Here is a 288,358-nt window from a genome sequence, read left to right as displayed (position 1 = left end):
CTATCCCCCCCACCACCACCCCCACTGATCTCATCCCTATTACCCCCACCACCACCGCCACTGATCTCATCCCTATCCCCCCACCACCACTGCCACTGATCTCATCAGTATCCCCCAGACCACCACTGATCTCATCACTATCCCCCAGACCACCACTGATCTCATCCCTATCACCACCACCCCCACTGATCTCATCCCTATCCCCCCCACCACCACCACCACCACTGATCTCATCTCTATCTCCCCCACCACCATTGATCTCATCCCTATCCCACCACCACCACCGATGTTATCCCTATCCTCCCCTCTGCCACTGATGTCATCCCTATCCCACCACCACTGATATCATCCCTATCCCAACAGCACCACTGCCACTGATTTCATCCCTATCCCACCACTGCCACTGATGTAACCCCTATCCCACCACTACCACTGATGTCATCTCTATCCCCACCGCCACTGATGTCATCCGTATCCCACAACCACCACTGCCACTGATGTCATCCCTATCCCACAACCAACCACTGCCACTGATGTTATCTCTATCCCCACCACTGATGTCATCCCTATCCCCACCACTGCCACTGATATCATCCCTACCACTGCCACTGATGTCAACCCTATTCCAACACCACTGATTTCACCCCTATCCTACTACCACTAATGTCATCCCTATCCCACCACTGCCACTGATGTCATCCCTATCACACCACTGCCACTTTCCCAAAAATCTGGGGAGACAGTAGCCAGGACATCTGTATCCTCTTCCAGCTTGTCTGTTACTTTAATTTCAGGGTCTTTATCAGCTGTTTCACCCCTCTTTGTTACTCTCTTTACTCTGGTTGCATGGATCCACTGGGGACTCTGTTCAGTCAGGACTACTGTTCTGTTCACTGCGATCACCGCCTGTGGTCCAAATGGGAATCCAAATCCCTTGACCTTGTTTAGTTGTCTCACAATGACTACATCTCCAGGTTGGATAGGGTGTGTTGGTTCCTGTAGAAGAAGTGGAAAACAGACAGACACATCACCGTGGATGCCATTCAAAGTCTGAATCATCCTAGTACAATAATGTGCTCTACATCACCAAGCATGATTACAAGAGGACATTTTGCCCAAGGTGTTGTAAATGGTTTTACCATTAAAGTTTCAAATGGTGGCAATTTAGTTAATTTTTGGCAGGTGTCATCCTTTTTTCTGCTGGAATGGTGTCTTCCCAGTTTTTTAAAAGTCCCTTCTGTTACAATTGTATCCTTGATTGTCCTGTTCATTCTTTCCACTACACCCAACTCTGAGGATGATATGGAAATTTCCACTGAATCTGCAAGAATTTTACAAGTTCCAAACGGATCTTGGTGACAAATGCTGGCCCATTATCAACAATCACTAGGGAACAACCCCACCCAGGGATTATTTCTTTAATCATGACTTTTACCATTCTGTTTAGGTAAATGATTCAAAATAACTTTGATTACATTGTTAATCATTAGATTAATTAACCATGCACATATTGCTATGATATACACGTAGTCATATCATGGGTGACCTTGCCAGTTATCACTAATGTCTCATCCTAGTACATTCCTTTCATGGGAAAGGCAAAAGGGATGGGGGCAAGGGAGAGGAGCAGGACTGCACACGGCTAACATGACACACACAAGATGTAGAACTGAGTTCCAGCATTCACACACATTCCCAATTATCTCTCTAAAACCGCTTACATTTTTCCCATTTGTACACAACACATGCATATCGTTCTCTCACTTTCTTTTAACTTCTTTCTCTGCTTAAGCTAGTTTTAACTCCCTAAAATCTGCTTTTCTTCCAACACTTATGTCCCACTACGTGTACATGGCTTATAAACACAGAGGCACTATGTTGAGGAATACCTATTAGAGTGTTTGGTTCTCCCCTTTGTCCCCTCTTTGACAATGAGTCCTTCAGGAGTCATCGCCAAAGCTTTAGCAGACCAATAATCAAGGCATATGTTTGGAGACCTATGATCATACTGTCATAAGGTGGCAAAAGGAGTTGCAAGGGTGGCAGGGCAAGAAAACAGGGCTGTGTAAGGACAGCCTCCTTTGCTGTTCTACCAGCCAAGGCATTGCCTCTGGAGCCAAAATCTCTCCCTTGTGTATGTGTCCTACAATGAACCACAGCAACCTCTGAAGGCAAGAGAATAGCATCTATAAGATGTTTGACTAGCTCTGAATGAGAGATAGACTTGCCATCAGTTGAGACAAATCCCCTCTGCATCCCTATATGGCCAAAATCATTGCGTACAACACCATGTGCATATTTGGAATCAGTATACAGTAAATATTGACCGCCTGCCTTAAATCTGTGTGATGCAAACATGAGGCTCAATAACCTCTTCAATTTCTTCTTTTAAACCCAATAAAGCATTAAGAATGGGGGAAGCATACTAAATAGTCAGAGGTAAAAGACAGGAGAAATATCTCATAACCGCTCATTCTCTGAGCTGTCATATGTTGCGTGTTCAGATTTTTTAACAATTGCAAAACTTGATGTGATGTTCCAATGTGAGAACCGTTGACATCTCTACCCCATTGTGCAGGCTGCCAGAGCCCATAGACACGCTGGCATTCCTTATACCGGAACTGGAACTACCTTGGAAAAATAGGCTACAGATCTCAGCTTACGTCCATGCACCTGCGCAAGAACAGCAGCCTTTGTTTTACAGTTGTCCCTCGTGTACAAATGAAAAGGTTTACAATAATCAGGGAGTCCCAGCCCTAGGGCAGTTACCAGGGCCGATCCTAGGGTAACAGACGCCTGGGTGCAGAAATATTTATGGCGCCCTACATGGGCGTGGTCATCTTACTAACTCCTCCCCTTTTCCTAATGGGACCTGGAGGGGGGTCTCTCCAAAGAACACAGAGAGGGCCTGTGTTAGAGAGTCTGTTAGAAAGAGCCCCCACGAGGCCCCATTAGAGACTACAATGGGATCGTATCATGGGACCTGGAGGGGGGGTCTCTCGAACAGAGGTCATCTCTGTGTGAATTTTAAAGTCTTTGTTAGAAAGACCCCCCACTTGGCCTTATTAGAGACTACAATGGAGTCTAATGGAACCTGGAGGGGGGTTTATCTTACAGAGGCCATCTCTGTGCATATTGGAGAGTCTCTGATAGAAAGAGTCCCCTCCAGCTCCCATGAGAGGCTACATTAGAGTGTCACTGAACAATAGAAAAATAAACCATATTATATTAATTAATAGCACTTTGATGCTCTGTGGTGCTGGGCTCTGTGGTGCCGGGCTCTGTGGTGCCGGGCTCTGTGTGGCTGTCACTGTGAGAACGGCACCTCTATTTCCTCTATATTCCCGGCTCACAGGCGGAGTAATATCAAATGCACTCCGCCTGTGAGAGGAGGAGCTGTACAGAGAAAGCAGGCGGCTGCAGTAGAGAACAAAGTCGCTGCTTCCTCTGTATGGCTCCTCCTCTCACAGGCGGAGTGAATTTGATATCACTCCGCCTGTGAGCCGGGACTACAAAGGATGTAGCGTGGCATGGTGGGTACTGCTGATGGTACTGTTGGTGGGAAATGCTGTCAGTAATACTGGTCTTAGTGTGGGAATATAATTACTGTATATGCTGGTCTCTGTGGTATGCTGGCTTTCATGGAATGCAGGTCTCTGTGGTTCACTGGTCTCTGTGGTTCGCCGGTCTCTGTGGTTTACCGGGCTCTGTGGTGCAGGTTTCTGTGGCGCTGGCTCTGTGGTGCTGGCTCTGTGGTGCTGGTTTCTGTGGTACCGGGCTCTGTGGTGCTGGGCTCTGTGGTGCAAGGCTCTGTGGTGCTGGGCTCTGTGGTGCTGGTTTCTGTGGTGCCGAGCTCTGTGGTGTTGGGCTCCGTGGTGCAGACTCTGTGGTGCTGGTTTCTGTGGTGCTTGCTCTGTGGTGCTGGTTTCTGTGGTGCTGGTATCTGTGGTGCTGGTATCTGTGGTGCTTGTTCTGTTGTGCCGGGCTCTGTGGTGCTGGGCTATGTGGTGCTGGGCTCTGTGGTGCGGGCTCTGTGGTGCTGGTTTCTGTGGTGCTTGCTCTGTGGTGCCGGGCTCTTCCGTGCTGGCTCTGTGGTGCTGGGCTCTGTGGTGCTTGCCTCTGTGGTGCTGGGCTCTGTGGTGCTGGGCTCTTGTGCGATATCCTGGGGGGCTGCGGCTGTCCCTGTATGAACGGCGCCTTTATTTGCTCTATAGTCCCCGCTCACAGGCCGAGTGTTATCAAATGCACTCCGCCTGTGAAAGGAGGAGCCGTACAGAGAAAGCACACAGCTGCAGTAGAGAGCAGAGCCACTGCTTCCTCTGTGAGGCTCCTCCTCTCACAGGCGGAGTGCATTTGATATCACTCCGCCTGTGAGCCGGGACTACAAAGGATGTAGCGGCTCCAGTCTCTCATTGCAGCCTCACTGTGTGAGAGACTTCCGCGACTCGCGGGAGATCATTTAGGATTATGTGCGCCCCCCCTCACAGGGCGCCTGGGCATGGTGCACCCACGCACACGCCCAGGATTGGCCCTGGCAGTTACCATTTCAGTTTTAAACCTTGTGTAAGCATATATTTTTTCATCATCCCAAGTCACTAGGTTTGGAGCTTCTGTCAAGTGGTTTGTCTGAGTATATTATCAAAATGAGAACAGTCAGATATCCATCGGTGACAGTAACCAATTATACCTAAAAAGGACAGCATGTCTTTTTTTGTTAGTGGGTGTGCCATTCCCATGACAACTGTAACCCTTGCAGAACTTATTTTGCGTTCCCTGGGGGTGAGTGAAAACCCCAAATACTAAACCTGTGGAAGACAGAGCTGGACCCTGGATTGGGAGACTTTGTGACCCTCTTTACACACATAATTCAGCAGACTTAAAGTATCAACCTGAATAGCCTCCAGGGAGGAACTACACAACCATAAGTCATTGACATACTGAAGGAGGACGGAACCCTGACCAGCTGTCCAAGACTGCAATCTAGCATGGACCGCTATGGAGTAGACTGCAGGTGAGTCTATATAGCCTTAGGAAAGATGGGTCCAGGTTAGTTGGCGACCGTCAAAACTGAATGTCATAAATAGTTGTGTCTCTTCGTCAACAAGGACGGAGAAAAATGCTTTAACTAAATTGATTACTGAAAACATGTAGAGTCATGGGGAATAGAGGTAATCAGTGATGGAACATCAGGTACAATGGGGTCTATAGGGATCACCAGATCATTAACCCCTCCTAGATCCTATACAAAATGGTAAGTGCCATCTGCTTTCGGCACTGGGTTAATGGGTGTGGGGATGGTAGACATCTAATGGCACTTTTCCACTGCATGGAACCGAACGGTTCGGCTCGCTTTTGTGCTTTTCCACTGCTGGTACCGCATGGTATGGTGTAGGAACGGTTCGGTACGGTACAGTACGGCGGCGCTTTTCCACTGCATGGAACCGAACGGTATGGCTCTCAAAAACAGTACCACCTCGATTGTGGTTCCAAGAGGTACCATACCCGGTACCATATCCCACAATCCTTTGCATGCAGTCACTACTAGCCACTGATTGGTTAGAGAATCCCACCCACCCCGTTGTTATCCCACCCACTTAACTTTAGTACTACTTTAGTGGAAAAGCAAACCATACCGTACCGTACCGAACCGTTCCAACACCGTACCATGCGGTACCACCAGTGGAAAAGCAAACCGGGCCAAGAAGGGCCAAGCAGGGCCGAGTAGAGCCGAGCCGGTACTTGCAGTGGAAAAGTGCCATAAGAGTGTAGTACTATATGTACTGTGGGAGATTAGCTCACAGGGATATCCCTTTTCCAGGAAAGTAAGGCCAGCATGCAGGTCATTTCTTTAAAGTCTGGTGGACTGCCAGCTTTATTTAGCAGAGGTCTGCAAATATAAAAAAAACAACAAAACAGTAAAATAAATCCTTACCATCGGGTGCTAAACTAAACAACAGTTTTTCTCACTATACAGTGAGGGGCTGGTCCCCATCACCCCCAAAAACAGATGGTAAAGCAAACCTTTTCTTTTGAAAGTCCAAACAGAGCTCCTCTCTCAGATTCCCTTCTGAGTCTCAGGCCAGAGCATTCCTGTGCTCTCTTCCTGTTCATTTAAAGTCCACCTGAGCATGGACTCAGGTGACCCACAATCTCTGGACTGGAACCTAGCCTGTCACCGAGGCCAGATTCCGGTTCAGTCTCTCACTACAGAACGTATGCGAGGTGAAATATAGCGATTATCTACTACCTCACCTCGCATACCGTCACAGTACCTATGTCTCACTGGTGCTTGAGTTTGCTGAAGTACAGGGGCACACTGGGGCTAATGCTGAGGTACTACCTGACCTTGTTGTTGATTACCCAACGTAGCATTACCCTGCTGTTGGAGGTGGGGGCACTGATTCTTCCAACGACCTTCTTGTCCACATCCAAAGCAGTGAGTGCGTCTCCCTGTATTGTTAAAATTCCCTCTTCCTCTACCCGTCTCTACTATCTCTCCACAAGGCCTCCTTTCCCCCGTCATATCTCTTTCCCTTGCCTGCCTAGGGTCACAGTGCTGTAATCCTTGGTCATTAAAAATCGCCTTTTCAGGAGTTTTAATTTCAAAACAACCTTTTGTATCCTTCTCCATTAACTTCATATCTCTTTCCCTAGGCCTTTGTTTACATTCCACCGCCGTTGGAAGGGAAATGCGTCCCTCCCACAATATAATCATTTCAGTTTTTCATTCGGTCGAAATTGTAGCTCTGCCAGCTTCTGTGGCCAAAGTGTATGCGGTTGCCTGAGTACCTGCTGGTTGAACTTGTACTAATAGACGGCATGGCACCTTACTCCAGTCAAAACCTAAGACTGACTCATAGCCCAGTATACCATCCACAAGAAGCCTCATATCTTCCTGTGACAGCTGTCTCTCTTTTGTAGCCCTTTTTAAAAAGGCTATACAGGCTGTTGGAATTTTCTGAGGTTTAGGTGCCTCACCTAAATTGGGGTACAGGGATGCACTTGGGACGGGTTGGCATGCTGGGGGGGGGGTGGGTATCCAACCAAAGGATTGTTATCTCCCCTGATGGACAGAGCACCGCTAGCTTTCTTTTCAGCAGCAATCCTCCTATCCATTGCACACCAATCCTGCTCCCCTTTACTGTCATTATTTACCTTAGTTTTCCATTTACAGTAGGTACAGCCTTTTCCTGTTTGTTTTTTTCCTTTTTAACCACTTCACGCCCGCCCACCATCAAATGATGGATCAGTGCGGCTATTGTTCTGGGACGCCGTCATATGAGCACCAGAACAGCGTCTCTTGCGAGCCCGGTGGGGGCACGCAGTGCGGCGATTGTGGCCACGCCGTGTTGCTAGGAAACGGCGCGACCCCGATCTTGGTAAAGAGCCAATGACTTGGCTCTTTACCCATGTGATCGGCTGTGTCCAATCACAGCCGGTCACATGTAAATGAGGAAATGCTGTTTATCGGCTCTCCTCGCCTCACACTGTTAAAGTGTGTGGCGAGGAGAGCCAATCAGCGGCTCCTCCTCAAAGAAGAACCTAGAAAAGGTAATCAGGGCACTGATCATCAGTGCCTTGATTACAGAAAAGCTCAAAAACAGTGCCCACCATCAGTGCCCACAGTGCCCACAATCATTGCCTGCTCATCTGTGCTGCCCATCAGTGCCACCAGTCAGTGCCCATCAGTGCCACTCATCAGTGCCCATCAGTGCCGCCCCTCAGTGCCCATTAGTGCCACACGTCAGTGCCCATCAGTGCTGCCCGTCAGTGTCGCCTCTCAGTGCCCATCAGTGCCGCCTATCAGTGCTCATCAGTGCCGCCTATCAGTGCCCATCAGTGCGGCATATTAGTACCTCCTCATCAGTGCCACCTCATCACTGCCCATAAGTGCCACCTCATCAGTGCCCATCAGTGCCGCCTCATCAGTGCACATCAGTGAAGGAGAAAATTTCCTTTTTTTCAAAATTTACTCACAGAAAATAAGAAAAAACATTTTTTTCTTCAAAATTTTCTGTCTTTTTTCTTTTTTTTTTGTAAGAAATAAAAAATCCAGCGGTGAATAAATGCCAGCAAAAGAAAGCTCTCTTTGTCTACAAATAATGATAACAATTTCATATTGGTACAGTGTAGCATGACCGCACAATTGTCATTCAAAGTGGGACAGCGCTGAAAGCTGAAAATTGGCCTGGGCAGGAAGGGGGTGAAAGTGCACTGTATTGAAGTAGTTAAAATCACTAGGATCTAATGGGTGCCAATGTAGAGCTACCTTTAACCAATTCTCTCCTCCTCCCTTCATTCCATATACCATGTGGGATCAGGGCCAAATGCATCATAGGCACTTACGTCTCCCAGGCAAAGTCCTCTAATCATACTCATATGAAATTCATCATTAGCCCCATCCCTAGGAAAAGGATTACTACTACCCACAGCCTCCATTCAGAGTTCTAAATTTGAAACCCAAGGGTTAACATAGTAATAATTAGTTGATGACACTCTGCCTACATAATCTTTACAATTTTCTCCATAAATCAGAGGTGCACATTTGCTACTTTGCGAGCCAATTTTCAACCAAGCCTTAAATACTCTATAAGGATGCATGGATTTACTGTACCAAATAGACTCTCCTTTTTGCTCTTCCTATGTGACAGGATGGGACAAAGACCTGCTTCTCAGTGGGATGGGCTGTACAAATCTCCTTTTATAGAGACATCCGACAATCCAGTCAACCACAAAAGTACAGTGTTGGAGCACACATTCACATATTCCTAAACATACATACAGTATCTCACAAAAAGTGAGTACACCCTTCACATTTTTGTAAATAATTTATTATATCTTTTCATGTGACAACACTGAAGAAATTACACTTTGCTACAATGTAAAGTAGTGAGTGTACACTTGTATAACAGTGTAAATTTGCTGTCCCCTCAAGATATCTCAAGCCATTGATGTCTAAAGTCAAAATGTCCACATGGGCCATTTTACCCTCCCCAGTGTCATGTGACTCATTGGTGGTGCAAGGTCTAAGGTGTGAATGGGCAGCAGGTGTGTTTAATTTGGTGTTATCGCTCTCACTGGTCACTGGAAGTTCAACATGGAACCTCATGGCAAATAACTCTCTGAGGATCTGAAAAAAAGAATTGTTGCTTTACATAAAGATGGCCTAGGCTATAAGAAGATTGCCAAGACCCTAAAACTGAGCTGCAGCATAGTGGCCAATACCATACAGTGGTTTAACAGGATAGGTTCTACTCAGAACAGGCCTCGTCATGGTCGACCAAAGAAGTTGAGTGCAGGTGCTCAGCGTCATATCCAGAGGTTGTCTTTGGGAAATAGACGTATGAGTGCTGCCAGCATTGCTGCAGAGGTTGAAGGGGTGGGGGGTCAGCCTGTCAGTGCTCAGACCATACACCGCACACTGCATCAAATTGGTCTGCATGGCTGTCATCCCAGAAGGAAGCCTCTTCCAAAGATGATGCACAAGAAAGCCCGCAAACAGTTTGCTGAAGACAAGCAGACTAAGGACATGGATTACTGGAACCATGTCCTGTGGTCTGATGAGACCAAGATAAACTTATTTTGTTCAGATGGAGTCAAGCGTGTGTGGCGGCAACCAGGTGAGGAGTACAAAGTCAAGTGTGTCTTGCCTACAGTCAAGCATGGTGGTGGGAGTGTCCTAGTCTGGGGCTGCATGAGTGCTGCCGACACTGGGGAACTACAGTTCATTGAGGGAACCATGAATGCCAATATGTACTGTGAAATACTGAAGCAGAGCATGATCCCCTCCCTTCGAAGACTGGGCAACAGGGAAGTATTCCAACATGATAACGACCCCAAACACACCTCCAAGACAACCACTGCCTTGCTAAAGAAGCTGAGGGTAAAGGTGATGGACTGGCCAAGCATGTCTCCAGAACTAAACCCTATTGAGCCTCTGTGGGGCATCCTCAAACGGAGGAGCGCAAGGTCTCTAACATCTACCAGCGCCGTGATGTCGTCATGGAGGAGTGTTAGAGGACTCAAGTGGCAACCTGTGAAGCTCTGGTGAACTCCATGCCCAAGGGGGTTAAGGCAGTGCTGGAAAATAATGGTGGCCACACAAACTATTGACACTTGGGGCCAAATTTGGACATAGTCACTTTTGTTGCCAGAGGTTTAGACATTAATAGCTGTGTGTTAAGTTATTTTGAGAGGACAGCAAATGTACACTGTTATACAAGCTGTACACTCACTACTTTACATTGCAGCAAAGTGTAATTTCTTCAGTGTTGTCACATGAAAAGATATAAAAAAAATATTTACAAAAATTTGAGGGATGTACTCACTTTTGTGAGATACTGTATATATCCTATAACTTTAACCACTTAAGCCCCGGAAGATTTTACCCCCTTCCTGACCAGGGGGTATTTTGAGATTCGGCACTGCGTGACTTTAACTGACAATTGCGCGGTCGTGCGACGCTGTACCTAAACGAATTTGACGTCCTTTTTTTCCCACAAACAGAGCTTTCTTTTGGTGGTATTTGATCACCTGTGCGATTTTTTGATCATGCGCTATAAACAAAAAAAAGAGCGTCAATTTTGCAAAAATAACAATTTTTTTCACATTTTTTTTATATGAAATTCCCCCCCAAAAAAATGTAAAAATCAAAAATTTTTAACATTTTCGGCCAATTTGTTTTATGCTACATATATTTGGTAAAAAAAATCGCAAAAAGCGTATTTTAATTGGTTTGCGCCAAAGTTATCGCGTTTACTAACAAAGGGAAAGATTTTTGTCATTTTTTTTTTTTTTTTTACGCGTAATGGCGGCGATCTGCGATTTTTTTTTTGGCGGTACTGAGACATTGCGGCGGACAGATCGGACCCTTGACTGACATTTTTGACACTTTTGGGGTTACCAGTGACATTACTGCAGTAATCAGTGCTATACATATGCATCTAGACTTAGAGCTAAACTAGAGAAACTTAACATAAATAAATCCCCGGGACCGGATGGCTTGCACCCGAGGGTTCTCAATGAGCTCAGCCAGGGGATTGCCAGACCATTATTCTTGATCTTTAAGGATAGTTTACAGACGGGTATGGTGCCAGCTGATTGGAAAATAGCCAACGTGGTACCGATATTTAAAAAGGGGCCGAGATATATCCCGGGTAACTATAGGCCGGTCAGCCTAACATCAGTAGTCTGCAAAATTTTGGAGGGGATGTTAAGGGACCACATACAAGACTTTAGTAATGAAAACGGTATTATAAGTAGTAATCAGCATGGATTCATGAAAAATCGTTCGTGCCAAACCAATCTATTAACCTTCTACGATGAAGTGAGCTGCCATCTAGATAAAGGTAAGCCGGTGGATGTGGTTTATCTGGACTTTGCAAAGGCCTTTGACACCGTTCCCCACAAACGCTTACTGTACAAACTAAGGAAGGTAGGTATGGACCATAAGGTGAGTACCTGGATAGAGAACTGGCTCCAGGGGAGAGTCCAGAGGGTGGTGATTAATGGGGAGTACTCGGATTGGGCGGGTGTGGAAAGTGGGGTCCCCCAGGGTTCTGTCCTGGGACCAATCCTGTTTAATTTATTCACAAATGATCTAGAGGAGGGGATATCTAGTACAATCTCAGTATTTGCAGATGATACTAAACTAGGCATGCCAATATCTTCTATGCAGGATGTGAAAACCTTGCAAGCGGACCTGAACAAAATAACAGGATGGGCAACTACATGGCAGATGAGGTTTAATGTTGAAAAATGTAAAGTAATGCACTTGGGTGCCAGAAACCAGAAAGCAAGCTACTCACTAGGGGGGGAACCTCTGGGTGAGTCTAGGATGGAAAAGGACTTGGGGGTACTGGTAGACAACAAGCTTGGCAGTGGCATGCAATGCCAAGCCGCCGCAAGCAAAGCCAACAGAATACTGGGATGTATAAAAAAGGGGATTCACTCCAGAAATAAAGAGATTATTCTCCCTCTCTACAAGACTCTGGTCCGGCCACATCTGGAGTATGCTGTCCAGTTCTGGGCACCGGTCCTCAGGAAGGATGTGCTGGAACTGGAGAAAGTCCAGAGAAGGGCAACAAAAATAATTAGGGGAATGGAGGACATCAACTATGAGGAAAGACTACAAGCACTGAACTTATTCTCTCTGGAGAAGAGACGATTGAGGGGGGATATGATATCAATGTACAAATACTGTACTGGTGACCCGAGCATAAGGAACAAACTATTCAGTGAAAGGAGACACAATAAGACACGTGGCCACTCACTAAAACTTGAGGAAAGGCGGTTTAACCTTAAAGTGCGTAAGGGGTTCTTCACTGTAAGAGCGGTAAGGATGTGGAATTCTCTTCCACAGGCAGTCGTATCAGCAGGGAGCATTGATAGTTTCAAAAAACTATTAGATGGGCACCTTAAAGACCACAACATACAGGGGTATACAATGTACGGTTAACAGCAAACACCCACACACATCATAGGTTGAACTGGATGGACTGATGTCTTTTTTCAACCTCACTTACTATGTAACTATGTAACTGTTACTGTAAAAATACACTGGTAGTGAAGGGGTTAACTTTATTTGAGAGAGAGGGGCTGTGTGTGTCCCTAGGGGCGTGATTCTTACTGTGATTGGCTGTGGCTTGAGCTGTAGGAACACTGATCAACGGTCCTACATAGTAGAACCGAATGATCAGTGTTTCTACACAGGGGAGAATGACAGGCGGCTTGTTTACACTAGCCGCCTGACTTTCTCCCTCTCCCCCCGACGATCGCTGAGTGACCGGCGGACATCGGGTCCGCCAGTCACACGCGCGGGGGGGTCCGTGACCGCGTGGGAGTGCGCCTCTGGCGGTGCGCGCTAGCTCCCCAGAGCCTCACAGGCTAGTGACGTACCGGTACGTCACTTTGCCTGTGAGGGGCTGACCGCCGCAGTATATCTACTTGCGGCGGTCGGCAAGTGGTTAAGCATGCAGCATATAATACTGCTTATGTGCACATAGTGGGAGCCATCCAGCTATCAAAACCTGCTGTGTTCCCACAGCTTCTGCAAAACTTGTATGCGGAGCGCAACCGGATCTTAACCAACAGATCTTTTATATCTGTCCCATTAAAACAATTTTATGGCCTATGGTTCTTTTAATGCAAAAAAAAAATAAATAAATCAGAGCTAAGGTGTTAGAATGTGCCAAAAATAAGGTACAATTCACTCACCCTAGATGATCTTGCATCCCACGCACTGACCCCAAGCCCGTTAGGGACTTTTGAACCGGACAGCTAAATGGACTCCCTATGAATATTTGGGAACACACAGAGACATACAAGAGGGCAGAGTGAGAGCAAGTTTGTTTATTTCAGGAAATGTTCCGAACATATACTGTATACAGTTAGAACAACAGAAAAATCTATTTTGCAAAAAGGGGCTTGGCTTCGGTATGACTCACTATCACATGATACTTTTGGCATACTACCCACATTAGCGTTTTCCCATAACAGACTTACAGTATATTCTCATATGAAACTATTCTGTCAGGTCAGGCATATCTGAACAAACAAGATGTTTTGACTCTGAATCAAGGATAGCTACACGAGAAATAGAGAAGAATATACAGCATGAAAACACCATGAACCCTTCAACGACCACCACTGTCATCCCTATGCTACTAGCACCACTGTCATCCCTATCCCACCACTGCCACTGATGTCATCCCTTTCCAGCCACAACTGCCACTGATGTCATCCCTATCCAATCACCACTGCCACAGTTACAGTAAGTTGAAATCAGAAAGAGAAATGTTTTACTGTTTTATGTAGTAAAAAAAAAAAGAATCAAAATCATGTTTTTTTGAGAGGGGGGGGGGGGTGGCTTTAATGGTTTCTTGCACCGGGGCCCTTAAGGTTCTAGTTACACCTCAATAGATCAACTTGGGGACAATCAGCCTGCCCATACATGGTTCGAATCCTGTCTGGTCCTTGCGGAACCGTCTGAGATTCAAACTGTCTATGTCTAGCTTAACCACTTGCTGTCTGCTCACTAGAGCTCTACTGCGGCAAAGTGGCTGCTGTAGGTCTGACGACGTAGACCTACGTCGGCAGACACTCCCCCTTCTCGGCGGCGCGGGCTCGTTCCCGCTGTATTCAGTCACAGCGGGAGTCGGGCCAGGGGAGGAGCAGCGGCGATCGACGCTGCTCTTCCCCGATCGTCGGGGAATTGAGTCTGGAGATCTCCGAAGTGACAGACAGGGTCAGATTGCAGGGTTCAGCATATGATAGCTGAACCTGCGATCTGTCCTTGAGTCACTTAGTCACCTCCCCCCACACACGTTAGTAAGCACCAGGCATACATTAACCCCTCCCTCTCCAATAAAATTAACCCCTTCCCTGCCAGTGTCATTTTTACAGTAACAATGCATATTTATAGCACTGATTACTGTAGTAATGTCACTGGTAACCCCAAAAGTGTCAAAAATGTCAGTCAAGGGTCCGATCTGTCCGCCGCAATGTCGCAGTCCCGCAAAAGAAATCACAGATCGCCGCCATTACTCGTTAAAAAAAAAAACACCAAAAACGACAGAAATCTTTCCCTTAGTTAGTAAACGCAATAACTTTTGCGCAAACCAATCAAAATACGCTTATTGCGATTTTTTTTACCAAAAATATGTAGCAGAAAACAAATTGGCCTAAAATTTTGATTTTTACATTTTTTTGGGGGGGGAAGGTTTGGCACCGGACCTTGATGGCCGCTTGATAGAGCTGCTCTGTGCATAGGGGGACAAAAACCTGCTTTATCACATCTTTCCCAGCAGTCAACTGCCATGCTTCAATCCGGCCGAAGCACCTCAGCCAACCGGGTATTATCTGATCCACTTACGGACCTCGGGAGTGCCCCACTAGTGCTCCGCTCACAGGCCTTGGAACGCCGTGCGGCCTCCCCGGCTCCCGCGCCAGGCCCTTCCGCGCTTCAGGCAAGCTCTCAGACTCAGTCATCACCTCCACCCACAATGGCGGCTCCGCTTCCCAGCCTCCAAGACCTACAAAATGTAGCCTCGGACATCAAACAAACACTTGGAGCAGCTATCACAGAGCTCACAGCGGAGCTTCGATCGGTTACTGCAAGACTAAATGACACTGAGAAAGCTACCGTTACACAGGGCTCTGCCATTCGGCAGCTGCAGCGTTCCTCAGACTCAAATGTCGCTCATATGATTGAAATCAATCGCCAAATTGAGGACCTCGACAATCGGGGAAGAAGACATAATATTCGTCTTCGAGGCCTCCCTGAAAGAATTGAACCCCAAGACCTGGAATCAACACTTACCAGCATATTCAATGATCTAATGGATCGCCCCCATGACTCTCCAATTGAGTTTGAGAGAGTACACAGGGCCCTTCGGCCCAGGGGGGGGGTGACTCAGATCCCCCAAGAGACGTTATAGCCTGTCTGGTCAGTTTCCCTCTGAAGGAAGCCATCTTGAGGAAGGCCAGAACCAAGGATATAATTCGCTTCAATGGATCAGAAGTGAAGCTATTTCAGGATATCTCAGCCATTACTCTACAAAATAGACGGGCATTGCGCCCCCTGCTGGAGACTCTCCGAACCCCGGGGAATAACATATAGTTGGCGCTTCCCCTTTTGCCTATTCGCCTCCTCTGGTAACAGGAATGCTTCCCTGTGCACTCCGGAAGATCTCCCTGCTTTTTGTGCAGCTTTTGACATCCCGGAAATGGATCTCCCCGAGTGGTATTGTTCATTTTTCCACCCGGACCCCTGGGTCCAGGTTTCCACAACGGGAACCCCGAAATCCCAGAGGCAAAGCCGCAAGAGCAGACACACGCGCCATCGCTCCAGCACCACTTCACCTAGATCCAGAGAAGGAAAAGCAGGCACTCCGTGCCGCTCCCCGAACGAAAGAAGGGACCATCCGGAACCTTAATGGTCCTCCACACACTGAACGACTTTGGTAACCCCCGGTGAGTAACCCACCTCCTCCCACTAGTTTTATTCCCCAACTCTGAAACCACATGGAGTATTACCCCCCCTGCTTCCTCTACGTCCATGCTGTCCACGCTGCGCATCTCCTGAGACTTTCCCTATCACCTTGAGGACTGAATCACTATATACTGTGCACTGGCTGAACACTGTCCTTAGTTTTGAACCCTCCCAGACTCGGAACTCTTCCCTGATTACTGTAAAACACTTGGACAATCAGCGGTCTAGATGAACACTCTGAATCTGTCCTCGAATATCGCAGATGCTACAGGGGAGAAGGGCTGATGCTTCCTATATCTCATGTTTAGCTGAGATACAAGAATGTAGTGAATAGGTATTATAGGTGTTTGCGAATATGATAGAGGTGTGCCATGAGAATTCTGTGTGACATGGAGTGATATGAGTGTGGCATGGATGGGCGGCATGAGCTGCGGGAAGTATTAAGTTTGAATGTTTTGATTGGGTAACAGGAGTGTGAACGAGCTGTATGCAATGTTCAGGTACAGATAGAGGCTTCATCAATAGACACAGGAATGTGCTCCTTTTATAGTGATATTTACAATCTTTTATACAATTGGCGTACAAATTGACACGGTATTACTGTTAATAGGGTAAAGGGGTATGGTTTCCTGGCCTTACTTTATTTGATAGTCTTCCTGTAGATTCCTACACATTGAAAATGTAGATACCCTTGGATCTCATGCAATATTAAGGTCAGTGAGGAAATTTAAGGCCCTGACATGTATGCCACTACCACATTCAAGTTATATAGCACCCGAGTATGTGCAGAAGTAGCATCAATTGAACACCCACCCCTCTATCACCAGTGGGTCTTAAAGATGTGTAACATTTGCACAACACCCATTCATAAGGTATACATTTAGTCTTCCGGATACACACTCATGCAACGCAACTAAGTAACTCAGGTACCCATACATGGCCCTATCTGCTACCGATGCCCTATTTGCAACCCACTATCAATGTGCCCATCTAGCTTATCACTTGCTGGATTATGCCACTTCTCACGGTACACCCCGCCATCCCTGCTGCAGGTAGCGGGGCTCGCGGGGAGACTAACCGAAGGGGGGTGATTTGAGTCCGCTTAAACCCACCTTCATTAAGCTTAAATTAAAATAAGATTTCACCAGAACCAACAGTGTTTAACGGGAGCAGGACTCTGTCTTCTTAAAAGACTAGGGGATTTCCTTTAATACTCCTCCACACCTTAACTTGGGAATATCAAACACATCTTCACCATTTCAGTAAGTATTCCTCACCGGGGAAGGTTATGGTCCTGTTGTTCTTACAGTGTTTTCTTCTCTATGTAACACTATATTTTGTTTTCCTATTTTCTATAGTAGATCTATTTACAAGATTTCTCGCAATAGACCCGTTGGTCTGAATATGGTGAGTTTTGGCCAGTTTGTCGTTTTACTATACACCAAATTGTTTCATAAGCCCTCCCCCGTCCAATGCACAGATCTCTGTCCGGTCAGTGCCCGCTTGTCATACACACTCTCCAACACAATGGTAACTCTTAGTTACTGTTGACCCGTAATACAATTTGTATTGTTTCCACCCCGCACAGAACTTAGGCGGATCATTTGATACCTGCCTCCTCTGCGGGGTACAGTCATCCTTCTCTTTTTCTTTACCACAAATTTCTTTCCTCTACCTGATTCAGACCCTTCTATTCAATCCCTCCATTTCTTCTACACCCCATCCTTCAGCCCAGTCCCACTTATCCTTACCTTACCTGACCCCTCCTCATTTGAGAGTTCCGACACATAAGAATCTATTACAACTTGCTCACTTTTGCTTCTGCTAAGCTTTTTCCACACCAACCCGCCCCCACTGTCCTACTCTCTCTCCACTCTCTCTATCCTCCCCTTCCCTTCTCTTTCTCCCTTTTTTCTCTGCTAGACATGCAGAACACACCTCCACCCCCCAGGGTCTACCATGCAAATTAATCTCAATCAATGCCCAGGGAATGAATATCCCCGAGAAAAGGTCACAAATATTAGCTGAGGCTCACAGACTACGTGCCCAAATACTACTGATCCAGGAGACACACTTTAACCACTTGCCGACTGCCTAACGCCGATCTACGTCGGCAGTCAGCCCCTCACAGGCAAAGTGACGTAGGGCTACGTCACTAGCTTGTGAGGGTCTAGGGAGCGAGCGCGCGCCCCCGGAGGCGCGCTCCCGCTCCCGCGTGGTCACGGACCCCCCCGCGCGTGTGACCAGCGGACCCGATGTCCGCCGGTCACTCGGCGATCGGCGGGGGAGAGGGAGAATGTCAGGCAGCTTGTGTAAACAAGCTGCCTGTCATTCTCCTCGCTGTAAAGACACTGATAAAACGGATCTAGTATGTAGATCCGTTGATCAGTGTCCTTACAGCTCAAGCCACAGCCAATCACAGTAGAAAGCACGCCCCTAGGGATACACACAGCCCCTCCCTTCCAAATAAAGTTAACCCCTTCACAACCAGTGTATTTTTACAGTAACAGTGCATATGTATAGCACTGATTACTGTAGAAATGTCACTGGTAACCCCAAAAGTGTCACAAATGTCAGTCAAGGGTCCGATCTGTCCGCCCCAATGTCGCAGTACCGCAAAAAAAAATCGCAGATCGCCGCCATTACGCGTTAAAAAAAAAACAACAAAAATGACAAAAATCTTTCCCTTTGTTAGTAAACGCGATAACTTTTGCGCAAACCAATCAAAATACGCTTTTTGCAATTTTTTTTACCAAACATATGTAGCGTAAAACAAATTGGCCGAAAATTTTAAAAAATTTTGATTTTTACTTTTTTTTTGGGGGGAATTTAATATAAAAAAATGTGAAAAATATTGTTGTTTTTGCAAAATTGACGCTTTTTTTTTTGTTTATAGCGCGTGATCAAAAAATCGCACAGGTGATCAAATACCACCAAAAGAAAGCTCTGTTTGTGGGAAAAAAAGGACGTCAAATTCGTTTAGGTACAGCGTCGCACGACCGAGCAATTGTCCGTTAAAGTCACGCAGTGCCGAATCGCTAAATACCCCCTGGTCAGGAAGGGGGTAAAATCTTCCGGGGCTTAAGTGGTTAAGGAAGGTGAAGTTCCCAAGTTGATGAATAAAAACTTCCCTGTCTCCTTCCATGCGCCTACAGAAATCTCTAAAACTAGAGGAGTTTCCATACTACTCTCACGGCAGGTTGACTTCCAGTTGACTGATGTCAAACGCGACTCGGGTGGCAGATACATCTTTATTAAGGGGAACTTAAACTCAAGACCAATAACTATTGCGAACATTTACGCTCCCAATTGCAAACAGGTCCCATTTTTTCGATTAATGGGCCAAGAGCTGCTAGATTCCGCCTCTGGGATTTTGATCCTAGGTGGGGACTTTAACGCCCCTCTGAACCCCATTCTGGATTCGTCTACTGGCTCATCCGTATTCCCCTTTCGGGCATTGCGGCAAATAATGATACAATTGCAAAAACTGAGATTACATGATTCCTGGAGAATATTGAACTCGGACAGTAAAGACTACACTTTCTATTCAGCCCCCCACGACAAGTTCTCTAGAATTGACTACTTCTTCATTTCCCAAACAGACATTCCCCTCTTAGTATCCACCTCTATAGAACCCAAAGTCCTTTCTGACCACAACCCCATCACAATGACCATTCAATTCCCAAGCACAGACACTAGACGTAAATCCTGGCGCCTGAATCCCTCTCTGCTGCGAGGCCCAAAGATCAAGGCCAATGTTCAAGAAGCATTATCATCATTTTTTACAGAAAATGATACTCCTGACTCGACTCCAATTGGCCAATGGGAGGCTCATAAATGTGTTCTCAGAGGGAAACTCCTCTCGTTGGCGGCCACCCAAAAAAATCTCTTTATGCCAAACTGGGAGTCCTTGAGAGGGCCCATAAACACTCCTTAGCCTCCAATACCCTGTCCGAGCTCACAAGGGTCCGACAGGAGATCAGAGACATCCTTAGCATTCAAAGCCATTGTAGACTTGCGTTAAGTAGAAGAATTTTCTTCGAACATGGTAACAAATGTGGCAGATTACTGGCCAGAGCGGTGCAAACACAGAAAGCATCCGCCAATGTTCATCTTATTAAGGATAACACTGGTACAAAACATTTTTCAAATGAAGCCATAGCCAAATAATTTGAATCCTTCTACCATGCGTTATACAATCTCCAACCCTCTCTCCACCGCCCCCTGTCGCCTGCTACCCGACTAGAAAAGATGAAATCCTTCTTAGGCAAGCATTGCCCTCCCTCTCTTTCACGGTCAGACGCCTTTACTTTAGAGACACCCTTGACGGAGGATGAGTTTGATAGGGCAATTAAAGAAATGAAACCGGGGAAATGCCCTGGACCGGATGGATTTTCACTGTCTTACTACCGTATGTTCTCAGAAACTCTTAAACCACAATTCCTTAGGGCATTCCGAACCTTGGCCGACACCCCACACCACTCTCCCTCCTTGCTGGAGGCCCACATTACGGTGATTCCCAAGGAGGGCAAGGACTCTGCGCACGTTGGGAATTACCGCCCAATATCACTCTTGAATGTCAATGTCAAGATTTTCACCAAGATCCTCGCGAATCGCCTCCTCCCACACATCCCCTCAATGGTCTCTCTTGACCAGGCGGGCTTTGTGCCCGGGAGAGAGGCTAGGGATAACACTACGAGAGCCTTAAACATTCACCACTGGCTCACTACTCGTGGTGCCCCGGGTTTCTTTTTATCCCTGGACGCTGAGAAGGCGTTCGATAGAGTGGCCTGGGACTACCTCTTAGCTACCCTGGAGTCTGTGGGCATTTTGCCCCGGATGCTTTCCTCCATTCAAGCCCTCTATACGAACCAGACTGCCAGGGTCAGAGTCAATGGCCACCTATCGGACGCCTTCAATTTATCCAATGGCACTCGTCAGGGGTGTCCCCTCTCCCCTATTTTATTCATCCTATCGATTGAACCATTTCTCAACATGATAAGTGCCAACACAGATATCAAGGGAATTGACATAGCCGGCTCTTCTTACAAAATTGCCGCGTTTGCGGATGACATGCTTCTTTTCTTGTCTCAACCACACATCTCGCTTCCAAATTTGCTCCGTGACCTGGAATTTTTCAAATCCCTTTCCTACCTACAAATTAATTATACCAAATCTTTTGCCCTCAATATATCCCTCTCGCAGACAGAAGTTGAACGATGCGCCTCAAACTTTCCGTTCAAGTGGGCCGCTGAGTCCATACCATATCTCCGGATTCTCATACCCCAAAATCTCACGGATCTTTACAGGTTGAATTACCAACCACTCCTTAACTCCGCTAACGCCACCCTTCGATCTTGGCATTCGATACAGGTATCCTGGTTCGGTCGTGCCTCCCTCCTCAAGATGTCGATATTACCGAAATTTTTATACCTGTTCCAAACAGTCCCAATTCAGCTCCCAAATTCATTTTTCACATCTTTCAAGTCATGTTCCCAGAAATTTGTCTTGGGGGACAAAAGGCCCTGGATCAGATACCTACAACTGACAGCTCCCAAAGAAAGTGGTGGCTTGGGTCTTCCTGACCAACATATCTACTATAAGGCTTGCATCTTAAGCAGAGTAGTGGACTGGAACGTCCATTCATCCACCAAGGCAGTCACTAAGCTGGAAAACTTGAAAAGTCACCCTCTTATAGCCCCTCCACTAAGGCTGCACAGCGCATGGCGCAAAGCGAAGAAAATAAATCTGGCAGCTGGCCCTTTGACCTCCATTCGATGGAACCCTGCTTTTCCACCAGGGAAACGCACTTCTCGGCCTTGGCGTAGAGACCATGCTGGCGAAGGCGACCGAGGACATCTCGAAAGTGCTCGCGATGCTGCTCTAGGGATGTTGCGAAGATTAGGATTTAATCCAAGTATACAATGACGAAGATATCCAACCAATCCCTGAAGATGTTGTTCACAAAGTGTTGGAACGTGGCAGGAGCATTACAAAGGCCAAATGGCATTACCAGGTATTCGAAATGTCCGAATCTAGTGCGGAAAGCAGTCTTCCATTCATCGCCCTCTCGGATGCGCATCGAGTTGTACGCCCAACGAAGATCCAGCTTAGTAAACAGGAAGGCAGATCTGAGTCTCTGAAAGAGTTCGGGGACTAGAGGAAGGGGATAACGGTTTTTAATAGTAACTTTATTTAAATCCCTATAATCTATGCAGGGTCGGAGGGTGTGATCCTTCTTCTCTAAGAAGAAGATACCTGCCCCTGCTGGAGAGGTAGAGGGACGGATGAACCCCTTCTTCAGACTTTCGTCTACATAGTCTTTTAAGAAGTCCAGCTCACGTTCAGAAAGTGGGTAAATCCGGCTGAACGGGATTTTGGGTCCTGGGAGCAAGTCGATGGGGCAGTCATATGGACGGTGAGGGGGCAAGGTCTCTGCTCCCCATTTGCTGAATACGTCCAGGAAATCATGGTATGCTTTGGGCACCACGGAACATACATCAGGTTCGGATTCAAGACAGAACAGAGTCTTGTGGAATTCAGGAGGAGCGGGTAGACAGGAATTCTTTCAATAAAGAGATGGGAACTGGATGGTGCCTGTGATCCAATTGACTTGCGGGTTATGTGCTTGCAACCATGGTAATCCCAGGATAATGGGAAATAAGGGGGATGTGATAACATCCAGGCTGATCAGTTCTTTATGGCCGGAGGAGGAGACCATAGGAAGAGGAAAAGTGTCTTGGGTTATGGGCCCAGATTTGATGCATGAGCCATCAGCCAGGAAGATGGTGAGGTCCTGGGTCTTGAGCCGGAGAGGTACGCCATGTTGCAGGGCGAACGAGCGATCAATGAAACAACGGCAGGCTCCGGAATCAATGATTGCTGTAACTGGGACGGGTCCTTCCAGAAGCTGTAATGACACAGGAAAGGCTAGGTGGGAGGAACTGGCAACAGATGCCACACAACTGGATGGTGAGGCAGGCAGGAACGTACGGTATTTTGCCGGGCAGGAGCGCGCATAGTGGCCAGCTTCACCACAATACAGGCACAGGTTACCCAACTGTCTCCTCCGGGGACAAAGCAGGCCGTATGATCCCAAGTTGCATAGGTTCAAGAGTATCTGAGGCGGGGTTGGTAGGAGCTGACCCAGCGGAAGAAAAGTATGCAGGAGGAGCGTGGTAGCGTCCAGGCTGGTCTGAACTGCTGCGGAGATCGTTCTGCTCTGCGCTCCCATAGCCACCGGTCGATTTGAATGGCCTGGGAAATCAAATCTTCCAAGGCGTCGGGGACACCTACCCGCGCCAGCTCGTCCTTCAGTCCTTCCGACAAGCCGAGACGGAACTGATACCGGAGTGCTGCTTTGTTCCAGGACGTATCGGAACTGAAGCGGCGGACGTCAGTGACGTAGTCTTCTACGGGCCTGCGACCCTGCTGAAGAAAATGAAGCGCAGCTTCTGTGGTGGAGGATCGCTGCGGGTCATCATAGAGCTGTGCCATAGCCTCAAAAAATGACCGTAAGGAGTTTAAATGGGGGCAGCCCTCTTCAAGGAGCCGATGAGCCCAGGACTGGGGTTTGCCTAGGAGCAGGGAGATAACAAACCCCACCTTGGTAGCCTCCAAGGAAAAGGTTTGAGGTTGCAGGGAGAAATACAGCTGGCAGGCGTTGCGAAATGCGCGGAATTTACCGCGATCCCCGGAATATTTTTCAGGAGCAGGAACTCGAGGTTCTGGTGGCAGCATCACAACGGTAGGGCCAGAAGCAGGTCCAGAGGGTGCTGCAGCAGGAGAGGAAGTAGATAATACAGGAGGATCCCCCTGAAGAGTCGTAGAGCGCAGCCGTTCCTCTAGCTGTGTGTAGCCATCTTTAAGCGACTTTACAGCTTGAGACAGGGCTGCGAGGTGTTGGCAGATCTCTTCCAACGGTGAGGCTTCTCTTGAAGGCTCCGTCATGGCTGTCTTGTACTGTTAGGGATACAAGTGGTAGTCTGATGGCAGAGGAAGGCCCCACATGTGCCGGAGGGCGGAGCTTCCGCTCCACTGCTTCCTGGTGCCTTCTCGATGTGAATCGAGGCTTGGTTCGCACAGGTGGGGGGGGGGGGGAATGACGTCATTCCAGCAGCAAAATTCAAATAGCTGTCAGTTTCAGCTGTTGTGGGTTTGTTCAGCAGTGTTTGCAGCGGCTTCCCAGTGCTCTGCAGGAATCTTTTAAAGGTGAGAGATAGCTCTGCTTATGCTGAATATGCTTCCTGCCTACTCTCTGCATGTCTCTCATTCATGGGTCTCTTGCAGTTTTCCTAAAGTGGTATTGATGTCTCACCGCCCCCTGGTGGTCAGCCCTTACATTACAGGTAAGATTTTTTTTTTACTCTCCCTGTAATGTTTGGGGTTTTCTGCTGTTCTGTTGAGTCTTTATTTTCTTTCCTAAAGCCCTTCTAGGTCTGAAAGACATCCCTCAGCCTGTGAAAATCAAGATCCTCCCAGGTCGCAAACGCAGTATTCATCATCAAGTTCCAGGCACCATCGGTCGTCCTCTAGGCGCCATGGTGAAGAGTCTGGAGCTACTTCAGGACACCACCACTCTGACAAAAGATCCTGCTGGGGATGTGGGGCACAGGTGCCTGACAGAAAGTCGCACTGTGAGCCCTGTTTTGCACATGCTGCAAACGAAAGGGAACACAGCAACCAGCAGATGGAGTCACTGGTCAGGCGAGTAGTTAAGGAGTCCTTAAAAACCTTGGATCTTGCTTGTGCTGGAACTCCCTCCCCCAGGATGGCGAGTACTCCAGCTGGTGGAAATATTCATATCCCTGGGCCTTCCCAGCACAGTCACTCCTCATCTGACTACTCTGAGGGTGAGCTTGAAGCGGAGGACCCTGGTGCGGGTTTTGACTTTGCCATGGTTCCCTCCTTGGTCAAAGCTGTGAAGGAAGCCCTAAAGTGGGATGAGCCGGTAGAGTCACCCTCTAAACAGAAGAGGTATTTTAAGCACCTCAAGAAGGAACGCCCTTTCTTTCCCCTGTTAGGGGAGGTCAGCTAAATCATTACAGACGAATGGGGCTGCACAGAGAGAAAAAACTCTCTACTCTCCAAAGTGAATAAAATGTACCCTTTTAAAATGGAAGAGGTTAAACACCTGGAATCAGCACTTCTGGTGGATGCAGCACTGATGCGTCTAGTGCGTCATGTCACCCTTCCGCTTGAAGACACAGTCACCTTTAAGGATGGCCTTGAGAGACGCATCGATTCAGACCTCAAGCGCATCTATGGGTCAGCAGGAATGGCATGCAAGCCAGCATTGGCTCTCGCAGCCCTGTCTAAAGTGATGGAGGTGTAGACAGACAGTGTGGACACAACGCTCAGAAGCGTGTCGGAAGAAGTCGCAAGATATTCGCCAGTACATGAGCTGAGGCTGGTGGCGGCTTTTTTGGGGGAGGCCTCCCTAGACATGGTCCGCCTTGCAAAAAAACAAAAAGGAGAAGCGCTCTAAGTGTAGACAGTTTATTAATACATAAGAAGCAATGTGTGTAGTAACTCACAAGACATAAGTGAAAGTCAGGCTGTGTAACATCATCAGATCTTTAAACATCCTCTGGGGGGAGGGAGGTGGTGATGTCCACTCCAAAGCGCCGTCCGTGGCTGAGTTGATGTTTAATGGGAGGAAAGAAAGCCGGCAGCCTCCCGCCTCAGTGTACGATGAGCGGTCAGATGGAGGTGACCGACGGCTGCAAGGTTCCGTGGATGGATTATGTATTAATAAACTGTCTACACTTAGAGCGCTTCTCCTTTTTGTTTTTTTGCTTAAACAGAATCTCCTCTTGGTCTGTGGAAGAGCGGCTCAGTGTTTATGGACTATTCCTTTCTGACTACACGTCGATCCCATTAATACAGTAAATTTATTCCATCAGCTTTATTTAGTGTTTTGCTTCTGTCCCTTTCCCCCCCCCCTCCCTCCCCCTTCTCCTTGCTTTTTTAATTGATTCATTATACCCATCCCCTGTGTTGGAGGTTTTTAGCACTCTGGTTTCACATATGGTCCGCCTTGCGGCACGGGTAATGCTTTTATCGGTCACTGCAAAACGGGCTCTTTGGTTACATCCTTGGTTGGCCGATCCTGCGTCAATCAGGCCTGGTGCCGAATTCTGTTTGCGGGGTCCTCCCTATTTGGCAACAAGTTAGCAATACTTGTGTATCCAAGGTACAAGTGTATCTGCAGAGCGGATTTTCTCTACTGCAGGAAATGTGATAACTGCAAAAAGCACCACCCTCAAACCAGGGCATGTGGATCAACCAGTGTTCTTACAGAAAAACCTACATGTTCCCAAATGCCAAGCAGTGCAGTAATTACTAAATATTCATGTTTTTTTTTTATAATTTTTGTCACATCCAGGAAGTGCCTTTTGGTCTGCCCACTGCCAGTCATACCAATGATGTTTTATAGCTTTATAGCACTGAGATGGTTTGTTTTTGAAGATTGTCCATATTCCGTTGTTTCACACTAAAAGTGTTTAGGTAGGGGTTCATTTAACCCTCAACCAAATAAATATTAAGTGTATTTCTTTCTAGACAAATGACACCAAGCCACTGTGCCAACATTATAGAAAGGAAAATCAATGAGAGAAAAAAAATTGTAAATTGAAGCTTAAAACCTTGAGTAAATCTTATCTTATTGGATCACAAATAATACACCAATTTTTTGGTATTGGATGTTACTTGTATGTGTAATATTACTATATTTGTGAGCTTGTGAATGTGACCCCATAAGGATTTCCTCAAGGTTAAGCTTCAGTTGACAATTTATTTTGTCAATGATTTTCCTTCCTCTAATGGTGGCTTGGCTTCAGTTACAGGTGTAATTAACGTGGTAGAGTGCAGGTAACGTTTTCTGTAACGTGACTGACAGTGTCATGACGAGAGTTTATAATGCAGTTCTAGCATCAACTCCACACTCTGTGTTTAGTTGACTGGCAGTGGCAAACACAATCATCATCACAGTGAACCTGGAACATTATATATATATATATATATATATATATACACAGTGGGTACAGAAAGTATTCAGACCCCCTTAAATTTTTCACTCTTTGTTATATTGCAGCCATTTTCTAAAATCGTTTAAGTTCATTCTTCTTCCTCATGAATGTACACATAGCACCCCATACTGACAGAAAAACACAGAATTGTTGACATTGTTGCAGATTTATTAAAAAAGAAAAACTGAAATATCACATGGTCCTAAGTATTCAGACCCTTTGCTGTGACACTCATATATTTAACTCAGGTGCTTTCCATTTCTTCTGATCATCCTTGAGATGGTTCTACACCTTCATTTGAGTCCAGCTGTGTTTGATTATACTGATTGGACTTGATTAGGAAAGCCACACACCTGTCTATATAAGACCTTCCAGATCACAATGCATGTCAGAGCAAATGAGAATCATGAGGTCAAAGGAACTGCCTGAAGAGCTCAGAGGCAGAATTGTGGCAAGGCACAGATCTGGCCAAGGTTACAAAAAGATTTCTGCTGCACTTAAGGTTCCTAAGAGCACAGTGGCCTCCATAATAATCAAATGGAAGATGTTTGGGACGACCAGAACCCTTCCTAGAGCTGGCCGTCCAGCCAAACTGAGCTATCGGGGGAGAAGAGCCTTGGTGAGAGAGGTAAAGAAGAACCCAAAGATCACTGTGGCTGAGCTCCAGAGATGCAGTCAGGAGATGAGAGAAAGTTGTAGAAAGTCAACCATCACTGCAGCCCTCCACCAGTCGGGGCTTTATGGCAGAGTGGCCCGACGGAAGCCTCTCCTCAGTGTAAGACACATGAAAGCCCGCATGGAGTTTGCTAAAAAAACACCTGAAGGACTCCAAGATGGTGAGAAATAAGATTCTCTGGTCTGATGAGACCAAAATAGAACTTTTTGGCCTTAATTCTAAGCGGTATGTGTGGAGAAAACCAGGCACTGCTCATCACCTGTCCAATACAGTCCCAACAGTGAAGCATGGTGGTGGCAGCATCATGCTGTGGGGGTGTTTTTCAGCTGCAGGGACAGGACGACTGGTTGCAATCGAGGGAAAGATGAATGCGGCCAAGTACAGGGATATCCTGGACAAAAACCTTCTCCAGAGTGCTCTGGACCTCAGACTGGGCCGAAGGTTTACCTTCCAACAAGACAATGACCCTAAGCACACAGCTAAAATAACGAAGGAGTGGCTTCACAACAACTCCGTGACTGTTCTTGAATGGCCCAGCCAGAGCCCTGACTTAAACCCAATTGAGCATCTCTGGAGAGACCTAAAAATGGCTGTCCACCAACGTTTACCATCCAACCTGACAGAACTGGAGAGGATCTGCAAGGAGGAATGGCAGAGGATCCCCAAATCCAGGTGTGAAAGACTTGTTGCATCTTTCCCAAAAAGACTCCTGGCTGTATTAGATCAAAAGGGGGCTTCTACTAAATACTGAGCAAAGGGTCTGAATACTTAGGACCATGTGATATTTCAGTTTTTCTTTTTTAATAAATCTGCAACAATGTCAACAATTCTGTGTTTTTCTGTCAGTATGGGGTGCTATGTGTACATTCATGAGGAAGAAGAATGAACTTAAATGATTTTAGCAAACGGCTGCAATATAACAAAGAGTGAAAAATTTAAGGGGGTCTGAATACTTTCCGTACCCACTGTATATATTTTTTTTACAGCTTTTCTGGCACTGGAGATGGAGAATGGCTTGTTTTCAAAGATGGTCCATTTTGAATGTTCACACACTGTGTGTCTGTAGGGGGTCCCTCAACCAAATACTAAAAGGTAAAAGTGTATCTAGACAACTGAAGGCAAGCCAGCCACGGTACAGGAAGGGAACATCCTTGAAAGATTAAATCATACATTGAAGCCTAAAACCTTGCTTAAATCTTTACTGGATCACAAATACACACAAACCTGACCTAACCTCATATGCCTTTAGTTGTAGCAGTGCCAAACCTTTCTCATGATTCTGATTCAGACAATCGTGTGTTGCATGTATATTTGTGATCCCATAAAGATTTACTCAAGGTTTAAGCTTCAGTTGACGATTTACTCTGTCAAGGGTTTTCCTTCCTCTAATGGTGGCTTGGCTTCAGTTAGGTTTAATCATGGTACACTGCAGGACAGGTAACATTTTCTGTAAAGTGACAACTCGAGAGCTTATATATTTCGAACTCCCCTCTAGCAGCCATCAACTCACTTCAACATCAACTCACTGGAGTTGACTGGCAGAGATGGGGGCAAACAAATCATCACAGTGAACCTGGAAGTTCTGCAGCACTATGTTCCAGGTTCACCTTGATGTTTGCTACTAGTGAGGAAGTGCTACTAGTCAGGAAGTGCTCGGTTTTGAAGAGGAAAGGTTATGGCACACCTGGAATTTATTGCAATGCATATTCACATAAAGGATTTAGCTAATGTTTTGTGGAAATTTATGATGGACCATTTTGACAAGAATATTAGCTTGGCTGCCTGGCTGGCTTATATCTTGGCTTTAAAGTAGAACTATAGGCAAACCTTCTTTTTCATTTTGGATAGAGCAAGGGAAGGTTATTTATTACACCTGTAAGGTTCATTTTTGCCATGTTTGCCCCATGGTGGAAATTTACCCTCACTTTCTGTCCCAAACTGAAAGTGAGAGGAAACCCCAATGATAACACAAATGTGGGAGTTATTAATTTTACTTTCAATGATAATGGTAAAAACACAGGACAAATAGAGAGGGTGAATCTCTCCAGGGTGGACAACATAGACAGCAATAAACACTAACAGATGTTCTAATACATCTCCTCTCCTCCACTTTATCCAAAATCAAAAATAAAAGTTTTGACTTTAGTTGTATTTTAAAAGGCTTAGACATAATATTTTATTTTCTTTTATGAAGTAAACCACTACTACAGTTTAATGCCATACTATTTTACTGTTACCGTATATAATCGAGTATAAGTCGACCCAAATATAAGCAGAGGCCCCTAATTTTACCACAAAAAAGTGGGAAAACGTATTGACTCGAGTATAAGCCTAGGGTGGGAAATGCAGCAGCTACCAGACCCAACTGGACCACCACCAGACACAAAACAGGGGCGATGGCGCAGGTCATGGTATAGGCATGGCACAGGAGATGCAGTGCTGCAGGCATGGTACAGGAGAATGTCCTGTACCATGCCCGCAGCACTGCATGAGGAAATGCAGGGGCTGCGGAGGCGTCTCACTTACCTGTTGGTGAGGTGCCTACGATTTAAAAATCGCGCCGCCCGGCGCCAATACGTCACCGTGAATGCGTCGCCGATGCTCGGGAAAGCCCGTACATGTTCGGCTATTCCCGAGCATGCAGCACATGCGCAGTGACATGTCGGCGCCATTTTTAAAAAGACAGTGATTCGAGTATAAGCCGAGGGGAGCTTTTTCAGCATGAAAAAACATGCTGAAAAACTCGGCTTATACTCGAGTATATACGGTACTTCTAGTAAATAGGGTTGTTGTCTGTCTCTGCTATTTTCAGACATTCCTATATGTATTCTGTTGCACTATGCAGGGCTTTCAGGCCATGCCAGGTTCCAGGGAAGTGTCCTTTAATAGCAGATGAATATAAAAAGGATTCTTTAATTTTTGACTGTTTGGTTTTTTGATAAAGTTTTGAAAACCATTGGGCAGTGGGCTGGGCAGTAATCGTGATGCATCGTGGAATTAAATCAAATCGTTGACATGATAATCGTAATCGAATCGTGAGACCAGTGAAGATGCGCAGCCCTACTCCACATCACTCCCAATACTCCATGTCTCATTATGAAGGATGTAGTACCAGTAAATGCATAAAGCACAGGAGGAGGCCTTGTCTGTGTAGGGCAGCCTATCCAGCTTCTGTCAAAGTGGCATGACCAAAAATTATATGCTGCTTGACATCCAATCTGCGCTGGCAGCCACACACTACTATACACTAGCAGATTTTTCTTTCGTTCAACCCAGCTGGCTGAACGAAAAAAAACTGAAGCGCTCAGGAGGAGCCGCTGTACTAACATCAGATAGTTCATACAATGGCTCCCCGCTGAGCTGTTGTGTTCTGGGATGTGCCCCACGCCCCCCTGCCAGTCAGATGCCGATCAGCAGACCTTTTTCAGTCATGTCCCTGTTCGGGCGGCTTCTGTACACACAGGTCTATTTAACCTGGCCAATACTGCAGGTCTGTTGTATCCTGACTACATTTACCCTAGACTTCATGGTAGCTGTCATGCCTCCAGCTTAAGAAAAGAATTAATGTTATTGAAACTTGCAATATCAATATTGTCCACAAGATGCCACTGTGACAAAGACTATTGATGGACAGTACTCAATGGTATTTCTTGCTCTCTATCACTGGGTATTAGCTCCACCTCTCTGCAAAATCTCCATTTTAGACCTCATGGACAAGCCAGGCAGCACCTCATTTTCCTGTGGGAGATTCCTGAACCCTTTTAGGAAGCATCGCTGGTATGCCTATGAACTGTTAGCTATATACTCAGTGCATATCTTGTTTATATAATGATTGTATGCTTTAACTGTTTATTTCCAGTTTCACCTGAAATCAATCCTATCAATTCTCAATCCTATTTGCATATCCATTCTATCTGACTTATATCCTCTTTCATGTGACCACCATTCTTTCACTGGAATAAAGCCTAAAGTTACAAAAAGACTGGTTATTACAGGATTGAAGGTTTAGCTGTATGTTGAGCTGCACACACACCTGGGGCATACGTGTAGTGAGAACAGAACAGTGAAACAGCGGCTATCCAGCAAGTGGGATTTAGGACAGCGACTATACAGAGGCCTGTTACCCTGCCAGCGCAGCCATCTGCATATGCAATACAGCAGTCTCTACACAGTCAAGCATTCCTGCAAGCAACATATCACATAGCCAGACATCCTCACTCAAGACAATGTCCCAAGTTTCCGGCTCCTCTAGATCTTCCTCCGCAAGCAATGCACTCACCATAGCACGTGCGAAAGCTGAAGCCGCCAAGGCCCGAGCAGCCTTTGCTGAGCAAGAAATGCAGATTAAAAAGGAAAAGGTGAAGTTAGAGACAGAGGAAGCCCTCCTAGAAGTAGCCCTAGAGAAACTCACTGTAGAGAAGGAAGTAGCAGCAGCCTCAGCTGAAGCAGAGGCCTTAGAATTAGCAGTATACCCGAGAAGTGAACGCAACAGACGCAGCAATATTCTCGACCCAGAAGCTGAAACTCAAAATTCTCTACAACGAACTTCAGATTTCATCAATCAACATTTTAAAACAAGCAGTGTCAAAGATGACGTCAAAGAGACAAGCCAAAGACACTCCACGGTACCGCCGCAAGTCAGTGACAAGCCTCAAGCCTGCAAACGGGAAAAATCCATGCAAAGTGACGTCTCCTACGACAGACTCCCCACAAGTGAGATAACAATCTCCTTCTAATCGCCCTCCAGAACCAACGTCCAAGCCAGAACGGTACATCAGAGGCCAGCTTGGTGCCAGCAAAAGGTATGACTACACACAGCCACCTTACCATGGCTACACACAGCAGGCTAACCAAGCCACAATAGACTTTGCAAGGTTCTTTGCACGACGCGTGTTAGTCACTAAAGGACTTGAAAAGTTTAATGACCGCCCTGAAAACTACAGAGCCCGGCGGTCACCCTTTCAAAACACAATCAGAGACTTAAGGCCCGTACACACGTACCGATCGTCGGCATACAAACGTCGGCGGACGAAAGATCTGCCGATTGTACGCGTGTTAGTATGGTGCCTCCGACAGATGTCTGCGCACAATCCGCGGACAAAAGTCTTTCGTGCAAACATGAAAATTTTTGTCTGCGGACACCAGAACGGACGATTGTTCGCCTGTCAGTACAGAATTCGGCCGACAGACCGCAGATTTGCAAGACTGGGCATGCTCAGAAAATTAAAAACACAGGGAAAGTTAACCATTACATGACATCACTTCTGCAGTCAGCTGAAGTCTGCAGACAAAATTCTTGTGCTGTCCTTGTGCTGTCTTTGCACTTTTCAACAGACACCGACATACCGGGGAGAAAAGAGGAACATTTGTATGCCGACCATCGGTACGTGTGTACGGGGCTTTAGGGTTATCTTGCAGCGAAGAGATTGATCTCCTGATCAAATGGCTTGGAAATGAGTCTGCCGAGCACGCCAGGTGAATCAGGACAATAAATATAAACCACCCAGACACTGGTCTTAGAACAATCTGGGATAGACTTGATGAGTGTTATGGTTCAGCAGAAGCAGTAGAAAGTACATTATTCAAAAGACTTGATAACTTTCCCAAAATACCTAGCAAAGCCTACCATAAAACTTAAGTTAAGTGACTTGTTAATGGAACTTCAAGTAGCTAAATCCGAGGGAGACTTACAAGGACTTGCATTCCTTGACACAGCCAGGTGTCAACCCCATTGTGCAAAAGTTACCCTATAACTTGCAAGAGCAGTGGATTACACATGGATCCGGATTTAAAAAAGACAGCATGATGTTCCATTCCCTCCTTTTTCTGTTTTTGTGGACTTTGTGTGCCAGCAAGCTAAAACAAGAAATGATCCAAGTTTTGATTTTACGCTGTTGTGTGCTGCTCCTGTGGGACTTAACCCCCGCAAACCTCCAGTAGCAGTACACAAAATTACCGTGTCTCCTCCAGGTTCCTTTCACAGGTCTGCCAACTTCTCTAACTCAGAGACAAAGGTCCAAGATCCTGGTAAGCAGTGTCCCTTGCATCGGAAGCCACATCCTCTCCTAAAATGCAGAGCCTTCAGAGAGAAAACCTTACAGCAGTGGTCCTCAACCCTGGCCTACAGGGCCCACTAACAGGCCAGATTTGCAAGATAACTGAAATACATCCCAGGTGATATCATTTGCTGCTCAGTGATTGCAGTACTCTACTCTGCATCTCCCCAAGATAATACCTAAAATCTGGCCTGTTAGTGGGCCCTGTAGGCCAGGGTTGAGGACCACTGCCTTACAGGACCGCAAAGCCTTCCTCAAGGAGAACCACATCTGCTACAGGTGCTGCTCTTCAACATCTCATCTCGCCAAGGACTGTAAGGTCAGTTTAAAATGCACAGAATGTGACAGCTCAGATCACAACACAGGGTTGCATCCTGGGCCAGCTCCATGGACTTTACAACACACCCTCAGCACTAGTGAGCACGGTGGGGAGGAGGAGCACACCACAACTACACCAGAGGTCACTTCACAATGTACAGAGGTCTGCAAAGGAGCCATAGGTGGTAGGTCCTGCTCCAAAATCTGCCTAGTCAGAGTCTACCCAGCAGGCCAAAAAGACAAAGCTATTAAGCTTTACGCAATCCTGGATGACCAAACTAACAAGTTATTAGCCAGCTCAACTTTCTTTGACATGTTCGGCATTAAAGGCCCCAGCATTCCCTACTCCTTAAAAACTTGGGCAGGAATAGTGGAGACGGCTGGTAGGAGAGCATCCGGCTACCAAATCGAGTCCATCGATGGGCGATCACGCTCGTCTTTGCCAACTCTTATCGAATGCAATCAGATCCCTGATCATAGATCTGAATCTCCTACACCAGATGTAGCTGCTCATCACCCACACTTGAAACGCATAGCGCATCTGATACCAGAACTTGATCCTCAGGCTCAGATTATCCTACTCCTCGGGGGAGATATCTTACAAGCCCACAAATCAAGAGCTCAGATTAATGGTCCCAATAACGCTCCTTATGCTCAGAAGTTAGACTTCGGATGGGTCATCATAGGAGATGTCTGTCTAGGAAGCGTGCACAAACCTAACTCCGTTAGCAGCATACTCACAAATACCATAGAGAAAGGGCGTCCCTCTCTTTTCCAGCCATGCCACAACCATTTCCTTGTTAAGGAATCAGCCTACACCACCCACTCATCTTGTCCTTTCACAAGCCCCACTAGTGACAACTTTGCCTGTGACAGTGATCAAGACCATTTAGGGTGCACAGTCTTTCAGAGAACTAAAGATAACAATTGTGTGGCAATGTCTATCAAAGACAAACTCTTCTTAGAAATAATGGAGCTAGGACTAGTCAAAGATAACACAAACAGCTGGGTCACACCTCTTCCCTTCAGACCGCAAAGATTCTATTGCCTTCATAGCAGACATCCAGCAGATGTTCCATTGTTTCTTGGTCAGAGAGGAAGACAGGAACTTCCTAAGGTTCCTTTGGTTCCAAGACAATGATCCTTCCAAAGATCTCAGAGTATCGTATGAGGGTACACATCTTTGGCAATATCCCTTCACCTGCAGTCGCTATCTACGGTCTAAGACATTTTCGCCCAAGAAGGTGAACTTGAGTTTGGCTCAGATGCAAGACAATTCGTAGAGAAAGACTTATGTGGATGAGTGTTGAAATCCTTACCTTCCAGCAAGTCTGCAATTGGTCTTCTTAAAAAAGCACAAGAAATGCTCGCTTGTTCCAATCTCAGGCTTCACAAGATTGCTTCCAACAGCAAAGAGGTAATGGAAGCTTTCCCCACTCAAGACCATTGCCGCAATCTAAAGGACTAAAGGCCTGTACACACGACTCGAAATTCGGCCAGGAATTTTCGTCCAACGACCGATCTGCCGATTCTTGGCTTGTTAGTATGGTGCTCTCGACAACCGACTCCGACTTTTCGGCCGAAAAAATTCTGGTGTGCTGGCTATAACATTTTTGTCCCCTGTCAAAACACGTCCGATTTTCGCGCAGTCAGCACAGATTTCGACAGGGAAAAATCTTATGAGCAAGACTGGGCATGCTCAGAGATGAAAGAACACAAAGAAAGCAATCCAACACATGACATCACTTCTGAAGTATAATTCTGTCGGACGACAAAATTCGTGTGCAGTCTAGAGCACATTCCAACCAACAGACACCACTCTGGACAAAAGACGAACGACCGGTCGGCGGAAATTCGTTGTGTGTGTGTACGAGGCTTTAGATCTGGGTACAGACTCTTTACCTGTACTGCGCAGTCTAGGTCTACTTTGGGACTTGAAATCCGATTCCTTTACCTTCCAAGTAAATGGAGAAGAAAGACCTTTCACTCGCAGGGGTGTCTTGTCTACAATCAATAGCCTGTACGATCCATTAGGATTTGCGGCACCTGTTACAATTCAAGGTAAAGCCTTACTTAAGAGACTTGATTTGTGAAACATCCGACTGGGATGCCCCACTACCCCTTACATAGTTACATAGTGAGGTTGAAAAAAGACATCAGTCCATCCAGTTCAACCTATGATGTGTGTGTGTGTTTACTGTTAACCGTACATTGTATACGCCTGTACGTTGTGGTCTTTAAGGTGCCCATCTAATAGAATTCCACATCCTTACTGCTCTTACAGTGAAGAACCCCCCTGCGTTTTTTAAGGTTAAACCGCCTTTCCTCTAGTTTTAGTGAGTGGCCACGTGTCTTATTGTATTCCCTTTCTCTGAATAGAGTCTTGTAGAGAGGGAGAATAATCTCTTTATTAGATTATTAAGAGGAACTCTTGGGTAGAGTGGAGGGACTCTCTATCAGTCTTATCTGATCTCCATGTTTCACGCCCATATGCTCCTGTACCTTCTACAAAGATACAGAGCCAAAACCTTTGCATATTCTGTGACGCTTCTGTCAAGGCAATAGCTGCCATGGCCTACTTAAGGACTGTTGACACTACAGCACAATGCCACGTAGGATTAGTCATGGGCAAGGCAAAGCGGGCTCCATACCCTGAGCACACTGTGCCTAGGCTAGAACTTTGTGCTGCAGTACTAGCTGTTGAACTAGCAGAACTAATAACCTCAGAGATGGATATTGACCTCAAGGATATTCAGCTCTACACAGACAGTAAGGTAGTGCTAGGCTACATCTACAATGAGACCAGACATTTCTAGGTTTATGTTAACAACAGAGTGTTGAGGATTAGGAGATCCACTAGTCCAACACAATGGCACTACGTATCTACTGACTATAACCCTGCTGACCATGCTAGAAGAGCTGTTGCTGCATGTAACCTTAAAGACACAACATCGTTTACTGGACCTGCATTCTTGTACGATGCAGAACAGACTTTTCCTAAAAGTGACACGATTGAACTAGTAGATCCAGACTCCGATACTGACATCCGTCCTGAGATCTCAACATTTCATACTACAACTTCAGGCTGTCAGCTTAAATCTAACAGATTTACCAGATTCTCAAAATGGAAGACACTTGTTCGACCAATTTCTTGTCTTATCCATATAGCTCGCTCCTTTAAAGGTGACTCAAACAGCTGTGACCGCAAGGGATGGCACCATTGTCAAAGGATCAGTTCAGCATTAGAGCTACAGCAGTCTCAGGATCTTATCATCCGCACTGTACAGCAGGAAGCCTATGCTAAGGAGATTGACTGTATCTTGAACAGAAAACCTATCCCTAGAGACAGTTCCCTGAGAAAATTTGACCCATTTCTTGATAAAAATGGACTACTTAGGGTAGGTGGTCGTCTAAGACAAGGCAACCTAGATTCAGATGAGAGAAACCCTCTAATAGTTCCTGGTCACCACCACATTGCTTACTTGATTGCATCACATCATCACTCCCATGTAAAGTGGAAGTCAAGATCCACAGAAACAAGGAGACAATGTTGTTCCTCAGACTAGTTTCTGAACTGATTTATTGTTGTCATCTGAGGAATAAATAGTGGTATCTGATGATACCAGGCGGGGAGTGTCATGCCTCCAGCCTAAGAAAATAATTCATGTTATTGAAACTTGCAATACCGATATTGTCCACAAGATGCCACTGTGACAAAGACTATTGATGGACAGTACTCAATGGTATTTCTTGCTCTCTATCACTGGGTATTACCTCTCTCTGCAAAATCTCCATTTTAGACCGCATGGACAAGCCAGGCAGCGTCTCATGTTCCTGTGGGAGATTCCTGAACCCTTCTAGGAAGCATCACTGGTATGCCTATGAACTGTTAGCTATATACTCAGTGCATATCTTGTTTATATACTGATTGTATGCTTTATCTGTTTATTTCCATTTTCACCTGAAATCAATCCAATCTATTCTCAATCCTATTTGCATATCCATTCTATCTGACTTATATCCTCTTTCATGTGACCACCATTCTTTCACTGGAATAAAGCGTAAAGTTACAAAAAGGTTATTACAGGATTGAAGGTTTAGCTGTATGTTGAGCTGCACACACGCTTGGGGCATACATGTAGTGAGAACAGAACAGTAGTATTAAGGAGTTCTAGATAAAATGGTGATTGGATCATTGGGGACTGCACTGATAGGCTGTGTAAAATTGTCAGCGGTTCAAAAATAAATATCAGGACAAAAAGTGAAGGAAAACCCAACATTTTGGAATGGTCTGTGTGAAAGAAAGGATGACCAGTTTCTCCAGCGAGAGACAACAGACAGCAAAAAAATAACCAGGACTTCCTTATTCTATGCAAAAAAAAAAAAAAAAAAAAGTTTAGACTAGATTAAGCAGGCTGTCCTCTTCAATGTTAAAATATGTGCGCACTAGTAACACGCTTTAGATACTACTGTATATGGCATACAGAATAACACAGCATTACAAAGTCTGGCTGGTGCAGCAGTAAAGATTTCTTTATTGTGACAGTGGTGAGATGGCAAGGTTACATTACAGAAAATATAACAGGTGATAATCATGGTTACCTAAGAAAAAAAAAAAAAGAAATTAAATGCGAGTTTGTGAACATTACATACTGTAAAATCATAAAGATCTTTTGTGAAACTGCAAAAGGATAATGAGCGGAATATAAACAGTTCAGAACGGACACAAGGCTAAGGTCTCCTCGAATGCTTTCCAACCTGAAACCACAAATGAAAAAAAACAGGGAAATTACCCTTATACTAAGTTGCCCAACACGGGCAGCAGTCCATTAAGAAGAATCTGTCATAGTTCCCATCCAGCTCTCTATTATGTGAAAATGGTTCCGAACCGACATTTGGCCACTCAGGCACAAACTCTGCATCCTAGAGGAAAAGAAAGTTTAAACTCTGCTCCATTCTCAATAACAAAGATTATTTCCAATGGAGGAACAGAGAAGTCTAGCTATAAAAAATGGAATGGGAAAGGAGACAGATTCTTTTTAAGACAACTTTAAAAGGAAAACATACTGAGATGTACTGGTTCCCTGGCTGTCATACTGATCCAGTGGTTTCTATGTTTTCACTAACTCAGGACAAAGATGCTGATTAGGGGTCTTGAATCTACTCTGACCTTTCTGACTTGATTGTTCTAGGTCAGCAACTCAAAGCTCTAACAGCCAGGCAACTAGGTCAGCAACTCAAAGCTCTAACAGCCAGGCAACTAGGTCAGCAACTCAAAGCTCTAACAGCCAGGCAACTAGGTCAGCAACTCAAAGCTCTAACAGCCAGGCAACTAGGTCAGCAACTCAAAGCTCTAACAGCTAGGCAACTAGCATTACTGGAAGGAAGCCAGCAATGATAGCTTGCCCATTTCTCTCAGTACAGGATTCATAATATTTTCTTTGCATTTTATGGTTTTAGGAAGCCAAAATAAGCCGGTGTTAAACGCAGATCAGACCTTCCTCTTTAGGCAATGATAATGTCTTGGGTGGGGTTTGGTGACAGCAGAGCATCATCATTCTCTTCAACTTTCTGTGAGACAAAAAATATATACATATTAGGTGTACTTGGTTAATTGTATCAAAAGGAAAAGAAAAAGATGGGGCTTTTGGGAGGCCAATGGGAAGAGGAGGATCACAAGTCTCACACAATTATTGCATAAAATACATATTTTATTAAATCAAAAAACAAATATATATATATATATATATATATATATATATAAAAAAAATCACAGACATATCAAGGTCAATTCATATAAAAGAAACCGCATGTGTAGAAATATACTCCCATTAGGGAGTGCCAATACTACTGTATCAATAGAGGTTATTGGTCTCTATATTGCACGGTCTAGGGGTCCCCAGCAAGCCGACACGTTTTGCAGCAAGGCTTCCTCAGGGCCAGAGAGACCAAGACAGACCGATATTTCCCACTGCACCAGGGAGCAGAACGACCACATGCGCTGATGGGCAGACCACCCAAGGCCACTAGATCGAAGGAGCTCCAAACTGAAATAGCTACACCGGTATAAATCCAATATGGCGTTCCATTCATCATCTAAAATGTCAATAATTGGCGTACAGCTCAATATATTCATATTAGGGAACATCCTGTAGCAGTAGTGATAGAGCCTTGACATCAGAGGCTATCCATATGAGGCAGACAGTCCCAAAATAAATCCCGGGTGCTTCACATATAGACCAGTGCCATGGGTAATATTCCCCTGGGCCACCAGAATGGGCATGTCCTTTAAACCACCAGCACCAGGGGGGCCTACCCATTTTTAACCTACTTAATATATGTTAATATTGTTGTTAAGAAAATACGTATATAAGTATATTTTGTATCAACCATCAGGCCACAAACCACCTTTTTCAAGTGTCACTGCAGACAACCCCAGTGGCAGCCTAGATTTTAGCCTTTTTAATTACCCAATTGTGCAGTTACGTTAGTAACCCTAAAAGATGGTATACTGGTTCCCTATTGGCTAAATTAGTACTACAGCCATTGCCAACTTTGCTGCATTTTCAGTGTGGCTTGCCCTCCCTCTCAACATCATTGCACAGCCCCTTGTCAAATCTCCAGGGATTGACCCAAAATGCGCACTGTTGCACTCCTATCGAATACAAACTCTCCAAAAATTAGAGTGGCGTGTGCTCAATGCATGCATGGGCCTTGGTCAGAAGATATTATTAAGTGTCTGTTTGTCCTCTTTGGTGATAGGATAGTGATCCACAAATATCTTAATGGTGACCAAAGTATAGGGAAAAAAACTAGTAAAAGGGAGTTTAACCACTTCAGCCACGGAAGGATTTGACCCCTTTCTGACCAGGCCCCATTTTGCGATTTGGCACTGCGTTAATTTAACGGACAATTGTGCGGTCGTGCGACGCTGTACCCAAACTAACTTTACGCCCTTTTTTCCCCCACAAATAGAGCTTTCTTTTGGTGGTATTTGATCACCTGTGCGATTTTTAATTTTTGCGCTATAAAAAAAGAGCGACAAATTTTAAAAAAATATATTTTTTTCACATTCGGACATTCCCTAAAAAAATAAAGAAATTTAACATTTTAGGCCAATTTGTTTTCTGCTACATTTTTTTTTTTTTTTTACCAAAAATATCGCAATAGAATTTTTGTAAAATCTTACCGTAAAATTAATTTCTCTGAGTCCTCTGACAGTCGCCGCCCATTCATACAGTCTTCATGATTGGGTATAGGCCTTCTCCGCAGGAGCAAGCTAGGCAGTAATTTTGTCAATACAACAAACATTAACATACAGACACACCCACAGGGGGCCGTCCCTCTGGCCTATATCCTCCAGCCAGTACCACTCTAATTCAGTTATGTAGCAAGTAGTCCATGAAAAACCGTCAACTCCAGAGAGAGGGACGGGGGTGGCGACTGTCAGAGGACTCAGAGAAATTAATTTTACGGTAAGATTTTACAAAAATTCTATTTTCTCTTACGTCCTCTGACAGTCGCCGCCAATTCATACAGTCTTCACGATTGGGACGTCCGAAAGCAGTGTAGATGTGAGGGGTGGGAAGACGCAACCTTAAAATAAGCAACGCAGCACCCAGGTCAGAGAAAAAACCTGAACTGAACCAATAGGGTAAGTAAAGCTCAACAGGAGCTAACCCAGGGAAAAAATGAAATAAACCCCATGAGTAAGAGGCATTAAAAAATAGCATGTCTCTTTAAACAACTGCCGCACTCAAAACTTTGCGGCCAAAAGAAGCATCTGAGGATGCCAACACATCAAGTTTGTAAAACTTAGAAAAGGTGTGTACAGACAACCAGGTCGCCGCTTTGCACACCTGAGCCACCGACACCTGGTGGCGAAAAGCGCAAGATGCACTAACCGCTCTAGTAGAGTGCGCCTTAACAGGGAAGGGAGGAACCCGACCCTTAATCGAATAAGCTTCCACAATCGTCTGTCTGATCCACTTGGAAATGGTTGCCGCAGACACCGCTGTACCCTTCCGAGGTCCCTCAGGAAGGACAAATAGACAATCCGACATCCGGAAAGAATCTGTGACGGAAAGGTAAACCTTGATCGCCCGGACCACGTCCAAGGAATGCAAAGCAAATTCCTTGGGATGCTTAGGCTTCGCACAAAGCGAAGGCAACACAATATCCGCATTGAGGTGGAAGGCTGAAACCACCTTAGGAAGAAAAGATTTATTTGGTCGCAGGACCACTTTATCCCTATGAACAACCAGATAGGGGGAGCGGCAAGACAGAGCAGCCAACTCTGACACTCTGCGAGCAGATGTAATCGCCACTAGAAAGGCAACTTACTGTGATAACACAGGCAGAGGGATCTCTCTGATGTTCTCAAAGGGAGGTCGTTGTAAAATGGACAGAACCAGATTCAGGTCCCAGGGAGGGAAGGGAGTCTTCCTCGGGGGAGCCAGATGACGCACCCCCTGAATAAAGGTGCGAATCAAGGAATTAGATGCCAAAGGGCGCTGAAAAAGAATGGCCAAGGCCGATAATTGGCCTTTGATCGTGGCCAGCGCCAGGCACTGATCCACCTTAGTCTATAGGAACGCCAAAACCCTCGCCAGTGAAAAGGAGCGGGGCTGAAGACCTTGTGACTCACACCAGGCAAAATAAGCCCTCCAGGTGTGATGATAAATCTTCCTAGGAGGAAGCTTTTCTAGCTTTTAGCAAGGTAGGAATGGCAGCCGACGGGGTACCCCTGTCTCTCAAGACTTGGCTTTCAACAGCCAAGCTGTCAAAGCCAGCAACTAAAGCAGGGTGGAAGATCGGTCCTTAAGACAGAAGATCATTTCTTAGTGGAAGCCACCAGGGAGGCACCACTAAAGCGTCCCAGGCGTCCGCCAGAGGATCGCAAGATCGAGCCACGAACCTTTCCACTTTTTTGTTGAGACAGGATGCGAACAGATCCACGTCCAGAGGCCCCCACCGAATACACAGAAGGTGAAACCCCTCCGGGTGTAAAGGACCATTCCCCCTGGTCCAGGGTCTGATGACTCCAGTTTTCCACACCTGGAATCCACAATAACGGCCGGAAGGACTTGCCTTGTGTCAGAATCGGTGACTGGAGCCACCACAAAAGATCCAACCTCACCTGGTGGTTTAGAGAAAACCTCCTGTCCAAGACTGAGGATGCTTTTCCCACCTGGCAAGGATCTCTGCCCCATAGTAGAGCCAACATAGGAGCCAAAACCTTGGTGAACCCCCTTGGAGTCGAAGCGAGACCGAAGGGCAACGCTACAAACTGGTAATGCTCCTCTGCGATTATGAAGCGGAGATACAGCTAATGACCCTTGTAAACAGGGATGTGCAGATATGCATCTTTTAGGTCAATGGAGGCCATGAACCCTGGACTCAGAGATGCCACCACCGACCAGATGGGCACGATGACCCTTTGGGCGAGAAGATCTTGAACTGCCCATTGTAGATCCCGGAAATGATCGGGAGTCAGATGGAGATAGGATGGAAAGAATCTGTCTGCGGGGTGAGATTGGGACTCGATCTTGTACCCTGAACGCATGAGCTCGTGAACCCACCTGTTCTGAATGTCGGACAGCCAGGGCTCGAGAAAACAATGCAGACGTCCCCCCACCCTTGATACGGGTGAGGACATCCCTTCAGGAAGGGGTGGACTGGGTTGCCTGCCCAGCTTGACCCGTTTTGGGCTTACCCGCCCAAAATTTGTTGTGACCACCGGAGGCCTTGAAGGACTTACCCTTTTCCTGTGCCCCAAAGGCACAAAAGGACCCCCGGTTAGTCTTAAAGGAGGGACCCCGCTTAGCATAGGGAGGTTTCCCCTTCAAGACTTGAGGCAGGAGAGTATTCTTACCCCCAGTAAGCCCCTTGATCAGCTCATCCAGAGAGTCACCAAAAAGGCGATCCCCCCCCCCGCATAAGGGATGTCAGACACTGTTTTCTTAGAAGCGTGGTCGGCCAGCTTTTCAGCCAAATAATGAGGCGGATTGCAATCCCGACCGCGGATAGACGTGCGACCAAAGGAGCCTCGTCCAAAGCCACGTCACACAGGTACATCAAAGCCTGTGCCATTTGGTCCAACATGCCCAGCGCACCAGCAGAAACCGACTGCTACCAGAGCGCGCCTAAGCACCTTGGCCCATTCTGCGATAGTCTGAGAGACCATCACTGAGGCGAACACCGGTTTCAGCAGGGAACCTGCCACCATATACATGTGGCTGGAAAGCGTTTCCACCCTTCTATCCGCCGGGTCGTTAAACTTCGGGGAGTCTTCCACAGGCATCAGGGTGGATTTATTCAGTCTGGAAACAGTGTGGTCTACTTTAGGAACCACAGTCCAGCAAGAAACCGCAAAGGGATAACGGTACTACCAGCGTCTGCTTAATGTGATGCCATTGGTCATTTACCGTTTCCTGAAACTCCTCGGGACAAGGAAAAAACTTGACTCGACTTCAGGGTCTTGCGGGTCCCGAAGGAAACCCGCTTACCTGCCATGGAGGGCTCATCATCAAGATTTAAAGCCTCATTAACAGAGCTAATAAGTGCGTCTACCGCAGCGCGTTCACGTGCTGTCCCAGGGGATGAATCCCCCTCCTCCACATCCGACTGAGAAGACAGGGACCCCACAAGGGGGACGTCGCCCATGGCAACCAATTCAGGCTCTGAGTCAGAAGACAGAGGGCATAGGCCGTTTCTTTGTAACTCGGTCAGACACCAGCAGATCAACTTTTGACGCTAAAGTCGCAAGTGCAGCAGATAAAGAGGCTAAGCAAGTGGGATCAGAAGTATCTGAACCACCAACTAGGTCTGTGGGTAATTTGCTATCCTGGGACTCCATGTTAGCAAAGTGCAAAAAAATGACACTGGCCCTTTAAAACGGCGGTTTCCGTGGACCCCTATCGCAAACTGCACTTACAGGTTGAGACCCTTCCCTTAACTAAAGCTAAGCTGACAGAGTGCTAGAAGAAATATAGCCAGAGAAAACCAGCAAAATATCCCCCCCCCCCCCAGTGTCCCTATACTTGCCCCGCTGCTTTTGAGAACTCTGTTTAAAAAGAGGAAGAGGCAAAAGCCAGCCCTGAGCCACAAAAAAATGGTGCCTGATAGAGTCAATGGAGGAAAAGCACTTAGACAGGACATCCGCCACACTAAAGATGGTGCCCGATCAGCGCTGGCAATGATGATGGAAAATGGCTGCTGCCCTCACTCTGAGGCCAAACAGCCAGCCCTTACCAAACATGGCGGCCGGGCAAGCAGCGCCAAAAGCCGCAGAAGACGTCCGCACTGGCCCCCACCGGGATCTGCACAGAGCACCCCCGGGGAGAAGGAAGCCCCCACGCTCCCCCCCCGTATGGCAGTCTGCACCGCAGGAGCGCCCCCGCAGGGACAAGGAAGGTAAGACACAGGGGGCCATCCCACGACCATGAGGGGGATATTACAGCAAACGTTACATGTACTACCATCCCCAGAGTGGGCCCACTCAATCCCCCCTCCAAACCTGTTCCCAGGAACAGAGGGGTAGTAGTACTCACCATACTGCAAACGTGGGCACCGCTCAGACACGGGAGACCTCCCACCCTGGGTGGGGGTGCTGTCAGCCAGGAAGGATGCTAGCAACCCGAAGTTGAGACATCCCAGCGAAGATAGGAAAACTTTGCAGTCTCGTCCTCTTTGCAGGAGCACTGTCGTTGCGAGGCCTGGGCGTATCAAAAGCCTGCGACGCTCGATGGCAGACTGGGACTCCATAAGGTTCTATTTTAACCAGTCCAAAGCCCAGCTCTGCTGACGCTTGTAGTCCTCCAAATTCTGACTAACTAGCGTAGGTGAGAAAAAAATAAAAAGCTATTTTTAAAAGAAAAAAAACACTTTTCAGAAATAAAACAAGAAACTAGGTCCCAGCAGGAAAGACCAAGCTCTACTCCTGACGCTAGGCAGCAAAGAACTGAATTAGAGTGGTACTGGCTGGAGGATATAGGCCAGAGGGATGGCCCCCTGTGGGTGTGTCTATAGGTTAATGTTTGTTGTATTAACAAAATTACTGCCTAGCTTGCTCCTGCGGAGAAGGCCTATACCCAATCTTGAAGACTGTATGAATGGGTGGCGACTGTCAGAGGATGCGTATTTTTATTGGTTTGCGCAAAAGTTGTCTTGTTTACTAACTACGGGAAAGATTTATGTAATTTTTTTTTTTTTTTTACTAGTAATGGCGGCGATCTGCGATTTTTTTGCGGGACTGCGACATTGTGGTGGACAGATCGGACCCCTAACTGACATTTGACACTTTTGGGGGGGGGGGGGGGGACCAGTGACATTACTACAGTAATCAGTGCTATAAATATGCACTGTTACACTGTTACTGTAATAATGACACTGGCAGGGAAGGGGTTAACACTGTTGGTGATCAAGGGGTTAAATGCTTACTGACGTGTGGGGGAGGTGGGGGTGGGTTCTGCGACAGACCAAGAGATCGCAGGTTCAGCTATGCTGAATCCTGTGATCTCTTCCTGTCTGTCACTGAGAAGATCCACCTGCTTTGTTTACATAAGCAGCCGGGTCTTCTCACCATTTCCCCGACGGTCGTCTAAACACAGCGGGAGCGGGGATTCACTAGGAGTCCAGCGAAGTAGGACCCAGGGGAGCCGCACTGCCACAGTAGTATTACTGTATCACTGTGAGCAGTCGGCAAGTGGTTAAAAAGAAATGCGGCCATTCACTGAAATTGGAAGAGCAGCGGTTTAACCATAATCACCGTAAAGGGTTCTGAACTGTTCGAGCAGTAAAGATGTGGAATTCTCTTCCACAAGCAGTGGGATCAGCAGGGAGCATTGAACGTTTCAAAAAACGATGGGCATCTTAATGATCAAAACATACAGAGATATAAGTTTTACAAACCACATTTCACACACACCCACACAGGTTGAACCGTATGGACTGGTGTCTTTTTTCAGCCTTACAACCATGTTACTACGTCGCTACTTACCTCACATTTGCAGGAGCTGAAAAACACCTTCAGCCTGTAGATCAGAGTTATAGCGGAAACACAGATGCCCCAGATCATTATCAGCATGGACATAATGATCACGCCGAACAGCAAGTCCTGTACAAAGGAGAGGAAAGTCAAACCAACTGTTCACAAAACATTCAGTCATTCCTCAACTACAGGAACTGTATTCCAAATGTTTTATTGCCTGAGAAAAACGGTTTAAAACACTAGCTAGAATTACTTTAAATTTATTTTGGGTAGAGTGGGAAAGGGCCACAACCTTGGTCAGGTTTTTTTTTTTTTTTTTTTTTAAATTTCTGTTCATGTTCCTGATTCACAAAAGGAAGAGAGGGGAGATCTCAGCTGGGACGCAGGGAGCCTATAAACCCAACACAGGCTCTCACCCTTCCATAATTATCTAAAACTAAAAAAAGTTTTAGCTTGAGCAGCTTTCAAAGTTGGAGTGTGAATAGAATAGGAAACAAAATTTTTCTCTCAAGGGGGTAGAGCCTTTGGGGTTGATTTACTAACACTAGAGTGCAAAATCTGGTGCAGCTCTACATAGAAACCAATCAGCTTCCAATTTTCTTTTTGTCAAAGCTTAACCACTTTAAGACCGGAGGATTTTGCTGCTCAATGACCAGGCCACTTTTTTCAACTTGGCACTGACTTAAGCCTCGTACACACACAACGAATTTCCGCCGACCGGTCGTCCGTCTTTTGTCCAGAGTCCCCCTTTGGCCTACAGAGGTGAGCACATGGTTTGCTGCCACCATCTTTGTTTGCCCTTTGGAGAAGTTCTGAGTGGATGTTTCAGTTACTTGATTCCCTACCTACCTACTTGTTGAGCTGGCGGAGTCCCTATTGGAGGTTCTAGCTGAGTCAATTTCACCCCTGCCTATACATTTGTGGAGTCGGTAAGAGTACCTACACATATCATCGCTCACCCGGTCTGCATGTTTGGTGTCCCCTTCCCCTTCTCTGCGCTCTATTCAATATCCATCTGGTAAGCAGCCATTTCCACTGGATAGGTGTCCTGTATACTTTTTGCTTTTCTTCATACAGCATTCGGTAAGGGGTACCTACAGAGTCTGTTGGTGGTGGTGCCTTACTTATCTATCTTCATTGACTCTCCTTTGCACGAGACCTGTTGTGTGCACATCACTTGGGTGTTGTCTGTTTTTGTCGTTTTGTTTGTGGTTTTACGCTATGGCGTTTGCCCTGTTTTATCTCCTATAATTCAACCTATACGCTGCTGGAGATCCACATCGTTACCACGAGGTCCCTTGATCCCCAAGTTCTGAGGCGGGCTCGGAGTTACCCTTTATTATCTGGCCATTCTTTTTCAGAATTCTGTTAAGCGGTACCTGCACAAGGCTCGAATCATTTATCTGGTGTTATTCCCATATAATTTTTGGATTTACACTATGGTGCCTTTTCTTTTATTTTTAATGTCCTATTGATGAGATGCACACTGGAATTGGGAGAATTATTGTGTCACAACCGTGAGGACAAGTGGATTCATTCATCATTTGGCTTCCCTTAATCAATTTTCTGGTAAGCGGTACCTGCACAAGTCTCCACACTCACATTTTGTTATTGGACATTTATGGACTATTTCAGTTGATGGTTCAACTCACAGCGCAACTTATTTTATATATATATATATATATATATATATATATATATATATATATATATATATATATATATATATATATATATATATATATATAGTGTCTTTTGGTTGGAATGTGCCTAGAGTGCACACAAATTTTCCCGCACGACAGAATTCTACTACAGGATGTCATGTGTTGGATTGCTTTCTTTGTGTTCTTTCATCTCTGAGCATGCCTAGTCTTGCTCATAAGATTTTTCCCCATCGAAATCTGTACTGACTGCATGAAAATCGGACGTGTTTTGACGGAGGACAACAATTTTATAGCCTGCACACCAGGATTTTTTCGGCCGAAAAGTCGGAGTCGGTTGTCGAGAGCATCATACTAACAAGCCGAAAATCGGCAGATCGGTCGTGGGACGAAAATTTCCAGCCGAATTTCCACTCGTGTGTACGGGGCTCAACTGACAATTGCCCGGTCATGCAATGCTGTACCCAAACAAAATTTATGTCCTTTTTTTCCCACAAACAGAGCTTTCTTTTGGTGGTATTTGATCACCTCTGCGCTGTTTATTTTTTGCGATAAAAAAAAAAAAAAAGAGCGAAAATTTTGCGATAAAATTGACATTTTCTACTTTGACTGTTAAAAAATATCCAATATATTTAATTTTTGTCATATATTTAGGCCAAAATGTATTTAGCTACATATGTCTGACAAAAAAAATTCTCAATGACTGTATTTTTATACACTTTAAGAGGTTGAAAACCTCAGAATTTTTTTTTTTTTTTTTAAAGCACACCTGAAAGACAAACACATAATGAGCTGGTATGCATCGCATACTAGCTCATTATGAAATACTTACCTTAGAAGGAAGCCCCGAAGCGCCAACCGCTCACCTCTCCCATGGGTGACATGTTCTGTCACCCTTCTTCCGGGTTCGCGGCATCCGGCCATCTGATTGGCTGGACCCGCAATTACTTCACTCACGCGCGGGAGCCGACGGTCACGTCATGGGGCTCTGAAGGAACGGCACCAGTGGTCGTTCCTTCAGAGCAAATGCGCCAGTGATGTCACTGGCTGCATTGAAGGTAAATATCTCCTAAACGGTAGATGTTTAGGAGATATTTACAGTACCTATAGCTAAAAAAAACTTATCATAGGCTTACCTATAGGTACAACTTGCAGAGGAAGGTTTACTTCCTCTTTAAGACCGGAAGATTTTACCCCCTTCCTGACCAGGCCATATTTTGCGATTCGGCACTGCGTTATTTTAACGGAAAATTGCGCGGTCGTGTGACACTGTACCCAAATGAAATGTATGCCTTTTTCCCCCACAAATAGAGCTTTATTTTGGTGGTATTTGATCACCTCTGCAATTTTTTAAAAAAAGGAGCGAACATTTAAAAAAATATATATATTTTTTCACATTCTGATATATAACATTCCCAAACAAAAAAAATGTAAAAATCTAAATTTAACATTTTAGGCCAATTTGTTTTCTGTTACATATTTTTGGTAAAAAAAAGAAAAAAATCGCATTAAGCGTATTTTGAGTGGTTTAAGCAAAATGTATCATGTTTACTAACTAAAAGATTTGTAATTTTTATTATTTACTAGTAATGATGACGGCGATCTGCGATTTTTTGCGAGACTGTGACATTGCGGCGGACAGATCGGACCCCTAACTGACATTTGGTGGGACCCGTGACATTACTACAGTAATCCGTGCTAAAAATATGCACAGTTACTGTAATAATGACACTGGCAAGGAAGGAGTTAACACTGTTGGTGAGGAAGGGGTTAAATGTGTGCCTCATGCTTACTGACGTGTGTGGGGGGAGGGGGGTTCTGTGACAGACAGATCGCAGGTTCAGCTATACTGAATCCTGTAATCTGTCCCTGTTTGTCACAGAAGATCCGCCTGCTTTGTTTACACAAGCAGGCGGATCTTCTCACACTTTCTCCGACGATCAGGGAAGAGAGACGGCAATCGCCGCCTCTGCTCCTCCGTCCCGACTCCCGCTGTGTCTAAACACAGCGGGAGCAAGCCTCCGGCGGAGCGCATGCACCGCCGAGCTAGCTAGGATTCCAGCGACGTAGGTCTACGTTGCTGGACCCAGGGCTGCCACTGTGCCGCAGTAGCAGCACAGTGAGCAGTCGTAAAGTGGTTAAACAACCTGAACTTGTGCTCTCAATTCCAACTACTATGACATACGCTTTGTAACAGTAATAATTCACCAGCTGCAAAATCATCAGTAGTTATGAGAGTCACTGGGAGGTTAAACATCTTTCATCCCATGTACAGTCCATGAAGATGCAGACAAGGGTCACACCTTGTATTCTTGAATTCTATTCCTGCAGTTCTGCAAATTCCAGTCATAGCCATAGTCATTGTTGTAGTCTCTGAAGTATGGAGGCGTAGTTCCGTAGTAATAGCGGCTTGGTTTTTGGCGAACGTTATCACACAGATCAGCCATGTTGTTCCTCCAGGAGAATCCATCAATGTCATTGGCAGCAAAGACTAGGCCAGTGATAGAAACTGCCAAGCAAGCCAAAAGAGAAATGAAGGAAATGACCATCTATGTGAAAGACAAAAAAAAAAAAATGATGTTATAATATTATATACACACCTTATCCATCTACATCATACTAGGTTAGCTCTGCCTATAGCAAGCCAAGCTGTCCAAGGTGCTTTTTTAGGGTTTTAGGATTTTCCCAAAGCTTCTATAGCAACCTTTTAGCAGTCAATTTCAATCTTTCAGGGGAATTGCAGAGTCTCATTGTTTCTTGAGATCCAGAAAGTCATTTATACTTCATTATAAAGACAGCTAAGGAATTTGAAATATTCCTAAATGTGAAGCTGTAGGTTGCCCATACTAGATAAAGGTAACAGGTTTCCTGCTTTCGTAGGCCCCATCAGATGTCCGGATCCACACGCTCAACATTGCACTATCATCCCCAACGTACTGTCAGATTGTATGAAAATACTTGCATAAAATAAGAATTGTATTTTCATCCCTGCATTTACTTAACACACAATACCACCTTTCTGTGTAAAATCTTCCGTTTACCGATAACCTGCCGATTCCCAAACATGAGCTTTTAATTCTGCAGGTTAAAGCTTCCTAGGTTCCCATATATAACCAAGGCATGTCAACACGCCTAACTAGCACTATTGCAGGTGCATGCAATTTTAAGTTTTGGCATGTTGAGCATCTATTTACTCAATGCAGCCTCATCTTTTATATATTTTAACAAAAAATGGGTATCATTATGTATGTTTGCATTAAAATTCATTTCATTATTTTTTTTTTCCTGAAAGTATGCGTTTTACAGTTGCGCGACTATCATGTTACATGAAAAATTTGCAACTATCATCTTTTATTCTACAGGGCCTCTGCTTTCAGAAATTGTATAATGTTCTGGGGGGTTGAAGTCATTTTATTGCCAAGAATGAAGATTTTTTACATGTGTGCCAAAATTTAAAAAAAAAAAAATTGCTCTAGTGTTCAATTGCTTAAAGCGGAGTTCTGGCCTCAAAATAAAAAAAAAAAAAAAAAAAAAAAAAAAAAAGATTTTGGGCCATCCGTTTGACGGTCACCTGAAAAAGAAATGGATGATCCCGACTTACCTAGTTACTGAAGAAAAATCGGATTTTTGTAAGATCTTACCGTAAAATCCTTTTCTCTTAAGCTCATTGACAGTCGTAGTCTTCTTGATTCTCAAGAGCTGGGTTATGTTGTCTCCGCAGGAGTAGGACTAGGCAGAAAGACAAAACGTTCTGGCTCCACCTTAGGGGCAGTCCCAGAGGGTATATCCTCCCTCTCTCTGCTACAGGGAATCAGTTCTGTTCTAAAGCAGTAACAGAGAATTTAACCCAACCCAACTCAATGATAGAGGGGCGGGTACTACGTCTGTCAATGAGCTTAAGAGAAAAGGATTTTACGGTAAGATCTTACAAAAATCCGATTTTCTCTATCGCTCATTGACAGACGTAGTCTTCTTGATTCTCAAGAGCTGGGACATCCAGAAGCAGTGCCACAAATGAGGGGTGGGATTGACAAAAATCAAATCCAATCTAGAAGGCCCAACCGGTGCCAAACTAGAAGTTTTAAAGGCTCATTATAAACAAAGAATGAGACTCAAATGAAAAATTTCCAACGGAAAAAAACCCTCAAGGCAGACCACTGGTCTCCTCAAATGGCGGCCTGCAAAACCTTGCGGCCAAACGCGGCATCAGATGATGCCATTACATCAACTTTATAATGTTTTGTAAAGGTATGCACCGACGACCAGGTAGCCGCCTTGCACACCTGGACCACTGACGCCTGATGGCGAAAGGCCCATGACGCACTAAGCGCCCGAGTGGAGTGCGCCTTAACAGGGAACAGGGGCTCCCGACCCTTAATAGAATAAGCCTGTACCACCATCTGTCTGATCCATTTGGAAATAGTCGCGGCAGATGCAGGCAACCCCTTTTTGGGTCCATCCGGGATCACAAAAAGTGAATCCGTCTTGCGAAACGAGTCTGTCGTTTTCAAGTATACCCTGATCGCCCGGACCACATCCAAGGAGTGTAAAGCAAACTCCCGAGGATGACTGGGCTTAGGACACAGGGAAGGTAATACAATTTCTTCATTCAGATGAAATTCTGAAACCACTTTTGGTAGGAAGGATGGATTCGGACGAAGAACCACCTTATCTCTATGAACCACCAGATATGGGGAATGACAAGATAATGCGGCCAGTTCTGACACCCTGCGTGCAGAAGTGATAGCCACCAAGAAAGCCACCTTCTGGGACAACGTAGGTAGAGGAATCTCCCTAATATCTTCAAAGGGAGGTTTCTGAAGAACCGACAATACTAAATTAAGATCCCAGGGTGGTAACCGCGCGCGCACTGGCGGAGCCAGATGTCGCACCCCCTGGATGAAATTCCGCACCAAGGAATGAGTAGCCAAAGGCTTCTGAAAGAAGATAGCTAATGCTGAGACCTGACCCTTGATAGTGCTCAAGGCCAGTTTCTGCTCAACCCCTTGTTGCAGAAAGGCTAATATTCGGCTAACCGAATAAGTCCGTGGACGGAACCCCAGAAGTTCACACCATGCAATGTAGGACTTCCATGTACGATGATAAGTCTTTCTGGAAGTCGCTTTCCTTGCTTCATCTAGAGTAGGAATAACTGAAGCTGACAAACCTTTGTCCTTCAGCACCTGGGTCTCAATAGCCAGGCCGTTAAAGCCAGCGATCGTAAAGCAGGATGGAAGATCGGTCCCTGAGACAGTAGGTCCTCCCTGAGAGGAAGTCTCCACGGGACGTCCGCCACCAGTCTGACCACGTCGGCGTACCAAGCTCGACGAGGCCAGTCCGGAGCTACCAGAATTACTGGAATTCCTTCCTCCTCTATCCTGCGAAGAAGTCTTGGCAGTAACCCGAGAGGAGGGAAGGCATACATTAGCTGGTATTGCCCCCACGGGGCGATCAGTGCGTCTGCGGTCTCTGCTAGAGGATCGCGGGAGCGAGCCACGAATCTCTGTACTTTCCTGTTGAATCGTGATGCCAACAGATCCACATCCGGGGTGCCCCACCGTAGGCACAACTGGTGGAAAACTTCTGGATGGAGGGACCATTCCCCCTGATCCAGAGTCTGACGGCTGAGATAATCTGCCTGCCAATTCTCCACCCCCGGAATGAACACCGCAGAGATAGCTGGAACAAATCGTTCCGCCCAGCGAAGAATGCAAGCCACTTCTTTGGCCGCTCGGACACTCTTGGTGCCCCCCTGGTGATTGACATAAGCCACGGCCGTGGCATTGTCCGACTGGATCCGAACCGGGCTGCCCTGGAGCTGCTCGGTCCAGTGAATCAGACAAAGTCTGATCGCTCTCAGTTCCAATACATTTATCGGCAACCTGGATTCTTCCAGGGACCAAAGTCCCTGGACAGATAACTGACCGAGAATTCCTCCCCATCCGGATAGACTGGCATCCGTGGTCACTATCGTCCAATATATTGGCAGAAATGACTTTCCCTGGCTGAGCATCGGAGACCGAAGCCACCAGACCAGAGACTCTCTGGTCTGTTTGCTCAATCGGATCTGATTGTCCAGGGATTCCGGATTCCGATTCCATCTGAGAAGAATCTCTTGCTGAAGAATTCGGGTATGGGACTGGGCAAATGGGACTGCTTCGAAGGAAGCCACCATCAACCCCAGAACCCTCATGCAAGTTCGAAGAGAAGACCAGCTGTTGGATAGTAACAACTGGACTGCTAATTGAATCTTCCGGAGTTTCCCTACCGGAAGAAAAACTCTTGTCCTGAGTGTGTCTAGAATTAGACCCAGATATTCGAGCCTCTGGGTGGGAACCAGAAATGACTTTTGCTGGTTCACCAGCCACCCGAATTCCTGTAAAGAAATTATAGTAATTTCTATGTTTTGCAGCAGGGTCTGAGGAGACTCTGCATGAAGCAGAAGATCGTCTAGGTAACCTAGAATCGATATGCCTCTTTGGCGCAGTAGTGCCAACATTGGGGCCAACACCTTCGTGAAGACCCGAGGAGCCGTGGCGAGACCGAAAGGTAACGCCACAAACTGATAGTGGTTCTCTTCTACGGAAAAGCGTAGAAACCGCTGATATCCTGCGAAAATGGGAATGGATATGCGTCCTTGATGTCTATGGATGCTAGGACATCCCCTGGATGCAGGGAGGCCGCTACTGTGCGAATGGACTCCATTCTGAATTTTCTTATGTTGACAAAAGAATTGAGTGCCCTTAAGTCCAGAATTGGACGCACTTTGCCCTCTTTCCTGGGTATTGTAAATAGGTTTGAATAAAACCCCTGAAAACGTTCTGTCCAAGGAACGTGGACTACCACTCCTTGTTGTAGTAAATCCGTGACTGCTCTACGCAGATCTTCTAAACGATCCGGGGATAGTCGAATATTGGAAGGGAAGAATCGCGCCGGTGGGAGAGATCGAAACTCGATCTTGTACCCTGACCTTATGACTTCGCAAACCCACTTGTCCGGGATTCTGGAAAGCCATGGATCCGGGAACCGGCGAAGACGTCCCCCCACCCCAGTTATGGGTGGGGGCGCACCTTCAGGCTTTGGACGATTTATCTTCAGGTCTGGAGGGGGCGGGCTTTTGCTTGCCCGACCAACGTCCCCTGAAGCCTCCTGAAGGAGTTCTGGAGGACTTAATTTTTTCACCCGCGGGACGAAAAAACTTTTTGTGAGCAGAGAAAGAAGGCCCTCGTTTTTGACGAGTTCCTTTACCTTTAACATTTTGCGGTAAAAAGGTGCTCTTTCCACCCGTGAGATCCTTAATGATCTCATCTAAGTTGGCTCCAAAAAGACGCTCTCCTAAAAAGGGGATATTAGCCAATGTTTTTTGGAACCTTGGTCGGCTAACCAACCTTTTAGCCACAGTGTACGCCTGAGAACCACTGCTGAGACTGATGCTCGCGCCAATAATGGAGTGGCGTCTAACGCCGCATCACACACAAACTGTAACCCCTGTATCATTTGTTCCAACAAATCTGATACCGCCTGAGGGACCTCTTCTAAGTCCCGGCGTAACCACTTGGTCCATTCAGTTACAGTCTGCGAAACCAGACCAATAGCAATTATTGGTCTGAAAGCTGATCCAATCAAGGTAAACATGGTGCGAGACATAGCTTCTATCTTGCGATCCACTGGATCTTTAAAAGACGGAGCGTCTTCTAGAGGAATAACCGTGGCTTTATTCAATCTAGCAATTGGTGAATCCACCACAGGTGGTTCTGTCCATTTCTTAATGAGGGTTTCCTCAAACGGATAACGCCTGTTAATGCGTTTAGAAATAGCAGAAGTGCGTTTTGGCAGACGCCATTCTTCTTCGATTGGATTGCCAAAACATTTGGGCAATGGAAAACCTTCGCCACTTTGATGCGTTTTTTAGTCCCAAAAGGGATTTCAGTTTCAGCTATTTCCGACGGAATACCCTGTAATCTTAAGGTTTCTTGAACAGATACAATGAGTGCGTTTACCAACGCTTCCTCTTTGGCTATGGCTGATGCCGAAACATCCTCCTCACTGTCTGAAGAGACAGTACACGAGACACCAATCCCAGATGAAGTACCTGCAACTGCAGAAATAGGCTCAGAGTCTGAATCCGAGGTTTCAGATAATAAGGGGTTAGGCGGGGGTCGCTTTCTTGCGCCCTGTCCCTGACAAGCCACTTCCACCCGGGACACAAAAGTTTCCATAATAGCTGACAATGATTCAATCGTCAGTGGGGTGCTGGAGGATCCTGCAGACACCTCGAGGGGATCCGGAGGAGATACATGAGTGGCAGGGTCCATGTTAATTCAGGACACCTTTGCCAGAAAAAACAAAACAACTTTTTTCTTTTTCTTTTTTTTTTTTTTAAATCAAAAAACAAAAAATACCTTTTTTTTTTTTTTTTTTTTTTTATGTGTCTCCCCCTAGCGCAATAGCGCCCCTCAGAGTACCTGCTTCTCGATCCCCACAGAGAGAGAGAGGGACCCCCAAGGCTCACCAACCGATGCAGTGAAGTTTCCAACCAACTGCAGTCAGCGTCTGTCTTTTACAGACTGGAAGGAGCTGTTGCTTTTTCCCGGGTAGAAGGACGTGGCTCCGCCCCCTGTGTACGCCTTCCGGCGTTCCCAGCTCTCCACGAGGTAGCTGGGCTCATGAAACATGGCCGCCCCCATACAAGAGACAATAGACTCCAAAAACATGGCGGCCGGCGTGACCTGAGGACATACATGCACCTGGTCTACGGCAAAATGGCGGCGGACCGCCGAAATCGTTTTTCCCAGCACATCCACCTGCATCTCTGCTAAGTGGCGGTTTATTGATCTGCAGGAGATACACTACAATTAAGGTAGGATTATACCTCCTATGTCTGCTGTAATGCTACAGTCTGCTGGGTAGAGTGTTAGCTCTCAAACCAAGTCCACTTCCCACCAAACACATGCTGTATTTACAAGGGGGACTTTTAGTGTCAGACAGATACTGACCATGTATGGAGGGGCCCATAATTCATACTGCCTCATAACGAGGAAAAAAGGGAACGTTTACTCACCATACCAAACCGACAGGCACCCTCTCTTTACAATACCCTCTCCACCGGGGTGGGGGGTTGTGGACCACTCCGGACGCCTCGACTCTCTGGTTCCTGGCGTCCAAGCGAGACTTTTAACTCGCAAGGTCAGTCCCTCCAATGGGACTCCGTCGCGGCCGACCCAGCGCGGAGCTCTGGTCTGCACGCGCTCGTAGGCAGAAACCGGGGTGACCACTGGATCTCAACACCCAGCCCGTCGCCCGGCCCCACATACTTACTTGAATGTGTCGCGGCCGACCAAGCGCAATGGTCTGCGCGCGCTCGTAGGCCGGCTGGGGTGACCACTAGTGTCGCCCAGTCCGGCGTATTTGCTTGAAGATCTCACAGGAAAAAAACACTGGAGAAAAACTGCCTAAAAAAATCTTTTTTTTTTTTTTTTTTTAAAGAAAAAATCTTGCCAGGACCCAAAAGATCCCAGCAAGGAACTTAGGTCCTTACTCCTGACTAGACAGAAAAAAACGGATTCCCTGTAGCAGAGAGAGGGAGGATATACCCTCAGGGACTGCCCCTAAGGTGGAGCCAGAACGTTTTGTCTTTCTGCCTAGTCCTACTCCTGCGGAGACAACATAACCCAGCTCTTGAGAATCAAGAAGACTACGTCTGTCAATGAGCGATATAGAAATATACTCACCTTCCTTTCACTTCTTCCCTCTGTGGCCGCGGCCCGCGCCATCTCTTCCGGCTTGCGATGACTCCTGTGAGCTGAACGTCCTCGCTCCCAGGAGTCAATGCGCCTGCACCGGCCCCGCTCGTCAGTTCCGGTGTAGGTGCATCATTCCCTGCTAAACAGCTTCTGGGCATGCCCAGAAGCTGTGCAGGGATGCCGCGCCGGTATCGGAAGTGACGAGCGGGGCCGGCGCAGGGCATTCTGGGATTCAGACGTCACCAAAGAGGACGCGCTGGCTTCAGCTGCCCACACTTGAGATGGCAGCGCTGGAGAAGAAATTTTCAAGGTAAGTATTTCTTCTTGCAGGTAAGTGCGACCCGGGACAGTTCAGAGGCTATCCATTACGGAATGTACTAGCCCTGACTGTCCCGGGGGTATTTTTATCTAAATTTCACCCCCCGAGGACGGAACTCCGCTTTAAATTGCACAGACCTCCTTGTGTCTGAATATTGTTTACATTGTGGTGCATGATCCTCATATAGACATATAATATTTTGTGTACACTTCCAGCACCGATCAACATGGTAACAATGGAAAACCTAATGACTGCACTTACCAATAATGGTTTGGGATATTTGTAAGCCAAAACGTTCAGTACTCCAGCAACAAGGAACTGTTAGGAGACAAACAATTAAATATTATGGCATTTTAAATTGTAATAGACTAATAGATCTACAACCACCTACAAGTATTTAAGAATACAGATCAGAAAAACAGTGAGCACCCAGAATAGGTCTCCCCCTGTGAGTGCCAAGCACAAGCCAAACACCTGGAGTGCTTCAGGTTTTTTCCAAATGCAGTACAAAATCTTTACTATGTCCTCTTTAAAGGTTTTCTACTGCATTGGTAAAACAGCCACTCAGGACAAAGCAACAGTTTAACTTTAACACCAACCCAAGAACAGCACATACTTGCCCCCCTTCCACTACCTCTGGTGGTGTGGAAAGGAATTCCTATGTAAGCTCCTTGTCAATCTAGTTGGGGCTTACACAAAGCTAAGTGCAGAAAACAAAAGACTTATTGCCAAAGGATAAAAATGCACTTACTGTACTAGCATTAAAATAAAACCAGGCTCATCATAGAATGTGGCAAGGAATCCAGTGGCAGGTGGTCCCAGGGGTGGTCCAATGTGCAGCTTGATGGTGGAGATCCTAACCGACCAGCAGAGAGGGGCCGCAGGAGAAGGGACTAGGGAGGATGGCTGTGCTGCTGGGACCAGCGTGGAACGCAGGACCCGGATGGGATGACTGGCTCCTTTGTCATTAAGGAGTCCATCGATGTTCCAAAACACGTACCGCTCCTTTGACATCACTTCCTGGCATTTGCGTTCCACACTGGTCCTGGGCCCCTTTTGCTGACGTCACATCCGGGTCCTGCATTCCACGCTGGTCCCGGCAGCACGGCCATCCTTCCTGGTCATTTCTCCTGCGGGTCGGTTGGGATCTCCACCATCGAGCTGCACATTGGACGACCCCTGGGACCACCTGTTACTGGATTCTTTGCTACATGCTAAAATGAGCCTGGTTTTATTTTAATGCTAGTAAGTGCATTTTTATCCTTTGGCAATAAAAGTCTTGTTTTCTGCATTTAAAGGCACCTTCTGTTTGTTTTCTTTGTACCAGAGTTGTCTTCCCTCTTGGAGTTGCTGCCCTAGTGCTGCTGAGATACCTGCTTCTGTATCCAATCTATTGCAGAAATCTCCTCTGGCCAGAATCCACTATCCAGAGCGCCCTCCATCTTCTCATCCTGCTTACACAAAGCTGAAGATCCTCTCCCCCACCTGCGTGTGATGGCACTAGGCCAAATCGCCAAGCACCAGTGTTTTCACCATGTAGGAGGAAGGCAAGAGTCAGATATTGTAGCTTACCAGACGTTAGCTGCATTTGTTTTTCGGTCAGGCTTCAACCCCCACCCCCCCCCCTTTCCCCCTCTGATTGTTTATAAGGCTAGCTATTCCTCTTGCTGTTATCCCATGTCTGGTGCTTTGATGAAGGAGCGCGGCTGCCTGTCCGACGGCAGCACGCACGCTCGGAAACGCGTCGCAATCCAGTGACGTCATCCACATGCTCCTGCTGTTCCTGCTTACCAAGCCTCGCTTTCAAAATACGGACGCTTCCGCTTCAGCTTCACCGCTTACTGCAGGCTGCGGCAAAGAGGAGACCGGCTCCCCAGCTGGCAGCACGGACTGGATGACTCTTTTTAAACCGGATCCATCTTGGAGTTCCCCAGGAGGATATCCCACACATGTTTTCTACATACGCACAATGTGAGTGCATATTTTATGGAATAAATAGGTTTGTTTTAGCCTCTTTCTTTTCTTTTTTTGCATACAGTTTGGAGAACCTTTGGCTCACTGGTTCTGGACGGCTGCACTAATTGTTGGACATTTTCAGTGCCCCCCTCCATTCTAAATTATCCCACCTATTTACCCACATGTATTGGACAATATATGGACTTATATGGACACATGTTGTAATATGTGGCTAAGCGCCGGTCATATGTTTTTAACCTGGTAATTCTGTGAACATCCTATCCCTTTGTCATACTTGCTACTTCGCTGTATCTATGGAGGGAGCCATGTACTGTATGTCACACAGGCTGGACTTCAAACAGGTCTCCCTTTGTTTAACTTTGTTACATGCAGGCTGATGAGACCAGAAATTTACACAAGAAGTTAGGATTGTTTGTGCTTTCTTTTCAGTTTATCGGTAGTGTCAAGGATACAGCTATTTTGGCAATATTGTACACAATAGTGTGCTTGCTGAAAATCATCTTCGCAAAAAAAAAAAAAAAAAAAAACGAATGTTGGCACCACATCTAAGGACCGGTAAGCTGCACTTAAAAAAAAAAAAAAAAAAAAAAAAAAAAGGATTCCTTAAAAGGATAACGTACAGCAAAACATTTAGGGAACACAAAGGGTACATTTTGGTTGTTCCCATTCCTTACAGGAAAACCTGTCAAAATAAGGCACATAAGGAAACACCTCTGGAGAGCGAGGTGACTTATGCGCACCAAACGTCTCACGCACTGCAGTAATAAGTGCTTCTACCAGCGGCTTTTCATTTGCTGCTGCGACCATGGAGGAATCATCCTCACTATTGGATGGATCTGGGGGTACGATATTAAGCCCCCCTGGTTGGGCCACGTCCACGGCGCCATCAGGCTCAGAATCAGATGAGACAGACTGAGCAGGGGAAGGCAGGGGACGCTTCCTCCTAGGCCTTTGCCCACACACCACTTCCACCCGGGACACTAAGGACTGCAGGACCGCCGTCAGTGCAACCATGGGAAGCTGGGGTTCCGAGGGACCTCCATGAGGGGGTCAGTGGGGGAGATGTGACACTGAGGTTTCATAAGGAAAGAAAGAACTATCTTTTTGGCACCACTAAAGGATCCCCCAAAGGCTCAGGGTACCTATCAGCAGAGAGATAGATAACAGGGACCCCCAAAGACTCATCCTACCGACCTGAGGAGCACCGAAAATTCAAACCCAGCATCATCATGGACGCTTTCCCCGTTCACGTCCCGGCACAGGAAGAGGAAACTAAGGGGGGAAGAGGAGGAGCTTCGGCATCTTCACGAGGCCCTAGTCCTCCAGCACTCCTGACATCATCCGCTACACAAACATGGCCACCAACCAGAGACCAGCTAGACCATGGATCCTCAAACTACGGCCCTCCAGCTGTTGCAGAACTACACATCCCATGAGGCAGTGTAAAACTGAAATTCACAGACATGACTAGGCATGATGGGAATTGTAGTTCCTGAACAACTGGAGGGCCATAGTTTGAAGACCCCTGAGCTAGACTAAAGGAAAATGGCACCCCAACAGCGACACTGAAGCATGCTGCCAGGATCTTTCCTGCACCCTCTGCAACGGGACACCCCCGAAGGTAGGACACGTTTAGGGGAGACTCTGCTGTGCACTCTGCACTGGGACACCCCTATACTCCCACTACAAACAGCAGGGCATGCACCTAGGGGTCTCCTACACTGGGACCCCTCCAGACTACCAGGGCAGGACACACTATCGCATAACTCTTACAGAGTGGGGATAGCAGGGCAGCATTGCTGCATTCTCTGCCCTGGGACCCCCTCTCAGTGAGGGATTTCAGTATGGAAGGAGGAAACCTGCAGGCAGGACTGACCATCCCTGGAGGTTACCTGCGTCCCCCACCCCATAGAAAAAAGGGGACAGGGGGGAGGACTGTACTTACCCTTCCATGGTAACGCTCCAGAAAGAACTCCTCGCCAAAGTAGGGAAGCTGTCAGCCAAGGGACTGCTGTGATTCAAACCCAAGCTAGGTGACCCTGCGAGACGTTTAACTTGCAGGCCAGCCTTTGTCCGTGAGGCTAGGTCGCGGCTGACCTAGTGTGTAGCTGTGGTCTGCATGCACTCGCTGGATGGACCACTGAATCTAGACTATCCAGCCCATCGCCCAGCAGTATTGTAAATCTCCAGAGAAGAAACTGAAGAAACTGATTACCTAGAGCAGAGAGGGGGTTATATACCAGCTGGGGACAGCCCATGGGCGTAGCCAGGTTTTTTTTTGTTCTGCCTAGTCCTACTCCTGGAAGGAGGCAACATAACCCATTAGTTATGATTTACGGAGCGCTGTGTCCATCGACGAACGAAAGAGAAAAGTTTTAAAATCCCAAAAACACTCAATAGTTTAAAGCACCTTGCCGCTGAAGCTTGCATCAGCTGAGGCCTCAACATCCACCTGGCAGAACATGTGAACAGAGTACCATGTGGTAGCCTTGCAAATACAGATGCCCAAGGCTGAAAAGGGCCCAAGCACTGAAAAGTTGTCTGATCCACCTGACAATAGTGGAGCTTGAAGCGGGATATTCTGTTCAAGGACCTACTGGCAGAACAAAGAAACTCTTGTTCACAGATGCCCGACTACAGTGTAACCAAAATGTCCTTGTAATCTTTTGGAGCTGAAGAGGGCAAAAAGGAAGACAATTCCCCCAATGAGGTGGAAAGAAAGCTCACAAAAAGTCCATCTAGTTCAACCAATAAGGGGAAAAAAAAAAAGTCAAACAGTCCCATATACACAATCCTTTACCCACAGTTAATCCACAGGAAGGCAAAAAAAAAAAAAAAAAACCCCAGCAAAGCATGACCCAATTTGCTCCAGCAGGGGAACAAATACCTTCCTAAACCCCTGAGAGGCAATCGGATATTCCTTGGATCAACTTTACCTAATATCGGTACCCAGTTAGAATATGTACATTTAGGAAAAAATCCAGGCTATTGATTTGGCCAGAATCAGCTCTGGAGGGAGTCTATTCCACATTTTCACAGCTCTTACTGTGAAGAAACCTTTCCGTATTTGGAGACAAAATCTCTTTTCTTCCAGATGTAAAGAGTGCCCACTTGTCCTCTGATGACCTTAAAGTGAACAACTCAACACCAAGTTCAGGATTTGAACCACTTATGTATTTATAGTGTATAGGTGCAACACTGCGCTAATTCAAATATAGAATAGAGCTGCTCGCACCACAATGGACAAAACATTGCAACAAAATTAGTGATAAAGTGCAGCGCTGAAAAAATGACAATGCATAAAAAAAAAAAAATATGTATGTGGAAAATAATCATGAAGTGTAAAGTGCCAAAATAGCATAATCCTAAATTCCATAAAAGAAAATAAAGCCCGTAATTAATGTTGTAGAGTGAAGTTGAGAAGAAGATCCCAGTGTGAACTCCGTTGTATATAATATTTTTGCCACTCTACGTAGTTACATCACCACCGTGTACCATCCACCAGTCACATAAATTCACTGCTTATCAGAAAATGTGGACTCCGATAGCATGAGCATGGAGTCAAATGAGTATTGGGTATGGCTGGAGATGGTTTTTTCCAATGTGGTGTGAACGTCACCCTCCTGAGGGTCCGGACCTTGGAAGCTAAAAAGCAGGAAGTAAACCTGATCTAAATGGATTCAGTGTTTGTACTATCATGGTCCTGCAATGGAAGAGAGGTAAAATGAACACCTCCCATACATTATGGAGCCCCTGCGTCTTGGTTTTTGGTGCGTGCGCATTGCAAAGTTTTCGTTGACGCATGCGCACTACATCCAACGGGACCGATATGTATATAGAGTACATTCATATCAGTCTCTGCCCTCAAGCACATACTATCACCATTTTAGACAGGAGCCAAGTTAACCTACCAGCATGTCTTTAAAGTGTGGGAGGAAACCAAAGTACCTGGAGGAGTTTACTGGTCGCTGGCAGTGAAAGATGTGTAGGGGGTTAGATTTAACCGCTTGCCGACCGCCGCACGACTATTTACTACGGCGGTCAGCCCCTCACAGGCAAAGCGACGTAGGGCTACGTAGGGAGCGAGCGCGCGACCCCGGAGGCGTGGTCACGAACCCCCCCCCCCCCGCCGGGCACTCGCGATCTTCCGTTACACCGAAAGAAAGGCAGGCGGCTAATGTAAACAAAGCCGCCTGTCATTCTTCCCTGTGTAAGAATGGAGATCACACGGTTCTACTATATAGGACCGTTGATCTCTGTTCTTACACTAGTAGCCACAGCCAATCACAGTTCGAAACACGCCCCTAGGGACACACTTAACCCCTCCCTCTCCAATAAAGTTAACTCCTTCACTGCCAGTGTCATATGAAGAAAAATTCGTCACTACAACATATGGGGGACCTATATTAACTGAAGGAACAAAAACCTTAGATTGGTCTGTTCTACCAATCCTGTACTTACAAGAGATTCATGAACACAGGAGTCTATATGTTCTGCCTATTAACAACACTATATACAGCAAGAAATATTGGTATTGCTCGGTCTCTTTGGCCCTGACGAAGCCCGATGCGAAACGCGTTGGCTCATTGGGACCTTCAAACCGAACAACAAAGACTTTTCGCACCAACACTAGCTTGAAGCATGTATTAGCCCCCTACAACGGGGATATTTCTGTGCTGTAGTTTTTAATTGTTACGTTTTGGTGAATATATGGGGGATTGCTTCTGTTGTCCAGGAATCCCTCATGTACCACACTATGTATTTTTATATGATCTAAATAAATTGTTTATTTTTTGCTAAAATGGATCCTTGGTTTTCCTGTTTCAATTGGGCCCTAAAACCCATACTTTCTCTATCCTTGTGATTGTATGACTAGGTACCTTACTGCCTGGTATTCACCACTCCTTGGATCATCTTCTAGCTATGCCCTGCTCTCCTGCTTTGATGTTGTTCTGCTCCCTCATATGGTTCCTGCACAGTGGATTACAGTCGTGTGACCTACACATCTGACACTGCCTGCAACTTTGGCCCTCATATCACCCTTTGTCCCCACATTACCAGTCTCCACTTCTAGGGTTAGTAAATCAGAGATGCAAGAAAAACCCCTTTCTCAGCTTGGCTTCCACCAGGTACGTGATAGTGGGTTCCTAGTTTATGCAGACAGAGTATGCAGACATGCTACACGTGTTGTTGGAAACCTGATACAGAAAATCATCAGACAGGGGATGTGTTGTGCGAGTGTACTACAGATCACGCATACAGCCTCTTTGCAAATTGTTTCTACTCTTATAACTGGGGTCTAAATGGGCACAGCAAGAACCAAAATGGCCACAGGTAGGAAGTTAGAGGTTTACAGACTAGGTTCACATGTCTGCAACAGCACTTTAGCAATTTCTGTTAAACACATACATTCTTTAGGTTAATATATGGAAGATTCCCTCCCAGTATTGGTTTCTTGATCTCGATTGTGTGCACATTACACTTACCGGAAATCCTACCCAGAAGTGTGCCCCAGTATAGAAGATAGCAAAGCTTGGACGAACCACAGCCAAAATGATAGCCAGCATGACACTGATGAAACCCATTGTCATAAAAGAGACCTGCAACAAGTGACAAAATAAAAATTAGATTTTCTAAAAACAATAGTTGCAGACATTACATCATTATTATCAGGCATTAGGTTACTTCATAGCTGCTGTTCACAAAGGTCTTTCTTTCTGCAGACATTTTTCAGTGGAGGCTTGAACACATGAAGGTGAATGGGATATTTATTTTTCCCCTTTAAAAACTTACCTGTAAAATCTCTATAGTCACATGGGATGCTCAGATGTAATTGGGAGGACATGCTCAGCATAGAAACTCACTGAAAACTGAGCATGTGCAGAGCTGCCAACACTGCTCTGCAAAATCCCAGCTGAATTGGGGACATGGCCTGAAGGGGGAGATAGAGAACAGCAGGATCAACCAGGTTTTTTGCAGAATACTGAAACAAATCTCAGTGACTGAGTATAACCAGCATGTAATACACCATTTATTGATTTTTTTTTTTTTATATGATGTGAGTTTAGTGACACTTTAACCGGTTGCCGACCGCCGCACGACTATATACTGCGGCGGTCAGCCCCGGCCAGGCAGAGTGACGTATCGGTACGTCACTCGCCTGTCACTGACTTGCGAGCCTATCGCGGGCGGGCGCGCGCCCGCCGCGGCTCGTTCACAGGCAAGTCAGTGCGTGTGACTGGCGGACTCGATGTCCGCCGGCCACACTACAATCGCTCCTGTGAAGGGAGAAAGACAGAGCAGCTTGTGTAAACAAGCTGCCTGTCAGTTCTCCCTGTGTAAAAGTGAAGATCTGACCGTTCTACTATGTAGAACGGTTGATCTTTGCTTTTACACCAATAGCCATGTCCCTACACAGTAGAAAGCACGCCCCTAGGACACACTTAACCCCTCCCTGTCCAATAAAGTTAACCCCTTCCCTGCCAGTGTCATTTTTGCAGTAACAGTGCATATGTATAGCACTGATTACTGCAGTAATGTCACTGGTAACCCCAAAAGTGTCAAAAATGTCAGTCAAGGGTCCGATCTGTCCGCCGCAATGTCGCAGTACCGAAAAAAAAAATCGCAGATCGCCGCCATTATGCGTGAAAAAAAAAAACACCAAAAATGACAAAAATCTTTCTCTTTGTTAGTAAACACAATAACTTTTGCGCAAACCAATCAAAATACGCTTTTTGCGATTTTTTTTACCAAACATAGGTAGCATAAAACAAATTGGCCGAAAAATATTAAAAAATTTTGATTTTTACTTTTTTTTTTGGGGAATTTCATATAAAAAAATGTGAAAAATATTGTTATTTTTGCAAAATTTACGCTCTTTTTTTGTTTATAGCGCGTGATCAAAAAATCGCACAGGTGATCAAATACCACCAAAAGAAAGCTCTGTTTGTGGGAAAAAAAGGACGTCAAATTCGTTTAGGTACAGCGTCGCACGACCGCGCAATTGTCCGTTAAAGTCACGCAGTAAAAAATCGCAAAAAAACCCCTGGTCCTTTAGCAGCCAAATCCTCCGGGGCTTAAGTGGTTAAAAAAAAAAATTTTTTGACTGGCTTTTAAAATCCCTTTCATGGAATACATCACAGGACACCATTTCCTCTCCTTGTCTTTCACTCCAATATTGCTTGCCACCAAAACCGAGGCAAAACTGGAGTGGAGGAAGATATGCAGGGCTGTGTCAAGGTTTGCCATTTGCCAAAAACCAATCACCCGGGAGGTTAAGCATAATCCAGTGGTCTCTCCTGTATCCTGTGATGTACTCCACAAAAGGGATTTTACAAGCAAGTATAAAAATGTTTTCTTAAAGTGTAACTAGACTCACATTAAAAAAAATAAAAGATCAATAAAAATAGTGTATTACATGCTGTACTCTCTTAGTCACTGAGATTTGTTTTCTGTATTCTTCAAAAAACCTGGTTGATCCTGCTGTTCTCTCTCTCCCCCTTCAGTCCATGTCCCCAATTAAGCTGGGGATTTTGCAGAGCAGTGCTGGCAGCTCTGCACCTGCTCAGTTTTCAGTGAGTTTCTATGCTGAGCATTGCCTACCAATCACATCTGAGCAGCCCATGTGACTATAGAGTCACGGAGGATTCCAGGCGCAGCGTCCATCCGTCCACCCGACCGGCACGGAGCTCTCCACTCTCCAGGACCCCTGGGACTTGATCCATCTTGTGACATGCCACTGGAGCATACAAGCCTTCACCTTACTCCTATCTAGTGAGTTATCACTAGTGTTTTTTAACCTTTTAATAAATTGCTGCACTTAGAGGCGCTCTGTTTTCTTTGTTTCCCATCGGAATACTGGTAAAATCGTCCTGAAATTTGTATGGGTCCTGGTTTGTAGGGACCAATCCAGAAAACTGCTGCTATAGAGCACTGAGGATCAGCAAAAGTAATTGAAGAGGATTTCTTAGTAGAAAGACTATCCTAGCAGAGAGCAACAGGTCCATCACCTATGGCCACCAGCAAAAAACTGAGGCATTGCTGGAAGCTGGAGGGCTGGGTCAAGCTTTGTTTTTTTTTTAACCAGTGTCCAATCACCTGGAGGTGAAACACAACCCAGTGATCTAAGCACCAATTCTCCTGTAACCTGTGATGTATAATTAAGGTGAAGGACATAAAAATGCCCTGTCACCACCCCATACATAGGTAAGCATACCAAAGAAAAGTACTTGGATAATAACGCTTCCGGCTCCCTCTCTTGTATGCCCTCCCCAAACACTAATGTAATCTCTGCAGGATTGTGTAAGACTTCCCCTCTTTACGCTAGCATCCTGACAAACATTGGGAAAAGAGAGGGAAGGTAGCCACAGTGCTCCAGAAAAGAGCCTCCAACATTCTCAGACATGTCACAGATGGATAAATGACGTTTTGTTGTTTGCAGCATAATGGGTCGGGGGGTAAGAGGCCTTGTTGAGCACATACTTTTTGGCATGCTCATCTTCTGGCATGCTCATCTTCTTACAGTCTTTTCAATGTAAGGAAGTGGGTGTGGCTTAAATCATGACTTGGGTAGAAGTTCATGCCTCATGTACAGTCTGGGGTTAAGATCCACCAGTGCTCCAAGGAGATCAATTTAAAGATTAAGCCCACTAGGTGCTTGCTCTTCAGAGCTGCTGTTACCTAGCTTAGGTCCCTTTTTCAATGTGCTTTTTTATTACGATTAAAATCTACCATACAAAACACAGAAAATAAAAGTAATAAAGATCCAATGAAGTACTCATACCCCAATCCCTAGATGTAAAACAGAAGCGGACTCTCTGGCTGGCTGATTGCCTTGTCCATCTTTCTTCCCCAGTCTGACATTCTTGATGGCATCCAGCAGGCCGTCCATGCAGGACCGCTGGTTAATGTTGATATTTATGACTGTTCCCTCAGGGGTCTCACAGGAGACTTTCCCATTGTCCATCTTCACAGTACTGACTGCCACCATCCTGTGCCAATGAAAAATAAAAAGGCCAGTTAAATAAATGTTGGACAGTATAAAAATGAAGGGTCTGATCTCTATCTACATGAATTTTATTACATGTGACTCCTCACAAAAACTCCAATATATGTTGAAATGGGAAACAGAATTACAATTAAAGTTCTCCACAGCCGACTGGTCCTTAATGTCCCAAAACATACGTAAATCCACCAAATCATTGAATGTTAGAGAAACCGCGTTGAAAGTCATTACCCGTTGGTACTATACAACAGAACAGCTTAATAATTTTTTTCCGGATGTCCCACCTGTTTGCTTCAGGGGTTGCGGGGAAGTAGGCACCCTGAGACTTTTTTGGATTGCAATAAAATCGCCCATAGCTGGTCTCAGATTTTCTCGTTGATAGAAAAATTAGCGGATAGGAATATTATCCTTCAGCCACAACATTGCTTACTGTCCCAGATGTATCTCCCCATCTCACCAAGCTAATTCACACCATAGGTGTTGCAATGTTGTGGACGGTTGCCTATTACTGGAAGGACACTGACGTTCCATATTCCCAAGTATTAAATAGAGTAGAAGAGATTAGGTCCATGGAGAATTTGCACCATACTATAACCAATTCTAAAAAACTGTTCTACCAAAAATGGAATCCATGCTATCTTTATAAATGTTCCTCAGCCTTATAAGACATGTTTCAAACATTAATCTTGTTGGAACTACACACTAACTCGACATTACTTATCATATATCCGATCTTGAATATCCTGGATAAGCACTTAATATTGACTCCTCCCCTGATCGGAAGACAAAACTTGAAATTCCTAGTACTGACATGTTTTGATCTGGTAATATCTATGAAATTCTTAAAGATAGGATTCATCTGTACTATTTTTTGTTATATAAATATTTTGATCATTTTATTTAAAAAAAATAAAAACCAAAAAAAAAAAAAAAAAAAAACACGTTCCATAGGTAAACCCTATTTTTGTTAAATTGTATTTTTATATGATAAATACATATATGTATAAGTATTTTGTAAAATACAAATGCTAACTACATCTGTACTAATGTTGTATTTAAAAACTTTTCAATAAACATTTTTAATCAAAAAAAAAAAAATAAAAAATGTTGAGTATAATAATTCAGATTTCTAAAATTAGCTATGTGTTCTGATTTTGGAAGAGAGGCAGCTAGATGAGAAAGAAAAAAAAAATAAAACGCATAATAGAGCATATCTTTTTTTTTTTTTTTTTTTAAAAAGGGACATCCAGATGCGTGAACATGTACTGCAAATCTGTAAAAGACTGAGAACATGCATTTTACGCACTTTAGTGTAAATGCATGTCTGCACTTAGGCCTGGTTTACTACCTGAGTAATGCTGCCATGTTGCTTTTTTTTCGTGTGATTTTGTGGTGCATTTTTGAATGACCCTCCCTCTGCTCCAAAAATGCGCCACAGAAGCTCATGTGCCAAATTTTGGCACAGAACTAGGCATATTTTTTGCTAGAATCGCGTGATTCTGCCTGCGATTTAAGTCTATCATCAGAAATATATAATTTTTTTAGCAAAGACTCTGGAGAATAAAATGTCGGTCATTGCAATATTTTTTGTCACGCGGTATTTGCGCAGCGGTCTTTAAAACGCCATTTTTTTGGAAAAATTTTGAAAAATCACATTTCACTGCATTTAAAAAATACTAAAAACAGTAAAGTTAGCCCATTTTTTTTTTATATATTGTGAAAGATGATGTCACGCTGAGTAAACAGATACCAAACATGTTACGGTTTAAAATTGCGCCCCCCCGTGGGATGGCGACAAACTACGGTCAATAGAGATCTCAATAGGCAACACTTAAAAATTTTTTAACGGTTACCAGTTTAGAGTTAGAGTGTAGCTCTTTTTTTTTTTTTTTAATTATTGCCCACGGTCTGGCGATCGCGGCGATACCTCACATGTGTGGTTTGAACAGCGATTTCATTTGCGGCTCGACTTCCGTATATACGTTTTTTTTTGTGCGCGAGCTAATGGTGACGGGGGCGGCTAAATTTTTATTTTTTCCCATTTTATTTATTTTTTTTTTTTTTTAACTTTATTGCAGGTTTTTAAAAAAAAATAAATAAATCTGATCATTTTTATTGCTGTCACAAGCAATGTAAACATCCCTTGTGACACCAATATGCAGGGACAGGTACTCTTTATGGAGGGATCGAGGGTCTAAAAGAGAAAGTGCAAAAAAGTTGGACCCGGCGCTACCACTTTAAATCGTGCATGTGCAACTTAGAAAAGTGCGTATAGTGCTAAAGTGCACCCAATAAGATATAAAATATATGTATAGTATATAAAGTGCTACGTGCTATTTATGGGCTGTGCTTAGTGTGCCACATTGTAAACATCATATGTTGTACATATAAAGTGCCGAGTGCTGATAATGCCAAGAACCACGTGTAGTGATTAAGGAGACAAATAAACAAGCAAAGATATGGCGATGGTGGATGACCCACCAAAGACACCGCTGCTTACCACACTCTCTCGGCCAATGCCTCGACACTTCCTGGTCACTAAAATAAAGGATAAGCCTCCATTGCGTAGCATATGTTATGTCAACCAAAATAACGTAGCATCCACTCACAGTTAGGGAGTTCACTGTCAGCTTGAGAGGTGTTCGCCGGACCGCTTCCGCGTTCCACCGGCTCAAACCACCGTTCCCGGAAGTGACGTATTGACGTACACAAACCACGCCCTACGCGTTTCGTCATACGACGTCATCTGGAGCCGCTCCAGATGACGTCGTATGACGAAACACGTAGGGCGTGGTTTGTGTACGTCAATACGTCACTTCCGGGAACGGTGGTTTGAGCCGGTGGAACGCGGAAGCGGTCCGGCGAACACCTCTCAAGCTGACAGTGAACTCCCTAACTGTGAGTGGATGCTACGTTATTTTGGTTGACATAACATATGCTACGCAATGGAGGCTTATCCTTTATTTTAGTGACCAGGAAGTGTCGAGGCATTGGCCGAGAGAGTGTGGTAAGCAGCGGTGTCTTTGGTGGGTCATCCACCAACGCCATATCTTTGCTTGTTTATTTGTCTCCTTAATCACTACACGTGGTTCTTGGCATTATCAGCACTTTATATGTACAACATATGATGTTTACAATGTGGCACACTAAGCACAGCCCATAAATAGCACGTAGCACTTTATATACTATACATATATTTTATATTTTATATCTTATTGGGTGCACTTTAGCACTATACGCACTTTTCTAAGTTGCACATGCACGATTTAAAGTGGTAGCGCCGGGTCCAACTTTTTTGCACTTTTTCTATTTTACTACCTCAGAGGTAGGTTGGAGGCAGCTTACACCACCATTTGAGCCTGATTCAGTACAACTCCATAGCGCTGGTATACAACCCCTTTTCTTGAGGGTCTAAAAGACCCTAGACCCCTCCACTACACTTCCATGTATGCAAAACGCCGAAAACTGCATTTTTGCATACAGCCGTTTTTTTAAATTTGCCGCCTTTTGCAGCACAGTAACCCGGAAGTGACGTCATGGACGCCGCCTCCGTGTTACGTCATCAGAGACCTGATCTAAGCTGTTTCGAAGCCGCATCCAGTCGGCGGACGTGCCGGCTAGGTGCTCGGGGCTCCCGGTGGGACGGGAGCCCCGAGCAAAGTCACGGAAGGCGGCGGGAGGGGGGGGGGGGGGACATCCCCTCCCTCTCACCCGGGTAACGATCGAGTGACTCCCGAGCTGCATCGGTCGTTACCGACGGAAAGCCGACCGTTGGCTCTAAACCACGGTACCGGGATGGTGTCTCTAGCTAGAGGCATCATCCCGGTATACTACCACAAAGTTTGCCAACGTAGGGCTACGTCACTTTGCGGTAAGTGGTTAACAGGGCCCCTACCACCATACTAAATGGCAGCAAAAAGTAGAAGGGGGAGGAAAAAAAAAGTTATTAACCAGTTTAGCGGAAGGTTTTACCCCCTAATGACCAGGCCATTTTTGAGATAAGACACTGCGTTGCTTTAACCAACAATTGCGGTCGTGCGATGCTATACCCAAAAGAAAAATGTATGTATTCCCCACAAATATAGATTTCTTTTGGTGGTATTTGATCACCTCTGTGGGGTTTTTTTTGCGCTATTAAATATATATTTAAGTATGTAATTTATAGGTACCGTATTTCTTATGTTTAGGATTGTATTTATACAGCCATATCTTTTTGTATATGGGCATGGATCCTGAAGAAGCACAATGAATGAAAACGCATTGATCTAGCACGCCTTCACTACACAGTTTATGTAATAGCTGCTGATATGGCTTGCAATGATGTTCATTACACATTTTATTACCGTTTAAAATCTTTGTAATAAAGAGCTTGGATCTCATTGGTATTGTGTTTTGACCCCTATTTTGGCACAATTAAAGTCCTAATACATGCGGTTCCTTCCCCTTTAAGGGGCTTGAAAGGAAAATTGTTTTTTTTAGGTAAATAGGGATGGTGGCTCTAGAGGTGTAAAAAGTTGTAGTGCTAAGTAGGTAACATATATAGTCCTTGTATAGTCTACAGAGAAGGGTGAGTACAGAGACCAGTGATCAGCAAATCTTGACGGTAGTGTTTCATTCATGGACCACCACCAGCACCCAAGTGTCAGAGCCTCTTACCGGATAAGACTGACCCTTATTACAAAAGGCCAATCAGATGCACAAATATATGTCGCCAGGAAAGCTTGCAAACGCTCCCCTCTTGGTCCTCGGTCGATAACCTGATATTAGCAGTACCAGACCTCAGATCAGATAGAAGAGGGAGAGACTCCTCACGGTGCAGTATGTATCACAAAATATTTATTAAAAATGTCAGGCAACTTATAAGCAAATCAAGTAAACAGGCTCTCCATGTGATAAAGCAGCTCGCTAAATAACCAGTAAAATGGCCACCGCGTCCTCCGGTGGTGTGGAGCGTCACAGGCTCCTTCTACGTGTTTTGTCATCACTAGACGTCGTCACGCCTCCTGAAACACTACCGTCAAGATTTGCTGATCACTGGTCTCTGTACTCACCCTTCTCTGTGGACTATACATATGTTACCTATGTAGCGCTACACCCATTTTTACTATTTTATGGATCTGTTAATCAGAATTTGTGTTAGCTGCTGCTGGTATATGAGTTTTTATTGAGGTTGGCACAGTATATTACTATCTTTGTGCCTCTATAGGTGTACTTTTATTAGTTTTATGCACATAATATATATAAATGAGGGCATAGTCACTTTCAAACGGAATAGTCACTTAAAGGATAAGTTCAACTTTGGAGACATGTTCCACCACATTTTAGGGTGGAACATGTAACATGTTCCCAGTGCTGCAGCTACCACCTCGCTGCCCCCCCCACCCCCTTCCTGTGTAAGCTGTATGGGGAGAAGTTCCCTGTCACTGTTTGAAAACAGCCCCCCCCCCTTTTTTTTTTTTTTTTTACTGTGGCTTCAACTGCACCCTCAATAAGCACTAAAGCCTAGTACAAATGATGAAATTATCAGACGAATAATTGTCTTTTATTCGTATTTTTTTTTTTTTTTTAATGCTAGTCTCCATATCGAAAAGGAATAGGTTACTAAAGTACGAAAATTCTCCTACAAACAGAATAAAAATTCATAAGTATTTGTATTGGATTTTTGTACGAAAATTGTACGATCTGGTATCATAAGAGAAAAATTTGGGTTTGTCCCTTTGGACAATTTTCGGCCGAAAGCTGTGCACTAATGATCAGATTATCATACGACAGCTTCAAATTGGTATTGAAAAGACAAGAACTCACTGCTCAAGGTGGTGTGATTGCCTGATGACTCACACCGATGCATGCCCCGGCTCGCCTCCGTGAAAACTTGATAAAGGAAAAGGAATTGGCAGCACTCCAGGTTGAGTTAAAATCCAGATTTATTGACTGGACATCCAAATATGACAATCGTGACAAGGTAGACGCGTTTCACACACTGACTGTGTGCTGCACTGACTGTGTGAAACGCGTCTACCTTGTCACGATTGTCATATTTGGATGTCCAGTCAATAAATCTGGATTTTAACTCAACCTGGAGTGCTGCCAATTCCTTTTCCTTTATCAAGCTTCAAATTGGTGTTTTCTTTGTACGATATTCTGATCATGTGTACAGGAATTTAGCCTAAAGGCTCGTACACACTTGACGAAAATCGGACAAAATATCCTCAGATTTTTCTCTCTCATAACGGTTTATAGTTGACAGTGCATAATGTTCACGAAATTTCTCGTCAGATTTTTATTTTTTTTTGGGGGGGCGTTTGTACCTAGACTTCCGGGTCGTCAGCAACTTCAGATCATGCGCGGTCTTTCGTATCCAAAATTGGTCGTGCTGGGGACGGACGATAAAAATTTTGGCGTTTGTCCCTCCGTTTCTTTTAGTTGAAAATGTCGGCATCGGCTGCTGAAAGTTGTGTACACACTAGCCGAAAATCGTACGATTTTACCTTAGACAGGAATTTTCGGCCGATTTTCTACTAGTGTGTACCCCACTTAACTCTTTAAGGATTCTTTACAGTATGACAAAATCTTTATGGCGTATTAACAAGAAGGTTTTCTCCTTCAAGTACTTTAACTATTTATTTGCAAACAATAAGGTGATAGCTCACACGGTTAGCATGACGGCTATAAAATGACACAGCTGTCCTACGGAATAATTCTGAGGAACACAGGACTGGGTGTTTTATTTTTTTTTTCGTTTTTTGGTTTTTTTTTTCATAAAAATTGTCCCTTTACAATTGCTTTAGGATCTTGAAGCATTTTTTTTTATATATATAAAATGAGATGCAAACAGAACTTACAGGCACTGGATGTTTTCTTTTCCCCTCGCCCTGGGCACTGGATGACCTTCTCATGGCACAGCAAACAAATTCTTTTCTGAAAACTGATTGTTACACCGGTCTAACTTCATTCTCCCTGCCATCACATTAGGCCTCATGCACACAAGATATTTAAGCTCCCTTAAATGACAAAACTCATGGCAGGAAAAAGTTGCCTAAAACATGCAGCAAAAGCCGCATACTGCGCACACATTTAGGTGCGTCTAGCGGTTGAGTGTTAATGCATTCCATTGGCCAATAATACTTTATTGTGAATATCGGGGTGCATTAACACTCAAACGTTAGATGTGTGCTTTCTGCTTTTCAGCTACTCTTGAACGCGCCTTGCGTTTTTTTTTTTTTTCAGTCTGTAAATGACTGTTTGTGCATGGACACAGGCTTACACAGAGGTTTAAAAAAATTTAAGAGATTTAAAAAAAGATTTAAAAAAAAAAAAAAAAAAAAAAAAAAAAAAAAGCAGCTCAACACCTGTAACTTTTTTTCCAGCTCTGTGTGCCTGAGGTCTAAAAGACTCAAGCCTGGCAGCTGTCGCCTCAGGCTATCAGGCACTGAACTGGGGAGAGAGAGTATGCCTGGGAAATTTTCATTTATTGATTCTAATTGTGGCCGCACCCTGATTGACCAAAGTTCATTTTCATTTTAAAGTTGTTCTAAAAGGTAAAAAATGTTTTTACCTTAACGGGAAAAAAAAAAATAAAAAGAATTTCCCCAAGGGGTTTTTAGCAGCAGGTCATTCCAAAGGACAGGTATTTATACAATTTTTAATTATTTTGCAATTCTAATATGAAAATTGATGTTAAGCACGAATGATTTTACAAGCAAAGTGTTAAGATCATGTCATCAATACTCACATTCTCAAAAAAAAAAAAAAATTATATTAACCACTTAAGCCCCGGAGGATTTGGCTGCTAAACGACCAGGGGGTATTTTGCGATTCGGCACTGCGTGACTTTAACGGACAATTGCGCGGTCGTGCGACGCTGTACCTAAACGAATTTGGCGTCCTTTTTTTCCCACAAACAGAGCTTTCTTTTGGTGGTATTTGATCACCTGTGCGATTTTTTGATCACGCGCTATAAACAAAAAAAGAGCGTAAATTTTGCAAAAATAACAATATTTTTCACTTTTTTTTATATGAAATTCCCCCAAAAAAAATGTAAAAATCAAAATTTTTTAACATTTTCAGCCAATTTGTTTTATGCTACCTATGTTTGGAAAAAAAAAAAAAAAGCGTATTTTGATTGGTTTGCGCAAAAGTTATTGCGTTTACTAACTACGGGAAAGATTTATGTCATTTTTGTTGTTTTTTTTTTTAACGCGTAATGGCGGCAATCTGCGATTTTTTTCGGACCCTTGACTGACATTTTTGACCCTTTTGGGGTTACCAGTGACATTTCTACAGTGATCAGTGCTATATATATGCACTGTTACTGTAAAAATACACTGGCAGTGAAGGGGTTAACTTTATTTGAGAGGGAGGGGCTGTGTTTGTCCCTAGGGGCGTGATTCTTACTGTGATTGGCTGTGGCTTCAGCTGTATGCAGAGTGATCAACGGATCTACATAGTAGATCCATATGATCATCTCTCATACAGAGGGGAGAATGACAGGTGGCTTGTTTACACAAGCTGCCTGACTTTCTCCCTCTCCCCCGCCGATCGCAGAGTGGCCGGCGGACATCGGGTCCGCCGGTCACACGCGCAGGGGGGGGGGGGGTCCGTGACCACGCGGGAGCGCGCCTCCGGCGGCGCGCGCTCGCTCCCTAGACCCTCACAAGCTAGTGACGTAGCCCTACGTCACTTTGCCTGTGAGGGGCTGACCGCCGACGTAGATAGTCGTGCGGCGGTCGGCAAGTGGTTAATAAAACACACATATACGCGTATATTATATATATATATACATACATATATATACATGTGTGTGTATATATATATATGTATATATGTATATGTGTGTGTATATATATATATATACATATATATATATATATATATATATATATACACATATACATATATGTATACATATACACACACACACACACACACACTACTAGTAAAAACAATAAAAAAGAAAAAAAAAAAAAAAAAAAGTCCATAACGGTATCTCATAGTTTGTAGATGCTATAACTTTTGCACAAACCAATCAAATTTTTTTCTTTTTTTAATAGAACTTCTGCAGCCTTATTTTAGTGCATCTCATGCAAGCTATTAGTACAAGTTTCCCTACCTGTGTCTCAATGGACCAGTGATGATCATCCGAGGAGGAGGAGAGAGATTTTTTTTTTTTTTTTTTTTATATAAAACATGCCCAAAAAAATGTCAAAAATCGAATCATCCCCCCCCCCCCCCCTTAATTTAGACCAATATCTATTCTGTTAGTATTTTTTTTTTTTTTGTAACCAAAAATATGTAACAGAATAGATATTGGCCTAAGTTAACGGAAAAAAAAATTAGATTTTTTTGGCACGTTTTATATAAAAAAGAAAAAAAAACTATCTACCTATCTCCTCGGATAATCATCACTGGCTATATATAGCTGCAGGTGATCCATTGAGACACAGGTAGGGAAACTTGCACTAATAGGTTGCATGAGATGCATTAAAATAAGGCTGCACTCCGGCGCCGAATGGAGAGGAGCTGAGAAGCCGCGGCTCCCGCCTCGCACCCCGCTAATTCAGCTTTCTATGCTGCACACCCCTCCGGTGCATCTAACCCTCACCTCCCGTGGACGGAGAGCCACACATGGACCGCTTCTTGGAGCTGCCCGTGCCGCGCACGATCCCTGCTCCCACGCCCGGGACAGAGGACACAGCACACGCTGCAGCCAATATGGCCGCCATACATGCTTCTGCTCTGCCACAGCCCTCTGCCTCCGCACAGCCGGACCAAGCCACAGCAACACCTACGGACATGCCTGACCCTGCATCACCTGCCAGCATAGCACAGGCTGTGGTAGCCCTTATGACCCCCATGCTCACTGAGGCAGTTGACAGAGCTGTTCTTAAAGGGCTAGAACACCTGCACAAAGAATTACAATCCCAGGCTCAGAGGATTACCCATACTGAGGAGAGAATCTCTCATATTGAAGATGATGCTGATGCCACTGCTGCGACCTTAGCCAGAATGTCTGTGATCCAAAAGGAACTCCAGGCCAAAGTGGATGACCTGGAGAACCGCTCTCGTCGCAACAATTTGCGCATTATTGGTATTCCGGAGTCCTATACCGCTTCCTCCCTGGCTACCATCTGCGCCACCACCATTCCAGAACAGCTGGGCTTGCGCACCCCTTGCATCAGGGCCGATCCTAGGGACACAGGCGCCTGGGTGCAGAAATTTTTCTGGCGCCCTCACATGGGCGTGGTCATCTTACTAACTCCTCCCCTTTATAAATGTTTCTATGGCAATGGCTCAAACACAGAGATGCTCCCCTAAGAAGTCTTCCTTACCCTGGGACCCTCCCACAATCTCTTAACAATAAACAAATTACAGTAAGAGAAGCAGAGTACTCTAATGGACACTGAGAGGGCATCTGTTAGAGAGTCTGTTAGTACAGGGGGGAGATCTCTGAGGCTCCGGACATGGTGCAGGGGGAGATGGTTAGAGGCTGCGGACATAGTACAGGGGGAGATGTCTGAGGCTGCGGACATGGTACAGGGGGGAGATGTCTGAGGCTGCGGACATGGTACAGGGGGGAGATGTCTGAGGCTGCGGACATGGTACAAGGGGGAGATGTCTGAGGCTGCGGACATGGTACAGGGGGGAGATGTCTGAGGCTGCGGACATGGTACAGGGGAGAGATGTCTGAGGCTGCGGACATGGTACAGGGGGGAGATGTCTGAGGCTGTGGACATGGTACAGGGGAAAGATGTCTGAGGCTGCGGACATGGTACAGGGGGGAGATGTCTGAGGCTGCGGACATGGTACAGGGGGAGGTAGTCAGAGGCTGTGGAGGGGTCTTACCTGGCCATGATGAGAGGCGCGCGCCACTGCTGGGCCATTGCAGTTTTTTACTTTAGATTTAAAAATGGCGCCCCGCCGGCGCCAATACATCACTGCTGACAGAGAGGAGGCGGGACTGATTACTTAGCTGAGAGGAGACAGGACGGAGAGGAGGCGGGCGGAGGCGGGGCAAAGTGCTTAGCTGGGAGGAGGCAGGACGGAGAGAAGACATCCTCGGGTCTGAGAGGAGGCGGGGCAGAGACGGGACGAACTGCTTAGCTGGGAGGAGGCGGGACAGAGGTCGAGCATAATTGTAATAATGCAGAGCTTGCTGATTTAATTTTTTTTCTACCTCCGTCCCATCTCCTCCCAGCTAAGCAATCCATCCTGCCTCCTCTCAGACCCGAGGATGTCTTCTCTCCGTCCCACCTCCTCTCAGCTAAGCAACCAGTCCTGCTGCCTCCTCTCTGTCAGCTGTGTATTAAATTTTACAACACCGGCCCTGTCACTGGAGCTTCGGCGCCCCTCCTCCGCCTCAGCTTGCGGCGCCTGGGTGCGGTGTACCCCGTGCACCAGCCCAGGATTGGCCCTGCCTTGCATGGTTGAGAGGGCACATCGCATTGGTCAGCAAAGTGACTCGCGCACCAAACCGCGGCCCGTTATTGTCCGATACTTGAACTATGTGGATAAGCATGCGATACTTCAAAAATTTCGCAGGAATCGCAACCTAACTCTAGATGAACATCCCCTGCTTATTTTTGCCGACTATTCAGTAGACGTCATGCAGCAACGCAAGGCCTTCTCTACGATCTGCTCCTCTCTCCATGCACAGCAAATCAAGTTTACGCTCCCATACCCAGCTATCCTACATGTCCAGCTAGCCTCGGGTGAACGGGCTTCTTTCTCTTCCCCATCTGAAGCTGAACAGTACTTCAACACGCCGCAACAAACAGACATGGATCAAGATAATGGCTCCGCGTCATCTGACTTCCCTCCTCTCGGGAGGCCTCCACACTCCTCTAAACAGCTATACAGCCCCCAGAAGCCGCCATTCAAGAGAGTTCGGGTTGGCAATTCCCGTGAACATAGACGCTGACTCACTGTCCTATACCACTGAAGTTATTTCAAATCCTCTGCCCATGATTACCTGAGATGCCTTTAGATTTACTATTGGACGGTTTGCTACTTATGCCATTGTTGACCTCTCCCTGAGATCGGGGTCTATCTTTAATATGCGGTTATATCAGTTTTAGGATCATCTGTTACTCGGGCCCCCTTTGCCTTCTTCTCTCCCTCCCTCACCCTCTCTCCTTCTTAGTCCCACCCCTCTGCCCTCTTCTCCCTCTCCATCCCCTCTACTGCCCTCTGTCACCCCCCTTCCCTCTGCCCCCTCCCCACCCTCCCATCCTTCCTTCCTTTCCCTCATCCGACGGAGGGGTATCCCCTCTGCTTCCGGGGGATGCGCCTTTGGCGGTGGCTTCATAGGTGGTGACTCCATGAGGAAAAAAGTGAAGTTGCTAGATTTGTTTTACTGGAGGCTGTACCTCCATACTGGGGTTCTTACTGGTATCTGTTTTTTTAACATTCATTTTATGTACTTGACTTTAGGTAACGTTTCCTTCCTGGGTGGCTCCGGATCCGATGGGGCGATGCCTGTGGTGCGCCTGTATTCTACAGAGACTGCTACTTCTTACTCAATACTTCGGTCATGGCTCCCTCGGATGATGGACATCACCTAAAGGTAGTTTCTTGGAATGTAAAGGGGCTGCGCTCCCCCCATAAACGTATGCAGATTTTGAGGCACCTCAAGCGTCTGCGGGCAGATGTGGCTCTTCTACAGGAGACACATCTGGCCGCGGAGGACTTCTTTCGGATGCAGAAATTGTGGGTGGGAAAGGTTTATGGCTCGCCAGCCGTGGGTAGGAAGGCAGGAGTAATAGTGTTGATTCATAGAAGACTCTCACACTCCCTTAGAGCCCTTGACGCTGATTTATGCGGGCGTAGGATTACACTTCACCTAACGGTGGCCTCTAGGGACATCGCCATCTCCAACGTTTATGCTCCAACTTCCCCAAACCAACTCTTTTTTAGAGACCTCACTACTTGGGCCTTACAGGTTGCTGAACCACTACACCTGATTGGAGGAGACTTTAATTCGGTCATGAACGTCTCGGAAGATCGTAGCCACACACTTAGACAGTCAACACAGTCTGACGACCCCTCCACCCCCCTAGCCCAGGCCATTTCTTCACTTCGGCTCACGGATATCTGGCGCCTCACACACCCTACAGATAGGGACTTCACCTTCTTTTCGGCACCCCACGCGTCCTTTTCTCGCATCGATTATATTTTCTGTTCCCCGGACTTGCTCCCTTTCATCACTGACCCAGTTATCGCTGACATGGCTATTTCTGATCACTCCCCTGTTACGGCCCAAATTGATGGTATTCTCTCCCCAAGGGTCTCTGCCCCCTGGCGTTTTCCAGCGTACTTAATGAAAAGTGAGGACTTCAAACATATGCTACGTACATCCTGGGAGGAATACGTCCTCAATAACCGCATCCACCAATCCACTCCCAACCTCTTCTGGGAAGCGGGGAAGGCTTTCCTCCGGGGTCGTGTTATTTCCTACACTGCTCAACTCAAAAAACAGAATCGCAGACAATACATGATAGCTAGTGACTCCCTTCGTAAAGCACACCAGGCTCTTTCCCTACACCGCACCCCCTCGAACATTCAGGCATGGCAGGCGGCCAAGCGTGCGTTCGACCATTGGTCTGCCCAGGCGGAATTGGTCCACCACTCCCACTTTACGCTACAGCTACACAGGTATGGTAACAAAGCTAGTAGACTCCTGGCGAGACTAAGTAAGGGAGCGCACAAACCTACATACATTGGTGCACTCCGTACCCCCAGCGGTACTATTACTAACGCTCCCACGGAGATCGAAGCCCTTCCTACTGACTACTACACTGCCCTCTACTCAGAAGATCCCATAGATAGGGAGGCGGCCTTAAAGCTCCTAGGGGGCTTACAACTCCCCCGGCTACGCGCAGAACACCTGGAACAGCTAAATGCCCCTATATCTTCCACTGAGGTCCTCACCACGATTAAATCCCTTTCTTCTGGGAAGGCCCCGGGCCCAGATGGATTCTCCTCTGAATTTTATAAACTTACTGCAGATTTTCTCCCTGACACCCTCTGCTCAGTTTACCAACATATATGGGAGGGGGGGCCCTATTTACCCACGGGATCCAGAGCTCATATTAAGCTTCTAGAGAAGAAAGGTAAAGACCCACTGCTCCCGGGATCGTACAGACCCATTTCCCTCATAAATGTGGATGCAAAAATTCTTTCTAAAATCATAGCTTCTAGACTAGCTCCCATCCTTCCGTCCCTCCTACACCAAGCCCAATCAGGGTTTGTCCAAGGTCGGTCTGCTACCCTCAATCTACGCAAGGTCCTCCTCGCTCTAGACTATGCCAAATCTCACCCTGACGCTGACACTGCCATCATTTCTCTAGATGCCGAAAAGGCTTTCGACAATATTAGCTTTGCCTGGTTATTTATGGTCATGCAGTCTCTAGGATTTACAGGACCCATACTACAATTCGTCAAATCGATGTACTCATCCCCCTCGGCACGTATCGTTACGCCTTCCTTTACTTCCCCTGATATCCCGCTCAACAAAGGCACTAGACAGGGATGCCCCCTTTCCCCTCTCCTCTTCAACATGGCTATCGAGCCTCTCTCGCGATTTTTGAACACGGATTCAGGGGTTAGCGGTATTCGCGTAGGAGACCAGCTGTTTCGGTCGGCTCTTTTCGCCGATGACATCCTGCTTTTTTCTACGTCGCCTTCCTCAGACATTACACTACTCAGGGACGTATTTTCAACTTTTCGCAAGTGCACGGGGTTGCGCATCAATTTTGATAAGAGTGAAATCCTGCCTCTCAACACTCGGCTGGCCAGCTCCTGGATAGGCTCGTCACCGTTATTGGTGGCAAATCACCACATTACGTATTTGGGAGTTAAGATAGGAAGGGACCCCTCATCACTATATTCTCTCAACTATCCCCCAATTCTCAACAAAATGGTGCAGGAGATGGAAGCCTGGGCGGATCTCCCCCTCTCGCTCTTTGGGAGATGCCACCTTTTTCAAATGGTATCCTTCCTGAAACTACTGTACCCCTTACAGACTCTCCCACTATTACTGAAACATTATGATGTACGCAGGTTACACTCTGCCCTCCAGAAATTTCTATGGAGGGGGAAGAAACCTCGTATCTCCTTGAAAAAACTTTCTCTCCCGAAGGGCGAGGGGGGAGCTGGGCTGCCAAACATCAGACTGTACAACCTCTCCTGCCTCCTGAGACAAGGTATTGACTGGCTGGTCGCTAAAAACCGTTACTCCAACTATCAATTAGAATCAGCACTGGTGGCACCCTTTAACTTGCAAGCGATTCTCCACACAAGACCTTCTGCTTTACCACATCACCTGGGGAAGAATGTACTCATTAGGGACACAGTGATTGCCTGGAGAGAAATGAGGAAGCTCATGGACCTTCCCTCCATGATATCTCCCCACCTACCTATCACTGGTAATCCGATGTTCCTCCCATCCACGGACTGTAACACTTTCAAAAAATGGGCCTCTCTGGGACTAACCTCTGTTTCAAGAATGATAGACCACAAGTCGGGCTCTCCTCTCCCGTTTGCTGCTATCGCGCGGCAATACTCCCTACCGCCCTCACACGTGTTCCAATATCACCAACTGTGCAGCTACATTAGGGCCTGCTCCCACCCGCACAAGAACCCTTGTCAACGCTCACCTATTGACACCCTCATTGATCAAGACTCTTACTCTATTTCGGAGATCTACCATAAACTAGTGGCCCACCAAGCATCCAAATACGGCACAATCCCTTTTAAACCATGGTCACCCGTCCTAAATTCCCTGGAAGCACCGGAACAAATCCTCCTGGGCTACAAGAAAATTCGCTCCCTGGTCCTCAACGAAACCTGGCGTGAAACCCAATTCCGGATAGCACATAGAGCTTACTTTCCCTTTCGCCATGACAAACTGGACCCCTCTTCAGCCACCTGCTCATGGTGTAATACTCCTCGGCCAACCCTTTTTCACAGACTGTGGGAATGCCCCCCTATCGCTACATTTTGGGATCAAGTACTGCGCTATATCTCCAAAGTCACATCTCTATGTCTCCCGACAGAACCACTTTTATGCCTTTTTAGCTATGATATGTCGACGGCCAAATCTTCCTCGGGAACTATCACGCCAACTCCGCAGTGGGCTCATATCTGTCTTCTTGCGGCTCGCAGAGCTATAATGCAATCCTGGATCCATCCTGCCCCCCCACGGCTGGCGCTAGTTAAACAGGCTCTTCTCAAACTTTTCCTACTGGAAAAAACTGACTCCATGACCCAGCCATCTGGAAACATGAGGAAATTTGAACGCAGATGGCGTCAGTTCATGGACTACTCTCTTCCCTCAGAGGAGCTTTCTCTTCACACATCCTCCTTCGCATTCAGTAACTGGAACACCCGCATGGACTTTGCAAGCACTCAGAATATAACAGGGTCTACTTCTCTACCTTAAGCCCCTGCCATACGGAACCCCTGTTGCATTCCATTATCCTCTTATACATTACCAATTATTTCATCGCTACCAGTCTCATGTTTGGCAGTCTATTCGTGCCTACCCAGCATCTTACTTCCCTCATTGACCCAGATACCACGTACTTTACTCGTTCAGTGTTCCTTAATTTGTTTTGTACTGATTTATGCTTACCCCATTGCGCCGGGGGGCATTAGGTCCCTAGGCCAACTGTACCATGTGTATTAACCATGCTGTTTTATATCTTTTATACCCTTTGTAAAAAGAGTTCGATCTCATGTTTATGTTTATATGTATTTTTCTACAAATCTCAATAAATATAGTATAAAAAAAAAAAAAAAAAAAAATAAGGCTGCAGAAGTTCTATTTAAAAAAAAAAAAAAAAAAAAAACTTTTTTGCAGCCTTATTTTAGTGCATCTCCTGCAACCTATTAGTGCACATTTCCCTTCCAGTGTCTCAATGGATTTCCGCAAGCTTTATATAGTGAGTGACGTTCATCTGAGGCTATACACATTTTGAGAAAATGTCAGTATTGGTCCTCATGATATTCGAACACTTTGCTTTTAAAATCCTTTGTTCTTAACATCGTGTGTGTATATTATTATTTTGAATATGTTGTTGCTACTATACAATGATTTTGAATAAGGTGTTGAGTTTGATCCAAGTTCACTTTGTGTATCAGATTCTTTCTGGCAGTGGATCAGGACCGAGGACTTCATATAAGGTTTGAGTGTATGTACCTTGTACTGCAGCCGGGTTCTCTTTGTGGTACCAGCTAAGTACGGTTTTTAATTGGTTAGTTCACATGTAACCCAATGACACAGAGCAGTATATAGGTGTATATATAGGCCATTTTTTGCAATTCGGCACTGCGTTACTTAACTGAAAATTAATTGCGTGGTCGTGCGACAATGTACCCGAAAAATAAAATGTATGTATTCTTTTGGTTGTATTTGATCACATTTACGAAAAAAAAAAGAAAGAAAGAAAGAAAGAAAGAAAGAAAGAAAGAAAGAAAGAAAGAAAGAAAGAAAGAAAGAAAGAAAGAAAGAAAGAAAGAAAGAAAGAAAGAAAGAAAGAAAGAAAGAAAGAAAGAAAGAAAGAAAGAAAGAAAGAAAGGTCACTCGCGATCGTCGGGTGGAGAGGGAGAAAGCCAGGCGGCTAATGTAAGCAAAGCCGCCTGTCATTCTCCCCTGTGTAAAAGCACTGATCACTCGGTCCTGCTATGTAGGACCGTTGATCTCTGCTTTTACACACACAGCCACATCCAATCACAGTTAGAAACACGCCCCTAGGGACACACTTAACCCCTCCCTCTCCAATAAAGTTAACCCCTTCCATCCCAGTGTAAATTTTTACAGTAACAGTGCATATGTATAGCACTGATTACTGCAGTAATGTCACTGGTACCCCCAAAAGTGTCAAAAATGTCAGTAAAGGGTCCGATCTGTCCGCCGCAATGTCGCAGTCCCACAACAAAAAAATAAATAAAAATGACAAAAATCTTTCCCTTAGTAAACGCAATAAGTTTTGCGCAAACCAATCAAAATACGCTTTTTGCGATTTTTTTTTACCAAACATATGTAGCAGTAAACAAATTGGCCTAAAATGTTAAAAAATTTTGATTTTTACATTTTTTTTGGGGGAGAATTTCATATAAAAAAAATTTGAAAAATATTGTTATTTTTGCAAAATTGTCGCTTTTTTTGTTTATAGCGCATGATCATAAAAAAAAAAAAAAAAAAAATTCGCACAGGTGATCAAATACCACCAAAAGAAAGCTCTGTTGGTGGGAAAAAAAGGACGTCAATTTCATTTGGGCACAGCGTCGCACGACCGCGCAATTGTCCGTTAAAGTCACGCAGTGCCGAATTGCAAAATAGGCCCTGGTCAGGAAGGGGGTAAAATCTTCCGGGGCTTAAGTGGTTTTAATTAAGTGGACCCGGAGGTAGATGGGTTTAAACGGACACAAGTCTGTTCACACCAGTCTGTCCATAGGGATCTTCTGATTAGGTCATCCTGAAAAACTGATCGGAAGACCTGATTTGAATGCCTGTCAAAAGGGGCCTAAAGCTTCTTTGGCAAAACTAGATAAATGCATGTGTTTTTTTAGGCCCCTCTTTCATGGTAGTTCCAATCAGGTCACTTGATCAGTTTTTCAGGGGGACCTGATCAGAAGGCCCATTCATCCCTTTGGCGTAAATGGACTTGTGTGTTTACACCCACCTACCTCCAGGTAGGTGGGGATCGGTCTTCTACTGTTAAGGCCAAGGGTCTTCAAACTATGGTCCTCCAGTTGTTCAGGAACTACAATTTCTATCATGCCCAGTCATGTCTGTGAATGTCAGAGTTTTACAATGCCTCATGGGACGTGTAGTTCTGCAACAGCTGGAGGTCCGTAGTTTGAGGATCCCTGGTTTAGGTGGAGTGGATCGGAGGATAGTCAGCAGTAAATGGACATCAAAGTCTGTTTACTTCCAGCTGCCCATAGTGTGGGCTCTGTCCGTCTGACCTGAATGGAAGGTCCATTCATTCCCACGGACATACAGGTGTAAACAGACTTGTGTGTTTACACCCACCTACCTCTGGGTACAATATGGTCTACAAATAAAACATAAGGGAACCCATCCTCTTCTGTTTAGGTGGAGCGGATTGGAGGGTAGTTCGGTGTAAACGAGCAGCAGAATCTGTTTACTCCCAGCCGCCCATAGAGCAGAGTGGGCTCTGTCCATCTGACCTGAACGGAAGGTCCATTAATTCCCATGGACAAGTGAGTGTAAATGGACTTGTGTCTGTTTAGACTCCATTCACACTGCCGCGACTTGTGAGGCGACTTGTGTGCCCTCAAGTCGCCCCAAGTCGCTTGAGATAACAAATCCCATGTAAATGAATGAGAGCCGTCTTAATATGCACTACTGAAGTCGCTCCGACTTCAGAAAAGGGTCCTGTACTACTTTGAGGCGACTTGTATCCGACTTGTGCCAATAGACTTCAATAGGAGTCGCCTCCAAGTCGGATCCTTATCTTATTTGAAGCGACTTATCAGACTTTCCAGGAAGAAGAAAGATTAGCCAGGCATTCCCCACATTGCAGCCATGCCTACAGTTCCTATATAGTTACACATCCCATGAGGCATTGTGAAACTCTGACATTCACAGACATGACTAGGCATGATGGGAATTGTAGTTCCTGAACAACTGGAGGGCCGTAGTTTGAAGACCCCTGCTATATACCATTATCTCTGCCTGGTCTGTGTGAGTGGCACTGGTGGACACAGATAAGTGGCACTGGTGGGCAGTGGCACTGATGGACACCGATTCGTGGCACTGATACGTGGCACTGGTGGACACCGATACGTGGCACTGATACGTGGCAATGGTGGACACTGATTCGTGGCACTGGTGGGCAATGATGAAATGAGTAAAAAAAAAAAAAAACAGAAAAGGGGAATTAGGTCACAACACCTCATATTCTGATTGGCCAAATACAAAGTCGTCTGTCATATAAGTTGCGCAAAATAATTCACAAGTCGCGCTGAAGTTGCGGTAAAGTCGCTCCGACATGGGGCGACTTATGGTCACGGCAGTGTGAGCCGGCTCTTACACTCACCTACCTCCAGGTCTGCTACAAAAAAAATAAATAAATATTAATAAATAACCCACACAGAAGGGTATCTGTCCTTTACTGTTTAGGCAGAATGGTTCGGAGGGTAGTCCGCTGTAAAGGGACATCAGAGTCCCATTTACTTCTGGCGTCCCATAAAGCAGAGTGGGCCCTGTCTATCTGAACGAAAGGTCAGTTTATTCCCATGGACAGGCGGAGTAAACTGACTTTTTTTCAGTTTACACCTACCTACCTTCGGTACAATATAGTCTTCCAAAAAAAAAAAAAAAAATAAGGGAATCCATCCTCTAAGTTTAGGTGGAGCGGATCGGAGGTTAGTTGGGTGTAAACGTGTAGCAGAATCTGTTTACTTCCAGCCACCCATAGAGCAGAGCAGGCTCTGTTTGTGTCTGCTCTGTGAATACTTAGCAGGACATGAACCTATCATCCCCTCCCCTCTGATCAGTGATCTGTGATCTGATCGGAACGGAATCTGCCTCTTGTGAAACCCCCCCCCCAATCCAAAAGAAACTTAGGCTCCATGCACACTAGCGTTTTTGTAAGCTCCTAGAAGTTATGAGCATTTTTATTTTCTGCTCCTAGAAGCTAAATAGTGTTATCCAATGTGTCTATGCACACTGCTTTAGGCGAATATGAAAAGAGATTCTCAGCAAACATTTGTGCCACATCCCTTTAGTGAAAGTACAACTAAGGAATTCCCCTAAGGGTTTGGGGACTTTTTATGCACTATTCAAGTATAAAACAGAGTTTTTGTAAAATCTTACCGTAAAATTCCTTTCTCTGAGTCCTCTGACAGTCGTCACCCACTCATACAGTCTTCACCAATGGGTATTGACCTCTTATTCATAGGAGCAAGCTAGGCATAAGACTTGTTAAAAACAAAGTAATTTACATAGACACACCTATGGGGGCTGTCCCACTGGTCCAATACCCCCCTGCTATCAGCCATCCCAACTCATTTTGGTAGCAAGCAGTTAAAGTCCAAAGAACCCCAAATAGAGGGGCGGGGGCGACGACTGTCAGAGGACTGTCAGAGGACGGTAAGATTTTACAAAAATTCAGTTTTCTCTTACGTCCTCTGACAGTCGCCGCCCACTCATACAGTCTTCACCAATGGGATGTACCAAAGCAGTGTGGACATCAGGGGTGGGAAACGCAACCGTCATAAAGGCAACGCAGCCCCCACGTCAGAGAAAGGAACCTTACGTGAACACAAAGGTATCCTCTGGGCAATAGAAAAGATCAACTGGAGCAACAACCCAGGAAAGCAAATAAACAAGGGGGGGGGGGGGAACAACCCCAACAGCCAGGGCCCTGCAAAACTAGGGTCCCCTTAAGGCACTGCCGCACACAGAACTTTGCGGCCCAAGGAGGCATCTGCCGATGCCAGAACATCAAGTTTGTAGAACTTTGAAAAGGTGTGCACAGATGACCAAGTCGCAGCCTTGCACACCTGGGCCACCGAAGCCTAATGCCGGAAAGGGCCCAGGACGCACTCACCGCTCTGGTAGAGTGCGCCTTGACAGGGAAGGGCGGTACCCATTTCCTAATCGAATAGGCCTGTACAATCGTCTGTCTGATTCATTTTGAAATGGTCGCCGCAGACGCAGCCATACCCTTCCAAGGTCCCTCAGGAAGGACGAAAAGAGAATCCGACTTCCGAAAGGATTCAGTGGACGGCAGGTAAACCCTGATCGCCCTGACAACATCCAAGGAATTTAAGGCAAACTCCTTAGGATGTGTAGGATTCGCACAAAGCGAAGGCAAAACAATGTCCTCATTAAGGTGAAAATCAGAAACCACCTTTGGAAGGAAGGCCTGGTTGGGTCGCAAGACCACCATATCCCTATGAACCACCAGGTAAGGGGTACGGCAAGACAAGGCCGCTAACTCCGACACTCTGCGTGCAGAAGTGATCGCCACCAGAAAGGCAACCTTTTTTGACAGCAGAGGCAAAGAAATTTCCCTGATGTTTTCAAAGGGAGGACATTGCAAAACGGACAGAACCAAGTTAAAGTCCCAAGGAGGTAGAGGCGCCCTCCAAGGAGGGGCCAAGTGACGCACACCTTGAATAAAGGTGCGAATCAAAGAGTTAGACGCCAATGGGTGCTGGAAAAGGACGGCCAGTGCAGACAACTGGCCATTAATCGTGGTCAACGCCAGGCGCTGGGCCACACCCGTTTGTAGGAAGGCTAACACCCTCGCTACCGAGTAGGAACGAGGAGGGAAGCCTCTGGTTTCACACCAGGCAAAATAAGCCTTCCAGGTACGGTAATAGATCTTACCGGATGAGGCTTTCCTAGCCTTGAGCAAAGTAGGAATGACCTCAGATGAGACCCGTCTCTCAGGACCTCTCAGGTCTTTCAACAGCCACGCCGTTAAAGCCAGCGACTGTAAAGCAGGATGGAAGATCGGTCCTGAGACAGTAGATCGTCTCGTAACGGTAGCCGCCATGGAGGCCCGACGGCCAGTTGAATGATGTCCGCGTACCAGGACCGGCGTGGCCAGTCCGGGGCCACCAGAATCACCAACTTCGGTTCAGAGACCAACCTGCGCAGGAACCTGGACAACAACTGAATCAGGGGAAAGGCATACATCAGACGATACCGGTGCCAAGGCACCACCAGCGCATCCGAGGCGTCTGCCAGAGGATCGCGCATTGTTACCACGAACCTTCCCACCTTGTTTAGCCGGGACGCGAACAGATCCACATCTGGGGATCCCCATTTCGCACACAGCATTTGAAACACCTCCGGGTGTAGGGACCATTCCCCCTGGTCCAGGGTCTGGCGGCTCAGATAATCGGCCTGCCAATTCTCCACACCCGGAATGTGAACTGCCGAAATCGCCGGGACGTGAGTCTTGGCCCAAGACAGAATACTGGTCACTTCCTGGGCCGCCCGGGCACTCCTGGTGCCTCCTTGGTGATTGATATAAGCCACCGCAGTGGCATTGTCCGTCTGCACCCGTACAGGGTGGCCCTGAAGACGATCCGACCAATGGAGCAGGCACAGCCTGATCGCTCTCAATTCCAAGATTCCAGGGATGATTCCTCCACCGACCAAGTGCCCTGGGCAGGCAGGTTGCCCAGGATGCCACCCCAGCCCGACAGGCTGGCATCCATGGTGATCACTGTCCACAGCAACGGCCGGAAGGATTTTCCTCCCGCTACGGCCGGGGACTGGAGCCACCACAGAAGATCCAATCTGGTTTGGCGACTCAGACACCCTCAGGTCCAAGGACTGAGGAAGCCTGTCCCATCTGGCCAGTATCTCCGCTTGGAGAGACCGCGTGTGAAACTGTGCAAACGGTATCGCCTCAAAGGCTGACACCATCAATCCCAGGGACCGCATACAGGTCCTGAGGGACCTGACCTCGCTCTGCAGTGTCCGGAGCTTGTCCTCCGGCTGAAACACCTTCGCTTGGGCGGATTCCAAGACCATTCCCAAATATGGGAGACGAACCGAAGGAGACAAAGTCGACTTCTGGACTTCTGAACGTTGATGGTCCATCCGAACTCCTGGAGTGTCTGAACCGTAGTTTTCAAATCGCGCAGCAGGCTCTGACTGGCACTCGATCTTAACAGGAGATCGTCCAGATAACCCAAGACCGCAATGCCCTGTGCCCGTAAAAGGCCCAGAACAGGAGCCAGCACTTTGGTAAACACCCTTGGAGCCGAAGTGAGACCGAAAGGTAACGCCACGAACTGTGTTCCTCCGCGATAGCGAATCGGAGGTACCTCTGATGACCCTCGAATATGGGGATGTGTAAATACGCATCCTTTAGGTCGATAGAAGCCAGGAAATCTCCCGGACTCAGAGAGGCCACCACCGAGTGGAGCAATTCCATGCGGAATTTTTGAATGTGCACGAAGCGGTTCAGAGCTTTTAAGTCCAGAATCGGACGCACCTTGCCCTCCTTTCTGGGCACAGTGAACAGATTTAAGTAAAACCCCCGAAACCTGTCCCAATGTGGCACTGGGACGATAACCCCCTGGGCGAGTAGATCCTGAGCCGCCCGATGAAGATCTTGCAACCGATCTGGGGTCAAATGAAGATTTGAGGGAAAGAATCTGTCCCCTGTTCGTGAAAGGAATTCAATCTTGTAACCTGATCTAATGATTTCCTGAACCCACCTGTCCGGAATCCGGAGCAGCCAAGGTTGGAGGAAACCGCGCAGACGTCCGCCCACCACTGAAATGGGTGAGGGCACCCCTTCAGGCAGTGGCGGACTGGGTCGCCGCACTAGCCTGGGCGGCTTTAGGCTTGCCCGTCCAGGGCTTTCTCTGGCCACCCTGGCCCTTGAAAGGTTTCCCCTTATCCTGCGCCTTGAAGGCACGAAAGGACCCCTGATTTAGTTTAAAGGAGGGGCCCCGCTTACCGCGGAAGAATTTACCCCTAGGATTCTGGGGCAACAGAGTGCTCTTGCCCCCAGTGACACCTGTAACCAATTCATCCAGGGACTCTCCAAAAAGACGAGACCCCGCATAAGGGATGTCAGACAACTTCTTCCTGGAGGTCTGGTCAGCCGACCAGCTTTTCAACCAAATCAAGCGCGATTAAGTACTGCGACACTAGATAAGCGCGCAGCTAATGGGGCCTCATTTAAGGCCACATCGCACACATACATGACCCCTTGGTAAATCTGGTCCACCATCTCCAAGCTAGTAGGGGGGGCAGAATCAGCCACGAGAGTGCGTCTGAGCACCTTGGTCCAATCCGCCACGGCTTGAGCCACCATGACAGAGGCGAAAATAGGTTTCAGCATGGAACCCGCTACCATGTAGGAATGTCAGGCAAGAGATTCCAGCCTCCTATCCGTAGGATCCCTAAACACGGAGAATCCTCAGTGGGTACCAGAGTGGCCCTGTTCAATCTGGCCACAGTGTGATCCACTTTTGGTGCCCACACCTAAAATGGCGGACCGGCGGTTTTAACCCCGCAGCGGTCGCCGCACGTGTCTGCACCTCCACACACACCATAAGTGTCACATAGGAGAGGGACCCCCACAAAACACCCCCACATAGCGAGCTAGCTGTGTAAGAGCCCCCGCAGGGACCGGGAGAAAGGGAGCCCCAAAAATGCACAGACATTAGGGGATACCACAGACACACAGGACTGCCAGCCCCAGACAGAGGCCCCACACAGAATGTACTTACCGTACCCGATGGCGTGGGGTGCCTCACATGGACGGGAAGCCTCCCACCCCAGATGACGGGGGTGCCGTCAGCCAAAAAAGCAGGACGCTAGCAACGCATGGAACCGTGGGTGAGACGTCCAGGCGAGGTGGCCACCTCACGGGCTTACATCCCTGAGGACAGGGACAGGTAGTTTGCGAGGCCAGGGCGTACGCATAGCCTGCTAAACGCTCGATGGCGGGCTGGGATTCCATAAGGCCCTCTGTCCTGGGATACCAGGACGACCAGTGCGACTCCCAGCTCCGCAACGCCGTCATCTTGAAGAAGTGACTAACTAAATGCTGATAAATAAACAGCTATTATTGCAAAGAAAAAACGCATTTGCAGAAATAAAATCATAAAAATAGAAGAAGGCTGTAGCCCCAGCACAGGGAGAGCCTATCTTACTCCTAACTAGGCAGAAGACAAACTGAGTTGGGATGGCTAATAGCAGGGGGGTATTGGACCAGTGGGACAGCCCCCATAGGTGTGTCTATGTAAATTACTTTGTTTTTAACAAGTCTTATGCCTAGCTTGCGCCTATGGATAAGAGGTCAATACCCATTGGTGAAGACTATATGAGTGGGCGGCGACTGTCAGAAGACGTAAGAGAAAAATAATTTTGTAAAAAATATATATGATCACATATTGATAAAAACATGTAACATTTGTACAAGAAAACAGATTGTGCAGCAAACAAAAATCACGTTACATCAATGCAAGAAAAGTGCTTCTATGGCATAGCAGCACAGTAGCCAAGGGAAAAGTGCTTCTATGGCATAGCAGCACAGTAGCCAAGGGAAAAGTGCTTCTATGGCATAGCAGCATAGTACCAAGGGAAAAGTACATCTATGGCATAGCTGCACAATAGCCAAGGGAAAAGTGCATCTATGGCATAGCGGCACAGTAGCCAAGGGAAAAGTGCATCTATGGCATAGCGGCACAGTAGCCAAGGGAAAAGTGCATCTATGGCATAGCGGCACAGTAGCCAAGGGAAAAGTGCTTCTATGGCATAGCGGCACAGTAGCCAAGGGAAAAGTGCTTCTATGGCATAGCGGCACAGTAGCCAAGGGAAAAGTGCTTCTATGGCATAGCGGCACAGTAGCCAAGGGAAAAGTGCATCTATGGCATAGCGGCACAATAGCCAAGGGAAAAGTGCATCTATGGCATAGCGGCACAGTAGCCAAGGGAAAAGTGCATCTATGGCATAGCGGCACAGTAGCCAAGGGAAAAGTGCATCTATGGCATAGCGGCACAGTAGCCAAGGGAAAAGTGCTTCTATGGCATAGCGGCACAGTAGCCAAGGGAAAAGTGCTTCTATGGCATAGCGGCACAGTAGCCAAGGGAAAAGTGCATCTATGGCATAGCGGCACAGTAGCCAAGGGAAAAGTGCATCTATGGCATAGCGGCACAGTAGCCAAGGGAAAAGTGCATCTATGGCATAGCGGCACAGTGGCCAAGGGAAAAGTGCCTCTATGGCATAGCGGCACAGTAGCCAAGGGAAAAGTGCCTCTACGGCATAGCGGCACAGTAGCCAAGGGAAAAGTGCCTCTACGGCATAGCGGCACAGTAGCCAAGGGAAAAGTGCATCTATGGTATAGCGGCACAGTGGCCAAGGGAAAAGTGCATCTATGGCTTGCGGCACAGTAGCCAAGGGAAAAGTGCTTCTATGGCATAGCGGCACAGTAGCCAAGGGAAAAGTGCATCTATGGCATAGCGGCACAGTAGCCAAGGGAAAAGCGCATCTATGGCATAGCGGCACAGTAGCCAAGGGAAAAGTGCATCTATGGCATAGCGGCACAGTAGCCAAGGGAAAAGTGCTTCTATGGCATAGCGGCACAGTAGCCAAGGGAAAAGTGCATCTATGGCATAGCGGCACAGTAGCCAAGGGAAAAGTGCATCTATGGCATAGCGGCACAGTAGCCAAGGGAAAAGTGCCTCTATGGCATAGCGGCACAGTAGCCAAGGGAAAAGTGCCTCTATGGCATAGCGGCACAGTAGCCAAGGGAAAAGTGCCTCTACGGCATAGCGGAACAGTAGCCAAGGGTACTGTGGGTACCCTTGGGTAATGTGACGCTATACCATAGATGCACTTTTTTTGTATTGATGTAATGTGATTTTTGCTTGATGAACAATCTGTTTTCTTATACAAATATGTCGTTACATGTTTTTATCAATATGTGATAAAATATATTTTTTACAAAATTATTTTTTAACTTGTATAGTGCCTAAAAAGTCCCAAGGGGAATTCCTTGGTTGTACTACTTTAGGCTAACCACATTTTTTGAGCTTCAGCTTCCAGGAACAGAAAAAAAAAAATTGTTTTTGTAGAGTTTCTTGGAGCATTTTTGCAGCAGCAGGAAAAAAAAAAAGAAAAAAAAAAGCTGAATGCTCCTAACTGCTTCAAACAGCTTTTTTTTTTTACTTTTTTTTCCCCCATGTACTGCAAAAATGCTACTAAAAATCTAAATCTAAATGCTTCTAAAGCAGAGAAAAATAAATTAAAAATTGTTTTTGTGGAGGTTTCTTGGGGCATTTATGCAACAGAAAAAAAAAGAAAAAGAAAAAAAAGCTGAATGCTCCTAACTGCTTCAAACACAGCTTTTTTTTGTACTTTTTTTTCCCCCCCTTGTAATGCAAAAATGCTAATCCTAAATGCTTCGAAAGTGCTACTAGAAGCGGGCACAAAAAAATGCTATTAGCATTTTATTTTCAGCTTATGAAAAACACTAGGGTGCGATGAGCCTTAAAATATATTCTATTAGACTATGTATCCTATCTTTTGTACCCTGATAATAATCATCTATTTGTAATACCATGCTTGTTGATACACAATGTTCTTTTTTACCACCATTTTATCTCAACTAAAAAGTTTGTAAACAAAAAAAAAAACAAACAAAAAAGCAAAAAATAAAAGTAAGAAAAAAACAAAAACAAAACATAAATAAGTGAGAAGGTGGGGTGAAGAGTGTGCCACATTTTCTTATATCCGGGAGACAGACCTCAACATTTCAAACCTCAGTGCTCCTCACTTCTCAGCATCAGACATACAGATCACAACTCCCATCCTCCTCTATTACACATCTGATAGAATTGAATGCTAGGATCACAACTCCCATCCTCCTCTATTACACATCTGATAGAATTGAATGCTAGGATCACAACTCCCATCCTCCTGTATTACACATCTGATAGAATTGAATGCTAGGATCACAACTCCCATCCTCCTCTATTACAAATCTGATAAGAGTGAGTGAATGCTAGGATCTCTACTCCCATCCTCCTATATTACACATCTGATAGGATTAAATGCTAGGATCACAACTCCCACCCTCCTCTATTACACATCTGATAGGATTAAATGCTAGGATCACAACTCCCATCCTCCTCTATTACAAGTCTGACAGGATTGAATGCTAGGATCACAACTCCCATCCTCCTCTATTACAAATCTGATAGGATTGCATGCTAGGATCACAACTCCCATCCTCCTCTATTACAAGTCTGATAGGATTGAATGCTAGGATCACAACTCCTATTCTCCTCTATTACAAGTCTGACAGGATTGAATGCTAGGATCACAACTCCCATTCTCCTCTATTACAAGTCTGACAGGATTGAATGCTAGGATCACAACTCCCATCCTCCTCTATTACACATCTGATAGGATTAAATGCTAGGATCACAACTCCCATCCTCCTCTATTACAAGTCTGACAGGATTGAATGCTAGGATCCCAACTCCCATTCTCCTCTATTACAAGTCTGACAGGATTGAATGCTAGGATCACAACTCCCATTCTCCTCTATTACAAGTCTGATAGGATTGAATGCTAGGATCACAACTCCCATTCTCCTCTATTACAAGTCTGACAGGATTGAATGCTAGGATCACAACTCCCATTCTCCTCTATTACAAGTCTGACAGGATTGAATGCTAGGATCACAACTCCCATCCTCCTCTATTACACATCTGATAGGATTAAATGCTAGGATCACAACTCCCATCCTCCTCTATTACAAGTCTGATAGGATTGAATGCTAGGATCACAACTCCCATCCTCCTCTATTACACATCTGATAGAATTGAATGCTAGGATCACAACTCCCATCCTCCTGTATTACACATCTGATAGAATTAAATGCTAGGATCACAACTCCCATCCTCCTCTATTACAAGTCTGACAGGATTGAATGCTAGGATCACAACTCCCATCCTCCTCTATTACACATCTGATAGGATTAAATGCTAGGATCACAACTCCCATCCTCCTCTATTACAAGTCTGACAGGATTGAATGCTAGGATCCCAACTCCCATTCTCCTCTATTACAAGTCTGATAGGATTGAATGCTAGGATCACAACTCCCATTCTCCTCTATTACAAGTCTGACAGGATTGAATGCTAGGATCACAACTCCCATTCTCCTCTATTACAAGTCTGACAGGATTGAATGCTAGGATCACAACTCCCACCCTCCTCTATTACACGTCTGATAGGATTGAATGCTAGGATCATAACTCCCATCCTCCTCTATTACACATCTGATAGGATTAAATGCTAGGATCACAACTCCCACCCTCCTCTATTACACATCTGATAGGATTAAATGCTAGGATCACAACTCCCATCCTCCTCTATTACAAGTCTGATAGGATTGAATGCTAGGATCACAACTCCCATCCTCCTCTATTACAAATCTGATAGGATTGCATGCTAGGATCACAACTCCCATCCTCCTCTATTACAAGTCTGATAGGATTGAATGCTAGGATCACAACTCCCATTCTCCTCTATTACAAGTCTGACAGGATTGAATGCTAGGATCACAACTCCCATTCTCCTCTATTACAAGTCTGATAGGATTGAATGCTAGGATCACAACTCCCATCCTCCTCTATTACACATCTGATAGGATTAAATGCTAGGATCACAACTCCTATCCTCCTCTATTACACATCTGATAGGATTAAATGCTAGGAGCCAACAGAAACTCTTCTCATTTAGCATTTTTCTACAAAGCCCAACACCATAAAGTTTATATCTCCTGATTTAGTAACAATTCCCTTTTTGTAGAATGATATACAGAACAGAGCAGAGGAGAGGAGTCCTGTGTAAGAAGAAAGGAGAAGTGGACGATGCACTTACTTGCTGTGTATCTCTCCCACACTCCACTCTGCTCTGCTCTGTGTCTGTCTGTAATGAGATCAGCACACAGATGGAGGGGGAGGAGCCTTGTAGACAGATGGAGGGGGAGGAGCCTTGTATAGGGAGTTTTAGGTAAAGAGAACTTCCTGTTATGTTATCCTGGTCTTCAGAAGGTCATAATATTTCTATTCTGCTATAATGTTACCATTACAGGTTATCCATTCACTAACATTGAATGACTTGCCATGTCTTGTGTTGTAGCTGTGGGAGTGTTAATGTGATGAAAACACATCTCTTCCAGTATGGGGAATTATCTGTGAATGCAATGTCTGTTTGTTACTATGAGTCAGATCTGAGTACTGCACCTGTACCAGGCCATGACTCCAGTCACATACAGGTGCATCTCATAAAATTACAATATCATCAATAAGTTCAATTCTTTCAGTAATTCCATTCAAAAAGTGAATGTCATTTTATAAACTTTTATGAAACTCTTTTATATTGATGCGTTACATACAGAGTGATAGATGTCAAGCATTTCTTTCTTTTCATTTTGATGATTATGACTTACAGCTAGTGACACCCCAAAATTCAGTATCTCAGAAAATTAGAATATTTCAGAAAACCCCCAAAAAAAAGGATATATAACCACTTCTGGACCAGAAAGGATTTGCCCCCTTTAACCACTTTACCACCGGAGGATTTTGCTGTCTTACGTCTGGGCCACTTTTTCTGATTCGGCACTGTGCGACTTTAACTGACAATTGTGCAGTCGTGCGATGCCGTACCCAAACGAAATTTACGTCCTTTTTTTCCCACAAACAGAGCTTTCTTTTGGTGGTATTTGATCACCTGTGTGAGTTTTACTTTTTGCGCTATAAACAAAAAAGTGTGTACATTTTGAAAAAAATATTTTTCACATTTTTTTATATGAAATTCCCCCCCCCCCCCCAAAAAAAAATTAAAAAATCAAAAATTTTTAAATTTTTGGCCAATTTGTTTTCTGCTACCCATGTTTGGTAAAAAAAAAATCACAATAAGCGTATTTTGATTGGTTTGCGCAAAAGTTATTGCGTTTACTAACTAAGGGAAAGATTTCTGTAATTTTTGGTGTTTTTTTTTTAACGAGTAATGGCGGCGATCTTTTTTTTTGCGGGACTGCGACATTGCGGCGGACAGATCAGACCCTTGACTGACATTGACGACACTTTTGGGGGTGCCAGTGACAGTAGTAATCAGTGCTATAAATATGCACTGTTACTAGGGCTGCGCATCTTCACTTACCTCACGATTTGATTCGAATATGATTATTAGGGTCACGATTCGATACGATTCGATTCCACAATGCATCACGATTAACGGAAGTAAGCAGAGCTGTTGCGCAAGAGAGCTAGGCGGGAAGCGGGCACCTACATGCGTCTTATCCAGCAATGACAGAAGAGGGAGGGAGGAGACAGAAGAGGGAGGGAGGGGGAGGAGCCAGAAATTGATTATTCGGGGGGTCTGCATCGATGCAGAATCGCGGGTGGCCGCATCGCGATGCATCGATGCAACGATTATTTTCAACAGCCCTAACTGTTATTGTAAAAATGACACTGGCAGGGAAGGGGTTAATTTTTATTGGAGAGGGAGGGGTTAATGTATGCCTGGTGCTTACTGACGTGTGTGGGGGGAGGTGACTGAGTGACACAGGGACAGATCACAGGTTCAGCTATGCTCAACCCTGCAATCTGACCCTGTCTGTCACTTAGGAGATCTGCCCGCTTTGTTTACACAAGCGGGCGGATCTCCACACTCGATTCCCCGACGATCAGGGAAGAGCAGCGGCGATCGCCACCGCTCCTCCCCTGGCACGACTCCCGCTGTGACTGAATACAGCGGGAGCGAGCCTTCGGCGGCGCGCGCGCGCCGCCCACAAGGGGAGGAGTCCAGCGACGTAGGTCTACGTCGCTGGACGGGAACGAGCCACTTTGCCGCAGTACGGTCAACATGACCGGTCGGCAAGTAGTTAGTGACCAGGACATTTTTGCGATTCGGCGCTGCGTTACTTTAACTGACAATTGCGCGGCCATGCAGTGCTGTACCCAAACAAAATTGATGTCCCCCATAAATAGAGCTTTCTTTTGGTAGTATTTGATCACCTGTGTGATTTTTTATTTATTTTTTTTGCACTATAAACAAAAATAAAGCGAAAATTCTGAAAAAAAAAAAACAATATTTTTCACATTCTGCTATATAACATTCCCAATAAAAAAATGTAAAAATCAAAATTTTTTACCATTTTAGGCCAATTTGTTGTGTGCAACTTATTTTTGTTAAAAAAAAATAAATAAAAAATCGCAATAATTTTGATTGAAGTTACCGCGACTACGGAAAGATTTTTTTTTTTTTTTACTATAAATGGCGGCGATCTGCTATTTTTAGCGGAACTGCGACATTGCGGCGGACAGATCGGACCGCTAACTGACATTTTTGACACTTTTGGGGGGACCAGTGACATTACTACAGCAATCAGTGCTAAAAATATGCACTGTTACTGTACTAATGACGCTGGCACAGAAGGAGTTAACACAGTGGGTGATCCAGGGGTTAAACGTGAGCCTAGGGGCGTGTTTCTAACTGTATTGGGGTTGGGATTGTGAAATGATCACAGAGACCTGTGATCCTATATAGAAGGATCACAGGCGCTCTGTGATCATTCCAGAGAGAAGAACGGTCAGCTGTGTTTACAATAGCTGACCGTCCTTCTCTCTCAGCGGGGAGCGATCGTGGGTAGCAGGCGGCAATCGAAGCCGCCTACCCCGTGTATCGAATTCCACGCTGTCGAGTGGGGGCGGGAGCGCACCGCCGCTGGCATGCGCTCGCCCCTAGCTGCAGGCGCGCGACCGACGTAGAGCTACGTTGGTTTGCGCAGGAGGGGCTGCCTGCCGCAGTAAAACTGCGGCGGACAGTCCGGAAGTAGTTAATACAGAAATGTTGGTTTACTGAAAAGATTCTCTATGGGGTTTAGGCCTGGCAAGTTTGGTGGCCATTTAAGCACAGTGATACCATGATCATTAACCACCTCCCACCCGGGCCATTATACGGCCGGGTGGGAGTCTCGTCCTTCTGATCGGACGTTCCGGGCACGCGCAGCGGCGCGATCTCGATGTGCCTGTGTCCCTCGGACACCGAGCGACAAGATGCGGCAGGAGGGCCCTGTGATTGGCCCTCCTGATCACATGACGGCTGTGTCCAATCACAGCCGTCATGTAATGTAAATACAGCCGTTTTAACGGCTTCGATCTCTTCTCCTCCTGACAGATCCTGTCAGTGAGGAGAAGAGGAGAGGATCGGTGCTGCAGCCGGGGGGATCAGTGAGTATTTCTAATTACTCACTGATCACAGGGGGGTCTGTGCTGGTAATCAGAACATTGATTACCAGTGCAGCCCTGGGGGGGAGGGGGTGCCACTAGAGCCACCAGGGATGCCCACCAATGACCACCAGGGATGCCCACCATGGCCACCAGGGATGGCAAACAGGGCTCAGAGAGCCTGCCAGTGGTGCCCCCCTATCAGTGCTGCCCACAAATGCCATCTATCAGTGCTGCCCACCAGTGCCCGTTATTGCCATCTATCAGTGCTGCCCACCAGTGCTCATTATTGCCCACCAGTGCTGCCTATCAGTGCCCATCAGTGCCCCCCATCAGTGCCGATCAGTGCCGCCCATCAGTGCCCATCAGTGCTGCCTATCAGTGCCCATCAGTGCCGCCGATCAGTCCCCATCAGTGCTGCCTATCAGTGCCCATCAGCGCTGCCTATCAGTGCCCACCAATGCTACATATCAGTGCTATCTATCAGTGCCACATATCAGTGCCCATCAGTGCTGCATATCAGTGCTACCTATCATTGCCCATCAGTGCTGCATATCAGTGCCACCCCATCAGTGTCTCCTCATCAGTGCCTGTCAGTGCGGCGTCATCAGTGCTCATCAGTGCAGGAAAAAACGTATCTGTTTACAAAATGTTATAACCTAAACAAAAAAAACTTTTTTTTTTTTCCAAACTTTTCGGTCTTTTTTTATTTGTGCACCAAAAAAGAAAAAACCTGGCGGTGATCAAATACCATCAAAAGAAAGCTCTATTTGTGGGGAAAAAATGACACAAATTTGGTTTAGGTACAGCGTTGCATGACCGCGCAATTGTCATTCAAAATGCAACAGCGCTAAAAGCTGAAAATTGGTCTGGGAAGGAAGGGGGTTTAAGTGCCCAGTATTGAGGTAGTTAAACCAGGTATTGGTATTTTTGGCAGTGTGGGCAGGTGCCAAGTCCTGCTGGAAAATGAAATCAGCATCTCCATAAAGCTGGTCAGCAGAGGGAAGCATGAAGTGCTCTAGAATTTCTTGGTAGAGGGCTGCGCTGACTGTTGACTTACTGAAAAGTATGTCTATGTACAGTATAGTATGTACTCAATACTTGGTCGGGGCTCCTGCATGAATTACTGCATCAATGCGGCGTGGCATGGAGACGATCAGCCTGTGACACTGCTGAGGTGTTTTGGAAGTCTAAGGCCCCTTTCACACATACGGTCCGTTCAGTTCATCAGTTCAGTCACGTCAAAATTTATCAGTCTTTCTTCTGTTTTTTCATCCGTTTTTTTCATCCACTACCAATGCAAAAAAACGGATGAAAAACGGACCGTTTGTCTATTTACATCCGTTTTTCGTCCAATCTGTTTTTTTAACGGATGAAAAATAGGGCATTCATCCGTTCCAAAAAACGGACATTGACGGAAGCGGAGGGAAACGGATGTTAACGGATGATCATTCGTTGTCATCCGTTTTTACATAGAGATGCATTGATGTCCGTTTTTCATCTGTCAACGGATGGATAAAAAACGGACATACGGACAGTATGTGTGAAAGGGGCCTAAGTTTATTTGATAGTGGCTTTCAGCTTATCTGCATTGTTGGGTCTGGTGTCTCTCATCTTCCTCTTGACATTACCGCACAGATTCTCTATGGGGTTTAAGTCAGGCAAATTTCCTGACGCCAACATGGCAGCATACACATGATATAGCTCCGCCCCTATATCCACCCACAGGACCTGTTTAAATCTTTAAAAGCAGGACAGAGCAATCTCCCCATTCTCCTTTTTGTCATCAAAAGATGAACACCTACAGACAGTCATATTCAAGAGGAATGCTCTTACCTGCCGACTACGTCGGAGTCCGCTGGGTCCAGCCTCTCCCAGATCGCAGTCCCACATCTTACATAGTTACATATTTTGTGAGGTTGAAAAAAGACATCAGTCCATCCAGTTCAACCTATGATGTGTGTGTGTGTTTGCTGTTAACCGTACATTGTATACCCCTGTATGTTGTGATCTTTAAGGTGCCCATCTAATAGTTTTTTGAAACTATCGATGCTCCCTGCTGATACGACTGCTTGTGGAAGAGAATTCCGCATCCTTACTGCTCTGACAGTGAAGAACTCCTTACGTATTTTAAGGTTAAAACATTTTTCCTCTAATTTTAGTGAGTGGCCACGTGTCTTATTGTATTCCCTTTCTCTAAAAAGTTTGTTCCTTATGCTAGGGTCATCACCAGTACAGTATTTGTACATTGATATAATATCCCCCCTCAAGTGTCTCTTCTACAGAGAGAATAAGTTCAGTGCTTGTAGTCTTTCCTCATAGCTGATGTCCTCCATTCCCCTAATTATTTTTGTTGCCCTTCTCTGGACTCTCTCCAGTTCCAGCACATCCTTCCTGAGGACCAGGTGCCCAGAACTGGACAGCATACTCCAGATGTGGCCGGACCAGAGTCTTGTAGAGTGGGAGAATTATCTCTTTATTTCTGGAGTGAATCCCCTTTTTTATACATGCCAGTATTCTGTTGGCTTTGCTTGCAGTAGCTTGGCATTGCATGCCACTGCCAAGCCTGTTGTCCACTAGAACCCCATGTCCTTTTCCATCCTAGACTCACCCAGAGGTTCCCCCCCCCCCCAGTGAGTAGCTTGCCTTCTGGTTTCTGATGCCCAAGTGCATTACTTTACATTTTTCAACATTAAACCTCATCTGCCATGTAGTTGCCCACCCCATTATTTTGTTCAGGTCTGCTTGTAAGGTTTCCACATCCTGCATAGAAGATATTGGCATGCTTAGTTTAGTATCATCCGCAAATACTGAGATTGTACTAGATACCCCTCCTCTAGATCATCTAGGAATAAATTAAACAGGATTGGTCCCAGGACAGACCCCACTTTCCACACCCGCCCAATCCGAGTACTCCCCATTTATCACCACCCTCTGGACTCTCCCCTGTAGCCAGTTCTCTATCCAGGTACTCACCCTATGGTCCATACCTACATTCCTTAGTTTGTACAGTAAGCGTTTGTGGGGAACGGTGTCAAAGGCCTTTGCAAAGTCCAGATACACCACATCCACAGGCTTACCTTTATCTAGGTGGCAGCTCACTTCATCATAGAAGGTTAAGAGATTGGTTTGGCAAGAACTATTTTTCATGAATCCATGCTGATTACTACTAATAATACTGTTTTCATTACTAAAGTCTTGTAAGTGGTCCCTTACCATCCCCTTCAAAATCTTGCAGACTACTGATGTTAGGCTGACCGGCCTATAGTTATCCGGGATATATCTCGGCCCTTTTTTTAAATATTGGTAGCACGTTGGCTTTTTTCCAATCAGCTGGCACCATACCCACCTGTAGACTATCCTTAAAGATCAAGAATAATGGTCTGGCAATCACCTGGCTGAGCTCTTTAAGAACCCTCGGGTGCAAGCCATCCAGTCCCGGTGATTTATTTATGTTAAGTTTCTCTAGTTTAGTTCTGAGTCTATCTTCTGTTAGCCATGGCGCTACTTCCTGAGGTGTATTATTTAGTTTAGCGTTACAAGCTGGGTTAGTGTAGCCCCCTGATTCTTTTGTGAAGACTGAAGAGAAGAAATGATTTAACACTTTCGCCTTCTCTCTGTCCTCTGTGGCCAGATTTCCTTTGTCGTCTTTTATGGGGCCAATGTGTTCTGGCCCGCTTTTGTACTGTTTATATACTTAAAGAATTTCTTGGGGTTCTTTTTACTCTCTTCCGCTATCTATATGTCTCTCGTGTTCTATTTTAGCTGCCTTGATTTCGCCTTTACATTACTTATTACACTCTTTGTAATGCTTAAATGCTGCCAATGACCCCTCAGCCTTGTATTTTTTGAAGGCCATTTCTTTCGTATTAATATGCATTTTTATGTTGGAGTTTAGCCACCCAGGGTTTAGTTTTGCTCTATTAAATGTATTTCCCTTTGGAATGCACTGGCCAATCCCTTTGTTTAGTATGCTCTTGAAGCACTCCCATTTCTCCTCCGTGTTCTTTGTTCCCAAGGTTCTATCCCATTCGATATTTTCTAGCAAAGAGTGCAGTTTTGGGAAATTGGCTCTTTTGAAATTCAGTGTCCTTATATTACCCTTACTATAATTAATACTGAAACTAATTAACCTATGGTCACAGTTTCCTAAGTTGCTCCGTATTTCTATATCCGTGAGCAGGTCTGTATTGTTGGTAATCAGTAGGTCAAGTACCGCATTGTTTCTTGTTGGTGCGTTCACCATCTGACCCATAAAATTGTCCTGCAAAACATTTAGGAACTGCCGAGCCTTGGCTGAATGCGGGGTTCCTTCTGCACAGTCTATATCTGGATAAAAATAAAGTCCCCCATTATTATGACATTTCCCATCCTTGCTGCCAATCCTATCTGTAAAAGGAGGTCCGCCTCCCCCTCCTCCTTCTGGTTGGGGGGCCTATAGCATACGCCCAATATTACCTTCCCTTTTGTGCAGCCGTATTCGCCCTCGATCGCATGATCGAGGAATGTATACATACCACAAGATGTACACCGAATTGCATCTCCACACCCGCCGGGCATTGTACCTACTAATCTAATCGGGATTCAGTAATTTGAGTCTGTCCGGTGTGGCTGTTTCCTAGCTTCCTAACTCTACTTTCTCATCCTCTGGTACTCTGCTACACTCACTGAAAATCTGTAGTAGGTACTCACAGACACTCAGAAAGTAATAGGTACTCACAGACACTCAGGTAGTACATGTGCATTTCATATTGAACAGTCTTTCTTTAATAAATTAAACTTGCCCTTCGGGGTATGCTAGCTGCCCCTCTACTGTAAATGTAGTGGTGCTGTCAAATCCAATGGCAACCCCTCTCAAACGATTTTAGGTCGTGTCACAATAGAACCAAGTAGGATAGTATCGGGAGGGCAGTCTACACCTAGAAGCATGTGAGATATGGGCCTCTTGCAAAAAAAAAAATACTAGGTTTGCCACATATTCATGTAATTATTTATCTTGTATCTCTTACTAGGGGTATTCAAACCTCTGACATTATAGGTCACAAAATTTATCAAGGCTGTACTCAACTAATGAAACAGCCAACAAACCTGCTTCTTGTGTGGACACCAGAGAGGAGAGAGAGGAAAAAAAAAAAACCTCCCCCCCTTCCCACATGGTAGGGCACACTTGCGGGTCATGCCCGGTAATCGGCTGTGGCCACACTCAACAACTTGGTGTCGCCAATTGTCCTTACCCTCTGGGGGGGGGGGGGGTGCCTCTCCCTACATTTCTGTCCACCCAACACTGTAGGTATCATGGACACTAATCCCCTCCCACCGCCCCACCCCCCCCATCAGACACTCTCCACCCAGCATATTCATATTGATAGGTCTCAAAAACATGACTTTAGGCCCTCCTACTCTCCCTTCCATCCAACTCCTTGAGAGAAAAAAAAAGTCTCAAAAAAGGGAAAGAAAGAAAAACAAAAGAAAAAAAGGAGAAAATAGTCATCTAGAGTCCAGGGTCCCTTATCTTATCCTCCCTCCTCCCCACCACTTGAGACCACCGCTTAATTTCTAAGGGGACTAGGTCATCCCCTTTTTCCTCTTATCCAGGGAGGGCTGGAGGAGGCAGGTCTAACTTGGTATAAAAGTCTCACAAACCCTCTGGAAATCTTAGCACCGCCATGCACCCATCCTTTATTCCTTTGAGAGGGCTGGCCTCCTGAAGAATTTTGTATATAGAGGAAATCAGATGGCGTTGGTATGGGCCTTAAGCGCATACACTGTATATTTAAAGATAGAGGGCCTATTTGGTGTAAGGGATGGGGATAGTGACTGGAAAAATGTTTGGCTTGCACATAAAAATAAAATGTAGCTTTAGGCATATTGTATTTTTCACGGAGGTCCGCAAAGAAAAAAGCCTGCGTGACACCTAAACCAAATTCCGCAGTTGGAAAAGAAAGGGTTGCAGCCAGGATGATATGTATCCAAAAGATAAACTGTCAGGCATAATTGGATTGAATAGTATGTTGGATAGAGGGGGACAAGGTGAGGGGAGAGAGTACTTTTGATAGCATTTCTTTCAAATTGTTTAAAGTTAAAAGCATAGGAGCAATACACATGCGTTTCAGTAAAGCATCAGTATGGAGAGATGGCGACCAAACCAGAGAACATGGATGTACGGGGTATAAGGAGCCTCTTTCCATTTCTAACCAACGGTTAAGAGCATGTAAACTGGACCAGGAGACCACAGCTTGTAGATGGGTAGCATATTAGTATTTGATAATATCTGGAGCTCCTAAGCCACCACGTGTTTTCAAGGTTAGCTATATGGTGGGACTTATTGTTCCATATAAATTTTAAGAAACCTTGTTGAAGGACTTTCAATTGCAGCAGGGGTACAGGCATCGGTAAGGTTTAAAAAAAAAACCACAGAAGTCTGGGTAGGATTGACATCTTCAGAACATTTACTCTGCCCAATGGAGAAATGGGGTTTTTGGCCCACTGCGGCAGAGAGCATGTTATCTCCTGGAACAGTGAAGTGTAGCTGGCTGAGTATAGAGTGGTATATGAGGAGGTAATAAGGACCCCTAGATATTTCAAAGACTGAGAACACCAACGGTAAGGGAAAGCATGTTGAAGTTCCAGGGGAATATGAATGGGTAGGGCTTCCATCTTAGTGGTATTGATCTCATATCCGGAGAGGGCATCAAAAGATGTCAATAGGGCATGTAATGAGGGAAGAGAGGTCGGTAGTTGTCATCCAAAAAAGAGATGGTTTATATTCTCATTGTCACATGAGGATTCCTTGAATATCTAAATTTGATTGAATGGTCTCAGCCAGGGGTTCCAGACAAAGGATGATGAGCAGAGGGGATGGAGGACACCCCTGTCTGGTGCCGTTGGCTAAGGAGAACTCAGGCGAAAAGGAGGCGGATAGTTGGACCTGGCCTGTGGGCCGAGAGTATAAGGCTTGTAATGCATTTAAGAAATGGCCTGTAAAGCCATAATGGGAAAGTGTAGCAAACATATAGGGTCAGTTAAGGTGATCAAATATAGGCATACCCTTTCCCTCTGATACAAGGAATACCCCTGGATATTTGCCAGCCAGTCGTGTGAGCTGTCAAACCAAGCTTCTGATACTCCCATTAAGTCTAAATCCTTCTCATGTAATAGCAGCTCCAGTTCCTCCATTTTGTTGGCTAGGCTCCTTGCATTTGTTTTTTTATGCCTCTACGTTTGTATGGGCAAATATTTTCTTCTTGGGTTTTCCGAGGCTGCAACTTTGATTTTTCTACTCATTCACCCAGGGTTTAGGTATTATGGTTCTATTACTACTAGTGCCTCCATTAGTACCCTCTGACCTTCGCTCACTACTGGCTACTACTTCCTTTTAAACTCGGTGGTGGTAGTGGGCGGTGTGGGGGGGGGGGGAGGGGTGGAGTTCAAAGTTCCTGCAACTTCTTGGCCATCTTTTCTCCCAGCAGAGCTGCGCCAACCCCATTAAAGGTACAGCCAGTCCCTACTAAAGAGCCGGTAACTGACTGAGAAGTCAGCCCAATTCTCCAGGAACTCGAAACTCTCCTTCCTGCACCAATTCCTCAGCCCCTTGATAAGTTCCCTATGCTCCTGTTGCCTCTCTGGTATGGCTCGAGGCACAGGTAGTATTTCTGTGAAAACCACTTTGGGAGGCCCCTCTCTTTAATGTAGTCCCCCAAGTCCCTGAAACCGTTTTTTAGGACACTCCACCTACTATGTCATTGGTACCAGCGTGTACCATGACAGCTGGGTCCTCCCCAGCCACATTCAACAATCTGTCCATCCGATCCCCGATGTGTTAAACCCAGGCGCCCGGTAAACATACTGTTAAGCGATCACAATCTTTGTGTCAGATTGCAATATCTGTCCTCCTAATGATCGAGTCCCCTACCACCAGAATCTGCCTAACCTTGCCTGTGTCCTTGGCCCCCTCCTTACCAGAGTAGTCATTCCCCTGGCAGCTGGGGGGGGGGGGGTGCTCCAGCAATGCCATCCCTGAGCAGATATTTACAACATCATGCAACTTGGCATATTTGTTTGGATGTACCAACTAGGGTTGAACGATAGTCGATGTGCTATCGACTATCGTGCAGCAGGGGTGGGCGATATTCGCATCGCCGAGGATGCGATATTAATTAGGCATGGAGAAGTCGGCGGGGGGAGGACTCAGTTCAGTGCCAGTGGCAGGGAGAAGTCGGTAGGGACTCGGACTCACAGTTCAACGCCAGCGGTGAGCAGCGCGCCGTGAGTAGCTGCACAGCTAACCAATCACGCGTGCCTGCACACCTGATTGGTTCTCTCTATGCCGCTACTCACGGCGTGATTGGTTCGCTGTGCCGCCGGTCAAGAGAACTAGCTGCAGGGTGGCAGATTCCACTGAACGTGTGGGCTGGAGTCTGGACAGATGATTGTCGAGTCAGGCTGAGGCTGTGTTCTTTTACCGGCTCCTCTCCTACCACCACTGTTCAGAGTCCCGACTGAGAGTGACTGTGCCTAATCCAGATTGTCATCCACAGTACACCGACTGTCACTGAGTGTCAATAGTGCTGCCTGATAAATATATACCATTATTAACCCTGGCCAGCCCTGGCTGTATCTGACTGCAATTATAATAAAAAGAAGGCTGTGCTGCTGCCTGCATTGCAATACTCCATGTCCATGATTTCCATCCCAGCATCCCTACAGTAACATTAACCCTGGCTGTCTCAGTGTAGTATAACACAATCAGAAGAAGGCTGCTACAATACTCATCCCATCCCTACAGTAACATTAACCCTGGCTGTTCCAGCCGGTAATTGTTGACTTTAGCCTGGATTGACGGCACTCTCAATATCGCAATATATATCGTTGGAAAAAAATATCGCAATGTACTTTTTTTCCAATATCGTGCAGCCCTAGTACCAACTCAGGACTAGCCTTTCTAAGGCTCTTCCCTCTACCCCTCCCGTTACCCGGCTACTCACGTCTGGTTCCTGTACCACCATATCTCCACCCCCCTCTATACTGGCCCCCGCCAACACCTACTGGTTAATGTCCAAGCGCCTTTCAAGATTGTTGAGGCTTCGTACTGTTGCCAACTGATTTTCTAAATCCAGGATCTGGCCTTCCAGAGAAAACTATTGTGTTCACCTCTGGGTGAATGAATCTAAGATGGAAAAGGACCTGGGGGTACTAGTAGACAACAAGCTTGGCAGTGGCATGCAATGCCAAGCCGCTGCAAGCAAAGCCAACAAAATACTTGCATGTATAAAAAGGGGATTCACTCCAGAAATAAAGGGATTATTCTCCCACTTTACAAAACTCTGGTCCGGCCACATCTGGAGCATTCCGTCCAGTTCTAGGCACCGGTCCTCAGAAGGACAACAAAAATTAGGGTAATGGAGGACATCAGCTATGAGGCAAGACTACAGGCATTGAACTTATTCTCTCTGGAGAAGAGACGCTTGAGGTGGGGATATGATATCAATGTACAAATACTGTACTGGTGATGACCCTAGCATAAGGAACAAACTTTTCAGAGAAAGGGAATACAACACACGTGGCAACTCACTAAAACGGTTTAACCTAGAATACGTAAAGGGTTCTTTACTGTCAGAGCAGTAAGGATGTGGAATTGTCTTCCACAAGCAGTAGTATCAGCAGGGAGCATCGATAGTTTCAAAAAACTATTAGATGGGCACCCTGAAGAACACAACATACAGGGGTATACAATGTACAGTTAACAGTAAACACACACACACACATCATGGGTTGAACTGATGCATTTTTTCAACCTCACAAACTATGTAACTAGCTCACATCTCGCACGGCAGTATTTACCCTCAAAAATTATTCTTAAAGGAACACATACAAGGAGCAAGATGTGCACTGGATCACATCACTACTTCTGTTGGACATTTTACCTGCTACTCTGAGGATAACAAAAAAAAAAAAACGCTCCTGGTATTCTACTCCAAGTTACTTCTGGTGCTATAGCTACTTCAAGTTCCTCACAGTCACTCCCAGCAATACATGTCACAATATGAAGGATGTGGTACCAGTTAATCCATAAGACACAGGAGGCGGCCTCGTCCTTGTGTACGACAGCCTGTCTTGCTTCTGTCAAAGTAGAATGATCCAAAATTATCTGCTGATTGGCAACCAATCTGCGCTGGCAGCCAATGGCTGCGAGAGCTGACCGGTGTTATTGTTTGTGGGGGGCATTCCCCCTGCCAGAACACAATAGCTCAGCAAGGAAGATCGCTCTAACAACATTGGATAGTTAGTACAGCGAGTAGCTCAGTACTAGCTTTAAACCTTGTACACACTAGCAGTTTTTCTTCCGTTCAAACCAGCTGGCTGAACAAAAAATAACTGAAGTGCTCGGGAGGAGCTGCTGTACTAATTATCTGATGTTAGTACAGCGATCTCCCCGCTGAGCTATTGTGTTCAGACAGGGGGAAGTGCCCCACCCTGGCTGATCAGATGCCTTTTTCGGTCATGTCCGTGTTCGGGCCGCTTCTGTACACACAGGCCGAATAATGGCCGGTTTCTACTGAAAATTGACTTTAGAGTCACAGGGCAGGGCGAGTAAGGCCAACAAAGTTTATATTTCAGTAGAATTGTATGAAAGAGGAAACCATGTATGTAAATCCAGTAAAAAAAAAATTGCCTCTGTCCAGCACAATTATAGTGCTGGCTTTTATTTTTGATAAGTTTAATGCAAGCTAAATACTGTCAGGTGTATTGGGGTGATTAAAAAAATTGAAAAAAATGGATTTAAAAAGCCATGTATATTCCATCTTATGCATATAGATTGTGAACAGCATAGCTTCCATCTTGTTTGAAGGTGAAGGAAAGTTCATATATGTTCTGTTGCAAAATGTCTGTTACAAGAGAGAGTAGAATTTCAACAGAGGTCTTTGTATTTCTTTTAAGTCGTAAATAAGGTATGCATAGACATCTCTTCAGATAAGACATAATGGTAATGCCAGTCTGTCTGTAAGTATTTAACAATGGACAATACCCCAGTATACTCTACCAGACATTTAAAATAACTATAAGTTTTTAAAGATACATTATCATGTGTGATAAGATATTAGCAATAATTATGTAATATTATGTAAGGCATATACATATTTAGAAGTTATCTGTATATCACATTTTGGTTTATATTCTTACAGTAGAAATCTTACTTAGAATACTTTTCTATTAAGTGTAAGGACATGTGTAAGTGTAACTAATTACCTCACTTTATGTAAGTTTGTGTTTAAGTGTTTAAGGTATCATAAATCCTACAAGCCAGACCGCTATAGATCTTCCAATCCTAGCCTAAATGTCTGACAGTAATGTCAGCATTCAAATAATTAATGGATCTTCACTAGCCAGACAGGTCAAAGGTCATCAGATAAGGATATGTTCTAATTATTTTAAACACAAAATCTAATGAACAGTACAATACTGCCTCCTTTGGACACACTAATAAAAGCAATCTTGGGATAATGAGATATTTCCAATATAAATATTATATTGTATTAATAATTATCTTTATAAATGGCTTACAAGATCCAATAATTGCCAAGATGAATGATGGAGATTAGATGGACATTTATGTATGTACTGAGAGTATGGACAAGTTTTTATGTTGTGTTTTATGATTACTCTTGAACATAGAGAAATCATCATTTAACTTTATTATCCAAAGTATTGGGTTAATTATTAGGAGAGGTGTGACTATGACCTCACCAGTTAATGGATAGAATATCCCAACCAATGGGGATAAGGTTTCATCCCTCTGGGTTTAACTTATGGTAATTTTTATAGGCCTTTGTTCATACCATATAAAAAGAAGAACCCAGATGAGAGACGGGACACATTACACTGCCCAACATACATTACACATACATCACACACACTATCTTGCTCCATCATTTATCTGAAACTTTGAGGGATGCCAAACGAAACTCCTCCCTCACTGGCATCCATCTTAGGACTCTGGTAACGACCATTTGAAGCTAGCAGCCATCTTAAGTGTGGTAAATAGTCTATGTTTATTTCCTTCCTTATATGTTTTATATTGCATATTTAAGGGTAATAGGATTACAATCCCAGCCGTATAAACCATAGTAGATTTTTCTCTAAAAAGCTGATTTTTGTTTTTATACATTTTTATTAATATCAGATTTAGCGCATTAATTGCGATTTTAGTCTTCCGTTTTGCATGGCTTATTCTCGCTCCATCTGCAGTGGAATGACTTTCGGATGTGCGATTCGCAGACAATTGTGGTCTGTTTATATAGAATACTTACCTATGGTTTATGCTATACCTGGAGAAATGGTAATCTTGCTTTCACTTTCATTATTTAACTAAACATCACATTGCATTGATTGTTTGAAGTTAGTATTTTATGTAAAGTTGTTTCTTTGTGTCATTTCCTTTTTGATCATTTATTGTGAATATATGTCTTGTGAATAAATATTTTTAAATATTCCATACTGTAGACTGTACTCACTAAGATTGGTATATGCCTTTAAAAAGAAATCAATTAAAAAGAAATCGCTACATATTGATTTGTGGAAATAAGTGGAGATTCTCCTTCCTCACAGATCTTTACTTATTGACATAAATAGACACTGTTATATTCAGAGCAGTATAAATATTCTGACATAATGGAGGCACAGCGAGATATTATTAAATATTCTTACAATACCTACCATTTCCCCTCCAGGTCATGCCTACCATTTCCCCTCCAGGTCATGCCTACCATTTCCCCTCCAGGTCATGCCTACCATTTCCCTTCCAGGTCTGTTGTATCCTGATTACATTAACCCCAGAATTCATGGTAGCAATAGGGAGTTATAGATAAAATGGTGATCAGATAATTGGGGACAGCACTGATAGGTGGTAGGCTGTGTAAAATTGTCAGCGGTTCAAAAATAAATATCAGGACAAAAAGCGTAGGAAATCCCAAAATTTTGGAATGGTCTGTGTGAAAGAAAGGATGACAAGTCTCTTCAGCGAGAGACAACAGACAGCAAAAAGAACATAACCAGGGGTAAACCCTTCCCTTATTCTATGCAAAACAAAAAAAAGTTCAGAATAGATTAGGCAGGTTGTTGACTGCAATGTTAAAATATGTGCTCACTAATTTATATAACAAGGAATAACACAGCATTACAAAGTCTGGCTGCTGCAGCAGTAAAGATATATTTCTTTATTGTAACAGTGGTGAGATGGAAAGGTTACATCACAGAAAATACAACAGGTGATATTACAAAAAGATAATCATGGTTACCTAGTAAAAAAAAAAAAAAAAAAACTAAATTACATTTGAGTTTTTGAACATTACATACTGTAAAATCATAAAGATCTTTTGTGAAACTGCAAAAGGATAATGAGCGGAGTATAAACAGTCCTTCAGAGCGGACACAAGGCTAAGGTCTCCTCGAATGCTTTCCAACCTAAAACCACAAATGATAAAAACAGGGAAATTACTCTTATACCAAGTTGCCCAACATGGGCAGCAATCAATTAAGAAGAATTTGTCATAGTTCCCATTCAGGACCAGCTCTCTATTATGTGAAAAGGGTTCCGGCCAGCATTTGGCCACTCAGACACAGACTCTGCATCCTAGAGGAAAAGAAAGTTCAAACTCTGCTCCATTCTCAATAACAAAGATTTCCAATGGAGGAACGGAGAAGGAAGGGGGTGCTAAGAGGAGTCTCAGGGGTGGAAGGTCTGGCTAGCAAAAATTGAATGGGAAAGGAGACATATTCTTTTTAAGACCACTTTAAAGGAAAGCATACCGAGATGTACTTGTTCCCTGGCTGTCATGCTGATCTAGAGGCTTCTATGTTTTCACTAATGCCCCGTACACACGTGCAGATTATCTGAAGACTTTTGTCTTCAGATTTACCTTTTCTATGTAGTGCAAGGGCCTGCCGGATTGCATACAAATTGAAAGTGTTTAGGTTTGACCTCATATTATATGGTTTTGGTAAGTCTGCAGACAAAAGTCTTCAGATAATCTGCACATGTGTACGGGGCATAACTCAGGACAAAGATGCTGATTAGGTCTTGAATTTACTCTGACCTTTCTTACTTGATTGTTCTGGGTCAGCAACTCAAAGCTCTAACAGCCAGGCAACTAGGTCAGCAACTCAAAGCTCTAACAGCCAGGCAACTAGGTCAGCAACTCAAAGTTCTAACAGCCAGGCAACTAGCATTACTGGAAGGAAGCCAGCAATGACAGCTTGCCCATTTCTCTCAGTACAGGATTCATAATATTTTCTTTGCATTTTATGGTTTTAGGAAGCCAAAATAAGCCTGTGTTAAACGCAGATCAGACCTTCCTCTTTAGGCAATGATAATGTCTTGGGTGGGGTTTGGTGACAGCAGAGCATCATCATTCTCTTCAACTTTCTGTGAGACAAAAAAATATATACATATTAGGTCTACTTGGTTAATTGTATCAAAAGGAAAAGAAAAAGATGGGGCTTTTGGGAGGCCAATGGGAAGGAGGAGGATCACAAGTCTCACACAATTATTGCATAAAATACATATTTTATTAAATCAAAAACAAGTATATAAAAAATATATATCACATAGACATATCAAGGTCAATACATATAAAAGAAACCGTATCTGTAGAAATATACTCCCATTAGGGAGTGCCGATACTACTGTATCAATAGATGTTATCAGTCTCTATATTGCACGGTCTAGGGGTCCCCAGCAAGCCGACACGTTTCGCAGCAAGGCTTCCTCAGGGCCAGAGAGACCAAGGCAGACCGATATTTCCCACTGCAACAGTGACCAGAACGACCATATGCGCTTAAGGGCAGACCACCCAAGGCCACTAGATGGAAGGAGCTCCAAACTGAAATATCTACACCGGTATGAATCCAATATGGCGTTCCATTCATCATCTAAAATGTCAATAATTGGAGTACAGCTCAATATATTCATATTAGGGAACATCCCTCATATCCTGTAGCAGTAGTGATAGAGCCTTGACATCAGAGGCTATCCATATGAGGCAGACAGCCCCAAAATAAATCCCGGGTGCTTCACATATAGACCAGTGTCATGGGTAATATTCCCCTTGGCCACCAGAATGGGGATGTCCTTTAAACCACCAGCACCACGCGGGCCTGCCCGCTTGGTATACTGCTTCCCTATTGGTTAAATTAGTATTACAGCAATTGCCAACTTTGCTGCATTTTCATTGTGGCTTGCCAAGCCTCTCAACATGATTGCACAGCCACTTGTCAAATTTTCAGGGGTTGACCCACATGTGCACTGTTGCACTCCTATGGAATACAAACTTTCCAAAAAATTGAGTGGCATGTGCTCAATGCACGCATGGGCCTGGGTCAGAAGATATTATTAAGTGTCTGTTTGTGCTCTTTGGTGATATCTAGCTGAATAAGGGACAGGTAAGCACAAGATTGAAAGTGGGTGCAAGGGCTGGGCAAGCTATATTTCAATAACGAATCCCTGGGGAGGCTGGAGACCCACATACTAGCTCTAGTACTCACCAGTTTACTTCTATGGAGGTTTTTATTTTTAATTTTACTTTAAAAGTAGTGTTGTCCGACTGTAAATATCCAACCTCAACTCTGGACCTGAAATTTTATTATTTGCTTGCCTCTAGTAGTAACTAAGTAGTAGGTCATTGAATGTATTCTCTCTGGAGAGGAGACGCTTACGAGGGGATAGGATAGCTATCCACAAATATCTTAATGGTGACCATAGCATAGGGGAAAACATTTCAGTAAAAGGGAGTTTAAAAAGACACATGGCCATTCACTGAAATTGGAAGAGCAGCAGTTTAACCATAATCACCGTAAAGGGTTCTTTACTGTTCGAGCAGTAAAGATGTGGAATTCTCTTCCACAAGCAGTGGTATCAGCAGGGAGCATTGAACGTTTCAAAAAAACTATTAGATGGGCATCTTAACGATCACAACATACAGAGATATACGTTTTTACTGAACACATTTACACACACTCACGCATGTTGAACCGTATGGACTGGTGTCTTTTTTCAGCCCTTACCGACTAGGTTACTACGTCGCTACTTACCTCACATTTGCAGGCGCTGAAAAACACCTTCAGCCTGTAGATCAGAGTTATAGCGGAAACACAGATGCCCCAGATCATTATCAGCAAGGACATAATGATCACGCCGAACAGCAAGTCCTGTACAAAGGAGAGGAAAGTCAAACCAACTGTTCACAAAACATTCAGTCATTCCTCAACTACAGGAACTGTATTCCAAATGTTTTATTGCCTGAGAAAAACTGTTTAAAACACTAGCTAGAATTACTTTAAATTTATTTTGGGTAGAGCGGGAAAGGGCCCCAACCTTGGTCAGGTTTTTTTTTTAATTTCTGTTCATGTTCCTGATTTACAAAAGGAAGAGAGGGGAGATCTCCTCTGCTGGGACGCAGGGAGCCTATAAACCTAACACAGGCTCTCACCCTTCCATAATTATCTAAACCTAAAAAGGTTTTAGCTTGAGCAGCTTTCAAAGTTGGAGTGTGAATAGAATAGGAAAGAAATTTTTCTCTGAAGGGGTAGAGCCTTTGGGGTTGATTTACTAAAACTAGAGTGCAAAATCTGGTGCAGCTCTGCATAGAAACCAATCAGCTTCCAGTTTTCTTTTTGTCAAAGCTTAACCACTTTAAGCCTGGAGGATTTGGCTGCTCAATGACCAGGCCACTTTTTTCAACTTGGCACTGCTAAACTAACTGACAATTGCGTGGTCATGCAATGCTGTACCCAAATTAAATTTACGTCTTTTTTTCCCCCCCACAAACAGAACTTTCTTTTGGTGGTATTTGATCACCTCTGCGCTTTTTATTTTTTGCGATATTAATTTAAAAATAAGCGAAAATGTTGCGAAAAATTGACATTTTCTACTTTGACTGTTAAAAAATATCCAATATATTCAATTTTTGTCATATATTTAGGCCAAAATGTATTTAGCTACATGTCTTTGACAGAAAAAATTCTCAATGAGCGTATTTTTATACACTTTAAGACCGGTAGATTTTATTCTCTTCCTGACCAGGCCATATTTTGCGATTCGGCACTGCGTTATTTTAAACGGACAATTGCGCGGTTGTGCGACGCTGTACCCAAATTAAATAGAGCTTTCTTTTGGTGGTATTTGATCACCTCTGCGATTTTTAATTTTTGAAAAAAGAGCGACAATGTTGAAAAAAAATATATATTTTTCACATTCTGATATACAACATTCCCAAAAAAAAAATGTAATAATCAAAACGTTTTAAGATTTTGGGCCAATTTGTTTTCTGCAACTTTTTTTTTTTTAACCAAAAATATCGCAATAAGCGTATTTTCATTGGTTTGCGCAAAAGTTATCTAGTTAGTTTACTAACTACGGGAAAGATTTGTCATTTTTATTTTTTACTAGTAATGGCGGCGATCTGCGATTTTTTTTGCGGGACTGTGACATTGCGGCGGACAGATCGGACCCCTAAATGACATTTGACACTTATGGTGGGACCAGTGACATGAATACAGTAATCAGTGCTAAAAATATGCACTGTTACTGTAATAATGACACTGGCAGGGAAGAGGTTAACACTGTTGGTGATCAAGGGGTTAAATGTGTGCCTCATGCTTCCTGACGTGTGTGGGGGGAGGGGGTCCTGTGACAGACAGATCGCAGGTTCAGCTATGCTCAATCCTGTGATCTCTCCCGCTCTGTCACAGAGAAGATCCGCCTGCTTTGTTTACACAAGCAGGCGGATCTTCTCACACTTTCCCTGACGATCAGGGAAGAGAGATGGCGATCGCCGCCTCTCCTCCTCCGTCCCGACTCCTGCTGTGTCTAAACACAGCGGGAGCGAGCCTCCGGCGGCGCGCGCACACACCGCCGAGATAGCTAGGATTCCAGCGACGTTGCTGGACCCAGGGCTGCCACTGTGCCGCAGTAGCAGCACAGTGAGCAGTCGTAAAGTGGTTAAACAGCCTGAAGTTAGAAGTAGATTGGCTACCATGCATAGCTGCACCAGATTTTACACTCTCCAATTTAAGTAAATCAATCCCTTTGTGTTTAGAGAAATCCTAGGCAGGCACTATTGAGGCTGCTGTACAGAGTCCTTGTGCTCTCAACTCCAACTACTATGACATACGCTTTGTAACAGTAATAATTCACCAGCTGCAAAATCATCAGTATTTATGAGAGTTACTGGGAGGTTAAACATCTTTCATCCCATGTACAGTCCATGAAGATGCAGACAAGAGTCACACCTTGTATGCTTGAAATCCATCCTTGCAGTTCCGCAAATTCCAGTCTTGGTTATAGTCATTGTTGTAGTCTCTGAAGTATGGAGGCGAAGTTCCGTAGTAATAGCGGTTTGGTTTTTGGCGAAGGTTATCACACAGATAAGCCATGTTGTTCCTCCAGGAGAATCTATCAATGTCATTGGCAGCAAAGACTAGGCCAGTGATAGAAACTGCCAAGCAAGCCAAAAGAGAAATGAAGGAAATGACCATCTATGTGAAAGACAAAGAAGAAAATATGTTTTATCATATACACACACTATCCATCTACATCATACTAGGTTAGCTGTGCCTATAGCAAGCCAAGCTGTCCAAGGTGCTTTTTTAGGGTTTTAGGAATTTCCCAAAGCTTCTATAGCAACCTTTTAGCAGTCAATTTATATTTTTCAGGGGAGTTGCAGTCTCCTTGTTTCTTGAGATCCAGCAAGTAATTTAGACTTCATTATTAAGACAGCTAAGGAATATAAAATATTCCTAAATGTGAAGCTGTAGGTTGCCCATACTAGATAAAGGTAACAGGTTTCCTGCTTACGTAGGCCCCATCAGATGTCCGGATCCACACGCTCAACATTGCACTATCATCCCCAACGTACTGTCAGATTGTATGAAAATACTTGCATAAAATAAGAATTTTATTTTCATCCCTGCATTTACAGTACTTAACACACACTACAACCTTTCTGTGTAAAATCTTCCGTTTACCGATAACCTGCCGATTCCCAAACATGAGCTTTTAATTCTGCAGGTTAGAGCTTCCTAGCTTCCCATATAGGACCAAAGCATGTCAACACACCGAACTAGCCCAATTAAATTGGTTGTAAAAGCAGAAGTTTTTTTTTACCTCAACACATTCTCTGCATTAAGGTAAAAAAAAAAAAAAAAAAAATCTTGTGTTCAGCTCCCCACCCAGCACCCCTCTAAATACTTAGCGGAGCCTGATTTTGATCCAGCGTTGTGCCAGAGATCAGCAGCTCTTTTCTCACTGAACATGGAGGCAGCAAGGGGCTTGGCTTCTGCTGCTGTCAATCATAGACCGAGAAGACAGAGTTGGATGGGGTGGGGGTCCGAGGCATTGGCTGTGTGTGTCCTTGGACACACAGAGCCCAGCCTGGGATTGAGCCCACAGAAGTGCCCACTTAGAAATCTGCTTGCTATGGGGGAACTCGGAAGTGGGGAGGAGGAGACAAGAGCGTTGGCGGGAGACCCCAGAAGAGGAGGATCAGGGCTGCTCTATGCAAAACCCTTTCACAGAGCAGGTAAGTATAACCTATTTAAAAAAAAAAAAAAAAAAATTATATATATATATATATATATATATATATAACAAAGATTACACCACAAAAACTACCTATACAGATGAGGTCCATCTGTAGGTAAAAACAAACTGCAGCTCTGGCTAAAGCGTAATAAACCCCCTGCTATAGGTGTAGGCCATTTACATACCCTATGAAGCCTGACTGGAATACTCCCAGGACGTTGCTAAGTGAGACCTAGTCATCACTGCTCACCTCCACCGTCACAGGAGTGAGCTCTCAAATGCTGAGCTCAGAGCTACGGCATCAGGGGAGAGAGAGTATGTGATGCGGTTTGAAGAAGAGAAAGATCTCACTCCTGTGATGGTGAGCAGTGATGACTAGGCCTCACTTGGCAACCTCCTGGGAGTATTCCAGGCAGGCTTTATAAGGTACGTAAATGGCCTACACCTATAGCAAGGGTATTATTCATCTTTATGCGACTAGGCGCCAAGGAAAGTCCGCGACAGGTTATTAACCAATAACCCGTAGCTGCAAGGGAGAGTTATCCTGGGGAACAAGGATGCTGAAATAGACATAGTTACTACTCGTTACTCTGAAAAGGCGCTTGGGGTAATAATCAATAAGTCCACTAGGTTTGGTGTAAAATTTAAAATAAAGACTTATTGGTCAAAAAGTTCCAAAAGAGGTAAAAAAAAAAAGTATAAACCACTGGCGAATGGCTTATGTTGTGAGTACATTACCCCGGAAGCCCGCCAGGCTGACCCCAGAATGAAAGCCACATGCCTGGATAATTGTATGGAGCTAGATGGAGACCAATCCTGCAGCTGGTGTGTGGCATGTCAATGGCATGTGTTGGAAGAGGGGGGGATAGGGTTGCCGGGCACCGCAAACCTAGGGCGAGGACAAACCGCTGCTTGACCACCTGACGATTTGGAGCCGTAGACCCAATGAACCAGATGGTAAGGGAAGCCGCGGTAACCTGTTACATCCACAGGCAGAGGACAGGAGGGAGGGAGAGGCCTCCAGTGGTATCGAGGGACGTCAGGCACGGCAGCCTGGGGATGACGTCATTGGTGCAGGTCCCAGCGGGGTATGGTGTAAACACAACACAGACGATCTCCGTTAATACAATCCTGGGCCCAGGAAAGAGATGGAGAGGAAAGCCAACACCATTTTGGATTTAGGCCAGCAATTGCAGTCCTGGGTTTGGCCTTACTGGTTGCTGGGCTTGTGTGATAAGGGATCAATGTGGGTATATGGGACTAGAGGGTGGTTGCCATGACAACGCATTGCTACATAGAGCCTTATCAAGTCATGACTCAAGCCCGCAACCAGTAAGGCCAAACCCAGGACTGCAATTGCTGGCCTAAATCCAAAAGGTGTTGGCTTTCCTCTCCATCTCTCTCCTGGGCCCAGGGTTGTATTATTAACGGAGATAGTCTGTGGTGTGTTTACATCAGTCCCCGGCGGGATCTGCGCCAGTGACGTCATTCCCAGGCTGTCGTGCCTGACGTTCTTCATCATCACCAGAGGCCCATCCCTCCCTTCCTCCTGTCTTCTGCCTGTACTGTGGATCTGACAGGTTACCGTGGCTTCCCTTACCATCTGGTCTGTTGGGTCTATGGCTCCCAATCATTAGCAGCAGGTGATCAAGCAGCGGTCGGTCCCCACCCCAGGTTTGCGGTGCCCGGCAACCATCTCCCCCCTCCTCTTCAACACCCGCCATTGACGTGCCACACACCAGCTGCAGGATTGGTCTCCATCTGGCTCCATACAATTATCCAGGCATGTGGCTTTCATTCTGGGGTCAGCCTTGCGGGCTTCTGGGGTAATGTACTCACAACATAAGCCATTCTCCAGTGGTTTATACCTTTATACCTCTTTTGGAACTTTTTGACCAATAAAAGGGTCCTTATTTTGAATTTTATACCAAACCTAGTGGACTTATTGATTATAAATTGTGCACGCTCATGGAATGGAAAACTACGGTACTTCAAAATCTCCATGGGCAACGCTTTAAAATTTTTTACAGGTTACCTGTTTAGAGTTGGGCCTGATTCACACCTATGCATTTTTAGTGTTTTTTGCATTTTACAGATTTGCACTACAGAATGTGTTCCATAGGATACTGTGTTAAATGGACTGTAGTGTATTTAAGTAAAATGCATAGGTGTGAATCAGGCCTTACGGAGGAGGTATTGTGCTAGAATTATTGCTCTCGCTTTACCGATCGCGACGATACCTCGTGTGGTTGGAACACCGTTTACATATGTGGGCGCGACTTGCGTATGCATAGTCTGGTTGAAAAAAGACAAGTCTGTCTAGCTCAACCAACAAAAAAATAAGGTATGCGTTCGCTCCTGCACATAATCTCGAAGGGGAAGTATGCTTAAAATTTAGTTTTTTCTTATTTATTTTACTTTTTTTTTTTTTTTTTTTTTTTTTTACACTGTCCCTTCACCACTTTTTTTCCTATTACAAGGAATGTACCCTCCCTTGTAATAGAAATAAGAATGACAGGTCCTCTTTAATAAGAGATCTGGGGTCAAAAAGACATCAGCTCTTATTTACACGCAAAAGCAAAAAAAAAAAAATATATATACTTTTGCTAGTAAAAAAAAGTTGGCCCTTTAACGCAGTTGGGCGGAAGTGGGCCTCTCACCTTGAAAGTGATCACTTTTACAGAGCCACAAGCACAGCGCCCCCTACCCCTGTCAGCCCCCCCCCCCCCCACCTGGGGTTCTGGCTTCAGGGGGGAGAGCGAAGTGAGAGGAAAATCATGCCTCGATCTCACATGCAAACATTGAATGGAAGAGACAATGATTTTGTCACTTTCGGTTTCAGATACACCATTTAAAAAAAAAAAAAATTACATAACTCCATTGCCTCGCATACATGTGCGAATGCAAAAGAACGCCCAGGATGTGCACGCATATGTAGACCACGGTCACACCACACACGTGACATCTCTCTGTGAACATTACAGTGAGTGCAATAATTCTAGCACAAGATCTCCTGATTAACTCTAAACCGATGAGCTGTAAAACTTTTAAAGCATCACCTATGGCGATTTTTGGGCATCGTAGTTCTTTGCAATACTGCAGGTGCATGCAATTTTAAGATTTGGCATGTTGAGCATCTATTTACCAAATGCAATGGCGATCCGTGGTGGTGCCTTCTGCCAGCAGGTGGTGCTGTGGAGCAGAGAGCAGAGCGCGGGATCAGAGGCTGTCAGGGCGTGCAGGAGAGAGGAGTGTGTGTGGAGTGTGTGCGTGACCGACCGCGTGTGAGTAACCCCCCCAGGAGAGCAGCGGCGGGGAGCGGCGCTCGGACCCCGACCCAACAGAAGCGAGCGGCGAGCGGGTCGGTAACCCCCCCTCTCTTGTTGCGGGTGGCGAGCGGAACAGTAAACCCCCCCCCTTTTTGCGGCGGGCGGCGAGTGGTGCGGACCCCCCCCCCCCCCCCAGACAGAGAGGGAGCAGAGGAGACTAGCGAGCAAAGGCTGACCGGGAAGTGACAGAGGGAGGCGGGTGCAGAGCGGAGACTGACCGTCTGAGGGAAAGAAAAAAAATAAAAAAACAAAACAGCCAGGAACTGCTAGAGACAGACTTAAAGGGACATACACTAGGTAAGTAAGACTGGTGACTGAGATTGTACACTGACTGAGGGTGTAGTGTAGTACCTGAGTATCTGTGAGTACCTGAGTATCTGGGAGTACCTGTGAGTACCTGTGAGTATCTGTGAGTACCTGTGAGTATCTGGGAGTACCTGAGTATCTGGGAGTACCTGTGAGTACCTGAGTATCTGTGAGTATCTGGGAGTACCTGAGTATCTGGGAGTACCTGAGTATCTGGGAGTACCTGAGTATCTGGGAGTACCTGAGTATCTGGGAGTACCTGAGTATCTGGGAGTACCTGTGAGTACCTGAGTATCTGGGAGTACCTGAGTATCTGGGAGTACCTGAGTATCTGGGAGTACCTGAGTATCTGGGAGTACCTGTGAGTACCTGAGTATCTGGGAGTACCTGAGTATCTGGGAGTACCTGAGTATCTGGGAGTACCTGAGTATCTGGGAGTACCTGAGTATCTGGGAGTACCTGAGTATCTGGGAGTACCTGTGAGTACCTGAGTATCTGTGAGTACCTGAGTATCTGTGAGTACCTGAGTACCTGTGAGTACCTGAGTACCTGGGAGCACCTGAGTATCTGGGAGCACCTGAGTATCTGGGAGCACCTGAGTATCTGGGAGCACCTGAGTATTTGGGAGTACCTGAGTATCTGGGAGTGCCTGAGTATCTGGGAGTACCTGAGTGTCTGGGAGTACCTATCACTACCTGAGTGTTGGGCGTCTGACCGGGCTGTGCGACTCAGTGTTGGGCGTCTGACCGGGCTGTGCGACTCAGTGTTGTGCGTCTGACCGGGCTGTGCGACTCAGTGTTGTGCGTCTGACCGGGCTGTGCGACTCAGTGTTGTGCGTCTGACCGGGCTGTGCGACTCAGTGTTGTGCGACTCAGTGTTGTGCGTCTGACCGGGCTGTGCGACTCGGTGTTGTGCGTCTGACCGGGCTGTGCGACTCGGTGTTGTGCGTCTGACCGGGCTGTGCGACTCGGTGTTGTGCGTCTGACCGGGCTGTGCGACTCGGTGTTGTGCGTCTGACCGGGCTGTGCGACTCGGTGTTGTGCGTCTGACCGGGCTGTGCGACTCGGTGTTGTGCGTCTGACCGGGCTGTGCGACTCGGTGTTGTGCGTCTGACCGGGCTGTGCGACTCGGTGTTGTGCGTCTGACCGGGCTGTGCGACTCGGTGTTGTGCTTCTGACCGGGCTGTGCGACTGAGTGTTGTGCGTCTGACCGGGCTGTGCGACTCGGTGTTGTGCGTCTGACCGGGCTGTGCGACTGAATGTTGTGCGTCTGACCGGGCTGTGCGACTTAGTGTTGTGCGTCTGACCGGGCTGTGCGACTTAGTGTTGTGCGTCTGACCGGGCTGTGAGATTGTGAGTGTTGGGTGACTGACCGGTGTCAAGTGAGTGGAGCGGAATACCAGAGGGTGAGAAGGTAGCGTTAGGAAGCCAGGAAATAGCCACATAGGATAGACTTAAATCGCTGAATCCCCATTAGATTAGATAGTAGGTACAATGCCCGGCGGGTGTGGAGATGCGACTCGGTGTACATCTTGTGATATGTATGCGTTCCTCGGTCATGCGATCGAGGGCGAATACAAATGCGCAAAATGTGAGCACGTTGCTTCCCTGGAAGCTCAGGTCCTGAATCTAGGGAAGCAGCTGGCAACACTGAGACGAATGTCCATACCGGAGGAGAGCCAGGATTGTACCAATCAGGTGCAGACAGGGGCCTGCACAGAGGTGGGCAGAGTATTGGAGGTGCAGGCATCAGAGCAGAGCAGAGGGGTGACAGTTAGGAGGGGTAGAAGGGGACAAGGCAAGGAGGCTGATCCTGGGCTGGAGCACCCCAATAGATACGCCCCGTTGTGTGATGTTGGGGAAACCAGTCAGGGACCAGCATTGCTGGAGCAGAGCGACGCCCCTAGCTGCCAGGGGACGAACTCCTCCAGTGAGGCCGGGAGAAAGGGAAAGGAAAGACAGGTTCTGGTGGTAGGGGACTCAATTATTAGAAGGACAGACAGTGTAATCTGTGACAAAGACCGTGCGCGCCGAACAGTCTGTTGTTTGCCGGGCGCTCGGGTTCGGCACATCGCGGATCGGGTGAACAGATTATTGGGTGGGGCTGGGGAAGACCCAGCTGTCATGGTACACGTGGGTACCAATGACATAGGCAGAGGAAGACGGAGAGTCCTAAACGATTTCAGGGACTTAGGCGCCAAGTTGAGGACTAGGACCTCCAAGGTAGTATTTTCCGAAATACTACCTGTACCTCGAGCCACACCAGAGAGGCAGCGGGAGATTAGGGAAGTTAACGAGTGGCTGAGGAGCTGGTGTAGTAAGGAGGGTTTCGGGTTCCTGGGGAACTGGGCCGACTTCTCAGTCGGTCACCGGCTCTTTGGTAGGGACGGATTGCACCTAAATGGGGTGGGTGCAGCCGTACTGGGTGCGAGGATGGCCAAAAAGTTAGAGGGGCTTTTAAACTAGGGAATGGGGGGGAGGGTACAGATGTAGAATTAGCCAGTGGAAAGCAAGTTTCAGAGGGCAGAAATGGGGGCATTAGCGGTAGGGTGTTCGGAGCTCCTATACCCAGGGTGGGTATGGGGAAAAATCAAGAGAGCAGCCTAAAAACATCAAAATTACGAGGCTTATATACCAATGCCAGAAGCCTGGCCAACAAGATGGGAGAGCTGGAGCTGCTGATGTTTAAGGAGGACTTAGATTTTGTGGGGATAACTGAGACTTGGTTTGACAGGTCTCATGACTGGATGGCGACCATTCAGGGGTATTCCCTTTATCGCAGAGATAGAGAGGGTAAAAAAGGGGGAGGGGTATGTTTGTATATTAAGAACAGTATACAGGTAAATATGAGGGATGATATTAATAATGGAACTATGGACGAAGCAGAATCCCTATGGGTAGAGCTTCAAAGGGAAGGCACGGTGGGGAAGGTAATATTGGGCGTATGCTATAGGCCCCCCAACCAGAGGGAGGAGGGTGAGGCGGACCTCATGTTACAGATAGGATTGGCAGCAAGGGTGGGAAATGTCATTATAATGGGGGACTTTAATTATCCTGATATAGACTGGGCAGAAGGAACCGCGCATTCAGCCAAGGCTCGACAGTTCCTAAATGTTTTGCAGGACAATTTCATGGGTCAGATGGTGAATGCACCGACAAGAAACAATGCGGTACTTGACCTACTGATTACCAACAATACAGACCTGCTCACGGATATAGAAATACGGGACAACTTAGGGAACAGTGACCATAGGTCAATTGGTTTCAGTATTAATTACAGTAATAGGAAACACAAGGGTAATATAAGGACACTGAATTTCAAAAGAGCCAATTTCCCTAAACTGCGCTCGCTGCTAGAAAATATCAATTGGGATAGAACCCTGGGAACAAAGAACACGGAGGAAAAATGGGAGTGCTTCAAGAGCATACTTAACAAGGGGGTGGGCCAGTGCATTCCACAGGGAAATAAATTTAAAAGAGCAAAACTAAACCCTGGGTGGCTAAACTCCAACATAAAAATGTATATTAGAGCTAAAGAAAAGGCCTTCAAAAAATACAAGACTGAGGGGTCATTGGCAGCATTTAAGCACTACAAAGAGTGTAATAAGAAATGTAAAGATGAAATCAGGGCGGCTAAAATAGAACACGAGAGACATATAGCGGAGGAGAGTAAAAAGAACCCCAAGAAGTTCTTTAAGTATATAAACAGTAAGAAAGCGAGGCCAGAACACATTGGCCCCATAAAAGATGATAAAGGAAAAATGGCCACAGAGGACAGAGAAAAGGCGGAAGTGTTAAATAATTTCTTTTCTTCAGTCTTCACAAAGGAATCGGGGGGCTACACGAACCCCGCTTGTAAGGCCGAACTAAATAATACACCTCAGGAAGTGCCGCCATGGCTAACAGAGGATAGACTTAGAGCTAAACTAGAGAAACTTAACATAAATAAATCCCCGGGACCGGATGGCTTGCACCCAAGGGTTCTTAATGAGCTCAGCCAGGTGATTGCCAGACCATTATTCTTGATCTTTAAGGATAGTTTACAGACAGGTATGGTGCCAGCTGATTGGAAAAAAGCCAACGTGGTACCAATATTTAAAAAGGGGCCGAGATATATCCCGGGTAACTATAGGCCGGTCAGCCTAACATCAGTAGTCTGCAAAATTTTGGAGGGGATGATAAGGGACCACATACAAGACTTTAGTAATGAAAACGGTATTATAAGTAGTAATCAGCATGGATTCATGAAAAATCGTTCATGCCAAACCAATCTATTAACCTTCTACGATGAAGTGAGCTGCCACTTAGATAAAGGTAAGCCTGTGGATGTGGTGTATCTGGACTTTGCAAAGGCCTTTGACACCGTTCCCCACAAACGCTTACTGTACAAACTAAGGAAGGTAGGTATGGATCATAAGGTGAGTACCTGGATAGAGAACTGGCTCCAGGGGAGAGTCCAGAGGGTGGTGATTAATGGGGAGTACTCTGATTGGGCGGGTGAGGAAAGTGGGGTCCCCCAGGGTTCTGTCCTGGGACCAATCCTGTTTAATTTATTCATAAATGATCTAGAGGAGGGGATATCGAGTACAATCTCAGTATTTGCAGATGATACCAAATTAGGCATGCCAATATCTTCTATGCAGGATGTGGAAATCTTGCAAGCAGACCTGAACAAAATAACGGGGTGGGCAACTACATGGCAGATGAGATTTAATGTAGAAAAATGTAAAGTAATGCACTTGGGGGCCAGAAACCAGAAAGCAAGCTACTCACTAGGGGGGAAACCTCTGGGTGAGTCTAGGATGGAAAGGGACCTGGGGGTACTGGTAGACAACAGGCTTGGAAGTGGCATGCAATGAAAGGCCGCTGCAAGCAAAGCCAACAGAATACTGGGATGTATAAAAAAGGGGATTCACTCCAGAAATAAAGAGATTATTCTTCCACTCTACAAAACTCTGGTCCGGCCACATCTGGAGTATGCTGTCCAGTTCTGGGCACCGGTCCTCAGGAAGGATGTGCTGGAACAGGAGAAAGTCCAGAGAAGGGCAACAAAAATAATTAGGGGAATGGAGGACATCAGCTATGAGGAAAGACTACAAGCACTGAACTTATTCTCTCTGGAGAAGAGACAATTGAGGGGGGATATGATCTCAATGTACAAATACTGTACTGGCGACCCTAGCATAAGGAACAAACTATTCAGAGAAAGGAGATACAATAAGACACGTGGCCACTCACTAAAACTTGAGGAAAGGCGGTTTAACCTTAAAGTGCGTAAGGGGTTCTTCACTGTAAGAGCGGTAAGGATGTGGAATTCTCTTCCGCAAGCAGTCGTATCAGCGGGGAGCATTGATAGTTTCAAAAAACTATTGGATGGACACCTTAAAGACCACAACATACAGGGGTATACAATGTACGGTTAAAAGCAAACACACACACACATCATAGGTTGAACTGGATGGACTTGTGTCTTTTTTCAGCCTCACTAACTATGTAACTATGTAACTATGCAACCTCATCTTTTATATATTTTACCAAAAAATGGGTATCATTATGTATGTTTGCATTAAAATTCATTTAATTTTTTTCCCCCTGAAAATATGCGTTTAACAGTTGCGCGAATATCATGTTACATGAAAAATTTGCAACTATCATCTTTTAGTCTACAGGGCCTCTGCTTTCAGAAATTGTATAATGTTCTGGGGGGTTGAAGTCATTTTATTGCCAAAAATGAAGGATTTTTACGTGCGCCAAAATTTTAAAAAAATTGCTCTAGTGCTGAACTGCTTAAATTGCACAGACCTCCTTGTGTCTGAACATTGTTTACATTGTGGAGCATGATCCTCATATGGACATATGATGTTTTATACACTTTCAGCACTGATCAACATGGTAATCAGGGAAAACCTAATGACTGCACTTACCAATAATGGTTTGGGATATTTGTAAGCCAAAACGTTCAGTACTCCAGCAACAAGGAACTGTTACGAGACAAACATTTAAAGATTATGGCATTTTAAAAATTGTAATAGACTAATAGATCTACAACCACCAACAAGTATTTAAGAATACAGACCAGAAAAACAGTGAGCACCCAGAATAGGTCTCCCCCTGTGAGTGCCAAGCACAAGCCAAACACCTAGAGTGCTTTAGGGTTTTTCCAAATGCAGTGCAAAAATTGGATTTTTGACTTACCGTAAAATCCTTTTCTCTTAGGTTCATTGACAGACGCAGTCCTCTGATGTATATCAGTAGGGTAATACCGCCCCCTACAGGAGTACGACACTAGGCAGAAAAAAAATTCTGGCTACGCCTATGGGCAGTCCCTGGGGGTATACCCTCTCTTCCTGCATAGGAAGTCAGTTTTGTATCAAAGCAGTGTCAGAGAAAAAACACACCAACCCACTCAAAAAATAGAGGGGCGGGTACTGCGTCTGTCAATGAACCTAAGAGAAAAGGATTTTACGGTAAGTCAAAAATCCAATTTTCTCTATCGTTCATTGACGGACGCAGTCCTCTGATGTATATCAGTAGGGATGTCCCAAAGCAAATCCAAAATGAGGGGTGTGAACCAGAACACAGAAAAAACAGTCCCCCAAGGCCAACATAGCCAACCAGGCAACACAGGACACCTCAGAACAACCAAATGAGGTCCACCTGAAAACAAACAGAAAAAAACACCCTCAAGGAAGGCCAAGAAGCCCCCTAAACCGCAGCCTGCAAAACCTTGCGGCCAAAAGAGGCATCCGCAGATGCCATCACATCCCCCTTATAAAATTTGTTAACGGTGTGAACAGACGACCAAGTCGCCGCCTTGCACACCTGAAACAGGCGCCTGATGGCGAGTAGAGTGCGCCCTGACAGGGAAGGGGGGGAACCTGACCCCTAACGGAATAAGCCTGCACCTCTGTCTGATCCATCTGGAAATAGTCGCAGCAGACGCAGGCAGCCCCTTCTTTGGGCCATCCGTGAGCACAAAGAGCAAGTCAGACTTGCGAAAAGATTCCGTAGATGCCAAATACACCTTGATCGCCCGAAAATCATCCAGGGTATGCAGGGCAAATTCCTTAGTATGTTTTGGCTTCGGACATAAGGAAGGTAACACTATGTCCTTATATAAGTGAAAACTGGAAACCACCTTTGGCAGGAAGGATGGATCTGGCCGAAGTACCACCTTGTCCCTGTGAACCACCAGATAGGGAGGACAGGACAGCGCCGCCAGTTCCGACACCGCCAGTTCTGACACCCTGCGCGCAGAAGTGATCGCCACCAAGAAGGCCACCTTTAGAGACAAGGTAAGCAGGGGGACCTCCCGAATATTCTCAAAGGGAGGCCTCTGGAGAACCGAAAGCACCAAAATTAAGATCCCATGGCGGTAGCGGAGGTCGCACCAGAGGCACCAAGTGTCGCACCCCCTGGATGAAACTACACACCAGGGTATGTGGGGCCAATGGCCTCTGGAAGAAAATAGCCAAGGCCGAGACCTGACCCTTGATAGTACTCAAGGCCAACTTTTAATCAACTCCCCGTTGAAGGAAGGCCAAGATCCGAGCCACCGAATAGAAGCGAGGGTGGATCCCAAGGGACTCACACCACACTGACGACTTCCACGTACGATGATAAATCTTCCTGGAAGTCGCCTTTCTCACTTTCAGCAAAGTGGGAATCACTGAGGCAGATAAACCCCTGTCCTTCAGCATCTGGCTTTCAACAGCCAAGCCATGAAAGCCAGCGACTGTAAAGCAGGATGGAAGATAGGCCCTTGAGAGCAGATCCACCCTGAGAGGAAGTCTCCACGGGGCGTCTGCGACAAGCCTGACCAGGTCGGCGTACCAGGCTAGACGAGGCCAGTCCGGAGCCACAAGAATGACCGGAAACCCTTCCGCCTCTATCCTGCGAAGAAGTCTTGGCAGCAACTTGAGAGGAGGAAAGGCGGGGCCACCAGTGCATCTGGGGCATCTGCCAGAGGGTCCCGGAGCGGGCCACAACCCTCTGTACCTTCCTGTAGATTCAAGATGCCAACAGATCCACATCCGGAGTGCCCCAGCGAAGGCACAACTGATGAAACACCTTCGGATGCAGGGATCACTCTCTGGCATCCAACGCCTGGCGGCTGAGGTAATCTGCCTGCCAATTATCCACCCCCGGAATGTGGACCGCGGAGAGAGCTGGAACATGGCGCTCCGCCCAACGTAGAATGTCCGCCACTTCCAGGGCCGCAAGGACACTCTTGGTGCCCCCTTAGTGATTGACGTAAGCCACGGCCGTGGCATTGTCCGATTGAATGCTTAAAGGACAACCCTTCAGACGGTCGGTCCAGTGCATCAGGCAAAGCCGGATCGCTCTCAGCTCCAGGACATTGACCGGCAATCGAGATTCCTCCAGGGACCAGACTCCCTGAGCCGAGTCCTGATTGAGGACTCACCCCCGCCATAGCGTACATGTTGCGGGCCACAGCCTCCGCCTTCCTATCCTCTGGGTCCTTAAAGGATGGGAAATCTTCCTCTGGAATCACGGTAGCCTTGTTAAGTCTGGATACCGGGGGATCCACCTTAGGTGGCACCGACCACTTCTTCACCAGAGACTCCTCAAAAGCGTAGCGCCTGGTAAACCGCCTAGACACCCCGGGAGAACGTGTTCGCCGCGCCCATTCTTTGGCGAGTAAGCCAGCAAAACAAGTGGGGAAGGGAAATTACTTTTCCACCCTCGGGGGCTTATGGGTGCCGAAGGCAACCCGCACCCCAGGAGTGATAACAGCCGCATCCTCCAACTTTAGGGTTTCGCACAACGAAACAACCAGTGCGTCCACCCGCGCCTTATCCTGCAAAGGTCTGAGGGGTCCATGTTGCGCTAATAGGACCCGCCAGCAAAACAAAAAAAAAAAAAGACAGGCCCCCGCAGAGAGAGAGAGAGAGAATAAACCCCCAGCAACTCACTATCCCTGGAAAGTCAGCAATCTTCAGGAGGTCTGCATGTGTCAGCGGTGGCTCAGAAAAGGAAACCTGAGCCAGATGCTTCCTGGGCTGAAGAGATGGGCTCCTCCCCCGAAAAAAACGCCTCCAGGCACACCCATGGGCCTTCCCAGCAAAAATCCACCGTAAAATGGCCGAAACCCCCCCCCAAGATGGCCGCCTCCATAACTGCAGACAAAGGCTACAACAAAATGGCGGCCCCACGCGGCAATCAGACCCCCCCCACGGAGACCCCCAGCAAGCCCTACCGCATCATCCAGCCCTGGAGGGCCCGACCGAGGCCCCCCCGCACCAGCGAACGTGCGCTCTAGTTGGGGGGCTTACACAAAACTAAGTGCAGAAAACAAGACTTTTATTGCCAAAAGGATAAAACTGCACTTACAGTTTACTAGCATTAAAATAAAACTAAGCTCCTCAGAATGTGGCAAGGAATCCAGTGGCAGGTGGTCCCAGGGCTGTTCCAATGTGCAGCTTGATGGTGGAGATCCCAACCGACCAGCAGAGGGGGGGGCCGCAGGAGAAAGGACTAGGAAGGATGGCTGCGCTGCTGGGACCAGCGTGGAACGCAGGCTCGGATGGGAGGACTGGCTCCTCCGGCATGAAAGAGCCAATCGACGCTCCGAAACACGTACCGCTCCTTTGACATCACTTCCTGGCATTTGCGTTCCACACTGGTCCTGGGTGCCTGACGTTACATCCAGGTCCTGCATTCCGTGCTGGTCCCAGCACCACGGCCATCCTTCCTGGTCCATTCTCCTGCAGCCCCCCTCTGCTGGTCGGTTGGGAGCTCCACCATCGAGCTGCACATTGGACGACCCCTGGGACCACCTGCCACTGGATTCCTTGCTGGACTTCAAACAGGTCTCCCTTTGTTCAACTTTGTTGCATGCAGGCTGATAAGACCAGAAATTTACACAAGAATTTAGGATTGTTTGTGCTTTCTTTTCAGCTTATTGGTAGTGGCAAGGATACAGCTATTTTGGCAATATTGTACACAATAGTGTACTTGCTGAAAATGTTCTTAGCAAAAAAAAAAAAACTAAAGTTGCCACCACATCTAAGGACTGGTAAGCTGCAATACATAGACTTTTTGGTTTAGAAATGTTGCAGAGACTTCAAGTGGTTGTAAAGGCAGAAAGTTTTTTTTTTTTTTTTTTAATCCTAATAAATTCTATGCATTAAGATAAAAAGCCTCCTGTGTGCAGCATCCCCTCTCAGCCCCCTTGATAATTACCCTGAGCACATCCCGACCTAGAGATGTTGCACGAGAGAGAGAGACAGACACACACACACAGAGACAGAGGGCTCCATCCTGCTTGATGTGGGGGCACTCGGCAGGGACCAGAAGTGCTGGTGAGGGACCCCAAGAAGAGGACCTGACCTGCTCTGTGCAAAGCCACTAAACAGAGCAGGTAAGTAGGACTTTTTTTTTGTTACCAAAAAGAAAAGAAAAAAAAAGAAGACTTTAGTATTACTTTAAAGAGTAAAATACCCGTTACTGGCAGCACCTTGGTGAATCATCAGACTACTGCACCCACACACCAGCCACAGACGGAGTCCTAAAAATAGTATTACATGCCTTCCTGCACACTGCCACAATTATCCTCTAGATTCATGTTTTACAGGTACAAGCTATTAAAAAAAAATGAATATAAAACACACTATTATAATTACTATTATAAAACCGCTTTTCATAGACCATGGGTTGGGGTTATAAACCGGCTACCTTCAGATGAGTGAATACTGGCAAAAGGACTTGTTAGGTGGCCGTTAATGCACACTCATGGCCCCAACCACTTCTTGGACTCAGAGATGAGGAAGACAGACAGGTCAAAATTTCTTATTGTTTTAAAAACTTAAAGTACAAGACTTTATCCTAGACTATGGGATATCCACAAGCAGTAAAATAGAGGTGGGAAGCAAAATATCAAAACAGAACTGCCAATAGTGCCACAAAAAAAAGAAAAATAAATAAATGGGATTTTTGTACTTACCGTAAAATCAATTTCTCTGAATTTGACAGACACAGCGCTCCATAAATCATGACTAGTGGGTTATATTGCCTCCTCCAGGAGTAGGACTAGGCAGAAAAAAAAAAAAAAAAAAAAAAACCTGGCTACGCCCATGCTCCCAGCTGGTATATAACCCCCCCCCCTCTCTGCCCTAGGTAATCAATTTAGTAGCAAGTAGGGATGAGCTTCGAGTCTAAGCTAAGTTCCACTCGAACATCGGCTGTTCGTCGAACGACGAACAAATGTGCTTCTTCATGGGAAATTTGAGCTCCCACCCATAATGCACTGCGGCCAACTTCTGATCAACTCCCCTTTTAAGAAAGGTTAATATCTGAGCCACAGAAAAGGTTCGAGGATGAGCGACAATCGACTTACACCAAGAAATGTATGCTTTCCATGTACGATGGTATATCTTGCTGGGCTTCCTTGCCTTCACCATAGTAGGGATCACTGATCCAGACAAACCTCTGTCCCTCAGTACCAGGCTTTCAATAGCTATGCCATTAAAACCAGGGACTGTAAAAGCAGGATGGCTGGAAGATCCTCACTCTTGATTCCTCGCAGGAACTGTGAAAGAAGCCTAAGCCGAGGATGATGCTGACCTTATCGTGGTTGCGGCATCTGTCAGAGGACCCTGTGATCACGCCACAAACTTCGGTATCCTCCTGTGGGGCCGAACCTGCTAAAGAAGCTGCATGTAGGACTGTGCACACAGAACTGTCTTGAAAGTGGATACTACCAGACTCATGGCCTGTGATTCCTGAAATTTGTCTAGAGGAAGGATCAGACCTAGATTACCTAAAATCAGACTTGGGTAAATCAATTCCCTGGACAGGGATAGGGGGGACCTCAGGTAGTTCAGACATCACCTGAATCTTTGCAGGAATTAAATCCGCACAAAGGAGACTCAGGACCTGAAAAGGACAAGCTTTGTCCCCCTTTCTGGGTACCCCCAAAAGAAACCTTGCGGATCTCCTTGGCGCTTACCAAAGAAATGCACGGGCCGAAAACCAGAAAAAATGTCTCCCCACCTCAATAATGGGTGAGGGCAGACCTTCATGCTCAAGGGGTCTTGTCTGCGGGTCCGGAGAAGCTAGCTCTAGGCTTACCAGACCAAGGTTGCTTGGAACCTCCCGGGGAAGATTTAATAGATCTATTTCCCTTATTCTCCATCCCAGAAGTACAAAATAATTTTGAAAGGGCAGATCAATGAGAGCTTTCTTAGAGGCTTGGTCTGCGGACCAATTCTTAAGCCACAGCACGCGCCGCCACCGATTAAACAAAGTTTGGACAGCACAGGAGCTGTATCCAAAGCTGCATCACAAATAAAACTGCAGCCCATGGACCAAATGGTCCGCTAAATCAACATAAGCAGCGGGGACCTGCTCACCCCCCAGGTCTTGGCGCAAAAGCTTGGCCCATTCAGTTATGGATTTAGACACCAGGGCTGAGGCAAAGACTGGTCGCAATGCCGAACCAGCCATAGTAAACCTGCTGCATGCCACAGCCTCCGCTTTATCAGCCAGGTTCTTAAAAGGACAGGGGATTCCTCTACTGGGATCATGGTAGCTTTGTTCAACCTGGAAACAGGAGGGTCCACCACTGGTGGACTAGTCCACTTTAAAAGGGACTCCTCAAAGGGTAACGTACAGCAAACCGCTTGGGGTGTTCCCGTTCTTTGTTCAATGTGGAAACAGGAGGGTTCACCACTGGTGGACTAGCCCACTTTTTTTTTTCTAAAAAGGACTCCTCAAAAGGGTAACGTACAGCAAAACGTTTGGGGACCACAAAGGGTAATTTTGGTTGTTCACATTCCTTACAGTAAAACCTGTCAAAATAAGGCACATAAGAAAACACCTTTGGAGTGTGAGGTGACTTATGCGCACCAAACGACACAGTCACAACTGTGGCTACATCAGCCGCATCCTCCATTTTTAAAGTCTCACGCACTGAAGTAATAAGAGAGTCTACCAGCGGCTTTTCATTTGCTGCTGCGACCATGGAGGAATCATCCTCACTATTGAATGGATCTGGGGGTGCGATATTAAGCCCCCCTGGATGGGCCACGTCCACGGCGGCATCAGGCTCAGAATCAGATGAGAACGACTGAGCAGGAGAAGGCAGAGGACGCTTCCTCCTAGGCCTTTGCCCAAACGCCACTTCCACCCGGGACACTAAGGACTGCAGGACCGCCGTCAGTGCAACCATGGGAAGCTGAGGGACCTGCAACCTCCATGAGGGGGTCAGTGGGGAGGGGGGGAGATGTGACCCTGAGGTTTCATAAGGAAAGAAAGAACGATCTTTTTGGCACCACTAAAGGATCCCCAAAAGGCTCAGGGTACCTATCAGTAGAGAGAGATAACAGGGACCCCTAAAAACTCACCCTACCGACCAGAGAAGCGCAGAGAATTCAAACCCAGCATCATCATGGATGCTATCCCTGTTCACATGTCCCGGAAGAGGAAACTGAGGAAGAGGAGGAGCTTTGGTATCTTCACGAGGCCCCAGTCCTCCAGCATTCCTGTGACATCATCCGCTACACAAACATGGCCGCCAACCAGAGACCAGCTTGACTAAAGGAAAATGGCCCTCGTGACATTCGGCTACACAGACATGGCCGCCAACCGGAGACCAGCTAGACTAAGGGAAAATGGTCCCCATCAGCTACACTGAAGCATGCTGCCAGGATCTTTCCTGCACCCTCTGCAACGCTGCACCCTCTGCAAGGGGACCCCTCCAAAGGTAGGACACATGTTTAGGAGAGACTCTGCTATGCACTCTGCACTGGGACCCCTCTGCACTATACTCACACTGCAAAAACCAGGGGTCTCCTACACTGGGACCCCTCCAGACTACCAGGGCAGGACACACTATCCCATAACTCTTACAGAGTGGGGATAGCGGGGCCGACCTAGAGTGTAGCTGCTGCGGTCTGCAGGCGCTCGCTGGCTTGATGGACCACTGAATCTAGACTATCCAGCCCGTCACCCAGCCCGGCAGTATCTCCCAAGAGAAGAAACTGATTACCCAGAGCAGAGTTATATACCAGCTGGGGATGGCCTATGGGTGTAGCTAGGCATTTTTTGTTCTGCCTAGTCCTACTCCTGGAAGAGGCAACATAACCCACTAGTTACGATTTATGAAGCGCTGTGTCTATCGATCGAAAACGAAAGAGAAACAAGTTTTAAAACCCCAAAAAACACTCAATAGTTTAAAGCACCTTGCCACTGAAGCTTGCATCAGCTGAGGTCTAAACATCCACCTGGCAGAACATGTGAACAGAGGACAATGTGGTAGCCTTGCAAATCTGGCATACAGATGCCCAAGGCCGAAAAGGGACCTTGGTTTTTTCCAATGTGGTGTGAACGTCACCCTCCTGAGGGTCCGGACCTTGGAAGCTAAAAAGCAGGAAGTAAACCTGATCTAAATGGATTCAGTGTTTGTACTATCATGGTCCTGCAATGGAAGAGAAGTAAAATGAACACCTCCCATACATTATGTAGCCCCTGCGTCTTGGCTTTTGGTGCGTGCGCATTGCAAAGTTTTTGTTGACGCATGCGCACTACATCCAATGGGACAGATACATATATAGAGTAAATTCATATCAGTCTCTGCCCTCAAGCACATACTATCACAATTTTAGACAGAAGCCAAGTTAACCTACCAGCATGTCTGAAGTGTGGGAGGAAACCAAAGTACCTGGAGGAGTTTACTGGTCACTGGCGGTGAAAGATGTGTGTAGGGGGTTATATTTATTTGCCACTGACCCACAATTTGGGTGATTAATAGTGCCGACATCAATGCTGGGGCTTATTACTGCACTTACCGACATGCTTGCAGTTCTTGTATTCAAACTTCAGTGTGCATTGCGTACACTGCAAAAAATTCAGCAGGACCAAAATTTGTGTGCTGCGGTGCACAAATGCGCTGCTATTGTGTGGCCCTCTTGAGGAGGCCCTCTAATTTTGTAGTTGACCACCACTGGTCTACAGACTTCGCAAATTACATTCTTTAGCGCATTAATGCACAATAAAGCTAAGGGGAACAGCTGCAATTGTTGCAAGAGAGCAGGGTGCTCACAGACAGGTTACTTGTGTTCATTGGTCTTGACCAGTTAGCAGTATTCTTGCAAATAAGACATACCAGCAAAAAATGGCTGCAGGGCTAGACCCGCAAAAGCAAATATGGCCTTTAAATGGTTAGAGTCCACCTTGAACATAATAAAATGCAAAATTTTTGTAAGAGCATGCAAAGCTATATAGTGGATAGCGGGTGAAATGCCAGGCTTCAGCAAACTCTTCCTCCAGTTTCCTTTCTGTACCCAGGTATGTGTTCAGTTGGAGAACTGGGGGAAGTGTCAATGGACTGAGGGTAGCGATCAACGCATTGTATTCCACTGAGAGATAAATGTCTGTCTTGCACTGTAGCAGGTGGGACTGGGTCGTTTATTCATTCACAGATGTCTGAATGAATGGTGAGGACTTTTTCATAGTGGGCATACCCCCAAAGGGGTCTTCAGGGTCTGGGAACCATAGATATGAACCACATCCCTGGACCTCTACAGCACCCTATGGAAAACTATACACTTCACACTATGTGCCAAGATGAGTGCCTAACACAAGATCCGGTGCCCGAAGCAAACATTTCAGGCTGTCCCCACACAATGAGGCTCAGGTACAGTCCCCAAGGCACACACAGAGGATCATCAATCCGGAAACAATAAGCAGTGAGATCTTAAAAGAAGCATCATAGAAAAATACTGAATGGTTTAAAAAGAAAAACTTCTCCACAGGAAATAAGGTCCATCTCCTGCAGGACACTAGCAAAAAACTGGAGTCTTACAAAGTGGGCAGCGGTATGAATGTGCACTAGGGCCAGCCCCAGCTATTTTTTGCCAGTGTAATCATCTGAATGTAGATCCATGGTCTATAGAATACAAGTCCTGCATAATTATTAGGTTACATTTTGGTTAGAGTTACATTTGAAAGCTGCAGAGTTTGAGGATAGCCGCAGCAGTTTATAAGGAAGGCCTATTATGTTTCAGTATGAGCGGATGAGCGCATGCCTTGCACTCTCGGCACTGGTGTTTCTTAATCATGTGACCCACTCTGCTCTTTTGCCTTTTTGTGTGACCCAGCTTGCCCCTTGACCTGTCCCTGGATCTGGTCTTCCAGTTATTACCCCGGACTGTGATTGGACTACTTTCTGCCATCTGATTTGCCATTTCACTGCTCAACTGTTACTAATCTTGGTTTGTATCTTGACACTATCTGCCACTTGACTAGGTACCTTACTGCCTGGTTTTCACCACTCCTTGGATCATCTTCTAGCTATGCCCTGCTCTCCTGCTTTGATGTTGTTCTGCTCCCACATATGGTTCCTGCACAGTGGATTACAGTCATGTGACCTACACATCTGACACTGCCTGCAACTTTGGCCCTCATATCACCCTTTGTCCCCACATTACCAGTCTCCACTTCTAGGGTTAGTAAATCAGAGATGCAAGAGAAACACCTTTCTCAGCTTGGCTTCCACCAGGTACGTGATAGTGGTTTCCTAGTTTATGCAGACAGAGTATGCAGACATGCTACACGTGTTATTGGAACCCTGATACAGAAAATCATCAGACAGGGGATGTGTTGTGCGAGTGTACTACAGATCACGCATATAGCCTCTTTGCAAATTATTGTTTCTACTCTTATAACTGGGGTCTAAATGGGCACAGCAAGAACCAAAATGGCCACAGGTAGGAAGTTAGAGGTTTACAGACTAGGTTCACATGTCTGCAACAGCTCTTTAGCAATTTCTGTTAAACACATACATTCTTTAGGTTAATATATGGAAGATTCCCTCCCAGTATTGGTTTCTTGATCTCGATTGTGTGCACATTACACTTACCGGAAATCCTACCCAGAAGTGTGTCCCAGCATAGTGGATAACAAGGTCTGGACGAACCACAGCCAAAATGATAGCCAGCATGACACTGATGAAACCCATTGTCATAAAAGAGACCTGCAACAAGTGACAAAATAAAAATTAGATTTTCTAAAAACAATAGTTGCAGACATTACATCAATATTATCAGGCATTAGGTTACTTCATAGCTGCTGTTCACAAAGGTCTTTCTTTCTGAAGAATTTTTTCAGTGGAGGCTTGAACACATGAAGGTGAAATAATGGGAATTTTTTTTTTTCCCTTTAAAAACTTACCTGTAAAATCTCTATAGTCACATGGGATGCTCAGATGTGATTGGGAGGACATGCTCATTATATAAACTCACTGAAAACTGAGCATGTGCAGAGCTGCCAACACTGCTCTGCAAAATCCCAGCTGAATTGGGGACATGGCCTGAAGGGGGAGATAGAGAACAGCAGGATCAACCAGGTTTTTTGCAGAATACAGAAAACAAATCTCAGTCACTGAGCGAGTATGAACAGCATGTAATACACCAGGCCACCTTCTGGGGCAATGTAAGCAGGGAAATCTTTCAAAGATTTTTAAAGAGAAGCTTCAGTAGAGCTGAAAGCACCACATTAAGATTCCAGGGCGGCAACGGAGACTGCACTGAACGAACCAAATGTGGGACACCCTGGAGAAAAAAAAAAAAAAAAGGAATGCACCAGGGAGTGTGGCCAAAGGTTGTTGGAAAACTACCGCCAAAACCCGATACCTGGCCCTTAAATGGTACTCAAGGACAAATTTTTGTTCAACCCCCCCATTGAAGGAAGGTTAAGATCCGTTCCGAGAAGGAGCAATGGTAGATCTTCCTAGAGGTAGATTTCCAAGCTTTTAACAGTATCCCCGATTCAAACAAACCTCCATCCTTCAGCATCTGGCGTTCATCAGCCAAGCCGTTAAAGCCAGCGACTAAAGCAGGAAGGAAAATAGGTCCTTGGACAGCAGATCCTCCCTTAGGAGGAAGTCCCCAAGAAGTATCAGCGACAAGCCGTACCAGATCGGCATACCAAGACCAGGGAGACCAGTCTGGAGCCACTAGAATGACCAGAATCCCTTTTGCCTGCACAGGAGTTGTGGCAGAAGTTTTGGAGGGCTGGAACAAATCAGTCAGCCCACTTTAGAATGCCAGCTACTTATGGAGCCGACAAGGAATCACTGCTCAAGGTGGTGTAATTGCCTGATGACTCACACAGGTGCATGCCCCGGCTCGCCTCCGTGAAAACTTGATAAAAGAAAAGGAATTGGCAGCACTCCAGGTTGAGTCAAAATCCAGATCATTGATTAAGCACACAGTCAGTGTGTGAAACGTGTCTATCTTGTCACGATTGTCATATTTGGATGTCCAGTCAATAAATATGGATTTTGACTCAACCTGGAGTGTTGCCAATTCCTTTTCTTTTATCATTTACTTATGGAGCCGCCAGGACACTTCTTGTGCCCCCTTGGTGATTGACAGGGCTGGGGGGAAGGGAGGGGAACAGCTACTTACAACATCAGGAACAGGGTGGGCACCGGTCCATCGTATCCTGGGTCCTGTTGGCCAGAAGGAAATGCTGCGACTCAGGCCAGCCCCCGGCCAGTGGGACTATGCCAGGGCCGACCTAGCACAAAGCTGCGGTCTACAAACGCTTGCTGCCCAGACTGGGGGGACCCAAAGGATCTATATTATCCAGTTCATTGCCCAGTCCGGCACTTGACTGTAGTTCTCACAGGAAAAAATAAAAAAAAAAAAATAAAAAAAAAAAAAAGGAAAAAAAAATGTATTTAAAAATGAAAAAATTGCCAGGACCAGAGATCCCAGCAAGGAACTAGGTCCTTACTCCTGCCTAGGTAGGAAAAAAACTGAGTGCCTATAGCTGAGAGTGGGTGTATACCCCCGGGACTGCCCATAGGCACAGTCAAGCTTTTTCCTGCCTAGTGTCCTACTCCTGTAGGGGGCAGTATAGCCCGATAGTTAAGAAGAATCAGGAGCTGTGTCTGTCAATGAACGAAAGAGAAAAAAGTATTTTTCCTAACAGATTCATTCAAGACCATCTAGCAAGAATGCTTACACCCCAATGAAAGTCTTTAGGAGCAAAGCTAAATTTTAGACAAAAAAATCCTAACAAGAATTCAATTACAGGGGGGTCTAATATTTCATTAAAACAGTGTCCAGCAGACAGCTGACTATAAAAGGGCGTTACTTAAAGTAAACACCTTCCCATTTCATGCTGTCAGCAATGGCACCTCATGGAAGAGAAATGTCACAAGGCCTGAGAAAGAAAATCATTGCTTTACACAAGAAAGGTGAAGGCTACAAGAACATCACCAAGGTTTTCTTATCAGTCAGAACACTGTTGCAAAAGTGATACAAAAACTTAAGATGGAACTGCAACCATCTCACAGAGATGTCCAGGCCGTCCACAAAAGTTTAACACCACGACAGGAGCGTCTTCTGATAAGGGTTGAAGTCAATTGCCATGCAAGTTCACTGCAGTTAGCTAAAGAAGTAGAAAGTCGAACTGGGGTGATTGTTTCCCATGACACAATATGGTGTTTCCCCGGGACACTATATGGTTGGTGTAAACTACAGAGGAATGGCATGCATGGGTGTCATACAGAAAAGAAGCTTTTCCTAAAGCCCATGCACAAAAAGCCTACCTATAATTTTCCAGGGCCCATGCCTGAAAAAGACGACGACTACCGAGACTCTGTATGCTGGAGTGAGGAGACCAATCCAAATGTTTTTGGAACCTTTGGCTTCAAAACTGTATGGTGTCACAAAGGTGAGGAGTACAAAGAAAAATGCATGGTGCCTACAGTGAAACATGGTGGTGGCAGTGTCCTTCTGTGGAGCTGCATGAGTGCTGCTGGTGTCGGGGAGCTGCATTTCATTGATGGTATTGTGAATTTACAAATGTATTGCTCTATATTACATATTGAAAGAGAAGATTCTACCATCACTTGGTCATCGTGCACTATTCCAACATGACAATGATCCAAAACACACATTTAAGGCCACTGTTGCTTTTCTGAAAATCAGGGTGAGAGATTCAGTGGACAATTAAGTCTCTTGATCTGAACCTAATTGAACACCTTATTGGGAATACTGAGGAGACAAGTTGAGCATCTCTCAATTCAGCATCCAGGCTCTAAGAGTGGCCATTCTTGAAGAAAGGAAAAAGAGATGTTGCAATACAGTATGTAGCCAACTTATTCATTCCATGCCTAGAAGACTTGGTGCTGTCCTTTTAAATCATGGAGGTCATACAAAAATACTACATGGAGTAGTTTTTGTTGTGGGGTGTATTCATGTTTGCATTAATTTCAGTAAACTTACTTTCATGTAATAAGCTAAACCAGAGGTACTTAAATGGGGGACCAGTCCGAACAAGACCGACCTATCACAGACCCCCCCCCCCGCCCATCTACCTGACAAAGGCCCTTCTCCCCTGATCACTCAGTTTGGCCGAGCGGCCCGCTCTAGGAAGAGTCCTGGTGGTTCCAAACTTCTTCCATTTACGTATGATGGATTCCTTGGACTCCATGGCTTGGTTTGTGCTCTGACATGCATGGTTACATAGTTACATAGTTAGTGAGGTTGAAAAAAGACATCAGTCCATCCAGTTCAACCTATGATGTGTGTGTGTGTTTGCTTTTAACCGTACATTGTATACCCCTGTATGTTGTGGTCTCTAAGGTGCCCATCTAATAGTTTTTTGAAACTATCAATGCTCCCTGCTGATACGACTGCTTGTGGAAGAGAATTCCACATCCTTACCGCTCTTACAGTGAAGAACCACTTACGCATTTTAAGGTTAAACCGTCTTTCCTCTAGTTTTAGTGAGTGGCCACGTGTCTTATTGTATTCCCTTTCTCTGAATAGTTTGTTCCTTATGCTAGGGTCGCCAGTACAGTATTTGTACATTGATATCATATCCCCTCTCAAGCGTCTCTTCTCCAGAGAGAATAGGTTCAGTGCTTGTAGTCTTTCCTCATAGCTGATGTTCTCCATTCCCCTAATTATTTTTGTTGCCCTTCTCTGGACTCTTTCCAATTCCAGCACATCCTTCCTGAGGACCGATGCCCAGAACTGGACAGCATACTCCAGAGGTGGCCGGACCAGAGTCTTGTAGAGCGGGAGAATAATCTCTTTATTTCTGGAGTGAATCCCCTTTTTTATACATCCCAGTATTCTGTTGGCTTTGCTTGCAGCGGCTTGGCATTGCATGCCACTGCCAAGCCTGTTGTCTACCAGTACCCCCAAGTCTTTTTCCATCCTAGACTCACCCAGAGGTTTCCCCCCTAGTGAGTAGCTTGCTTTCTGGTTTCTGGTCCCCAAGTGCACTACTTTACATTTTTCAACATTAAACCTCATCTGCCATGTAGTTGCCCACCCCGTTATTTTTTTCAGGTCCGCTTGTAAGGTTTCCACATCCTGCATAGAAGATATTGGCAAGCTTAGTTTAGTATCATCCGCAAATACTGAGATTGTACTAGATATCCCCTCCTCTAGATCATTTATGAATAAATTAAACAGGATTGGTCCCAGAGCAGAACCCTGGGGAACCCCACTTTCCACACCCGCCCAATCCGAGTACTCCCCATTAATCATCACCCTCTGGACTCTCCCCTGGAGCCAGTTCTCTATCCAGGTACTTACCTTATGGTCCATACCTACCTTCCTTAGTTTGTACAGTAAGCGTTTGTGGGGAACGGTGTCAAAGGCCTTTGCAAAGTCCAGATACAGCACATCCACAGGCTTTCCTTTTATCTATTTGGCAGCTCACTTCATCGTAGAAGGTTAATAGATTGGTTTGGCAAGAACGATTTTTCATGAATCCATGCTGATTACTACTAATAATACAGTTTTCATTACTAAAGTCTTGTATGTGGTCCCTTAACATCCCCTCGAAAATCTTGCAGACTACAGATGTTAGGCTGAGCGGCCTATAGTTACCCGGGATACATTTCGGCCCCTTTTTAAATATTGGTACCACGTTGGCTTTTTTCCAATCAGCTGGCACCATACCCGTCTGTAAACTATCCTTAAAGATCAAGAATAATGGTCTGGCAATCACCTGGCTGAGCTCTTTAAGAACCCTCGGGTGCAAGCCATCCGGTCCCGGTGATTTATTTATGTTAAGTTTCTCTAGTTTAGTTCTAAGTCTATCTTCTGTTAGCCATGGTGGTATTTCCTGAGGTGTGTTGTTTAGTTCGGCCTTACAAGCTAGGTTCGTGTAGCCTCCCCGATTCTTTTGTGAAGACTGAAGAGAAGAAATTATTTAACACTTCCGCCTTTTCTCTGTCCTCAGTGGCCAATGGTTAACTGTGGGACCTTTTATAGACAAGAGTGTGTCTTTCCAAATCATGTCCAATCAACTGAATTTACCCCAGGTGGGACTACAATCAAGTTGTAGAAACATCTCAATGACGATCAGTGGAAACAGGATACACCTGAGCTCAGTTTTGAGTGTCATGGCAAAGGTTGTGAATACTTATGCACATGTGATTTTTTTCATGTTTTTATAAATTTGCAAAAGATTTCAAACAAACTTCTTTCAGTTTGGGATTCATTATGGGATATGATTTGTAGAATTTTGAGGAAAATAATAAATTCAATCCATTTTGGAATAAAGCTGTAACATAACAAAAAGGTGGAAAAAGTGAAGCGCTGTGAATACTTTCCAGATGCACTGTATATCATCCCCCCCCCCACTTACAGAAGTGGGGGTGCCCGTTTATCATAAGAGGGCTCATTGGCTGTCTTGGCAGGTTTTCTTTCAAAAGGAAGCCTTTTGCTTAGACCACCTCGGATGTGGTGCAATTGCTTTTTATGTACAGTGCCTTGCGAAAGTATTCGGCCCTCTTGAACTTTGCAACCTTTTGCCACATTTCAGGCTTCAAACATAAAGATATAAAACTGTAATTTTTTGTGAAGAATCAACAACAAGTGGGACACAATCAAGAAGTGGAACAAAATGTATTGGATATTTCAAACTTTGTTAACAAATAAAAAACTGAAAAATTGGGTGTGCAAAATTATTCAGCCCTCTTAAGTTAATACTTTGTAGCGCCACCTTTTGCGGCCCAATGAAGTTTTGTTGTTTGCAGGTTCATGCCTCATGTACAGTCTGGGGTTTAAGGTCCACCAGTGCTCCAAGGAGATCAATTTAAAGATCAGGCCCACTAGGTGCTTATTCTTCAGAGCTGCTGTTACCTTCAACACATTTTAGACTAGCTTAGGTCCCTTTTTCAATGTGCTTTATTACCATTAAAATCTACCATACAATCTGCCCCCCTGCGGCGGACCTGGACACCGATCACCCCTATTGACCCTTGACCCCATCATCTCCCTTCCCTCCCCTTCCCCTTTCCGTTTCTTTTTACTTTCTTTTTCTACCCCTCTTTTTCTTTGATGCTCTGTCACCTGACAGAAATGGTCCCCCGTGGACCTTTCTAAAACTCGTTAGCACCGCTTATTGCGGCCTCATTGTTACCCATTGTAATATTATGCATTTGACATACCCCTGAGGTCGCTTTGATGTCCCGGGGCCGGTTGGGTGGCGGTGGGTTGGGGCTTTGGTGATCGCCCCCCCCTCAGCGCAGTGCGTTTCCTTTTTGGGGCGCCGGGGAAGGGCAGCGGGCCTGGGCCGGACTCGGGTCGCCTCGGTACGGGACATGGTTGGCTATATGTTGCTTAGCGGGATGCGTTATTGTTATGTGTTCCCTTGGGGGCTGCGTCCCTTGCTAACTTTCTTGCACTATGTTGTTGTGTATCCTGACAGATGCTATTCTATTGTTTTCTTATGTATTTTTACCTTGCACTTAAAACAAATAAAAATCTATTGAAATCTAAAATCTACCATACAAAACAAAGAAAATAAAGACCCAATGAAGTACTCATACCCCAATCCCTAGATGTAAAACGGAAGCGGACTCTCTGGCTGGCTGATTGCCTTGTCCATCTTCCTTCCCTTGTCCATCTTTCTTCCCTTGTCCATCTTTCTTCCCCAGTCTGACATTCTTGATGGCATCCAGCAGGCCGTCCATGCAGGACCGCTGGTTAATGTTGATATTTATGACTGTTCCCTCAGGGGTCTCACAGGAGACTTTGCCATTGTCCATCTTCACAGTACTGACTGCCACCATCCTGTGCCAATGAAAAATAAAAAAGACCAGTTAAATAAATCTTGGACAGTATAAAAATATTGAGTATAATAATTCAGATTTCTAAAATTAGCTATGTGTTCTGATTTTGGAAGAGAGGCAGCTAGATGAGAAGGAAAAAAAAAATGGTAGTGTGTGCTTACGCACAAAGACAAACGCATAATAGAGCATATCTTTTTTTTTTTTTTTTAAAAGGGACATCCAGATGCGTGATCATGTACTGCGTTCAAATCTGTAAAAGACTGAGAAAATGCATTTTACGCACTTTAGTGTAGATGCATGTCTGCACTAATGCCTCGTACACACGCATCGATAGTTGGCCGTGAATTTTCGGCCAACGTCCGATCGGCCGATTTTCGGCTTGTTAGTATGATGCTTTCGACAACCGACTCCTACTTTTCAGCCGAACAAAATCTGGTGTGCAGGCTATAAAATTTTTGTTGGCCGTCAACAGAACAGCCGATTTTCCATCAGTCAGTACAGATTTCGGCAGACAAAGATCTGATGAGCAAGACTGGGCATGCTCAGAGAAGAAAAAACACACGGAAAGTAAACCATCACATGACATCACTTCTGAAGTTGGTTTTTGTTGGCCGAGAAAATTCGTGTGCAGTCTAGAGCACATTTCAACCAACACAACACTGGACAAAAGACGGCCGATAATCGGTGCGTGTGTACGAGGCATTAGGCCTGGTTTACACCTGAGCAACGCTGCCATGTTGCTTTTTTTTTGCGTGATTTTGTGGTGCATTTTTTTGAATGACCCTCCCTCTGCTCCAAAAATGCACCAAAAAAGCTCATGTGCCACATTTTGGCACAGAACTAGCCATGTTTTTTGCTAGAATCGCGTGATTCTGCATGCAAATTAAGTCTATCATCATAATTTTTTTTTATTGTTGTATATGTGTAAGCTAACACAGGATTTGTCTGCCAGCAAGATCCTCCGTATAAACATCAGCAAATTGCTTCCATGTACAAGAGAGTTATTCTTCCTATGCACATATGAAAAAAAAAAAAAAAAAAAACACCCCCCCCACCGAATCGGACTATGCATGCCCATTGTTAAAGTAGACTCTGCAGTAAAAAGGCCCGCTTAACAGGGCCCCTACCACCATACTAAATGGCAGCAAAATGTAGAAGGGGAGGAAAAAAAAAAAAAGTTATTAACCAGTTCAGCGGAAGATTTTACCCCCTAATGACCAGGCCATTTTTGAGATAAGACACTGCGTTGCTTTAACCAACAATTGCGGTCGTGCGATGCTATACCCAAAAGAAAATGTATGTATTCCCCACAAATATAGATTTCTTTTGGTGGTATTTGATGACTTCTGTGGGGGGGTTTTTTTGCGCTATTAAATATATATTCAAGTATGTAATTTATAGGTATTTCTTATGTTTAGGATTGTATTTATACAGCCATATATTCTTGTATATGGGCATGGATCCTGAAGAAGCACAATGAGTGAAAACGCATTGATCTAGCACGCCTTCACTACACAGTTTATGTAATAGCTGCTGATATGGCTTGCAATGATGTTCATTACAAATTTTATTGCTGTTTAAAATCTTTGTAATAAAAGAGCTTGGATCTTATTGGTATTGTGTTTTGACCCCTATTTTGGCACAATTAAAGTCCTAATACATGCGGTTCCTCCCCCTGAAAGGGGCTTGAAAGGAAAATTGTTTTTTTTTTTTTTTTTTTTAGGTCAATAGATATGGTGCCTCTAGAGGTGTAAAAAGGTGTAGCGCTAAGTAGGTAACATATATAGTCCTTGTATAGTCCACAGAGAAGGGTGAGTACAGAGACCAGTGATCAGCAAATCTTGAAGGTAGTGTTTCATTTAAGGACTACCACCAGCAACAGCACCCAAATGTCAGAGCCTCTTATCGGAGAAGACTGACCCTCATTACAAAAGGCCAATCAGATGCACAAATAATTGTCGCCAGGAAATCTCGCAAACGCTCTCCCTCATGGTCCTCGGTCGAAAACCAGATATTAGCAGTACCAGACCTCAGATCAGATAGAAGAGGGAGAGACTCCTCATGGTGCAGTTTGTATCACAAACGATTTATTAAAAACGTCAGGCAACTTGCAAGCAAATCAAGTAAACAGGCTCTCCATGTGATAAAGCAGCTAGCTAGATAACCAGCAAAATGGCCGCTGCGTCCTCCAGTGGGGTGGAGCGTCACAGGCTCTCCTACGAGTTTCGTCATCACTAGACGTCGTCACGCCCCCTGAAACACTACTGTCAAGATTTGCTGATCACTGGTCTCTGTACTCACCCTTCTCTGTGGACTATACAAGGACTATATATGTTACCTACTTAGCGCTACACCTATTTTTACTACACCTATTTTTACTATTTTTTGGATCGGTTATTCAGGATTTGTGTTAGCTGCTGCTGGTATATGAGTTTTTATTGAGGTTGGCACAGTATATTACCATCTTTGTGCCTCATAGGTGTACTTTTATTAGTTTTATGCACATATTTTATATAAATTAGGGCATAGTCACATTCAAACGAAAGTCACTTAATAAGTTCACCTTTGGAGACATGTTACATGTTCCACCAGATTTTAGGGTGGAACGTGTAAAATGTTCCCAGTGCTGCAGTTACCACCTCGCTGCCCCCCGTGTAAGCTGTATGGGGAGAAGTTCCCTGTGACTGTTTGAACCCCCCCTTTTTTTTTTTCACACTGTGGCTTCAACTGCACCCTCAATAAGCACTAAAGCCTAGTACAGACGATGAAATTATCGGACGAATAATTGTCTTTATTCACGCTTTTTTTTTTTTATGCTAGTTTCTATCGAAAAGGAATAGGTTACAAAAGTATGAAAATTCTCCTACGACAGAATAAAAATTAGGAAGTAATGTATTTGTATTGTATTTTTGGACGAAACTTGTACGATCTGGTATCATACAAGAAAAATTTGTGTTGTCCCTTCGGAAATTTTTCGGACGAAAGCTGTGCACCAATAATCAGATTATCATACGACAGCTTCAAATTGGTGCTTTTTTGAATGATATTCTGATCGTGTGTACGGGGCTTTAGCCTAAATGCTTGTACACACTTGACGAAAATCGGACAAAATATCCTCCGATTTTTCTCTCTCATGCTCAGCGGTCATAACCGTTTTTAGTTGACAGTGCAAAAAGAAATTTCTCGTCCAATTTTTTTTTTTGGAACGTTGGTTCCTAGACTTCTGGGTTGTCAGCAACTTCAGATCATGTGTGGTCTTTTTTATCCACTTTTTTGCGGACATACTGCATACACATTAAACGAAAAACTTACCATTAGTTTACCGGTAACGGTCTATGAACCCTTCCAGGACGGCCTACATATGAGAGATTGTGGCTCCACCCTACAGGAAACACAACTAATTTGCAGCTGTTAAAAAGGTCCCACCCATACCTTGAGCTTCAGTAATAGAAAAGTAACTTTCCAACCGAACTTTCAAGGGACACAGTTATTCAATAACTAACAATTACATACACACACTTTTTTTTTTTTTAAACTCACCACCACCTCCGGGCGGGAAGTAGGCTGGCCGTCCTGGAAGGGTTCATAGAAAGACCGTTACCGGTAAACTAACGGTAAGTTTTCTCATTTCACCCTTCCAGGACGGCCTACATATGAGAGGATAATAAAGGAATCCATACTGGCCTACCTTAGGGCAGGACCACTACCTGTAAGACCTTTCTACCAAAGGCAAGATCTTGCTGCGACAGGACATCCACACGATAGTGCTTTAGGAAGGTATCTTGACTGGACCAGGTGGCTGAATGGCGGATATGCTCCCAGGAGGCTCCTGCTCTTTTGGCCCAGGATGTTGCCATGCCCCTTGTAGAATGTGCCTTTAAGTTTGCTGGTGTGGGAACTACCTGACACCTTCTAAGACATACTAATGGCTTGCCTGATCCACCTAGAAATCAAAGGTTTTGATGCTTGCAATCCCTTTCTTGGTCCAGAATGTAGAACCAACAGGTGACTAGATCGCCTAAATCCTTTGGTCCTTTCTAAATAGGTGAGAAGACACCTTCTTAAATCCAAGCAATGGAATTTTCATTCCTTTGCACACCTAGGCTTTTCACAAAATGATGGCAGGACCATCTCTTGCTTCCTGTGAAAAGAAGAAACTACCTTGGGTAGATACAAGGGATCTGGTCTAAGAATCACTCTGTCTTGGAGAATTAGCATAAAGGGCTCTTTTATGGACAAACTTTGTAAATCTCCCACTCTTCTGGCTGTGGTAATTGGCAACAGAAAAACTAACAATGGTCAAAATATTTAGGGTAACCTTATCCAAAGGTTCAAAGGGTTCACTAAATAATGACTCTAGTAACTGGGTTAAATTCCACGCTGGGAAACTAGCTCTATTAGTCGGGGTAGCTCTTCCCCGTGCTATCAAAAATCTTTTAATTAAAAGGTTCCTTTGCCAGGCTTTTATCTAAAAAAAAACAGAAAGTGCTGCTACTTGTACTCTAAGGGTGTTAACTGCCACCCCCTTATCTACCCCATCCTGGAAAAAAATCCAGGATCACCGGGATCGAGGCAGAGGAATTATTCTTCTGACTCTGCCAAGTACAAAATTTTTTCCAAATTTTGGAATACATTTTCCTTGTCACCGTCTTCCTACTTAGGTGGAGGGCATCAATGACCCGGTCCCTTTTTCTTTTAGCATTTGGCGCTCACTACCCAGGCTGTTAATTGAAAATATTGTGGTCTGGGGTGAATAAATGGTCCCTGTAGTAACAGGTCCGGAATCTCTGGGAGTTTCCAAGGGGCTGTAACTGACAGGTATATTAGAGTCGCGAACCACGTCTTCTTTGGCCACCAAGGAGCAATCAAGATGAGACGTAATTCCGGACATCCACTGAGTTTCTGTAGAACTCTTGGAATCAGATTTTTGAGGAGGAAATGTACTGTATACGCTAGTTTGAAGTGCCACGGCTGTGCCAGAGCATCCAAGCCCAACATGTCCTTTTGTTGAGTCAGGGAGAAGAACTGGCTTACTTTTTTGTTTTGCCAAGTGGCAAACATATCTACCTCCGTCTGACAAAACTTTTGAACTAGAAGATGAAATATTCTGGGATTCAGTTCCCACACTGTCTGCTTGATGGAATGGCGACTGAGGAAGTCCGCTTCCCAGTTGTCCTTCCCTTTTATGTGCACCGCTGACAGGGAGATGACTCTCTTTTCTGCCCAGCCTAGAGTCTCCAGGGCTATCCTTAACAGGGTGTCTGACCTGGTCCCTCCCTGATGATTCAGGTAAGCTACTGTTGTAGCATTGTCTGAATGAATCTGGACTTCTTTTCTTAAGATGTCCCTTTCGAACGCTTTTATGGCTACTTCCACTGCCTTCAGCTCCCTGTAATTGGATGAGGCCTGACTTATCTGTATAGAACAGACATTTTTCACCGCCGAAACCACCTTTTCCACCTTTTCTTTTGGGAGAAAAAGTTTTTTTCACTCTGGAATCTGGTACCCCAGATATACTTGGACCTGTGCTGGCTCTATTGAAGATTTTTCCACATCTATAAGCCACCCCAACGTCTGTAGAACTGAAATAGCTCTTTGGGTGTCTGCTGTGGCCTGCTTTGCTGATCTTGCAAAGATCAACATATCGTCCAGATGGGTTGGGACCCCGACAGGAGAGATGAAGGTCAGGTTTTAGACCAAACACTATCCTGGGAGGATAGACTATCCCTGGAGTTTTCCTCTGCGTAGGGGTCTGAGGGGTAGCTGCTGTAGTCCTTCATTAAAACAGATGCTTCCTGCCCTGCCAGCTTATTAATACATGCATGGCAAAATGGCTTTGTGTAAGATCTAGACAGCCTGTCCCCACAATTACCGCACTTCTTAGACATGCCAGTGCTTGGATTAGATGGGGGGTCCGACAGTGAACTCTTAGGTTGAGGGAAGACCTGTGCACAAAATAGAAAGAAAAACATATGTGTATGTGACAGGAGTCACTTTGGGCATGGGGGTTGTGGACCCCAAATTCCTTTAAAGAGGTTGGGAGGCACTATGTCCAGCCTTGTGTGGCTTTCTTATGTTTAAGTCACCCTGCATCTGTTATGGATGCAGGGTGACCAGGAGGGTGGTGAACACTGAAAATATGGTTTGGACTACTACAAATGGGACAGTCATATTCAGGAATAATGTCTCCCTTGTAATATGAAGATTTTTGTTCCCATTTGCCATGAGGTCTCTGAACAGGAAGTCAACTCCTAATATGGTCATTACAGGAAGTTCAATGTGGAGACGGGCTGTCTAAACAATGTTGCTTTTGGTCTGAGGTGGCTTTCCATTCACCTATTGTCAGGTGTGCTAATGACCTCACCTGTTGTCTACTAAGGGATGTATTGACACTCAGAGTAATGTGTATTGAGGGCTCGTTAGGGAACCATTGTTCGGTGTCTTGACTATTGTGTACATTGATTGCCCCCTGGGGCTTCTGTCTCCTTGCACATGGCAGTCCTTCTGGTCAAGCTGTCTGACCAATCACTGCTGACTCATTTTCAAGCACTCATTTGCATGGCTGGTGAGGACCTTATGGGGAACTGCAGGTAATGTGCAATTGACCAATGGGAAAGCGGTTGTTGGGGGAAGGATGTTCCAAATTCTGTATAAAAGTGTGCTGTGTTCTTCCAATAAATGTTGTTCCTGTTTTACCCTCAACTTTGAGCTTTGTCTCGTTTTTGGAGGGGGATTTATTATATAGACGTTCGATTGTTTGGGGCCCTCTTTGGATGATTATTCGTATGCTGGTGTGCTACAGGGGTAATTTGTACATACTGCAAAGGTGGTACATCCACTAAACGGCGGTTTCATTCCTTTTTACGCTGAGGTTCGTAACAGTGTACAATAGACATTTGTTTAACACTGCGGCAGCTAATCAGGGAAAAAAGGCATGTCTGTCCTAAAGCTATAGACAGCAGTCGGCCCCATCACCGCTATAATCACTTACCCGGTTTCTCTGAACTCCCTGCAGCCACCTGCACCGCCGCTTTTTCCTCTATGGGATGTGCGGTTGTTCTTGTCTCTTTGGGGTGTTTCAGCCCCTTAGAAGCCGGAGAGTCTGCCATGATTACTCGAGGGTCCGGCGTCCCCTCCATCTTGAGCTTCTTTACGGTTCCACTCGCTCCTCCTCTTGACCGGAACTTCCGGTCTTCAAAGCGAGGCTTGAGGCGCACTCGCTTGGCGGGAAATACAAATCCTTACCGCTTCCAGCAACAGGGGAGCAATGGAGGAGACTCTTCCTGCAGAGACAGCAGGACGGACTTCAGGTATGGAGGGACCTTCTCATTAAGGTAACCGACTACCTGGCATGTTTGGGGACCTGTAAGCTCCTTGTCAAAGGACACAGATAGGGAGGAACCACCCAGAGGCCGTCCGTACCTGCCTTACAGGGTTACCTATCAGACAGTCATTTGCCTTCAGGTCAAGAAAAAAAAACAAACGTTCCGAAGTAGGTTGGAAACACAACTGAACTGAAGATCAAGGTATGGGTGGGACATTTTTAACAGCTGCAAATTAGTTGTGTTTCCTGTAGGGTGGAGCCACAATCTCTCATATGTAGGCCGTCCTGGAAGGGTGAAATGAGAAATTGGCTGTGCTGGGGACGGACGATAAAAATTTTGGTGTTTGTCCCTCTGTTTTTTTTCGTTGAAAATTTCGGCATCGGCTGCTGAAAGTTGTGTACACACTAGCCGAAAATCGTACGACTAGTGTGTACCCCACTTAACTCTAAGGACTCTTTACAGTAAGACAAAATCTTTATAGTGTTTGTTAAAGCGGAGTTCCAGCCATTTACTCACCTGTCCAACGGTCCAGCGATGCGGCCGCCCGAAGCCTTGATCCTCTCCCTCGGCGCCGGCATCACTGCTGTGGGCACCCGGCTGTCACAGTTTGTGGCTTCACAGCCGGGTACCCACTGCGCATGCGCGAGTCGCGCTGCGCGCCGTGATTGGCCGGCAATCTTCTGGGACCTCTGACGTGTCCCAGAAGATTGCAGGGAGGGAGGGGGAGAGGAGAACTTCCGTTCAGGGCGCCGCGGCGCTCCGAGCGGAAGTGGGAGCGGGTACCTCTCAAAACTCGGTACCCGCTCCCCCCCCCAAAAAATGACATGCCAAATGTGGCATGTCAGGGGGTCAGGACTCCCTAAAGCGGAAGTTCCACTTTTGGGTGGAACTCCGCTTTAAGAAGGTTTTTCCCTTCAAGTTCTTTAACTATTCATTTGCAAACAAGGTGATAGCTCACAAGTCCTTACGTTTCTCAGAAGCATGATGACTATAAAATGACACAGCTGTCCTATAGAATAATTCCGAGGAACATAGGACCGTGTGTTTTTTTTTTTTTTATAAAAATTGTTCCTTTACAATTGCTTTAAGATATTGAAGCATTTTTTTATACATAAAATGAGATGCAAACAGAACTTACAGGCACTGGATGTTTTTTTTTTTTTTCCCACCCCGGGCACTGGATGACCTTCTCATGGCACAGCAACCAAATTATTTTCTGAAAACTGATTGTTACACCGGGCTAACTTCATTCTCCCTGCCATCACATTAGGCCTCATGCACACAAGATATTTAAGCCCCCTTAAATGCCAAAACTCCTGGCAGGAAAAAGCTGCCTAAAACATGCAGCAAAAGCCGCATACTGCACACACATTTAGGTGCGTCTAGTGGTTGAGTGTTAATGCATTCCATTGGCCAATAATAATTTTGAATATTGGGGTGCATTAACACTCAAACGCTAGACGTATGCTTTCTGCTTTTCAGCTACTCTCAAACGCGTGTTTTTTTCTTTTTTTTTTCAGTCTGTAAATGACTATTTGTGCATGAACACAGGCTTACACAAAAAAAAAAAATAAAAAAATAAAAAAAGCAGCTCAACACCTGTAACAGTCAACTTTTTTTCCAGCTCTGTGTGCCTGAGGTCTAAGAGACTCAAGCCTGGCAGCTGTCGCCTCTATCAGGCACTGAACTGGGGATGAAAAGTATGCAAAGGTAAATGTTAATTTATTAATTTTTATTGTGGACGCACCCTGATTGACCAAAGTTCATTTTAAAATTGTTCTAAAGGTAAAATGTTTTTACCTTAACGGAAAAAAAAAAAAATCCCCAAGGGGTTTTTAGCATCAGGTTATTCCAAAGGACAGGTATTTATAAAAGTACAAAAAAAAAATTTAAATTGTTTTGCAATTCTGTTATGAAAATTGATGTTAAACACAAATGACTTTACAAGCAAAGTGTTAGATCATCATGTCATCAAAACTCACATTCTCAAAAAAAAAAAAAAAAAATTATAATAAAACACACACTAATAAATTATATATATTATATATATATTTTTTTTTTTTCCTTTACTATAAAAAACCTACCCAATAAAAAAAAAAATGTCAAAAATGACATTTTTTCCCCCCTCAATTTAGGCCAATATTTATTCTGTTACATATTTTAGGTAAAAAAAAAAAAAAAAAAACCCTAATAAGTGTAGATTGTTTTGTTTGCGCAAAAGTTATAGCGTCTACAAACTATGGGATACATTTATGGACTTTATTTTTTTTTTTTATTGTTTTTACTAGTAATGGCGGCGATCAGCGATATTTAGCGGGACTGCGACATTGCGGCAGAAAAATCTGACACCAAGTGCTACTTTTGGGGACCAGTGACACCAATACAGTGACCAGTGCATTTTTGCACTGTTACTGTATAAATGACACTGGCAAGGATGGGGTTAACACCAGGGGTGATCAAGGGGTTCAGTGTGCTCCTATGGAGTGCTTTCTAAGTAGGGGGGCAGTCCCAAGGGATCTGTAGCGTTAAATAAGAACACCAATGACATTACGTTTATCACAACCTTCAATGACCAATTCTCTTTAAAATGGGTAAAATTATAAAGAAAAACTTTAACATTCTCAAATTAGATCAGAGATTGGCTCCCATTTTACCACTTACACCTCAGATCACCTTTCGCAGGGCCAGAATGGTAAAGAAACATTCTGGCACCAAGCAAACTCAAGAGTACAACGACTGGCCCCCTATCGGACATTAGAACTTTCTTTGACAATCGAACAGGGGTATTCCAATGCAGGAAGAGGGGCTGTCTAACATGCCAGTTCATTAAACATGGACGGACCACGATCTGTGATGGGCCAGGCAGGGAATACCAGATTAAGCTGTTCATCATGTGCTCCACTGATTATGTGGTGTACGTTTTGAAGTGCCCATGTAATTTATTATATGTTGGACGGACTATAAGAACCATGCAAACCCGGATAGGTGAACACCGGAGGTTAATCCACAAAGGGTGCGATAAACATAGCGTCCACCGCCACTTCCTATAAGTCCACAAAAAAGATCTTAAGGCGTTTGAGGTAATGGCTATAGAATCCATCCCTAAAGGCACCTTGACTGACAATGAGAGATTCTCCCTCTTATATAAGAGGGAGACCTTTTGGATATTTAAATTTGGGTCCCTGGCCCCTGGGGCTTGAATGAGGAGTTGGAGGTACACACAATAGTGTAATCAGTCTGTGCGTTTTTTTTTTTTTTTTTTGTGTAATATATATATATATATATATATATATATATATATATATATATATATATATATATATATATATATATATACACACACACATATTTTTTTATTTTTTTATTATTATTATTATTATTATTATTATCCTTACATCCAGTTATTTTTATTTGTATTTGCATTTATTTTTTTATTATGCGTTTTTCATTATTTCTTCTCATATTTGCAGTTTTATGTTAGGTAGTCAGCTGTAAAGGGACATCAGAGTCCCATTTACTTCTGGCGTCCCATAAAGGAGAGTGGGCCCTGTCTATCTGAACCTGAACGAAAGGTCAGTTTATTCCCATGGACAGGCGGGGTAAACTGACTTTTTTCTGTTTACACCCACCTACCCTTCTTTTAAGTTTAGGTGGAGCGGATCGGAGGTTAGTTGGGTGTAAACGTGTAGCAGGATCTGTTTACTTCCAGTCACCCATAGAGCAGAGCGGGCTCTGTTTGTGTCTGCTCTGTGGATACTGAGCAGGACATGGACCTATCATCCCCTCCCCTCTGATCAGTGATCTGTGAGCCGATTTGAACGGAATCTGCCTCTTGTGAACCCCCCCCCTCTATCCAAAAGAAACTTAGGCTCTATGCACACTAGCAGTTTTTTAAGCTCCTAGAAGCTCTGAGCATTTTTATTTTCTGCTCCTACAAGCTAAATAGTGTTATCCAATGTGTCTATGCACACTACTTTAGGCGAATATGAAAAGAGATTCTCAGCTTACATTTGTGCCACTTCCCTTTAGTGAAAGTACAACTAAGGAATTCCCTTAAGGGTTTGGGGACTTTTTAGGCACTATTCGAGTATAAAAATAATTTTGTAAAAAATATATATTAATAATAATAATAATAATAATAATAATAATAATAAATAACATATTGATAAAAACACGTAACATATTTGTACAAAAAAACAGATTGTGCAGCAAACAAAAATCACATTATATCAATACAAGAAAAGTGCATCTATGGTATAGCGGCACAGTAGCCAAGGGAAAAGTGCATCTATGGTATAGCGGCACAGTAGCCAAGGGAAAAGTGCATCTATGGTATAGCGGCACAGTGGCCAAGGGAAAAGTGCATCTATGGCATAGCGGCACAGTGGCCAAGGGAAAAGTGCATCTATGGCATAGCGGCACAGTGGCCAAGGGAAAAGTGCATCTATGGCATAGCGGCACAGTGGCCAAGGGAAAAGTGCATCTATGGTATAGCGGCACAGTAGCCAAGGGAAAAGTGCATCTATGGTATAGCGGCACAGTGGCCAAGGGAAAAGTGCATCTATGGTATAGCGGCACAGTAGCCAAGGGAAAAGTGCATCTATGGTATAACGGCACAGTGGCCAAGGGAAAAGTGCATCTATGGTATAGCGGCACAGTAGCCAAGGGAAAAGTGCATCTATGGTATAGCGGCACAGTGGCCAAGGGAAAAGTGCATCTATGGTATAGCGGCACAGTAGCCAAGGGAAAAGTGCATCTATGGTATAGCGGCACAGTGGCCAAGGGAAAAGTGCATCTATGGTATAGCGGCACAGTGGCCAAGGGAAAAGTGCATCTATGGTATAGTGGCACAGTGGCCAAGGGAAAAGTGCATCTATGGTATAGCGGCACAGTGGCCAAGGGAAAAGTGCATCTATGGTATAGCGGCACAGTGGCCAAGGGAAAAGTGCATCTATGGTATAGAGGCACAGTGGCCAAGGGTACTGTGGGTGCCCACATACCCTTGGGTACTGTGACACTATACATACCATAGATGCACTGCTCTTGTATTGATGTAATGTGATTTTTGCTTGCTGCACAATCTGTTGGGTACTGTGACGCTATAACATAGATGAAAAAAAGGATTAAGTACGCTCCCAGGTAGTGGTATCCTGGGCATCTATATAGCGTAGGGAGTGCCACATCCTATTAGCAGACTCTATGCTTCTTTCCATTTAGTTTTTTGTTCTTTACCATAGATGCACTTTTCCCTTGGGTACTGTGACGCTATACCATAGATGCACTTTTCTTGTATTGATGTAATGTGATTTTTGCTTGATGAACAATCTGTTTTCTTGTACAAATATGTCATTACATGTATTTATCAATATGTGATAAAATATATTTTTTTACAAAATTATTTTTATACTTGTATAGTGCCTAAAAAGTCCCAAACCCTTAGGGGAATTCCTTGGTTGTACTACTTTAGGCTAATCACATTTTTGAGCTTCAGCTTTCAGGAGCAGGAAAAAAAAATGTTTTTGTAGAGTTTCTTGGAGCATTTTTGCAGCAGCAGGAAAAAAAAAAAAGAAAAAAAGAAGCTGAATGCTCCTAACTGCTTTAAACACAGCTTTTTTTTTTTTTTTTTTTTTCTCCCCATGTAATGAAAAAATGCTAATAAAATGCTAATCCTTAATGCTTTTAAAGCAGAAAAAAAAAAAAATTGTTTTTGTAGAGTTTCTTAGGACGTTTTTGCAACAGAAAAAAAAAGCTGAATGCTCCTAACACAGCTTTTTTGGACCCCCCCCAATGTACTGCAAAAATGCTATTAAAAATCGAAATCCAAATGCTTCTAAAGCAGAAAAAAATAAATAAAAAAATTGTTTTTTGTAGAGGTTTCTTGGGGCATTTATGCAACAGAAAAAAAAAGGATGAATGCTCCATGAATGCTCCTAACTGCTTCAAACACAGCTTTTTTTGTACTCCCCCCCCCCCCCCCCCCATGTACTGCAAAAATGCTAATCCTAAATGCTTCTAAAGTGCTACTAGAAGCGGGCACAAAAAATGCTATTATCAGCATTTTTTTTTTCAGCTTATGAAAAACACTATAGTGTGCGATGAGCCTTAAAAAGCAAAATATATTCTGTTATTAGACTATATATCCTATCTTTTGTACCCTGATAATCATCTATCTGTAATACCATGGTTGTTGATATACAATGTTCTTTTTTACCACCATTTTATGTCAACTAAAAAGTTTGTAAACAAAAAAAAACAAAAAAGCAAAAAATAAAAATAAGTAAAAAACAAAAACAAAACATAAATAAGGGAGGAGGTGGGGTGAAGAGTGCGCCACATTTTCTTATATCCGGGAGACAGACCTCAACATTTCAAACCTCAGTGCTCCTCACTTCTCAGCATCAGACATACAGATCACAACTCCCATCCTCCTCTATTACACATCTGATAGAATTGAATGATAGGATCACAACTCCCATCCGCCTCTATTACAAATCTGATAGGAGTGAATGCTAGGATCACAACTCCCATCCTCCTCTATTACACATCTGATAGGACTGAATGCTAGGATCACAACTCCCATCCTCCTCTATTACACGTCTGATAGGATTGAATGCTAGGATCACAACTCCCATCCTCCTCTGTTACACGTCTGATAGGATCGAATGCTAGGAACACAACTCCCATCCTCCTCTATTACACATCTGATAGGAGTGAGTGAATGCTAGGATCACAACTCCCATCCTCCTCTATTACAAGTCCGATAGGATTGAATGCTAGGATCACAACTCCCATCCTCCTCTATTACAAGTCTGAAAGGATTGAATGCTAGGATTGAATGCTAGGATCACAACTCCCATCCTCCTCTATTACACGTCTGATAGGATTGAATGCTAGGAACACAACTCCCATCCTCCTCTATTACACATCTGATAGGATTAAATGCTAGGATCACAACTCCCATCCTCCTCTATTACAAATCTGATAGGAGTGAGTGAATGCCAGGATCACAACTCCCATCCTCCTCTATTACAAATCTGATAGGAGTGAATGCTAGGATCACAACTCCCATCCTCCTCTATTACAAGTCTGAAAGGATTGAATGCTAGGATTGAATGCTAGGATCACAACTCCCATCCTCCTCTATTACACGTCTGATAGGATTGAATGCTAGGAACACAACTCCCATCCTCCTCTATTACACATTTGATAGGATTGAATGCTAGGATCACAACTCCCATCCTCCTCTATTACACATCTGATAGGATTGAATGCTAGGATCACAACTCCCATCCTCCTCTATTACCCATCTGATAGGACTGAATGCTAGGATCACAACTCCCATCCTCCTCTATTACACATCTGATAGGATTGAATGCTAGGATCACAACTCCCATCCTCCTCTATTACACATCTGATAGGATTGAATGCTAGGATCACAACTCCCATCCTCCTCTATTACCCATCTGATAGGACTGAATGCTAGGATCACAACTCCCATCCTCCTCTATTACACATCTGATAGGATCGAATGCTAGGAGCCAACAGAAACTCTTCTCATTTAAGATTCTTCTACAAAGCCCAACACCATAAAGTTTATATCTCCTGATTTAGTAACAATTTCCTTTTTGTAGAAAGATATACAGAGCAGAGGAGAGGAGTCCTGTGTAAGAAGAAAGGAGAAGTGGACGATGCACTTACTTGCTGCGTATCTCTCCCACACTCCACTCTGCTCTGTGTCTGTCTGTAATGAGATCAGCACACAGAGAGAGGAGGAGGGACCTGTATAGGGAGGGTTAGGTAAAGAGAACTTCCTGTTATGTTATCCTGGTCTTCAGAAGGTCATAATATTTCTATTCTGCTATAATGTTACCATTACAGGTTATCCATTCACTAACATTGATGACTTGCCATGTCTTGTGTTGTGGCTGTGGGAGTGTTAATGTGATGAAAACACATCTCTTCCAGTATGGGGAACTATCTGTGAATGCAATGTCTGTTTGTTACTATGAGTCAGATCTGAGTACTGCACCTGTACCAGGCCATGACTCCAGTCACATACAGGTGCATCTCATAAAATTACAATATCATCAATAAGTTCAATTCTTTCAGTAATTCCATTCAAAAAGTGAATGTCATTTTATAAACTTTTATGAAACTCTTTTATATTGATGTGTTACATACAGAGTGATAGATTTCAAGCATTTCTTTCTTTTAATTATTATGACTTACAGCTAGTGACACCCCAAAATTCAATATCTCAGAAAATTACAATATTTCAGAAGACCAAAAAAAAAAAAAGGATATATAACCACTTCTGGACCAGAAAGGATTTGCCCCCTTAATGACCAGGCCATTTATTTGCGATTTGGTGCTGCGTTACTTTAAATGACAATTGCGTGGTCATGCAATGCTGTACCCAAACGAAATTGACGTCCTTTTTTTCCCCATAAATAGAGCTTTCTTTTGGTGGTATTTGATCACCTGTGTGATTTTATATAAACAAAAATAGAGCAACAATTCTGAAAAACACAAACAATATTTTTCACATTCTGCTATATAACATTCCAAAAAAAATTAAAAAATCTATTTTTTTTTTAACATTTTAGGCCAATTTGTTGTGTGCAACTTATTTTTGATAAGAAAAAAGAAAATCGCAATAAGCGCATTTTGATTGATTTGCACAAAAGTTGCCGTGTCTACTAACTACGGGAAGATTTATGTCATTTTTTTTACTATTAATGGCGGCGATCTGCGATTTTTAGCGGGACTGCGACATTGCGGCGGACAGATCGGACCCCTAACTGACATTTTTGACACTTTTGGGGAGAGCAGTGACATTACTACAGTAATCAGTGCTAAAAATATGCACTGTTACTGTACTAATGACGCTGGCAGGGAAGGGGTTAACACAGTGGGTGATCAAGGGGTTAAATGTGAGCCTAGGGGCGTGTTTCTAACTGTATGGGGGTTGGGCTTTTGAAATGATCATAGGGACCTGTAATCCTGTGTCAGGATTATTGGGGATTAAATAATAGAAAAAAAATGGATTTAAAAAGCTATGTATATTCCATCTTACGCATATAGATTTTGAACAGTGCAGCTTCCATTTTGTTTGGAGGTGAATGAAAGTTCATATATGTTCTTTTACAAAATGTCTCTTACAAGAAATTCAACAGAGATCTTTGTATTCCTTTTGTCATAAATAAGTGATACATTGACATCTTATCAGATAAGACATAATGGTAGTGCCAGACGTTAGTCTGTCTGTAAGTATTGCAACAATGGACAATAGTGTATTCATTAGGTTCATTTGAACTATACAGTAAACCCCCGCTCCATCGCGGTTCAGTTTTTGCGATCCTGGTATATTGCAGTTTTTTTTGTAATGTTATTTTACTATATAAATCATTAAAAATGAAATATTTTTGTGTTTTCCATAGCTCTTGCTATGTCTCTCAGTATCTTTTATGTGTTTAAATGAGTTTCTATTGTTTTAAAAGTGTGTTTAACGACCTTAAAATGCTTTTACACGTACAGTGACAGTAAAAAAAACATGCCTACAATGCATTTTAATAGGGTTTTTCTATTTCGCGGATTTTCACTTTTCGCGGCTGGGTCCGGAACGTAACCCCGGCAATGGAGGGGGGTTTACTGTATATCTTTAAAAATACATTATTCTGTGTGAGAAGATATTATGTCATTATATTATGTAAGACATATACATATTTAGAAATTATCTGTCTACCATATGTTGGGTTTATATTCTTGCTAAATAACAAATCTTACTTAGAATACTTTTCTATTAAGTGTAAGGACATATGTATCTTGTAACTAATTACCTCATTTTAGAGAAGTTTGTAGTCAAGTTTTTATGACCACTTTAGATCTTCCAATCCCAGACACTATGTCTAACGGTAATGGCAGAATTCAAATAATTAATGGACTTTCACTAGCAAGAGGTCAATAAGGTCATCAGATAAGAATATGTTCTAATTAATTATATACCAAATCTAATGAACAGTACAATACTGCCTCCTTTGGACAAGCTACTAAATGCAGTCTTGGGGTAATTTAGTATTTTCCAATATAAATATATATTGTATTAAAAATATAATTATTGAAATGGCATTACTTGCCAGTGTACATGATGGAGATTAGATGGACATTTATGTATGTACTGAGAGTATGGACAAGTTTATATGTTGCTTTGATGATTACTCTTAAATATAGAGAAATCATCCTTTAATTTTATTATCTGATATTGGGCATGATTAAAGAGGTGTGACTATGACCTCACCAGTTAATTGGTAGAATATCCCAACCAATGGGGATAATGTTCCTCCCTCTGGGTTTAACTTATGGTAATTTTAATAGTCCTTTGTTCATACCATATAAAAAGGAGAACCCAGATGTAATAGGACACATTACACTACTGACAACACACCTTACACTTGCAACATACACACTACTACATCCCTCGATATACTCATCTAGACATACTCCATCTTGCTCCATCATTTGTCTGAAACTTGGAGGGAAACCACCATTTTAAGAAGGCATCCATCTTAAGGACTCTGGTAATGACCATTTGAAGCTAGCAGCCATCTTAAGTGTGGTAAATATAATCTTGCTGTGTTTATTTGAGTTTATTCAATTGTTTATTTCCTTCCTTATATGTTTTATATTGCATATTTAAGGGTAATAAGAATTACAATCGCAGCCGTATAAACCATAGTAGATTTTTCTCTAAAAAGCTGATTTTTGTTTTTATACATTTTTATTAATATCAGATTTAGCGCATTAATTGCGATTTTAGTCTTCAATTTTGCATGGCTTATTCTCGCTCCATCTGCAGTGGAGTGACTGTCGGCAGTACGATTCGCAGACAATTGTGGTCTGTTTATATAGAGTACTTACCTATGGTTTATGCTATACCTGAAGAAAAGGTAATCTTGTTTCATTTTCACTTTCATTATTGAGCTACACATCACATTGCAATAATTGTTTGAAGTTTGTATTTTATGTAAAGTTATCTTTTTGTGTCATTTCCATTTTGATCATTTATTGTGAATACATGTCTTGTGAATAAATATTTTTATATATATTCCATACTGTAGACTGTACTCAAAGATTGGTATATGCTTTTAAAAAGAAATTAATCAATTAAAAAGAATTCGCTACATATTGATTTGTGGAAATAAGTTGAGATTCTCCTACCTCACAGATCTTTGCTTATTTACATAAATAGACACTGTTATATTCAGAGCAGTATAAATATTCTGACACCTGTATAAAAGGATCACAGGAGCTCTGTGATCATTCCAGAGAGAAGAACGGTCAGCTGTGTTTACAATTGTGGGTAGCAGGTGGCAATCGGAGCCGCCTGCCCCATGTATCGAAGTCCCCGCTGCCGAGTGGAGGTGGGAGCGCGCCACTGCCGGCACACGCTCACCCCCTAGCTGCAGGCACGAGACCGACGTAGAGCTACGTCGGTTTGCGCAGGAGGGGCTGCCTGCCCCAATAAAACTGTCTGCCGCAGTCTGAAAGTAGTTAACCACATAACGACCGCCCACCGCAGATATATTGCGGCAGGCAGCCGCTGCTGGGCAAAGTGACGTAGGGGTACGTCACTCGCTCAGCCGCCTGTAGGGGGCTAGCACGCGCCCCCGCCCCCGCTCGTTCACAGGCATCCCCGTGCAAGTGACCGGCGGCTCCAATGTCCGCCGGTCATTCGCGAACTCCCGCAGGAGAGGGAGAAAGACAGACGGCTGATGTAAAGAAAGCCGTCTGTCATTCTCACTGATGTAAGTGCAGAGACTATACGATCCTGCTATGTAGGATTGTATGTCTCTGTGGTTACATCACAAGCCACGCCCCCCACAGTTAGAATCATGCCCCTAGGGACACACTTAACCCCTTGATCACTAATAAAGTTAACCCCTTCCCTGCCAGTGTCATTTTGACAGTAACAGTGCATATTTATAGCACTGATTACTGTAGTAATGTCACTGGTACTCCCAAAAGTGTCAAAAAAGTCAGGGGTCCGATCTGTCCACCGCAATGTTGCAGTCCCGCAAAAAAAATCGCAGATCGCCGCCATTACTAGTAAAAAAAAAAAAACAATAAAAATGACATTTTCCGTAGTTAGTAAACGCAATAACTTTTGCGCAAACCAATCAAAATACGCTTATTGTGATTTTTTTTACCAAACATATGTAGCAGAAAACAAATTGGCCTAAAATGTTAAAAAATTTTGATTTTTACATTTTTTTTTTGAGAATTTCATTTAAAAAAATGTGAAAAATATTATTTTTTCAAAATTGTCGTTCTTTTTTTGTTTATAGCGCAAAAAATAAATAAAAATCGCACAGGTGATCAAATACCACCAAAAGAAAGTGGGAAAAAAAGGATGTCAATTTTGTTTGGGTACAGCGCCGCACGACCACGCAATTGTCCGTTAAAGTCACGTAGTGCCGAATCGCAAAATAGGGCCTGGTCTGAGCAGCCAAATCTTCCGGGGCTTAAGTGGTTAATACAGAAATTTTGGCTTACTGAAAAGATTCTCTATGGGGTTTAGGCCTGGCATGTTTGGTGGCCATTTAAGCACAGCGATACCATGATCATTAAAGCAGGTATTGGTATTTTTGGCAGTGTGGGCAGGTGCCAAGTCCTGCTGGAAAATGAAATCAGCATCTCCATAAAGCTGGTCAGCAGAGGGAAGCATGAAGTGCTCTAGAATTTCTTGGTAGAGGGCTGCGCTGACTGTTGACTTTCTGAAAAGTATGTCTATGTACAGTATAGTATGTACTCAATACTTGGTCGGGGCTCCTGCATAAATTACTGCATCAATGCGGCGTGGCATGGAGACGATCAGCCTGTGACACTGCTGAGGTGTTTTGGAAGTCTAAGTTTATTTGATAGCGGCTTTCAGCTTATCTGCATTGTTGGGTCTGGTGTCTCTCATCTTCCTCTTGACATTACCGCACAGATTCTCTATGAGGTTTAAGTCAGGCAAATTTTTTGGCCAATCAAGCACAGGGATAACATGATGATTAAACCAGGTATTGGTACTTTTGGCAGTGTGGGCAGGTGCCAAGTCCTGCTGGAAAATGTAAGCAGAGGGAAGTATGAAGTGCTCTAGAATTTCCTGGTGGAGGGCTGCGCTGACTTTGGACTTGATAAAACACAGTGGACCAACACCAGCAGATGACATGGCTCCCCAAATCATCACTGACTGTGGAAACTTCACACTGGACCTAATGCAACTTGGATTCTGTGCCTCTCCACTCTTCCTCCAGACTCTGGGACCTTGATTTCCAAATTAAATGCAAAATTTTCAACAGTCAGTGATGATTTGTGGAGCCATGTCATCTGCTGGTGTTGGTCCGCTGTGTTTTATCAAGTCTAAAGTCAGCACAGCTCTCTACCAGGATATTCTAGAGCACTTCATGCTTTCCTCTGCTGATGCTGACCAGTAAGGATGGCCTTGCGGTTCGCCCGGCGGTCGGTGCGCGGCAAATTTTGCTTGTTCGCAGCCCGCCAATTTTGCAAACACATAGCGTTGTTTGCGGTGGCCATATTAGTTTACATTGGGGAGAACTTTGACCCATGACACAGCCGTCAGATGGAATGGGACAGCCAATTGAAACATTTCAGCACATGGACATGCCCCCTACCCTATAAATAGACCAGAGCTGGCGGCCATTTCACATTCTGCTTTTTGTCAGCATAGGGAGAGGTTGGCGAGTGCATCAGGGACAGATGGCCAGTGACACAAATCTCTCTGTTAAGATCCACAAAAGTCCTTTTAAGGGCTGCTATTTGGTATAGGTCTGCAGTCTCTTTTCAGTTTAGGGACAGGTATGCTGTGTGCACCAGGGACAGATCGTCAGTGACACAAATCGCTCTGTTAAGGTCCACAAAAGTCATTTTAAGGGCTGCTATTTGGTATAGATGTGCAGACTTTTGGCAGTAGAGGGACAGGTATGCAGTGTGCACATCGTCAGTGACACAAATCGCTCTGTTAAGGTCCACAAAAGTCATTTTATTTTTTTAAACAACATTTTTATTGATTTTTCAACAAATGAACCAATGAACAAGGATTGACATAATACTGTCGGGACCTAAGCAGCCAGGCAACATCATAACACTGATAACAAGGTACTCACTGAAGAGTTAGTCCAGCATTGTATGGGGGGGTAGGGATGGGAGGCATAGGGGATAAAGGAGGAGGTAGGAACCCCAACATGTCCCAATCAACTGCAGTGGAATTTAGTAATTCAGAAAAACAATGCAAATAGGAGGTTAAGTAGAATCAAGTAAATGTAGACTCTCGTTCCGACGACACCCGTGCCTGTGGGTAGAAGTACATTGGGACCTACAAAGGAACAGTATTCCTTGGGGAAAAAAAGTGAGAGGTCAAAGTATCAAAGTGGTTAGGTCGGTAAACGGTCTGGTGGGGAAGGATGACCTTGAAGACACACAGCTCTCGTACATGACCACCAAGTGTCTATTGTGGAGTTGTTGGGGATATTTGTAGGAAAGAAGTCAAATTATCTTGAGTGCAGGACCCAAATGGCTGCTCAGTGGCCAGGAGGCAAGGTGGTACAGCATTAGGAAGTCCGAAGAGTGGTCCGTATAAGTACAGTTAGATAAATATGCAGACCATTTACGGTCAAATTTGACCGAGTTGGGTGATTTAGCAGTTTTGATATCTAAGGATTCTCTGTCGTATAGTTGTTGTAGACCCAATTTCACTTCTTTCAAGGAAGGGGAAGCAGATTGAATACATTTGGCTAGTATGGCTCTCCTGGCTATCATATAGCAGGTTGTCAGCCAGGGTTTATGTGCTGTGATTATCGGGCGCTGCTCTCTAAGGCATGTTTCCAGCAGCACATCGAAATTTCCAAAGAGGAGAAGGTATGGGTTACCATGAGGTGTCAAGCCCTTTCTTTACTGAAGCAACATAAGATTCCACCGTATCCCAGAAGGTGGGAATTGGAGGGCAGAACCAAAGTCTGTGAGCTAGAGATGGTTTGGGTATTGCACAGAGTTGGCAGCATGTTGAGGAGAAATGTGAGCCATTGCGTGTGTATGGAACATAACTACGGTGCATAAGTTTGAACTGTTGTTCTCTCCAGAACTCATTGGTTATGTATTTATGGGTGGCCAGATAGCCGGATAGTATCAAGTTGCGTGCAGCAGGATTCGGGAAGTCTTTATCCCAAGTAGTTGAAGGGAAAGAGGAGTTACATAATGAGGGGAAGGTTAGTAGCTTGCTGTAGATGTCCGAAATTTTGTGAAGGGTTCTGATCTAGGAGCGTGGAAATTAAAGTCAGTTTGAAGCGTGTAGTCCTATGAGGATAAGTCTTAGCAGAAAAACTGACAGCTTGAAGTATGCCAAGGGTATGCCCTTTAGGCAGTTGAAAGCGGGTCAAAACCTCAGTTGCAGGTAAGGGTATACCTGATTCCCGATCAAAAAGTTGTACAAAATTGTGGAGACCTGAATCCTACCAGGTATTAAACATAAAGTGTTGCTGTGCCTGTGGGAATTGGTGATGGCCCCTGATGGGTAGGTGTGAAGTCATTGCAGGGGAGGCATGCATTTTCCCAAGGATTTCTTTCCAAGTAATATTGGTGTCTCGAAGCAGAACGTTGTTCTTAAGGTGCGTTGGGAAAGCTTTGTGAGGGCAGTGCAACAGGGCCGCTAGGTCATAAGGGACTACAACCTGGGATTCTAAGTTGTAGTTCGAATACCTGGAAGTTTTGCCAACCCAATCCAACCCCACTCTGAGTATACATGCGAGATTGTATAGGCGGGCATTTGGAAGAGCAGCCCCGTCCTCCCTCCATGGCAGGTATATTTTCCGTAAAGCTATGCGCGGTCTTCTACCCTTCCAGATAAAGACTGAAACCGCTTTATTTAGTCGTTGGATGTCTTTATGTTTAAGCAGCAATGGTATAGTTTGGAGGGGATAGAGAAGCTTGGGGAAGCCCCCCATCTTATACAGATGACATCTGCTAAAGAGGGAGAGGGCGGCCGCCCAAGTCTCCAATGTTGATGTAATTTTAGAAATAGTGGGAGGGAAGTTAAGGTGATAGATTGACGATGGAGTCCGACCAATCCTGATCCCTAGGTATATGATAAAGTCTCTAGCAATATTGAAAACTGGTGTAAAGGTCCAAGGGTTATGTGTGATATGGCGGAGGGGTAGAATTTCACTTTTAGCAAAATAAATTCCCGAAGTCCCGAGCATAAACGGAATTCTTCAAAGATATGTGACTGAATTTGTAAGCGCTGTAGCCCGGAGCCGCCGCTTCCTTCTCCCTCACATCTGGCGCGGAACCGGAAGTTCACAAAAGACATTTTAAGGGCTGCTATTTGGTATAGGTGTGCAGTGCACTATATAGGGGGTGTAATCCACGTATAATATACTTTGTAATATAGAAAGCATATTATAGTGGATTTGTATTGTGCACTGTGCTGCATTGTGACTGGTGTGGTGAGCGTTGCTGCAGCAATACTACAAACAGTGACAAAAGCACTTTTAATGTATTATAACTGGTGTGATAGACCAGTGGCCCCCCAATACCACATATTGAAGTAGGGTGTTATTTAACAGTATAATTTTCTAAGAGTGTATTGTAGTCCTGCAAAAATTTGGCCTCTTATGCTGCGTTAACTGTGCTACACACAGTGACAACAGTTACTGGCCAAGTATATGTAGAACTGGTGTGATAAAACTGTGGCCCCCCAATACCACAGATTGAAGTGGGGTGTTATCTGAGGATACTTTTATAAGTGTATTTGTGTCCTGCAACAATATTGCCTCTTTTGCTGCATTTACTCTGCTACACACAGTGCCAAACTCACTGGCCAATTTTTCGTACAACTGGTGTGATAGACCAGTGGCCCCCCAATACCACATACTCAAGTGGGGTGTTATCTGAGTATACTTTCATAAGTGTATTTGTGTCCTGCAACAATATTGCCTCTTTTGCTGTGTTAACTCGGATACACACAGTGCCAAACTCCCTGGCCAATTTTTTGAACAACTGGTGTGATAAACCAGTGGCCCCCCAATACCACATATTGAAGTGGGGTGTTATCTGAGTATACTTTCATAAGTGTATTTGTGTCCTGCAACAATATTGCATCTTTTGCTGTGTTAACTCTGCTACACACAGTGCCAAACTCACTGGCCAATTTTTTGAACAACTGGTGTGATAAACCAGTGGCCCCCCAATACCACATATTGAAGTGGGGTGTTATCTGAGTATACTTTCATAAGTGTATTTGTGTCCTGCAACAATATTGCCTCTTTTGCTGTGTTAACTCTGCTACACACAGTGCCAAACTCACTGGCCAATTTTTTGAATAACTGGTGTGATATAAACCAGTGGCCCCCCCCAATACCACATATTGAAGTGGGGTGTTATTTAACAGTATACTTTTCTAAGAGTGTATTTTAGTCCTGCAAAAATGTGGCCTCTTTTGCTGTGTTAACTGTGCTACACACAGTAACAACAGTTACTGGCCAATTATTTGTAGAACTGGTGTGATAAACCTGTTGCCCCCCAATACCACAGATTGAAGCGGGGTGTTATATACCTTTTTCCAGATATACTGCGATTCTCTAGAGACTTTTTGTGATGGTGTTCACCGTCACTGGAATTTAAGGACAGATGGGTGATGGTTTGAATTGCTTCATATTTGTCAGCAAGGTAATTTGTTCCCATTTGCCATGAGGTCTCTGGCCAGGAAGTACAACTCCTAATATGGTCATTCCAGGAAGTTCAATGAGGAGACGGACTGTCTGGCAATGTTGCTTTTGTCTGAGGTGGCTTTCCATTTACCTATTGTCGGGTGTGCTAATGAACTCACCTGTTGTCTGCTAGGGGATGTATTGACACTCAGAGTAATGTGTATTGGGGGCTCGTTAGGGAACCATTGTTCTGTGTCTGGCTATTGTGTACATTGATTGCCCCCTGGGGCTTCTGTCTCATTGCACATAACAGTCCTTCTGGTCAAGCTATCCAAGCTGGACCAATCCCTGCTGACTCATTTTCAAGTCCTCATTTGCATGGCTGGAGAGGACCTGAAGGGGAACTGTGTAATGTTCTGGTACCTTTGGGTACCCTAATTACTCTTTCATAAGTGTATGCGCCCCACCATTCTCTTTTGGTAAGTTGCGCATACACCGCATGTCATCACTGAGTGCCGGAATGGAAGGCTATTTAGATCGCCGGCTCTCACTCACATGTGTTCGTTCAAACTGCTTTGTGCCTTGATGCTAACCTGTCTTGAAGCTCACATGCTTGCAAGCATACCTCGCTGTCGGAACCACGCTGCGCTGATCCCTGTATCCCGCTACCGGATCATCCGCTCTTGCCGAACCTCTCCTCTGCTACATTGCTATTAGTGATAAGTACCCCACAGGGGAAACCTCTATAACCTTTATACTAAAGCTTACACTATCTAGCTCTGCATACTAAGGACTATTACTACATCTGCATTATCTAAGATTGCTAGCTCTTGAGCCTACTACCACCTGTTCTTGCACTGGGTTGATCTCTCTTGTATGTCCACCTGCTACTCTGTCATCTACTACCATACATGATTGCTAAACCTATCTGCATCCCATCTGCTATTATCTTACTTTCAAGAACATTTCCTTTCAAGTGTCTGTCATCTACCATCTCTACCCAACCTGTCTCTTCAGCCTATCATCACTGTGTTACTATATACATAAGTCACTCTAGGAAACATCTTATTGAGTGTGTGTATTTACTTGCTGAATTGAGATCATCCACACATGATGAGTCATTGAGAGTTGGGAATGGTGTCTCAGCGTTTCTCTACATGACTACTGAAGTGGAATATTTCTGCAGCTGAAAATCCACATCATACGTAAAACGCAGGAGCGTTACAAACTGCAGGTACTTTGCAATTGACCAATGGGAGGGCGGTTGTTGGGGGCAGGATGTTCCAAATTCTGTATAAAAGTGTGCTGTGTTCTTCCAATAAATTGTCTTCCTGTTTGAACTTGCATACAGCCTGCTTGGTGTTTATTCTAATGGATTCCGGACGGCACATAGCTGTAGTTCAGATCCCAGATCTTTGGTTGACCGAACCATCAGACGTTGCGATCTGCAAGCTGACTCACTAGAAACAGAGGAGTGTCGGGAGAGCGGAAGCGAGCAAGCAAGGGTCACACTTTTGTCACAGGGTAATTTAAAAAATGACAGGCAGAGGAAGAGGCAGGCTCTTCCACAGGAGTGGTAGGGGTAGGGCAGGAGCAGTAGGCCGGAGCCAAAGTGTGAAGTTTCAGAAGGTGCGTTCGATTACGTCAAAGGACGCACCAGACTTGGTTGAGTGGCTCACTCAGCCTTCCTCTTCTGCACCCTCCTCATCCTCTCTATCTGCATCCTCTTCACTCTCTGCTGTGTGCACCCCCAAAGACACCACCACAAACACCACCACCATATACCCTCCGCTTGAGTCACTTTAATTATTTTCCGATCCATCACATGACATTTGCGATGCGCAGCCATTGTTGGCATCGGATCAGGAAGGGGAGGTAGCAACAGCCGCCACTCAGCAGTCTGACGACAGTACCCAGATCAGCCCAAGGAGGTTGGTCCCCGCTGTTGCTGCCTACTCCGAGATCTCAAATGTTAGTGGTGGGGAAGGTGACGAGGATGATGATGTGTCTATGGACGTCACGTGGGTGGCCACAAGAGAGGAAGAGAACGGGAGTTCAGAGGGAGAGATGGACCAGCAGATAGGGAGGAGAGGCAGGCGGAACCTGCATTGCACAAGAGGTACAAAGCAGACTGCAAATGTATCAGGAGCGAGCCATCAACCATGTACAGTCACATCTGGCACTTCAAGGATGCCGGTATATGGCTCCGCAGTGTGGGCTTTTTTTAATGTGTCCGTTGCTGACAACAGTGTTGCCATCTGCAGCCTTTGCAGTCAACGCATAAGTCGCGTTAAGCCCAACACTCACCTAGAGACGACGCCTTAAGAAGGCAGCTGAACTCCCATCACCGAGCCCAGTGGGAACCACACCATCAGAACCCACAAAGCCACACTCCAGGCTCTCACCGTCCAGCCTCTTCTCCTTCTCCTCTCTCCTCACAATTGTCCTCCTCTCCACCTTCCATGATGCCTTTGTCACGTTGTTCTGGAAAAAGGCAGGCTTCTGTGGCCCAAATGTTGGAGCGTAAAAAAATGATGACGCCGGATAACCCTCTTGCCCAACGTTGACTGCTGGCTTGTCGGAACTGATAGCCCGCTAACTGCTGCCATATCAACTGGTGGACTTGGAGGCCTTTCGTAAATTTGTGGCCATTGGAACACCACAATGGAAGGTCCCAGGCAGGAAATATGTCTCACAAAAGTGCATTCCAGAGCTGTATGGCCATGTTCAGCAGCAAGTGAATATATCTCTGGCACACAGTGTTGGTGCCAAGATACATCTGACCACAGACACATGGTCTAGCAAACACGGGCAGGGAAGGTATATCACTTTTACTGCCCACTGGGTGAACCTTCTGACGGCCGTCAAGCATGTAACCCGTGGCACCCGTGTAGATTTGGTTGTACCGCCATGGATTGCATGCAGGCCTGCCTCTTATTTTCCTCCTCCTCCATCCTCCCTCTCCTCCTCGGCTGACTACTCCTTTTCCGCTGCGGCACCCAAGATCCCCAGAATCTATTCCACATGCCAGGTGAGACGTTGCCATGCTGTGCTGCGTCTCTTGTGCCTGGAAGCCAAGAGCCACACTGGTCCTGCACTCCTTTCAGCTTTGCGTTCACAGGCAGATCAGTGGCTGACACCGCTGAATTTGACAGTTGGTAAAGTGGTGTGCGACAATGGTGCCAATCTGCTGAACGTGCTGAAACAGGGCAAAATAACACACGTGCCATGCATGGCACATGTCCTGAACTTGGTCGTGCAGCGATTCATTGCCAAATACCCTGGGGTCCAGGACGTCTTGCGGCAGGCCAGGAAAATCTCGGGCCATTTCAGAAGATCTTAAACAGCCATGGCTCGCCTTGTTGACATTCAGCGGCGACACAACCTTATTTGTGACTGCGCGACGCAATGGAACTCTACGTTGCATATGCTTGATAGGCTGCTCCAGCAGAAATGTTCAGTTAACGACTACCTGTATGAACTCTGTGGCAGGAGAGGTTCTGGGGAGCTTGGGTTTTTTTCACCTCGCCAGTGGCTGCTCATGAGACAGACTTCTGCGGCCATTCGATGAGATCACCAAACTGGTCAGTCACAGCCAGGGCGCCATCAGTGACATATTAGCTTACGCCTTCTTTCTGGAGCGTGCATTGCGTCGTGTCATTGATCAAGCCGTCAAGGAGCAGGAGCAGGAAGATGAGGAAGTCGCAATATTGGATGAATTCCCAGTGGGTGCTACTCCATCTGAGACAAGTCAACAACAGGAGTCTGAAGAGGAATCAGAGGAGGATGGTGCCGGGGTGGATGAGAAAGAGCATGAAGAGCATGCTTTAAACTTTTCTAGGATCCCTGGTGTTATCCGTGGATGGGGGGAGGAGAAGGAGGATGACATTATCCTGGATGATGAGCTGGAGCCAGGCCACTACACCGCTTCCAGTTTAGTGCGAATGGGGGCCTTCATGCTCCAGTGTTTTAACGGGGACCCCCATATAAAAAGCATAAATGGCAAGGACCAGTACTGGGTGGCAACATACTTAGACCCCTGGTACAAACAAAAAATGGCGGAAATGTTACCAGCATCACAGAGGGCGTTCAAAATGCTTCACTTCCAGGCTTTGCTGCAAGAAATGCTGCATTCTGCTTTTGCGTGCGCTGGCAGAGGAATTTCCAGTCACAGGGAGACAGTTGCGGGTAGCAATTCAACAGCACCTGCAAGAAGAGGGCGGTTTGAAGATGTCTTGGTCAATTCAGATATGAGATCCTTCTTTCAGCCGAACCATCGACAGCTGTACTCTGGATCCAGCATCAGGGAATGCCTAGACCAACAGGTGTCCGACTACATTGGGTTAACGGCCGATGTGGAAGCTCTCAGGAGTGATGAACCCCTGGACTACTGGGTGGGCAGGCTTGACCTCTGGCCAGAGCTTGCACAATTTGCAATGGAACTGATGGTTTGCCCCCCGTCCAGTGTCCTAGCTCATGACAATATAGACTACCTCACATTTATAAAAATGAATGAGGCATGGATCTCTGAGGAATTCAACACATGTGACCAGTAGACCATGTTTCATTGAAATTCCTCATGACAGGCCACAAATATCTGCCAGACCGCCATCCACCCACTACAATTCCAGGTCCTTGTCTTCGCTAAATACACCGACATAAAAGGCATTTCATGTCCATTGAATGCCTAAATTTTTGGTGCCTTTCATGGCCGACAATTATTTTTTCTGTCAATGCCTGATGAACCTTCAGCCACAGAATACTATGTTCTTAGCTGTCAGGTAAACCCATGTGGGCTCATTTTTGGGGCCTATACTGGCCGACACTTACTTATGTATCCTGTGAATGCCTAATGTACCTCCAGCCACCAAATACTATGTCTTAGCTGTCAGGTAAACCCATGTGGGCTAATTTTTGGGGCCTATACTGGCCGACACTTCTGTATCCTGTGAATGCCTAATGTACCTTCAGCCACAGAATACAACGTTCTAAGCTGTCAGGTAAACCCATGTGGGCTACTTTTTGGGGCCTATATTGGCCAACACTTACTTCTGTATCCTGTGAATGCCTAATGTACCTCCAGCCACCAAATACTACGTTCTTAGCTGTCAGATAAACCCATGTGGGCTAATTTTAGGAGCCTTTTATGGCCGACACTTACTTATTTATCCTGTGAATGCCTAATGTACCTTCAGCCACAGAATACTACGTTCTTTGCTGACAGGTAAACCCATGTGGGCTAATTTTTGAGGCCTTTTATGGCCGACACTTCTTTATCCTGTGAATGCCTAATGTACCTCCAGCCACAGAATACAACGTTCTTTGCTGTCAGGTAAACCCAGGTGGGCTAATTTTTGGGGCCTTTTATGGCTGACACTTACTTCTTTATCCTGTGAATGCCTAATGTACCTCCAGCCACAGAATACAACATTCTTTGCTGTCAGGTAAACCCATGTGGGCTAATTTTTGGGGCCTATACTGGCCGACACTTACGTCTGTATCCCGTAAATGCCTAATGAACCTTCAGTCACAGAATACTACGTTCTTAGCTGTCAGGTAAACCCATGTGGGCTAATTTTTGGGGCCTATACTGGCCGAAACTTACTTCTGTATCCTGTGAATGCCTAATGTACCTCCAGCCACCAAATACTACGTACTTAGCTGTCAGGTAAACCCATGTGGGCTAATTTTTGGGGCCTTTTATGGCTGACACTTACTTCTTTATTCTGTGAATGCCTAATGTACCTCCAGCCACAGAATACAACGTTCTTTGCTGTCAGGTAAACCCATGTGGGCTAATTTTTGGGACCTATACTGGCCGACACTTACTTCTTTATCCTGTGAATGCCTAATGTAACTCCAGCCACAGAATACAACATTCTTTGCTGTCAGGTAAACCCACGTGGGCTCATTTTTGGGGCCTTTTATGGCCGACACTTACTTCTTTATCCTGTGAATGCCTAATGTACCTCCAGCCACAGAATACAACGTTCTTTGCTGTCAGGTAAACCCATGTAAGCTAATTTTTGGGGCCTATACTGGCCGACACTTACGTCTGTATCCCGTAAATGCCTAATGAACCTTCAGTCACAAAATACTACGTTCTTAGCTGTCAGGTAAACCCATGTGGGCTAATTTTGGGGACCTATACTGGCCGACACTTACTTCTTTATCCTATGAATGCCTAATGTACCTTCAGCCACAGAATACAACGTTCTTTGCTGTCAGGTAAACCCATGTGGGCTAATTTTTGGGGCCTATACTGACCAACACTTACTTCTTTATCCTGTGAATGCCTAATGTAGCTCCAGCCACAGAATACAACATTCTTTGCTGTCAGGTAAACCCATGTGGGCTAATTTTTAGGGTCTTTACTGGCCGACACTTACTTCTGTATCCTGTGAATGCCTAATGAACCTTTAGCCACAGAATACTACGTTCTTAGCTGTCAGGTAAACCCACGTGGGATAATTTTTGGGGCCTTTTATGGCCGAAACTTACTTCTGTATCCTGTGAATGCCTAATGAACCTTCAGCCACAGAATACTACGTTCTTAGCTGTCAGGTAAACCCATGTGGGCTAATTTTTGGGGCCTTTTATGGCCAACACTTACTTCTGTATCCTGTGAATGCCTAATGAACCTTCAGCCACAGAATACTACATTCTTAGCTGTCAGGTAAATCCATGTGGGATAATTTTTGGGGCCTTTTATGGCCGAAACTTACTTCTGTATCCTGTGAATGCCTAATGAACCTTCAGCCACAGAATACTACGTTCTTAGCTGTCAGGTAAACCCATGTGGGCTAATTTTTTGGGGCCTGGAATGGCCGACACTTACTTCTTTATTCTATGAATGCCTAATTTTTCAGACTGGAATTGGAAATCAATGGGTCTGTAAAGGTTCCGCCAAATTGTGGAATGGACCCTATATGTATTTGACATGTATTTACCGGCTGCTGTCAGTTCTGGCTGATTTAGGGAAAAAAAAAAAAGTTTTTTGCTGTAAAAAAAAAAATAAAATTTTAGGGAAACTTTTCCAATTGCAATGCTTCAGTTATGACATTTTGCATGTGGCGGGACTATTTGTGCACAGCTAGTAAGTCTTTTGTGGCTTCAAATATGACCTAAAGGTTTTTAAAGTTCCGCTCCTATTAAAGTGAATGGGGCCCGCCGCGAACTTGCGGTTCGCAGACATTTGAGAAAATTTTGCGAACCGCCCCGGCCGATGTTCGTCCATCACTATAACTCAAAACATAGCCATTAATGTCTAAACCACTGACAACAAAAGTGAGTACACCCCTAAGAAAAACATTTAAAATTGGGCTCAAAGTGTCAATATTTTGTGTGGCCACCATTATTTTCCAGCACTGCCTTAACCCTCTTGAGTTCTCCAGAGTTTCACAGGTTGCCACTGGAGTCCTCTTCCACTCCTCCATGATGACATCATGGATCTGGTGGATGTTAGAGACCTTGCGCTCCTCCACCCTCTATTTGAGGATGCCCTACAGATGCTCAATAGGGTTTAGGTCTGGAGACATGCTTGGCCAGTCCATCACCTTTACCCTCAGCTTCTTTAGCAAAGCAGTGGTAGTCTTGGAGGTGTGTTTGGCGTTGTTATGTTGTAATACTGTCCTGCGGCCCAGTCTCCGAAGGGAGGGGATCATGCTCTGATTCAGTATGTCACAGCACATGTTGGCATTCATGGTTCCCTCAATGAACTGTAGCTCCCCAGTGCCGGCAGCACTCATGCCGCCCCAGACTATGACACTCCCACCACCATGCTTGACTGTAGGCAAGACACACTTGTCTTTGTACTCCTCACCTGGTTGCCACCACACGCTTGACACCATCTCAACCAAATACGTTTATCTTGGTCTCATCAGACCACAGGACATGGTTGCACTAATCCATGTCCTTAGTCTGCTTTTCTTCAGCAAACTGTTTGCGGGCTTTCTTGTGCATCATCTTTAAAAGAGGTTTCCTTCTGGGACGACAGCCATGCAGACCAATTTGATGCAGTGTGCGGCGTATGGTCTGAGCACTGACAGGCTGACCCCCCACCCCTTCAAACTCTGCAGCAAAGCTAGCAGCACTTATACGACTATTTCCCAAAGACAATTTTGGGATATGATGCTGAGCACATGCACCTACAGTAACTTCTTTTGTCAACCATGGCGAAGCCTGTTCTGAGTGGAACCTGTCCTGTTAAACCACTGTATGGTCTGGGTCACCATGCTGCAGGTCAGTTTCAGGGCCTTGGCAATCTTCTTATAGCCTAGGCCATCTTTATATAGAGCAACAATTCTTTTTTTCAGAACCTCAGAGAGTTCTTTGCCATGAGGTACCATGTTGAACTTCCAGTGACCAGTATGGGAGAGTGAGAGCGATAACACCAACTTTAACACACCTGCTCCCCATTTACACCTGAGACCTTGTAACACTAACAAGTCACATAACACCAGGGAGGGAAAATGGCTAATTGTGCCCAATTTGGACATTTTCACTTAGGGTTGTACTACCTTTTGTTGCCAGCGGTTTAGACATGAATGGCTGTGTGTTGAGTTATTTTAAGGGGACAGCAAATTTACACTGTTATACAAGCTGTACACGCACTACTTTACATTGTAGCAAAGTGTCATTTCTTCAGTGTTGTCACATGGAAAGATATAATAAAATATTTACAAAAATGTGAGGGGTGTACTAGTTTTTGTGAGATACTGTATATCACCTGATGGCTTTCAGACCTTGCACTTGCGTTTGTGCTCCAAGGTGGATCACTGCTAGCAGTCCTCTGGTCTATGTGTTCCTCCGTGCATGACCTGGCTTGGCTGATGACCTTCCTGGCTCTCGATTCCGCATCGGCAGACTACTCACTCCTGGACTTGACCCCGGCTTGGGTGACCACCTGCTCCTGGACTCGATACCAGCTTGGATGACTACCCGCTTACGAATTTCACCCCGGCCGTTCCTGTTTTCGCTCCTCTCTCTTGCTGTGCGTTTAATATTGTTGCATTAATAAACTGCTTTTTTTTACTCGTATCTTCATGTGGTCTGTCTGGTTTCCTGGCACCCTGACAGCGTGTCTCCATTTATCCAATGGCATGCTCCCCCATTTGTGCTTTAACTCAAGAAGTGAACAAACCCTATCATCACGTCTTGTAACTGTATTATCTCCTTTTTTGCCCATCTAAAAAAATATAGATAGTCTTAGAAACATAGAAACATAGAAACATAGAATGTGTCGGCAGATAAGAACCATTTGGCCCATCTAGTCTGCCCAATATATCTGAATCCTATGAATAGTCCCTGGCCCTATCTTATATGAAGGATAGCCTTATGCCTATCCCATGCATGCTTAAACTCCTTCACTGTATTTGCAGCTACCACTTCTGCAGGAAGGTTATTCCATGCATCCACTACTCTCTCAGTAAAGTAATACTTCCTCATATTACTTTTAAACCTTTGCCCCTCTAATTTAAAACTGTGTCCTCTTGTGGTAGTTTTTCTTCTTTTAAATATGCTCTCCTCCTTTACCGAGTTGATTCCCTTTATGTATTTAAAAGTTTCTATCATATCCCCTCTGTCTCTTCTTTCTTCCAAGCTATACATGTTAAGGTCCTTTAACCTTTCCTGGTAAGTTTTTTCCTGAAATCCATGTACTAGTTTAGTAGCTCTTCTCTGAACTCTCTCTAGAGTATCTATATCCTTCTGGAGATATGGCCTCCAGTACTGCGCACAATACTCCAAGTGAGGTCTCACCAGTGTTCTGTACAGCGGCATAAGCACTTCTCTCTTTCTACTGCTTATACCTCTCCCTATACATCCAAGCATTCTGCTGGCATTTCGTGCTGCTCTATTACATTGTCCTCCCACCTTTAAGTCTTCTGAAATAATTACTCCTAAATCCCTTTCCTCAGATACTGAGGTCAGGACTGTGTCAAATATTCTATATTCTACCCTTGGGTTTTTACGTCCCAGGTGCATTATCTTGCACTTATCCACATTAAATTTCAGTTGCCAGAGTTCTGACCATTTTTCTAGTTTTCCTAAATCCTTTTCCATTTGGCTTTTCCCTCCAGGAACATCAACCCTGTTACATATCTTTGTGTCATCAGCAAAAAGACAAACCTTACCATCGAGGCCTTTTGCAATATCACTTATGAAGATATTAAACAAAATTGGTCCCAGTACAGATCCCTGAGGTACCCCACTGGTAACATGACCTTGTTCTGAATGTTCTCCATTGACTACAACCCTCTGTTGTCTGTCACTCAGCCACTGCCTAATCCACTCAACAATATGGGAGTCCATGCTCAATGACTGCAGTTTATTGATAAGTCTTCTATGTGGGACAGTGTCAAAAGCCTTACTAAAATCTAGATATGCAATGTCTACTGCACCTCCACCGTCTATTATTTTAGTCACCCAGTCAAAAAAGTCTATAAGATTTGTTTGACATGATCTCCCTGAAGTAAACCCATGTTGTTTTTCATCTTGCAATCCATGGGATTTAAGATGTTCCACAATCCTATCCTTTAATAGGGTTTCCATTAATTTGCCTACTATTGATGTCAGACTCACTGGTCTATAGTTGCTCGATTCCTCCCTACTACCTTTCTTGTGAATGGGCACGACATTTGCCAATTTCCAATCTTCCGGGACGACTCCTGTTGCTAATGATTGGTTAAATAAATCTGTTAATGGTTTTGCCAGCTCACCACTAAGCTCTTTTAATAATTTTGGGTGTATCTCATCAGGACCCTGTGACTTATTTGTCTTCACTTTAGACAGCAATCTTAGAACGTCTTCCTCTGTAAAGACACATGCATCAAACGATTCATTAGTCATCCTTTCAAGTGTAGGTCCTTCTCCTTCTTTTTCTTCTGTAAAAACTGAACAGAAGTATTCATTAAGGCAGTCGGCTAGCCCTTTATTCTCTTCTACATACCTTCCGTCCTTTGTTTTTAATTTAGTTATTCCTTGTTTTAATTTCCTTTTTTCATTTATATATCTGAAGAATGTCTTATCCCCCTTTTTCATAGACTGAGCTAGTTTTTCTTCTGCCTGCGCTTTAGAAGTTCTTATAACTTGCTTGGCCTCTTTCTGCCTAATCTTGTAGATTTCCTTATCTTCATTGCTCTGGGTTTTTTTATAATTAAAAAATGCTAGCTTTTTATTTTTAATGATTTGGGCCACTTCTGCTGAGTACCACAGTGGTCTCTTCCTTTTTTTGCTTTTACTGACAAGTCTAATGCACTTTTCTGTTGCCTTCAATAATGCACCTTTTAAGTAGTCCCATTTCTCCTGGACTCCATGTAATCCGTTCCAGTCTGATAAGGACTCATTTATGACTAATTTCATTTTTGAAAAGTCTGTTTTTCTAAAATCTAAAACTTTTGTTTTTGTGTGGTGCGACTCTTTCACAGTTCTTATATTAAACCACACTGACTGGTGATCACTGGATCCCAAGGTTTCGCCTACAATGACATCATATACCGAATCCCCATTTGTGAATACCAGATCCAAAATGGCCTCCCTCCGGGTTGGCTCCTCAACCACTTGTTGCAGAGACAACCCCAGTAGGGAATTTAGAATATCTGTACTCCTGGTAGAACTTGCTATTTTGGTTTTCCAGTTTATATCTGGAAGATTGAAATCTCCCATAATGATAACTTCTCCTTTCATTGTCATTTTAGCTATTTCTTCAACTAGTAGATCATCTAGTTCTTTAACTTGACCAGGTGGTCTATATATCACACCTACACGAGTTACTGCATGATTAGCAAACTGCAACGTAACCCAAACTGACTCTATGTTGGCCTCACCAACTTGTATTAGGTTAGATTTAATGCTATCTTTCACATACAGGGCCACTCCTCCTCCTTTCTTGCCTTCTCTGTCTCTTCTGTATAAAGAGTACCCTGGTATGGTTATGTCCCAGTCATTTCTTTCATTAAACCATGTCTCCGTAACAGCCACTAAATCTACATTCTCAGATGCCATAATTGACCCAAGTTCATTGATTTTTTTACCTAAACTGCGAGCATTTGTAGACAGGACTCTGAGCTTATCATTTCTTAACCTCTGTGCTTCTGACCTGTTCTGGCATTGTTTCGGGGGGCAATTGGACTCTTGTAATTCCACTCTTTTGCCCCCCCTTCCTAGTTTAAATACTCTTTAGCAAATTCTTGGAGTTGTTCACTAAGTACATTTGTTCCTTTGAGAGAAAGATGCAAACCATCTTTTTTGTACAGTTCCTTTCTATTCCAAGTAGAGCTATCATGAGAAACAAAGCCAAATCCTTGCTCTTGACACCATTTACTAAGCCATATGTTGAACTCCTTTATGCGCCTCTGCCTATCATTCTGAACATTATGCACAGGCAGAACTTCAGAAAATGAAATGGTGGATGCAAAATCCTGTACGTCATTTCCAAGTGTGATAAAAGATTTTTTCACCTCTGACACTTCATTGCAAGCCAGGTCATTTGTCCCTAGATGGACAAGAACACCCACGTCCCCTTCCTGCTTTGCTTGCTTAACAATATTAATAATACGTCTTCTATCTCGTCTAGCAGTAGCACCAGGGAGACATCTCACAAAACCATTTTCTTTAAGCTCCACACTTCTTATGATTGAATCAGTATAGTCTTCTTTGCCAGGTGTAAAGTAGTTTGTGTATATTAATGAAATCAACGGTGAATTGTGCTCCCAGTGATTGTGCCTACACAGGCTATCCCATATTCTAAAAACATTTCCTTTCATAGGATTTGTGCTATTTGCTAAATCTCAATATAGTCGTGGAATCTAGACCATCTTTCCTAAGTCTACTTTACTGCCTTCTGTGGTAGAGAATTCCACAATCCTGTAGTCCTAACAGTAAAGAACCCCCTGCGTTGCCTGAGGTTAAAACGATTCTCCTCTGATCACATTGTATGCCCTTGAGTCCTCATGCAATCCTTTCGACTGAATAGCTTTTTTTCTATGCTGAGATCCCTATTGAGGTATTTATAAATTGCTATCATGTCCCCTCTCAGGCGTCTCTTCTACAGGGAGAATAAATCAAGCGATTGCAGACGCTCTTCATAATTAAGGTCCTCCAATCCCCTAATTAGTTTAGTTGCCCTTCTCTGGACTCTCTCCAGCTCCAACACATCCCTCCTGCGGACTGGTGACCAGAACTGGACAGAATACTCCAGATGCGGTCGGACCAGAGTTTTGTAAAGTGGTAGGATTATAGTTTTATCTCTGGAATACATCCCTTTCTTTATGCATGCTAATATTCTGATGGCTTTGGGAGCTGCCGCTTGACATTGCATGCTATTGCTTAGTCTATCCTCTACCAAGACTCCCAGATCTTTCTCCATTTTTGATTCCCCCAAAGTTTCCCCTAAAGCGTATTGCGCTTTTATGTTTTTAGTCCCCAAGTACAAAACCTTACACTTCTCCACATTAAACCTCATTTGGCATGTCATTGCCCACTTATTTTGTCCAGGTCATTCTGTAGGATATCTGCTTCATGCCGTGCAGTTATTGCCCTGCCCAATTTTGTGTCATCTGCAAAAACTGATATAGAACTACTGATCTCGTCCTCAATGCTGTTTATGAATAAATGGAACAGGGTTGGTCCCAGGACTGAGCCTTGGGGGACCCCACTTACCACCTCAGACCAGTCTGAGTATGCGCTATTTATTACCACCCTTTAGACACGCCCTTTTAGCCAGTTCCGTATCCAAGAGCAAACCTTGCAGTCGATGCCTGCAGACCTTATTTTATAAATTAAGCCCTTGTGGGGAACTGTATCAAACGCCTTAGCGAAATCCAGGTACACCACATCCACTGGTCTCCCCCTATCTAGCTCACCTCCTCGTAGAATGTTAAGAGATTAGTTTGACAAGAACGCCCATTTGTAAACCCGTGCTGATTACTGCTGATGATGTTGTTGTCTTTAGCAAACTCTACGATATAGTACCTTATCATCCCCTCCAGAAGTTTACATACTATTGATGTCAGACTGACAGGCCTCTAATTTCCTGGGACATGTCTCTGCCCTTTTTTGAATAGCGGTATCACGTTAGCTTTCCTCCAATCCACTGGTACATTTCCTGTCATAATACTGTCAGCAAAGACCAGGAACAGCGGTCTAGATATAGTTTTACTAAGTTCTTTGAGTACTCTTGGATGTACACCATCCGGGCCTGGCGATTTATTTGGGTTAATTTTATCCAGCCTTTCCCTGATTTCACCCTCTGTTAGCCATAGCGGCAAGTCCTGTGTATTACTACTAACCATCCAGTCATGGTCAGTGTACCCCTCCTTTTCCTGTGTAAAGACTGAGGAGAAAAAAGCGTTCAGCACGGTGGCTTTTTCAGTGTCCTCTGTAACCATTTTAGCCATTTTGATTTCGTATTTACTTTCCTTATTTGCCTCCTTGTATTGCTTGAAAGCCGAAAATGTGCCCTCTGATTTATATTTCTTGAAGGCCATTTTTTTTACCCCTAATACGTTTTTTAACATTACGGTTTAGCCAGCCAGGTTTGGCTTTGTCTCTTCTAAATTTATTTCCCATAGGAATGCACTGCGAGATGCATTTGTTTAATATGTTCCTCAAGCATTCCCATTTTTCCTCTGTGGTCAGTGTTTGGTCCCAGTTTACCCTTTCCATCATTGAGCACAATTTGGGAAAGTTTGCCCTTCTGAAGTTTAGGGTTCTTATGTTCCCCTCTTGCCTTGTTATTTTGTTATTTACACTAAATGTGATCATCCTGTGATCGCTAGAGCCCAGGTTGTCCTGGACTCCTACCTCCGAGATTAGGTCTGGGTCATTAGCGATCAATAGATCCAGCACTGCATTTTCTCTAGTTGGAGAATCCACCAACTGAGACATGTAGTTGTCCTGTAAGTTATATTTGGGGGGAGTACCGCGCTTTAAAGGTGCCTCATGCAAAATTAATTAAAACATATAAATATAAATGTGAAAAGGTGTCTTAGTGCTTCTCAGTGTAATATTTACAAAATGTTCATCAGAACATAATAAATAAAGTAAAAAATGAAGTAAACTTCTATCAAATATAAATCCTTCAATCCATAAACACTTAGGTGGTTAAAATTGCTGAATAAATATACTTTTTCATAAATCAACAATGCATATATAATTTCTTAATAAAATATAATAAAGTGCCAAATTGTAAAAACTTCCTAATACGTGACCATCTAATAAAATTATTTTGTGCTGTTAAGTGAATGATTTAAATATAAAGTGCTAAAATGTCCTTGAATAAATATATAAATATATGGTGATCAAACAAGTCTTCTTAATCCAACACCGCATGCAGGTGCTCTTCTGTGTGGTGTCCACTAGGTGTCCTAAGTGCTCACCTCAATACTCTTTTAAAAAAGCCTTGTATTGTGTGCCTCAGAGTACTCGTCCTTCCTCCTTACTGGCTTCTGGGTGCCATGATAGGAAATTGATTTTCCTTCCTTTTAATATATGCAGCGATGTGCCAGGGGATATCTGTGGACATGGTATATCGTCTTTCTCAGAGCATAACAAACAATTCCTTGCCGATACGTCACTTCCGGTTGGCTATCCTACGCGTTACGCTGCGTACCCACACAGCTTCTTCCAGGGATCCCTCTGATGCCTGTGTCCCCTCTACTCCTCCCTCCTCTATGCCAGCCCCTGCCAGCGCCTGATGGGTAATGTCCAAGCTCCTTTCCAGGTTGTTGATGCTACGCAGTGTTGCCACTTTGTTCTCCAGATCCAGGATCTGGGCTTCCAGAGAAACAAGTCGCACACATCTTGCACAACAGTATTCGCCCTTGATTGGTTCATCAAGGAACGCATACATGCAGCAAGAAGTGCACTGAGTGGCATCCCCAATCCTGTCGGACATTATTACCCTACTATATGGGGATAATTAGTAAAGACTAGTGATGTCGCGAACCTAAAATTCGCCGTTCGCGAACGGCGAACGCGAACATCGGCAAATGTTCGCGAACCGGCGAACCGGGCGAACCGCCATAGACTTCAATAGGCAGGCGAATTTTAAAACACACAGGGACTCTTTCTGGCCACAATAGTGATGGAAAAGTTGTTTCAAGGGGACTAACACCTGGACTGTGGCATGCCGGAGAGGGATCACGCAAAAAAAAGTTCTTAAAAATTATAATTTTTTGATAGAGAGCCAATTATTGGAAAAATTAAAAAAAATAAAAATAAAAAATTTCTTTGGATTTAGCATCTGGGGGGTCTAAAAAGTGTACCTGTGAAGTTTCAGCTCTGTAGCATGTCCAGAACCCCTAAAAAACAGCATTTTTCTTATATTTTCAGGAATATGGCTTCTCTGCGGCTGGCTTTTTCTCTTGCAGGCATTTATCGGGCATTTTTTTAGGCAGGCATGTCATTTTTTGTATTTAGTGTCTGGGGGGTCTAAAAAGTGTACCTGTCAATTTTCAGCTCTGTAGCATGTCCAGAACCCCTAAAAAACAGCATTTTTCTTATATTTTCAGGAATATGGCTTCTCTGCGGCTGGCTTTTTCTCTTGCAGGCATTTAGCGGGCATTTTTTTAGGCAGGCATGTCATTTTTTGTATTTAGTGTCTGGGGGGTCTAAAAAGTGTACCTGTCAATTTTCAGCTCTGTAGCATGTCCAGAACCCCTAAAAAACAGCATTTTTCTTATATTTTCAGTAATACGGCTTCTCTGCGGCTGGCTTTTTCTCTTGCAGGCATTTAGCGGGCATTTTTTTAGGCAGGCATGTCATTTTTTGTATTTAGTGTCTGGGGGGTCTAAAAAGTGTACCTGTCAAGTTTCAGCTCTGTAGCATGTCCAGAACCCCTAAAAAACAGCATTTTTCTTATATTTTCAGTAATACGGCTTCTCTGCGGCTGTCTTTTTCTCTTGCAGGCATTTATCGGGCATTTTTTTAGGCAGGCATGTCATTTTTTGTATTTAGTGTCTGGGGGGTCTAAAAAGTGTACCTGTCAAGTTTCAGCTCTGTAGCATGTCCAGAACCCCTAAAAAACAGCATTTTTCTTATATTTTCAGTAATATGGCTTCTCTGCGGCTGTCTTTTTCTCTTGCAGGCATTTATCGGGCATTTTTTTAGGCAGGCATGTCATTTTTTGTATTTAGTGTCTGGGGGGTCTAAAAAGTGTACCTGTCAAGTTTCAGCTCTGTAGCATGTCCAGAACCCCTAAAAAACAGCATTTTTCTTATATTTTCAGTAATACGGCTTCTCTGCGGCTGTCTTTTTCTCTTGCAGGCATTTATCGGGCATTTTTTTAGGCAGGCATGTCATTTTTTGTATTTAGTGTCTGGGGGGTCTAAAAAGTGTACCTGTCAAGTTTCAGCTCTGTAGTATGTCCACAACCCAAAAAAACAGCATTTTTCTTATGATTTTTAGTAGAAAACTAATGCAGTGTCTTTCCAGCTGTCTTTTTTTCTTTCTGGCAAGCTGAAATATGATATGCCAAGGCAAACATGCCTATCAGTTGAGCTATGACACAGACAACACTGCACACATGGGGAAATATGTAAAACAAAAAACAGGAAAAGGAAATTAGGTGACGGTCACAAAACATGATATTGTGATTGGCCAAATAAAAAGTCACCTCGCGATGAGGTCGCGCCAAAGTCGCGCTAAGTCGCGCCAAAGTCGCACTGGAAGCGACGCTACTTTAGTGGTAGCGGCAGTGTAAACCAGCACTAAAACATCCAGTGTGTGAATACGATCAGGTATGATGTTTTATCGGTCAAGTAGTGTAAGGGTTACGCCCGTCGCCCGCTTCACAGTGACAGACCAAACTCTGACAGACCAAACTCCCCGTTTAACAGTCAGTCAGTCCATTTGCACAACCGCAAACTCCCAATTTGCACAAGGTTGGATACCAAGCTAGCCATGTCCCGTTCCTTGTCCTCACTGACATCATTGAAGGTCTCTTCCTCCACCCAGCCACATACAACACCAAGGGTCCCCGAAAGGTGAGAACAAGCCCCCTGGGACGCCTGCTGTGGCTGGTATTCCACCTCCTCAAAGCCACCTTCCTCCTCTGACTTCTCTTCTTCAGACTCCTCTCTCTGCGTTGCCACAGGTCCAGCAATTGACAACGACAAGGCTGCTTCTGGTGGTGATGAGGACCACAACTCTTCCTCTTCATGCTCATCTACAGCCTGATCCAGTACTCTTCGCAGGGCACGCTCCAGAAAAAACGCATATGGGATGAGGTCGATGATGTTGCCTTGGGTTCGACTGACCACCAGGGTTGTCATCTCCGCAAAAGGACGCATGAGCCTACAGCCATTGTTCATGAGCATTCAGTAACGCGGCCAAAAAATACCCAGCTCCGCAGAAAGAATGAAAGAAAATGAATGTTTTTTTTTATGAAAAATTATCCTGCGGATCGCTTTTGGTCTGTACACAATGAAGCAACGACCTTATCATCTGGGGTGTGCCAACACAATCCTAGAGGTGATCGCTTCATTGTGATACGCAAGCCCCTTCACCACGACAAGGTAACGATCACGAAGGGGAATTGACACATGTATGTGCCTTTTTTTTTGTTTTTTGTTTTTTTGCAGCCACAGTGTAGCACCAGAGGCCAGAAAAATTAGGCATGTACACATGCATGAAAAAGTAGGTATTGTTGCAGCCGCTGCTGTAGCAGCGGCCTGAAAAATTGAGGTTTTAAGGCAGAAAGTGCACTAAAACTTTGCGGCTTGAACCGTAGTTGGTGGCGGAGACGTCACGTAAGTCATCCGGCATGCAGAGAATGATTATATACAGCAGCGTGTGGACCATTTTTAGGCCAAGGCATCTCAGTCATCACCAGGCCTTTTTTAGTCAAATGCATCCCCCACTGTCAGTCCCTTCGGGATCCATGCCTCATTCATCTTAATAAACGTGAGGTAATCAAGACTTTTTTGACCTAGGCGACTTCTCTTCTCAGTGACAATACCTCCTGCTGCGCTGAAGGTCCTTTCTGACAGCACACTTGAAGCGGGGCAGGCCAGAAGTTCAATGGCAAACTGGGATAGCTCAGGCCACAGGTCAAGCCTGCACACCCAGTAGTCAAGGGGTTCATCGCTCCTCAGAGTGTCGATATCTGCAGTTAAGGCAAGGTAGTCTGCTACCTGTCGGTCGAGTCGTTCTCTGAGGGTGGACCCCGAAGGGCTGTGGCGATGCATAGGACTAAAAAAGCTCCGCATGTCCTCCATCAACAAGACGTCTGTAAAGCGTCCTGTCCTTGCCGGCGTGGTTGTGGTGGTAGGAGGAGGATTACTTTCACCTCTTCCCCTGTTGGATTCCCGTTGTGCTGTGACATCACCCTTATACGCTGTGTAAAGCATAGTTTTTAACTTATTTTGTAGCTGCTGCATCCTTTGCGACTGCCGGTAATTGGGTAACATATCACAGACTTTCTGCTTATACCGGGGGTCTAGTAGCGTGGCCACCCAGTACAGGTCGTTCTCCTTCAGCCTTTTTATACGAGGGTCTCTCAACAGGCATGACAGCATGAAAGACTCCATTTGCACAAGGTTGGATGCCGAGCTACTCATGTCCAATTCCTCGTCCTCACTGATGTCATTGAAGGTGTGTTCTTCCCCCCAGCCACGTACAACACCACGGGTACCAGATAGGTGACAACGAGCACCCTGGGATGCCTGCTGTGGTTGGTGTTCCTCCTCCTCAAAGCCACATTCCTCCTCTGACTCCTCTTCCTCACACTCCTCTTCCAGTGTTGCCGCAGGTCCAGCAATCGATGGTAAGGCTGTTTCTGGTGGTGGTGATGGTGACCACAACTCTTCCTCTTCCTCTTCACGCTCATCTACGGCCTGATCCAGCACTCTTCGCAGGGCACGCTCCAGGAAAAAAACATATGGGATGATGTCGCTGATGGTGCCTTCAGTGCGACTCACTAGGTTTGTCACCTCCTCAAAAGGACGCATGAGCCTACAGGCATTGCGCATGAGCGTCCAGTAGCGTGGCAAAAAAATACCCAGCTCCGCAGAGGCTGTCCTAGCACCCCGGTCATACAAATACTCGTTGACCGCTTTTTCTTGTTGGAGCAGGCGGTCGAACATTAGCAGTGTTGAATTCCAACGTGTCGGGCTGTCGCAAATCAAGCGCCTCACTGGAATGTTGTTTCGCCGCTGAATATCTGCAAAGTGCGCCATGGCCGTGTAGGAACGCCTGAAATGGCCACACACCTTCCTGGCCTGCTTGAGGACGTCCTGTAAGCCTGGGTACTTCTGCACAAAACGTTGCACAATGTGTCAACTTGCCCAAATTCAATGCCGCCAACAAATTGCTCCCGTTGTCACACACCACTTTGCCGATCTCCAGTTGGTGCGGGGTCAGCCACTGATCCACCTGTGCATTCAAGGCGGACAGTAGTGCTGGTCCGGTGTGACTCTCTGCTTTCAGGCAAGTCAACCCCAAGACAGCGTGACACTGTCGAAACCGGCATGTGGAATAGCCCCTGGGGAGCTGGGGGGGTGCAGTTGGTGTGGAGCAAGACGCAACAGCAGAAGAGGACTCAGCCGAGGAGGTTAGCAAAGAGGATGGAGTAGGAGGAGTAGAGGAGGTGGCAGCAGGCCTGCCTGCAAGTCGTGGCGGTGTCACCAACTCCTCTGCAGCAGAGCCACGCATTCCATGCTTGGCAGCCGCCAGCAGGTTTACCCAATGCGCAGTGTACGTTATATACCTGCCCTGACCGTGCTTTGCAGACCAGCTATCAGTGGTCAGATGGACCCTTGCCCCAACACTGTGTGCCAGACGTGACATGATTTCCTTTTCCACAATAGAGTACAGGTTGGGGATTGCCTTTTGTGAAAAATAATTTCGGCCGGGTACCTTCCACTGCGGTGTCCCAATAGCGACAAATTTTTTGAAGGCCTCAGACTCCACCAGCTTGTATGGTAAAAGCTGGCGGGCTAAGAGTTCCGACAAGCCAGCTGTCAGACGCCGGGCAAGGGGGTGACTCTGCGAGATTGGCTTTTTACGCTCAAACATTTCCTTCACAGACACCTGACTGTGGGCAGGTGACGAGCAGGAACTGCTGAAGGTGAAAGGCGGAGGGGCGGGTTGTTGATAGGGGGCATGGAGGACAGCAGTGGTTGACGTGGCTGAAGATGCTGGACCAGGAGGAGGATGGTGGCTTTCAGTTTGTGTGCTGCTTTTACTCATGTGTTGATCCCATAGGCGTTTGTGATGTGAGATCATGTGCCTTCGCAAAGCAGTTGTACCTAGGTGGGTGTTGGACTTCCCACGACTCAGTTTCTTTTGGCACAGGTTACAAATGGCATCGCTGATATCAGAGGCAGACACACAAAAAAAATGCCACACTGCTGAGCTTTGCAAGGATGGCATTCTGGTGGTGGCAACAGCTTGCGTTGATTGGCGTGCTGTCTGGCTGACCCCGGGTGCCGAATCTACATGCTGTCTGACTGCGCCACTAGCTCCTTGCGATGACCTCCTCCCCCTGCTTCCAACTCGTCTCCTCCTCCTCTCTGTCTCCCCATCTGAACTTTCCCCCTCTTCTTCTGCTCTTCGAGCAGGCACCCAGGTGACATCCACAGACACATCGTCATCATCAGCCGCTTCACTTGACAACTCAGCAAAGGCAGCAGCAGCAGGTACAACATCATCATCATCACAATGTACGTCCATGTGTATAATGCTGCCTGACTGAGACATATCCCCGTTATCTACATCCTCTGGCACTAATAGTTGCGCATCACTTATTTCTTCAAACTGATGTGAAAATAACTCCTCTGACGGATCAAGTGAAGCGGCTGTGGTGCTAGTGTTGGTGGTGGTGCCGGCGGGCTGGCGAGTGGTAAATTGAGAGGTGCCCGAAGCTGAGCTGGAGGAGGATGGTGCATTAAGGTTCCGAGCGGAAGCTGTAGACGATTGGGTGTCCTGTGTAAGCCAGTCAACTATGGCCTCAGAATTTTTTGAGTTCAGGGTCTGTGGTGGCCTCTGAACACTGGGCATTATTCTAGGGCCTAAGGAAATCACAGCACCACGACCACGACGGCCCTTGCGGGGTGGCCTGCCTCTGCCTGTCATTTTTTTTTTAATGTGTTGTTACTGTTGTACTATGAGTGCAAGCTGCTGTGCCACCTTATATATCAGTGGTGGGTGGGCAGTGGCACAGTACACTCTCTGTGGACCTGACAGCAGTCACTGGCACCCAGGCAACTGCAATTTAAAAAATATATATATATTTTTTTACTTTGCAAGCTGCTGTGCCACCTTATATATCAGTGGTGGGTGGGCAGTGGCACAGTACACTCTCTGTGGACCTGACAGCAGTCACTGGCACCCAGACAACTGCAATTTAAAAAATATATATATATTTTTTTACTTTGCAAGCTGCTGTGCCACCTTATATATCAGTGGTGGGTGTGCAGTGGCACAGTACACTCTCTGTGGACCTGACAGCAGTCACTGGCACCCAGGCAACTGCAATTTAAAAAAATATATATATTTTTTTACTTTGTAAGCTGCTGTGCCACCTTATATATCAGTGGTGGGTGGGCAGTGGCACAGTACACTCTCTGTGGACCTGACAGCAGTCACTGGCACCCAGGCAACTGCAATTTAAAAAAATATATATATTTTTTTTACTTTGCAAGCTGCTGTGCCACCTTATATATCAGTGGTGGGTGGGCACACAGTGGCACTGCAGTGGGCACAGTACACTCTGTGGACCTGACAGTCACTGGCAGCCCAGGCAACTGCAATAGTAAAAAATATTTTTTTTTTCAATTTATTGCAACAAGATGCTGTGCCAACGTATATATATCAGTGGTGGGCAGTGCACTGCAGTGGGTACAGTGCACTCTGTGGACCTGACACAGCACTCACTGCAATTATGACAGAGGAAAAAAAAATATTTTTTAAAATGCCAGGTACTGTGCCTGTGCCACCCGAAATTAGTGTGGTGTGCACACAGTACAGTCTGTGGTAGGTCTGTGGCCTCTCACACACAGCGGGCAGGCAACTGCAGTGTACAATAGATATATATAGATATATATATAAAGAAAAAAATCTATTACCTTACCAGCCCTTAAAAGGGCTTTTGGGGACACTATATATATATATATATATATGTATATATATAAATAAAAAAATCCTCAATTACCAGCCCTTAAAAGGGCTTTTGGGGACACTAGATAGATATAGATATATATATATATGAAGAAACAACTCAATTACCAGCCCTTAAAAGGGCTTTTGGGGACGCTAGGTATATATATATATATATATATATAAAAAAAAAAAAAAAAACACAAATACCAGCCCTTAGAAGGGCTTTTTGGGGTGCTGATATTACAGCAGTAGTGGACCAAGAACACTGCAAGACCAGGAACACTGACTAACTGTCCCTAGCTTAACAGCAGCAGCAGCAGCAGCAGCAGCAGCTCTCCCTACTCTCACTACACACACTGCTTCAGAATGATCTAAGATGGATGCTGCCCTTGCTTATTTATAGGAGGTGGGAGGGTGTGGGAGGGAGGTACGCTGATTGGCTGGAAATGTGTCTGCTGACTGTAAAGTTCAGGGTCAAAGTTTGCCTCAATGATGTCTTATGGGGGGCGGACCGAACATCGCATATGTTCGCCGGCAGCGGCGAACGCGAACATGCTAAGTTCGCCGGGAACTGTTCGCCGGCGAACAGTTCTATACATCTCTAGTAAAGACCTGCTATTCCTTACCTACTCTACCTCCCCTGGTACTAACCCTAAGGTACTTACCAGCCGCTAAGATACTCACCAGTCGCTCGATAAGCGATTCATTCAGTTTCCAAGTGTAGCTCCTTGGTGTCACCGACAGGACTTCTACCTGAGCTACTACGGGTGTGTGATCGGACAGGGTGATAGATTTAATAGTCACCTCCTTCAAGGAGTCTAGTAGTTGATGTTCGAAAAGTAAATGGCCGATCCTTGAGTAGGACACATATACTGTTGAGTAAAATGTATAGTCTCTAGACACTGGGTGACTTATTCTCCATATGTTCACTAACTGATATTCTAAGAGTAGCTTCTTAATCTCATTCTGACTTTGTCTTGATAAACGGAGGAATCTCCTGAGGGATCCATCTGTGAATCTAGGTACAAATTTAAGTCTTCTGCTATAAACAGTTTCTTTCTTTAAATACCATTAGCTTTTTCAATGTTTTTTTCCAGGAACTTGTTTGATTCTCTATTGGGAGAATAAATATTAGAAAATGTGCATTTCATATTGAACAGTCTTCCTTTAATAAATTAAAATTGCCCTTCGGGGTATGCTAGCTGCCCCTCTACTGTAAATGTAGTGGTGCTGTCAAATCCAATGGCAACCCCTCTCAAACGATTTGAGGTTGTGTCACCATAGAACCAGGTAGGATAGTATCAGGAGGGCAGTCTACACCTAGAAGCATGTGAGATATGTGCCTCTTGCAAAAAAAAATACTAGGTATGCCACATGTAATTATTTATCTTGTATCTCTTACTAGGGGTATTCAAACCTCTGACATTATAGCTCACTAAATTTTAAATTTATAGTAGAGATACAACACTGAAAAGTGGAGTGGCTGCTCACCCAATAATAGTTACTGGAAACAATTGATACGGAAGTATCCACCCCCAGCGGGTTTTTAGGCAGCAAAGTTAGTGGTCAAAATATGAAAAAGGTATTGTAAAAATATACTTTATTAACATATTAAATGGTACACTTGATAAAAAACCCCATGGTGGGGAAACATAAATAGTAAGCTCCGGTTACAACTGGTAACAATATATATCTCATACAATATCATAACATGGTAGTACACAGCATCGACCCCAAAGTGGATAATGCGGGAGCATAACCCCGACGCGTTTTGACCTATAGAAGGTCTTCCTCATGGGGACTGTACTGTCTAGAGAAAACATGTTATAATTTACAATATGTCTGCAAAACAGATCAGTGATATTCATACAGTTGTACATTGAACTTTACCATGAAGATGAGATCAATTGAAGACCAAGGAGCAGATAAAAGTCCGTAGTATCCTCTACAATCAAAGGGGCACAGGTACCTCCCACCCCGGGCAGCAGGACAGGCGTGAAGGTCTACAAGGAGTCACCAAAACATACCACCAAGCAGGGGAGTACAAGACATCTGATGGGGGATTGTGGGAATTATAGTCCACTTCATTTAAAGGTTTGCAAGAAGATAATAATCTATTGTAGGTCAAGGAAGCCGCAGTATGGCAAAGAAGGACGGGGGAACATATGGAGCCAGGTAAACTTAAAAAAAGGGGAATGAGAAGAGAAGGAGACCAGGAGAAAAAAAAAAAAAAAGGAAGAAAGGAACAGATAAAAATGAGAAGAAAAGAAGAACCAAGAAAACAAAAAAAAGAAGGGAGGGGGAGGGGGATGGGGGGGAGGAAAAGAAAAAAACTGAAAAAGTAGGGGGTAGAAGAGAGGTTAGGAAGGAAAGATGAAGGAAAGGGGAAGGGTGGAAGGAGAGCAAGATGGACGGCAGAAAGGGAAAGGATGGAGGAAACTCAACAAAGGAACATGAACATAAGGGAGGGAGGAAAGGGGGAGGGAGGAAAGGGGGAGGGAGGAAAGGGGGAGGGAGCAGGGCCGTCGCGTCAAGGCAGGCAAACCAAGCAATTGCTTGGGGCCCCAAGCTGGCCTGGGGCCCCAAGACCCGATACAGACTGACATTATCATCCAGGGCTCGAGTCCGGCTGCGGGAACGTATGGGAACGATGACGTTTCTGCACTCTTTTTCAATAGCAGGAACGCAGTTCCCATTACCTCCTGTAGGGGGCCCGGCCGGCAGCTGTGTTTCACAGAGCATCCAAAGTGTGCGTGCAGGCACTTTTTTTTTTTTTTGCTTCTGAAGTTCTGCCTGTTTGCCGAGTTCCCTGCTGCTCCCATGTGGTCTGACTGACCAATGACCGTATATCCTGGGCCCCAAGTTCCAGTCCTGGTGGAGTGATATCTGTGTCACACAGGGAGCAGAGGCTGTCAGAAGACTGGAGCACTGACTGTCTCTCGTGTCTCCTTCAACAAGGATGTGCTAAGCTGAGGAGAGGGCAGGCTGAGGGGTAATCAGCAGCAACCAAAAGCCACCAAAGCACAAAGGGACAGTATGAGGAAAGTGGGGACCAGCAAGTCTGCAGTGAATGTTGCTTAAATAAGGTATTGTCATTGTCACTAAAAAAACAGCTTCTTTCACTTCTTTCTTCGCCTAAGCCATGCCTCTGTTGCACATGATTGATGATACACAGCTAAATGTGATCATTATCATCATGTTAATCAAAGTGCAGTTGCATTGAACCACAGCATCTGTATTGTGTGATTATTATCATGATGATAATGATGATGATCACAGGACGGACAGTGAAAAGCATTCTTAGGCCTCATTTAGGGCCCTTTTAGGGACACCCGGACACTTGGCGTTGCAGATGTGTGTCTCCTGTGCAGGGCCATCTTTTACCAGCATGGGATGCACAAAGTGTTGTGTGCGCATCCGCCTCGCCTGCCAGTGTCCTATTCATTTCTACTGGGAAACACAGTTGCATGGGTACAACCACTGGGTCCTATTCTAACATGCAGGTAGGTGTGGGTGCAGGTCCAAATAGAAATGAATGGGAAGCTGGCACGTGGACGCCCACAATACTTTGTGCATCCCCATACTGGTAAAATACAGCTCTGCACAGGAGACACAACCTACACTTGCTTCATGTGAATGGGCCCCTTACACTTGTGTTTAGGGTGTGGAAATTTTTTTTTTTTTTACCACCCCCAAACATTCACCCTCATACTGCAAAACAGCAGAGGATGGATACTATATGATGTGGCCATGATGCTTTTTGTGTAGCAAAAATGATCCCCATGGTTGTGTTCAGCTGCCACTTGCACCTGTTTTCCTGGGCTCTCCCATTCCAACAGGTTGGGTTGGCATTGCACAAAGGAGAAGAAGGAACACATGTTTCTTTCTCTCCTCTGTGAAAAATAAAGCTGGAGGCTTTGCGTGTGTGCGGGGGGGGGGGGGGGGGCCTCCATGTCCATTTTGCTTGGGGCCCCCAAATTCCTTCAAACGGCCCTGGGAGGGAGGAAAGGGGGGGAAGAGGGAAGAGACGGGAAACGGCTGGGGATGAACACATGTGAGACATGAGAGAGGCAAAGAAGATCACAGGACTGTGCATGGGAATGGGAACTGAGAAACAGTGTACCAGTGAAAAGAAAATATCACCAAGCCAAAGAGAGAAGAAAGGGATGAAACATGAACGAAAGACAGAGAAAACCATGGGTCCAGCATATTCCCCGTACCCAGCTGCAGCAATTAGGGACCTGCTTTTCACGTAATACCGCACGATGTGAGAGTTCACTTGCCCCAGCGGGGTCCGTGCTTAAATATCTGTGTGGTGGTAATCTCATCCCCCGCAGGTGTGTGTCTCCCCGCCTAGGTGGTGTCCGACGTGTGGACATGGTGGCTCCCTCGGCGTTCCGGAAGGGGAGGTGAATACCTCTCGCCGGCATCCTCCGTCTCAACGGCAACCCGCCCACCCAGCGCGCACGCGCGCGCAGGGAAGCGCGCAGCCGTGTCGATCAGGAACGGCGCCAGCACAGGGATGCTCCCCCTGGTGGACACCACCAGAAGGGAAGCTGAAACTGGCCAGAAAGGGGCCAAGTGTCTCCCCGTGCTGGGAGACCTAAAAATCTGCCTGTGATAGCAGCCCGAGTAGGGAGCGAATGCGCCACAATTGATGAGAGGCCCATAAATCAATAATAATGGCATACATCAATATGAATCACTGAAAAATGAACATTACATTGTACGTCTTAGACATCATACATATACAATGAATGGCATGCTATACAATATGAAAAAAATGTGTGTAGAGAGCCGTGGATTCGTGAGATATAGCAATGCAAACAATATCAACATTGTAAATCAATTTTAAATACAGGATAATCCGACCCGAAGGTAGAATTAAACTGACCCTATATACATGATGCACCAAGTACCTAAAGGGAAAAGAAGGGTGAAAAGAAAGGGGAGGGGAGCTGAAGAATTAGTGTGTTTTGCCTGAGACAAACCCCTTAAGAAAAGGGACAAACGAAATAGACTCATTAAGACCAGGGGCCACAGTCACATTAAGTCTATATATCCATTTCTGCTCTAATTGTAGTAGGATCTTATTCCAGTCACCTCCATGGTCTGGAACATGGACCCGTTCCAAGGCCGTGAAGGTGACTTTAGGCATAATGAGGTGGTGCACAGTGGCAACGTGTCTACCCAGTGGTAAATACTGGTTGCAGATTTGCATGCTGTAGACATGTTTGGAAAAACGTCTCTAAAACTCCTGTTTGGTCTTTCCAATATAAAAAGATCCACATTCGCATTGAAAGAGGTATACCACACCTCTTGTTTGACGGTTCACAAAGTGCTTGGGGGTACATATTTCCCCATTTGGCAGCCTGAATGATTTTCGCCTTTCGATGTAAGGGCAATGTGAACAATGTCCACATGGAAAGGAACCTGCGACTGAGCAGTGTTTTTTGTTATCACGAAATTCGCTGCGAGTGAGTTTGTCCTTGAAAGAACTTGCCCGTCTAAAGGTGAGTGAAGGGATAGGAGATACGAACCTCTGAATCTTGGGATCATCAGTAAGTATAGACCAGTGTTGACTGATGATATCTCTAATGGCCGAGTGCTGCCTTGAATAACGTAAAATGATGCGTGATATGTTTTTACCAGCAGTATTTTTAGGTTTCTTTGGGCCAAAGAGTAATTCCTGTCTGGTTTTTAAATATGCTTTATTGTAGGCACTTTTGAGACAAGATCGACTGTAGCCTCTTTTGAGAAGTCTGTGTTGGAGAATTGCCGCCTCTTTCTTGAAAGATTCATCCCCGGAACAGGTACTGTCCATAGGGGATCGAATTTTTCAAGGGGGTAGGGTGGAAACTGTCTGCGTGTAGCAGGGTGTTACCTGCTGTAGATTTTCTGTACAGTGTGCTGGAAAGATGCCCATTCCCTGTACACCCAATCTGGACGTCCAGGAAATTTATGGCATCTTTGTTGTATATCAAAGTGAATTTCAGATTTAGATTGTTGGTGTTCATCAACTCATGATGAAGGAGGAGGTCCTCCGAAACAACGTTGCGGCCTGCCCTCCACTCTTGGTTCAGTGTTCATTCCTGTTGGTTTCCGTGGAGGAACCGACAGACTAATCCTTTTTCACTTCCAGTTCCGGGTCATCACCTGCCTGCTGCACGGCGGATCGCGGTGAGGCTGCCCAGCCAGGGAGCCCACGCTATTTGCAGCATCACCCGGTATTGCCAGTATCCAGGACTGCCTTTACACGTATACAGGACCCGCCACACAGGACCCAGATGTGACCATCTTTCATTTTCCATCGGATCCACTGTGGGGACTGTTCTTTCACACTATGCATGCTGTCCTATTGGAATACCTGTTTTTAACATGTAAGTTACTACATTAAATTACACAGCTGTTTATTTACCTTTATGACTTGGCGCCCTTGTTCTTTTTCTTTGTTTCAACAAAAGATAACAACGCTGTCTGAGATCCCTCCCAGATGACAAAGATGTCGTCGATATACCTTAGCCAGGTAGAAACCTAGCTTGTGTATTCGACAAGGTCCTCATCTGAGAGGAGAGTACGTTCCCACTCCCCCAGGTACAGATTGGCATACGATGGGGCACAACATGTCCCCATCGCCACGCCCTGTACCTGGAGGTAGTGGGAACCATCAAACAGAAAATAATTATGGTGCAAAATGAAGTCCAAGCTGTTCACGATGAAATCATTGAACGGCTTGGTATGTATGGAATGTTGACACAGGATTTTGGTAATAGCTGCTAACCCTCTGGAATGTGGGATACTGCTATAGAGTGCCTCCACATCCAGGGTGACCAGGAGAGCTTGGTCTGAGATGGTGAGTTCCTCAATAGTTTGAAGGAAATTAATCGTGTCTTTCACAAAATAGGGCAACGCTTGCACATGTGATTGAAGGTGGAAATCTATCACTCGACTTAATTTCTCGGTGATACTCCCATTACCGGAAATGATTGGACGTCCGGTAGGGTGAAGGGGATCCTTATGGATTTTGGGGAGACTGTAGAATGTCGGAGTGCGTGGATGTTTAGTTTTGATGTATTCATGCAGGTCTTGGGTAATGATGCCTGCTGCAAAAGTTTGATCAATGAGAGTGTTGAATTTCTCATTGAATCTGACCACAGTATTGGCTGGTATAGGCCTATACCACTCTGTGTTACTTAACATTTTAGAACACATGTCTCTGTACCCTGTAATGTCCATTAAAACTACATTACCACCCTTATCTGAGGGTTTGATAACAATATTTTTATTGTTTTGTAAATTTAACAGTGCTTGATGTTCCTGATTAGACAGATTGGGTGATCTGTGGCTTTTTGAGGTTTTTTTCACAGTTTTCTCCAATTTCGCTATATCTCTTAAAACCTGTTTCAAGAAAATTGCGATATTTGGATTATTATTGAGTGGGGGAAATTTGGTAGAAGATTTTTTAAAGGAATGGGGTGTAGATGACACATCAGTTTCCACACTATCCAAGAGTTCCTCTAGGTCTATGCGGTCAATGAGATCCAGAGTGTTGTTTCCTTCATATAATAAGGTTAGATCTCGTAGAGCTTTAAATTCCCACATGCTATATTTAGACCAGTCAGTAGTGTCCGTATTAGTGCTAGATTTATCATGCATACATCTTAAGAGTAATCTACGGGCGAAAAGATGTAGATCGGTAACCACCTCAAAAGGATCAAAGTCCTGTTCAAGGCAGAAACTCAGGCCTCTGGTAAGTACTTGTGTCTCCATTACGGTCAGGGTGTGTGAGGGGAGAGGTTGACCACATTCAATGCATTGTCTGTGTTTGAACCAGATGGGGTAATATACCCTTTCCTCCCCTGCCTTTTTGTGGGGGACCGGTCCCCCGCATCAAGTTTAAAGGCCCACTGGCCTTTATGGGAAACGATGACTGGCTTGTATTGCTGAATGTATCCGATAGGGAAGATTCCATCTCCACAGGTAGTACACTGCTAGATAGTGGTGGATGGTTGGAGATTGATTGAGTGGACTGTGCAGAATATGCATAGTCCGAATCAGTCTCCACTGTGCTTTTTTTTTACATCCTGTTCAAAAGAGTCTTTATAATTTCTTGTTCATTTATATTTACCGCGACTTCTTGATGAGGATTTGCGGGTTTGTGGCCAAGTGTTTGTTCCATTATTGGTGGATGGATTAGTGGAATTATTGTGATGTGGCTCTCTATATGGGTGAGGTTGCTTAAAAGCAGACCCCACTGGATTGTTCCACCTATATGCCCTCCCGGCCGAAAAGGCCGTTTTGTCTCTCCAGAATTTTTGTTCTTTTTTATGTAAGATATTTTTTATTATATATGGCAAGATTATCTTGCAGTTTCTTCTGGAGACTCAAATAGAGGGCGTGTTCAACAAAGGGAGCAAGGGCAAGTTCAATGCTTTTGATTTCAGTGTCTAGAGAAGAAATCTGATTTTCGTATTCTTTGGTTAAAAGAGCCATCATGTTTTTGGAACAAATTTGCAGGTTCTCTTCCCATGCCAATTTAAATTCATTGCTGATTTTTTTTCAAATTTGGAAATATTTGGATACTTAGACCCAGGGGATTGATCGATTCTTTGGTGTAACGATCAAAAGATTTAATATGTCTACATAGAGCAGATTTATTCTCTAGAGTCTGTTGTAGTGTTTGAAACAAGGAGGAGATTTGTGTCTCTACCTGATCCTTTAGTTCGAAATCCGACTCGTACTCTGCCATCAGACATGCCCATTGCTCCCCCTGGTATAAACTCATGTTGTACACTCAGTTCGAGATCTCCGAGGAACAGCTGAAATAACAGTTATTTAGTGGAAACTCACAGGGGAGAGAAACACCTAGATAGTCAGTGTAGCCAAAGACATTAAAGAGTCACCAACAAAGAAAACTCAAATACACGGGTGGACCGTTGACCTATATTACTAATGGGTCATATATGTGATGCTCAAATATATATCTAAATATGTCCCTAATTGAACATATGAGAGGGGTATAGAGGGGAAGGAGGTTCTGAAATGCACAGAAATGCCTCAGGACACACTGAGAAAAAACATGGGAGAGAAAAGAAAAAAGACTGAAAAGAGAGGGGGGGAGGGGGGTTTAGGTAGTATTTCTGCCACAGTGGGCATGGAATACAGGCACAAAAGGGAACAAGGGATACAAAAAATTACTTTAATCACATATAATATATAATAAATAACGCTTGCATAAGCGAAAAATCCACAGATCATAAAATACTACTCCACAGTGTTGTTAAGGTCGGGGGTATAGAGGTGTTTAGCCACCAAATAGACATATAGTAGAGTTACAACACTGAAAAGTGGAGTGGTTGCTCACCCAATAATAGTTACTGGAAACAATTGATACCGAAGTATCCACCCCCAGTGGGTTTTTAGGCAGCAAAGTTAGTACGTCGGACACCACCTAGGCGGGGAGACACACACCTGCTGGGGATGAGATTACCACCACATAGGTATTTAACCACGGACCCCACTGGGGCAAGTGAACTCTCACATCGTGCGGTATTACGTGAAAAGCAGGTCCCTAATTGCTGCAGCTGGGTAAGTACGGGGAATATGCTGGACCCATGGTTTTCTCTGTCTTTCTTTCATGTTTCATCCCTTTCTTCTCTCTTTGGCTTGGTGATATTTTCTTTTCACTGGTACACTGTTTCTCAGTTCCCATTCCCATGCACAATCCTGTGATCTTCTTTGCCTCTCTCATGTCTCACATGTGTTCATCCCCAGCCGTTTCCCGTCTCTTCCCCCTACCCCCCCCTTTCCTCCCTCCCTTATGTTCATGTTCCTTTGTTGTGTTTCCTCCATCCATTCCCTTTCTGCCGTCCATCTTGCTCTCCTTCCTCCCTTCCCCTTTCCTTCATCTTTCCTTCCTAACCTCTCTTCTACCCCCTTCTTTTTCAGTTTTTTTCTTTTCCTTCCTTTCTTTTCCTCCCCCCCATCCCCCTCCCCCCTTCTTTTTTGTTTTCTTGGTTCTTCTTTTCAACTTATTTTTATCTTTTCCTTTCTTCCTTTTTTTTTTTTTTTCTCTTGGTCTCCTTCTCTTTTCATTCCCCTTTTTTCAAGTTTACCTGGCTCCATATGTTCCCCCATCCTTCTTTGCCATACTGCGGCTTCCTTGACCTACAATAGATTTTTATCTTCTTGCAAACCTTTAAATGAAGTGGATTATAATTCCCACAATCCCCCATCAGGTGTCTTATACTCCCCTGCTTGGTGGTATGTTTTGGTGACTCCTTGAAGACCTTCACGCCTGTCCTGCTGCCCGGGGCAGGAGGTACCTGTGCCCCTTTGATTGTAGAGGATACTACAGACTTTTATCTGCTCCTTGGTCTTCAATTGATCTCATCTTCATGGTAAAGTTCAATGTACAACTGTATGAATATCATTGATCTGTTTTGCAGACATATTGTAAATTATAATGTGTTCCCTCTAGATAGTACAGTCCCCCTGAGGAAGACCTTCTATAGGTCAAAACGCATCGGGGCTTGTGCTCCCCCATTATCCACTTTGGGGTCGATGCTGTGTACTACCATGTTATGATATTGTATGAGATATATATTGTTACCAGTTGTAACCGGAGCTTACTATTTATGTTTCCCCATCATGGGGTTTTTTATCAAGTGTACTATTTAATATGTTAATAAAGCATATTTTTACAATACCTTTTTCATTTTTTGACCACTAACTTTGCTGCCTAATAGCTCACTAAATTTACCAAGGCTATACTCAACTAATGAACCAGCCAACAAATCTGTTTCTTGTGTGGAAGTCAGAAAGAGAGAGGAAAAGAAAAAACACCCCAACACCGACCCCCCCCCCCCCAAATGGTAGGGCACACTTCCGGGTCATGCCCGGTAATCGGCTCTGGCCACACTCAACTTGGTGTCGCCAATTGTCCATACCCTCCGGGGGGTACCACTCCCTACATTTCTGTCCACCCAACACTGTAGGTATCACAGACACTAATACCCCACCCCCCGCCCCATCAGACACTCTCCATCCAGCATATTCATATGTCTCAAAAACATGACTTTAGGCCTTCCTACTCTCCCTTCCATCCAACTCCTTGAGAGAAAGAAAATAAAAGTCCCAAAAAAGGGAAAGAAAGAAAAAATAGGGGAAAATAGTCATCTAGAGTCTAGGGTTCCTCATCTTATCCTCCTACCTTCATTCTCTGCTTCCATCCTCCCTCCTCCCCACCACTTGAGACCACCGCTTAATTACTAAGGGGGCTAGATCATCCCCTTTTCCTCTTATCCAGGGAGGGCTGGAGGAGGCAGGTCTAACTTGGTATAAAAGTCTCACAAATCCTCCAGAAATCTTAGCACCGTCATGTGCCCATCCTTTATTTCTTTGAGAGGGCTGGCCTCCTGAAGAATTTTGTGTATAGAGGAAATCAGATGGCGTTGGTATGGGCCTTAAGTGCATATTTAAAGATAGAGGGCCTATTTAGTGTAAGGGATGGGGATAGTGACTGGAAAAATGTTTGGCTTGCAGATAAAAATAAAATGTAGCTTTAAGCATATTGTATTTTTCACGGAGGTCCGCAAAGAAAAAAGCCTGCTTGACACAGAGTGAACCAAATTCTGAAGTTGGAAAAGAGGGGGTTGCAGCCAGGATGATATGCGTCCAAAAGATAAACTGTCCGGCATGATTGGATTGAATAGTATGTTGGATAGAGGGGGACAAGGTGAGGGGAGAGAGTACCTTTGATAGCATTTATTTCAAATGTTTAAAGTTAAAAGCATAGGAGCAATACACATGCGTTTCAGTAAAGCATCAGTATGGAGAGATGGAGACCAAACCAGAGACCATGGATGTATGGGGTATAAGGAGCCTCTTTCAATTTCTGACCAACGGTTAAGAGCATGTAAACTGGACCAGGAGACCACAGCTTGTAGATGGGTAGCATATTAGTATTTGATAATATCTGGAGCTCCTAAGCCACTATGTGTTTTCAAGGTTAGCTATATGGTGGGACTTATTGTTCCAAATAAATTTTAAGAAACCTTGTTGAAGGACTTTCAATCGTGGCAGGGGTACAGGCACCGGTAAGGTTTCCAAAAAACACAGAAGTCTGGGTAGGATTGACATTTTCAGAACATTTACTCTGCCCAATGGAGAAATTGGGTATTTGGCCCACTGCTGCAGAGAGCATGTGATCTCCTGGAACAGTGAAGTGTAGTTGGCTGAGTCTAGAGTGGTATATGGGGAGGTAATAAGGACCTCTAGATATTTCAAAGACTGAGAACACCAACGGTAAGGGAAAGCAGGTTGGGGTTCCGGGTGAATATGAATGGGTAGGGTTTCCGTCTTAGTGGTATTGATCTCATATCCGGAGAAGGCGTCAAAATATGTCAAGAGGTCATGTAATGAGGGAAGAGAAGTCGGGGGGGGGGGTTGCCATCTGAAAAAGAGATAGTTTATATCCTCATTGTCGCATGAGGATTCCTTGAATATCTAAATTCGACTGAATGGTCTCAGCCAGGGGTTCCAGGCAGAGGGGAAAGAGGACACCCTTGTCTGGTGCAGTAGGCTAAGAGGAACTCAGGCAAAAAGGAGGCGGATAGTTGGACCTGGCCTGTGGGTCGAGAGTATAAGGCTTGTAATGCATTTAAGAAATGGCCTGTAAAGCCGTAATGGTAAAGTGTAGCAAACATATGGGGCCAGTTAAGGTGATCAAATATAGGTACACCCTTTCCCTCTGATACAAGGAATACCCTTGGATATTTGCCAGCCAGTCGTGTGAGCTGTCAAACCAAGCTTCTGATACTCCCATTAAGTCTAAATCCTTCTCATGTAATAGCAGCTCCAGCGCCTCCATTTTGTTGGCTATGCTCCTTGCATTTTTTTTTTTTTTTATGCCTCTCCGTTTGTATGGGCAAATATTTTCTTCTTGGGTTTTCCGAGGCTGCAACTTTGATTTTTCTACTCATTCACCCAGGGTTTAGGTATTATGGTTCTATTATTACTAGTGCCTCCATTAGTACCCTCTGAGCTTCGCTCACTACTGGCTATTACTTCCTTTTAAACTCGCTGGTGGTGGTGTTAGTGGGCGGGTGCGGGCTGGTGTGCAACTTGGTCATACTTTCTCCCAGCAGAGCTGCACCCTCACCATTAAGGTACAGCCCGTCCCTACTAAAGAGCCGATAACTGACTGAGAAGTCGGCCCAATTCTCCAGGAACTCGAAACTCTCCTTCCTGCACCAATTCCTCAGCCCCTTGATAAGTTCCCTAAGCTCCTGTTGCCTCTCTGGTGTGGCTCAAGGCACAGGTAGTATTTCTGTGAAAACCACTTTGGGAGGCCCCTCTCTTTAATGTAGTCCCCCAAGTCCCTGAAACCGTTTTTTAGGACGATCCACCTTCCTCTACTATATCATTGGTACCAGCGTGTACCATGACAGCTGGGTCCTCCCCAGCCACATCCAACAATCTGTCCATCCGATCCCCGATGTGTTAAACCCAGGCGCCCGGTAAACATACTGTTAAGCGATCAAAATCTTTGTGTCAGATTGCCATATCTGTCCTCCTAATGATTGAGTCCCCTACCACCAGAATCTGCCTAACCTTGCCTGTGTCCTTGGCCCCCTCCTTACCAGAGTAGTCATTCCCCTGGCAGCTGGGGGGGGGGGGTGCTCCAGCAATGCCATCCCTGAGCAGATATTTACAACATCACGCAACTTGGCATATTTGTTGGGATGTACCAACTCAGAACTAGCCTTTCTAAGGCTCTTCCCTCTACCCCTCCCGTTACCCAGCTACTCACGTCTGCTTCCTGTACCTCCATATCTCCACCCCCCTCTTTACTGGCCCCCGCCAACACCTACTGGGTAATGTCCAAGCGCCTTTCAAGATTGTTGAGGCTTCGTACTGTTGCCAACTGATTCTCTAGATCCAGGATCTGGGCTTCCAGAGAAAACTATTGTGTTCACCTCTGGGTGAATCTAAGATGGAAAAGGACCTGGGGGTACTAGTAGACAACAAGCTTGGCAGTGGCATGCAATGCCAAGCCGCTGCAAGCAAAGCCAACAAAATACTTGCATGTATAAAAAAGGGGATTCACTCCAGAAATAAAGGGATTATTCTCCCACTTTACAAGACTCTGGTCCGGCCACATCTGGAGTATTCCGTCCAGGTCTAGGCACCGGTCCTCGGAAGGGATGTGCTGGAGCTGGAGAGAGTCCAGAGAAGGACAACAAAAATTAGGGGAATGGAGGACATCAGCTATGAGGAAAGACTACAGGCATTGAACTTATTCTCTCTGGAGAAGAGACGCTTGAGGTGGGGATATGATATCAATGTACAAATACTGTACTGGTGATGACCCTAGCATAAGGAACAAACTTTTCAGAGAGGAAAAACAGTTTAACCTTAGAATACATAAAGGGTTCTTTACTGTCAGAGCAGTAAGGATGTGGAATTCTCTTCCACATGCAGTAGTATCAGCAGGGAGCATCGATAGTTTCAAAAAACTATTAGATGGGCACCCTAAAGAACACAACATACAGGGGTATACAATGTACAGTTAACAGTAAACACACACACACACACATCATGGGTTGAACTGATGTCTTTTTTCAACCTCACAAACTATGTAACTAGCTCACATCTCGCACGGCAGTATTTACCCTCAAAAATTATTCTTAAAGGAACGCATACAAGGAGCAAGATGTGCACTGGATCACATCACTACTTCTGTTGGACATTTTACCTGCTACTCTGAGGATAACAAAAAAAAAACAAAAAAAAAACGCTCCTGGTATTCTACTCCAAGTTACTTCTGGTGCTATAGCTACTTCAAGTTCCTCACAGTCACTCCCAGCAATCCATGTCACAATATGAAGGATGTGGTACCAGTTAATCCATAAGACACAGGAGGCGGCCTCGTCCTTGTGTACGACAGCCTGTCTTGCTTCTGTCAAAGTGGCATGACCCAAAATGATCTGCTGATTGGCATCCAATCTGCTCTGGCAGCCAATGGCTGCGAGAGCTGACCAGTGTTATTGTTTGTGGGGGGCATTCCCCCTGCCAGAACACAATAGCTCAGCAAGGAAGATCGCTCTAACAACATTGGATAGTTAGTACAGCGAGTAGCTCAGTACTAGCTTTAAACCTTGTACACACTAGCAGTTTTTCTTCCGTTCAACCCAGCTGGCTGAACGAAAAATAACTGAAGTGCTCGGGAGGAGCTGCTGTACTAATTACCTGATTATCTGATGTTAGTACAGCGATCTCCCCACTGAACTATTGTGTTCTGACAGGGGGAAGTGCCCCACCCTGGCTAGTCAGATGCCTTTTTCGGTCATGTCCGTGTTCGGGCCGCTTCTGTACACACAGTCCGAATAATGGCCGGTTTCTACTGAAAATTGGCTTTAGAGTCACAGGGCAGGGCGAGTAAGGCCAACAAAGCTTATATTTCAGTAGAATTGTATGAAAGAGGAAACCGTGTATGTAAATCCAGTAAAAAAAATTGCCTCTGTCCAACACAATTATAGTGCTGGCTTTTATTTTTGATAAGTTTAATGCAAGCTAAATACTGTCAGGTCTATTGGGGTGATTAAAAAAATAATAGAAAAAAATGGATTTAAAAAGCCATGTACAGTGGATACGGAAAGTAGTCAGACCCCCTTAAATTTTTCACTCTTTGTTATATTGCAGCCATTTGCTAAAATCATTTAGGTTCATTCTTCTTCCTCATGAATCTACACATAGCACCCCATACTGACAGAAAAACACAGAATTGTTGACATTGTTGCAGATTTATTCAAAAAGAAAAACTGAAATATCACATGGTCCTAAGTATTCAGACCCTTTGCTCAATATTTAGTAGAAGCCCCCTTTTGATCTAATACAGCCAGGAGTCTTTTTGGGAAAAATGCAACAAGTCTTTCACACCTGGATTTGGGGATCCTCTGCCATTCCTCCTTGCAGATTCTCTCCAGTTCTGTCAGGTTGGATGGTAAACGTTGGTGGACAGCCATTTTTAGGTCTTTCCAGAGATGCTCAATTGGGTTTAAGTCAGGGCTCTGGCTGGGCCATTCAAGAACAGTCACGGAGTTGTTGTGAAGCCACTCCGTTATTTTAGCTGTGTGCTTAGGGTCATTGTCTTGTTGGAAGGTAAACCTTCGGCCCAGTCTGAGGTCCAGAGCACTCTGGAGAAGGTTTTTGTCCAGGATATCCCTGTACTTGGCCGCATTCATCTTTCCCTCGATTGCAACCAGTCGTCCTGTCCCTGCAGCTGAAAAACACCCCCACAGCATGATGCTGCCACCACCATGCTTCACTGTTGGGATTTTTTTGGACAGGTGATGAGCAGTGCCTGGTTTTCTCCACACATACCGCTTAGAATTAAGGCCACAAAAGTTCTATTTTGGTCTCATCAGACCAGAGAATCTTATTTCTCACCATCTTGGAGTCCTTCCGGTGTTTTTTTTAGCTAACTCCATGCGGGCTTTCATGTGTCTTACACTGAGGAGAGGCTTCCGTCGGGCCACTCTGTCATAAAGCCCCGACTGGTGGAGGGCTGCAGTGATGGTTGACTTTCTACAACTTTCTCCCATCTCCTGACTGCATCTCTGGAGCTCAGCCACAGTGATCTTTGGGTTCTTCTTTACCTCTCTCACCAAGGCTCTTCTCCCCCGATAGCTCAGTTTGGCCGGATGGCCAGCTCTAGGAAGGGTTCTGGTCGTCCCAAACGTCTTCCATTTGAGGATTATGGAGGCCACTGTGCTCTTAGGAACCTTAAGTGCAGCAGAAATCTTTTTGTAACCTTGGCCAGATCTGTGCCTTGCCACAATTCTGTCTCTGAGCTCTTCAGGCAGTTCCTTTGACCTCATGATTCTCATTTGCTCTGACATGCATTGTGATCTGGAAGGTCTTATATAGACAGGTGTGTGGCTTTCCTAATCAAGTCCAATCAGTATAATCAAACACAGCTGGACTCAAATGAAGGCGTAGAACCATCTCAAGGATGATCAGAAGAAATGGAAAGCACCTGAGTTAAATATATGAGTGTCACAGCAAAGGGTCTGAATACTTAGGACCATGTGATATTTCAGTTTTTCTTTTTTAATAAATCTGCAACAATGTCAACAATTCTGTGTTTTTTTGTCAGTATGGGGTGCTATGTGTACATTCATGAGGAAGAAGAATGAACCTAAATGATTTTAGCAAATGGCTGCAATATAACAAAGAGTGAAAAATTTAAGGGGGTCTGAATACTTTCCGTACCCACTGTATATTCCATCTTATGCATATAGATTGTGAACAGCATAGCTTCCATCTTGTTTGAAGGTGAAGGAAAGTTCATATATGTTCTGTTGCAAAATGTCTGTTACAATAGAGAGTAGAATTTCAACAGAGGTCTTTGTATTTCTTTTAAGATCGTAAATAAGGTGTGCATAGACATCTCTTCAGATAAGACATAATGGTAATGCCAGTCTGTCTGTAAGTATTTAACAATGGACAATACCCCAGTATACTCTACCAGACATTTAAAATAACTATAAGTTTTTAAAGATACATTATCATGTGTGAGAAGATATTAGCAATAATTATGTAATATTATGTAAGGCATATACATATTTAGAAGTTATCTGTATATCACATTTTGGTTTATATTATTACAGTAGAAATCTTACTTAGAATACTTTTCTATTAAGTGTAAGGACATGTGTAAGTGTAACTAATTACCTCACTTTATGTAAGTTTGTGTTTAAGGTATCATAAATCCTACAAGCCAGACCGCTATAGATCTTCCAATCCTAGCCTAAATGTCTGACAGTAATGTCAGCATTCAAATAATTAATGGATCTTCACTAGCCAGACAGGTCAAATGTCATCAGATAAGGATATGTTCTAATTATTTTAAACACAAAATCTAATGAACAGTACAATACTGCCTTCTTTGGACACACTAATAAAAGCAGTCTTGGGATAATGAGATATTTCCAATATAAATATTATATTGTATTAATAATTATCTTTATAAATGGCTTACTAAATCCAATAATTGCCAAGATGAATGATGGAGATTAGATGGACATTTATGTATGTACTGAGAGTATGGACAAGTTTTTATGTTGTGTTTTATGATTACTCTTGAACATAGAGAAATCATCATTTAACTTTATTATCCAAAGTATTGGGTTAATTATTAGGAGAGGTGTGACTATGACCTCATGGAGTTAATGGATAGAATATCCCAACCAATGGGGATAAGGTTTCATCCTACTGGGTTTAACTTATGGTAATTTTTATAGCCCTTTGTTCATACCATATAAAAATAAAAACCCAGATGAGAGACGGGACACATTACATTGCCCAACATACATTACACCTACATCCCACACACTACTACATCCATCGATATACTCATCTTTACATACGCCATCTTGCTCCATCATTTATCTGAAACTTTGAGGGATGCCAAACAAAACTCCTCCCTCACTGGCATCCATCTTAGGACTCTGGTAACGACCATTTGAAGCTAGCAGCCATCATAAGTGTGGTAATTATTCTTTGCTATGTTATTTGATATTATTCAATATTGTTTATTTCCTTCCTTTTATGTTTTATATTGCATATTTAAGGGTAATAGGATTACAATCCCAGCCGTATAAACCATAGTAGATTTTTCTCTAAAAAGCTGATTTTTGTTTTTATACATTTTTATTAATATCAGATTTAGCGCATTAATTGCGATTTTAGTCTTCCGTTTTGCATGGCTTATTCTCGCTCCATCTGCAGTGGAATGACTTTCGGTTGTGCAGACAATTGTGGTCTGTTTATATAGAACACTTACCTATGGTTTATGCTATACCTGGAGAAATGGTAATCTTGCTTTCACTTTCATTATTGAACTAAACATCACATTGCATTGATTGTTTGAAGTTAGTATTTTATGTAAAGTTGTTTCTTTGTGTCATTTCCTTTTTGATCATTTATTGTGAATACATGTCTTGTGAATAAATATTTTTATATATTCTATACTGTAGACTGTACTCACTAAGATTAGTATATGCTTTTAAAAAGAAATTAATCAATTAAAAAGAATTTCGCTACATATTGATTTGTGGAAATAAGTGGAGATTCTCCTTCCTCACAGATCTTTGCTTATTGACATAAATAGACACTGTTATATTCAGAGCAGTATAAATATTCTGACATAATGGGAGGCAAAGCGAGATATTATTAAATATTCTTACAATACCTACCATTTCTCCTCCAGGTCATACCTACCATTTCCCCTCCAGGTCTGTTGTATCCTGATTACATTAACCCCAGAATTCATGGTAGCATTAGGGAGTTATAGATAAAATGGTGATCAGATAATTGGGGACAGCACTGATAGGTGGTAGGCTGTGTAAAATTGTCAGCGGTTCAAAAATAAATATCAGGACAAAAAGTGAAGGAAATCCCAACATTTTGGAATGGTCTGTGTGAAAGAAAGGATGACAAGTCTCTTCAGCGAGAGACAACAGACAGCAAAAAGAACATAACCAGGGGTAAACCCTTCCCTTATTCTATTCAAAACAAAAAAAAAAAAAAAAAAGTTCAGAATAGATTAGGCAGGTTGTTGTCTGCAATGTTAAAATATGTGTTAACTAATGTATATAACAAGGAATAACACAGCATTACAAAGTCTGGCTGCTGCAGCAGTAAAGATATATTTCTTTATTGTAACAGTGGTGAGATGGAAAGGTTACATCACAGAAAATATAACAGGTGATATTACAAAAAGATAATCATGGTTACCTAGTAAAAAAAAAAAAAAAACTAAATTACATTTGAGTTTTTGAACATTACATACTGTAAAATCATAAAGATATTTTGTGAAACTGCAAAAGGATAATGAGCGGAGTATAAACAGTCCTTCAGAGCGGACACAAGGCTAAGGTCTCCTCGAATGCTTTCCAACCTGAAACCACAAATGATAATAACAGGGAAATTATTCTTATACCAAGTTGCCCAACATGGGCAGCAGTCAATTAAGAAGAATCTGTCATAGTTCCCATTCAGGACCAGCTCTCTATTATGTGAAAAGGGTTCCGGACCAACATTTGGCCACTCAGACACAGACTCTGCATCCTAGAGGAAAAGAAAGTTCAAACTCTGCTCCATTCTCAATAACAAAGATTTCCAATGGAGGAACAGAGAAGGAAGGGGGTGCTAAGAGGAGTCTCAGGGGTGGAAGGTCTGGCTAGCAAAAAATTGAATGGGAAAGGAGACCGATTCTTTTTAAGACCACTTTAAAGGAAAGCATACTGAGAAGTACTTTTTCCCTGGCTGTCATGCTGATCTAGTGGCTTCTATGTTTTCACTAACTCAGGACAAAGATGCTGATAAGGTCTTGAATTTACTCTGACCTTTCTTACTTGATTGTTCTGGGTCAGCAACTCAAAGCTCTAACAGCCAGGCAACTAGGTCAGCAACTCAAAGCTCTAACAGCCAGGCAACTAGGTCAGCAACTCAAAGCTCTAACAGCCAGGCAACTAGCATTACTGGAAGGAAGCCAGCAATGATAGCTTGCCCATTTCTCTCAGTACAGGATTCATAATATTTTCTTTGCATTTTATGGTTTTAGGAAGCCAAAATAAGCCTGTGTTAAACGCAGATCAGACCTTCCTCTTTAGGCAATGATAATGTCTTGGGTGGGGTTTGGTGACAGCAGAGCATCATCATTCTCTTCAACTTTCTGTGAGACAAAAAAATATATACATATTAGGTCTACTTGGTTAATTGTATCAAAAGGAAAAGAAAAAGATGGGGCTTTTGGGAGGCCAATGGGAAGAGGAGGATCACAAGTCTCACACAATTATTGCATAAAATATATATTTTATTAAATCAAAAACAAATATATAAAAAATATATATCACATAGACATATCAAGGTCAATACATATATACATATATGTAGAAATATACTCCCATTAGGGAGTGCCGATACTACTGTATCAATAGATGTTATTAGTCTCTATATTGCACGGTCTAGGGGTCCCCAGCATGCCGACGAGTTTCGCAGCAAGGTTTCATCAGGGCCAGAGAGACCAAGACAGACCGATATTTCCCACTGCACCAGAGACAGAACGACCATATGCACTAGGCCACTAGATTGAAGGAGCTCCAAACTGAAATAGCTACACTGGTATAAATCCAATATGGCGTTCCATTCATCATCTAAAATGTCAATAATTGGCGTACAGCTCAATATGTTCATATTAGGGAACATCCCTCATATCCTGTAGCAGTAGTGATAGAGCCTTGACATCAGAGGCTATCCATATGAGGCAGACAGCCCCAAATTAAATCCCGGGTGCTTCACATATAGACCAGTGTCATGGGTAATATTCCCCTGGGCCACCAGAATGGGCATGTCCAAAAGTATATTTTCCATCAACCATCAGGCCACAAACCACCTTTTTCAAGTGTCACTGCAGACAACCCCACTGGCAGCCTAGATTTTAGCCTTTTTAATTACCCAATTGTGTAGTTACGTTAGTAACCCTAAAAGATGGTATACTGGTTCCCTATTGGCTAAATTAGTATTACAGCCATTGCCAACTTTGCAGCATTTTCATTGTGGCTTGCCAAGCCTCTCAACATGATTGCACAGGCACTTGTCAAATCTCCAGGGATTGACCCACATGTGCACTGTTGCACTCCAATGCAATACAAACTCTCCAAAAAATTAAGTTGCGTGTGCACAATGCACGCATGGGCCTTGGTCAGAAGATATTATTAAGTGTCTGTTTGGCTCTTTGGTGATATCTAGCTGAATATGGGACAGGTAAGCACAAGATTGAAAGGAGGTGCAAGGGCTGGGCAAGCTATATTTCAATAATGAACCCCTGAGGAGGCTGGAGACTCACATACTAGCTCTAGTACTCACCAGTTTACTTCTATGGAGGTTGGGTGTTTTAAATTTTACTTTAAAAGTAGTGTTGTCGGACTGTAAATATCCAACCTCAACTCTGGGACCTGAAATTTTATTATTTGCTTGCCTCTAGCAGTAACCAAGTAGTATGTCATATTCATTCTCTCTGGAGAGGAGACGCTTGAAAGGGGATAGGATAGCGATCCACAAATATCTTAATGGTGACCATAGCATAGGGGAAAAAACTTTTCAGTAAAAGGGAGTTTAACCACTTCAGCCACAGAAGGATTTGCCCCCTTTCTGACCAGGCCATATTTTGCGATTCGGCACTGCGTTACTTTAATGGACAATTGTGCGGTCGTGCGACGCTGTACCCAAACGAAATTTAGGTCCTTTTTTCCCCACAAATATAGCTTTCTTTTGGTGGTATTTGATCACCTGTGCGATTTTAAATTCTTGCGCTATAAAAAAGAAAAAAGAGAGAGCAACAATTTTGAAAAAAAAAATACATATTTTTCACATTCTGCTATATGACATCCCCCCCCCCCCCCAAAAAAAAATTTAATCAAAATGTAACATTTCAGGCCAATTTGTTTTCTGCTACATTTTTTTTTTTACCAAAAATATCGCAATAAGCGCATTTTGATTGGTTTGCGCAAAAGTTATCACGTTTACTAACTACGGTAAAGATTTGTCATTTATTTTTTATATTATTTTATATATTTTTTTACTAGTAATGGCAGCAATCTGTGATTTTTTTTGCAGGACTGTGACATTGCGGTGGACAGATCGGACCCCTGACATTTGACACTTTTGGGGGGGGGACCAGTGACATTACTACAGTAATCAGTGCTATCAATATGCACTGTTACGGTAATAATGACACTGGCAGGGAAGGGGTTAACACTGTTGGTGATCAAGGGGTTAAATGTATGCCTCATGCTTACTGACGTGTGTGGGGGAGGGAGGGGGAGGGTTCTGTGACAGACCAAGAGATCGCAAGTTCAGCTATGCTGAATTCTGTGATCTCTTTCTGTGTCACTAAGAAGATCCGCCTGCTTTGTTTACATAAGCAGGCGGGTCTTCTCACCATTTCCCGATGATCGTCTAAACACAGTGGGAGCAGGGCTCCGGCGGGGCCCGCGCGCCCCTGGAATCACTAGGAGTCCAGCGACGTAGGTCTATGTCGCTGGACCCAGGGGAGCCGCACTGCCGCAGTAGTATTACTGTGAGCAGTCGGCAAGTGGTTAAAAAGACATGTGGCCATTCACTGAAATTGGAAGAGAAGCGGTTTAACCATAATCACTGTAAGGGTTTTTTACTGTTCGAGCAGTAAAGATGTGGAATTCTCATCCACAAGCAGTGGCATCAGCAAGGAGAATTGAACGTTTCAAAAAACTATTAGATGGGCATCTTAATGATCACAACATACAGAGATAACGGAATTTTTGTAAAATCTTACCGTAAAATTCCTTTCTCTGAGTCCTCCGACAGTCGCCGCCCACTCATACAGTCTTCACCAATGGGGTATTGACTTCCTCTCCTTAGGAGTAGCTAGGCAAAAGACTTGTTAGAACAAAAGCATTTCCATAGACACACCCATGGGGGCTGTCCCACTGGTCCAATACCCCTCCTGCAATAGCCATCTCAACTCAGTTTGGCATCAAAGCAGTGAAGTGTATAAGAAACCCAAAAGAGGGGCGGGGGGGTGGGGCGGCGACTGTCGGAGGACTCAGAGAAAGGAATTTTACGGTAAGATTTTACAAAAATTCAGTTTTCTGTTACGTCCTCCGACAGTCGCCGCCCATTTATACAGTCTTCACCAATGGGGATGTCCCAAAGCAGTGTAGACATGAGGGGTGGGAAACGCAACCATCAGAAAAGGCAACGCAGTACCCATCTCAGAGAAAGGAACCTTACATGAACAGAAAGGTAACCCTCTGGGCAACAAAAAAAGCTCAACAGGAGCATACATTTTCAGAAAATAAAATCATAAAATAGAAGAAGAAGGCTGAAACTGTAGCCCCAGCACAGGGAAGCCTGACTACTCCTGAACTAGGCAGAAGACAAACTGAGTTGAGATGGCTATTGCAGGAGGGGTATTGGACCAGTGGGACAGCCCCCATGGGTGTGTCTATGGAAATGCTTTTGTTCTAACAAGGACTTTTGCCTAGCTACTCCTAAGGAGAGGAAGTCAATACCCCATTGGTGAAGACTGTATGAGTGGGCGGCGACTGTCGGAGGACGTAAGAGAAATAAGTTTTACTAAACACATTTCACACACATCCACACAGGTTGAACCGTATGGACTGGTGTCTTTTTTTCTGCCTTACTGATTATGTCTCTACTTACCTCACATTTGCTGGCGCTGAAAAACACCTTCAGCCTGTAGATCAGAATAGCAGCGGAAACACAGATGCCCCAGATCATCATCAGCAAGGACATAATGATCACGCCGAACAGCAAGTTCTGTACAAAGGAGAGGAAAGTCAAACCAACTGTTCACAAAACATTCAGTCATTCCTCAACTACAGGAACTGTATTCCAAATGTTTTATTGCCTGAGAAAAACTGTTTAAAACACTAGCTAGAATTCCTTTAAATTTACTTTGGATAGAGTGGGAAAGGGCCACAACCTTGGTCAGGTTTTTTTTTTTTTTTTAATTTCTGTTCATGTTCCTGATTCACAAAAGGAAGAGAGGGGAGATCTCAGCTGAGACACAGGGAGCCTATAAACCTAACACAGGCTCTCACCCTTCCATAATTATCTAAACCTAAAAAAAGTTTTAGCTTGAGCAGCTTTCAAAGTTGGAGTGTGAATAGAATAGGAAACAAATTTTTCTCTTAAGGGGGTAGAGCCTTTGGGGTTGATTTACTAAAACTAGAGTGCAAAATCTGGGGCAGCTCTGCATAGAAACCAATCAGCTTCCAGTTTTCTTTTTGTGAAAGCTTAACCACTTTAAAAACGGAGTTCCTGGCCTCGGAAACAACTTTGGGCCATCCGTTTGCTTTAAATCCCCTAAAAAAACAAATGGATACTCCTGATTTTTTTTTTCTTTACTAACCTTGTTTTTGAAGAAGTATACTTGCCTTCCTTCAACTTCCTCCCTCTGCGGCCGCGGCCCGCGCCGTCACTTCCTGCTTGCAATGACTCCTGGGAGCTGAACGTCATTGCTCCCAGGAGTCAAAGCGCCTGCACCGGCCCCACTCATCCGTTCCAGTGCAGGCGCGTCATTCCCTGCTTAACAGCTTCTGGGCATGCATGCTGTGCACCGGAACTGACGAGCGGGGCCGGTGCAGGGCATTCTGGGATGAAGAGGACACGGAAGAGGACGCCCAGGCTTCAGCTGCCCACACCTGAGATGGCAGCGCTGGACAAGAAATTTTCAAGGTAAGTATTTCTTCTAAAAGGTAAGTGCGACCTGGGACAGTTCAGAGGCTATTCATTCTGAAATGTACTAGCCCTGACTGTCCCGGGGGTATTTTTATTGAAAAAACGTTTGAGGCCGGAACTCCGCTTTAAGACCGGAGGATTTTGCTGCTCAATGACAAGGCCACTTTTTTTCAACTTGGCACTGCATGACTTAAACTGTCATGCAATGCTGTATCCAAACAATATTTACGTCCTTTTTTCCCCACAGAGCTTTCTTTTGGTGGTATTTGATCACCTCTGTTCTTTTTATTTTTTGCGATAAAAAAAAAAGAGCGAATATTTTGCAAAAAATTGACATTTTCTACTTTGACTGTTAAAAAATATCCAATATATTAAATTTTTGTCATATATTTAGGCCAAATGTATTTAGCTATATGTCTTTGACAAAAAAATCTCAGAGTATTTTTATACACTTTAAGACTGGAAGATTTTACCCCCTTCCAGGCCATATTTTGCGATCCGGCACTGCGTTATTTTAACGGACAATTGCGCGGTCGGGCAACGCTGTACCCAAATTAAATGTCTTTTTTTTCCCCCACAAATAGAGCTTTTTGATCACCTCTGCGATTTTTAATTTTTGAAAAAAAGAGCGACCATTTTGAAAAAAAAAAAAACAATATTTTTTCACATTCTGATATATAACATTCCCAAACCAAAAAAAATGTAAAAATCAAAATTTAACATTTTAGGCCAATTCGTTTTCTGCTACATATTTTTGGTAAAAAAAAAAAAAAAAAAAGTAATCACAATAAGAGTGTTTTGATTGGTTTGCGCAAAAGTTATCGCGTTTACTAACTACGGGAAAGATTTATCATTTTTACTTTTTTTTAGTTTTTTTTTTTACTAGTAATGGCGGCAATCTGCGATTTTTTGCGGGACTGAGACATTGCGGTGGACAGATCGGACCCCTGACATTTTTGACACTTTTGGGGGGAACAGTGACATTACTACAGTAATCAGTGCTAAAAATATGCACTGTTACTGTAATAACGACACTGGCAGGGAAGAGGTTAACACTGTTGGTGATCAAGGGGTTAAATTTGTGCCTCATGCTTACTGATGTGTGTGGGGAGAGGGGGGGTTCTGTGACAGACAGATCGCAGGTTCAGCTATACTGAATCCTGTGATCTGTCCCTGTTTGTCACAGAGAAGATCCGCCTGCTTTTTTACACAAGCAGGCGGATCTTCTCACACTTTCCCTGACGATCAGGGAAGAGAGATGGCGATCACCACCTCTCCTCCTCCGGGCCGACTCCCGCTGTGTCTAAACACAGCGGGAGCGAGCCTCCGGCGGAGCGCGCACACCGCCGAGATAGCTAGGATTCCAGTGACTTCGGTCTACGTTGCTGGACCCAGGGCTGCCACTGTGTCGCAGTAGCAGCACAGTGAACAGTCGTAAAGTGGTTAAACAACCTGAAGTTAGAAGTAGATTGGCTACTATGCATAGCTGCACCAGATTTTACACTCTCCAATTTAAGTAAATCAATCCCTTTGTGTTTAGAGAAATCCTAGGCAGGCGCTATTGAGGCTGCTGTACAGAGTCCTTGTGCTCTCAACTCCAACTACTATGACATACGCTTTGTAACAGTAATAATTCACCAGCTGCAAAATCATCAGTATTTATGAGAGTTACTGGGAGGTTAAACATCTTTCATCCCATGTACAGTCCATGAAGATGCAGACAAGGGTCACACCGTGTATTCTTGAATTCTATTCTTGCAGTTCCGCAAATTCCAGTCATAGCCATAGTCATTGTTGTAGTCTCTGGAGTTTTGGCGAACTTCATCACACACATAAGCCATGTTGTTCGTCCAGGGGAAAATACCAATGTCTTGGGAAGCAAAGACAAGGCCAGTGATAGAAACTGCCAAGCAAGCCAAAAGAGAAATGAAGGAAATGACCATCTATGTGAAAGACAAAAAAAAAAAAAATGATGTTATAATATTATATACACACACACTATCCATCTACATCATACCGGGTTATCTGTCCCTATAGCAAGCCAAGCTGTCCAAGGTGCTTTTTTAAGGTTTTAGGAATTTCCCGAAGCTTCTATAGCAACCTTTTAGCAGTCATTTTCTATCTTTCAGGGGAGTTGCAGAGTCTCCTTGTTGCTTGAGATCCAGAAATTAATTTATACTTCATTATAAAGACAGCTAAGGAATTTAAAATATTCCTAAATGTGAAGCTGTAGGTTGCCCATACAAGATAAAGGTAACCGGTTTCCTGCTATCGTAGGCCCCATCAGATGTCCGGATCCACACACTCAACATTGCACTATCATCCCCAAAGTACTGTCAGATTGTATGAAAATACTTGCATAAAATAAGAATTTTATTTTCATCCCTGCATTTACTTAACACATAATACCACCTGTGTAAAATCTTCTGTTTGCCGATAACAGATTGTCCAGAGAAGGGCAACTAAACTAATTAGGGGATTGGAGGACCTTATTTATGAAGAGCGTCTACAAATCGCTTAATTTATTCTCCCTGGAGAAGAGACGCCCGAGAGGGGACATGATAGCAATTTACAAATACCTCAATGATGATCTTAGCATAGAAAAAAAGCTATTCAGTCGCAAGGATTGCATGAGGACTCGAGGACATACAATGCGATTAGAGGAGAAGCGTTTTAACATCAGGCAACGTGGGGGGTTCTTTACTGTTAGGGCTACAAGTTTGTGGAATTCTCTACCAAAAGAGGTGGTTTCTGCACGAAGTATGGCTACTTTCAAAAGACTCTTGGACATGCATCTCAAGGATCAGAACATTAAGGGGTATGAGAGATGATTAGGGTCACACACACCTACACAGGTTGAACTGGATGGACTATTGTCTTTATTCAACCTCAACTACTATGTAACTATGTAACTATGTAACCTGCCAATTCCCAAACAGGTCGCCGTAGGTCGCCTTCCATAGGGAAGCTGCGGACCCGTTCTAATAGGAGCGACACAAGTCGCTCTGACTTAGAAAAAGGGTCCGGAGCTTCTTTGGGGCGACCCGGAGGTGACCGCCATAGACTTTAATGTTATTAAGTGCGTGGCGGCCGCTCCGAGGTCGCGGCGCGCTGCTCGCACCGCGACCTCGGAGGTCGCCCCCCCAAGTCGGATCGCCCCTATGTGAACGGGGCCTAATTCTGCAGGTTAGAGCTTCCTAGGATCCCATATATGGCCAAGGCATGTCAACACACTGAACTAGCCCAAATAAATTGGTTGTAAAAGCAGAGGTTTTTTTTTTTTAACTCAAACACATTCTCTGCATTAAGGTAAAAAAAAAAAAAAAAAAATCGTGTGTTCAGCTCCCCACCCAGTACCCCCCTAAATACTTAGCTGAGCCTGATTTTGATCCAGCGCTGTCCCAGAGATCAGCAGCTCTTTTCTCACTGAACATGGAGGCAGCAGGGGGAGCTTCTGCCAATCATAGACCGAGAGGACAGAGTGGGATGGGGGGCCGAGGCATTGGCTGTGTGTGTCCTTGAACACACAGCCTAGCCTGGGATCAAGCCGCAGAAGTGCCCCCTTAGAAATCGGTTTGCTATGGGGGCACTTGGAAGTGGGGAGGAGGAGCCAGGAGCATTAGTGGGAGACCCCCAGAAGAGGATCGGGGCTGCTCTATGCAAAACCCTTGCACAGAGCAGGTAAGCATAACATATTTGTAATTTAAAAAAATATATATATATTTTACCACAAAACTACCTATACAGATAATGGGCATCTGTAGATAAAAACAAACTGTGCAGCTCTGGCTAAAGCGCAATAAACCCCCTGCTATAGGTGTAGGCCATTTACATACCCTATGAAGCCTGACTGGAATACTCCCAGGACGTTGCTAAGTGAAACCAAGTCATCACTGCTCACCTCCACCGTCACAGGAGTGAGCTCTCAAATGCTGAGCTCAGAGCTACTGCATCAGGGGAGAGAGAGTGTATGTGAGGGGGTTTGAAGAAAAAGATCTCACTCCTGTGATGGTGAGCAGTGATGACTAGGCCTCACTTAGCAACCTCCTGGGAGTATTCCAGGCAGGCTTTATAAAGGTAAGTAAATGGCCTTCACCTATAGCAAGGGTATTATTCATCTTTAGTCAGATCTGCACAGTTTGTTTTTAACCACTTAAAAGTAGTATGAGGTGTGGGCTATTTTTCAAAATAGATTTACCTAGGTGAATGTAGCATCTGTCCAAGGCTGCATCTGTCCGAGGCTGCATCTGTCCGAGGCTGCATCTGTCCGAGGCTGCATCTGTCCGAGGCTGCATCTGTCCGAGGCTGCATCTGTCCGAGGCTGCATCTGTCCGAGGCTGCATGTGTGCCCAAGCACCTTTACAATGAGAACGGAGCGATCAAACACAGTCGATTGCTCGGTTCTCGCAGCTCCCTGAGCAGAGAGCTGCTGTCTGGCAGCGGAGCTGTGAAGAGGCGGGGAGTGGCAGGCTCAGGCTCTCAGCGGCTCACAGATAGGCTGATCCAAGTGTCAGTCCAGGCACCTCGCGGATCCAGACTCCATTGTCGTAATGATGCAGTGCTTGGACAGACTTCTGTGATGTCAGCAAAGAGCAGAACTCAGTCCGCTCTCTGCTGAAAACTGGTGACAGAAGTGCAAAACGAATTGCACTCCTGTGATCCATAGGAGAAGTATAGCCAAATGAGCTTTGGCTATACTTCTCCTTTAAGGACCAAGCCTATTTCTGACATAAAACCTGTATATTTTGCTAGAAAATGATTTAAAATGGAGATCATTGCAATACTTTATATATCACCGTATTTGCGCAGCAGTCTTACAAACGAAATTTTGTTTTTGGAAAAATAGGCTTTAATAAAAAAAAATAGGAAAACAGTAAAGTTAGCCCAATTTTTTTGTATAATGTGAAAGATTATGTTACGCCGAGGAAATGGTTACCCAACATATCATGCTTCAAAATTGTGCACGCTCATGGAATGGCAAACTACGGTACTTAAAAATCTCCATTGACGACGCTTCGTTACCTGTTTAGAGTTAAGCCTTGTTCACACCTATGCATTGTTAGTGTTTTTTGCATTTTACAGATTTGCACTACAGAATGTGTTCCAAAGGAAACCAGGTTAAATGGACTGTAGTGCATTTCTGCAAAATGCATTAAAAATGCATAGGTGTGAATCAGGCCTTACGGAGGAGGTATTGTGCTAGAATTATTGATCTCGCTTTAACGATCGCGGCGATACCTTTGAACACCGTTTACATATGTGGGCGCGACTTGTGTATGTATAGCCTGGTTGAAAAAAAAAGACACGTCTATAGCTCAACCAATAAAAAACAAAAAAGTATGCGTTCGCTTCTGCACACGAGCTCCGAGGGACGATGTGCTTAAAAATGTTTTTTTTTAATTATTTTAACACTGTCCTTTCACCACTTTTTTTCCTATTACAAGAAATGTAAACATCCCTTGTAATAGAAATAAGAATGACAGGTCCTCTTTAATGAAAGACCTGGGGTCAAAAAGAAAGAAGTAATTTTACTTTTGCCAGTAAAAAGAAAAGTTGGCCCTTTTTACGCCGTTGGGAGGAAGTGACATTTGACGTCGCTCCGGTCCTCCAGAGGCATAAAGTCGAGCGGGGGCCATCTTGTCCTCACTTGATTTCCTGCCCATCCGAATCAAATCATTTTCACAGCTACCGATGGCTCCGGTAAGAGGGGAAAACGACCGGAAAGCAGACCCATAGAGGGATCCCGTGGCAAATCTGGCACTGGGACCACTTTTATCAGATTCTGGATCGCAAGCGGTGTAAAAAAAAAAAAAAAAAAATACCAGGGTTATGGCAGCTAGTTGCTGCTATAATCCCGGTATTTAACGTCAAAGTACTGACGCAATTACACCGGGGGCGGTCCAGAAGTGGTTAATCTATAAACATCTCTTACCTGCATTGGCAGGTTTTTTTGTAAAGGTGAACTATCCTTTTAAGATCAGGGCAAATGGACAAATCGCTTGTTATCCCAACTCCTAATATGCTTCTCGCCACCACCCCCCCCCCTGCTCTGAATGGGTCTGTAAGCACAAGGAGGTTACACAGAGTCTTCAACGTCGTCCTCAAAGGGAGTGTTGGCCCTTGTGACTGGGCTGATTGGACCTGAGCATTACATTATGTGAAGTCACCTGGTATTTGCAATAACTCTGACAGAGCATCTAAGAGGAGGGAGTGCTGCAAAGGTACGTATAAATGGGTTCTGAGGGTGAGCCAGCAAAAGACTCTGCCACTTAGCTCTGGATGGTCAAAGTGACAATCTTTAATAAAGTCCTTTGCAAGGACCACCAACAATACCATGACTGCCAGGTTTGCCTGCCTACATCATTTTGCGAGTAGAGATTGACCGATTATTGGCAAAGCCGATATATCGAGGGCCGATATGCACTTTCCCCGATATATCGGAATCGGCCTTTTGATTTACCGATATTGCCGATATTTCGGGGAAAGTGCATGTACCGGGGTGATGCCTGCAGCTGGAGGCATCACCCCCGTACCAGTCTCCATAGCCGACGGTTGGCTGTCTTGTAATGACAATCGATGCAGCTAAGAAGCCGCTTGGCTGTCATTCCAAGGAGCGGGAGGGGACGTCCCCCCCCCCTCCCGCGGCTCACCCAGGTCTCCTGTCCCACCGGGAGACCCGGGCATCCTACCTTCACCACCGCTGTCTGACCGAGTCTCCGTTTCTTTGAATTTGGCGCCGCCGGATACCCGGAAGTGATGACATCACTTCCGGGTACTGGCGGTGCCGAATTCAAAAACTGACAGCATTCAAAACAGCCAAAGCCGGTTAAGTGCAGAGGAGGGGTTTGGGGTATTTTAGACCCCCAGATCCCTCCACCACAGTACCTGTAGACATAAAAAATTATTATTTTTTTTTTTAAAGTATCAGCCAATATCGGCCGATACCGATATCCGATGACCAAAATATCAGTATCGGTGGTAAAAAAAACTATATCGGTCGATCACTAGTATGAATTTTGAGGGCCAAATGTGGTGACTGTCGTGAAGTTACGGCTCCACTAACTACGTACGTCCAAAGAGTGAACCTTCAGGCTCTGTTCACACCTAGGCGTTTCGGATTGTGAGCAGAATCGTCCAGATTCTAAATCGGCGCAAAACGCAGGACACGCTTGCAATCTCCATTACTTCTAATGGTCCCCCAATCACAGCGCAATTTTGCCACGATTGATGCCCGACAAATCAGTTTTGTTTGCGCGATTTTACCGTAATTTGTCGGGCAACAATTATGGCATATTCGCACCATGATTGGGGTGCCATTGAAAGTAATGGGGATTGCAAGCCCGTCCCACGTTTTGCGGCAATTGTAATCGCGGTGATTCTGCCTGCAATCTGGAACTCCCAGGTGTGAATGGAGCCTTAATCGCAAGCTGATGCCTGCAGTGGCAGGCATCAGCCTATGTGGGCTTTTTCAACCAGCTCCCACCTTGAAAGTGGTGCAGTGGCACTGATCACTTTTACAGAGCCGCCAGCACAGTGCCCCCTACCCCTGGCAGCCCCTCTCCACCCGGGGCTCTGGCTTTCGGGGTGGGGGGGCGGGGAGAGTGATGTGAGACAGAGGCAAATCATGCCTCGATCTCACATGCAAGCATTGAATGGAAGAGAATGATTTGGTCACTTTCTGTTTCAGATCCACCATTTAAAAAAATAAAATAAAAAAATGTACATAACTCCCATTGCCTCGCACACATGTGCAAATGCAAAAGCATGCCCACGCATATGTAGACCGCGGTCACACCACACACGTGACATCTCTCTGTGAACAAGTGAGTGCAATAATTCTAGCACAAGATCTCCTGATTAACTCTAAACCGATGAACTGTAAAACTTTTAAAGCCTATTAATCACCTATGGCGATTTTTGGGCATCGTAGTTCTTTGCGATATCGCAGGTGCATGCAGTTTTAAGATTTGGCATGTTGAGCATCTATTTACTCAATCTTATATATTTTACCAAAAAATGGGTATCATCATGTATGTTTGCATTAAAATTAATTTCATAATTTTTTTTTTCCCTGAAAATATGCGCAACAGTTGCGCGACTATTATGTTACATGAAAAATTTGCAACTATCATCTTTTATTCTACAGGGTCTCTGCTTTCAGAAATTGTATAATGTTCTGGGGGGTTGAAGTCATTTTATTGCCAAAAATTTAGATTTTTACATGTGTGCCAAAATTAAAAAAAAAAAAAAAATTGCTCTAGTGTTGAATAGGGATGATCGAACTTTTGAAAAGTTTGGTTCGACCAGAACACCCGAATTTCCCGAAAGTTTGGTTCGGATTCCAGAACCCCATTGAAAATCAATGGGACCCAAACTTCTGGAATCAAAAATCAACATTTTGAAGCCCTAAAACCCAATAAATGCCCCTAAAAAGTGCCCAGGGTTCTGTGAATCACACAAAAAAAAGTTCTTTATTGTAAAAATTGAAAAAAAAAAAAATGAGATTTCTTTGGATTTAGTGTCTGGGGGGTCTAAAATGTGTACCTGTGAAGTTTCAGCTCTGTAGCATGCCAAACCTTCAAAAATGACTTTTTTGCGTAACCGTGCCTTTCTTTTGATCCTAATCAACTGCACAACTGCACAGCCAATGTGTATGATGGGGACATAATGCAGTGCACTGGGAACAAGAGTAGAGTTTTTTTTTGAAAAATGTGTTGTCTCTTTAAATGTGGATATAATTAACGGGTGTATTTTCACAATGGGGCTATTATTACCAAATGTTTTCAAGAAGTCAAAATATGTATGTAGATGCACTTTATTTCATGTAAAATGGTGTTTGGTGCACTTTAACTTGAATTCTCACAAGAAACAGACATATATGCACGGATACATTGAGGGTTAGGGTTAGGGGTAGGAGCCACAATGTAGTGCACAGTGAACAAGATTAGAGATGTTTTGGATGAATACGGTTGTCTCTTGACTTTGAATAGAAATAAAGGATGCTTACAAATGGTGGTGCCGACGATGCCTTGACACCATAACCCTATGAAAGTGCTGGTAATGAAGGCAATAATTGCCTTTGTAAGGAAAAAAATTGCAATGATATGCATCTGTGAAACAGGTGCGCAAAAATTGTTGTTTGGGTGTTGGCGGAGCCATACCACTGTAAGCCCAAAGAGCTGGTATTGAAGTAGGCGAAAAAATTAAGAAGATGTGTACCTGTGGATCAGGTGAGCAAACATGGTATTTTTGGTGTTGGCGAGCCTCCCCACCGTAAGCCCAAAGAGATGGTTTTGAAGAAGGCGTAAAAATTATGAAGGTGTGCACCTGTTCCACAGGTGCGCAAACATGGTATTTTTGGTATTGGCGGAGTTGGTGAAAAACGCACACTGCTATGCGACCCAAAGTTGTCGCTGATTACAGCACAGCAGATGTGTGTCACGCACAGTGGCAAAGCCTTTTGCACAGTGCACTTGACGCTTACAAGAACAGGCGTTAAGTTGTCACTGAGGCAATGTATTTTGCTGACTAGCAAGCACCTATACCTGCTGTAGATATATCAGCAGTACAACGTGCTCACTAGACGGAACCCTGACACTTTAACTATCCCTACAGAAACTAGATTGTTGAATCTAACTACAGTGGTATATAGTACCCTAACTACACTGCATATCCCTTTTTTAAAGCCCAGTTCCTGTCCCATTGCATTTTGGGCAGTTCTGGTGGCCGAATTATGAATTTTTACCGCAAAAAGTTTGGAATTCGGCCGAATTTCGAACACCCAATGTTCGGGTCGAACCGATGGTCGACCCGAACCGTTCGATCATCCCTAGTGCTGAATTGCATAAATTGCACAGACCTCCTTGTGTCTGAATATTGTTTACATTGTGGTGCATGATCCTCATGTAGACATATAATATTTTGTGTACACTTTCAGCACTGATCAACATGGTAACCAGGGAAAACCTAATGACTGCACTTACCAATAATGGTTTGGGATATTTGTAAGTCAAAACGTTCAGTGCTCCAGCAACAAGGAACTGTTAGGAGACAAACAATTACATATTATGGCATTTTAAATTGTAATAGACTAATAGATCTACAACCACCTACAAGTATTTAGGAATACAGACCAGAAAAACAGTGAGCACCCAGAATAGGTCTCCCCCTGTGAGTGCCAAGCACAAGCCAAACACCTGGAGTGCTTCAGGGTTTTTCCAAATGCAGTGCAAAATCTTTACTATGTCCTCTTTAAAGGTTTTCTACTGCATTGGTAAAACAGCCACTCAGGACAAAGCAACAGTTTAACTTTAACACCAACCCAAGAACAGCGCATACAGCACATACTTGCCCCCCTTCCACTATCTCTGGTGGTGTGGAAAGGAATTCCTATGTAAGCTCCTTGTCAATCTAGTTGGGGCTTACACAAAGCTAAGTGCAGAAAACAAAAGACTTATTGCCAAAGGATAAAAATGCACTTACTGTACTAGCATTAAAATAAAACCAGGCTCATCATAGAATGTGGCAAGGAATCCAGTGGCAGGTGGTCCCTGGGGTGGTCCAATGTGCAGCTTGATGGTGGAGATCCCAACTGACCAGCAGAGAGGGGCCGAAGGAGAAGGGACTAGGAAGGATGGCTGCGCTGCCGGGACCAGCGTGGAACGCAGGACCCGGATGGGATGACTGGCCAATCGATGCTCCAAAACGCGTACCGCTCCGTTAACATCCCTTCCTGGCATTTGCGTTCCACACTGGTCCTGGGCGCCTTCTGCTGACGTCACATCCGGGTCCTGCATTCCGCGCTGGTCCCGGCAGCACGCCCGTCCTTCCTGGTCCTTTCTCCTGCTGGTCGGTTGGGATTTCCACCATCGAGCTGCACATTGGACGACCCCTGGGACCACCCATTACTGGATTCTTTGCCACATGCTATAATGAGCCTGGTTTTATTTTAATGCTAGTAAGTGCATTTTTATCCTTTGGCAATAAAAGTCTTGTTTTCTGCACTTAGAGGCACCTTCTGTTTGTTTTCTTTGTACCAGAGTTGTCTTCCCTCTTGGAGTTGCTGCCCTAGTGCTGCTGAGACACCCGCTTCTGTATCCAATCTATTGCGGAAATCTCCTCTGGCCAGAATCCACTATCCAGAGCGCCCTCCATCTTCTCATCCTGCTTGCACAAAGCTGAAGATCCTCTCCCCCACCTGTGTGTGATGGCACTAGGCCAAATCGCCAAGCACCAGTGTTTTCACCATGCAGGAGGAAGGCAAGAGTCAGATATTGCAGCTTACCAGATGTTAGCTGTATTTATTTTGTGTCAGGCTTTCCACGCCCTTCACCTGGTATATCTGTGAACATCCTGTCCCTTTGTCGAGAGAAATCGAGAGAGAGAGATCGAGAGAGATATCGAGAGAGAGATCGAGAGAGAGATCGAGAGAGAGATCGAGAGAGAGATCGAGAGATCGAGAGATCGAAAGATCGAGAGATCGAGAGAGATCGAGAGATCGAGAGAGATCGAGAGATCGAGAGAGATCGAGAGAGAGATCGAGAGAGAGATCGAGAGATCGAGATCGAGAGATCAAGAGAGATCGAGATCGAGAGAGAGATCGAGATCGAGAGATCAAGAGAGATCGAGATCGAGAGAGAGATCGAGAGATCAAGAGAGATCGAGAGATCAAGAGAGAGAGAGATCGAGAGATCAAGAGAGAGAGAGATCGAGAGATCAAGAGAGAGATCGAGATCGAGAGAGAGAGAGATCAATCGAGAGAGAGAGAGATCAATCAAGAGAGAGAGAGATCAATCGAGAGAGAGAGAGATCGAGAGATCGAGAGAGAGAGATCGAGATCGAGAGATCGAGATCGAGAGATCGAGAGAGAGAGATCGAGAGAGAGATCGAGAGAGAGAGATCGAGAGAGAGAGATCGAGAGAGAGAGATCGAAAGAGAGAGATCGAGAGAGATCGAGAGAGAGAGATCGAGAGAGAGAGAGATCGAGCGAGAGAGAGAGAGAGAGAGAGAGATCGAGCGAGAGAGAGAGAGAGAGATCGAGCGAGAGAGAGATCGACCGAGCGAGAAAGAGAGAGATCGAGCGAGCGAGAGATCGAGCGAGAGAGAGAGAGAGAGAGAGCGAGAGAGAGATCAAGAGAGATCGAGAGATCAAGAGAGATCGAGAGATCAAGAGAGATCGAGAGATCAAGAGAGAGATCGAGAGAGATCGAGATCGAGATCGAGAGAGAGAGAGATCGAGATCGAGAGAGATCGAGATCGATCGAGAGATCGAGCGAGAGAGAGAGAGATCGAGCGAGCGAGAGAGAGATCGAGATCGAGAGAGATCGAGCGAGATCGAGAGAGATCGAGCGAGATCGAGAGAGATCGAGCGAGATCGAGAGAGATCGAGCGAGAGAGAGAGAGATCGAGCGAGATCGAGAGAGATCGAGAGATCAAGAGAGATCAAGAGAGATCGAGAGATCAAGAGAGATCGAGAGATCAAGAGAGAGATCGAGAGATCAAGAGAGAGATCGAGATCGAGAGAGAGATCGAGAGAGAGATCGAGAGAGAGATCGAGATCAATCGAGAGAGATCGAGAGAGATCGAGAGAGAGATCGAGAGAGAGATCGAGAGAGAGATCGAGATCGAGAGAGAGATCGAGAGAGAGATCGAGCGAGATCGAGAGAGAGATCGAGAGAGAGAGAGATCGAGAGATCAAGAGAGATCGAGAGAGAGAGAGATCAAGAGAGAGATCGAGAGAGAGAGATCGAGAGAGAGATCGAGAGAGAGAGAGAGATCAATCGAGAGAGAGATCGAGAGATCGAGAGAGATCGAGAGATCGAGATCGAGAGATCAAGAGAGATCGAGAGATCAAGAGAGAGATCGAGATCGAGAGAGAGATCGAGAGAGAGATCGAGAGAGAGATCGAGAGAGAGATCGAGAGAGAGAGATCGAGATCGAGAGAGAGAGAGATCGAGATCGAGAGAGATCGAGAGAGAGATCGAGAGAGAGATCGAGAGAGAGAGATCGAGCGAGAGAGAGAGAGAGAGAGAGAGAGAGATCGAGCGAGAGAGAGATCGAGATCAAGAGATCAAGAGAGATCGAGAGAGAGAGAGATCAAGATAGAGATCGAGAGAGAGAGATCGAGAGAGAGATCGAGAGAGAGAGAGATCAATCGAGAGAGAGATCGAGAGAGAGATGGAGAGATCGAGAGAGAGATCGAGAGAGAGAGAGATCGAGAGAGAGATCGAGAGATCGAGAAAGAGATCGAGAGAGAGATCGAGCGAGAGAGAGAGAGAGATCGAGCGAGCGAGAGAGAGATCGAGAGAGAGATCGAGATCGAGAGATCGAGAGAGAGAGAGATCGAGAGAGAGATCGAGATCGAGAGATCGAGAGAGAGATCGAGATCGAGAGATCGAGAGAGAGATCGAGATCGAGAGATCAAGAGAGATCGAGAGATCGAGATCGAGAGATCAAGAGAGATCGAGAGAGAGAGAGAGCTCAAGAGAGAGATCGAAAAAGAGAGAGATCGAGAGAGAGATCGAGAGAGAGAGAGATCAATCGAGAGAGAGATCAATCGAGAGAGAGATCGAGAGAGAGAGAGATCAATCGAGAGAGAGATCGAGAGATCGAGAGATAGATCGAGAGATCGAGAGAGAGAGATCGAGAGAGAGAGATCGAGAGAGAGATCGAGAGAGAGATCGAGAGATCGAGAGAGAGATCGAGAGATCGAGAGAGAGATCGAGAAAGAGATCGAGAGAGAGATCGAGAGAGAGATCGAGAGAGGGATCGAGAGAGGGATCGATCGAGATCGAGATCGAGAGAGATCGAGAGAGATCGAGCGAGATCGAGCGAGAGAGATCGAGCGAGAGAGATCGAGATCGAGAGAGATCGAGAGAGAGATCGAGATCGAGAGAGAAATCGAGATCGAGAGAGAAATCGAGATCGAGAGATCAAGAGAGAGATCGAGAGATCAAGAGTGAGATCGAGAGATCAAGAGAGAGATCGAGATCGAGAGATCAAGAGAGATCGAGATCGAGAGAGAGAGATCGAGAGAGAGATCGAGAGATCGAGAGATCAATCGAGAGAGAGAGAGAGATTGAGAGATCAATCGAGAGAGAGAGAGATCGAGAGATCGAGATCGAGATCGAGAGAGAGAGATCGAGAGAGAGATCGAGAGAGAGAGATCGAGAGAGATCGAGAGAGAGATCGAGATCGATCGAGATCGAGAGATCGAGAGAGATCGATCGAGATCGAGAGATCGAGATCGAGCGAGAGAGAGAGAGATCGAGCGAGAGAGAGAGATCGAGCAAGAAAGAGAGAGAGAGATCGAGCGAGAGATCGAGCGAGAGATAGATAGAGAGAGAGAGAGAGAGAGAGATCGAGCGAGAGAGAGAGATCGAGCGAGAAAGAGAGAGAGATCGAGCGAGAGATCGAGCGAGAGATCGAGCGAGAGAGAGAGAGAGAGAGAGAGATCGAGCGAGAGAGAGAGATCGAGCGAGAAAGAGAGAGAGATCGAGCGAGAGATCGAGCGAGAGATCGAGCGAGAGATCGAGCGAGAGAGAGAGAGAGAGAGAGAGAGAGAGAGAGAGAGAGATCGAGCGAGAGAGAGAGAGAGAGAGAGAGAGAGAGAGATCGAGCGAGAGAGAGAGAGAGAGAGAGAGATCGAGCGAGAGAGAGAGAGAGAGAGAGAGATCGAGAGAGAGATCGAGCGAGAGAGAGAGAGAGAGAGATCGAGATCGAGAGATCAAGAGAGATCGAGAGATCGAGATCGAGAGATCAAGAGAGATCGAGAGATCAAGAGAGAGATCGAGATCGAGAGAGAGATCGAGAGAGAGATCGAGATCGAGAGAGATCGAGAGAGAGATCGAGAGAGAGAGATCGAGCGAGAGAGAGATCGAGATCGAGATCGAGAGATCAAGAGAGATTGAGAGATCAAGAGAGATCGAGAGAGAGAGAGATCAAGAGAGAGATCGAGAGAGAGAGATCGAGAGAGAGATCGAGAGAGAGAGAGATCAATCGAGAGAGAGATCGAGAGAGAGAGAGATCAATCGAGAGAGAGATCGAGAGAGAGAGATCGAGAGAGAGATGGAGAGATCGAGAGAGAGATCGAGAGATCGAGAGAGAGATCGAGAGATCGAGAAAGGGATCGAGAGAGAGATCGAGAGAGAGATCGAGAGAGAGATCGAGAGAGAGATCGAGAGAGGGATCGATCGAGATCGAGAGAGATCGAGATCGAGAGGGATCGAGAGAGATCGAGCGAGATCGAGCGAGCGAGATCGAGCGAGAGAGATCGAGATTGAGAGAGATCGAGAGAGAGATCGAGAGAGAAATCGAGATCGAGAGAGAAATCGAGATCGAGAGATCAAGAGAGAGATCGAGAGATCAAGAGTGAGATCGAGAGATCAAGAGAGAGATCGAGATCGAGAGATCAAGAGAGAGATCGAGATCGAGAGAGAGAGATCGAGAGAGAGATCGAGAGATCAATCGAGAGAGAGAGAGAGATCGAGAGATCGAGAGATCGAGATCGAGAGAGAGATCGAGATCGAGATCGAGAGATCGAGAGAGAGATCGAGAGATCAATCGAGAGAGAGAGAGATCGAGAGAGAGATCGAGAGAGATCGAGAGAGAGATCGAGATCGATCGAGATCGAGAGATCGAGAGAGAGAGAGATCGAGAGAGAGAGAGAGAGAGAGATCGAGCGAGAGAGAGAGAGATCGAGCGAGAGAGAGAAAGATCGAGCGAGAGAGAGAGAGAGATCGAGCGAGAGAGAGAGATCGAGAGAGAGAGAGATCGAGCGAGAGATAGAGAGAGAGAGAGAGAGAGAGAGAGAGATCGAGAGAGAGAGAGAGAGATCGAGCGAGAGAGAGAGAGAGAGAGAGATCGAGCGCGAGAGAGAGAGAGAGAGAGAGAGAGAGATCGAGCGAGAGAGAGAGAGAGAGAGAGAGATCGAGAGAGAGAGAGAGAGAGATTGAGCGAGAGAGAGAGATCGAGCGAGAAAGAGAGAGAGAGATCGAGCGAGAGATCGAGCGAGAGATAGAGAGAGAGAGAGAGAGAGAGAGATCGAGCGAGAGAGAGAGATCGAGCGAGAAAGAGAGAGAGAGAGAGATCGAGCGAGAGATCGAGCGAGAGATAGAGAGAGAGAGAGAGAGAGAGAGAGAGAGAGATCGAGCGAGAGAGAGAGAGAGAGAGAGAGATCGAGCGAGAGAGAGAGAGAGAGAGATCGAGAGAGAGATCGAGCGAGAGAGAGAGAGAGAGAGATCGAGATCGAGAGATCAAGAGAGATCGAGAGATCGAGATCGAGAGATCAAGAGAGATCGAGAGATCAAGAGAGAGATCGAGATCGAGAGAGAGATCGAGAGAGAGATCGAGATCGAGAGAGATCGAGAGAGAGATCGAGAGAGAGAGATCGAGCGAGAGAGAGATCGAGATCGAGATCGAGAGATCAAGAGAGATCGAGAGATCAAGAGAGATCGAGAGAGAGAGAGATCAAGAGAGAGATCGAGAGAGAGAGATCGAGAGAGAGAGATCGAGAGAGAGATCGAGAGAGAGAGAGATCAATCGAGAGAGAGATCGAGAGAGAGAGAGATCAATCGAGAGAGAGATCGAGAGAGAGAGATCGAGAGAGAGATGGAGAGATCGAGAGAGAGATCGAGAGAGAGATCGAGAGATCGAGAGAGAGATCGAGAGAGAGATCGAGAGAGAGATCGAGAGAGAGATCGAGAGAGAGATCGAGAGAGAGATCGAGAGAGGGATCGATCGAGATCGAGAGAGATCGAGATCGAGAGGGATCGAGAGAGATCGAGCGAGATCGAGCGAGAGAGATCGAGAGGGATCGAGAGAGATCGAGCGAGATCGAGCGAGAGAGATCGAGATCGAGAGAGATCGAGCGAGAGAGATCGAGATTGAGAGAGATCGAGAGAGAGATCGAGATCGAGAGAGAAATCGAGATCGAGAGAGAAATCGAGATCGAGAGAGAAATCGAGATCGAGAGATCAAGAGAGAGATCGAGAGATCAAGAGTGAGATCGAGAGATCAAGAGAGAGATCGAGATCGAGAGATCAAGAGAGAGATCGAGATCGAGAGAGAGAGATCGAGAGAGAGATCGAGAGATCAATCGAGAGAGAGAGAGATCGAGAGATCGAGAGATCGAGATCGAGAGAGAGATCGAGATCGAGATCGAGAGATCGAGAGATCGAGATCGAGAGATCAATCGAGAGAGAGAGAGATCGAGAGAGAGATCGAGAGAGATCGAGAGAGAGATCGAGATCGATCGAGATCGAGAGATCGAGAGAGAGAGAGATCGAGAGAGAGAGAGAGATCGAGCGAGAGAGAGAAAGATCGAGCGAGAGAGAGAGAGATCGAGCGAGAGAGAGAGATCGAGAGAGAGAGAGATCGAGCGAGAGATAGAGAGAGAGAGAGAGAGAGAGATCGAGAGAGAGAGAGAGAGAGAGAGATCGAGCGAGAGAGAGAGAGAGAGAGAGAGATCGAGCGCGAGAGAGAGAGAGAGAGAGAGAGAGAGAGATCGAGCGCGAGAGAGAGAGAGAGAGAGAGAGAGAGATCGAGAGAGAGAGAGAGAGGGAGATCGAGCGAGAGAGAGAGAGATCGAGCGAGATCGAGAGAGATCGAGAGAGATCGAGCGAGAGCGAGAGAGATCGAGAGAGAGAGAGAGAGAGATATGACTTTTTTATTTTTGTTAAAAAAAGACTTTAGTATTACTTTAAAGAGTAAAATACCCGTTACTGGCAGCACCTTGGTGAATCAGACTACTGCACCCACACAACAGCCACAGACGGAGTCCTAAAAACAATATTACATGCCTTCCTGCACACTGCCACAATTATCCTCTAGATTCATGTTTTACAGGAACAAGCTATTAAAAATAAATTTAATATAAACACTATTATAATTACTATTATTAAACAGCTATTCATAGACCATGGGTTGGGGTTATAAACCGGCTACCTTCAGGTGAGTGAATACTGGCAAAAAAAGACTTGCTAGCTCACCCTTAATGCACACTCGTGGTCCCAACCACTCCTTGGACTCAGATGAGGAAGACAGACAAGTCAAAATTTCTATTGTTTTAAACTTAAAGTACAAGACTTTATCCTAGACTATGGGATATCCACAAGCAGTAAAATAGAGGACTATGCAGACATGCTACACGTGTAGTGTTGAGCGAACACGGACTGTATTATTCGTGTTCGTACCGAATAATTGGATTTTTTTTACCCGAACACGGACACGGACACTTTACTGTATGTTCGGGTAAAAATCCGTGTTCGGTCGTTTTATTTCCGGGTTTTGCATGCTTTGGCGCTCTTTTCATGGCGGGCTTTCAACAGCCAATCAACAATCGTTTAACTGGTGTGCCTTAAGCCATCCCAGCCATGCCTGCAAATGTCTTAGTAGCTGTGATTGGCCGTCTGAAGCATGTGACCAAGTCTTTATAAGTTCGAGGCAGCCGCCGCAGCAGCGTCATTCTGCTGCTTAGCTAAGGGACAGAGCACACATCAATGTGCTGGCTGCTGATTAGGGAAAGATAGGCAGGAAAAAACCATTTGTGTCCGGATAGAATTGAGGGACAGGTCGGAGTGTTTAGGCAGGGCGAGTTGTAGGCATTTTAGGGATAGAGTCTGCTGAATTATAGGGTCAGTGTCTTCTACAAACTACAATCGATATTGCTGTGTGGGGGGTGGGGTGAATCTGCACTCAATCCTGATCTACGATCTCTTCTCAATCCTGTTAGGGACAGAGTCTGCTGAATTTTAGGGAAACTGTGTTCTACAAACTACAATCGATATTGCTGTGTGGTGTGGGATTGGAGATAGGCAGGTGTCAGTGATCCACATCCATTTTTCTGTGTGTGAGCTGCAGTGAACACAATCTTTTTGGGCTGCAGTGAACACAATCTTTTTGGGCTGCAGTGAACACAATCTTTTTGGGCTGCAGTGAACACAATCTTTTTGGGCTGCAGTGAACACAATCTTTTTGGGCTGCAGTGAACACAATCTTTTTGGGGTGCAGTGAACACAATCCTTTTTGGTGTGCAGTGAACACAATCTTTGTGGGGTGCAGTGAACAAAATCCTTTGTGGGGTGCAGTGAACACAATCTTTTTGGGGTGCAGTGAACAAAATCCTTTTTGGGGTGCAGTGAACAACATCCTTTTTGGGGTGCAGTGAACACAATCTTTTTGGGGTGCAGTGAACAAAATCCTTTGTGGGGTGCAGTGAACACAATCTTTTTGGGGTGCAGTGAACACAATCTTTTTGGGGTGGAGTGAACAACATCCTTTTTGGGGTGCAGTGAACAAAATCCTTTTTGGGGTGCAGTGAACAAAATCATTTTTGGGGTGCAGTGAACACAATCTTTTTGGGGTGCAGTGAACACAATCTTTGTGGGGTGCAGTGAACACAATCTTTTTGGGGTGGAGTGAACAACATCCTTTTTGGGGTGCAGTGAACAACATCCTTTTTGGGGTGCAGTGAACACAATCTTTTTGGGGTGCAGTGAACACAATCTTTGTGGGGTACAGTGAACAGAATCTTTGTGGGGTGCAGTGAACACAATCTTTGGGGGGTACAGTGAACACAATCTTTTTGGGGTGCAGTGAACACAATCTTTGTGGGGTGCAGTGAACACAATCTTTTTGGGGTGGAGTGAACAAAATCATTTTTGGGGTGCAGTGAACAACATCCTTTTTGGGGTGCAGTGATCAAAATCCTTTTTGGGGTGCAGTGAACACAATCTTTTTGGGGTGCAGTGAACAAAATCCTTTGTGGGGTGCAGTGAACAGAATCTTTGTGGGGTGCAGTGAACACAATCTTTGGGGGGGTACAGTGAACACAATCTTTTTGGGGTGCAGTGAACACAATCTTTGTGGGGTACAGTGAACAGAATCTTTGTGGGGTGCAGTGAACACAATCTTTGGGGGGTACAGTGAACACAATCTTTTTGGGGTGCAGTGAACACAATCTTTGGGGGGTACAGTGAACACAATCTTTTTGGGGTGCAGTGAACACAATCTTTGTGGGGTGCAGTGAACACAATCTTTGGGGGGGTACAGTGAACACAATCTTTTTGGGGTGCAGTGAACAACATCCTTTTAGGGTGCAGTGAACACAATCTTTGTGGGGTGCAGTGAACAACATCCTTTTAGGGTGCAGTGAACACAATCTTTGTGGGGTACAGTGAACAGAATCTTTGTGGGGTGCAGTGAACACAATCTTTGGGGGGTACAGTGAACACAATCTTTGTGAGGTGCAGTGAACACAATCTTTGTGGGGTGCAGTGAACACAATCATTGTGGGGTGCAGTGAACTCAATCTTTGTGGGGTACAGTGAACACAATCTCATACTTCTGAAGATTTGAGGGTGCTGCCTGTTCCATACTCCCCCTACTCCTCATCTAGCCTTTTAGGGGTACAAACAATAGTAATTGGGGCCTAGTGTGGTTGTGTACGTGTGATATACATACACTTTTTTTGGATCATATTTTCTATTCCGCTATTTAATCAAAAACCTTTGGGGATCAGTTAAATTGGGGGATAGTCTGTGTTGGTACGTGTGAGAGAGATCCACCTTTCCAAGTTGTTGGGGTTCATCTCATACTTCTGAAGGTTTGAGGGTGCTGCCTGTTCCATACTCCCCCTACTCCTAGCCTTTTAGGGGTACAAACAATAGTAATTGGGGCCTAGTGTGGTTGTGTACGTGTGATATACATACACTTTTTTTGGATCATATTTTCTATTCCGCTATTTAATCAAAAACCTTTGGGGATCAGTTAAATTGGGGGATAGTCTGTGTTGGTACGTGTGAGAGAGATCCACCTTTCCAAGTTGTTGGGGTTCATCTCATACTTCTGAAGGTTTGAGGGTGCTGCCTGTTCCATACCCCCCCTACTCCTCATCTAGCCTTTTAGGGGTACAAACAATAGTAATTGGGGCCTAGTGTGGTTGTGTACGTGTGATATACATACACTTTTTTTGGATCATATTTTCTATTCCGCTATTTAATCAAAAACCTTTGGGGATCAGTTAAATTGGGGGATAGTCTGTGTTGGTACGTGTGAGAGAGATCCACCTTTCCAAGTTGTTGGGGTTCATCTCATACTTCTGAAGGTTTGAGGGTGCTGCCTGTTCCATACTCCCCCTACTCCTCATCTAGCCTTTTAGGGGTACAAACAATAGTAATTGGGGCCCAGTGTGGTTGTGTACGTGTGATATACATACACTTTTTTTGGATCATATTTTCTATTCCGCTATTTAATCAAAAACCTTTGGGGATCAGTTAAATTGGGGGATAGTCTGTGTTGGTACGTGTGAGAGAGATCCACCTTTCCAAGTTGTTGGGGTTCATCTCATACTTCTGAAGGTTTGAGGGTGCTGCCTGTTCCATACCCCCCCTACTCCTCATCTAGCCTTTTAGGGGTACAAACAATAGTAATTGGGGCCTAGTGTGGTTGTGTACGTGTGATATACATACACTTTTTTTGGATCATATTTTCTATTCCGCTATTTAATCAAAAACCTTTGGGGATCAGTTAAATTGGGGGATAGTCTGTGTTGGTACGTGTGAGAGAGATCCACCTTTCCAAGTTGTTGGGGTTCATCTCATACTTCTGAAGGTTTGAGGGTGCTGCCTGTTCCATACCCCACCTACTCCTCATCTAGCCTTTTAGGGGTACAAACAATAGTAATTGGGGCCTAGTGTGGTTGTGTACGTGTGATATACATACACTTTTTTTGGATCATATTTTCTATTCCGCTATTTAATCAAAAACCTTTGGGGATCAGTTAAATTGGGGGATAGTCTGTGTTGGTACGTGTGAGAGAGATCCACCTTTCCAAGTTTTTGGGGTTCATCTCATACTTCTGAAGATTTGAGGGTGCTGCCTGTTCCATACCCCCCCTACTCCTCATCTAGCCTTTTAGGGGTACAAACAATAGTAATTGGGGCCTAGTGTGGTTGTGTACGTGTGATATACATACACTTTTTTTGGATCATATTTTCTATTCCGCTATTTAATCAAAAACCTTTGGGGATCAGTTAAATTGGGGGATAGTCTGTGTTGGTACGTGTGAGAGAGATCCACCTTTCCAAGTTGTTGGGGTTCATCTCATACTTCTGAAGGTTTGAGGGTGCTGCCTGTTCCATACCCCCCCTACTCCTCATCTAGCCTTTTAGGGGTACAAACAATAGTAATTGGGGCCTAGTGTGGTTGTGTACGTGTGATATACATACACTTTTTTTGGATCATATTTTCTATTCCGCTATTTAATCAAAAACCTTTGGGGATCAGTTAAATTGGGGGATAGTCTGTGTTGGTACGTGTGAGAGAGATCCACCTTTCCAAGTTGTTGGGGTTCATCTCATACTTCTGAAGGTTTGAGGGTGCTGCCTGTTCCATACCCCCCCTACTCCTCATCTAGCCTTTTAGGGGTACAAACAATAGTAATTGGGGCCTAGTGTGGTTGTGTACGTGTGATATACATACACTTTTTTTGGATCATATTTTCTATTCCGCTATTTAATCAAAAACCTTTGGGGATCAGTTAAATTGGGGGATAGTCTGTGTTGGTACGTGTGAGAGAGATCCACCTTTCCAAGTTGTTGGGGTTCATCTCATACTTCTGAAGGTTTGAGGGTGCTGCCTGTTCCATACCCCCCCTACTCCTCATCTAGCCTTTTAGGGGTACAAACAATAGTAATTGGGGCCTAGTGTGGTTGTGTACGTGTGATATACATACACTTTTTTTGGATCATATTTTCTATTCCGCTATTTAATCAAAAACCTTTGGGGATCAGTTAAATTGGGGGATAGTCTGTGTTGGTACGTGTGAGAGAGATCCACCTTTCCAAGTTTTTGGGGTTCATCTCATACTTCTGAAGATTTGAGGGTGCTGCCTGTTCCATACCCCCCCTACTCCTCATCTAGCCTTTTAGGGGTACAAACAATAGTAATTGGGGCCTAGTGTGGTTGTGTACGTGTGATATACATACACTTTTTTTGGATCATATTTTCTATTCCGCTATTTAATCAAAAACCTTTGGGGATCAGTTAAATTGGGGGATAGTCTGTGTTGGTACGTGTGAGAGAGATCCACCTTTCCAAGTTGTTGGGGTTCATCTCATACTTCTGAAGGTTTGAGGGTGCTGCCTGTTCCATACCCCCCCTACTCCTCATCTAGCCTTTTAGGGGTACAAACAATAGTAATTGGGGCCTAGTGTGGTTGTGTACGTGTGATATACATACACTTTTTTTGGATCATATTTTCTATTCCGCTATTTAATCAAAAACCTTTGGGGATCAGTTAAATTGGGGGATAGTCTGTGTTGGTACGTGTGAGAGAGATCCACCTTTCCAAGTTGTTGGGGTTCATCTCATACTTCTGAAGGTTTGAGGGTGCTGCCTGTTCCATACTCCCCCTACTCCTAGCCTTTTAGGGGTACAAACAATAGTAATTGGGGCCTAGTGTGGTTGTGTACGTGTGATATACATACACTTTTTTTGGATCATATTTTCTATTCCGCTATTTAATCAAAAACCTTTGGGGATCAGTTAAATTGGGGGATAGTCTGTGTTGGTACGTGTGAGAGAGATCCACCTTTCCAAGTTGTTGGGGTTCATCTCATACTTCTGAAGGTTTGAGGGTGCTGCCTGTTCCATACCCCCCCTACTCCTCATCTAGCCTTTTAGGGGTACAAACAATAGTAATTGGGGCCTAGTGTGGTTGTGTACGTGTGATATACATACACTTTTTTTGGATCATATTTTCTATTCCGCTATTTAATCAAAAACCTTTGGGGATCAGTTAAATTGGGGGATAGTCTGTGTTGGTACGTGTGAGAGAGATCCACCTTTCCAAGTTTTTGGGGTTCATCTCATACTTCTGAAGATTTGAGGGTGCTGCCTGTTCCATACCCCCCCTACTCCTCATCTAGCCTTTTAGGGGTACAAACAATAGTAATTGGGGCCTAGTGTGGTTGTGTACGTGTGATATACATACACTTTTTTTGGATCATATTTTCTATTCCGCTATTTAATCAAAAACCTTTGGGGATCAGTTAAATTGGGGGATAGTCTGTGTTGGTACGTGTGAGAGAGATCCACCTTTCCAAGTTGTTGGGGTTCATCTCATACTTCTGAAGGTTTGAGGGTGCTGCCTGTTCCATACTCCCCCTACTCCTAGCCTTTTAGGGGTACAAACAATAGTAATTGGGGCCTAGTGTGGTTGTGTACGTGTGATATACATACACTTTTTTTGGATCATATTTTCTATTCCGCTATTTAATCAAAAACCTTTGGGGATCAGTTAAATTGGGGGATAGTCTGTGTTGGTACGTGTGAGAGAGATCCACCTTTCCAAGTTGTTGGGGTTCATCTCATACTTCTGAAGGTTTGAGGGTGCTGCCTGTTCCATACCCCCCCTACTCCTCATCTAGCCTTTTAGGGGTACAAACAATAGTAATTGGGGCCTAGTGTGGTTGTGTACGTGTGATATACATACACTTTTTTTGGATCATATTTTCTATTCCGCTATTTAATCAAAAACCTTTGGGGATCAGTTAAATTGGGGGATAGTCTGTGTTGGTACGTGTGAGAGAGATCCACCTTTCCAAGTTTTTGGGGTTCATCTCATACTTCTGAAGGTTTGAGGGTGCTGCCTGTTCCATACCCCCCCTACTCCTCATCTAGCCTTTTAGGGGTACAAACAATAGTAATTGGGGCCTAGTGTGGTTGTGTACGTGTAATATACATACACTTTTTTTGGATCATATTTTCTATTCCGCTATTTAATCAAAAACCTTTGGGGATCAGTTAAATTGGGGGATAGTCTGTGTTGGTACGTGTGAGAGAGATCCACCTTTCCAAGTTGTTGGGGTTCATCTCATACTTCTGAAGGTTTGAGGGTGCTGCCTGTTCCATACTCCCCCTACTCCTAGCCTTTTAGGGGTACAAACAATAGTAATTGGGGCCTAGTGTGGTTGTGTACGTGTGATATACATACACTTTTTTTGGATCATATTTTCTATTCCGCTATTTAATCAAAAACCTTTGGGGATCAGTTAAATTGGGGGATAGTCTGTGTTGGTACGTGTGAGAGAGATCCACCTTTCCAAGTTGTTGGGGTTCATCTCATACTTCTGAAGGTTTGAGGGTGCTGCCTGTTCCATACCCCCCCTACTCCTCATCTAGCCTTTTAGGGGTACAAACAATAGTAATTGGGGCCTAGTGTGGTTGTGTACGTGTGATATACATACACTTTTTTTGGATCATATTTTCTATTCCGCTATTTAATCAAAAACCTTTGGGGATCAGTTAAATTGGGGGATAGTCTGTGTTGGTACGTGTGAGAGAGATCCACCTTTCCAAGTTGTTGGGGTTCATCTCATACTTCTGAAGGTTTGAGGGTGCTGCCTGTTCCATACTCCCCCTACTCCTCATCTAGCCTTTTAGGGGTACAAACAATAGTAATTGGGGCCCAGTGTGGTTGTGTACGTGTGATATACATACACTTTTTTTGGATCATATTTTCTATTCCGCTATTTAATCAAAAACCTTTGGGGATCAGTTAAATTGGGGGATAGTCTGTGTTGGTACGTGTGAGAGAGATCCACCTTTCCAAGTTGTTGGGGTTCATCTCATACTTCTGAAGGTTTGAGGGTGCTGCCTGTTCCATACCCCCCCTACTCCTCATCTAGCCTTTTAGGGGTACAAACAATAGTAATTGGGGCCTAGTGTGGTTGTGTACGTGTGATATACATACACTTTTTTTGGATCATATTTTCTATTCCGCTATTTAATCAAAAACCTTTGGGGATCAGTTAAATTGGGGGATAGTCTGTGTTGGTACGTGTGAGAGAGATCCACCTTTCCAAGTTTTTGGGGTTCATCTCATACTTCTGAAGATTTGAGGGTGCTGCCTGTTCCATACTCCTCCTCCTACTGCTCAACCATCCTTTTAGGGGTACAAACAATAGTAGTTGGGGCCTAGTGTGGTGGTGTACGTGCGAGATACATACACTTTCTTTTTGATCATATTTTCTATTCCGCTATTCAATTAAAACCTTTGGGGATCAATTCAATTGCGAGATAGTCTGTGTCGGTACGTGTGAGATCCACCTTTCCAAGTTGTTGGGGTTCATCTCATACTTCTGAAGATTTGAGGGTGCTGCCTGTTCCATACTCCTGCTCCTACTGCTCAACCATCCTTTTAGGGGTACAAACAATAGTAATTGGGGCCTAGTGTGGTTGTGTACGTGCGAGATACATACACTTTTTTTGATCATATTTCCTATTCCGCTATTCAATAAAAACCTTTGAGGATCAATTGAATTGCGGGATAGTCTGTGTCGGTACGTGTGAGATCCACCTTTCCAAGTTTTTGGGGTTCATCTCATACTTCTGAAGATTTGAGGGTGCTGCCTGTTCCATACTCCTCCTCCTACTCCTCATCCATCCTTTTAGGGGTACAAACAATAGTAATTGGGGCCTAGTGTGGTTGTGTACGTGCGAGATACATACACTTTTTTTGATCATATTTCCTATTCCGCTATTCAATAAAAACCTTTGAGGATCAATTGAATTGCGGGATAGTCTGTGTCGGTACGTGTGAGATCCACCTTTCCAAGTTTTTGGGGTTCATCTCATACTTCTGAAGATTTGAGGGTGCTGTCTGTTCCATACTCCTCCTACTCCTCATCCATCCTTTTAGGGGTAGAAACAATAGTAATTGGGGCCTAGTGTGGTTTTGTACGTGCGAGATACATACACTTTTTTGGATCATATTTCCTATTCCGCTATTCAATAAAAACCTTTCTAGGGCAAGATCTTAAATTACAGAAATATGAGGAGACCGTCAAATAAGGGCCGTGGCCTGGGTCGTGGTGCTGCTGGTAGAGCTCCTGTTGCAAGGAGAGGACGTGGTCGATCTGTGCCAGCTACACGCACAAGTGAAACACCTTCCTCAAGTGTGAGTAGGCGACAGAACCTGCATCAGTATTTGGTAGGGCATCAAACGCCCCTAGAAGTGATGAGGCCAGAACAAGTTGAGGCGATAGTAGATTGGTTTGCTGCTGACAGTGCCTCCAGTTCCTTCACATTGTCTCCCACCCAGTCTACTGCAGAAAGGTCAGAGTTGGCACCTGCAGCCAATGTCCAACCGTCTTTCACCTCACCCCCTTGCAAATCAGGCCAGCAGTCTGAGCCCCAAGCCATACAGCAGTCTCTTATTCTTTTTGAGGACTCTGTCAGCAGGGTTTCCCAGGGCCATCCACCTAGCCCTGCCCCAGAAGTGGAAGAGATTGAGTGCAGCGATGCCCAACCACTTATTTCTCAAGATGAGTACATGCAAGGATCATCGCAGCACGTCTCCGATGATGACGAAACGCAGGTGCCAACTGCTGCGGCGTTCAGCATTGTGGAGACCGACAAGGAGGGCAGGGGTGAAGACTGGGTGGAAGATGATGTGGAGGACGATGAGGTCCTCGACCCCACATGGAATGAACGTCATGCAGGTGACCTGAGTAGTTTGGAGGAAGAGGCGGTGGTCGCACAGAGCCACCAGCACAGCAGAAGAGGGAGCAGGGTGCAGAAGCGGAGCGGCCGTGCCCTAGACACTACGCCCGCTACTGCCCAACGCAGCAAGGGAACGAGCGCACCAAAGTCAGCTCAAAGGAGTTCTCTAGCGTGGAAGTTCTTTAGAAAATGTGCTGATGACAGGACACGAGTGGTTTGCACCTTGTGCAATCAGAGCTTGAAGCGAGGCATAAACCTTCTCAACCTGAGCACAACCTGCATGATCAGGCATCTAAGTGCAAAGCACGAGCTGCAGTGGAGTACACACCTTCAAAACCAAGAAACGTCTCTGGCTCATCCTGCTTCCTCTTCTGCTGCAGTCTCGGCCGCTCCAGCCACATCTGTAGTGATACCGGCACCTGCCACCCCGCAAACAGACGATCTGTCAGCAACACCACCACCTGGGTCACCAACAACCATCTCCACAATGTCCCGTGGAAGCGTTCAGCTTTCCATCTCCCAAACACTTGAGAGGAAGAGGAAGTACCCCCCTACCCACCCGCGATCCCTGGCCCTGAATGCCAGCATTTCAAAATTATTGGCCTTTGAAATGCTGTCATTCCGTCTGGTGGAGACGCACAGTTTTAAAAACCTTATGTCGGTGGCTGTCCCACAGTACGTCGTGCCCAGCCGCCACTACTTTTCCAGGCAAGCCATCCCTTCCCTGCACAACCAAGTGGGGGAAAATATCAGGTGTGCACTGCGCAACGCCATCTGTGCCAAGGTCCACCTAACTACGGATACGTGGACCAGTAAGCACGGTCAGGGGCGTTATATCTCCCTAACGGCACACTGGGTAAATGCAGTGGCGGATGGGCCTGAGGCGGATAGCAATTTGGCGCATGTCCTTCCACCACCGAGGATTGCAGGGCGCTTCAGTTTGCCTCCTGTTCCTAACTCCTCCTACTCCGCTTCCTCATCCTCTACCGCCTCCTCATCCGGACAGCGTAACACCTTCACCACCAACTTCAGCACGGCCAGGGGTAAACGACAGCAGGCAGTTTTACAACTTGCCTGTTTGGGGGACAAACCACACACCGCGCAGGAGTTGTGGAGGAGCATGGAACAGCAGACAAATGAGTGGTTGCTGCCAGCGAGCCTCAAGCCCGGCCTGGTGGTGTGCGATAACGGGCGAAATCTCATAGCAGCTCTGGGCCTAGCCGGTTTGACGCACATCCCTTGCCTGGCGCATGTGCTGAATTTGGTGGTGCAGAGGTTCCTTAAAAACTACCCCGATATGTCAGAGCTGCTGCAGAAAGTGCGGGCCGTTTGTGCGCACTTTCGGCGTTCTCACCCTGCTGCTGCTCGCCTGGCAGCGCTGCAGCGTAACTTCGGCCTTCCCGCTCACCGCCTCATATGTGACGTGCCCACAAGGTGGAACTCCACCTTGCACATGCTGGAAAGACTGTGCGAGCAGCAGCAGGCCATAGTGGAGTTTCAGCTGCAGCACGCACGCGTGAGTCGCTCTGCGGAACAGCACCACTTCACCACCAATAACTGGGCCTCCATGCGAGACCTGTGTGCCTTGTTGCGCTGTTTTGAGTACTCCACCAACATGGCCAGTGGCAATGATGCCGTTCTCAGCTTAACTATCCCACTTCTATGCCTCCTTGAAAAAACAATTCGGGCGATGATGGAAGAGGATGTGGCACAGGATGAGGAGGAGGAGGAGGATGAAGAGGTAACATTTCCAAGGCTTTCAGGGCAGTCATTCGCAAGGGGCTCCGAGGGTGGGTTCCTGCACACGCAAACGCCAGGGACGCAATTGTCCAGCAGGGGCACAGTTCTGGAGGATGAGGAGGATGAGGAGGAGGAGGAGCTGGAGGAGGAGATGGAACCATGTTCACAGCAGGGTGGCACCCAGGCCAGCTCATGGCCATCACTGGTGCGTGGCTGGGGGGATACAGAGGACACGGACGATACACCTCCCACAGAGGACAGCCTTTCGTTGCCTCTGGGCAGCCTGGCACACATGAGCGATTACATGCTGCAGTGTCTCCACAACGACCGCCGAGTTGCCCACATTCTAACTTGTGCTGATTACTGGGTGGCCACGCTGCTGGATCCCCGTTACAAGGACAACGTACCGTCCTTAATTCACTCACTGGAGCGCGATCGCAAGATGCGCGAGTACAAGCGCACGCTGGTAGACGCCATGCTGCTGGCATTCCCATCTGACAGCGGGGCCACAGTGGAAGCACAAGGCAGAGGAGGAGGAGGAGGAGGTCGCCAACGCAACCAGGGCACCGCCAGCACCTCAGAAGGCAGGGTTAGCATGGCCGAAATGTGGAAAAGCTTTGTCAGCACGCCACAACAAACAGCAGCACCAGCAGCTCAGATGGAACGTCTTAGCAGGAGGCAGCATTTTACCAACATGGTGGAGCAGTATGTGTGCACACGCCTACATGTAGTGAATGACGGGTCTGCCCCCTTCAACTTCTGGGTCTCCAAATTGGGCACATGGCCTGAGCTTGCCCTTTACGCCTTGGAGGTGCTGGCGTGCCCTGCAGCCAGTGTATTATCTGAACGGGTATTTAGCACGGCTGGGGGCGTTATAACAGACAAGCGCAGCCGCCTGTCCAGAGACAATGTGGACAAGCTCACGTTCATTAAAATGAACCAGGCATGGATCCCACGGGACTTTTCCGTACCTTATGCAGAATAGCAATGGATACCGACCTTACCCACCCATTGTTCCATTTTTGCTCTTTCTCACTCTTTTGGGGTGTACCCTCATTTAAAATTTTTGAAAAGAAGCAGTGTTGGCTACCTCGTCCTCCTCCTCAGGGCCAGATTAATGTAGGGGCTATTGGAGCTGCAGCTCCAGGCCCCTACCTTTTATATAGGCCCCGGGTTGGCCATATTCACTGTTACCGCTCTTCTGTCACTTGTAAACACAGAAGTCTGGCTTCTATGCTCGCTTCCCCAGGCAGCACCCTCAGAACCTCCCCACACAGCGTGAAGGCCGGACAAGGAGGGACAGTTGGCGATGCATGGATGTGTTTATGGGCTTCAGAGACAGCATCCCATGTTGAATTAGGCATGCATGGCTGCACCCTTCCTCCTCTGGGTGCATGGCAAGGCACGGCCCTTAAGGCCCTTCAAAATCCTCAGCACCAAGCCCATGATGCTGTTAATCCGGCCCTGGTCCTCCTCCACCGCCGCTTCCACCTACACCGCCCATAGGTGTGCGCAGCCTATTGCATTAAGGTGTGCACCCCAAAGTTGAAATACACATGCATGTGTTTGCCAGCAGGGAGAGTAATGTATCGGGGCCATGTACCTGTAGGCAAGGAGAAATAGAGCAGAGCAGGTCCCAGGGAGATCTTTCCCATCTCCTCACTGGCAATGCTATGTGCCCTAGGTGATTAGGGTGTGCCCAGGCACACCCAGCACACCCTGTGCGCACGCCTATGTCACCGCCACATCCACCACCACCTCAACCTCCCTCCTACTCCATATGGGCCTCGTCCTTCAGAGATGAAGAAGAACATTGTTTTATTTTTCTGTTTTTTTTTGTTGTTTTAAGTTATTTCCCTATCCACATTTGTTTGCAGAGCACTTGCCATGCTCTTAATTACGTTTTGCTGCCATTTGCAGCACTCTAGCCCTTTCCTTTGGTGTTTTAGAGCCATTTTAGTGCCTTAAAGTTCGGGTCCCCATTGACTTCAATGGGGTTCGGTGTCCGGGAAAAGTTCGGTAAAAGTCCGGGACACGGACCCGGACTTTTTTTTAAAGTTCGGCCGAACCCGTCGAACACGGACATCTAGGTGTCCGCTCAACCCTATACACGTGTTGTTGCTGGAAACCTGATACAGAAAATCATCAGACAGGGGCAGACAGGGGATGTGTTGTGCGAGTGTACTACAGATCACGCATACAGCCTCTTTGCAAATTGTTTCTACTCTTATTACTGGGGTCTGCAATGGGCACAGCAAGAACCAAAATGGTCACAGGTAGGACTAGGTTCACATGTCTGCAACAGCTCTTTAGCAATTTCTGTTACACAAATACATTCTTTAGGTTAATACATGGAAAATTCCCCCCAGTATTGGTTTCTTGATCTCGATTGTGTGCACATTTCACTTACCGGAAATCCTACCCAGAAGTGTGTCCCAGCATAGGCGATAGCAAGGCTTGGACGAACCACAGCCAAAATGATAGCCAGCATGACACTGATGAAACCAAAGGTCATAAAAGAGACCTGCAACAAGTAACAAACTAAAAATTAGATTTTCAAAAAACAATAGTTGCAGACATTACATCAATATTATCAGGCATTAGATTACTTCATATGGTCGCTGCTGTTTACAAAGGTCTTTCTTTCTGAAGACATTTTTCAGTGGCTTGAACACATGAAGGTGAAATAATGGTATATTTCTTTTTTTCTTTAAAAACGTACCTGTAAAATCTCTATAGTCACATGGGCTGCTCAGATGTAATTGGGAGGAAATGCTCAGCATAGAAACTCACTGAAAACTGAGCATGTGCAGAGCTGCCAACACTGCTCTGCAAAATCCCAGCTTAATTGGGGACATGGCCTGAAGGGGGAGATAGAGAACAGCAGGATCAACCAGGTTTTTTGCAGAATATTGAAAACAAATCTCATAGTGACTGAGTATGAACAGCATGCAATACACCATTTATTGATCTTTTTTTTTAATATATGATGTGAGTTTAGTGACACCTTAAAAAAAAAAAAAAACAATTTTTGACTTGCTTGTAAAATCCTTTAATGGAATACATCACAGGACACCATTTCCTCTCCTTGAGGCAAAACTGGAGTGGAGGAAGATATGCAGGGCTGGGTCCAGGTTTGCCATTTGCCAGTGTCCAATCACCTGGGAGGTTAAGCATAATTCAGTGGTCTAAGAAGTAACTCTCCTCTATCCTGTGATGTACTCCATAAAGGGGATTTTACAAGCAAGTATAAAAATGTTTTCTTAAAGTGTCACTAAACTCACATCATATTAAAAAAAATGATCAATAAATTGTGTATTACATGCTGTTCATACTCACTCACTGAGATTTTTTCTGTATTCTTCAAAAAACCTGGTTGATCCTGCCGTTCTCTATCTCCCCCTTCAGTCCATGTCCCCAATTAAGCTGGGGATTTTGCAGAGCAGTGCTGGCAGCTCTGCACCTGCCCAGTCTTCAGTTAGATTCTATGCTCAACATTGCCTCCCAATCACATCTGAGCAGCCCATGTGACTAGAGTCATACATGTGGCAAATTACAGCCCACTCCCTCTCCCCTCCATGCCCACTAACCAGCTTAACACAATGGGGATAAGATTTTACATGTAGATTGATGGAGGCTTCACTTCCCTCTTATTCTAAGACACAGACTGGAGTGGCGTGACAGTCTGACTGGCAGAAATACGCCCACACCATGTAACTGCCAAAAAATAATAAAAAAAGGGAGTTTAAATACAGTGCTCAGTAAAAAGGAGTACACCCCAACAAATTTGTCAGAAAACCGGTACTTTTCTGTCACAATCAACATTTTCTATGTGACATTATACAACAAAATACTCCCACAAATGTGGGCCATTGATTGCAACCAAGATTTGTTAATTTGCACACAAAAAAAAAAAAAAAAAAATGGGATTTTTAACTTACCGTAAAAAACATTTCTCTGATGTTCATTGATGGACACAGCTCCTGAATCTTCTTAACCATTGGGTTATACTGCCCCCTACAGGAGTATGACACTAGGCAGGAAAAAGTTTGACTATGCCTATGGGCAGTCCGAGGGGGTATACACCCACTCTCTGCTATAGGCACTCAGTTTTGTTATAAGCAGTGTCAGAAGAAAGCCAACTCCACAGGGGGGTGGGTGCTGTGTCCGTCAATGAACATCAGAGAAATGGATTTTACGGCTAGTCAAAAATCAAATTTTTACCTTTCGTTCATGGATGTACACAGCTCCCGATTCTTAACCATTGGATGTCCCAAAGCAGTGTTAAACATGAGGGGTGGGAAAACATCATAAAAAAATTCCCAAGGCTAACCATAGCCAACCAGGTAACAGAGCTCAACCATAAACAATTGGAGCTCACCTGAAAAAATACACCCTCAAAGAGGACCAGGTCCTCTAAACAGCAGCCAGCAAAACCTTGCGGCCAAAAGCAGCATTCGCAGATGCCAACACAACCACTTTACAAAAAAAAAAAAAAAAACTTTGTATGTGGTCACCCAGGACCAGGTGACCGCCTTGCAAAACCTGCGTCACTGACGCTTGAAGACGGAAAGCCCAGGAGACACCAAGCACCCTAGAAGAGTGCGCCTAAACAGGGAAAGGAGGAACCTGAACCCTGATGCAATAGGCCTGAACCACCATCTGTCTGATCCATCTGGAAATGGTCACAGAAGTGGACATTGTGAGATCTGTCCGTGAGTGAAAATAAGAGTATGACTTCCTAACAGACTTCGCAGCTGTCAGGTACACCCTAACCGCCCGGACCACATCCAAGACATGCAAGGCAATTTTCTTCAGATGTTGAGGCATTGGACACAGGGAAGGCAACACAATGTCTTCATTCAAACGACAGTCAGAGACCACCTTAGGAAGGAATGACGGACAGAGGCAAAGCACCTCCTTATCCTTGTTAAGGCACCATAAGGTGGACAGGATAACGCCGTCAGTTCCGACACCCTGCATGCAGAGATGATAGCCACCAAAGAAGGCCACCTTCTGGAGCAATGTAAGCAGGGAAACCTTACGAATATTTTCAAAGAGAAGCTTCAGTAGAACTGAAAGCACCACATTAAGATTCCAGGGCGGCAACGGAAACCGCACTGAACGAACCAAATGTGGGGCACCCTGAAAAAAAAAAAAAGTACGCACCAGAGAGTGTGTGGCCAAAGGTCGTTGGAAAACAACCGCCAAAACCCAATACCTGGCCCTTAAATGGTACTCCAGGACAATTTTTGTTCCACCCCCATTGAAGGAAGGTTGAGATCCGATCCGAGAAGGAGCGAGGATGAACCCTAAGAGACTCACACCACGCAATGTACATCTTCCACGTACGATGGTAGATCTTCCTAGAGGCAGATTTCCAAGCTTTTAACAGCATCCCCTATTCAAACAAACCTCCATCCTTCAGCATCTGGCGTTTAACAGCCAAGCCTTTAAAGCCAGATCGGCATACCAAGACCAGGGAGACCAGTCTGGAGCCACTAGAATGACCAGAATCCCTTCTGCCTGCACAGGAGTTGCCACAGAAGTTTGAGAGGGTTGTGACAGAAGTTTGAGAGGGCTGGAACAAAGCAGTCAGCACACCTTAGAATGCCAGCTACTTACCGAGCCGCCAGGACACTTCTTGTGCCCCCTTGGTAAATGACAAGATCACGGCCGTGGCACTGTCTGAATGAGTTCGTACCGGACACCCCTAAAGACGACTGTCCAATGAGCCAGAAAGTCTGATCGCTCGGAGTTCCAGTACACTAATTAGCAGTCTGGGCTCTGCCAGAATCCAGACCCCCTAAGCACGTCTGTGCTGAGGACGCCTCCCCACCCGGACAGACTGGCATTCGGAAACAACTGTCAAGTACAGGAGAAGGATTTTCCCTGTCGAAGTGCCAGAGAGCGAAGCCACCTCTAGAGACCCTGGATCCATTTCAACAGAACCTCTTTAGCAGAGATCTTGTGTGGAACTGTGCAAACAGACTGCCTCGAGGGTGGACACCATAAGGCCCAGCACGTGCATGCAAGCCCGGAGGGATGACCATCTGCTTAACAACAAAAGCTGAATTGCCTCCTGAAAGGTCTGGAGTTTTTCCCCAAGGAAGAAACACTCTGGCTGAGGCAGAGTCCAGAGTCAGACCCAGATTGTCCAGTTTTTGGGGACAGAACCAAAAGCAGACTCCTGAATGTTCAGGATCCCACCAAACTGAGTTCGCAGAGCAATCTCCAGTAGTCCATCAGAGCAGTCCGAGACTCAACTCGCAGAACATAGTCCAGGTACCCCAGTACCACGATCCCCCACTGACAAGAAATGCCAGCACCGGGGGGCCAACACTTCTGTGAAGACCCGAGGTGAGGAGGGGAGACTAAAGGTCAGCGCCAAAAACAGATAATGCTCCTCGCCCACGGCAAAATGCTCCTCGTCCACGGCAAAACAGAGGAAGCGCTGGCAACCAGCACATATTAGAATGTGCAGGTAGGCATCCTTGATGTCGAAAGAAGCGAGAAGAAATCCCCCTGGTGTAGGGATGCCACTACCATGTGAATAGACTCCATGCGGAACTTCTGTACTCTCACAAAGCAGCATTGTAAAGAAAGATCCGAAAGACCCTCAGTCACCGAAATTTTAGACGGGCTGGGGGGAAGGGAGGGGAACCCTCCAGGGGTAGTGGGAGGACAGCTACTCACCACATCAGGAACAGGGTGGGCACCGCTCCATTGTAATGTGGGTCCTGTAGGCCAGAAGGAAATGCTGTGACTCAGGCCAGCCCCCGGCCAGTGGGACTATGTCAGGGCCGACCTAGCACAAAGCTGCGGTCTGCACGCACTTGCTGCCCAGACTGGGGTGACCCTAAGAATCTATATTATCCAGTTCATCGCCCAGTCCGGCACTTGACTGTAGTTCTCACAGGAAAATAAAAAAATAAAAAAAGGAAGGAGGAAAAAAATTTGCATTTAAAAATGAAAAAAAATTGCCAGGACCAGAGATCCCAGCAAGGAACTAGGTCCTTACTCCTTACTATGCAGAAGAAGAAAAAAAAAAACAATGCCTATAGCTGAGAGTGTGTATACCCCCTGGGACCTACCATAGGCACAGTCAAGCTTTTTCCTGCCTAGTGTCATACTCCTGTAGGGGGAAGCTGGAGGGCTGGGTCAAGCTTTACTTTTTTACCAGTGTCCAATCACCTGGACAACCCAGTGATCTAAGCACCAATTCTCCTGTAACCTGGGATGTATAATTAAGGTGAAGGACATAAAAAATGCTATGTCACACCCCAGAAAGGAGCCTCCAACATTCTCAGAAATGTGAATAAATGAAGTAATAATGGGTCGGGGGGGGGGGGGCATTGTTAAGTTCATACTTCATTTTGGCATGCTCATCTTCTTAGTCTCTTCAATGTAAGGAAGTGGGTGTGGTGAGGTAAGATTGAAGTTGATAAAGTGACAATATGCAAAAGTCGCACCAGTGAATGGAAAGATAATGAGAAGAATGTGATCCTCTTATAAATATAGTGCCCAATGAATGAATAAATACATAGTTACATATAGTTACATAGTAGGCGAGGTTGAATAAAGACAATAGTCCATCCAGTTCAACCTGTGTAGGTGTGTGTGACTGTAATCATCTAACATAGCCCTCAATCTCCTGATCCTTGAGATGTAAGTCTAAGAGTCTTTTGAAAGTCACCATACTACCCGCAGAAACCACCTCTTGTGGTAGACAATTCCACAATCTTGTAGCCCTAACAGTAAAGAACCCCCCACGTTGCCTGAGGTTAAAACGCTTCTCCTCTAATCGCATTGTATGTCCTCGAGTCCTCATGCAATTCCTTCGAATGAACAGCTTTTCTTCTAAGCTGAGATCCCCATTAAGATATTTATAAATTGCTATCATGTCCCCTCTCAGACGTCTTTTCTCCAGGGAAAATAAATCGAGCGATTGCAGCCGCTCTTCATAGGTAAGGTCCTCCAACCCCCTAATCAGTTTAGTTGCCCTTCTCTGGACTTTCTCCAGCTCCAACACATCCCTCCTGAGGACTGGCGACCAGAACTGGACAGAATACTCCAGATGCGGTCGGACCAGAGTTTTATAAAGTGGAAGGATTATAGTCTTATCTCTGGAATACATCCCTTTCTTTATGCATGCTAATATTCTGTTGGCTTTGGAAGCTGCCGCTTGGCATTGCATGCTGTTGCCTAATCTATCATCAACTAAGACTCCCAAATCTTTCTCCATTTTTGATTCCCCCAAGGGTTCCCCTCCTAACGTGTATTGTGTTTTTATGTTTTTGGTCCCCAAGTGCAAAACCTTACACTTCTCCACATTAAACCTCATTTGCCATGTCGTTGCCCACTCCATGTACATGTACAAATAAGAATATTCAATAAAACGCAAAATAAATAAATACCATGAATAAAAAAATTGGTATAAAAACAAATGCAATCTTGTGTATTCCAACTCTGAATAAAGGTGAATCTTCACACTAAATATCCAAGTGTATAAAAATTATGTGCAACATAAAAAATTTGGGGAACAAAAAAATATGGTGACTGATGGTGATTGTTCATGAATAAATACTGACTATTCTGTGAAATCCAAGGTGCCACGCCAAGTGAGCTAGGAATCAAAAACGGGTGCAATGGCCGCTCACCTCACATTACACCAGTAAAAGCATTTATTATGATAACCGCTCTGGGTTGGTGTAATGGATTCCTCCTTCTCAAATTAGGGGCTCCCTCGATATCCACTCCTTATGCGTAGTGATCACCATACTCTCTCTTAATTGCTCAAACAAACAAGGTGGACTTCCATAGTGAAGTATATAAGATTTTATTGAAGTAAAACAAGTAAAGACTTACATATAAGCAAGGGGCAGCAAGCAGCCGCAGTATTGCGGTATCTGTATGGAAGACTTCCGGTTTCTGTCGTAAACCGGAAGTGACGTCACCCGGTTCCTCCCGACGCGTTGCGTCACTGAATCACGTAACTTTCTCAAGGGACGTCACTTACGGTTTACGTCCGAAACCGGAAGTCTCACCTAGACACTTTTCTTTTGCTATTTTGATGGATTGTGTTCATTCTATTACTTGATATTTGATGCGTTTTTTACTCACCTTCATTAGGATATTGATGTGTTTTTTTATAGATATTCAGCATTTATATGTTTTTTTTCTGGATTTATGAAATTAGCGCTGATTCATCTTACCCATTCTAATTTGAAGATTAAGCCCACTAGGTGCTTGCTCTTCAGACCTGCTGTTACCTTCAACGCATTGTAGACTAGCTTAGGTCCCTTTTTCAATGCGCTTTATTACCATTAAAATCTACCATACAAAACAAAGAAAATGGAAGTAATAAAGATCCAATGAAGTACTCATACCCCAATCCCTAGATGTAAAACGGAAGCGGACTCTCTGGCTGGCTGATTGCCTTGTCCATCTTTCTTCCCCAGTCTGACATTCTTGATGGTGTCCAGCAGGCCGTCCATGCAGGACCGCTGGTTAATGTTGATATTTATGACTGTTCCCTCAGGGGTCTCACAGGAGACTTTCCCATTGTCCATCTTCACAGTACTGACTGCCACCATCCTGTGCCAATGAAAAATGAAAAGGCCAGTTAAATAAATCTTGGAAAGTATAAAAATGTTGAGTATAATACAAGTAAATAATTCAGATTTCATAAATTAGCTATGTATTTGGATTTTGGAAAAGAGGCAGCTAGACGAGAAGGAAAGGAAAGGAAAAAAAATGGTTGTGTGTTTACGCACAAAGGTATGCACACATAATAGAGCACATTTTTTTTTTTTTTAAAAGGGACATTCAGGGGCGTGAACATGTACTGCGTTCAAATCTGTAAGACTGAGAACATGCATTTTACGCACTTTAGTGTCTGCACTTAGACCTGGTTTACACCTGAGCAACGCTGCCACGTTTTTTTTTTTTGCGTGATTTTGTGGTGCATTTTTGAATGACCCTCCCTCTGCTCCAAAAATGCACCAAAGAAGCTCATGTGTCACATTTTTTTTTTTTTTTGCTATAATCGTGTGATTCTGCCTGCGATTTAAGCTGCTCTGGTGTAAACGGGAACTCATACAGAGATGAAAAAGATGCATCCTGCAGGAGGATATAGAGGTACAACTTCACACATGGTTAAAACATATCTAAGAGACAAACAAATATTTTACTGATCATTTACGCTGGAACTTTGTGTGTCTTAAAAACCTTATGTATTTCGGAAAATTTTTTTCATTGTTGTATGTGTGTAACCTGACTCAGGATCTGTCTGCCAGCAAGATCCTGCGTATAAACATCAGTAAATTGCATCCATGTACAAGAGTTATTCTTCCTATAGACATAGGAAAAAACATACACACCTGAATCAAAGTAGACCCTGCAGTAAAAAGGCCTGCTTAACATAACAACAGGGCCCCTACCACCATACTAAATAGCAGCAAAAAGTAGAAGGGGAAAAATAAAGAAGAGGTTATTAACCAGTTCAGCTCTGGAAAGTTTTACCCACTAATGACCAGGCCATTTTTTGAGATACAACACTGTTGCTTTAACCGTGCAACGCTGTACCCAATAAAAAAAAAAAAAAAAAATGTATGCATTTTTTTCCCCCACAAATAAAGCTTCCTTTTGGTGGTATTTTTTTTTTTTGCGCTATTAAAAAACATATTATATATATATATATATATATATATATATATATATATATATATATATATACACACACACACAAATATCTCTATATAAAAATATATTATAACTATATATATATATATAAAAATATATTATAACTATATATATATATATATATATATATATATATATATATATATATATATATAAATATATTATAACTATATATATATATATATAAAAATATATTATAACTATATATATATATATATATATATATATATATATATATATATATATATATATATATATATATATATATCTAAATATAAATATATTATATCTATCTATATATATATATATATAAAAAGATATATCTATCTCTCTCTCTCTATATATATATATATATATATATATAATATCTATCTATATATATATAAAAATATATTATATCTATATATAGATAAAAATATAATCTTATAATCTATATCAATAAAAATATAATCTATATCTATATCTTTCGGCTAATAAAAAATACCCAATCAAAAAAAAAATAAAATCTAATTTTATCAATCTGCATTTATGCTTGACTTTGCAAACCGAGGATGCGGGAACACCCAAAATTCTAGTTTGTATCCCTGCGAAATGGTGGTCATAAAACAGTTGTCTGGATTTCTTTCTAACCAGGCCTTAGAGAACCGTAGCAGCCTTCCCCCCCCCCCCCCCCAACCGATTGAGTGGGGGCGTCCCTTCACAAGGAAGGCTTAGGAGGTAGACTTGGTAGATCTCTGGTCCAAGGGTTTCTCTTGCCCTTGCCCAGAAGGCTTGGTCCTAGATCCAGACGGCTAGGTTCATTGCAGCTGCCTGGAATTAGAAGCACTGGGAGTCTAAATGCTGGAAATCTTAAAAGGAGGACGTTTGCTTTTCCTCTCTAACAGGTAGCAACACACTCTTTCCCCCCCCCCCCCCCGAAATCTTTTGGATATACTTATTCAGATCACCCACCAAATTGGCACTCTCCAAGAAAAGAGAAAGCCAGCAACCAACTTCTTACAAGGTATGTCCGCAGACCAGCTTTTTAGCCATAGGATTCTGCACATATGCACTGTCAAAAGAGCAAACCGTGACATTTGCTGTATAAAGTCTTTAAGAGCATCCATTGCAAAACAAATTGTGAGGTAGATCTGTCAAGTCTTCCAGACTCTCCTTGAGAAGAAACCGTCCTGGACACTTGCCTAATATGGCCCTGCAAGACTGACAAACCTCTATAGCTGCTACTGCTGGTTGTATCGCAGACCCTGCAACAGCAAAGGAGGCCTTTAGTTAAACCGGAGTTCCGGCCACGAAAAAGTTTTTTCAATAAAAATACCCCTGGCACAGTCAGGGCTAGTACCTTCCACAATGGATAGCCTCTGTACTGTCCCGAGTCGCACTTACCTTTTAGAAGAAATACTTACCTTGAAAATTTCTTCTCCAGCGTTGCAATCTCGGATGTGGGCAGCTGAAGCCAGCGTGTCTTCTTCTGCGTCCTCTTCCGTGTCCTCTTCTCCCAGAATGCTCACCTTTCTTCCACTTCCTCCCTCTGCGGCCGCGGCCTGCTCCGTCATTTCCCCTTTGCATTGATTCCTGGGAGCTGAACGTCATCGCTCCCAGGAATCAATGCGCCTGCACCGGCCCCGCTCGTCACTTCCGGTGCGGGCGCGTCATCCCTTCACAGCTTCTGGGCATGCCCAGAAGCTGTTTAGCAGGGAATGAGGCGCCTGCACCAGAAGTGACGAGCGGGGCCGGTGCAGGCGCATTGATTCCTGGGAGCGATGACGTTCAGCTCCCAGGAATCAATGCAAAGAGGAAGTGACGACACGGGCCGCGGCTGCAGAGGGAGGAAGTGGAAGAAAGGCGAGTATATTTTTCTTCAATAACAAGGTAAGTAAACAAAAAAAAAAAAATCGTAACTATCCATTTCTTTTTCAGGTGACCAAAAGCAAGCAGATGGCCCAAAATCAATTATGTCGATTTTGTGGCCGGAACTCCGCTTTAAAGATTCCAACTTTTCGGCTGGATCTTTAAAAACCTGGGCATTATCCTTTTGTTAACTTAAGAATGGCAGCATCCACAGTGGGCATACCTCATTTTCTTGTGAATTTTCCCTCCATAAGATACAATAGAGAAAGCCTTTTGGGAGGAACAAAAATCCTATCAGGATGATCCCAATCAGCATACCTGCTCTAAGAGCAGATGTAAGGGAAAAGCTTGAGGACTATGAAGAGGGAGCAATAAGCATAGAGGAATAAAAAAAAGAAGACTTCAGACATTTCCAAGGGAGGTAATTTGTATCCAAACCAGACCATTTCAGTAAGACTGAATCAACAATCCCTGAGATTGAGAGGCTGGAGTATGACTCCTCAGATCCTGACTCCCCAAATTGGAAACATCAGCTAGACCCTCTATGGAGTAATTTGCAGCTACTACTTTCACATCTTTTGCCCAATTCTGAACTGACTCAGGGGATGCCTCAGGTGAGGGGGATCGTTCCTGTTTCCTCCCTCCTTAAGATGCTGCAATCATGCCAGCAATCTTACCCTCGAGGTTGGCTAACGCTGATGCCAAATCGTCCTTCGGTGACGTAGGTTACAACAGAAGCACTAGGAGTAGCTACTGTGCCTGGCAGCCACAATGGTTCAGATTGGCTTGTTGCCTCTGCCCCTTCAGGGGAAGTAGACACAGAGGAAGCACGATGAAGACCATTAAGGCCTGACGGCGGCACCACAGTGCCCCTTCCAGCTGTGCCCCCACCCCTTTTTCGGGAAGATATTTCTGTTAGGCAAGACAAACTTGTGGTACAAACTTTTAGTGTACTCAAGGCTTGTGCCGGGCTATACAGCTTATCACACACAGCACTGATTCTACCAAAGATCCTTCGCCACAGACACACCATTGAAGGCTTTTGCTTAATCTGGAGCTTCCGAGGAGACGGATGCACGGGCCCTTTCGCACCAAGGCGAAACTACACGCCAAACATGGGGTGAAAGCAGCATAAAGCAACAAGCGTGCTTTGTCACAGCTGATACTTTTCAGGTGATCAGCACAGGATGAAAACCTTTTCGTACATGTACTGCTTTGCACAGGGAGAGCAAAACATGTTTAAACAAACAAGGTGTGCTTTGACATAGCTAATACACCCATGGTTCCTGAATAAGCGACATTCATTTATGGATTTGGAAGCAAGGTTTCTGTTCATTCTTGTTGTATTTTTGGGCACCCCCCTTTCATACTAGTGCACAGCATACAGATTTTGTTTATATATATCAATTTCTCCAGTGGATTGCCAGCAGAACAGTGATGTACCCAAGTTGCTTTTATATTAGTCCACCAAGTGTTTAGTGCCTCTGGTCCGTTTTGTGGCTTTGGTCAAGTTTTATCACGGTAAACTTATCAGAAAGACAAATCACTTCCAGCGCTCATGCCAGAGAGGATGTCAGACAGTACAAAGCTTCCCACTTGTTTGCTTGCTTTTAGGCACAATGCTTTGGTGGGGTATTCCCGCTATTGTGGGTTGACAGCACTGCTCTTGTGTTACATAGTTAGTGAGGTTGAAAAAAGACATCAGTCCATCCAGTTCAACCTATGATGTGAGTGTGTTTGCTTTTAACCGTACATTGTATACCCCTGTATGTTGTGGTCTCCAAGGTGCCCATCTAATAGTTTTTTGAAACTATCAATGCTCCCTGCTGATACGACTGCTTGTGGAAGAGAATTCCACATCCTTACCGCTCTTACAGTGAAGAACCCCTTACGCATTTTAAGGTTAAACCACCTTATCTCTAGTTTTAGTGAGTGGCCACGTGTCTTATTGTATTCCCTTACTCTAAATAGTTTGTTCCTTATGCTAGGGTCGCCAGTACAGTATTTTTACATTGATATCATATCCCCCTTTGTGTCTCCTTTGTCTATAAATGAGAGAGCCACCAATGGTCATATGTTCACATTTGCTGCTGGTCAATGGAGGAAGGACGTAGGTCAGATGTTTGTAGAAGGTGGGCATCTTTTCTGATGGCTATTCTTGGGAACTGTGTCAGTAAAAGTTAAGACTTGGTGCCATTTGGTATTATTGGTGTTTTTTTCCTTTTATATTGCAGCAGATATTAACCCACTGGTGTAGAAGCTGTGTGACGGAATGCTTGGCCCCCCTACTTGGGTGCTTACGTTAAACAAACAGTGCCTCCTTCCCTCCAAACCCTTCCAGGAAACCGAAAGCAAATACCAGCCCCAAGCATTGTACACAGACAAGATGTTGAGGTAGAACAAAAAGAATGAACAGAAACAGGTTTTTTTACACTTCAAAAAGCAGGTCAGTTACTACATGAACATTAAAACCAAATATTACCTATAAACACAAATGTTAGATAACAAGGCACCAGACTAACCCCATCACGTAGGAGCCTCCAAAAGTTAGCCAAATTAGCCGACAGAAACAAAAGGAGACTCAATTAACAATGGGAATGCACACCTAGGGGGCAGACAATGGGACAGATACTTATTGAAGGCAACACCTCAAACTGTAGCATGAGAACCCCAGCATCAGGTTGCTTGAGCAGATTATATGAACATCTGCTCTGAGTCTCACAAAGTAGTGAATGCTGGTTTGGGCACAGAAGCCCCAAATATGTATCTGGGTCCTCCAGTTCCCAGAGTCTGTGTTTTGGGGGAGTCATGGACTACTCCAAATTACTCCAAAGGTCTCCCAGGCACACAGTTCCCAAAGAATAGAGCCGCCCCCCCCCCCCCCCCAGGGCCCTTAGTCAGTAGGCAAGAGGCTAGCCTGCAGTCCCTTCGAAAGACCTCTCTATCCTGGTTTGGTCTGTCACAAGTGGTTTTACCACTGAGTCTTTTCTATCTACTAAGGGCTCTATTCACACTACTGGCTCCGGGAACAGTACGTATAGGTAGGTCTATGAATGGAATTTTTTGATAGATGCTCATTTATTGGGGGTAGGTTTGCTGATGTATATTTGTATCTGATGATTTTTTTTTGGCAGCTGTGGAACTTTTGTGGCTCTCACTTCCTTCTAATGTGCCTGGTTCAGTGTCTTATGTTGTTGGAGGCAAGCTGTTTGTATTGTTCACAGAGCTGGCAGCTTGCTGCTTTAGCTTGGGTCTGTTATATTGTCCCCCAGGGCTTTTTTTCAGTGGGAACGCAGTTTCGGCACCTCTAGCACTGAATGCATGAAATGGAAAGGAGTGTTGTGCCGGAGGATCTATTGTTGCTGGGATTAATTTGTTGCTGGGAGGGATATACTATTGAGGGAGAGGTCTACTGTTGGCTGCTGGAGGGTCTATTGATGCTGGCTACTAGGAGATCTATTGTTGCTGGAGGGTCTATTAATGCTCTGATGGATCCATTGTTGCTTGGGGGGTCCTTTGTTGCTGGGGGAAACTATTGTTGAAAGGGGGTGTATTGTTGCTGGATGCAGTGGATATATTTTATGGCTTATCAATAACAAATTCCATAAAATTACTACAAAATGATACTTGGTGGAACTGGGAGGTGGATAGAGGGAAGAATCAAAGGATGATGCTCAGAGGTGGGTAGGGGCGGAGACAAGGGGTGACTTGAAAGGGGAGTTCCTGCACCTTTTCTATGAGGAAAAAAAGCCCTGTTGTCCCCCCCATGATCCTCCCTTCATTGGTTCTCTTCCTATCCCTCTTTGGGGGGGGGGGGGGGGGGGTTGAGACGAGGCTCTGCATTTTCTGGGAGAAGGGGAGAGGTTGGGGGGAGAGGGGATTTGTTAGTGCCCCCCCCCCCAACTTTCCATCACTCCTTTTATGATTTTGATGCATATATGTTTAAGTATGTAGCCCCCCCCCCCTTTTTTTTTTTTTTAAGCCACAGTACTGTGGCTTAAACTGCACCCTCAATAAGCACTAAAGCCTAGTACAGACGATGAAATTATCGGACAAATAGTCTTTTTTTACTGCTAGTCTCTATATCGAAAAGGAATAGGTTACTAAAGTACGAAAATTCTCCTACAACACGATAAAAATTTGGAAGTAATGTATTTGTATCGTATTTTTGGACGAAAATTGTACGATCTGGTATCATACGAGAAAAATTTGTGTTTGTGTGGATGAAAGCTGTGCACTAATGATCAGATTAATCGTACAACAAGCTTCAAATTGCTGTTTTTTTTGTACGATATTCTGATCGTATGTACGGGGCTTTAGCCTAACTCTTTAAGGATTCTTTACAGCAGGGGTGTCAAACTCTAATTCATTGCGGGCCACATCAGCATTATGGTTGCCCTCAAAGGGCCAGTTATATCTGTTAGATTAGATGTCCAGAGCACCCCACGTCCGCTTACACCCTTACATGAGATGTCAAGAGGCCCCCCCCCCCACCATCAAAAGTCAAGAGTCACTCACCCTTCCTTACATCACAATGCACCCCCTTACCTTGTGCAACTGCCAGAAAGAAGATGCGGCTGGGTCTGGGAAGAAGTGCAGGGTCTGGAGAAGAACCAGAGGAGGGCTGGAGTCAGCTTCCAGAGTCTGCTGAATGCGGAGACCAGGGAAGGCAGAGATAAGGTGGTGTTGCGGCTGCACAGAGAGATGCAGGCTCTGTAGGAGGAGGAGATCAGCCCTCCTCTCTGCTGCGGACTGCTGAAAAAAGGTAGAGGGGGTGGGCAAAGACCAGCCTTTCTGCAGCTGCACAGATGAGTGCAGGATCTGGAAAAGGAGTTCTGTCCTCTCTGCTGCTGACTACTGACACAAGGTGGGGGCAGAGACCAGGAGGGCACTGCAGCTGCAGGAGAGGTGTGATGGCCACATGAAATGCATTCGGCCCATGGGCCTTATGTTGACAACTGTGCTTTACAGTGTGACAAAATCTTTATAGTGTTTGTTAACAAGAAGGTTTTTCCCTTCAAGTACTTTATTCATTTGCAAACAATAAGGTGATAGTTCAAGTCCTTAAGTTTCTCAGAAGCATGACTATAAAATGACACAGCTGTCCTAATTCTGAGGAACATAGGACCGGGCGATTTTTTTTCTTTTTTTATAAAAATTGTCCCTTTACAATTGCTTTTGGATCTTGAAGCATTTTTTTTTTTTTATATATATAAAATGAGATGCAAACAGAACTTACAGGCACTGGATGTTTTTTTTTCCCCTCGCCCTGGGCACTGGATGACCTCACGGCACAGCAAACAAATTCTTTTCTGAAAACTGATTGTTACACCGGTCTAACTTCATTCTTCCTGCCATCACATTAGGCCTCATGCACACAAGATATTTAAGCCCCCTTAAATGACAAAACTCCTGGCAGGAAAAAGTTGCCTAAAACATGCAGCAAAAGCCGCATACTGCACACACGTTTAGGTGCGTCTAGCGGTTGAGTGTTAATGCATTCCATTGGCCAATAATAATTTATTCTGAATATTGGAATGCATTAACACTCAAACGTTAGACGTGTGCTCTCTGCTTTTCAGCTACTGTTGAACGCGCCTTGCGTTTTTTTTTTTTTTTTTTTCAGTCTGTAAATGACACAGAGGTGCTTTTACAGGCAAAAAAAAAAAAAAAAAGCAGCTCAACACCTGTCATTTTTGCAACAGAAAAAAAAAAGCCGAATGCTCCTAACTGCTTCAAACACAGATTTTTTTTGTATCCCCCCCCCCCCAATGTACTGCAAAAATGCTAATCCTAAATGCTTCTAAAGTGCTACTAGAAACGGGCACAAAAAAATGCTATTATCAGCATTTATTTTTTCAGCTTATGAAAAACACAAGTGTCCGATGAGCCTTAAAAAGAAAAATATATTTTGTATCTTTTGTACCCTGATAATCTTTTTGTAATACCATGCTTGTTGATATACAATGTTCTTTTTTACCACCATTTTATCTTAAATAAAAAGTTTGTAAACAAAAAAATAAATAAAATAAAATAAAGCAAAATATAGAAATAAGAAAAAAAAAAAACAAAACAAAAAATAAATAAGTGAGGAGGTGGGGTGAAGAGTGCGCCACATTTTCTTATATCTGGGAGACAGACCTCAACGTTTCAAACCTCAGTGCTTCTCACTTCTCAGCATCAGACATACAGATCACAACTCCCATCCTCCTCTATTACACATCTGATAGGATTTAATGCTAGGATCACAACTCCCATCCTCCTCTATTACACATCTGATAGGATTGAATGCTAGGATCACAACTCCCATCCTCCTCTATTACACATCTGATAGGATTGAATGCTAGGATCACAACTCCCATCCTCTTCTATTACACATCTGATAGGATTGAATGCTAGGACCACAACTCCCATCCTCTTCTATTACACATCTGATAGGATTGAATGCTAGGACCACAACTCCCATCCTCCTCTATTACACATCTGATGTGATCCTAACATTCAACCCTATCAGATGTGTAATAGAGGAGGATGGGAGTTGTGATCCTAGCATTCAATCCTATCAGATGTGTAATAGAGGAGGATGGTAGTTGTGATCCTAGCATTCGATCCTATCAGATGTGTAATAGAGGAGGATGGGAGTTGTGATCCTAGCATTCAATCCTAACTCCCATCCTCCTCTATTACACATCTAATAGGATTGAATGCTAGGATCACAACTCCCATCCTCCTCTATAACACATCTGATGTGATCCTAGATGTGATCCTAGCATTTAATCCTATCAGATGTGTAATAGAGGAGGATGGGAGTTGTGATCCTAGCATTCAATCCTATCAGATGTGTAATAGAGGAGGATGGGAGTTGTGATCCTAGCATTCAATCCTATCAGATGTGTGATAGAGGAGGATGGTAGTTGTGATCCTAGCATTCGATCCTATCAGATGTGTAATAGAGGAGGATGGGAGTTGTGATCCTAGCATTCAATCCTAACTCCCATCCTCATCTATTACACATCTGATAGGATTTAATGCTAGGATCACAACTCCCATCCTCCTCTATTACAAGTCTGATAGGATTAAATTGCTAGGAGCCAACAGAAACTCTTCTCATTTAGGATTTTTCTACAAAGCCCAACACCATAAAGTTAATCGCTCCTGATTTAGTAACAATTCCCTTTTTGTAGAATGATATACAGAGCAGAGGAGAGGAGAGGAGTCCTGTGTAAGAAGAAAGGAGAAGTGGACGATGCACTTACTTGCTGTGTATCTCTCCCACACTCCACTCTGCTCTGTGTCTGTCTGTAATGAGATCAGCACACAGAGGGAGGGGAGGAGCCTTGTAGACAGAGGGAGGGGAGGAGCCTTGTAGACAGGGGGAGGAGCCTTGTACACAGAGGGAGGGGAGGAGCCTTGTATAGGGAGGAATAGGGAAATTGTAATTTTATGTGATGCACCTGTATGTGACTGGAGTCATGGCCTGGTACAGGTGCAGTGCTCAGATCTGACTCCCCATACTGGAAGAGATGTGTTTTCATCACATTAAGGCCCCTTTCACACAGGCGGACCATTCAGATCCGCCTGTCCGTTTTTTTGGCGGATCTGAATGGTCCCCCCATGCATTCCTATGGGGCATCGGATGGCAGCGGAGACATGTCCGCTGACATCCGACCTGATCCAATCCATCAAATCTGGACGGATGGAAATCCTATTTTCCATCCGTCCAGCGGATCGGATGAGAACGGACCGACGATCCGTTCCCATCCGATTTCCCCCATAGAGATGCATGGGGAACTGACAGCTGTGTCTCCGCACACAGCGCGGAGACACAGCTGTCATCCTCCTGCTCAGCGGGGGATCGGCGGCTCGATCCCCCGCTGAGAAAAACGGAATCCGTCCCACGGACGGATAGTGTGAAAGGGGCCTAACATTCCCACAGCCACAACACAAGACATGGCAAGTCATTCAATGTTAGTGAATGGATAACCTGTAATGCTAACAGCACTTTATAGCATAATAGAAATATTATGACCTTCCAAGACCAGGATAACATAACAGGAAGTTCTCTATCATCAATAAGTTCAATTCTCTCAGTAATTTGATTCAAAAAGTGAAAGTCATTTTATAAAGTTTTATGAAACTCTTTTATATAGATGCGTTACATACAGAGTGATAGATTTCAAGCATATATTTCTTTTAATTTTGATGATTTATGGCTTACAGCTAGTGACACCCCAAAACTCAGTATCTCAGAAAATTTGAATATTACAGAAGACCAATAAAAAAAAAAAAGGATTTCTCTTACGTCCTCTGACAGTCGCCGCCCGTGGTATTAGCTTTCACTAATGGGTAATGGCGCCCTCTGCAGGAGCAAGGCTAGGCAGATAATTGATTATCAGGTTAATACAAAAAACCGTTATACCTCGGTACGCCACTAGGGGGCCATCCCTCAGCCATTATCCTAAATCCAATCTGATATTACCTCAGTTGCCTAGCTCAGGAGCTGGTTAGGTTTCTCTGACTGGGACCTTGTGTCTCAGTCTTCGTTATGTTTTTTTCTGAATTCATGTGTTTTTCTTTGCACAATAGATTTTTATTTCTCTCACTATCACTAGTTAGTCAGGGATTCCTTTCCTGGAGGACTACAAGTGACTGCAGAGCTGGGCCTCGGACTGGGTATTATAGATCCTTATGGAGTCCCAGCCTGCCAATGAGCGTCGCAGGTTACTGGTACGCCCAGGCCTCGCAACGACAGTGCCCCTCTGAATGGGGACGAGCCTGCGGAGCTGCGTCTTCGCTGAGGGTGTCTCAACCCGGATCGCCCGCGTGTTGCAAGCATCAATTCCACAGATTGAAGCTGGAAGTTATATACCCTTTTCCAGATATACTGCGATTCTCTAGAGACTTTTGTCACAGTGTAATTTAAAAAATGACAGGCAGAGGAAGAGGCAGGCCCTTCCGCAGGGGTAGGGCAGGAGCAGTAGGCCGGAGCCAAAGTGTGAAGTTTCAGAAGGTGCGTTCGATTACGTCAAAGGACTTTGTTTAGTGGCTCACTCAGCCTTCCTCTTCTGCACCCTCCTCATCCTCTCTATCTGCACCCTCTTCACTCTCTGCTGTGTGCACCCCCAAAGACACCACCACCATATACCCTCCGCTTGAGTCACTGGAATTATTTTCCGATCCATTACAAGACATTTGCGATGCGCAGCCATTGTTGGCATTGGATCAGGAAGAGGAGGTAGCAAAAGCCGCCACTCAGCAGTCTGACGACAGTACCCAGATCAGCCCAAGGAGGTTGGTCCCCGCTATTGCTGCCTACTCCGAGATCTCGAATGTTAGAAGTGGGGAAGGTGACGTGGATGATCATGTGTCTATGGACGTCACGTGGGTGGCCACAAGCAGGGGCAGACTGACAACTCATGTAACTCAACTCAATAAGAGATCATGGGCCCCCATGTGTCCCCACCCACACGCAAGCCACACCCACACAAAGCCCCACCTGCATCTTGTACTGCCCACATTACATTTGTTCGTCACAGAATTTCTCTACACTATGTTCAAAATAAAATGTTTATTATAGAAAAAAGAAAAATAAACTTACATTAACGTGTAACAATGGTACCTTTCCAAAATTAAGGTTTTCATGAATAAGCACAATATAATTGGTGCAACAAATGTCTTCTTAGCTGAACAGTTTAATAAAAAAGATACAAAAAATTAAAAACAAAAAACTCTGACCAGCATGTTACAAAATTATGGCCCTAGAATTGCTCTCACTCCGACGTTCCCGACGATACCATACATATGTGCCACCATTATTGTTCACATACGTGTGCTCATCCTAAATAGCACTCTACCTGGATGTGCTTTATAATCATTTTTTTAAGAATTTTTATTTACTTTAAATAATTTTCACTGACCACCAATGTAAGGGGGCCATTCCTCCCATCGACCACCATTGTAAGGGGCATTCTTTCTACTGACCACCAATGTAAGGAGCATTTTCTTCACTGACCAACAATATAAGGGACATTCTTCCCACTGACCACCAAAGTATGGGACATTCTTCCCACTGATCACCAATGTAAGAAGCATTCTTCCCACTGACCACCAATGTAAGGAACATTCTTCCCACTGACCACCAATGCAAGGAGCATTCTTCTCAGTGATCACCAATATAAGGAGCATTCTTCTCACTGCCCTCCAATGTAAGGAGCATTCTTCTCACTGACCACCAATGTAAGGAACATTCTTCCCACTGACCACCAATTTAAGGAACATTCTTCCCACTGACCACCAATTTAAGGAACATTCTTCCCACTGACCACCAATGCAAGGAGCATTCTTCTCCCTGACCACCAATGTAAGGAGCATTCTTCTCACTGACCACCAATGTAAGGAACATTCTTCCCAATGACCACCAATGTAAGGAGCATTCTTCTCACTGACCACCAATGTAAGGAACATTCTTCCCACTGACCACCAATGTAAGGAGCATTCTTCTCACTGACCACCAATGTAAGGACATTCTTCTCACTAATCACCAATGTAAGGAGCATTCTTCTCACTGACCACCAATGTAAGGAACATTCTTCCCACTGACCACCAATGTAAGGAGCATTCTTCTCACTGACCGCCAATGTAAGGAGCATTCTTCCCACTGACCACCAATGTAAGGAACATTCTTCCCACTGACCACCAATGTAAGGAGCATTCTTCTCACTGACCGCCAATGTAAGGAGCATTCTTCTCACTGACCACCAATGTAAGGAGCATTCTTCTCACTGACCGCCAATGTAAGGAGACATTTTTCTCAGTTACCACCAATGCAAGGAGAATTCTTCCCAATGACCACCAAATTAAGGAACATTCTTCCCACTGATCACCAATGTAAGGGACATTCTTCTCAGTGATCACCAATGTAAGGAGCATTCTTCTCACTGACCACCAATGTAAGGAGATATTCTTCTCACTGACCATCAATGTAAGGAGATATTCTTCTAACTAACCACCAATACAAGAGATATTCTTTTTACTGACCACCAATGTAAGGAACATTCTTCCTACTGACCCCCAATGTAAGGGACATTCTTTTCATTGACCATCAATGTAAGGGACATTCTTCTCACTGACCAATCAGGATAACTATTATTGAGGAAACCGACCACCAGGCTGGAAAGTTATTAAGAAAATGTGATTGCTGGTTCCACCAGCTTAATTTCCGGTGAGTCCATTTAGGGGAAATAGTGGTGCACGGAAGGTGGGATCCCCACGTGTGGATACTGAATACACGCAGTTATTGGATAGTGGTACTTTTTTGCGCGTTTGCACTTTTTTCTTGTCACTTGGGAAGATTCACTATGGACAATTTTTTTATAAAAATTTCTTTTATGGACTAAAAAGATTTGTTTAGATTTTATTTATTGATTCACTTATCCTTAATATATATATTTTTTCACATTTTTATATATTTATTTATGTACAATTTGCACTTCATATTATTGGGGAGTTGTTTTCTTAGGATTTATATATTTTTTCTAGAATTCATTACTGTGGATCACCATTTAAATTGTCTGTATACAATATTTTTTTTTCTTTTTTTCATAAGGTCACATATGCACTAGCACTTTTTCCTTTTTTCTTTTAGTGAGGACATATTATACTTATTTTCATTGACACTACATATAATTGCCAGGGAACTGGCCATAATTGATTGTACTATATTCATAATTTTACATATATTTATTTAATTACCACACGGGGTAATATTTCTCATATTGTTTGCACTTGCCAACACTTGCATTCCTTCTTTTGAAGACACATTAGATATAATACATTTGGAGATTATAAGAATTTGCCCTGATTATTCTCCCCTTACAATGTCCTCACTGTCTGATATGGAGGGTGAGAGAGAGAAAGAAAGAGGGATAGAGAAAGAGGGAGGGAGGGAAAAAGAGAGAGAGAGAGAGGGGGAGAGAGGGTGAGAGAGAGAGGGAGGGAGGGAGGGAGGGAAAAAGAGAGAGAGGGGGAGAGAGAGGGTGAGAGAGAGAGAGGGGGAGAGGGAGAAAGAGGGAGAGAGGGGGAGAGAGGGAGAGAGAGAGAGAGAGAGGGGAGGAGAGAGAGAGAGAGAGAGAGAGGGGAGGAGAGAGAGAGAGAGGGAGAGAGAGGGAGAGAGAGAGAGGGGGAGAGAGAGGGAGAGAGCGAGAGGGGGGAGAGAGGGAGAGATAGGGAGAGAGAGAGAGGGAGAGAGAGAGAGGGGGGAGAGAGGGAGAGATAGGGAGAGAGAGAGAGAGGGAGAGAGAGAGGGGGGAGAGAGAGAGAGAGAGAGGGGGAGAGGGAGAGAGAGAGATGGGAGGAGAGAGAGAGGGCGAGAGAGGGAGAGAGAGAGGGAGAGAGAGAGAGAGAGAGGGAGAGAGAGAGGGAGAGAGAGAGAGAGAGAGGGAGAGAGAGAGGGGGGGAGAGGGGTAGAGAGAGGGAGAGAGAGAGAGGGAGAGAGGGAGAGAGAGAGAGAGAGAGAGAGGGAGAGAGAGGGAGAGGGGGAGAGAGAGGGAGAGAGAGGGAGAGAGAGAGAGGGAGAGGGAGAGAGAGAGGGGGGGAGAGAGAGGGAGAGAGAGAGAGGGAGAGGGAGAGAGAGAAAGGGGGAGAGAGAGGGAGAAAGAGAGAGAGAAGAAGAGAGAGAGGAAAATAAAAAACTAGATAAACAACATTTACAATGAGAGATATCACCTCAAGCAGCAGTTTGCCTCTGCTCGGTCCTGCTCTGAAGTCTTCTGCTGACAGTTTCTCAGTCGCACACTGCAGATGAAGGGAGGAGGTGGGTGACAGTCCACACATTCCAGACATTCCCGACATATACTCGCAGAGGAGGACAAGGAAGATCCTCCTCTGCTCGGCATCCTGGGTTCTCTCCTCGGCCTCGTTTTCATTCTTGGGACGTCACTGGTTGCTAGACGCCAGTCGGCTGGCCATTCTAGCAACCAGTCCAGCGCACAGTAAAGCTGCTGCTGCGGCGTCCTGGGAGATCAGATCAGGGATAATGTCACCCTGCGTGGGGCCCCCGGGAAAATTGCCAGTGTGTCCATGCAGAAAGACTGCACTGCCGGGCCCCCCCGACCCCCGGGCCCTCGGGCAATGCCCGAAATGCCCGACTGGTCAGTCCACCCCTGGCCACAAGAGAGGAAGAGGAGGGGAGTTCAGAGGGAGAGACAGACTGGCAGATAGGGAGGAGAGGCAGGCAAAACTTGCATTGCACAAGAGGTACAAAGCAGACTGCAAATGTATCAAGAGCGAGCCATCAACCATGTACAGTCACATCTGGCGCTCCCAGGATGCCGTCACATGGCTCCGCAGTGTGGTCTTTTTTCAATGTGTCTGTTGCTGACAACAGTGTTGTCATCTGCAGCCTTTGCAGTCAACACATAAGTCGTGGTAAGCCCAACACTCACCTAGGGACAACCGCCTTAAGAAGGCACCTGAACTCCCATCACCGAGCCCAGTGGGAGAAACACCGTCAGAACCCACAAAGCCACACTCCTGGCTCTCACCATCCAGCCTCTTCTCCTTCTCCCCTCTCCTCACAATTGTCCTCCACTCCACCTTCCATCATGCCGTCGTCACGTTGTTCTGGAAAAAGGCAGGCTTCTGTGGCCCAAATGTTGGAGCGTAAAAAAATGATGACGCCGGATAACCCTCTTGCCCAACGTTTGACTGCTGGCTTGTTGGAACTGATAGCCCGCCAACTACTGCCATATAAACTGGTGGACTCGGAGGCCTTTCGTAAATTTGTGGCCATTGGAACACCACAATGGAAAGTCCCAGGCAGGAAATATTTCTCGCAGAAGGGCATTCCAGAGCTGTATGGCCATGTTCAGCGGCAAGTGAATATATCTCTGACAGTGTTGGTGCCAAGATACATCTGACCACAGACACATGGTCTAGCAAACATGGGCAGGGAAGGTATATCACTTTTACTGCCCACTGGGTGAACCTTCTGAAGGCCGTCAATCATGTAACCCGTGGCACCCATGTAGATTTGGTTGTACCGCTACTAATTGCATGCAGGCCTGCATCTTCTTCTCCTCCTCCCTCTCCTCCTCGGCTAACTCCTCCTTTTCCGCTGCTACCGTCTCTTCCGCTGCGCCGCCCAAGATCCCCAGAACCAATTCCACATGCTAGGTGAGACGTTGCCATGCTGTGCTGCGTCTGTTGTGCCTGGAAGCCAAGAGCCACACTGGTCCTGAACTCCTTTCAGCTTTGCGTTCATAGGCAGATCAGTGGCTGACACCGCACAATTTGACAGTTGGTAAAGTGGTGTGCGACAACGGTGCCAATCTGCTGAGTGCGCTGAAACAGGGCAAAATAACACACGTGCCATGCATGGCACACATCCTAAACTTGGTCGTGCAGCGATTCGTTGTCAAATACCCTGGGGTCCAGGACGTCTTGCGGCAGGCCAGGAAAATCTCGGGCCATTTCAGAAGATCTTACACAGCCATGGCTCGTCTTGCTGACATTCAGTGGCGACACAACCTGCCCGTCAGGCGTCTTATTTGTGACTGCCCGACGCGATGGAACTCTACGTTGCATATGCTTGATAGGCTGCTTCAGCAGAAACGTGCAGTTAACGACTACCTGTATGAACTCTGTGGCAGGACAGGTTCTGGGGAGCTTGGGTTTTTTTAACCTCGCCAGTGGCTGCTCATGCGGGACACATGCAGACTTCTGCGGCCATTCGATGAGATCACCAAACTGGTCAGTCACGGCCAGGGCGCCATCAGTGACATCGTACCTTACGCCTTCTTTCTGGAGCATGCATTGCGTTGTGTCATTGATCAAGCCATCGAGGAGCAGGAGCAGGAAGATGAGGAAGTCGCAATGTTGGATGAATTCCCAGGGGGTGCTACTCCATCTGAGACAAGTCAACAACAGGAGTCTGAAGAGGAATCAGAGGAGGATGGTGCCGGGGCGGATGAGGAGGAGCAATAAGAGCATGCTTTACACCTTTCTGGGATCCCTGGTGTTATCCGTGCATGGGGGGAAGAGAACGAGGATGACATTATCCTGGATGATGAGCTAGAGCCAGGCCACTACACCGCTTCCAGTTCAGTGCGAATGGGGGCCTTCATGCTCCAGTGTTTTAGTGGGACCCCCGTATAAAAAGCATAAAGGCCAAGGACCAGTACTGGGTGGCAACGTACTTAGACCCCCGATACAAACAAAAAATGGCGGAAATGTTACCACAATCACAGAGGGCAGACAGAATGCAGCACTTCCAGGCCTTGCTGTGGGAAATGCTGCATTCTGCTTTTGCGTGCGCTGGCAGAGTAATTTCCAGTCACAGAGAGACAGTTGCGGGTAGCAATCCAACAGTGCCTGCAAGAAGAGGGCGGTTTGAAGATGTCTTGGTCACTTCAGATATGAGATCCTTCTTTCAGCCGAACCATCGACAGCTGTACTCCGGATCCAGCATCAGGGAACGCCTAGACCGACAGGTGTCTGACTACATCGGGTTAACGACCGATGTGGAGTGGACGCTCTGAGGAGTGATGAACCCCTGGACTACTGGGTGGGCAGGCTTGACCTCTGGCCAGAGCTTGCACAATTTGCAATGGAACTGTTGGCTTGCCCCCCGTCCAGTGTCCTGTCCGAAAGGACGTTCAGCGCAGCAGGGGGGATCGTGACCAATAAGCGCACTCGCCTAGCTCATGACAGTGTAGACTACCTCACATTTATAAAAATGAATGAGGCATGGATCTTTGAGGAATTCAACACATGTGACCAGTAGACCATGTTTCATTGAAATTCCTCATGCCAGGCCACAAATATCCGCCAGACCGCCATCCACCCACAACAATTCCTGGTCCTTGTCTTCGCTAAATACAGCGGCATAAAAGGCATTTCATGTCTATTGAATGCCAAATTTTTGCGGCCTTTCAAGGCCGACAATTATTTTCTGTGAATGCCTAATGTACCTCCAGCCAAAGAATACAACTTTCTTTGCTGTCAGGTAAACCCATGTGGGCTAATTTTTGGGGCCTATACTGGCTGACACTTATTTCTGTTACCTGTGAATGCCTAATGAACCTTCAGCCACAGAATACTACGTTCTTAGCTGTCAGGTAAACCCATGTGTGCTAATTTATGGGGCCTATACTGGCCGACACTTACTTCTGTTACCTGTGAATGCCTAATGTACCTCCAGCCATCAAATACTACGTTCTTTGCTGTCAGGCAAACCCATATGGGCTAATTTTTGGGGCCTATACAGGCCGACACTTAGTTCTGTATCCTGTCAATGCCTAATGTACCTCCCTCCAGCCACCAAAAACTGCATTCTTAGCTGTCAGGTAAACCCATGTGGGCTAAATTTTGGGGCCTATACTGGCCAACACTTACTTCTTTATCCTGTGAATGCCTAATGTACCTCCAGCCACCAATACTACGTTCTTTGCTGTCAGGTAAACCCATGTGGTCTAATTTATGGAGCCTGGAATGGGCGACACTTACTTCTGTATCCTGTGAATGCCTAATGTACCTCCAGCCATCAAATACTACGTTCTTTGCTGGCAGGTAAACCCATGTGGACTAATTTTTGGGGCCTATACAGGCCGACACTTACTTTCGTATCCTGTGAATGCCCTATGTACCTCCCTCCAGCCACCAAATACTACGTTCTTAGCTGTCAGGTAAACCCATGTGGGCTAATTTTTGGGGCCTATACTGGCTGACACTTACTTCTGTATCCTGTGAATGCCTAATGTACCTCCAGCCACCAAATACTACGTTCTTAGCTTTCAGGTAAACGCATGTGGGCTAATTTTTGGGGCCTTTCATGGCCGACACTTACTTCTGTATCCTGTGAATGCCTAATATTTTTTTTCAAATTCTTTATTTAAATTTTTTTCATATAAAACATAAACAACAGGTAAAGTGCATGTGAACTTAAGTAGACATACAGTTTAAAGAACACAAACATTTGAGAGAGCCCTAGCAGGTATAAGAGACCAGGTCCCAAATACACTCAGATTCAAACAAGCATCGTTTATGCAGGCTCATTTCTCCGTTGAGTAGCATGACCGAAGGCAACGTGGCTAATAAAGCTATCAGGAATCGTATAGGTTATGTAGGCACAGTAAGCCGGGATAGGCACACAAAGCCAGGGCCTCGTTTCCCACACAGGGTCACGCATTCATAATTGTAACTCAGTAAAATGGGGAAAGAAACCAGAAAGTCCTGAACAGGGGGGGGGGGGAGGAAATGCCAGGAGGGCGTGAGACAATAGGGGGCAGACAAAGGGGAGGGAGACAAGGGAATGAGTCCCGCACGGGCGATTCCAGGCCCAAAGGAGCCCCTACAGCCAGGGAGGCGCGCTCAAGGTTCGGCCCTCATCCGAGAGAATTAACTCATTCCAGCAAGCCCACGTTTTTGTGTATTGCCCCCTCCTTCTACGTGCAGTCAATACCAAATCCTCCAGATCGTTAATCCATTTTACCCTCTGCAGCCAGAGGGAGATCGTCGGGGGGGTCGAGCTCTTCCAACACAGACTGATGCATGATTTCGCAGCATCCAGCAGGTGGCACAACACCGATCTTTTGTATCGTTTCGGGTCAATGCCCGTAGAATGTAATAAAAAGAATGCCGGGTCGTCCGGGATACTCCTTTCCGTCCGGTGATGCGGCGCACTTCAGACCAGAAGTCCCGTAGCCCCGGGCAGCTCCAAAAGATATGGGAAATTGTACCCTTATCTTGCTGGCATCGCCAGCACCTATCCGAAGTGTCCGGGAAGATGTGGCTCAACCTGTCAGGGGTGTAGTACCAGTGGGAGAGGATTTTATAGTTGGACTCTTGCGTCCGTGTGCATATGGAGGACTTCAGGGAAAACCGAACAATGTTGCGCCGTTGGGAGTCCGTAAAACTCCGACTTAGCTCCCGTTCCCACTTGAGGATCCCTGGGAGGACAAAGTCCTCCGGAGGTTGAGATATAATCGAGTAAAGTTGGGAGAGTGCATGGGGCATGTGGCCCTGTGCCGTCAGGAGTGATTCAAGAGGTAACATGTCTCTCGTGAAAAACGACGCCTGGCCCAGTTCCCGAAAGAAGTGGAGTAACTGCAGGGCCTGCCACTTGGACAGGCGAAACTTGTCACCCGGCGAGGTGAGCCATAGCAAGGAAGGCCACTGTTTGTCTATGATGAAATGGGAAGCCTGGAAGATGCCCTCTCGAGCCAAGGTGAATGCCTAATATACCTCCAGCCACCAAATAATACGTTCTTAGCTGTCAGGTAAACCCATGTGGGATAATTTTTGGGGCCTTTCATGACCGACACTTACTTCTTTATCCTGTGAATGCCTAATGTACCTTCGGCCACAGAATACAACATTCTTAGCTGTCAGGTAAACCCATGTGGGCTAATTTTTGGGGCCAATACTGGCCGACACTTACTTCTGTATCCTGTGAATGCCTAATGTACCTTCAGCCACAGAATACAACGTTCTTAGCTGTCAGGGAAACGCATGTGGGCTAATTTTTGGGGCCTGGAATGGCCGACACTTCTTTATCCTGTGAATGCCTAATTTTTCAGACTGGAATTGAAAATCAATGGGTCTGTAAACATTCTGCCAAATTGTGGAATGGATGCGGGCCCATTTTACAGATGTGTGAATGGACCCTATATGTATTTGACATGTATTTACCGGCTGCTGTCAGTTCTGGCTGATTTATGAAAAAAAAAAAACATTTTTTGCTGTAAAAAAATAAATAAAACTTTTTAGGGCAAATTTTCCAATTGCAATACTTCTATTATGACATTGTCCATGTGCTGGGACTATTTGTGCACAGCTAGTAAGTCTTTTGTGGCTGCAAATATGACCTAAAGGTTTTTAAAGTTCGCCTCCCATTAAAGTCAATGGGGCCCGCCGCGAACTCGCGGTTCGCAGACTTTTGAGAAAATTTGCAGCTGACCGTCGCGAACCGCCCCCGCCGATGTTCGTCCATCAGTACCCCGGACGTCACTTCCGGCTTTGCATTGCGTCTTGGGAGATGTTTGTCATCAACCCCAGGAGGCAAAGGGCATCGCCGGTCGCTCCTCTCATCGCGTGATTTCCAAAGTGGAAATGACGTATGAAAGGCGGCGTCCAGCGCCATTTTTAAAAAGGGTAACCAGGCTATTGTTACCATTGTTACCCTAGCGTCCAAAGCAGAGTGATCGGCAGTTTTGGAGCAGAGCACAGCAGCGTTACAACTTCATTATTTTGCTCCAATTGTGGTCAGTAGGTGAGTGTAGGCAGTGTTGGGGACACTCTAATGTGGGCACTGTGATGGATGGCAGCACTGTGATGGGGCACTATGATGAATGGCAGCACTGTGATGGGGCACTAAGATGGATGGCAGCACTGTGATGGCGCACTGTGATGGGGGCACTGTGATGGATGGCAGCACTGTGATGGCACACTGTGATGGATGTCAGCAATGTGATGGGGCACTGTGATGGATGTCAGCACTGTGATGGATGTCAGCACTGTGATGGGGCACTGTGATGGATGGCAGCACTGTGATTGGGCACTGTGATGGATGGCGGCACTGTGATGGGGCACTGTGATGGCTGATAGCATTGTGATGAGGCACTGTGATGGATGGCAGCACTGTGATGGGGCACTAAGATGGATGGCAGCACTGTGATGGCGCACTGTGATGGGGGCACTGTGATGGATGGCAGCACTGTGATGGCACACTGTGATGGATGTCAGCACTGTGATGGGGCACTGTGATGGATGTCAGCACTGTGATGGATGTCAGCACTGTGTTGGATGGCAGCACTGTGATGGGGCACTGTGATGGATGGCAGCACTGTGATTGGGCACTGTGATGGATGGCGGCACTGTGATGGGGCACTGTGATGGATGGCAGCATTGTGATGGTGCTCTGTGATGGATGATAGCATTGTGATGAGGCACTGTGATGGATGGCAGCACTGTGATTGCAGCACTGTGATGGGGCACTTTGATGGATGGGGCACTGTTATGGATGGCAGAACTGTGATGGGTCACTGTGATGGATGGCAGCATTGTGATGGATGGCAGCATTGTGATGGGGCACTGTGATGGATGGGGCACTGTGATGGCAGCACTGTGATGGGGCACTGTGATGGCAGCACTGTGATGGATGGCAGCATTGTGATGAGGCACTGTGATGGATGGCAGCACTGTGATGGGGCACTGTGATGGATGGCAGCACTGTGATAGGGCACTGTGATGGCAGCACTGTGATGGGGCACTGTGATTGGGCACTGTGATGGGGGCAATTTTATGGGGGCACTGTGATGGATGGCAGCAGCACTGTGATGGCAGCCCTTTAATGGGGGCAATGTGATGGCAACATTGTGATGGGGCACTGTAATGGATGGCAGCACTGTGATGGGGCACTGTGATGGATGGCAGCACTGTGATAGCAGCACTATGATGGGGCACTGTGATTGGACACTGCGATGGATGGTAGCGCTTTGATGGGGGCAATGTGATGGCAGCACTGCAATGGGGGCAATGTAATGGCAGCACTGCGATGGGGCACTGTGATGGATGACAGCACTGTGATGGCACACTGTGATGGATGGCAGCTCTGTGATGGAGCACTGTGATGGGTGGCAGCACTGTTATGGGGCACTCTGATGGATGGCAGCACTGTTATGGGGCACTGTGATGGATGGCAGCACTGTAATAGGGCACTGTTATGGGGGCACTGTGATGGATGGCAGCACTGTGATGGCGCACTGTGATGGATGGCAGCATTGTGATGAGGCACTGTGGTGGATGGCAGCACTGTGATGGCAGCACTGTGATGGGGCACTGTGATGGATGTGTCACTGTGATGGATGGCAGCAGTGTGATGTGTCACTGTGATGGATGGCAGCACTATGATGGCAGCACTGTGATGGATGGCAGCAGCACTGTGATAGCAGCACTTTGATGGGGGCAATGTGATGGCAGCACTGTGATGGATGGCAGCACTGTGATGGATGGCAGCACTGTGATGGGGCACTGTGATGGCAGCACTGTGATGGGGCACTGTGATGGGGCAATTTTATGGGGGCACTGTGATGGATGGCAGCACTGTGATGGCAGCACTTTGATGGGGGCAATGTAATAACAGCACTGTGAAGTTGGCAAACAACCTGATTTCTTTTTATGAGGAGGTATGTAAAACCTTGGACAGAGGGGTGGCTGTGGACGTGGTATACTTAGATTTTGCAAAAGCGTTTGACACAGTTCCCCACACACTGCTAATGTGTAAGGTAAAGTCTACTGGCTTGGAAAGATCGGTTTGTAATTGGATAGAAAATTGGCTAAAAGATAGAATTCAGAGAGTAGTGGTTAATGATTCCTACTTTGAATGGTCTAAAGTTATCAGTGGTGTACCCCAAGGTTCAGTGTTGGGACCCTTACTTCTTAATATCTTTATAAATTATATAGGGTCTGGGATTAAAAGTACCATTTCAGTCTTTGCAGATGATGCCAAGCTATGCAGTGGAATAACTTCCTTACATGATGTCTCCAATTTACAAGCTGATCTCAATGCACTGTTTCATTGGGCAACTATGTGGCAAATGAGGTTTCTTGTATTAACAGAGACATGGACTCCAGAGAGAGAGAGATATAATTTTACCCCTGTACAGATCATTAGTAAGACCTCATCTGGAATATCCAGTTCATTTTTGGGCACCAGTTCTTAAAGCAGAGTTCCGGCCTCGGGGGTGAAATTTAGATAAAAATACCCCGGGGACAGTCAGGGCTAGTGCATTCCATGGATAGCCTCTGTACTGTTCCGGGTCGCACTTATCTTTTAGAAGAAATACTTACCTTTAAAATTTCTTCTCCAGTGCTGCCATCTCAGGTGTGGACAGCTGAAGCCAGTATATCCTCTTCTGCCTCCTCTTCGGTGACGTCGGAGTCCCAGAATGCCCTGTACCGGCCCCACGCGTCACTTCCGGGGCAGGCGCGGCCTGCCCAGAAGCTGTGCAGGGATGCCGCGCCTGCCCCAGAAGTGACGCGCGGGGCCAGGGCAGGGCATTCTGGGACTCCAACATCACCGAAGAGGAGGCAGAAGAAGACGCGCTGGCTTCAGCTGCCCACACCTAAAATGGCAGCACTGGAGAAGAAATTTTAAAGGTAAGTATTTCTTCTAAAAGATAAGTGCGACCCGGAACAGTACAGAGGCTATCTATTATGGAATGCACTAGCCCTGACTGTCCCGGGGGTATTTTTATCTAAATTTCACCCCCGAGGCCGGAACTCTGCTTTAAGAACTGGTGCCCAAAAATGAAC

At 45.0% G+C, this 288,358-nt stretch overlaps 2 protein-coding genes across 3 annotated transcripts; both read right to left on the bottom strand.

The window, feature by feature from the left end:
- Positions 1-39,439: 39,439 nt before the first annotated feature.
- On the bottom strand, positions 39,440-69,763 carry LOC309564848 (transmembrane protein 176B-like). Its single transcript, XM_082269534.1, has 6 exons — positions 69,545-69,763; positions 66,249-66,362; positions 59,047-59,103; positions 51,027-51,272; positions 47,072-47,188; positions 39,440-39,642 (listed from the first exon to the last, which is right to left on the bottom strand). Exons 1-6 carry the CDS (start codon positions 69,749-69,751, stop codon positions 39,577-39,579), a joined length of 807 nt encoding a protein of 268 aa, XP_082125660.1. The 5' UTR covers positions 69,752-69,763; the 3' UTR covers positions 39,440-39,576.
- A 48,116-nt stretch (positions 69,764-117,879) lies between these two features.
- On the bottom strand, positions 117,880-273,397 carry LOC309564847 (uncharacterized protein). Of its 2 annotated transcripts, none has more exons than XM_082269533.1 (7): positions 273,304-273,397; positions 262,885-263,092; positions 143,617-143,730; positions 132,659-132,715; positions 121,810-122,055; positions 119,611-119,727; positions 117,880-117,946 (listed from the first exon to the last, which is right to left on the bottom strand). In XM_082269533.1, exons 2-7 carry the CDS (start codon positions 263,089-263,091, stop codon positions 117,881-117,883), a joined length of 807 nt encoding a protein of 268 aa, XP_082125659.1. In that variant the 5' UTR covers position 263,092; positions 273,304-273,397; the 3' UTR covers position 117,880. The 2 variants fall into 2 exon arrangements, with proteins under 2 accessions (XP_082125659.1, XP_082125658.1); XM_082269532.1 differs by lacking the exons at positions 262,885-263,092; positions 273,304-273,397 and adding exons at positions 150,565-150,808; positions 165,831-165,951.
- Between the last annotated feature and the right edge of the window lie 14,961 nt (positions 273,398-288,358).

The sequence above is a fragment of the Pelophylax lessonae genome (assembly GCF_965119305.1).
Source record: "Pelophylax lessonae genome assembly, chromosome: 9".
Lineage (NCBI taxonomy): Eukaryota > Metazoa > Chordata > Amphibia > Anura > Ranidae > Pelophylax > Pelophylax lessonae.
Note: the sequence above shows the minus strand (reverse complement) of the source record. Positions and strands in the feature narration are given on the sequence as shown.

Bases quoted from the DNA above. Each gene is read 5' to 3' on its own strand.
- LOC309564848 (XM_082269534.1), bottom strand. From the start codon at position 69,751: ATGGTGGCAGTCAGTACTGTGAAGATGGACAATGGGAAAGTCTCCTGT. The intron at 66,363-69,544 runs GTATGAGTACTT...CACTTGTTGCAG, and splicing joins TTTTACATCTAGGGATTGGG to GTCTCTTTTATGACAATGGG. The intron at 47,189-51,026 runs GTGTGACCCTTG...TCCTTTGTACAG, and splicing joins ATAGAATTCAAGAATACAAG to GACTTGCTGTTCGGCGTGAT.
- LOC309564847 (XM_082269532.1), bottom strand. From the start codon at position 150,807: ATGGTGGCAGTCAGTACTGTGAAGATGGACAATGGCAAAGTCTCCTGT. The intron at 122,056-132,658 runs GTAAGTGCAGTC...TCTTTCACATAG, and splicing joins AATATCCCAAACCATTATTG to ATGGTCATTTCCTTCATTTC. The intron at 119,728-121,809 runs GTGTGACTCTTG...TCCTTTGTACAG, and splicing joins ATGGATTTCAAGCATACAAG to GACTTGCTGTTCGGCGTGAT.